Here is a 288,358-nt window from a genome sequence, read left to right as displayed (position 1 = left end):
CCTCAGCTGAGCAAAAGGACCCTCTAACTTCTTCCCTAGTACCCCACCATCCCATGGAAAACTATGAAAAAAATCATAGTTAAAAAATTCCTCTCTTCATATGTGTTTTAAAATGATCAGAATGAGAAATATCCATTGTCCTTTTATAAAAAGATATTCAATGACCTTGAATATCTCAACCTATTAGTGAGGGCACTGAAAATATAATCTTAAATACAATCTTAGGTAGTCTACATAAAACAAATTTTCAGTAAGTTTCTATGAAGCACATGGTTCTCCAGAACTTGGCAGAATTTGGAAAGAACGAACTAGATGGATGTCAGTAAAACCAGTTTACTTAAGCTTGTCCTAAGTAAAAAGGAACACAAACCAATTTTTAGGTAATTTCTGTATCCTCTGAGCATATCTATGCTCTTCTTCTTTCCACTGAAAACCATCTACATGGATAAAAGAAAAGGTTTATCTTTGAAGGGATGCAGAAAGAATTGTGTGGACAAAAGCATCTTTCAGATGAATGTAATTGGAGTTTGGAGATCCTTGAATGCTAAAGAGAGAAGTGATTTTTTGAACCAATAGGTAGTTCTCTTAGTTGCATTCCAAACTATAGAGAGTAAAACTCTTGGTATTAAGGTACAAAAAAATTGTCAAATTTAAATTTATATTGAGGGATAACAGTTAATAAGATCTATGCTGTTCTCCCAATTGGGAAACTTTTTGGCTGTTAAGAAGGAGATAAGCTTAATGGAAATGGTGTTTTTTGCACTATTAACCTGACAACTACAAGTCACATGCATGAGAAGGTGAAGGTGTGTGTACATGTTTGTGGGGAGCAGTGTTGGTGATGAGAATAGAGCATCGGCGAAAACATTAATTTAGGTATAAAGCTATGAATGTCTAGATCGGGGTTGTGACAGTAAGAGTGGAGAAAAATGGAAAAGACTTTTACAGTGACCTGACAACATCACTTGGTGAGACTGATTAGTTGAGGGGGAAAAAGGAGTGAGAAGACTCCAGGTAATTTCATAATTGCAAAAGTAGGGCACTGGGATGAGGGCAGCACCACTGACACTAACGGGAAAGCATAGAACTGCACAACTCAAAGGGAGTCTGGGTATAGAACACCAGATCTCCAAATGAGAGGCGGGGCTGATTTGATAGTCAGGAGAGTCCCACTCAAAGGAGAATGAAGAGGAGAACAGTACGGAGGTTCCTTAAAAAACTAAAAATAGAAATACCATATGATCCAGCAATCCCACTCCTGGGCATATATCCAGAGAAAACCATGATCCGAAAAGATACATGCATCCCACTGTTCGAGCAGCACTATTTACAATAGCCAAGACATGGAAGCAACCTAAATGTCCACTGACAGAGGTATGGATAAAGAAGATGTGGTGCATATATACACTGGAATATTACTCAGCCGTAGAAAGGAAAGAAATGATGCCACTTGCAGCAACATGGATGGACATAGAGATTATACTAAGTGAAGTCAGACAGAGAAAGACAAATATCATATCATTCATATGTGGAATCTAATTTTTTAAAAATGACACAAGAGAACTTATTTACAAAACAGAGACAGACTTACAGACACTGAAAACAAACTTATGGTGACCAAAGGGGAAATGTAGTTGGGGGGGGGGAATAAATCAGGAGTTTGGGCTTAACATACACACACTACTATATATATGATAAATAACCAACGAGGACCTACTGTATAGCACAAGGAACTCTACTTAATACTCTGTGATGACCTATATGGGAAAAGAATCTGAAAAAGAATGAATATATGTAAATGTATAACTGCTTACTTTGCTGTGCATCTGAAGCTAACACAACATTGTAAATCAACTAAAAAAATTGTTTTAAAAAGGAGACTAAATTTTAAAAAATGGAACCAGTGAAGGGGATGGGACAAAAATTGAGTCCCATAATATGGAAGCTAAAGAAAAAAATCAATGGTCAAATACAGTCAAGATGGGGCTTAGAGGAGGCTCTGGATTCCTGACTCACAAGTTTGATGCCCAGTCCTGAAATGCCTCACTTTCAGCTGCTAAAATCAGTTTTCTTCCTCTCACCTCTGAAGAGGATGGACACTTAGCTCAACTGACTGCATAACACCTCCGTTTCCTTCTTCCATCTCTATATCTATCATTTATTTCATCCATGAGACTACACCTGAAAATTCTCTTCCATATCCCCTTGTATAAATCTTTAACTTCACATTTTCATACTCCCTCAACAAAAGTTTTCTCCTCACTGGAAGATCTATCCTATCCTTTTATAAATTTATGATTTTACTAATTACCTTGAATGAACAGAGTTGAAATTACCATTGAGAATGAAGAAGAAATAAATGACCCCCAAACCACACCCCTCATCCATTTATTCAGAAAGCCAGGTACTGAGCACCTACAATGTATCAATCACCAACATAGGTGCTTGGGATACAGATTCCAAATAAGACATAGTCACTGTTGCCAAGGAATCTTCAGGGAGAGATGGATAAGTGAGTCAACCTTTCTAAATTTGCCCTGAAGAAAGGATTATCAGGAGAAAGAGCTGCCCTATCTCATGACTATTTTTGTTTTATTGCTAGTGCAAAGGGGTGTTCTCTGAAGAAACTAGATTTAATAAGGGAACCAGGCTTTCTTTTTTTTTGGCTGATTGATGGTTTTACAAAAATATAATTCTGTCTGGAGTCCATTATAAATGTCACATCCAACTTAGTTTGTAGGAGTTGGTGTATGTCTTGGTTGAGTATACAAATAGGTTAACTGTGGGATTTAGCAAATGATGAAAGGCAAGAAAGCTTTCACATGCATATTTAGGAAGTGTTACTGGACTTACTGAATATGGAGACACTATCCTTGGTCCCCGTCTTTGTGTCTTCTACTTAGAATCTATAATTCCTTAGGAGCTTAACAAAAGTGAAATAGCGACTGGAGTGTAATTCTTTTCAAATGCTCTGTTTGCATTGAAGTTTCTTTGCCCTTTAGGAAAATTAGGCAGATTGGATCAAGAATCCTTAAATTAAAAAGAAATAGATGCTTTTATCCACTGCTTTGTTCTGCAGTGTGGAATCACACACAGGGCAACATGCTAGTTTCCTTTCTGTGCCGTTGATGGAGCTGCTTGTTGTCTGGCTTTCTCCCTGAGAGGATGACCAGTCTGTGGCCATCACCGCCCTCTTTCCCACACCAAGGTGATCTTACTTTGTAATTCAAATCAGCCTCTCTTGAAAAACAAGTGCAGCAGCCTTAAATCTTCTAAGGCAGTTAAGCAAATTTTGCATTTTATGAGCGAGGATAATCCTTTCACATTTTCTGAAATAAGTTTACAAGCCCGTTCGCCTGGTGAGCAACGGAAGCTGCGTGACAAATGGGGACACAGAGCGTCCTCCAAGCAATCTGGATGACGGGCAGTAAATCCTCCTGCTCTGGCAGGTCCGCAAGTGTTGGGAGAAAACAAGATCAACTCCCGCTTGGCCTCACAAAGGATCCTTCATAGCTGATTGCTGTTCAACCAGAGGAGAAGCTTAATGAAGTAGATGCTGCAAGCTGACAAGAGTATTGGAAATGAATATAGAGAAAATGAAAATATTATGCACCTAATTGGCGGAACAGAAGACTGAGTGACTATTAGCGGACGCCAAAATAGAGCGTGGCTGAGCATTTTCTCAGGCCAGCTGGTGACAGCAGAATGTCCACGTGAGGAAGTAGTAAAATGAAAATCCACACATGGGATGGGGGGTGCTTGGATATCCAAGTTCTACCGCAGAAACCGGGGCACAAATTGGAAATTTAGGCCTGCCAGCATTTCAAAAACTAAACACGGCTATGGTAAAAGGGAATGTGAGTATCTGCGTTGGGGAGGAAGGCAAAAGTAGAAAGACAGTGTAATGGAAGATAAACACCAAATAGCATCTGAGGGTGGAAAGCCTTTTATCCCCTCTCTCCGGTTGTTTTTCTCCTCTGGCTACCAATTTGTTGCTTATTTGGTCTATGATTGGTCACCACGTTTGTGCTCTCTGTTTTTTTCTTTTGCATTTTCCTCCTGCGAGTTTATACAAATGTACCTGAAAAATAACATTACAATTCAAGTGGAAAATCATTACAAAATGGGGAAGCATAATGTCTCACAGTTTTAACTGGTGTTGTTAGCAAGCATGTCCATAGAAATAACAGAATGACAGAATAGGAAAATAAATGCCTTGTAATCAATAAATAGAAGGAAAGTGGCAAGGGTGTTCCTCTCCTGCCTTCAAGGAAAAATGGTCTGGCCATTGCAAAGAATGAAAAAATATGCATCATCAAAAAGTATCTCCTCTTAAAGAGAGAGACTCTCTGTGTGTTCTATTTAGCTGGAGCAGCAAGACTGTTGTTCACAGTCCCCTTGTCGCTTTAACATACTGCTGTTACCGCCCTTAACAAATTCCGTGGAGAAGTCCGCAGAGTACTCCCACTGGCCTGAGTTTAGGGTAGGATATAGTAACCAGAGCATGCTACCTCACCTCTGAAGACATCTCCCGGGGGAAACTTTGTTGCTCTGGAATAACTTGACTGAAATGAGTCAACTCTGATGATACTGCTGTCAGGAAAATGGCAAAAAATGAAACAAGAAGAGATTACACTACTAGGATCAAATCCCCTGGGCTAGACTTGTTTAAAATAGAGAAGGATATCAGTGGACACAGATTTGGGCGTCTTTATCTATCATCCCTGTGACTGACAGAGCAAGGGGTAACATGCATATGATATGCTATGTTAGAGCTATCTAACCAGTAAAGAGATTTAGGCATCTTTACCTATTATCACCTTGACTGACATAGCAAGGGATAACAGGACTAGAATGTGCTATGTTAGATCTAGCCATTGGACCACCACCAAATGGACAACTGGCAGTTGGTTTATAGAATGTTGGGTTTTCTTGTCTGCCTCGAACAGCAAACCCTCAAGTGAAAACAAAATCTTTTTATTATACTACCAACAGAACTTGGAGCTTTGGTTCCAAATGGAATTCCATCTTTTCATGGGAAAGTATCTGTCTGGTTTTGAGACCGCTTTCCCAGAGGTGGATAGGTTTGCATCATGGAGTTTTGCTCTTTAATTTCCCCACAGGTGAGTCTCAGGAGTCTGAGGTTTTGATTGGAGGAATTTACATTCCCTCACCTTCCCTCTGTTACCAGTTTCAAAGATGATGCCAAAGAACAGGGCAGAGAAGCTAGCAGAAGGGACAAAGGGGGAGGGGGGAAACGAGTGAAACAAAATGGATTATGAATTTGAAAATTGCCAATTATCTTGTATCATACAGCTCAGAGCCCTGGCACAATGATCAGCCACAATCCAGATTTTTCAGCTTAAATGGCGTTACATTCAAGCAAGCAAATTAACCATAAAATAGAGGGGGAAAAAAAACAAAATATCCCAAGAAAGACTAAACTGCAGATAATAAGCACCAATCTGGTGTTGAACGCAGCCCAAGATACCAATTGTTTTAAGTCACGACAAAGACAGCTGAAAGCTCCTCTTGTGGATACAGAGCGAGGATGATTGCCTGCCGTGAGTATCTTCTCTCACAAATAACAGTTTTTTCCCTCTTAATTTTCTGCTAAATTGGAAGCTAACTGCTTCCCACATTGTCATCAGAACACCTGCAGCTGTGCTGGATTTCTGCACACCATTTCTTTGAGGTAAAGCAGCACCCCACTTCCTGCAGCTCCTCATTATATCGAGGGCTCCCTTTCACTGCACCGCAGCACTAATGATTCAGGCAGGCTGGTCAGTCATTAAGTGACAAGCAAATGATACCGTGTGCAACATGTGAGTCATCGGTCTGAACAAATGAAATCACAGACTTGCCTCTCCCATCATTCATTTCACAAACAGTAGCAATGCGCCGCACAGCAGGTAGTTCAGTTAAAACCAGCCTTGTAAAACAAATTTCCTGCAGCCGTTTAAGTGAGCGGTGATGGGCTGGAGGCTTCAACTAGTGGATCATGCCCGGAGGAGTTAACAAAGGTTGGGGAGGAGGGAGACAGGGAAGGAGGTGCTATGAGGAGAGAGCTTCGTACATACATTAGAGTAATTAAGGGTTCCGTGTCTTATTGCTATGTTTTTCCTTTGTATGGATCTCAGAAATGACTGTTGCATGAGCAGACCCAAAACACACAGTATCCACTTCTCTGTGCCTTGTCAGGAGGTAGCTGTTAAGAGACTGAAGCAAAGTTCCCAAATAAATATTCTAAATTCAGAGCTGTGAAGACGCCATAGTAAATCAGATGGCTTGCTAGCAAGTGAGTGATGCAAATCACAGTGATTAAAAAAAAAAACTTCATGGCTTTTATTTTCGCAGTAGAACCCCTTTTGACTCATCAATTATTTTGTGAACAGTGCAACTGGCTTCTACTAATAGAAACCCAAAGTGCGTGCTAAAGCTTAAAACAGGTTCAAATAGCACCCCCACCACCACCAAAAAAAAACTAAAATTAGAGAAGATGACAAGAAAATCCACATAGTCCCAAACTTTGTACCTTGGGGCCTCTGGCTACTGGACTCCACTCCTTACCAGCTGGGACAGGGAGAGGGGCTACTTTCTTTGTGGGACTGGGGTCTCCACTCAGGTTTCACTCCCAGGGGCAAGCCCACTGGCTCCCTTTGGGCCGAGGCCCTGGCAGGTAAGGAAACAGTAGCGTTTTGGTTTAAAGTGTGTTCTGAGTCTGTCATAACTACAGTGTGGTCTGTGGGACGACTGTCTGGCATTATGAGTGCCCGTCAGCTCTGTTCTTCCCACACCATCAGGGACAAAACTAACAGGGTCTCGTAGCTGGCACCTCTATTTTTCCTCTCTTGTGTAATCTCAATTTTGGCTCCAAACTTCCTCGTCATGTCCTTGTAGGCAGCCTGTGAAAGTTCCCAGAAGAGGGCCTGGGCAAGGTGGCTTGACAGGAACCCACACGGCCTGTGCACACTTACAAGCTAGGCAGGGCAGGGAAGACAGAAGTCTGCGGGTGGGGTGCTCGCACAGCCCCCCAACCCAGGACTGAGCTTGCATCGGCCATAGACACTCAGACAAAATTGTGTCTCCACAGCCTCCCTCTGGCCCTGACACACTGCGGAACACAGAATGTGTTATAAGGAGTGAAAGGAAGAATATTTCTCAGTCAAGAAAACTTGAACTCCATTAAGTCTCTTTTGGGTGAGGCCACTGTTCACAGTCTGGGACACCTTTGCAAATGGCTCTGACTCACTAACTAAAGTTATTGCAATAAGTCGATATAACAAGGTATTCTCGTAAATGGATGATAAGGCATCCTTGCCAAAGGACATTATCCCTTCAACCCCATCTTCATCTATGTGCAGCCATAGACGAGTTTACCAAAACAAGACTGGTGCCAGACTGTCTTTGATTTGCAAGAAGGGTACACAGATTTTAAAAGTTTTCAGTAGAATATCATTGAATTCATACATGCTTATTGTAGACAAATTGAACAGTTCAGAAGACTGTATTAAACACTCCTCTGTGTTCGCCTTCACTGGGGTATAACCACTGTTATAAGGGATGTTGTGCATGATCCCACACATTTTCTATGCTTATACTAACATTCACACGGATGGAATCACACTCCACACCCTATTCTGCAACCAACGCAGTGGCCACCTTTCCATGTCAGCACATGTAGATTCATCTCATTCCTTCTAACATCCACAGAATACTTTGGCCTGTGGGTACATTCATTTATTTAACCAATCTTCTATGGAAGGATAATTGGGTTGCTTCCAACGCTTAATCTATTGATAATGATGTGGCACTGAAAATTCTTGTACATGTATCTTCACGCATTTGTGTGAGTAGAATTTGTAAGGTAGTCCTAAAAACAGAGTTACCAAATGGTACAATCCTTGCCAATCTGACAACTGATTGTTTTTCACATTAGTCTTATTTAATGGAATATGAGGTTGAGAATCATTTCCTGTTTCAAAGACATTTGCAATTCTTTTATTCTTGATCTTGCTTATATGCCCATTTTTCAGTTAGGTTGATGATCTTTTTTAGTGATCTATAAACACACTTTTTTATGCATGTTTATCTAGCATGTGTTACAAATCCTTTTTGTGGTCACTTTTGGCTTTTTTATAATGATTTTTGTCCTAAAGAAATACTTGGGATTTAAGCAAATATTATGACTCTTATCTCTTTTGACTTTGGGGATTTTCATTATGTTTCAAAAGTCCTCTCCACTCTAGTATTGTAAGATGCTTCACTCTTATTCATTTTTAGAATGTTTATGGCTCCATCTGGGATGAACTGTAGTTAAGGGAGTGAGAGATCCAGCTTCACTCCATTTCCATGTGGATAGCCACTGTCCCAACACCATTTGCTCAGGGGCAATGTGACCTCTCCAGACTGTCATCTCATAGAAAAGTATGTTTTTCAAATGAAACAACTGACAAAGGATTAATCTCCAAAATTTACAAGCGGCTCATGCAGCTCAATATCAAAAAAACAAACAACCCAATCCAGAAATGGGCAGAAGACCTAAATAGATATTTCTCCAAAGAAGATATACAGATTGCCAACAACCACATGAAAGGATGCTCAACATCACTAATCATTAGAGAAATGCAAATCAAGACTACAGTGAGATATCATCTCACACCAGTCAGAATGGGCATCATCAAAAAATCTGCAAACGATAAATGTTGGAGAGGGTGTGGAGAAAAGGGAACACTCTTGCACTGCTGGTGGAAATGTAAATCGACACAGCCACTATGGAAAACAGAATGGAGGTTCCTTAAAAAACTAAAAATAAAACTACCATACGACCCAGCAATCCCACTACTGGGCATATACCCTGAGAAAACCATGATTCAGAAAGAGTCATGTACCACAATGTTCACTGCAGCTCTATTTACAATAGCCAGGACATGGAAGCAACCTAAGTGTCCATCGACAGATGAATGGATGGGGAAGATGTGGCACATATATACAATGGACTATTACTCAGCCATAAAAAGAAACGAAATTGAGTTATTTGTAGTGAGGTGGATGGACCTACAGTCTGTCATACAGAGTGAAATAAGTCAGAAAGAGAAAAACAAATACTGTATGCTAACACTTATATATGGAATCTAAGAAGAAAAAAAAAAGGTCATGAAGAAACTAGGGGCAAGACAGGAATAAAGACACAGACCTACTACAGAATGGACTTGAGGATATGGGGAGGGGGAAGTGTAAGCTGTGATAAAGTGAGAGAGTGGCATGGACATATATACACTACCAAACATAAAACAGATAGCTAGTGGGAAGCAGCCACATAGCACAGGGCGATCAGCTCAGTGGTTTGTGACCACCTAGAGGGGTGGGATAGGGAGGGTGGGAGGGAGATGCAAGAGGGAAGAGATATGGGGATGTATGTATATGTATAGCTGATTCGCTTTGTTATAGGGCAGAAACTAAGACACCATTGTAAAGCAATTATACTCCAATAAAGATGTTAAAAAAGAAAAGAAAAGTATGTTTCAACCCTTGCTGCTTTAATCGCAGACCTAGGCACTAATATTCAAAGTTACATATTCATAAATTCTGTCCTTAAATGCCAACGATCTAAACTTAATATAAGCAAGATGTTTTAAACTTGTTGTAAGATCCTGGGACTTTTCATTCCTGCTGGGGCTGGTTTGCCTCCTTGTTTAAGAATGACTATTGTCCACAGTCTCGTATTCAGCACGCTGAAATGCAAACAGCTCCGGAGGCCCACAAGGTTTGCTTTTCATTTGCTTGATTTTTAATTCGTAAAACCTAAACCTAACCATCATGAAGCTATTTATAGTCTCTATTCTCTTTAGTCCGAATATCTACCTTTTGCTTCAGACCTTAACATACGGGATGCACAGTCTATTACTCTTGTAAAATTGAAGAGTATGAACTTCAAAAAGCATAGCTGGTTCTAAGCATTTCGGAAAGGGAATTGTCCTTCGGGTAAGAGTCATTTGTTGTCTCCCGCAGGGATAAAAGTTTGCCAAAAAAAGGGAGAAGAATGGAGTGTAGGGAGGGTTAATGGAAAGGAAGAGGGAGAGGATGAAAATTGTGAGAAACCTGAGCTGAGAGGAGGAAATGCTTTCATGGACAATGCTTCCTATTTAAAGCCGCAAGCCTGCTTATCAATCAGACTTCAAGCTCAATGATATGGAGTCTGAGATTTTATTAAGTGAATAGCTGTCAGGAAGCCACTCAGATCCACTGCAAACAAAAAACCCTAAAAGGTCTTGAGATTTTGAACACTGTCAAAATGAAAGAAAAAAAAAAGAGGTCATAATTAATATTACAGTGACTAACAAATAATGTTGCATTTCTGCATTTCTTCAGTGATCTTGCAGTACTTCTTGGTACTGTGGGATGAGGTTTCATTTCTGTCAAAGGGTTGGTCCAGGAGACTGATTCTCCCAGACACATTTTAGACTGAGCTTTTTAGAGCCATGGCATAGGAAACCAGAATTCTCTTGGCTATGGCTGTTTGATCTAAAGGACCAGAAACGGAACAGGCAGTTGGCCTTTTCATAGTTGAAACCAAATAGAAGTAAATACAAGGTCCCTTAGTATCCACAGGTGAGCCCACGGATATCAAAATCTGAGGATGCTCAAGCCCCTTATATAAAATGTCATAGCACAATGAATACAATTGGAAGGAAAGACCTAAGAGGTCTCAACCTTGGTTGCACATCAGAGTCATCTAGAGGTGTATTTAAAATATGAACTGCAGAGGCACTTCCCCTCAAACTTATATGAGATCAGAATCACCTGGCACTTTGGTTTATGGAGTTAAACCACAGGTCCTGGGTCCCACCTGCCGAGTGTTTGATTCAGCAGGTCTGGGGCAGGGCCCCGAGAATATATATTTCTGACAAGTTCCTGGGTGCCACTGGTCTGGGGACTTCACCTTGTGCTCTTGATTTAATTAGTATGTGGTGTGACTTGAGTATTATTCATTTTTCAGAGCTCCTGAGGTGATTCAATGTGCATCCAGGCTGGAGAACCACTGAGCAGGGCAACAAGCCTTTCCCTGTGCACACCTGACCAATACGGCCTGCATTTTCCTTCTACACAGGAAGGAGACAGTCCTCCGTCTCCTTCATGTCGCCAGTACTTCTAACCTAAGGGAATAAGGTTCACTACACAGTTCCAGAGAAAGCAGCAAAATGGCTTTGTTGAATACAAATATTTTCCAAGGACACAGATAACTAGCTGATCAGGATATGATTGGGAACAGACTTGGAAATGTTAAGGAAAATCTAATATAAAACACATATTTTTTAATTTTTATTATTTTTTTTGCTTAGAAGCATAAGTAAAGAGAGAGTTGGGTCCCTTATAAAATGGATATTGATAAACCATAATGGAAAAGAATATGAAAAAGAATGTACATAAAACTGAATCACTTTGCCATACAGTAGAAATTAACATGACATTCTCAATGAACATACCTCAATAAAATACATTTTAAAAAAATACAGTAAGGACTTCCCTGGTGGTGCAGTGGTTAAGAATCCGCCTGCCAGTGCAGGGGACACGGGTTCGAGCCCTGGTCCGGGAAGATCCCACATGCCACGGAGCAGCTAAGCCCATGCACCACAACTACTGAGCCTGCGCTCTAGAGCCCTCGTGCTACAACTACTTAAGCCCGCAACAAGGGAAGCAGCCACCGCAATGAGAAGCCCGTGCACCACAATGGAGAGCAGCCCCCGCTCACTGCAACTAGAGAAAGCCCGCGTGCAGCAACGAAGACCCAATGCAGCCAAAAATAAATAAATAAATATTTAAAAAGAAAATACAGTAAAACAGGTGGGAGAAAACTGGATATAGAGAACGTACAATGGGCTATTGCTTAAGGACCCACTATAATTTGGAGCACAGCCCTGTGCTGTGTGAAAGGAAATTTTGCTTCAAGTTGCAGTGAAGGAGAAACTCCAGAAATGGCGCAAATGATACCCTTAGAAAAGAAATTGCATAGTGATGACAGTCAGTTCATTTCTGGAAACCCAATAATCTACTCTCATGAAAAATCTTTTAATAGAATTGTAAAGATGAATGTCAAGGGTGAGTGAGGCATTTGATTTGTTTGAAATTTCACGTTAACCCACGATTTTTTTTGTCTGTTTATTTCTAGCTGTTGGAAAAGGCAGGAGACATCCTCTGGCATGTTAATTCACTCCCTGCAGTCTGTGACACTAGATTGGTTTGATTCTCCCTTATCTGTTGCTGTTTTGGTTTTTTTTTTGAAATAGTCTCTGGCAACATTGCTTGGCTCTGGGAGAATAGCCCCTTGATGCTGCCGAAAAAGCAATCTGGGAATTTTCTGATCTGCCTTTGTTTTCCAAATCTGCTTTGAGGACATGTGGAGTTGGTACTGATGGACCATGAAGGCGGAAGTTAGAGAATACAGACTTTGCTGTATGAAACAGAACAAAAGGAAGTAAGTCTGCAGAATTCATCAATACTGCAGGACTAGTTTGCTTATTTCTGCACTAGCATCCTTATTTACATGCTTACAGCAAGCCTTCCCAAGTCTGCTGCACATTCTATTTCACTGCTATGTAGTCTACACTCAGGTGAGAACACCAACCCTCACATGTATTAGCAAGAAGACCAGAGACCACAACAAAGATTGATGTCTGGCTTTACAAGGAAAGGCTGCATTTAGCTAAAATAGGCAGGACAGGAGTGTCTCTTAATTCCTTCTCTAATGTATCAGTAGCTAATTGTGCCCAAGACACTGGGGTTGATTCAATTCCCTCACTTGGTTGATTCATGAGACAGTGTTTCACTGCCCAAGCGAAAACAGACTTAGTTTTATTTCTTTGGGCCTGAAATAGCTAGAAACCTAAGAGATGGGGGAATTTAGCATTTAACCGTTTTTCAGCCTTTACCTGTCTTCTTGGATGATAACACACGGGTCCTTGCACTCAGGGCAGAAGATAGGGGCAGTATTGCTAATCGATTATCATCAATCCCTCATTCAGTGGCCAGCCATCTATGCATAGGATTTCCTTTTACCTGCCTCCACCTAATTTGAGGCTCATTTTTCACTCACTCCACCTCTATTACGTGGAGAGCAAGGGAAAGCAAAGAAGGTAAAATGCAAATCATTCAGTTTTGCAATTTGCTGGCTGGAGGTTAGAGGCAGCACAAAATAAAGCTTGACTTTCAGAAGTCAAGTTACAATTTGGTGACAGATCAGAGCTCTAGTTTCCTACCCTTTCTTAGGTACCACACTCTGCAGCGGAGGACAGTAGGCTGGCTGGGGCTTTCGCCATCCTCACAGGCTGGTCACGGTAAAGCCCTTAGGGGCTCTGATAGTGGGGGAGGGCAGCTGACTATGAGTTCCTTCCTTCCTGAATCGCCTTTTTTTTTGTTGTTTTTTTTTGTTTTTGCGGTACGCGGGCCTCTCACTGTTAGGGCCTCTCCCATTGCGGAGCACAGGCTCCGGATGCGCAGGCCCAGCGGCCATAGCTCACGGGCCCAGCCGCTCCGCGGCATGTGGGATCTTCCCGGACCGGGGCACGAACCCATGTCCCCTGCACCGGCAGGCGGACTCTCAATCACTGCGCCACCAGGGAAGCCCTCTGAATCCCTTTTGCTTTTGCTCCTTGCTATCCACCCACACTGGCATGCTGTGAACTGGGCTGACCATCAGGGATTAGGATGCCCCTTTCTCTGAGTCCCAAAAGCCATTAGAGGCTATCCTTCAAGGTAGTCATCCTCCTCATTCCAGAGCCCACAGCACCTCACACCAGTCACATTCTCTTAGAAAACCCTCTGCTTCTGCTGTCAATTTCCAGGCTTCTCCCAGCTATATGAGCTTTGACCCATTCTCCAACAGATTCCTAATTCCCTGCGTTGTGTATCTTCCAAGGCTTTCACCCCAATAACTCAGGCCCTCATCCCCAAAGGGCTGTGGCTTGCTTTATTATCATGTTCACCTTAATATATATTATGACACATCTGCTTCTTCCTTTTGACAAAGCCGAGAGTCAACCTGGAATAATGGGTCATGTACGACAGGTAAACATGATGCTTGCTGCTTAGTGTACAGAACCTGGAACTTCCCACTAAGACGGCTATTTGATACATAGTAATGGCCTAAGGATGAGAAGCAGGCATAAAAGACCCATACCAATCAGTTAGGAAAAGACAAGCAATCCAGAAGAAAAAGGGGCAAGAGGAAAGGAAAGGATCATTGAAAAAGAGAAAACTTGAAGTACCAATAAACATCTGAGAAGAAACCACCTCACTAGTAAGCAGGGAAATGAAAATAAAACCACTATGAGATGAGCAGAATGTTAAAAGTTTGATCATATAAAATATGGGGATGGGGGCAGGGGGAAATGAATATTCTCAGCTCCTGCGTGTAACCATGTACACTGTCCAGCCACTCTAGAGAGGATACACCAATGGGCAGGGAGGGTGATGGTGTACTTGACATACAGCCCAATATTTTATCCCGAAGTATATATCCTAGAGAAAGTCTTGTAGATGTACACCAAACATTGTTTACAAGGATGCTCATCAAAACATTGTAATGGTAGAAAGAAAGGCAAACATTCTAAATATTTATCAATAGGAAACAGAAATAAATCATGGTATATACTCATGTAATGGAAGAGCCCACAGCATTTAAAATGAATGATGTAGAGATACCTGTCTCAATATGGATAATTCCTGAAAACACAATGGAATATAATACAATTTACCTAGATTCTAAGTGCACAACACAAAATACCACAACTATGTATACTATTTATAAACCCATGCCTATGTAGTCAAAGTATTAAAACATAGGCAGAAAAGGGAAACATTGACACTGATACTGTGGTCACCTCTGGAGAGAGTGGGACAGAAGCATGGAAAGGCTGAGTGCTGCAATGGAAGCTTCAACTATATCCAAAACGTTTCATTACTTTAAAAAAAGAAGCAACATGGCAAGGTGTTTATGTTTATTAAATATGGGTGGGCATAGATATGGGTGCTTTTAGTGTATCTGAAATATTTCTCTTTTTTTAATCATTATTATCATAATAACTTCCGTTTTATCAGGAATGGGTCTTTAACCTCTTGATATGAGAGGTAAACGTAACAGTTAAACTCTGAGTTTAGTCTTGGACCCTTCTCTGGGGCTTCTACATGATGCATAGGAATAGAACCCAAAGTCGTAAAATGGACAAGCTGGACGCACAGAGGACTTTGGACCAGCAAACTGCTCCTCAGGCTAGGGTTACAAGTCAGTGCTGAGACACTTCCAGAAAGCTCTTTTTGTTTCATTCTCCTTTAAATGGTACATAGGAAGAAACAAAAGGAGATGCCCCCCATAGCTTTAAGTCAAACCCTTAATTTTATTTGGATACCACTTTTTGTCGTTTAATTACTGCCAGTTTTCTTTTCTTTTCTTTCTTTCTTTTTAAGCTTCTAGATTGCTGTGTAATTTTTGTATCTACACGGATTAGACTGAGAGTCCAGGAAGACCCAGCCACATAATTCAGGACAGAACAGAATCTTCCACTTTACATCCATCTTCCCCAGTTTAAAAAATGACATTTTCTGTTTTCTAATCATACATTGTTGGCTTCCAGCTTTTCACTTTAGACAAATATTTTCTGCTCAAAACCTGCTGCAATGAATTTGCAGCCTCTCAAGTAAACATGGATTTGCGTTGACAGGTCATCTCCAGAATTCACTGGCATTTTTGCTCTGGATCCACATCTAGGAAGTGGGGACCGTATGAGAAATTTCTCCCTCAGTCAGGGCTTTCCTTGGGAGTTTTTGTAGGACCTCGAATTAGAACTTGTTATAGATTTGGGAAGACCTCCTTACTGCACCTAGATGTCTTTTGTTGCCTCGCTGGCCTTGGAGGCTAAATTACCTTTAGAGATGTAGCTAGAGCAACAATGGGTTATCAGTCAGAATCTAGAAAGCAGGTGACATACCTAAATTTGGGGATTTCAGGAAAGTTTGATACAGGGACTGTTTACAAAGATGTCATCAGGTTAAAGGAGACCATAAGACTAGTGATCCTGGGGCTGTTACCACCCCTAGGCTTCAACAGGCAACGAGGAAGGGGTGGTTATCTATAGCCAGAGAGAAGTGGGTGGAACAGGTAGCTGACAGGACATGTGACAAAGGCCCCACTGCAGGGAAGAAGCTTGGAAATAAATACCCCGAATCACTTCCTCCCCTCCCTCCATTCTCTTACTGGTGCTTCCCATTGGCCATAACCCAACTGGAACCAGAAGGTACAGAAACTCATTGATTCAGGTCAGCCTTCCTGAGCACAGAGTAGGGCTAAAAGGTGGAGTGGATAGCCAGCACACCAGACTACCCAGAAAAGGTCTATAAATGCACTTAGGTGTCTACATGTTGAACATTCCACATAGGCTAATATGCATTAGAAATTATTCCAAGGATAAGATAGTCTCCATTTGGGTGGTTCGGGCAGTCAAATTCCTCAGGCAATTTACATACCATTTGGAGATACTCTGATTCCCAACCTACTCCACTAGTGGGACTCAATAATCAACCGGCTCAATATTATGCTTTGAGTGTATAAATAAAGATGATTCATCATGGGAAGGGGCAACACGTTTTGCACTTACCAACAGTGTAATAAAATAAGAACAAATGCAAGTGGATGTAATAACAGACGATTTCTGACATTAAAAAAAAGTCTTTTTTTTGGACTTTTGTGTTTTGTAGAGCATTGATAGCAATTTTCCTATTGACAGAGGAGATGTCTGGATCATCAAAGAAAAAGTATATTAGGTTGTCTCTGATGTGAAGATTTAGTAAAACTGCTATGGGTTTCACATTAGGATACATATTAAATTTGAAAGAAAAATGACTGGCTGCAAAATATATTATTTCCATATTAGAGGTATTACTAAGATGAGTAAAGGTACAATTCCTGTCCACCAAGACAAACAAATGGTCCTATTCTGCAACAAGGAAAGTAATATCCTAGACACAGGTGGAGATGTAACTACAGTCACACCCTACCCCTTTGCTGGCCCTGTCTGAATCCTTTTCCATTTAAACCTCCTTCTTGCTGAAGTTAAATAACATAATACACGTGTTTCATGCTTATCAGCATCCTGGCCCATAGTAAGTGTTCAATAAACGCCAGTAGTAATAGTGGTAGTAAAAAATAAAATAAAAAAATACCAAGAAAGTTCATACAACATTCAGAAGAAGAAAGCTCATTTGTAGTTAGAAAATCCAGAAAATGTATTATTAAATTAACATATGAGATGGCCTCAGAGACTGAGTAGATTCTAACAAGTGAAAAAGAGAGTAAGATTGGCACAGAGTATAGGGTCGACTGAATAGCATTTGCTAAGGTAGTAACGGTCATGAATGAGATTCAGGTACATTTGTCATAATCTTGGGCAACAGATTTTGGACTTCATTAAATTAACATGGGAGAGCTATTGAAGGAATTTGGGGGGGAGATGGCAATAATAATAAAAACAAGTAGCTAACATTTGTTGAGCACTTCCTGTGTATCAGGCACTAAGCCCTATACATGTGTTCATTCACTCATCCTTACAAACAGCCTATGAAATATTGATTGTAACCACTACACTGGGTTAGGTGCTACAGGTGATTTCAAGATTACATATTATCTCTGAATTCATTTACACACTTGTTTAGGGAGGAGGGGAAGGGGGTGTTTTCATAGAATTTTAGAATGTTAGAGTTAGGAATTGCCTTCAAGTTATTAATTCACTTACTCTTCACAATAATCCCATGAGGTAGATCCTCTTATTATATCAACTTACAGACAAGGAAACTGTAGCAGAGGGAGTTCAAGTAACTTACCTGGATTCACACAACCAGCAAGTAGTAGTAGCGAAGTATTTGATTTCAGGTAGTTTAACTTCAGCGTCCTAACTCTTGACCTCCACGATGCTATTCTCTCATACATAACAGACAACCCTTGTAAACCTGTTAGCGTCCTTAACTGGGTTAAAACCTGGGGCTATAGAGATAGATGGTAAATGGCTCTTGTCTTCAAGGAAGTAAGGGTTTCACAGAAAAGAATCATAGCCATAGACAACTGCAGTGATTATGATAAACGCTATGGTGGAGGCCCTCACCAGGGGATGTCGGGACTCAAAACTGGGAGTTCACTCTTTAGAGGGTTCAAAGTAGGCTTCCCATGGGAGGTGGCCAATAACTAGGTCAGGAAGACTGTGCACTGGTCTGACAGGAGTCAGAAGAACTCACCTGGCAGGAAGCCAACATTTGCAAAGATAAAGAGGCGTGAGAGGACATGGCAGGTCAGGAAACGGCTGGGGTTGGTTATGGAGACGAGGAACAGCACAGAGAGGAGATTCACAGGGTCTTAGAATTGGGTTGGTTGAAGGCATATGTAAACGGGAGAGCGGCAGGATTCTGGTCTGATGCAGTGGGGTAGAAAGTCAGGCGAGCCACAAGGATAAGGTTGGGAGGCATAAAGGTTTAGAAGAAGGCCGTCCACAGGGAAGGCCAGTGAGGTGAGTTTCAGACACAGTTACTTGAGGGAGGTGCGGGCCTCCTGGTGGAGGTGAATACAGTAGGCAACTGGAAGTAAGGGTCAAAAGGTAAGAAAACTGACATCTGTTGTGACTTTCAGTGTCTAGAATAGTCGTCTGGAATATATCATATCATTTAATCATCATCAAAGTTAAACAGTTCCACACCTAGAAGGTGGTTTGGGGATGTCAATGTAGAAAAGCCTTTGGAACTCCATGATGGCACTTCCTCAGAAACGGAACAAGAATTTTGGAATTTGGTCTTTTGAGGAGGGATTTGCATTAGGGAACAGTGAAGCAAATTACTCAGGATAAGATATTTTGGCTAAAAGAAAAAGCAATTGTACCTCTAAAGGGAAGAAAATGGTGTCTTTAAGTATGACTTTGTGCTGGCTCTGAAGGCAATTTAGAAAGACATCTCTTGTTTCCTTAAAATGATATTTGCTAAATAGGATTGCCAAATGTGGAAGATAACAGGTAGGCTGAGACGGAGAAGAGGGAAAGTAAATAAGTCCGTGGTTTCATTTCCAGGCCAATCAAGTGCAAGTTTCTGTGAAGAGCAACCAATTTGCAGGCCCAGGATGAGGGTGAGGCAAGAAAGGTACCGAGGGACCCTGAAAGTGAGTGTCTCCTTAAATTTTGTGCCGTAGATGCCTCACCCACCCCTACCTGGTCTTGACCCTGGTGATCGGATTGAGAATCGTACAGAGGCTGAGTAAGCAGTAGGTAGCACTGAGGCCAGGGGAGGAGAGAGCGCTGGGGCCAAGCCGAGCCACTCACAGGTATTTCTGAAGCCGTGGGGTCACACACGAGCACCTTACTGGGGTTCAATCCTGCCTGAACATTGGAATCATCTGCAGAACTTGTAACGAAACCAAGGCCTAGAGACCTTCAAGATGGCGGAAGAGTAAGACGCGGAAAGCACCTTCCTCCCCACAAATATATCAGAAATACATCTATATGTGGAACAACTCCTACAGAACACCTACTAAACGCTGCCAGAAGATCTCAGACCTCCCAAAAGGCAAGAAACTCCCCACGTACCGGGGTAGGGCAAAAGAAAAAAGAATAAACAGAGACAAAAGAATAGGGACGGGACCTGCACCAGTGGGAGGGAGCCGTGAAGGAGGAAAGGTTTCCACACACTAGAAGCCCCTTCGCGGGCGGAGACTGCGGGTGGCGGAGGGGGGAAGCTTCGGGGCCACGGAGGAGAGCGCAGCAACAGGGGTGCGGAGGGCAAAGCGGAGAGATTCCCGCACAGAGGATCGGTGCCGACCCGCACTCACCAGCCCGAGAGGCTTGTCTGCTCACCTGCCGGGGCGGGCGGGGCTGGGAGCTGAAGCTTGGGCTTCAGAGGCAGATCCCAGGGAGAGGACTGGCGGCGAGAACACAGCCTGAAGGGGCTAGTGCGCCACAGCTGGCCGGGAGGGAGTCCGGGGAAAAGTCTGGAGCTGCCGAAGAGGCAAGAAACTTTTTCTTCCCTCTTTGTTTCCCGGTGCGCAAGGAGAGGGGATTCAGAGCACCGCTTAAAGGAGCTCCAGAGACGGGTGTGAGCCGCGGCTATCAGCGCGGACCGCAGAGACGGGCATGAGACGCTAAGGTTGCTGCTGCCGCCACCAAGAAGCCTGTGTGCGAGCACAGGTCACTATCCACACCTCCCTTCCGGGGAGCCTATGCAGCCCGCCACTGCCAGGGTCCTGGGATCCAGGGACAAATTCCCCAGGAGAACACACGGCGCGCCTCAAGCTGGTGCAACATCACGCCAGCCTCTGCCGCCGCAGGCTCGCCCCGCACTCCATGCCCGACCCCCGCCCCGGCCTGAGTGAGCCAGAGTCCCCGAAGCAGCTGCTCCTTTAACCCCGTCCTGTCTGAGCAAAGAACAGACGCCCTCTGGCAACCTACACACAGAAGCGAGGCCAAATCCAAAGCTGAGCCCCGGGAGCTGTGCGAACAAAAAAGAGAAAGGGAAATCTCTCTGAGCAGCCTCAGGGGCAGCGGATTAAATCTCCACAATCAACCTGATGTACCTGCATTGGTGGAATACCTGAATAGACAATAAACTATCCCAAAATTGATGCGGTGGACTTTGGGAGCAAAAAAATATATTTTTTTTTCCTTTTTCTCTTTTTGTGAGTGTGTATGTGTATGCTTCTGTGTGTGATTTTGTCTGTATAGCTTTGCTTTTACCATTTGTCCTAGGGTTCTGGGTTTTTTTTTTTTAGTACAGTTTTTAGCGCTTGTTATCATTGGTGGATTTGTTTCCTTTTTTCTTTCTTTTTTTAATTTTTTATTTTTAATAATTATTTTTATTTTAATAACTACGTTATTTTTCTTTCTTCCTTCATTCCTTCAATTCTTCCTTCCTGCCTTCCTTTCTTTTCTTCCTTCTTTCCTTCTCTCTCTCTCCCTTTTCTTCTGAGCCATGTGACTGACAGGGTCTTGGTGCTCCGGCCGGGTGTCAGGCCTGTGCCTCTGAGGTGGGAGAGCCAAGTTCAGGACATTGGTCCACAAGAGATCTGCCGGCTCCACATAAAATCAAACAGCAAAAGCTCTCCCAGAGATCTCCATCTTAATGATAAGACCCAGCTCCACTCAATGACCAGCAAGCTACAGTGCTGGACACCCTATGCCAAACAACTAGCACAACAGGAACACAACCCCATCCATTAGAAGAGAGGCTGCCTAAAATCATAATAAGGTCACAGACACCCCAAAACACACCACCAGACATGGTCCTGCCCACCAGAAAGACAAGATCCAGCCTCATCCACCAGAACACAGGCACTAGTCCCCTTCACCAGGAAGCCTACACAACCCACTGAACCACCCTTAGCCACTGGGGACAGACACCAAAAACAACGGGAACTACGAACCTGCAGCCTGCAAAAAGGAGACCCCAAACACAGTAAGTTAAGCAAAATGAGAAGACAGAAAAACCCACCGCAAATGAAGGAGCAAGGGAAAACCCCACCAGACCAAACAAATGAAGAGGAAATAGGCAGTCTACCTGAAAAAGAATTCAGAGTAATGATAGTAAAGACGATCCAAAATCTTGGAAACAGAATGGAGAAAATACAAGAAACGTTTAAAAAGGACCTAGAAGAACTAAAGACTAAACGAACAGTGATGAACAACACAATAAATGAAATTAAAAATTCTCTAGAAGGAATCAATAGCAGAATAACTGAGGCAGAAGAATGGGTAAGTAATCTGGAAGATAAAATAGTGGAAATAACTACCACAGAGCAGAATAAAGAAAAAAGAATGAAAAGAATTGAGGACAGTCTCAGAGACATCTGGGCCAACATTAAACACACCAACATTCGAATTATAGGGGTCCCAGAAGAAGAAGAGAAAAATAAAGGGACTGAGAAAATATTTGAAGAGATTATAGTTGAAAACTTCCCTAATATGGGAAAGGAAATAGTCAATCAAGTCCAGGAAGCGGAGAGAGTCCCATACAGGATAAATCCAAGGAGAAACATGCCAAGACACATATTAATCAAACTATCAAATATTAAACACAAAGAAAAAATAGTAAAAGCAGCAATGGAAAAACAACAAATAACATACAGGGGAATCCGCATAAGGTTAAGAGCTGATCTTTCAGCAGAAACTCTGCAAGCCAGAAGGGAGTGGCAGGACATTTTTAAAGTGATGAAAGGGAAAAACCTACAAACAAGATTACTCTACCCAGCAAGGATATCAATCAGATTCAACGGAGAAATTAAAAACTTTACAGACACGCAAAAGTTAAGAGAACTCAGCACCACCAAACCAGCTTTACAACAAATGCTAAAGGAGCTTCTCTAGACAGGAAACTCAACAGAAGGAAAAGACCTACAATAACAAACCCAGAACAATCAAGAAAATGGTAATAGGGACATACATATTGATAATTACCGTAAAAGTAAATGGATTAAATGCTCCAACCAAAAGACATAGACTGGCTGAATGGATACAAAAACAAAACCCATATATATGCTGTCTACAAGAGACTCACTTCCGACCTACCGACAAATACCGACTGAAAGTGAGGGGATGGAAAAAGATATTCATGCAAATGGAAATCAAAAGAAAGCTGGAGTAGCAATTCTCATATCAGACAAAATACACTTTAAAACAAAGACTATTACAAGAGACAAAGAAGGACACTACGTAATGATCAAGGGATCAATCCAAGAAGATATAACAATTGTAAATATTTATGCACCCAATATTGGAGCACCTCAATATATAAGGCAAATGCTAACAGACATAAAAGGGGAAATCGACAGTAACACAATCATAGTGGGGGACTTTAACACCCCACTTTCACCAATGGACAAATCATCCTTAATGAAAATAAATAATGAAACTCAAGCTTTAAATGATACATTAAACAAGATGGACTTAATTGATATTTGTAGGACATTCCATCCAAAAACAACAGAATACACTTTCTTCTCATGTGCACATGGAACATTCTTCAGGATAGATCATATCTTAGGTAACAAATCAAGTCTTGGTAAATTTATGAAAACTGAAATCGTATCAAGTACCTTTTCCAACCACAACGCTATAAGACTAGATATCAATTACAGGAAAAAATCTGAAAAAAAATACAAACACATGGAGGCTAAACAATACACTACTAAATAACCAAGAGATCACTGAAGAAATCGAAAAATACCTAGAAACAAATGATAATGAAAACATGATGACCCAAAACCTATGGGATGCAGCAAAGGCAGTTCTAAGAGGGATACAATCCTACCTCAAGAAACAAGAAACATCTCAAGTAAACAACCTAAACTTACACCTAAATCAATTAGAGAAATAAGTACAAAAAACCCCCCAAAGTTAGCAGAAGGAAGGAAATCAAAGATCAGATCAGAAATAAATGAAAAAGCAATGAAGGAAACAGCAAAGATCAATGAAACTGAAAGCTGATTCTTTGAGAAGATAAACAAAATTGATAAACCATTAGCCAGACTCATCAAGAAAAAGATGGAGAAGACTCAAGTCAACAGAATTATAAATGAAAAAGGAGAAATAACAACTGACACTGCAGAAATACAAAGGATCATGAGAGATTACTACAAGCAACTATATGCCAATAAAATGGACAACCAGGAAGAAATGGACAAACTCTTAGAAAAGCACAACCTTCTGAGACCAAACCAGGAAGGATAGAAAATATAAACAGACCAATCACAAGCACTGAAATTGAAACTGTGATTAAAAATCTTCCAACAAACAAAAGCCCAAGACCAGATGGCTTCACAGGTGAATTCTATCAAACATTTAGAGAAGAGCTAACACCTATCCTTCTCAAACTCTTCCAAAATATAGCAGAAGGAGGAACACTCCCAAACTCATTCTACAAGACAAGCATCACCCTGATACCAAAACCAGACAATGATGTCACAGAAAAAGAAAACTACCAGCCAATATCAGTGATGAACATAGATGCAAAAATACTCAACAAAATACTAGCAAACAGAATGCAACAGCACATTAAAAGGATCACACACCATGATCAAGTGGGGTTTATCCCAGGAATGCAAGGATTCTTCAGTATATGCAAATCAATCAATGTGATAAACCATATTAACAAACTGCAGGAGAAAACCCATATGATCACCTCAATAGATGCAGAAAAAGCTTTCGACAAAATTCAACACCTCTTTATGATAAAAACCCTCCACAAAGTAGGCACAGAGGGAACTTACCTCAACATAATAAAGGCCATATATGACAAACCCATAGCCAACATTGTTCTTAATGGTGAAAAACTGAAACCATTTCAACTCAGATCAGGAACAAGACAAGGTTGCCCACTCTCACCACTCTTATTCAACAGTTTTGGAAGTTTTAGTCACAGCAATCAGAGAAGAAAAAGAAATAAAAGGAGTCTAAATCGGAAAAGAAGAAGCAAAGCTGTCACTGTTTGCAGATGACATGATACTATACATAGAGAATCCTAAAGATGCTATAAGGAATCTACTAGAGCTTATCAACGAATTTGGTAAAGTAGCAGGATACAAAATTAATGCCCAGAAATCTCTTGCATTCCTATACACTAATGATGAAAAATCTGAAAGAGAAATTAAGGAAACACTCTCATTTACCATTGTAACAAAAAGAATAAAATACCTGGGAATAAACCTACCTAAGGAGACAAAAAAACTGTATGCAGAAAACTATAAAACACTGATGAAAGAAATTAATGATACAAACAGATGAAGAGATATACCATGTTCTTGGATTGGAAGATTCAACATTGTGAAAATGACTATATGACCCAAAGCAATCTACAGATTCAATGCAATCCCTATCAAACTACCAATGGCATTTTTCACAGAACTAGAACAAAAAATTTCACAATTTGTATGGACACACAAAAGACCCCAAATAGCCAAAGCAATCTTGAGAAAGAAAAACGGAGCTGTAGGAATCAGGCTCCCTGACTTCAGACTATACTAAAAAGCTACAGTAATCAAGACAGTATGGTACTGGCACAAAAACAGAAATATAGATCAGTGGAACAGGACAGAAAGCCCAGAGATAAACTCACACACATATGGTCACCTTATTTTTGATAAAGGAGGCAAGAATATAAAATGGAGAAAGACAGCCTCTTCAATAAGTGGTGCTGGGAAAACTGGACAGCTACATGTAAAAGAATGAAATTAGAACACTCCCTAACACCATACACAAAAATAAACTCAAAATGGATTAGAAACCTAAACATAAACTCAAAATGGATTAGAGACCTAAATGTAAGGCCAGAAACTATAAAACTCTTAGAGGAAAACATGGGCAGAACATTCTATGACATAAATCACAGCAAGATCCTTTTTGATCCACCTCCTAGAGAAATGGAAATAAAAACAAAAATAAACAAATGGGACCTAATGAAACTTCAAAGCTTTTGCACAGCAAAGGAAACCATAAACAAGATGAAAAGCCAACCCTCAGGATGAGAGAAAATATTTGCAAATTAAGCAACTGAAAAAGAATTAATCTCCAAAATTTACAAGCATCTCATGCAGCTCAATATCAAACAAACCACCTAATCCAAAAATGGGCAGAAAACCTCAATAGACATTTCTCCAAAGAAGATATACAGATTGCCAACAAACACATGAAAGGATGCTCAACATCACTAATCATTAGAGAAATGCAAATCAAAACTACAATGAGGTATCACTGATAGCCCAGTCAGAAGGGCTATCATCAAAAAATCTACAAACAATAAATGCTGAAGAGGGTGTGGCAAAAAGGGAACCCTCGTGCACTGTTAGTGGGAATGTAAATTGATACAGCCACCATGGAGAACAGTGTAGAGGTTCCTTAAAAAACTAAAAATAGAACTACCATATGACCCAGCAATTCCACTGCTGGGCATATACCCTGAGAAAACCATAATTCAAAAAGAGTCATGTCCCATGATACTCATTGCAGCTCTATTTACAATAGCCAGGACATGGAAGCAGCCTAAGTGTCCATCAACAGATGAATGGATAAAGAAGATGTGGCACATATATACAACTGAATATTACTCAGCCATAAAAAGAAACGAAACTGAGTTATTTGCAGTGAGGTGGATGGACCTAGAATCTGTCATATAGAGTGAAGTAAGTCAGAAAGAGAAAAACAAATACCGTATGCTAACACATATATACGGAATCTAAAAAAGAAAAAAAATGGTTATGAAGAACCTAGGGGCAGGACAGGAATAAAGACAGAGATGTAGAGAATGGACTTGAGGACACAGGGAGGGGGAAGGGTAAGCTGGGATGAAGTGAGAGAGTGGCATGGACATATATACACTACCAAATGTAAAACAGATAGCTAGTGGGAAGCAGCCACTTAGCACAGGGAGATCAGCTCAGTGCTTTGTGGCCACCTAGAGGGGTGGGATAGGAAGGGTGGGAAGGAGACGCAAGAGGGAGGAGATATGGGGATATATGTGTATGTATAGGTGATTCACTTTGTTATAAAGCAGAAACCAATGCACGATTGTAAAGCAATTATACTCCAATAAAGACGTTAAAAAAAAAAAAAAGAAACCAAGGCCTGGATGTCCCCCTCCATAGGTTGTGATTTTACTGGTCTAAGGCTCAGAAACCAGGTATTCTTCAACTTTCCCAGATGATTTTAATATTCAGATAGGGTTGTGAAAGTCTTACTTAGAAAGGAAGAGAACTACAAGCAGCAGGCGTAAAGGAAAACATCAGATCCATAAAAATGCCAAGTGTATGGCTTGAACCACCCAAATCTTTAGTTATTGGCAGTCATTATAACTTATTAGTAATATTATAATAATTCTCTTATACGGCAATACGTGCTTTGTTCGCCAACATAACCATCCAGGATGAGGGGGGTTGGCCCACTTAAATACAAAAGGTATGTCCATGAAAAACACAAAGCTACAAATCACCCTAGGAAGGTAGGGAGTGCTGGATTAAATAAAATCAATTTCACAAAACTGAGGAACCTCTGTGAAGACTCTTGAATATGAATTCTGTCAACAATGGCTAGTACAGGGCAAAGGGGTTAACAAGATGGAAGTGTGGACAAAAGCAGACTGAAAAATGTTTATTAGAAACATGTGGGCAACCTTCAAAAGGTAATCCAGCTATTACCATGAATCCAGCTCTTGGCTATAAATTACAGAACGAAGGAGAGAGTAGTAAGTAGAGTTCAAAAGAAGAGAATTCCCACCCAAAATAAAAAGGAGAAACCCACCCTCCTTTACTTGCCATCTTCATGGAAAGTTTTATGGTTTTTTTTTTTTTTTTTTTTTGCCCCCTTTCCTTCTCTCCTTGTCTCCTGACACCCTCTAATTAGTATCTCTGCCTCTGGCACCCGCGCTTGCTGTAGGTGGCTGGTGTGACATCGGATGCCTGCCCCTGCAGTGCGATTAGGCACCCTGCTGTGCACAAAAAACCCAGAAAGCCTGACCCAACTATTTTCCTATGAATAGAACGTGCTTTATCAAGATAAAAGATATTTGTGTGTGTCTATTTGTATAGAGATGTGCTATACATATAAGCATAAATATAGGGGATTTTGTGCATGTGTATTACATGTGAGCTTCTTAGTCTACTTAAAAGGTTCAGGGTCAGAAATATTTTGGTGTGTCCTCAGATAGGATTGGAAACTCCTGAAAGACTAAACATTTGTCCTTCATGTTTGAAAGACTAAAAGAAGAGCATGAAAGTTTCTAAGCAAGCCAGAGTTGAGTGAAACTTTCTTGATCTTGAGATTAAAGAAGGTCCCAAGAAACAGTTAACCCTCTCCTTCCTCAAACTTCTTTAATGACATCTTAAGGTGGAACATCCTCCCGTGCCTTGGAGACAGAAATCTGTGTCCCTGCACTTTTAGTCCTCTCCCACCTCCAGTGTAAGATGGAAAGAACGTATTTCCCACGGCCAGACATCCAATTAGTATTTATCGAGTGATTCCCAAGGACTGAACATTCTGCCTCTTTGATCAAAGGGCATTTCAGACCTCACTGAGGTTTATTTTCCAGAGAGCTATAACCACCCCACTGTGAGTGCTGTGATGCTGAAAGATGATGGTGGATGGTAATAATCAGTGATGAAAAAATGGTGCCGCAGAGGAGGATTTGAAAGGGGACAGTCTTCATGGGGGTGGTGACATATTTTGGAAAGTCCCAGTATTCATGCTGAAGGATTAGTGTTAGGGCCAGGGTAGTCAAAATATGATGACTAGTTAGACCTATCAAAGCCCACTCAACTCTCTAAACTTTAATTATGGATGCACTCTGCTACAGTCCTTACTGATGACCCAGACCTGGAAGGTAGGTTGTCCCCTTCTCCCAATGTCTGTTCAGACCCTCGAGCTGGGAACTCTTTCATAAGGGCACTAATCCCAATCATGAAGGCTCCACACTCATGGTCTAATCACCTCCCAAAGGCTCCGCCTCCTAATACCACCACCTTTAGGGTTAGGATTTCAACAAATGAATTTTGGGGGGACACACATATTCAGACCATAGCAGAAGATATCAGCTCTAGTGCCTGGAACAGAGCAGGGTAGCCAATTAATAAATGCTGAGCAAGTAAATGGATGGGTGTAGCAACTACCCTAAGCATGCTATGGGTTCAGAGAAGGGGAAATCGCCAAGAGTTAACACAGAATGGATCACTTTAATGCATGAGATAGAAACCCTCATGGAAGAATGAGTTGGATTGGGGACTGCAGAGAAGTATTCCATTTCAAAAGGACAGCATGAGTGTAGGAGTTCAGACACAACCTGCTGACAGTTGAGAGGAATGAGAGCTTCCTAAAAAAATAGACGCAAGGGCTCTAGACTCTGCCCCTTTAGTACAGAGCAGGGGTCCTGTCCTCCCTGGCCTCCCCATTCACCGGCTAGCCCCGCCCCTTCCCTGACTCACCCCTTCCTTGACTGCCCTCTCCCCACTTTCTAGCTGCATGGTTCTACCCCTCCCTCGCCCTCTCACTTAGGACACCTCTCTTTCTCATACTCGTCCTTTCACCAGATGGTTCTGTCTTCCTTCGTTGACCTTTAGACCCCATGCTCAGCTGGCCGGGGACCTCCCTTGCCCTCAGTACCTGATACCCTTCTTTCCTGGTCCCTGTTCCTGCCTTCCTGGCTCCCGCCTCCTCTCTAGCCCTCACCCGCTTCTGAACCCCATTCCTTTTCAACTGGCTCCCCCTCGCTGATCCCAGGGCCCACCCCTCACTCCGACCTTGCCATCTCAGGCGTGTCCCTTCTCGTTCCCAGTCCCCGCCCCTCACTGGCAGGCCCCGCCTCTTCCCCAGTTCCCACCCCCTCCCCTGATTCACCTCTCTCGCAGCCTCTCAACTCTTCCCATAGCCTGATAAAAAAAAAAAAAAAAAATAGACGCAAGGGCTCATTTCCCCTGTAACCATCACATACAATTTTGCCAACAGAAAAAAACCAACTTTACTTTCCAATGTAAGGGAAAGGAGTGACATAGTGAATTTTAGGAACATCTCAGCTATTATTAGCTATGTAAGCCATTACCTTTTTGAGTTCACAGTCTTTAGCTGTGAGTACTCATGTGAGTTGACTTCCCATGAAAGGCCTGACATTTTAGATATAGCTCTGAACACATTCAGAGCCTCTGAATTCTTTGAGGTGAGAGAAGAGAGTTTATTCTGACAATTCCAGATGAACATGAGGAAACAATGTCAAGCATGGACATGCTAAAAGCCAGGGACCACAAACTCAAATACCTTCTGGGGCCAGGCCGGTAAGGTGTGAGCGAAGCTGACAAGGTGTAAAACAGTAAGAAACAGCATAGGCATGTGTCTTCTAGAGAGTGTGCAGCTCTCTTAAAGCATTCAAACTAACTTTTAAAATCCACTTAGCTGGGACTTCCCTGGTGGTGAAGTGGTTAAGAATCCACCTGCTAATGCAGGGGACACGGGTTCGATCCCTGGTCTGGGAAGATCCCACATGCCACACAGCAACTAAGCCCGTGCACTATAACTACTGAGCCTGCACTCTAGAGGCCATGAACCACAACCACTGAAGCCCACACACTCTAGGGCTCACGTGCTGCAACTACTGAAGCCCGTGCTCCACAACAAGGGAAGCCACTGCAATGAGAAGCCCGCGCACCGCAATGAAGAGTAGCCCCCACTCGCCACAACTAGAGAAAGCCCACGTGCAGCAATGAAAACCCAACACAGCCTAAATTAATAAATAAACAAAATTTTTTAAAAATTCACTTAGCTAACCAAAGAGATTATCTGTGAGCTGAACTGAACCTCTGGTTACCAGTTTGCAACTCACAGAGCAACAAAATACCTATATGCCATTGATATGTCCAAATAGCCTAGAATGCTTGAAAGTTTAACCGAATAAAAAGGTCTGTGAGACAAGGGATCTTTCTTTGTTCCCTGATGCATCCCAAGTGCCTGGACCAGATGCTGGTGCGTGATAGGCACTCAATAAATGTTTGCTGAATGAATGACTAGCCTATGTCCCAGAGACATTTCATATTGATTATCAGAAAAGAACTCAGTGACCATGAGGTTAGGTGTTTGGATAGATAAAGGGAAGATTGTTCTGTTTTTCTCATGCTTCAAATTTAGTTGTGGCTTTACTGGCTGAGAACCTTGGAAACTTTGATAATTAAACAGATCCCAGTCCTCCATTTCAGTGGGGAGAAATTGTCTAGGATCAAGGAAATTTTGACAGTTTCCCTTTGAGCTACATTCATAGAAGATGTATTCAATACAAATTAGACTATGCAGGGAGATGTAAAGAGCCATTAAAACTACACCGACTCAAAAGTCCATGCTTTTATAACCCAGAAGGTGATGAGATCAAACACTCTTAAAACCAAAGCTTGCTAAACCTTTCAAATGTAATTTCTACATAGGGATTATTGTGGTTCACAGGGGAAACTGGGGTATGGCAATTATTTCCATATATTCTCAAATGCTTTGACATCACAATAAGGACGGTGGGTAGCAACTATATCCTAGACCTAAAAGTCACATTGTTTTCATCAACGTGACTAAAAGAGTCAAGGATGGACTTAAGGATTCTAATTCTGCGTCCACTACCAACTAATGTGACCTTGAGCAAGCTGGTTTATCTCCAAAAAAGGTGAAGACCATAACCTGAAATTGATCTCTGGAACATAGCTTATATTTAAGAATGAATCAGTTTACAAATTACTCTACCTTAGACAAAAAAAAATACTAAGTTCTAACAACAGAAATAAGCACAGTTGCACTGTTTCATTAATGAAATGAACAAGCAAAAACATTGAGGCATTTACTGCACATACTATCAGCATCACAAAAGGAATCTATAAGGCTATGCCTGAAAAGATAACTACTGGCTCGCCTATCAAAACTGGACTCCACTCCATTCTTTTGTGTTTTAACAATGCACTTCCTGTCATTTTCAGTGTTACTTCTTGGCTATGTATTTGAATATTTTTTAGTCTACTACAACTCTACTTTGTGCACCTCACCAAAAGGAAGAAAACGAGGTAAAGAAACTGAGGCACGCTCTTTAATAAAGACTGTTCATTTATCGTCTAATTTTTAAAAGAACATTTTCCTAAAGCTAAAAAAAGTTCTCAATAAATCTGTGTTTAATTCAAAATAATAAAGGGAAACACCTAGCCCAGTACCTGGAACATAAAAGTAACTTCGTGGTAGCCATGGTCACTATTATTTTAGAAAACAAAGCACAGTGTACGGCTTTGCTTTTTTCAAGACAGGTCAAATACACTGCATCAGATAGTTCTCAAATGCATCTGGGCATGAAAAGAATCTGATGAACATGTTTAAAATATAGATTCTCAGGCCTCACTAAGTCAGATTATCTGGGAATCTAAAACCCCTGATTCTACATTTTAAGAAATCTCCCCAGGTTATTCTGAGGCAGATGGCCCATGGACTCACATAAGGGAAGCACTGCCCTAGATTTTTCATTAAACACCTGAAATTTTAAGAATCCAGTATATGTTATTAGAAAGAAAAAATATATATAGTATGTATGTGTGTGTGTATATATATATATATACACATATAACCACATATACATTTTATGTATATATATACATATATATGTGTATGTGTGTGTATGTGTGTATGTGTGTGTATGTGTGTACGTGTGTGTATGTGTGAGTGTGTGTGTGTGTGTGTATTAATAAAGATGCTTTGCTTGACGAAACTTTAGTCAGACTCCTGAACCTCCTTCTAGGCCCATCTGTGCACTTTCTTATAAAATCCAGTTCTAGCTAAAACTAAGGCAGTTTAGTGAGTTTTCCATCCTCCATATCTTATCACCCTCCATATCTGAGCAGGTTCCTCAGCCTCCACCATCCCCCAGGTGACGTCTGATCCTCTTGGCCTGTCTTCAGCAAGAATCCTGATAGGTCAATTTAGCCAAAAATCCTCTTACCCCTGATATTTTCTCTTAGTAATTTCCATCCAGACCCCTACCCTGCTCCTTGGCTATAAATCCCCTTTTGCCCACACTATATTCAGAACTAAACTTGGTTTTACACCGAGGTCTCTTCTCCTCTATGGGAATAGCCCTGAATAAAATCTGTTTTTACCTCTTTAACTACTGTCCAGCTTTGTTTTTCTTTGACATGTACATGTGTATGTATGTGCTTATGTATGTATGTATACATAGAGCCACACTTTTAATTGCCAATGACTGCTTCTCAAGGAGAAAGACCTTTGCCTTATGAGCATTTAAAAAGCACCACCCTGAACTAAAATGAGTGACTGAAGCCAATAAACCTCTTAAAAAACTTGGCAGGGAATCATCTACACAAGGGAACTTTAATCTCAATACTTAAATGCATTCACTGACTTCTATAAGTATGAAAAATAACAGATATAACTCATTTTTGACAACCAGATCTGAAAACTTGCCTATGTGCTTGAAAAAAAAAAGAGAGAGAAACTTAGAAAATATTATTAAAAAGTGGGAAAGCTTCTGAAATTTCCCAGGATGGGTTGCAAAATCTTTGTGTGCCCCCCATCTCCCCACTTTACAGCCTTTCCCACTGTGAACAGGGTACTCAGGACTTGACTATATATAAATGTTTAGACCATTTCATTAAAGGGTTGGAGGGGGGCGCCTGGGTACAAAGGAAAACTGGGAGATCCCCTCTGTGACTGGGGAGGCCACTTGAGTCAGCAGGAAGTTAACTGACTTTCAACTGGGGCTGTGGGTACTTGCTACATCCTAGGGAGAGACATATTTTACTGATGCTGCAGTCTGATCTGTACCTGTATTCTTAAATTTAAATAATTTAGAAGAAAAATACTTCTCTTTCATTCTCTCCTTTGATTCACCATCTGCAGGGATGTTCTAATAGGAAAGCTGATCCCTCAAAACTTCAGAGACTTTGGGGGCTGAGGGGATGCTGAAACAATTCCAGCCCATGTAAGCAAGGATACAAACGGTGTTGTTCATTCTCTCTCTCTCTCCTCTCTTCCAGCCGTAAGAAAAGATGAACGAGCTGGGCCTGCTAACATTTTCCTGGACCCCATAGCTTTAAAGGACAAGCCCCACTAAGGGGTCTATGCCTAAGATTAGGATAGAATCGCGGGATAAATATCTCTTTTAAAAATTTGATAGGCCAAGGCAATGATAATTGTCAGAATTCATGGGTCTCATCCATTACTGACCAGCTACATTAGGATGATTATAGTTTTATTATAAGTAGCAAATGGACAGAGATTTTCATGTGACTTAGAAAACGACATGATTCTTAGTTAACAATCCACACGGGAAGACAGTTGAACACAATTTTACAGACATGACCTATGATATACTTACAAATGGGTAAAGAAAACATCTCTGGGAGAAGCTTTATGATAAGTGAAGAAAGCAGATACAAAACTGGGTAAAACTATGCTGTTCACCAGTGTCTTCTGAGAAAGTACCTGCTGCAGCATGGCGGCCTGGTACATAGGTGCCATAAAAATTATTTACTAAACAAATAAACAAATGATTTGAGCTATGGAAGATGCACTGGGAAAAAAATACTGGAAGGAAAGTGCCCGTGTGTTAACAGTGTTTTCCTGTCTCTTTTGACTTTTTTGTATTCTTTGTACAAATTTTCTACAATAAGCATGTATTACTTTTATAACTTGAAAAAATAAATACAAAAACAAACAAGGTCTTTTTGTTTTCTCATTCTTCAGTTTTCTCCCATCTGAAAACTTTGAGGTCTGTTTTCCTATAGCTGGCAATTACTTTTGTATTTTATCCCATGAAGGAATATTTTTTTCTAATATTGAGAGTACAACTCTAGAGAGAAAAAGATGCCCTTTAGCTAGAAGAGCTTAAGACCAACTAAGAAAGTTAAGATAGAACGTAACAGAAAACTACAACTGGGCTTGCTAACAACCAAACAAGAGCAAGTAAGTAGACCAGGAAAATCTGTCCACAGAGTAGGAAACGACAATATTTCATCAGGTTAGTGTGCTCCGCTGCCATTTACTTCATTATCATTGTGGTGTAAAAGCTGGGAGAACTGATGAAAACTCTGCAGGCTGGCTGAGGTTTTCTGAGGGTCAATTTGTATCCACTCATTCCATCTCTCATGTTATTGCCACACGCTTGTCAGTCACAGTGCCTTTGTATGAGGCTGGTTGAGATTCAGATCAAACATGTGGCACATAAAAGATTCCTGAAGTTCTTCCAGTCTTAAAAGACTTTGCAGATTGGACTGACTTTTACTTAAGTGAAAGACCACCTAGAGGGGTGGGATAGGGAGGGTGGGAGGGAGGGAGGGAGATGCAAGAGGGAAGAGATATGGGAACAGATGTATATGTATAACTGATTCACTTTGTTATAAAGCAGAAACTAACACACCATTGTAAAGCAATTATACTCCAATAAAGATGTAAAAAAAAAAAAAAAGAATCTCATCAACAACAAAACCTAAGGCATTCAACAGCAGAACTCCTGATGAGCTGAAATGCCCTTGGGGAGACCAACGAGGGCAGCCTCGGCAGGGCCTGGAGATCAACACCGTAATGAGTGGTGCTAGGGGGAGAGAATCTTTCATTTTGTATAATATGCTCTACTTACATTTGTATAGAAAATTTCAAAATTCTTTCAGAGCATTAATCACTTTGATCTCTGTAACCACCCTTTCAAGTAAATACAGCAGAGGGCATCATCCTCCTTTCACTGACGGATAGATTGAGGGTCCCAGAGATGGAGTACCTTATAGACCTTTACACTGTTTTCTGGGAGGAAACTGAAGCAGGTCTGGAACTGGGTTCAGTTCCCTTTCAACATGCCTCACTGCCTTTATATGCCCTGCAGGAAGTGAAAGAGAGGAAATGCTCACACCTATGGCACTGAGATACTCTGTCATTGGCATTAGGTGAACAGTCCCTGGTAATTGATCCAATTTGATGTGTACATGGGCAAGTAATTTTCTGTTAGACATCATCATCGTTAGCATTCAACAATTAAAATTCTCATCACTTTAGCCCGGAAAAGCCAATGGAGAAGCTCTTCAGGTAGCTCTGATCCAAGTTTCACAGATCCAAGAGGCTTGGTTTTTCCATCGAAGGTACTACAGTAAAGTATATAAATAATTGGCCCTGGAGCGCCGCTGAATGGCTGACCCTTCTAAGGCTTGCCGGCCACCGTGGGTTGTTCTGTTCAGACTGTCATCTGGCAGCTGCAGCTTTCAAGCAATTACCCATGGCCACTTAGTGACAGCATTAGAAAAGTTAAGTTGGGATACTTCCCAACTCGTAATTTACCTCTCAATAAAAATGGAAAGTTAAAAAGAAAACTAGCTTGGCTGCAGCCTCTAAGTGTTTTTGAAAGACGCAGCTGGGGCAGGGGAGGTATGAAGGAAGCCATCTGACCAAGAACTTGGATTAGCTGGAGATGCTGGGGGAGGACCTGGAGAGCCCCAGGAGCTCTTTGCAGGGGGCAAAGGAGCTCTAGGGGTTTTAAGAGGAGGAAGTGGAAAATTTGTGCTGATCCAGAGGGTGCTTCTCTCTTACAGATGCTCAGACTAGGCCCTGTGATCTCTGCCCTTTTCAGGCATGTTTTCTTTCCTCTCCTTTGATAGTGCATCTTAGACCTGGTGCCATCAATGTAAACACTTAGGACTCTATTTTGTAATGTCGGGGAATTCTTATTGCTACCTGTGACCATTTCAGACACCCTAACTGAAAGAAAGTCAACTTTATCTTAATTTTGAATCCTGTAAGTTGCTTATTTGTTTGAAAAATTATTTCTGATTCAAAGAACTTTATAAGAACTATAATCAAAAGAAAAAAAGGAAGTGGGGGGATAAACCACCCACCATGCTACCACCCTAGCATTCACTTTCCCTCCTATACACTCATTTCAGGGAATTTTTAATTTTATTTATTCTTTTAAATTATTTATTTATATATTTTTGGCTGCATTAGGTCTTCATTGCTGTGTGCGGGCTTTCTCTGGTTGTGGCGAGCAGGGGCTACTCTTCTTTGCAGGTGCGGGCTTCTCATTGTGGTGGCTTCTCTTGTTGAGGAGCAAGGGCTCTAGGCATGTGGGCTTCAGTAGTTGTGGTGTGCGGCCTCAGTAGTTATGGCTCGCGGGCTCTAGAGCACAGGCTCAGTAGTTGTGGCGCACGGGCTTAGCCACCCTGAGGCATGTGGGATCCTCCTGGACCAGGGCTCGAACCCATGTTCCCTGCATTGGCAGGCAGATTCTTAACCACTGTGCCACCAGGGCAATCCCTCAGGGAAGTTTTTCAAAAGAAGTTTCCCACTAAAGATGCTCCATATTTCACGGGACATATTTCTTCAGCACAGCAATCAGGATAAAGTGGCAGGCTTTGGGAGGGTGACTATCGTTTTAAACATGAGTGAATACCAGAACTATCCCAGAAGTCCTCAGCTGGCTAATGTTTAGTCGCTTCTCCAACCTACAGCTCTGTAGGTTCTCCCACCTCCCATGGTTCTGTTCCAAGAATTCTTGATATTGGAAATTAGCTCAGCTCCTTATAACTTAAGCAAGACTTAATTTAAACAAATCGTTCAGTTACCATCTGGGAAAGGCCTGGCAGAGAGGTAGAAAAACCCTCTAAAACGTTTAGTCGGTTTTACTCTACATTTTCCTAATATTTTGTTTTGTGCGCGTCTTTCTAGTTAGCTATTACTAAGTCTTCATTTTCTCCTTGCCCACTTTCACCTGTTTAACTTGAATTTCTGTGCATCTTCCTTCTCTCCCCAGTTTCCCTCCTTTTGATTTTTTCTTCCTTCCCCTTCTGATGGGCTGCTAATGTAGTGTGCAGCACATCCTCATAGGCTTATTAGGAAAGGTTCCTGCAGGAAGTGTTGTTTTTGTTTTTGATCATCCTGGGCAGCAACATCTTCATCAGTAGGTAGGAGAGGGACAAAAGTGATAACTCTGGTTATGATTTCATTTCTCATCCTATTGCTAATTTTTAAAAGCTGACACCAAAAGCAAAGGTAACAGAAGAAAAAATAAAACAAGTGGGACTACATCAAACTAAAAAGCTTCTGCACAGCAAAGAAAATCATCAACAAAATGAAAAGGCAACCTACTAAATGGGAGAAAATATTTTCAAAGCATGTATCTGATAAGGGGTTAATAGCCAAAATATATTAAGAACTCGTACAACTCAATAGCAGGAAGCCAAACAATTGGATTAAAAAATGGGCAGAGGATTTGAATAGACATTTTTCCAAAGAAAACATGCAGATGGCCAATAGGTACATGAAAAGGACTCAACACTACTCATCTTCAGGGAGATGTAAATCAAAACCATAATGAGATATCACTTCACACTTGTCAGAATGACACTCATCAAAAAGACAAGAAATGGTAAGTGTTGGAAAAAATACTGAGAAAGGGGAACCCTGTGCTCTGTTGGTAGGAACTGTGAACTGGTGCAGCCACTAAGGAAAAGAGTATGGAGGGTCCTCAAAAAATTCAAAATAGAACTATCATAGGATCCAGCAATCCCACTTCTGGGTATTTATCTGAAGAAAACAACACTAACTGAAAAAGATATCTACACCCACATATTCTTTGCACCATTATTGACAATAGCCAAGGCATAGAAACAACCTAAGTGTCCACCGATGGATGAATAAAGAAATACATACATACAATGGAATATTGTTCAGCCATAAAAATGGGAAATCTTGCTATTTGAAACAACACAGATGGACCTTGAGGGCATTATGCTAAGTAAAATAAGTCAGACAGAGGAAGACAATACCATATGATCTCACTTAGAGCTAGAATCACACACACACACACACACACACACACACACACACACACAAGAACTCATAGATACAGAGAACAGATTGGTGGTTGCCAGAGAAAGGGATTGGGGTGGGTGAAATAGGTGAAGGGGTCAAAAGGGACAAACTTCCAGTTATAATATAAATAAGTCCCGGGGATGTAATGTACAGCATGGTGATTATAGCTAATAATACTGTATTGTATATTTGAAAGTTGCTAAGAGAGTAGATCTTAAAAGTTCTCATCACAAGAAAAAGAAATGTGTAATTATGTCTGGTGATAAATGTTAACTAGGCTTGTCGTGGTGATCATCTCACAATATATACAAATATCGAATCATTTTTTAGTACACTTGAAACCAATATAATGTTATATGTCAATTATATCTCAACAAAAAATAAATTAAAAGCTGACAAATAGCACAAACATCACAAAATCCAGACATAGCATTACATAATTATTAAAATAATAAATATCTAAATTATGTATTATATAGAAATTATATATACATATAAATTATATAATGTACATAACATACTTATGGAATGTATCTATATAATGTATTAATGTATTGACTGACCAGTCCACCATTATTTTTTCCTACATTTTTGATTGTGAACTTTTTACATAAAAATGATTTTTGTAATATCAAATAGAAGCAAGCAATTCACTCTTCTTAATGTCACATAAGGTTTTTAGATTGTTGTCAAACTTAGGAAAACTACTAAGTTTTTGTTTCAGGAGTAAGTCTTAAGATTTCAAGGTATTCATCATTATAAACACTGTAAATTGAAGTAACTTATGAATCAGTCTGTCATAGATGTCCTTGTAATGGTCCATTATGATTTTTAAAAAGTTTTTGATCTCTGACAGGATAAAACCTCCACTTTGACCCAACAGCAATGAGAACTAAATCTTTTACTTACAATACTAAAGTTCTGATGATTGCACGAGTTTTATACAGACTAGCTTCTGGCTTTGTACATTTCAAACCAGTTTCTCCTTCATTACAGATATACTTTGGTGTTGCGAAGCCTTGTTTTACAATGCCAGGTGAGGAAGCATGGTAGACCATAGGGATATTCATAAAAGCCCTCCCCATACTGGGACAATTAGCGCGACTTATTTCTACAGGAAAAAAAAATGGGAACCAAATAAATATATCCCATGAAATCCAAACCAAATGTTTGTGCAATTCAGCTTTCTCTGAGCTGGATCCCCAAAATGATGGTCGCCACCTCTGCTGACACCAGATGCAAAAAGTCATTAGAGGGCAGGTTGAAGAGGAAAAAGAGTGTTTTTAATGGATTACAGTTAAAATACCTTATTTTTTCCCAATTTTACAAGAACACTTGACATGTGAACACATTCCTGGTCATGCTCAGGACCTTGGAAGAAGCCATACAAATGCATAACTCTGAACCTGCAACTTTACTAGCTTCACTATGAATCTGCCTCTGCGGTAGAATAAATTCAACTTGGGCTTTTTTAGAGACAGAAAAAAGCTTTAAGGACAACAGAAAACGTATTCTGTCATGAGAACTAAATTCTGGTGCTTTTACATATTTCAGCAGATAAAAATCATAACTTTTGACAGTGTCTGTCTGTATAGATACAGCTACTGAGTAAAATTTCAGACCCCCAGATTATGAGAGGCGCACGGTGACAGTGAAGGGAAGGGTGGCTTGTTGAGCCAAGGAACTGCTGAAGCAGAGCAATTGGGAATCACTTCCATTCAGACCCCAGGCAATTCTGGCCTTGCTTCGGGCCCCCCAATGTTACCCAAGATATTGAGAGAATCACCATCTCATCTTTGGCAAGCAACTTCTTTCAAAACCAAACCAACCAAACAACGGTGAAAACATCAACCTTTCTTCCTCTTCCATCTCACCCCAAAACCTCATCCTTTCCTTGTCAAATGCTTAACCCAGCTGATAGGAGAAAGGAGAGTTCTTTTTGTTCATTTGCTGGATTGGAAGGCACCTTAACTTCTGCTTTGGAGTCCATTTTGATTAGACACGCCCCTTTATAATGGGCTCTGGTGCCCATCTTCTGGGTCTCCACACTAAGAAACCAGTGAAAACTCTTCCACAGCAGGTTAGGGAACATGGGCTGATCCAAGATGGATCTTCATGATATCAACAGTGGTGGAGGGGTATCTGTGTTCCTTTGCTCAGTGGGTGTGTTCTTTCCTTTTTGAAACTGTGCTCTTTGTATATTTTGACCCTAGAGAGTAGAAAGGAGAAGCTCAAAAACCTAGGGATGTGTAGAAGTGAAATATGACATTGCTGAGCTGTTTTCCCCACAGCTATCTCCCAATTTCCCTAATGAAGCAACATCCAAGAATCAAAAACCACAATTCACAAATTCATTCATAAAAATTCATTCACAAATATTTGTTAAATGCCAGCATTGAAGATGTAGCAGCGCACAGGGCAAAGTTCCTGTCCTCACGCTCATGACATTCTAATGAGTGAGGCCCTAAACTGAGAATGAGAGAAGCGAGAGCTTAGTAGGCAGTAGGGCATGGTGGAAGATGAGGAGGGAGAAGTACCCTGGGTCACAGCCACTAGAGCTTCAAGGGCCACAATTAGGGCTTTGGATTTTATTCTAATTCATTGGAAAGTTTGTGACATCATCTGGTTATGTTAAACGGCCCACTCTGGCTGCTGTACTGAGAATAGACTGTAGGGGGCGCGCAGAGGCAAGGAGCTCTGTTTAGAGGTCGTCGGAATAAGAAGCGAGAGCTGAAGGCGGCTTGGTCTAGGGAGGTCACTGTGAATCCGCTTCTGTGCGTCAGTACAAAGAACTGAGAGCTCACTGATACACAGCAATGAGCAATGTTTGACCAAGTCTGGACCCAAAACCCCTGCTGGATTTGCAAAGCCTCCGAGTTACATTTCCCACACATTTTCTGCATCTAACTCCAAACTGAAGATTGCAGAACTTGCATATCATCATAGCGGGGGTTAGATTGACAGACCGAGTGCCCACGCTTCCCTTATTCATTTGTACAAACTGCACAGTGGATGACAAAGTTTTTGGGGCCAGACAGACCCGGGCTGGAGTCCATACTCCGCTATGGAGAGCAGAGCGACTCTGGGCAAGTTCTTAACCTCAGAGTCTCCGTTTCACAGGGTGGAAATGGAGAGACTTGCCATCAAGTTGTGGGAGGGACAAATTAGAATTATGTAAGGGTTTAGCAGAGTGGAGGGCATTTGATAGAAATCGGATCCAAAATATAGCCCCATCAGTGTGAAAACGGCCACTTTCTGCACTTTGGAGGTAAAATTTCTTCTGCAATTTTCTAATTACCTGCTGAAACATCTTTTGGAATAGTACCCAGATTCCTGGCAAGTCTCCAGGAAGTTGACAATCTGGCTGATTCTCTAAATTAGCGTATTTCCAAGTAGGGACTGCACCGATTGTGACACCAGAGGTGCTCGTTAAAATGCACATTCCTGGGCAGCATCCCATTAGTTCCAAACAAGAAACTCTACGGCGAGGGCCAGGATCTGCATTTAAGGCTCCTCACCGGTCGTGCTGCCTTTCAAGAACCATCCCCCTGCGAGCTCCAGGTAGGTCCGGGGAGAAGGGGCCCCAGGACACACCCCAACGGCCATGGAAGCGTTGGAGCCAGGGCTCCGCCGTGCTTTGCAAAAAAAGCCCCCTCTGCCTCCACCGCGGCGGCCGCCGGGAACAATTTTCATCTGGAGAACATCTCAGTCCTTTTGGTCGTTGCAGTTATTTACCTCTTGGTTTAGTGTCCCCTCCCGCAGCCCCCCACTCCCACCGCAAGCCAAGCCGGGCAGCGCACAGCCTTCGCGCACCTTGCAGGCTCTCACTTTCCTGACCACAGCGACACCTGCTGAGGCAACGCGGTATGTGCATGCGCAACGCGGAGATGGTGCCGCTAGCTGAGCATCCCGGCGGCCGCCCGCGGGCAGGGGACCGCACAGGGCAAGGGACGCAGGCCAGTCACCTGGCTAAGGATCGCGGGGCCGCTGCCCGGGGTGGGGGTGGGGGCTTAGGGGAATTTCAGAGTGGGCCCCGCTGGCCCGCGAGATCTTGCTGGAGGACCAAGTGTCTTTTTACAAAATCGAAGGACCAGCGTGCTCCTGCGCCCGCCAGCCGATTAGCGGTTCCGTTAGAGTGAAATGAGCCTCACAGAAAGGGAAGGATGCGACCCTGTAGTCCAGGAGAAAAGATGCTACAATCCGCTTGCCGCTCCCTGCCAGTCAGGGCTTGGAGCCACAGCTCCTGCTACCACTCCGCCCTGTTTATGTGGGTCTCTGTGCTCATCTCATCACTATTCCCCAAGCGGTAACTCTGCAGGAGAACCTAAAAAATTAGGTAGCGTGGGAAATGTCCCTGGGAACAATTGCAGGAAGGCAGCAAAAGACGGGACAGATATAGAGGAAAGGGAGAGAAGTCAAGAGAGCTTTCTTAGAAAGGTTTAATCGGACAGGAGGAGGTCAGAAGTGAATGGGATCCTAGCCCGTGACACTGCACACCTTCCACAGCCCCTCCATCTTTCTCTCCTTGCTCCTGAGGGGTGCCTGGAGGCACAGGACTTGACACTGAAGTCTCCCTCACTTGGGTATCGTAGCTTGGGCTGCTGTAACAAATACAATAGTCACTAGGTGACTTAGAAATTTGTATCACAGTTCTGGAGGCTGGGAGGAAAGAGATCAGGGTGCCAGTATGGTTGGGTTCTGGTAAGACCCTCTTCCTGGTTTGCAGCCCAAGGACTTCTTGTAGTGTCCTCACATGGTGGATAGCAGATGGAAGAAGTAAGCTCTGTCTCTACTTAAGAGGGCACTAATCCCATTCACAGGGCTCCACCTTCATGACCTAATTTTGTTCCAAAGGCCAAATACTATCACTTTGGGTATTAGGGCTTATGAGATTTTGGGGTGTGGGGGAATGCAATCCATAAAAAAGGGCCCCTCAGGACATCTGGGGGATTCTGAGATAGAAGTAATTTAGTCTGTCACATTAGATATTATCACCTTGGGTTCCTTCCACTCTCAGCTCTATGAGATATGAGACTCTGTGTCCCTGTTGTACCCCAGTGCCTGGCATATAGTAGCTGCTTAATACGTATTTGTTCAATGGACAATTCTAAAACACACTAATTTGGAGTTTACTGTGTGCCAGGCAGTGTTTTAAGATCTTCACCTATAGTAACCCACTTATTCCTCACTAAAACTGTAGGAGGTGAGGTTTTCAGATAAGGAAAGCCAGTCATCCCATAAATAATGTACATAGGGTCACACTATGGAGTCCTCACAGCTAACCAGGGCACCACACTGCCTCTTATGAATGAATTCATAAGGTTTTCTGGAAAAAGATATAAGCTTTTGGGCTGCAAAAGGCCTCAGTAACGAGGAGGACCCTTCTGACTTAATGTTGGGGAAGAACCGGAGCCAGCCCTGGGGTCTCTAGGCTCTTAGATGAATGTCTGGAACCTCACTCACAGTAACCAGCCCCTAGGGGCTCTTTCTCATGCTTGTGGCTATGGTCATGGTTCTCAAGTTGGTCTGCACATTGGAGTCACCTGCAAGAGCTTTTTTTAAAAACCCAGTGGCCCAGGCCACCCCCCAACACTAACTGAAATCAGAATCTTTAAGGCTGAGTCCCAGCCATCATTTCAGTACTCCTGAAAGTTTCCCCGGTGATTCCAACGTGCAGGTAAAGCTGAGGATATGGGGAGTTGGCTGGGAAACAGGAACCTTGTTCTTAAACTGTGGCCATTAATCACTGATTCAGAATCACTGGGTTTGCTTGTCAACAGTATAGATTTCTGGGTCCCATCCAGATTTATTGAATCAAAATCTCTTGGAGTGGGTCACAGGATCTACTCAAAAGAAGAAACAAAACACAAGCTCCCAGAGATTTACATGCACACTGGAGTATGAGAACTGCTAGGGCAGCTGATTTTAAAGTATGGACCACCAGCAGCAGCATCACCTGGAACCTGTCAGAAATACAAATGCATTGGCTCCACCACTGACCTCCTGCACCAGAAACTGGGAATGGGGTCCAGCAGTCAGCATTCAATGAGGCTCCAGTGAACTTGGTGCCCGCCGCAGTTTGCAAACCACTTCTCTGAATAAAGGGCCTCTGGTTCGAATCCCAGCTTGGTCACTCACTAGCCATGTGACCCTGGAAAGCTTATTTAACTCCTCTGTGCTTCAATTTCTTCATTTGTTAGTTGGGTATGGGGTGTTATTGGTTGAATTATGTTCTCCCAAACGCATATGCTGAAGCCCTCAAGCCCAATACCTCAAAATGGGACCTTATTTGGAAATAGGGTCACTGCAGATGTAATTAGTTAAGATGTGGTCCTACTGGAGTAGTGTGGGTTCCTAATGCGATATGACTAGTGTCCTTATAAAACGGGGAAATCTGAAGACAGACAAGCACACAGGGAGAATGTCCCATGAAGAAAGGTGTTATATTGCCACAAGCCAAGGATCTACCTGAAACTAAGAGAGAGAGACCTGGAATAAATCTTTCACTAGTACAACAGAGGGAGCAGGGCTCTGCCCACACCTTGATTTGGGACTCTTGGTCCCAAAGAACTGTGAGACAATATATTTCTGTTTAAGCCACTCTGTCTGCGGTACTTTTTGACGGCAGTGCTAGCAAACTAATTTGGGGGCATTTGGGATGAGACACGTAGCACAATGCCTGTACTAGTGGTTTCCCAATAAATGGGAGATTTTGTTATTTAAAAAGAAGCGGGGAGGGCTTCCCTGGTGGTGCAGTGGTTGAGAGTCCTCCTGCTGATGCAGGGGACATGGGTTCATGCCCCGGTCCAGGAAGATCCCACATGCCGTGGAGCGGCTGGGCCCATGAGCCACGGCTGCTGAGCCTGCGCGTCTGGAGCCTGTGCTCCACAGCAGGAGAGGCCACAACAGTGAGAGGCCCATGTACCACCAAAAAAAAAAAAAAAAAAGGTGGGAGGAGTGATTCTGTACACTGTCTCCTCTAAGTAGGGGTTAAACCTGAGAATCAAGAAATGAAACAAAGCCGAACATTCCACCCAGTGGACTGAGGCCAGGGTGGGCGGCAGTGGTGGTGTGAGCCGAGCCTCCCTGGCCCTGGCTGGAGGCTAACAAACAGTGGACAGATGGTCACCATTTCTGGTTACTCCCGATCTGGATAAGAACCAAATGAGGGATCCAGAGGCAATGGCGTGTTCAGCTCTGATGTAGCTGTCCTCATCTCTAAAGCTCTCTGTGGAGGCCTCAGCTGCCTTCCATGAGTTGTCCCAGCCTTTCCTGGCCAAAAGCATCCCTGTCCCGGGGATCAGAGTCTATTACCAGTCCCCTGATCTACTCAGACCCTCCAAAACTGGGAGGGAGGGGGAGAGAGAGATTCATTGAATCACCTGAAATGAATATTAGTGAAGCAGAATAAAAGTTCCCTTCATCACTCTCACAGCGTAGTTATCTGGCTGCTGGTTAGACAATGAGCAACCTCTGTAAACGAGTAACTTCTTTCGCTTCTAGTTTTTCACCAGAGAGCAGGAAGGAGCCAGGCTGCTTCAGACTTCCTTCCTTGCATGTTACCTGAGCAATTGGGGATCCACTTCTTTCCTGCCAGCCCCATTCTACACCATGCCTGGCACTGGAGATTGGAGCTCATTTTGTAAGAGTTTGTCCCAAGGCAGCTGGCAAACCAGGTTTATCATGGGAGTGGGGTCTTATGCAATTTCCAAGGTGCTTTCCATTTTAAAGCCTGCACCACTTCTTCCAATTCACCAAGGAGATAGAGATCATCTGAGGGAGTGTTCCCCAGTGGCAGCTGCTCAGTGACAAAGGGAATCATCCAGCAGGCTGGGCTGACTTCCACCGCTGCCCTAGGACCTGTGCCATTTCATGGCAACTTGGGTGAGTTAATCAGGCTCAATCATGCCATATCATCACAAGTGTGACCCGTTAGGCCTGCTGTTAGCTGACTTCAGTAGTTAAAAGTGAGAGGCCTTCTGTTCCAACAAGAAGCTAGCATCCCAACCAACTGTAGAGTTTAAATTAAAACTCCCTACTGACATCCCATCCAGTTCTTGAATATCTTCTTTTCCCTCCAGGCAGTAAGGGAAATAAGGGACACCAGTCTTGAGTTGGTAAGACCCTACGGTGTGAGCTTGTGCAATTATGCAACCTCTCTGAATTTCAGGGCTCTGGTTTTTCTCCTTTAAAATGGATTTAATAATACCTCTTTAGCTTTTCTCATAAGGTCGTTAAAATTCAAGGAGGTTGTGTATGTAACCAATAAAGAGTGATACACATGTAAGCACTGCACAGTAGTGAAATGGATCATGGCATTGTAAGCGTATCCTATCCTGCTTGCTGGGTGGGGTTCACTGACCTGGGTATAATGGCTCTGCATATGTCTTTAAAGAATGCAGATGAAATTCAACAGTAAAGTAGCAGATTGAATAAGGGCAGACTGAAGAGAACTAACATCTATGGGCATTATCTCATTTAATTCACTCAAAGTCAAGTGAAAGAGAAGCTGTAACCGAGTAGAACCCTATGGGGTCTTTCGAGGACAGAACCCCTCAAGTCCTCTGCCTGCCTCTTGTTTGTAGAAAAACTTTAGCCTCCTAGGCCTTCCCGGAGTTCCAAAGAATATATTTAATTAGAGACATGAGAAGATGCAGAAGCAAAGGGAAACGTCAAGCAAGACAAAATAATGGTAATTTAGCCATTAAACACAGTCGAGGACCTTTAGTTCCTCCTCAAAGGCTGTAGATAATATTCTGAGCCAAATCCTTTGAGCTGTTTTGCAGCTACTGAAACGCCACCAGGTGGAAGAAGTTAACTGCACGCTGCCCACAAGCACGTAGACGGAGCCCAGACCAGCTGGAACCAGAAGGCTGATGTTGTTAACTCCCAATTACCTCACCACGAGCTGATCGCGCATTCCCAACCCCCCTCCCTTACCCTGTCTTCAAAAACCTTTCCCTGAAAGCCTGGACTCCTTGCTTGGTGCCCTGCGATAAACCTCACTTTCCTTCACCACGACCTGGTGTCAGTAGACTGGCTTTACTTTGCACAGGCCAGTGGACCCGTTTGCTTCAGTTACGAAGTAATGAACCAAATGTTAAACCAGAGGTTCCCAAACTTTCTCAGTTCATAGTCCTCCTAGCGTGTCAGCATCCCCAGGAAAGGAAATACCTAACTGTTCTATTTATTATGCAGTCAGGTTCAAGCAATTTAGTCCACATTGATAGTCTAACTACTTAGCACCTGTTGGGCCCTGCACATCTTCACAGATTTTAGAATCAGATACAACGGCCAACTCATTTCTCCTTCCACATTCCTTTCATACAGTGCTAGTATGTTATCACAGCTGCAATTTATTACTTGTCATTAACATGACATCAACAGAAGGCACGTAGTGATTTAAGATTGAAAATGAACTGTCTCAAGCTAGTGGTTCACACAGCATTGGACCAATGTTGCTGTGTTTCCCAAGAAATGTAAAAGTATCACCAGAGAACCCCCTGTGAATTCACTAGGTGCTTCAGTGCACAGTTTGGGAACTAAGGTAAACTTAGAACTCGGGCTTCCCTGGTGGCGCAGTGGTTGGGAGTCCGCCTGCCGATGCAGAGGACGTGGGTTCGTGCCCCGGTTCGGGAGGATCCCACATGCTGCGGAGCGGCTGGGCCCACGAGCCACGGCCGTTGAGCCTGCGCGTCCGGAGCCTGTGCTCCACAGCGGGAGAGGCCACAGCAGTGAGAGGCCCGCGAACCGCAAAGCAAAAAACAAAAAAACACACTAATGCTCAAAGGTGTGAAGTAACTTCCAGTCAGAGCTTTTCAAATGTTAACATGCACTGGGATCCCCTGGGGGTCTTGTTACACTGTGGGCTCTGATTCAGCAGGTCTGGAATGGGGCCCGAGAGGCAGCTTTTCTAACAAGCTCCTGAGTTTGGAGGATACGGCCAGTTCATGGACCACGCTGTAAGTAGTGAGGCTTTAAGTGAAGCAGCCAGGAGAGGTAGGGCAGGGAACAGTCCACCTCTCCAAAGCCCATGCTCTTTCCCACAACCATACTGCTTCTCATATAACTTCTAGAAATGAGAATTTCTAGAAATTCTAGAAATTAGAATTCCAGTTTCTAGCTCTGCCCATAATGAGGCTTGAAAGTTCTCTCTCCCAGCCACAAAATAACCAAGAAAGCTGAACAAACCCAAAATCAACAACTCCTCTTAGGTCCATCAGAGAACTGAGGTCACAGGACAAGCCACTGCCCCCAAATCTGGAGAGACCAACAGGCAGACTCAGAGAATCACAACTTACCAGAGCAGAAACGTCCATGGAAACCAGTGCCCGGGAAGGAAAGGCTGAAGTGTATTTGATGACTTGCTGGAGAGTTAAACGTCCTGGGAGGCACCCACACTTCTGCGAGTGTTAACTGCAGGAGCCCTGCCAGGTTCTCACAGGGAAGATCAGAGAAAAAGCCCCTCCTACTTCTGAGCAGGGGAGGGGCAAAATAGCCTTTCTTATATACACCTGGAGAATTCCATTCTTCTTAATTAACAAGGCCTGCCCTCAAAAGAAACCAATTTACCAGAGCCTAACCTGCTGAGGTTTTACCAGATCCTAACCAACCTGGGGGAATGGAAATACCCAACTCAGCCCTCTCTAGCCTCCCTGTCTCACCGAAAAGGGAAGCAAACAAAACAAAACTGAGAAGCTCTTGTGAAGGTCACAGCCCGGACCCAGGCTCACTAAAAGGGCTGTGATCTAATCACAGGACCATAGACACTTTCCATCCATATCACCTTCCACATCACTAGGGCTCCCTATAACAACTGGGAGATACACCTGGGAGAACTGTGCCTCTCAGAAGATTTAAGAAGCCTCTGGGGAAATCCAAGGGCAACAGGAGAGGTAAAAACAAGGACACTGGAGGAAAGATTAGCGTCTAACACCTACAGCTGCAGCGAACAGAAAACACAGCCCAACCCCAAGCCAGATAAACACAAAACCTCATACTAATGGCCTGTTTCCTTCAGTTCCTTGTACCCAGTACTTCATGTCCCGGCTCATGACAAAAAATTATAAGGCACGCTAAAAGACAAAAACCACAATTTGAAGAGCCTCCAAACCCCTGGCCCATGTTTCACTGTCCCATCAGACTTCACTTACAAAACACAAATTCAAAACTAAAATAATTCAGAACTTCAGGACGGAAGCCACAGAGCATTACAGCCCAAGCAGGCCACATGTCTGTGAAGCCGGCCTGCACGTCAATCACAGTCTGGTCAGCAAGTGTGACTCCGGTTATTCACAGCTGAACTCTGTCTGCTTCAGATCCTGCCCAAGAACTCAGTTCTGTAAAGCACGGAGTTTTGAGCAGTTGGTCTTACTCCATCCACTGTGTTTTCCTTCAAATCACAGTACAGGCAGACCTCAGATATATGGTGGATCTGGTTCCAGACCATCACCATAGAGTGAATGTCACAACAAAGCAAGTCACAAATTTTTTGATTTCCCAGTGCATATAAAAGTTATGTTGAGTGTGCAATAGCATTACATCTAAAAAAATAATGTACATACCTTAATTTTAAAACACCTTAATGCTAAAAAATGCTAACCATCCTCTGAGCCTTCAGCAAGGTGTAGTGGTAACATCAAAGATCACTGATCACGGATCATGACAACAAATACAATAATGAAAAAGTCTGAAATATTTCGAGAATTACCAAAATGTGATACAGAAACACAAAATGAGCAAATGGTATTGGAAAAATGGCACTGAGAGACTTGCTCCACGCAGGGTTGTCACAAACCTTCAATTTTGTAAAATAGCTGCAAAGCACAATAAAGCAAAGTACAATAAAACGAGGTCTGCCTGTACTGTTCCTGGGACCACCTGTAGCTCAGCGGGCCTGCGGTAGCCCACGTGCTTTCTCACTAGACGCATGCCTTAGCCCTGAGAGCAAACCCTCTGTCCTGCTGCAGGACAGAGCCCCCAGTCCTGTGTATGTATCTGCCATGCTCCATCACACACTGAGGGATGTCTCCTCAGTGCAGGCACACTTAGCTGTTTTCAGATGGAAACAGTATGTATGAAACGCTGCATGTCATCTGCAGAAGCAATTCAACCGAAAGACACTCTCATAAGATATTTACTTAAAGCAAATGAAAGCTATTCAGTAAGACAAACAGTAAAACACGGGCGACATTATCTCACTGCAAAGAGGATTGCCTCAGCTTCACCAACAGACACTCATGGCCATGAGAACATTAGTAAAAACTCAACGAATCCCTGGTCCCAGTGGGTGTTCTGTCAGCCATCAGAACTTAGGCACCAAACCATAGTTCATGCAGCATGTTAGAAGCAGTGGAGGGTCAACTGAAAAGGGGAATCACCCATGATTAATGACTAATAATGCAACAGTAATTGTAACATAGGGATAGAAATTGATATCTACCATCACAAGTGCCTTTTTGAGGGTGGATCCTGGAAAAATGAAAGGCTCTTTCATTCTGCCCAGGTCCCAAATGGGTTTGGACTTGCAGAGTTTGGCTTGGAGCTAAACTTTGGTAGTGGGGATGGTAAGGAACTGAAATTGGAATGATCTGCTTTTCCTCCTGAAAGGAAGGCAGTAGAGGAACTGAGGAGGAAGCTGGAGTTTGCACTATGGAAAAATGGCCAAGCGATTTTATTTTTAAAATAAGGGATGTCTTGAATTCAAGACATCCAGCATTCATATGGGATCTATGTAGACAATGAGTCAGACCTGCAAGGGGGACCAACTCCTGCTATCAGCAGTCACATAAAGGTAAACCAGTGTGCAGTAAAGGGTTAACCTTGCCCAAAGAAAGGCTGGACCCAGGTGAGGCTCCTGAGTTAACCTCTGAGCCCGTGGAAGAGCCTGCCTGATCAGTGTCTTTGTTTACCTGGTTGCCTTGGACCACATCGGATAGTCTACGCCAACAATGTGATTTATGATGGAGGCCTTGGGCCATATGGTGTCAGCTTGACCTCTAAGGGCTGGAGACTGAAGTCAGTCATATGTGTGGTCAGCCATGCTGACATGACTGACCCCCAACAAAAACCTTGGATACCAAGGCCGGGGTGAGCTTCCCCGGTAGCGATAACCTGGGCACGTTGCCACACATCACTGCTGGGAGAAGTAAGCACTGTTCCACGACTCCACTGGGAGAGGACCGATGGAAAATCACACCTGGTCGCTCTTGGACTCTGCCCAACACACCTCTTCCGTTTGCTGTAATACATCATAATGGTGAGTCTAATCACTTTTCTGAGTTCTGTGAGTCCTTCTAGAGAATCATGGAACTTGAGGGTGGTCTTGGGGACCTCCTGAACTGCAGCCTGTCTCTTCTTCCCCTCACCAGGTAATTGCAGAGAAAAGAAAGGGTGGGGGCCACAGAGCATCCCCATCCCCTTCCAGTTCTGCAGGCTCAGATCCCAGGACCCTGCCCTGCCCTGAAAGGGGTGATACTGACAGGAGAGTGGAATTTTAGAAATAAACAGCATGGAATGTTTGTAGCCAGAAGAAGACTGTTAGAATAACAAAGTGATTGGAAAGTAAGCATCAGCCTGTGATGTGGAGGGAGCCCGCCTGATGCTTTAACAGAGGCCAGTGGGAGGAGTTGTTGAAAAAAAGGTTCCTATTGATACCATACCATTAGAGATGCCTCAGTGAAGCTGGCCTTCACACAAATGTTCCTTCGGCATAGGGCAGTCATTTTCAACCCAGACTGCACTTAGAATAAGGCCCTAAGGCATGTGGGCCTTATCTGCAGGGATTCTATTTTAATTAGGGTGGTCTAGAGGGTTGCCATTACTAATTTCTTTTAAATTAGCTTTATTGAGAAATAATTTACAAACAATAAAATTACCAGTTTTAAATGTACAATTTGTTGAGCTCCGAGAAATGTACATATTAAAAACATGCTGAATGATTTCCTAATCTATGTATATACTGTAATTTGTTTATCCATTTACCAGTTGGTAAATATTTGGGTGGCTTCAGTTTTTGGCTCTTATAACTAAGTTATCTATAAACATTTAAGGACAAGTCTTTGTCTTGACATATCTTTTTATTTCTCTTAAGTAAATATCTATGAGTGGCAGTGCTGAATTGAATGGTAAGGATCTGTTAAACTTTATAAGAAACTGCCAAACTGTTTTCCAAACTGGCTGTACCATGTTGCATCCCCACCAGCAATGTAAGGGAGTTCCAGTTACTCCACATCCTTGCCAGCACTGGTTTTATCTTATAGGTCCTCTTTTATCAGAGTTTGATGATTCTTCGTTTTAAACTTTCCCTGTTTAACCTCCTGTGTGGTTTTAAGCTCCAGATTGGATGCAGGCAAATTGATACAGATTTTAAACCATGAATTCAATTTTTTCAGTTGATATAGGACTATCATGTTATCTATTTCTTTTTTTTTTTTTTAAGTCTTTACTGAATTTGTTACAATACTGCTTCTGTTTTATGTTTTGGTTTTTTGGCTGTGAGGCATGTTGGATCTTGCTCCCTGACAAAGGATCGAACCTACACCCCTTTTATTGGAAGGCGAAGTCTCAACTGCTGGACCGCCACGCAAGTCCCTTATCTATGTCTTCGTGAGTAAGCCTTGTTTATGTTTTTAAAGGTATTTGTTGGGGAGTGACATCATCAAAATGGCAGAATAGAAGTTTTCTACTATATTCCCCCCAAAGAACACCAATCTGACAATCATTCACATATCAGAGAGACTTTGTGGAAGTCCAGGAGTCCAGCAGAGAAGTTCCAGCACATCACTGGAGGAAAAACAAAAATTCCGAGATTGGACACATCAAAGAGGGTAAGAGGAACAGCTGACTTGACCTACATCATGCCTCCCCCGGGTAGCTGAGCTCAGGGGCCAGAGAGCCTTTCTCTGCCTGTGATTTCTCCTGTGGGAGAAAGTGAGTGTGTGAGTGAGCGCCTGGATCCCCCAGCTGTGTGGACGCTGCCAGAGAGGCTCGTTTCATCCAGAGCTCTAAGTCAGGAGCTGCACACACGGACAAACATTTAGCTAGACTAACTAAAAAAAAAAAAAAAAGAGAAGACTCAGATAAATAAAATCTGAAACAATAGAGGAGATATTACCACTAACTCGCCACAGAAATACAAAGGATCATAAGAGATAATGACGAATAATTACATGCCAGCAAATTAGACAACCTAGAAAAAATGGGTCAATTCCTAGAAATTTACAGCCTACCAAGACTGAATTATGAAGGGATAGAAAATATGAACAGACCAATAATGAGTAAAGAGATTGAATCAGTAATCAAAAACCTCCCAACAAAGAAAAGTCCAGGATGAGATGGTTTCACGAGTGAATTCTACCAAATGTTTAAAGAAGAAACACCAGTCCTTCTCAGACTCTTCCAAAAGACTGAAAAAGAGCGAACACTCCCAGGTTCATTTTACGAGGCCAGTATTACTCTGGCCAGACAAGGACACTACAAGTTAAGAAAACTACAGGCCATTATGCCTGATGAATACAGATGCAAAAATTTCACTAGCATATTAGCAAAACTAATTCAAAAGCACATTAAAAGGATCATATACCCTGATCAAGTGGGATCTATCCCTGGGATGCAAGGATGGTTCAACACCTGCAAATCAGTAAATGTGATACACCACATTAATATACACACAGACCAAAGCAATTGTCAAAGTACTGTAAGAGCTTGCTGAAGTTGCAATGGAAATACAAAAGATGGGCACATGGTCCAAGTGGACAGAGAGGGAGGGAGCAAGGAGAGAGGGATCAGATCAGATATAGATTGCCGGAGAAAGTGAAATCTAAGAAGAAATGTAAAGGATGGATACAGACCAGATAGATGAAGAGAAATAAAAGAATCTTCTATGCCAATAGTTCTCAATCCTGGCTGTATGTTTTTTTTTTAAATAATATATGTAATTTTGAGGTCTGTGAGTGAAGAATCTATTCCAGGCCTCTCTCCTTGGCTTGTAAATGGCTGTTTTCTCCCTGTGTCTTCACACCATCTTCCCTGTATGAATCGAGGTGCATAAAAAATGAGATGAGACTTGTCCCAATTTCCCCTTCTTATAAGGGTATCAGTCATATTGAGTTAGGGGCCCCATCCTGCTACAATATGACCTCGTCTTAATGAATTACATCTTCAATGACCCTATTTCCAAATAAGATCACATTCTGAGGTACTGACGGTTAGGACTTCAACATATGCATTTGTGGAGGTAACAGTCCAACCCATAAAATGTGTATGGTAGCAATTATCAATTTACAATTTCATGTCTTTGAGAAGAAAATCTCCCGAATCCTAGCTTTAGGAAGCAGATGACATTACCCCAGTAGTTGCTGGACAGTGTGCTACCACATTCTGTACAATGGGATGCACAACCGAGCCTCCTCTGATGCCTTTCTCTGCCTTTCCCTGAAGATGTACCCACTCTAGTGACATGGCAGATGAAGTGCTCAGTTGAGTGAATCTCAAGTTGCAGAAAAGAACAGGTGATGGTCTGTATGAAGTTATCTCAAATTGGCTACGAAGAAAGACTGGTCACTTACCAAATGCTGGATAACTCTGTCTTGTAGATACAGAAGGAATCCCAGTGGAGAAGAAAGCAAGAAATACTGAGAGAATATTGCAAAACGGATGTTTTAGAAGTATTTTAAACCTTGCCCTCCTAAACTGGAGTCCGCTTATACCCCCATTCACCGGACTGCCTCAGGCACAAACATATTGAACACTACTGCTGCATGACATGGCCTGTTAGATGAAAAGATTAAACGGTGGCTCTTAGGTGATTTGGGGGCACTGCTGGGCTCTCACCGTGCTCTTGAGGTCTTGCTTTGGCTGACTGCCAATCAGACAGCCTCAAAACGCGGCATCCAGGGCAGTTTGGAGATGCTTACTCAAGAGGGATTGGGTCTGATCTGGGACGCTGAGAGAAAGTTTTACAGATTAATTTATTTCCGTAGGGCAAAGAGGCTCGGCTGCCTTGCAAGCATGCGAGCCACTAGATGGCGCTCCATGTTCATACTGAATCTGCCAGAATTCAGCATCTCCAGAGTCTGGCGGGCTTCCAGTACTGGCTTATCCTTTGGGCACCACAGGCACAGGCCCTAAGGCCCACCATACCTTCAGAAACCCATGGAAGTATTTTAATTTCTTCTAAAATCATGAGAAAACAAGTAATAGAATACTCCCTGATTATACTCAACTTTATACAGTGCAGTTGTTAAATATACTTTCATATATATAAATATTTATATATACACATATATTATTATTATTATTTCTAATGCAGGAAGGGGCTCATGAAGACAAAGTGTCTAGGGCCCACAAAAGTCATAGTATGGCCCTGTTTCCCTGCATCACATCTGGAGTATTGATCAAAAATGTCACTGAAATTGAATGTAGTTCCAGGGCACACCTCTCCTTGTGGATGTCTTTCAAGACGCATGCATTCATAAACTTATTTAACTCAACAGGTTTGTTCTCAGTCACATGTCCTCTTGATTTTACCTCCTAAATCCCTCCCCAATCTGTCACCTTTCCTGCACACCTATGCTGCCACCTTAGTCTGGGGCACTGGAACCTTCTCTTGGACTTTGACAACAGCTTCCTACTGGCCTCTCTGCCTCCAGGCCCTTCTCTAAGCAGCCAGGGTCATTTCCCAAAAATCAAATCTGATCATGTCAGGTTGTTTGCTCTCATCTAAAACCTGCCATGACTCTCCACCGCCTATACTAGTGGTCTCTCAAACGGGGTATGTGTACTCGAGGAAGCAGACAAGATGACTTGCTGGAGCATAGAGAGAAAACAGAACTTCTACTTATATTTACCTTTTATCTGCTTCTTTAAACATTTCTGGTTTTTTGTATGATTTATTTACATAACACATGCACGTTACTTATACATAAGTATACATGTATTGGGAAAGGTGTCGGTTTTCCACCTTTTTTTCCACCAGAAGGATGCATCATTGAAAGTGTTGGGAAACTTTCAAAATGATGTCCAAGCCTTTTCAAATCGCACACAGGGCCTTTTCGAGATGAATCAGACCGACCTTTAGGATCTTCTCTGCTTGCTCTAGCCACACAGAACAGCCCTTAAATGCTCAAAGCTCTTAAGCTTTCCTGCATTTACAAATATTTCAAGCATAGGCTGCACCTCCCTAGTCAGCTTCCTCATCGGACCAAGTCCACCTCCCCCCTCAGCAGCCAGCCCCCCCGGCTCCTGCCCTCTGCCGCCGCCTCTCCTGGCTCCTCTCAGCAGCCCTGCTCTCCCATGTGCCGCCTTAGCGATAGCCTATTTATTTGTTTATGTTTTTTCTTTTTCCTTTCTTTATCTTGTGATGAGTTGTGTGGGTGGGTGTCTGGCTGTGTTAGCGTGTATCCACAAAAGGGTTGTGTTGATAAAGCAGCTATTAGATGCTGGGCAATGGGCTAGGCCCTACCTAGGTGTCATTTCAATTCATCTCTCATGGAGGTGACCAGCTTCTCCCAGTTTGCCTGGAACTTTCTAGGTTTTAGCTCTGAAAGTCCTGTGTCCTAGGAAACTCCTGTCTCAGGGCAAACCGGGATGGTTGGTCACCCTATACAATAATCCCATTATACCAATGAGAAGACTAAGGCTCAGAGAAATTATCAAAACTTAGCTAAGCTCACAAAGCTAACTAGCACTGGGACCTGGCTGTGTCCCTCAGGAAGTCAGCACTCTTTCCACCATAGCATGTTGCCTCTTCATGGGCAGGGACCGCATCTTATTCAACTTTGCGTCTTCATGCCTGTCATGATTCCTGCATATATTAAATAGTTGATGGATGAGTGAATGAATGAATGAATGAATGAGTGAACTCTCCAACAGAGAATCAAAACAGCTGTTACATGGTGACATAGTGAACTAACCAAGCAGTGTCTCCTCCCTCTCTCTGATTCTACATCATCTCAGAAGGTAAGAGAACTGGGCTCAGAGAGCATAAATGACTTGCCCAAGGTCACAGTTCCTGGAAGAATGCAGGGCAGGGACCAGAACTCAGGTTTCCTGACTCACACTCCAGGGATCTTTCTATTGGAACATTGAATGAAATAAACCAAAGGGCAGAGGAAATAGTGGGAGAAAACTGGGCAATTTTTTAACATCTAACTGAAGACGCTAAGCAGCTCTGAATTGCCAGAATTTGCATCATTTAAAAACCCCTAAGAGTGGGAACTTTTCTTAAAAGAAAAGAAACATAACCCTGTCAAAAAAGAATGCCTCCAAATGAACTTATCTACGAATCAGAAACAGACTCACAGATACAGAGAACAGACTTGTGGCTGCCAAGGGGGAGGGGCAGTGGGGGAGGGATGGATTGGGAGGTTGGCGTTAGCAGATGCAAACTACTCCATATAGAATGGATAAACGACAAGGTCCTACTGTATAGCACAGAGAACTATATTCAATATCTTGTGATAAACCATAATGGAAAAGAATATGAAAAAGAATATATATAACTGAGTCACTTTGCTGAAAAGCAGAAATTAACACAACATTGTAAATCAACTATACTTCAATGAAATAAAGTTAAAAACAAACAAACAAACAAAGAGTGCCTCCACGTTGGGAGGGCTGAGTACCAGAGCATGAAATACAGGAAGTGCCATATTTGTCGTCCAGAGGGAGCCTTTGTTCTTGTCAATCCTCCCCACTGTGACCCAGAAGCAGTCAAGCCTTGGGTCCACAACAACCTGGCATCTCCAAAGTAGAAGGACTATTTGGAGAACCAGTGGCCAGGCACTGCCAGCCAGAGAAGGGGCAATGCCCCACACCCACCTCCTGCACCACTCTGAAATGCCCATTTATCTCCATGCTTATGGGCGTCTTTTGGCTTCCAGGCTGTGTTTGTGCTTTGTCCCTGGCCTTTATTGACCTCTTTGATTCTGTGGGGAAGCTCAGCCCCGGGCAAACGGGAATTTCAATGCACAATGGAAAACATGGGTTCCTCTAGGGCCGCTGGCTGATCCCAGCCTCTTGACCCTGTCCTTTCCAGAGAAGCTGTGGTCCCAACCCTGCCTGTGGCAAAGAATAAAAGGAGCCCAGGGGCGACCACTGGGGCCAATGCAAGCGACTGAGGGGACTTGCCCTTCTGTTCCTTCTGGGTGTGCCCTTAAGGCTCTTTTCCCGGAAAAGAAGGGGAGGGAAGGAAATGAAGCTTTGTCTTTGCATTCTGTGCCCCCCGACCCCAAACTGGGGTGGCAGGCTGCCCACTGAAGCCACACCTGGCAATGTTCCAGCTGCTTATATATGGCTGGGGAAGCAGGGTTGCTCAGCCATTGAGAGAGTGAGGGAAATGCTTATAGCCCTCGTGGCATCTGGGAGTGGTCAAAGTTTAGCCCTGGCAGGACTGTTGGGGTGACGACGCGGGGGTGAAGGCTGAGCAGAGGACAAGGATTCTCAGTACCCCTGTCAGTGACAGGGTCGTTGCTGAGCGAGCAGGGGTCAGCTAATGCCTCCCCTGGTCTCCGCTCAACTGTGGACAGTGTTCAGAGCCTTGAGGAAGAATGTGACAGTGGTGGCCTGGGGCCCCCGGACTGATTGCTGCTGGCGCAGACCTCAGGCCTGGGTTACCTGGAATCTGCTCTGGGACAGGGGACTTGGATTTACCCTGCAATAAGCATTCAGGAATGTGCTGGAATCACTACCAGCTCCACGGACAGGTAGACACAACACTGGGAGGGGCCAAAACGATGTCGCTGCAGCTCACCCTCCTTTCAGGTCTTCTCAGCAAGGCTGTGTTAGTGTCCTGGTGTAGCTATGACACAGTCCCACAAACTGGGCGCCTAAAACAACAGAGGTGTGTTGTCTCGCGGTTCTGGAGGCTGCAAGGTGTTGGCAGGTCTGGTTCCTTCTGAGGGCTCTGAGGGAAGGGTCTGTTCCAGGCCTCTCCCTTGCCTTGGAGATGGCGTTCTCCCCATGTGCATCTCCAAATTCAACATTCTTTTGACACCAGTCCAACCGGATGGCTCACACCAAAAGGACTTCATTTTAACTTGATGACCTCTGTAAAGACCCTGTCTCCAAGTAAAGGCACACTCTGAGATCCTGGGGGTTAGGACCTTAACCCGTGAGTTTCGAGGGGACCCGATTCAACTCATAACAAAGGCCTTTCCTGGCTACCCTATCGAACGTATCCACCTCTTCCTGGCACTCTGCAATCCTCTTCCCTGCTTTAGCTTTTTTTCTTTAGGAACTTCTTATCATCTGATGTACTAGTACATATTTTCCTTATCTGTCTTATTGTCTCTCTCTAACTGGATTGAAACTCCGTGAAGGCAGGGATCTTTGTTACGTTTGTGGCTGTTTCCCCATCACCTAAAATAGTACCTGGCACATAGTAGGTGCTCAAAACATATACATTAGATGGAGTTGATGAAGTTTGTTGCAGATTAATAGGTTACTAAGGAACGCGAGGGGGCGGGGCTGCTGGTTGATTTAAAGGAAGTTAAACATTGGCAAGTGTAACCTCAGGCCCAGGGGGAGCTGTCCCTTCTTCTACTGGCCTCCCCTGCTTTTCTGCCTTACAAAGGGGACTTCATCTCCAGCCAGGGCTCAGAGTCTAGGCGCAGCCCTTTCGTGCTCACACCAACTGACTAAACGAAACCGGAGAAAGTTTTCCCAACTGCAGAGGACACAAGTACAGAACAGCGAGCACTGGTCCTTCTCAGTTTCATGTCAGAATTAGGATGCTTCTGTGTTGCTGCCAGGAAACCTGAAGCTTGTGAAGGGAGCTGCTGTCCCGGAGTTCCCGGGCCTCGGGTCCGAGCAGAGGGACAACAGAGAAAGGGGTGGAGTGGGACCAAGGAAAAGCCCTTCTGGGAGCTTCATGGAGCCCGCAGAGAGGTCGTGGCCCTTGATCCGATGTGCACAGGCTCCAGGTCTGCTCAGCCTTTCTTCTTCCTGGGTCAATATGCTAATGACAAGGTTAAGACTAACAGCACCATTACCCCAGCTGTGCAGGCTGTATCAGACCTCTTCCTTCAGATCCATCGGCAAACATTTAGGGAGTCATTGCTTTGTCCCAGTGTTGAGCAAAGCACGTGGGGATTCAGAAGGCAATCTCACTTTTGTATCTCACTTCAGCGTGTACAGAGGACTCTCACACGCATTGTCTGTTTCACTCACACAGCTGCCTGGCGGCAAAGATGTTGCTCATTATCTTGCTGGACAATCGAGAGAACTAAGGATGAGAAGTTATGGGCCCACAGCAGAGTAGAATGTGGGTGCAAATCTTCTGGCATGCATCCAGGATTCATCATCATCCTCATCATAGCTATCACAGATCATTTTCATTGAGTGTCTACTACGTACCAAGCATTGTACTAAGGGTGTTACATCCATTTCCTCATACAACCTTGGAAGGGAGGAGGCATATGAACCCCCATTTTCTGAGGTGCAGAAACAGCAGCTAAGATCAAGGTGGAAACTTTCACCAGTTCTCCCAACTCTAAAATGCCCGAGCCTGATTTGAACCTGGCAGTCTGGCCTCAGAGGCTACACTGTTAAAACCCTTTTCCTCACCCTCGAGGCAGCCCATGTAGGATGGGCGGAGAGATGCCACATTGTGGGGCCTGCTGTAGGAATTCAGACGGGGATAAGGGGGTTCAGCGGGGGATGGGGTCCTCCAGGAGGGCTTGGGAGTGGACGTGCCTTCCTTGAGGGGTAGGGAAGCGGGGTGGAAGAGAGAAGAGCCTGGCCAGACTTGAGTGCCGGGTCCAGGCTGGGTGCCCGGGAGAGAAGGCAGGGTGAGGCCAGGTTGTGGGAGCCCGGAACACAGTGACAGCAGAAAGGACGAGGTTCGCCTTTACTGTGGACCTTCCTTACCCCTCGGGAGGCGGCAGCCAGCTTAGTGCTCGGTAGCAGGCCCTGCCGCGTTGACTCCAGGGCTTTACTTGGCTGTTTACTGCAGGCCTTGATCTCTGGTAGGACTGTGGAGTCAGCACCAGGCACAGGACGGGGAAGGGGCGAGGCGCTCCTTTCCGCCCTCGTCCCACTGCCTTTCCCTTCCAGCTGGGGCCCAGCCCAGGTCAACGGAATACAAAGGATCATGAACAGCTCTTTCTTCCCACATCAGCCAAGTCACTTCCTGAAACAAAACCAAACCAATTATCTCTAGCAATCGCAGATCTGCACCAGTTTTCTTAACCACCAGGGGCTGGAAGGGATCTTAAAGGTCTTTTCTCAGAGCCTTCATCTGATGATCGAATTGCTAGTTGGTTTTAAGTCTGTCTGCTCAGCTCTGGTAGGAAAGAGCTCACGATCCTCAAGGCAATTCTGGTGGCCTGGGCAAAGCCAGTCAGAGTCCCTGCCCCAACCCCAGCTAGCTCCGAATACTTCCCAGCCTGGCTTCAAGATTTCACATCTGAAAAGGAGCAAATAAGTCTCACATACACTGATTTATTTAGCAAATGTTTGGTGCATGTTTCTTTTTTTTTGGCCACTGCCATGCAGCATGCAGGATCCTTAGCTCCCCAAGCAAGGATTGAACCCATGCCCTCTGCAGTGGAAGCGTGGAGTCTTAACCACTGGACCGCCAGGGAAGTCCCAGGTGCATGTTATTTTCAGCTGGCGTTCTTACTGGTATGAATCAATGAATCTCCCCGAGTAGAATAGCAGTTTCAAGGGGATGCCAAGTTATTTGTCTTGTGGAGGCATCTTCCCAATCTCTTTGGCCCTGGACAGATAAGTAGAGGCCAGAATGTGAACTTGCATGCTATTGAGGTTTAGTTCTATAGCTTGGAAGGTGCTGCTGAAGGATTTTGAGCTAGGACAGACACGATCAGATCTGTATTTTAGAAAAAAAAAAAATTTGACGGGGGAAATTTAGACTAAAGGGAGAAAGCCTAGGTAGACAGTTACTGTAATGATTAATTAATGGATAGTGAAGGCCTGAACTCATGCAGGGAACGTGGGGACAGAGCAGCTGGTGGAAAACTTGATGCGCAAGGGGTGTTGGACATGAGGAATCAAGATAGTTCGTTCCCATGGTTTGAACTTGGCTGTCACTGTCCATACAAGGTCTTCCAGGAGAAAGGGATTTACCTGTTATGAGACACCAAAAAGCCACCGTTGCTGTAGAACTTGGGAAAGATCTTGCTACTGTCTTAATTCTCGCATGTGGGCTCATTGGTTTTGAGCCTTCAATCTCTCTACTGCATTGTTTTTTTTTGTTTGTTGTTGGGTTTTTTTTTTTTTGGTCAGGACTCTCAAGACCGAGGTGACCACTGCTCGGATTTTCTCAGAATGTAACTATTTTCACTCAAGTTCTAACTAGAGATTATAGCCTCTAACCCTCTAACCACACACAGACAACTTGGGAACCTCTAAACTTCCCAGAGCAGGAAAGGGGCCTTCGGGAGAGGCGGGCTCAATACCACTTCCCAGGGTTGCATCTCAGGCGAGCAAGGCTCCACGGTGGGGTCTGCCTTAGGGTCTTCTCTATGAAGGCGCACCTGCTGCCTTCAGGAACAGGGATGCTTTACTGAAGGACATCAGCAAGTCTAGAGCTTTAGGACTTTTAAAGTCGTAAATGGAAAACAAATACACAAGTGGCTCACTGGGGACCCAGAAGACTTCGAAGAACTGGACCAGACCTGGAGCTCTCATCCTCCAAAATCTGATTTTGTAGCTAGTGCACCAGGACCAGAAAGTTCATTTTGAGGTTTGCTAGAACAAGAACCAGCTTCTGAGTCTGCGGGAGCCTTCATCTTCCCAGTACAGACAATCCCAGGGAAGAAAATCTCTGAGAATCCTGAGCAATGGGCATTTCCCTTTCCCCTCCGATTCCCTTCTGAAGCTGAAGCCTAGGGCTTCCATCCTCCCCTCGTCTCCTGCATTGCTCCAGATCCAGGCCTGAGCCCACAGATGTAGTGATGATGGGCCAGAACGAAGCAGTCAAGCTCAGTGGTCCTCCTCTCTCTGCTCCCAAGGGTCTGAGAGCCCATTTCCCCCCCCCCCTTTGCCATCTCTTCCTATTTTCCCTTGTTACACAGAGTAGCCCTTCCTAGTGATCAAGAACCCAAGAAAATCATCTGGTCTTTACCTTTTCCCACATAAACACTAGCCCTTTGCATGGATAGAGGACAGCCGGTGGTTTTATCCATTAGGTAATGTGCAAAGTCAGTACTATTGCCCCGACGTGGACTGAGGGAAACGGCCGTTTATCAAGAAGGCAGTGTCCTGGAGACTGTATTACTCAGCTTCGGTGAAATTCCACCCGGGGAGTCACCCACCCCCGCCCTGCCACCCAACTGCAGTGGCTTCTAATGATGATGTTTTCTTTTTTTTTTTTTTTTTTTTTTGTGGTACGCGGGCCTCTCACTGTTGTGGCCTCTCCCATTGCGGAGCACAGGCTCTGGATGCGCAGGCTCAGCGGCCATGGCTCACGGGCCCAGCCGCTCCGCGGCATGTGGGATCTTCCCGGACCGGGGCACAAACCCATGTCCCCTGCGTCGGCAGGCGGACTCTCAACCACTGTGCCACCGGGGAAGCCCTGATGTTTTATTTCTCACTCAAGTGACACATCCTTCACAAGCTGGAGAGTCCAGTGGATGGAGACACCTTTACTTGGACACTGCGGGTCTCCTAGCAGAGGAGACATGGCAGTCACGGGTTACCTCAAAGCTTCAGTCTCCAAGCCACACGGGTGGCTTCTCCCCATTTCTCACTGGACAGAGGAAGACATTTAGCCGGTTCTCAGCTCAACACGGTGAATGACATAATCCTCTTGCAGGGGAGGGATCAGCACATGCCAAAGGCCAAGCTTGACATCAATGGGCAGGATGTATAATTCTTCCGGAGGGAGGGGGAGAGAAGAGTTCGAAGGATAAGTCTATCCCAGTGTATACGACCCTCGTCTTTCCATTCCAGTAGAGCATCATTACCACCCCTTTGCTTCATCGTCCCGCCTGTAGCTTTTGTCCTGCTGCTAGTCCAGGCCTAGGGCATCACCACCAGGGCTTGGAGCTTGCCTCAGTGTCTGGGCTGGTAAGGAAGGGAGAGTACGTGGTCCCACTTGAGTGGGGTGAGGTAATGACAGGGGTTGTTGGAGTCTCCAAATCCCAGAATATGATGTGATTTCCAGGGTCTTAAGGTTCTACAACAACTCAACGGCAGCACAAGTGATTTAGGCTTCCATGGGTCGCCTGAGAATCTCTTCACCTGCTTGTAGCACTGTCAGCAAGTAAATGATTTCTGAGTTCCAAACATCTGAGTGTAACATGCTGCCGGAACACAGGCTACAGAGCCCCCAAACATCACAAAGCAAGAAGCTCTGAGGCATGAATAGTATCTTTAACATAATCTTATATTTGGAAAAGCAGTTTAAAAAAAAAAACACTTGAAAATACAAGATAAGGTAACAGTGACTTATATATAAGTTTTCACCTTATATTGCTTGGCCATTTTTACATATAAATTATTGCTTACTAGCTTTGATAAATACACAGCACAGTCATATATACAGAAGCAGAAAGCATGAAATATGAAAAAGAAAATACTGTTAATGGCAATTCTGGTAACTCCACAAATGTTTCATATTTACCAGCTCTTCTAATGGTGGAAAACTACAAAGTGTAGTCCCTGAGAAGTTAGGTAGACGCCCTGATTGTGGGTTTTCTATCTTCTGTTAATGCAAGCTGATAATGTCACAGCGGTCCTAATTAATGATACGTTAAAAGGCAAGAGTCCTTGCTTCTGGTCATCGATTTCATCCCAGTATCTGATAACAGTGTAATACGAATACAATAAATAGGCTATGCAAATAAATATTACTCTGCTAAAAAATGTTTAGTATATACAGCTTTGCTTTATATAGTACATTTTCATCTAACTTTTTGGCAATTTTTAAAAACTTTTTTCCAGCACTAGTTTTAAGCACAATGGCTCACTCGTTAATAAGCAGGCTGAAAATTTAAGGACATGTCTTTGAAACATTTAAAAGAAATGCTATCCATGTTAGATCACCACAGTGGATCTGATCTTCCCCATTTTAATGTTTTTGCCTAGTTTCTGAGCTCAGATTAGCTGTGCCATCTAGGGACACTTGGAATCTGTGGTGTGTGTGATGGCTGCAACAAAACCACTGGGCAGGGATCGGGGCATCAGTGAAAGCCCAGCTCCACGGATCAAACGTCACCAGCACCTTCTCTTTGATGCCACTGTGTCTCCCTACTTGGAGGTGAGTATGCATTAGTGCAACATCTCCCTACAAGCTGGGAGGTCCGGGATTTTACTTGGTCCCTATGCTTCTGAATTTAAGGTATTCTCCACCCAACTTGCTTGTGGACAGGGGTCTAGGAAAATGAATTTATTCTAAAGAGATACTAGAATAAAGTGAACACAGGCCATAATGTGTATCACTACAACCATTTGGCAATTATACAGATTATAATGAAGAGTGAAGTTATTATAAAACACTGTAGTCTTTGGAGCATCTGCAAATGTGTATGGAAAAACTAAAAAAAATTTTGAGTGGTTGTGATTTTGCCAATAGGAACTTGCCCTGTGCTAACTTCTAAGCAGGGCTGGTTTGCTGGAATGCTGACAAATCCAAAGACCCATAGGACTGTCTGAAAATTGTGCCATAGCAAAAAGAACCCCCTTAGAAGTGCCCACGCACCCGTCGCTGGTGAAGGTCTCAGATGATAGGAGATTTTTCAGAGTGAATGGAGATTTCGTGCGATTGGGAAAATCTAACAGAGTTAGAAAGGAGCTTACAGGTCCTCCTGGCCACCCTTCTGGCCAGAACAAAACCTATTCCAAAGAGGCCTTGGCAGATGTATACAGAGGGAATATGAACCATCCCTATTAACAGGGACCCTGCTTAAGTCCCCTGCAGCCTGTTCACTTGGACAGCTCCAGACTCATTAGAAAGAGCTTCATGTTGAGCTACATGTGGTTCCCATGATTCTGCCTTGAATTCATTGATTCCAGATTCATGTCTTCTCATTGCTTCTGAAATTTCTGAGAGCTGCTGCCTGGGAAACCTCTGCAGATAGTTGTTAAACTTCAGGAAGATTCAGAGATTTTGACTTTCAGAAGACAGGGATGGAAAAGCACACCTAAACTAAACAAAATCCTCCTTTCCTTTTGCTGCCCCAAGAGCCACAAGACCATGGCTGGAGGAAACAGTGGGCAAGCACCGTTCTCTCCCAGTCTGTTTCCACCCATACCATGTGGGGAACTCTGACTACGCCCTCAGAATCTGTTTAGGTGTGATGTACGTGTGGATTCGTTTGGCCATGCACACATCTGAGTTGAGGTCCAAGCAGCAGGTGCTGTGCTAAAATAGTTCTCCACCGGAGCAACTGCAATAGTTTTAGTTGGAGCAATGTAGATCTAATGTGAATAACCATTTGAACTGTAAAACACAGAGACAATGTCAAAATGGCCTCGTAGGATTAGAATGGCCCAATGCTACTCCCGAGCATAGAGAAAAGACCAGAACACTGGTGCTGTAAGCCCACACCATCCTCAGTAATTGCCAAGGGGAGAGTTTTCCAGTGTTTGATCAGCCACGAGAAAAGTCTCTTTTCCCTGGTTCTGATGGGTCTGATCTCCTCCAATGAGTCTCATTCCATTCCCAGGAGCCTGGGGCATTTCTCTGAGTGGACTAGCCCTGGATGGTGCCTTTCTACAAAGCTCTGTTAATGTTCAGGACTGAAGCTTGACATGCTGGGACAGACTCTCTTTCAAAGTCCTACCCCAAATTTGCCCCATGTGGCTGCTAACAGGGATCTCGCAAGCTCAGTGTGGCTCCCGAGCCCAGGAAACAGCGTTGCTATAAAGGTGTAAGAAAGCATTGGACACATCTCAGTAATGAGGTGCTGATGAGACAAGAAGAAGCGATTCTGTACAGGCACCAAGGAGAGGACCAGGCAGGAGTGGTGAGAGGGGCACCAGGATCACACGTGTGGAAAATGAATGAACCTAATAGGCAAAGCAGGGCCCTTGTATTTTAGCAAAGTGACAAGGATCTAGCCGGCAGGGGTGGATTTCATTACTGTATCCCACAGGCTTTTTTGTTCATTTGAAGGTTGAGGGAAATCCTCTAACCAGTTCTTGAGAACAGCAAGAGGTCATATTTACTGTAGGAGCCCCAACCTGTAAAAATGGGAATAAAAAGACTTAAAAGACTCTGAGACTTTCGGGGAAAAAAAAAAAAAAAAAAGGCAAATTATAGAAAGGCTCCCTGCCTTGGTTGGGAGGTGGACTATAGGACTTCTAAGTGTCCAACATACATCAGACATTTGGATCTTTGGGGTTCTTTTCATTTGCTGAAAGATGGGCAATCACCACTATTTTAGCCCCTTGTTCTTCTCCAGGGAGTGCTAAGTGCTTCACACATCAAATCCCACTTAAGCGCCCTGTACGGGCCGTTCTCATTCCAGGGTATGGGTATGAGGCTGCTGGAAGCAAGCAACACACGAGGGCATCGCCAGGCACAAGAAGGCGGGCCTTTGTGACTGTCACCCCCAGAAAGAGTTAAGAGTGCCTGCAATGTGTCAGGCACTGTGCTTTTGTCAAAAGTCGTATTGTACCCGAGAGCCTGCTTGCACGTGGAAAGAAAATCCCCAGAAATTAAATGAGTCGATTTCTTAAAGGTGACTGTTCTTCCGTGTTGGCAAAGCAACTTAGTCTAACTTGCCTACAGTTGTGAATCAGTTGCGCAGAAACGAATTTCACCTGCAAGCACACATCACTAAGTGATTGCGGATGCCAAGAAATGCGTGCCTTGACATTTCTCTTCTGGAGATCAGAGCAGGGATGCCAGCTGCCAGTCCTCACTCACTCCCTAGACACAAGTGGCTTTTGGTGATGTCATAGTTCATAAAGACAGAGACCAGGTCTGTCTCCCTGGAAACCTAGAGATGCCATCACTGTCTTCAGGTGTTCAAACGAGCTCCTGCTTTGACAGCCTAGAAACAGCCATCTGCTGCCAGGCAAAGTACAACTCCTCCCAGGCTCACACATGCTCTTACTGAGATATCTGGTCACCGTATGACAAGAGACAGTCTCTCGTCTTGACACTGGCGCATCTCAAAGTGAAGATTGGATTGGTTCAACAAGGTGATCCTAAGAAACCAGACTTCTCCATTTCGAGACAGCTTCTGCCTTCTCCTTCCGGCAGCAGCCTCTCCGCACCTCCGGCAGCTGACATCACTTCGCGAGCACGCTCTGGCTGGCTTTCCTGTGTGTGTCTTGTGATACGCTGATAAAACTCAGCAACTTCTTTTCTCTCAGGAAAGCAACATGCTCGGCGCTGCCATCCCCGGAGCTCCCGGGGCTGCAGTTCCAGGGTGGCGAGGCGTGGGGGGGCTCACACCCGTGGCTCAATCCTGTGCGAGAGCGCAAACAGGGCCTGCTGGCTGTCAATGACGCACAGGTGATGAACGTAGGATTTTAACTCTGGGTGCTCTTTTGGAGATATGTCACCTCCTATTTTGGGGAAGGAAAAAAAGTCAATCTCATGAGAGCAGTAATGCTGTTTCTGAATGCCAGTAAAACCCCACCTGAGGTGTAGAGTAAATCCAGAAGGCAGACTCGCATTGGTCAGAATCCCAGAAGAGATGTCTTTATCCTAATCCCAGAGATGCTTTTTCAGCTCAGACCAGATGCCTCAGGTCAGGTAATTAGACTGGCAAGATGTTTGTTCTACCAACATTGATAGAGCAATTTCTCCTAACATATAGTACTTAGTGATTGTTATTCTATCCCTCTACAGAACGGGAAACAGCACAGACCTAGCAGGTAAGTGGCAGAGCAGGACCAGAACCCAGGCCATGAGGCCCCCAAGTGCGTGGTCTCGGCTCCCATGCCACGCAGCCTGTCACAGTGACTGCCCCGTTAAATGGCTTTCACAGGCTCTTATAGCTCAGGCTGGAACTGTCAGAAATCACTGCTAACCTGGTGACTGCATGGACATGATAGTTCTTTCTTTCTTTCTTTTTTTTTTTTTTTTAAATTTTGTATGTCCTTATTTTGGTAGGAAAATCTTTTGGTGTCCTTATTTTGGGGGGAAGAAAATTAAGGGAACAATCAAGTGACCAGATATCACAGAAGTGGACTAAAGGTTTGGTTTACAGGCAAAGCGGGTTCAGAAGGTGTGTGGATGGGGTAACGCCCACACAGCGAAGGACAAAGCAAGGGAGTTTCTACTCCCAGACGCAGGGCGGTTAAAGGGCCACAAGACGCTTTGGTGCACTGTGAACCCGTGTGTGTCACGCTGCTGACAGCTCTGATAAGGAACCAGAGACAAAGTAGTCTGGACAGTGGGGCAGACCCACTTCCCATGGTCAGAAACAAACAAACAAACAAACAATGCATTAAGGCCTGGAGAGATGGGTTAAGCTGCCCTCCGGTGAGACAGTGTAACTGTGAGTCTTCTTGCTTTGTGGGATTTCAGAGGGAGAAGCCAGGGGTGAGGCCGGAGTTCAGCTGGAGCAGAAAAGGTGCCCCCAGGAGGCTGAGCATTTTAATTCAGAAATTTTATCTGTTGGTGAAAATGCATTTTTTCCTCCTCTGTGACAAAGACGTTTTATGAGGAAATAATTTAGGGCTTGTATGTCATGGATGGTTTGTAGTTCTTAGGTTAAATAGAAACAAGGCTTCCTGGTTTCAACAAGTAAAAGCACCAGGAGTTAAAGTTCTTACCATTCCCCCTTGTTTGGTTTAGAAAACATGATGCTACTGAGACAGTTTTGTTGTTAACTTTCCAGCCTTAAAAAGACGGCAGGCGGAATGCTTCCAACCGTGACAAGTGACCATTGCATGGCACTTTGTAATCTCTAAGTGGCTTGATTAACGTTATTTTACCCCAAGTGCTGACGTTAACTCTGCCTATATTAACTGTCAAAATGAATTTAGATAATTCAGCTCCAAACTTGATTTTTAAAGATATATAAATACAAAACACAAACTGGCCTGATAGTTATTTAAATTCCTCCTTTGCCTTCTGCTATGCAGACTTACTCTCTGGAGATGGGAGGCTGGCAAGGTCAAGGCCAGCCCCACTGGTATAACCTTCCTGCCCACACCTGCAGTGTATATAGACCGGAATCCCTTGGTAATTCTGAGACTGAGGTCTCAGAATTAGCTGAGTACCCATAAATACTTGGGAAGCAAAGGAGGGTGAAACAGATACAAATCCTTTACTCATTAGCAATAGTATGCTTGTACATTTGAATGAATCTCCATGACAATGTTATGCTATTTCTACTGAAACTGCATTGTACTTGGGTAGTTAATGGACAATTACATAAGTATGTATCAAATGTTATTCCTTGATGTGAGCACTTAGAAAATTAGGTCCTGTATTTATAATTCTCTCTTTCAAACAGAAACTTTGTAATCCACACAGAAGTTCAGCTGCTTTGTTGGAGGACAGTATAACTACCCAAGACGGGCATGAACAGAATGAAAATTCTTAAGAATATGTACCAAATTGTTAGTAATATTTTCCTTAGGAAGTGGGACTTTGATTGTTCTACTTTAAAGATAACTTCTGTATTGTTGAAAAAAATTGGTTTACAACGAGGATGTGTTGCTTAACAAAGTAAGTTTTACTTAGTGGTCACTTCTGATTGATTTATAATTACTGAACTCTGTTTTTTTAATTGCCCTTTATAAAGTCTGCACAAGGCGAAGGAAACGGTATGGGCTAGGCAGTCAGGTACTCAGTCTGAGTAACGGCTGAAACTTAGCCTCTCCGAGCCTGAGTTTTCTGCTCCGCACCCACAGGATCTATAATCTCCATTCACCGGCACTAGGGTCAGGATTCCACTGCCCATGTGAAAGCTCCTTGAACTCAATACAGTTGATTTCCTTCCTTCCTGCAATGTTTTAACATCATTTAAACACAGTGTAAATTATTCTTGCGATTTAAAAAGGAATAAATATTCCTACATACATCAGTCTCAGTGGGAAGTCAACAGAAGTGCTCAGAAAAATACTTTTTCGGTGAAAGGCAGCTCCAAACAGGAAGTTTTCATTGGAGAGGAGAAAAGAGTCTGCAAGGCTGCTTTAGGCATTTTTACAAACTATATTCCTATTCCAGGAAGGCTCCAAGCAAGGGGGTTAAGGACAGGGTCACCCCTGATAAACCCACGGGTAATTCTGAGCCAGCAGGCAAGCAAACAAGACTTTCTGGGTCAGGGGTGCAGCGGGAGCTTCTGATCGTCTAAAGTCACTCTGTACAGTGTAAACTTGCTGCCAGGAGAGGATAGAAAGCTGCCATTTCTTGTCCTACTCTGCTTCCCAAACATGCAGTGATGAAACAGAGAGAATACAGTATATGCATGTGATGTGAATATTATATTTTACGATTTTTTTTTTTTTTTTTTTTTTTTTTTTTTTTTACCACCAAATACTTGTGATATGGCCACAGTCCGTACCAATGTATGGTAGACTAACATGCCATACCCAACTTCAATGACTCACCAAACTGGTTAGTCCTGCAGTGTCTCAGTGTTCGGACAGTGTCTGCAATCATATGCTGGAAGGCAGAAGAGGAAACACATCAGCGGAAGGGTCATTTCGGGTGCTGCTGAAGTAGCGGTGCTGTGAGGCTGGTTGGATAGTCTAACACCTTTGGGTGTAAATAGAGGAGCTATATTTGGTGCGGGACCTGACTTTAATTGATAATATATATATTGAGTTTGGATTACAAAAGAAAATTTGACCTTGTCTTCAGAAACAGTGGCTCTCAACCCCGGCTGCACAGATTCTAACTGAGCCATGGGAAAACATACTGTTAAGAAACGCAGTACAAGACAACCTACTGAATGGGAGAAAATATCTGCAAATGATATGACCAATAACGGGTTAATATGCAAAATATATAAAGAGCTCATACAACTCAACATCAAGAAAACAACTCGATTAAAAAATGGGCAGAAGACCTGAACAGACATTTTTCCAAAGATGACATACACTTGGCTGACAGGTATATGAAAAGATGCTCAATATTGTTAATCATCAGAGAAATGCAAATCAAAACCACAATGATATCACCTCACACCTCTCAGAATGGCTAACATTAAAATGACCACAAATGTTGGGGAGGACATGAAGAAAAGGGAACCCTCCTACACTGTTGGTAGGAATGTAAATTGGTGCAGCCACTATGGAAAACAATATGGAGGTTATGAAGACACGAATTCCAAAAGATATATGCACCCCAATGTTCACAGCAGCATTATTCACAATTGCCAAGATATGGAAGCAACCTAAGTGTCCATCAACCGATGAATGGATAAAGATGTGGTATATATGTACAATGGAATACGACTTAGCTATAAAAAAGAATGAAATTTTTCCATTCCCAACAACATGGATGGGATTGGAGGGTATTAGGCTAAGTGAAATAAGTCAGACAGTGAAAGACAAATACTGTATGATATCACTTATATGTGGAATCTAAAAAATAAACTAGTGAATATAACAAAATGAAACCGACTCAGAGATATAGAGAACAAAGTAGTGGTTGGTTACCAGTGGGGACAAAGAAGGAGGGAAGGCCAAGACAGGGGTAGGGGATAAAGAGGTACAAACTATTATGTATAAAATAAATAAGCTACAAAGATAGCACAACACAGCAAATATGGTCAGCATTTTATAATAACTGCAACCAAGTTATAACCTTTAAAAACTGTGAATCACAATGCTGTACACCTGTAACATATAATATTGTACATCAATACATACCTCAGTTAAAAGAAATATTTAAAAAACACATATTAAAAAAAATGCAGCGTGTCCACCCTCAACCTACCTGTCCACATTTGCATATGCTTTTACTTCAGAAGGTGTTTCACCTTCTCCCGGTGAAGTCTTTGTGAGTTCGCCTGCACTTGGGAAGCCCCATTCTCAACCTTCCCACTGCTCTGTGTACAGTGTTTATTGGGTTTGTGTTGCTGTAATCACTTTGTGGAACTTTCTTCCTCCTCTAGAGCAAGTATCACGAGAGGGCTTTGTGTACCCAGCACCAACTGTACGGCACACACGTGGCCTCACACATACTTGCTGAATGGAGGCCGGAAGTTTTGTGGAATCAAAGACTCAAGTAACTCAAATGGTGACAGGAGATGAGATATTTATGAAACAGGTACATTTTCTAAAACATCAATACCGTTACAGAGACCGTTTTCTGTTTATAATGTACATCCCTTTTATAGTCTTCAGTTTTCCACTTTATTTCTCTAAGCTTCTTACTGATCTCCAGGCAAAGGTTCCTTAAACTCACAGCTCCTTCCTTTGGACAAGATCCCCTCACCTCATACTTGTGTACCTGCAACCGCCTTCTAGCTCTCTCTACCATGGTAAAGGAAACACGGCATTTAGGACCAGACCAATCTCCACTACACTTCCTCCTGCGCGGTTGCCAGAATAACCTCCAAACACTTGTCATCATGTTCTAGTCCTCTGGAAGGCTACAGTGACTCCATACTTTGTTTCATACAAAATCCAAACATAACCCTGTGATTCAAGAATCAACATTATTCATGATCTGGTCCTCCAAACCTTCCTAAATGGGCCATCATCTTTTTTTTAATAATTGAAGTATAGTTGATTTACAATATTAGTTTCAGGTGTACAGCATTAGCTTCAGGTGATTCAAAATTTATAGATTATACTCCATTTAAAGTTATTATAAAATATTGGCTATTATTACTGTGCTATACAATATATTCTTGTATATTATTTATTTTATACATAGTAGTTTGTACCTTGGGCCATTGTTTTTCATGTCCTGCCTACACACATTGAACATAGGATCGTCTATATACAGCAAACGCTCAACAAATTATTGCTAAAGTAATAATGTTAATACAAAAAAAAATTTACTTAAAATTCAGCAGACCTCCAGAAACATTATTTGAATATGACCAACTTATTAAATTGTTCTCACAGGCTGCATTTCTATTGTATTTCTACTCAATAGTGAAAAATTAAACAGGACAGTGATTACAGCAACAGCTCGAGTTGCGTTTGTAAAGGAAATGAGACCTGACTCATGTCTGAGAAGGTATTGTTAAATTTCCTTCCCCCAATTTTACCACTATTCCCAGGACAGTTCTGTCGTTGTTTTAAGCTATGGCGTCACCTTGATTTCTATCATGTGCCATTTGCACAGCTGATGTAAGGTGAGGTACTCAGGGCAGCACTGAAACCAGAGCCCTGATCTCATCTTTAGGTTTTCTGAAGGGAGCGGGGAGGAAGCTATGATAAAAGGTGATGCTCTTACCACCGAGGGATAAAGAGAAGGAGAAAGCATTTGTTTCTTCATTATTTAATGGTCTGAGGCTGAAACATTTGGAGCTGCTGAGGCAGTGTGGGGAACAATGGAAAACGTATTAGGTCCAATAAGCACTTCTGGGTTTCGTGTTCTCTGACCTAATGCATTGGCCTGGATCAGCCTGATAAAGATAATACATTGAATTATCTGCTCACTGGCTAATATCCATCATGAGGAATTGGCTTCCCACAAGTTAATTCAGTTAGGTTCTACTGGTTCATTACTGTGAAAGATGATGCTATTTTATCAATAGCTTAAGTGAAAAACCTTGTCTTTTGCTAAGAAATGTGCTGAACTACTGACTCTACTAGGAAATTCAGTTTCACTCTCCAGCATCCAAGTACAACATAGGGCTATGTACAATGTAAAACACAGCTTTGTCCTTCTAGAAAAAATTCTGACTTTACCCTGTCTTCTCTGTGCAAGGAGGGGGGGGGGTCAGCATGAGGCGTGCTGTATCTTAAATGCCATCTGTTTTGAGGACCAGGAACCCAGTGACACTACAAAATCTGCTCTCTTTAGAAATGCTGTGATGGCACCTGATGGGTGCGCTTGTGTGCCATGCGCCTGCTGCATGCATGTATAAGTGCACGTATCTTCTAGCTGTCTTTAATAAGTTCTCTTCAGGAATTTAAAATAAAAGATTACCTATTTACGCCATGTTATTTCCTTAAGCTTTATTAAAGGGTTCAGGGTACATACAATTATCGACCCTAAGAGCAGTACTGTTAGTTAGACTCTGTTTCAGTCCCCACGGTTAGTTTGAAGTCTTGTCTCTATGAAAGCAAGACCCTAGACTACATGAGTCAGCATTAAAAGGCCTCCACTGGACCACTGGAAAAAGCAGGGGAAAAAAAAAAAAGAGATGCTGGTCAGAATGAAAGAGAGAGGGTGTAGGAAGCTTTTCACCGCTCTCTCCCACGCTTGCCTTTACTGAATTGTTCTCTCACTTGGGGAGCTCCATCTGGGGGGAAATGACACAATGAACTTAACCAAATCACTGGTTCTCTTTGGGAAGGGGGCCAGCCACCAGTGGACCCTTAACAACTGACCACAGTCAGCGTACAAAGAGTACACTGGCTCTCGCACATTTCCTCTGGGTTAGTCAGAGGGAAGGGTACTAGACCTTTAGAGGTAATTCCACTTGGTGTGACACAGCTCGTCCCGCATCTCTTACATGCTCACCACAGCTTATTTGGCGTTCTTAAGCAGAGGTGTTGGCCAAGATTTGAAATAAGTATTGACCAGAGGCTTCTTATTCCTGCAATCGTTTCATTAATACCAAACACTGAAGATTAACCTGTCAACAGACTAGAACGTTAGGGCTACAGTCTTTGGCTACAAAGAGGGGCCCTGGGAGCTTCAGAACATTAGTGGGTGACACCAGAACAAATCTCTAAAGAATACGTACAAGAAAACCCAATACTCTATTTCCGGCTGTGCTGGTTTGACTGTAGTATCTAAAATAACTGAGCTGGATTCCAAAGCACTTAGTGCAGAGAGAGACTCGAAAAGTTATGGATATGTCTACTTCAAAACGAATGAGCCAGAAAGCGATCACCCTCAAATCCTTAGAACTGAGCTAAGGCAAGCTATCCCAAGACGTCAGCCTTCCAGATTCCGCTGCTTGGGTTATCAGGTTGTACCAGAGCCTCCTGCACTGGCTCTGCACCACCTCATCCCGCGTGTGGCGAGTCAACCTCACAGTTAGAGCGGGGCACCTCTGAGGCAAAGGTCAGAGGCCAAACCTCGTTTGGACCCATCAGGTGGTACTATTCTTTGGTCATGGTCTATGGCCCCCGTCTCACTCAACCTTCTCTCAAATGCCTGACCCAGTCTCACAGGGAACCGGGGGTCCATTCCTGAAAGAGTTCACACAAATCCATTACCATTACTGAAAAGGTCACTCAAAGGTCAGGGCCTACAGACAGGGGTCCCTGATACCATCTTTAACCGTGCATGGCAGGCTCACCTATGACACTAAAGTTCATCTGTCAGACAAATCCATTCTTGTGGTCCCCAGGGTCTCTTTGGGGCACTCCTATTTCACAGTTGCAGGCAATTCCTCCTGTGCCCACAGCCAGTGAGAAAGGCTAGGAGGAACCTGCTGCATGACAAAGCACCTGGGAGTGTCCTGGAAACAGCTCTCAAAGAGGCATTTCAGTGACTTGTAAGAAGGGACTGGCCAGGGACCCCTTTCTCGTGAGCTCACTTTCTCACTTTGCATGAGGTGATCTCTCCACAGTGGCACCATCTGTCCACAGGCTGAGAGAGGGGTGGTCCTTCCCCTCCCATGCAGACCCTACACATTCCATCTTCATATCCAAGATGGACATATCTCCCCAGAAGGAGAGCTTTGTCCCATGCCTCAGAAGCAGCGTGGGCCAAGACACAGGGAGATGCCTTTAAAGCAACAAGGCTGAACCTCAAGACTGTGAACTCCTGCTGACAGGAACCTTACAGTTTTTTGTTGTTTTTTTTTTGCGGTGCGCGGGCCTCTCACTGTTGTGGCCTCTCCCGTTGCGGAGCACAGGCTCCGGACGTGCAGGCTCAGCGGCCATGGCTCACGGGCCCAGCAGCTCCACGGCATGTGGGGTCTTCCCAGACCGGGGCACGAACCCGTGTCCCCTGCATTGGCAGGCGGACTCTCAACCACTGCGCCACCAGGGAAGCCCTACAGTTTTAATTCTAGTTCAAACACATACACTCAACCACTGATGTCAATCTAATGAAGTTCCGTTTTCAAAAATAAAAAGCAGATTTTCATATTGGCCCCAGAACTTGCCAGCACACTTATTTTTTATTTTTTTATTTTTTTTGTGGTACGCGGGCCCCTCACTGTTGTGGCCTCTCCCACTGCGGAGCACAGGCTCCGGACGCACAGGCTCAGCGGCCATGGCTCACGGGTCCAGCTGCTCCGCGGCATGTGGTATCTTCCCGGACCGGGGCACGAACCCATGTCCCCTGCATCGGCAGGCGGACTCTCAACCACTGCGCCACCAGGGAAGCCCCAGCACACTTATTTTTAATTGGAATGCACTGTATTGATAACGCACAAGAGGCAGCAAATAAATCACCACACATTTAGTGGAGAAAAGCACTTAAACCATCTGATTCTTGGTGCAAGAAAAGCATACACTTCCCCTACAGTGGGAAAAAGGAGAAATAGTGAAGTTTTACATACCAGTTTTTCAAAATTGACAAGATTATCCAAAAATGTTTTATTTCCTTCATGAATGAATGTTACATCTGAAAATTAAAAACAAAAAGATATATGTACCATTAGGAACGGATCATGACTCAGAGTTGAAGAGGTATAGATGCAAAGCAGCTTATTAGTTTTTCTTAAACATTATGGATTATTTCATGCATTTGACCAAACAACTTGAAATTGAATCTGAATAGTATTTGATGTGAGGGGGCATAATGTATGCGTGTGGAGAGAAAACATTATAACACTCATGCAAGTATATATCTTGCTCTTACATTGCAGGCTTTGACTTCAACCTGCTTAATATACACTAACACTATTCTATAACTTAGCTGGTCCATTATGTTTTTAGGCCAGAACACTGAGCAGAAAAGAACTGAACCCCCAGAAACAAAAAGGATTTTAATATTTATGTGTTTGCTTTTTAACAATCCCTGGCAAAGTATATGGATCTGCTTTACTTAAAGCATTAAGGTTTAGATTTGGATGTTTAGATTTTTGGTTTTCAAAGCCAGGGCCTGACTGGGTATCCGAAGTGAATGAGGAATGAGACAGGTTTCGAAAAGGCAAGGTTTCTGGGCCTATTCACTGATGAAAACAACATAGGGAAAGTAGGATGAAGATACATTTCAGAGGACGGGAATGTTAATTTGATTTGAGCCTCACTGCATTTGAAGTGAAAGAAGATATTCAAATAAAAATCTCCTTTTGGTCGCAAAACTTACTGGAGTGTCTCTTCAAGAGACAAGGATTAGTTACAATAATAACAGCAACTGAAGCTCTGAAAGGGGATGGCTTATAAAAACTCAAATCAGAGGGTCAGTGACTGAGCATTAGGGAATCCTCACCGTGGAGAATCAAAGTAAGAAATATACTACAATTTAAAGAACATGCAAATAATCATGTTATATTACAGACATGGAGGACAAACCAAATGAACATCATTTTCAAAAATCTTGTTAAAATAACATGATATAAAGAGGGAAACGAACAGATTAAAATTCATCTAAATAGAAAGGGAAAGCATTTGCATTTAATCAAGACTTTGATTCTGCTGGTCCCTATGGGGCAATTACGAGATAGGTGCTTGGGAAATCTGCCTGCAACACACCCAGCCACTGAGCTTTGACTGCCCACCAGGGGGCAACACCAGTTACACAGTTACAGACTACACTGATGACGATCCTTTTCTCATGGCATTCTTTATTCACAGCTTCCAGACCCACCAGACTGCAACGTTTTCCTAAGCCATTTTTCTTTCTTTTTTCCCCTTGATTTTTTTTTTTTAAACTGATGTCTTAGCAGGGAAGCAATTCACAATTACACAGTCATCTGACAAACTCTCTGGTTATTTTCTTACACTGTTTTGCTTTCAGAATAGAATTGCAAGCTTTCAACCTCTGACACAATATTTAGAAAAAGAGTAGCCAACACAGTTAGCTTGTATCTTTTTTGTACAGCAAGCAAAGCACTGTGTGTACTCTATCTACGTTAAACACCACCTACAAGCCTAGTAACTCACTCGTGGAGAACTCGGATTACACATGCCCTGTCAGAGTTTCTTGGTCCATTTCCCCAAGTGTTCCAAGGTTTGTCATCCCCTCCCTATGTTCCCAAAGATGATGATAATAACGCAGCTTATATTTATTAACAGCGTCAGACATGGCATTAACTCATTTAATCCTCACAAAAGACTATAAGGTAAAAGCCCTAGCAGGAAAAGAATGTGAAGAAACGATGGTCCAAAGAACAAGCACAGCTGGCCCATGATCACAGCTCTAAGTCTCAGAGCCAGGACTCAAGCCCAGGCAGCCTGCTTGCTCTCTCCACGGTGCCTCTCTGGTACCCGAAAGGACTTGGACATTTCGGACCACCCGTTACAGCCACCTTGCTGAATTCATGGGAGATGGGGGCGTCTGCAACTTTTAAAGTGTTTCCTTTGTCCCTCTTTCTGTCTCCTCCCTCTCCTCTGCCTGGGTGATCTTGCTTAATCTCAACTCTCAAGGACTTGTCGAGGTCGGCGCATGAGGATGGCGGCTCTACTGAGGGTGGGGCGCTGTTGGGCTGATGCTGGCCTGAGGATAAGGCAGGGAAGGTGTGTCTGGCCAGGTGGGGAGGAAGAGGGGCTGGAAGGGGCTGCTGCCCGGGAGAAGGGGGTCAAATGGCTGAAGGTTTTGATGCAGATGAACGGCAGGTGTGTGATGAGGCAGGCGTGAGAGGGATAAACCAATACAGGTGGTTGAGCTCAAAAACGGGGGTCTCAGAACCTAAGTCATGGGCTGTGAAGCAGTTCAGGGCACCCACCAGGTTCAGAGTGCTAGAAATGAGCAACTGCCAGACCCCTTTATCTGGAGACATCTGAACACTCTCCTAACACTTCATATAACAGGACGGGGGATGAAAGGACTCCGTTTGAAGAGATGGCAAGTGAAAGAGAAGGAAAAAACATACAAGCACCTCAATATTCCATTTACTTAAACACCCCCGCAAATGTGAATAATCTGCGCTCCAAGATACAAACACGACCTTCAGACACGTGTAGATTATTCACTCTACTGGAAGGGCTATCATCTCCCAAAACGCCGTGATACAGATTGTTCAACTGCTTTTGACCTTGAGCTCAGCTGGATCCTTTCCCCAACACTTACTTATGGTTTCTCACTCACTACTTTCTGAACTGGATTCCACAGTAGGGGGGGAAAGTAAATGAGAAGTAAGAAATTCACTGGGAAATAGAAAAGCTGATGGCTGGAAGCATTTTTAGGTTACGTGCTCACCTGATAATCTGAATGCTACTGGGAACTGACTGTCTCAAAACACGAAACATGGGAGTCCTAATCCTTCTTAACACCCAAGGAGTTCAACTGGGTCTCTTTCTCTAACGGAAAGCAATGCAAAGCAGGAGGCACAAGAGGGGAGGGCTGGGAAGTGTTCATGAAAACGTTGGTTGCTCTAGTTTACAGAAAATTTTAAAATAATTTTGCATTTAACAAAAGCTAAGAATGTCATTTATGTTTTCCAAAATGTCTTACCTCAGACGTGATATACCCATATTTAAAAGTTTCATCCTGTTTTCCTTTGGAAATTATTTCAGACAAAAATAGTAACTTTAAATGCAAGAGAGTACTAATGTTGTTTTATAATGACAAAAAAATTAAGATAAAGGAAAAACAAGTGCTTCTTTAAACTCGAGCTTCTAATGAAAAAGAAAAAGTTTAATTTACTAGCGTGAATGCGAGAATGTATTTTCAGTAGAAAAAAGGGAAATTCGAAAAGCTGCTCAACATCACTAATTATTAGAGAAATGCAGATCAAAACTACAGTGAGGTACCACCTCACACCAGTTAGAATGGGCATCATCAGTAAATTTACAAACAACAAATGCTGGAGAGAGTGTGGAGAAAACGGAACCCTCTTGCACTGTTGGTGGGAATGTAAACTGATACAGCCACTATGGAGAACAGTATGGAGGTTCCTTAAAAAACTAAAAATAGAATTACCATATGATCCAGCAATCCCACTACTGGGCATATACCCTGAGAAAACCATAATTCAAAAAGACACATGCACCCCAATGTTCATTGAAGCACTATTTACAATAGCCAGGACATGGAAGCAACCTAAATGCCCATTGACAGACGAATGGATGAAGAAGATGTGGTACATATATACAATGGAATATTACTCAGCCATAAAAAGGAACGAAATTGGGTCATTTGTTGAGACGTGGATGAATCTAGAGACTGTCATACAGAGTGAAGTAAGCCAGAAAGAGAAAAACAAATATCGTATATTAACGCAAATATGTGGAACCTAGAAAAATGGTACAGATGAACCGGTTTGCAGGGCAGAAATAGAGACACAGATGTGGAGAACAAACGTTATGGACACCAAGGGGGGAAAGCGGCGGGGGGTGGGGTGGTGGTGGGATGAATTGGGAGATTGGGACATGTATACATTGATGTGCATAAAATTGATGACTAATAAGAACCTGCTGTATACAAAAAAAATAGAAAAAACCTATTTATTAAAAAAAAATTTAAACACACACACACACACACACAAAAGGAAAAAGGGAGATTTGTTTTGCTGCCGACAAAGAGGTCTAGATAAACTCAGTAAAGCAGAAAATTGCATCCAAGCTAAGACATAAGTGTGAGGCACCTGACTGCATTAAGTACTTTGGGGGAAAACCCACTAATATATAGCAGAAAGCTCAGCTCATATCTAATTAAGTTAACGGGACATTGTCGACTGTTTTCTCATTACCTTAAAAACATCCACTGTTTCAAAATTTTGTCTTCCTAAAAATCAATTCCTTTCCCAGATCTGTCTTCGCTTCCTAGTTTTCCTATTTGTGTCTACATAATTCTAAGTGTCACTTCCCACAGGCCACCACCCCCGCTCTCCAGCTGGTGTTTTATTTTAAATAAAACTCAAGCCTGAATAAACTTATCTTAGAAATAAACATGAAAAATTAAATGAACTTTTAAGTTGGTATTCTGGCTTTACAATCTCTTCTTATTTCATCCATTTACATTTTGCAGCATCTTTTGAGCTCAAATGAAGCATTCTGTGTGACTCTCAGTTGTCCTAATACATTATTGTTTCCCAGAAATTCTTGCTTTATACTAGATGAAGATTGAATAAATAGCTGCAGGGATGCATAGCAACTCAACACTTCTCCAAGCTCTGGGTGTTCTTGAGAGAAGCCGAAAAGGGAGTATCAGCTTTATTGCCAGAGGGGCTGGCGATAGGGGGAGGTGAGGGAGGAGACGGCCACACCAACCAGCAATCCAGTTCCCAGGTAATTCACTTCCAGAATCACACTTACGGGTGTAGGCACCGGGTCCTGAGCCAGCAGAATTTACAAGCCTCTGAAGGGTGAAGGCAATATAAAAGAGTATTCCTATAATCCCTTGGAAAGAATCAAAATACAGCCAAGAAAAATGACCAACCCGCTTTTCCTGGAAAGCACATAGGTAGGATATATACTAAATGTCTGGAGCATAGGCCAGATGAAAACGAACTTCCCTTTCATTAATCCCCTGGGTTTGAAAGAGACCCCCTGAGATCGTTAGTAAATTTAACTAACATGTTTCATGATGAGTGATCTGGTGCTCTCTACAGAAGAGAAGTTAGTCGACTAACTTGGAGCTGTCAGATACTTTCCCAACTGGATTCACTCCTGGAAAGAAGAAAGTACATTCCCTACTAAAATTATACACTACACTGCCTGGGCTGACCAAAGGTACTTCTCACACAGCAGCAGGCCACGGGTTGAATCTCTGAAATTTAAGTTGCAAACGTAGAACGTGACTGATGACTGTTTGGATTCTTTATGCCAGCCTTATTCTTGGTTGAATTAAGTGAATTGTAGACTCAAATAAGAGAATGCTTAAAGCAGAGTAAAGTAAAAACACAAACGTTTCCAGTGCCAAGTTTAGTGAGTCAATCGAAAACACTTTGATGTCTGCTTAAGTACAATTAAGTATTTTAAGCATTTCAGAAGTAATTGAACATTTGAAAAACAATCACAAGCCAACACAGTTAGGTCTGAATGTCAAAATTACTTTAAAGAAATAAACTGAGACTCTTTTTCTTGCCCTCTGTAGAGTGAAAATTTTCTGGAAGATGGAATTACATAGCATAAAAGATAGAAAACCATTACCTTTAAGCAATAAGGGCATGAAAGGGATTTTGGGTGGCTTCATCTTTTTGAATGCATCTCGGTAGGCTTTGTGATTCAGGGAAGGATCCTGCCGAACCAAGAAGATTACAAAGAGAAAGAAAAATCAATGTGCTATAGAAACAATTCTAAATCCACTTTTACTATACAATTTGAACATGATTTAGATATAGAGTGGTTCTTCCTAAGAACAAAGTAGATAAAGGTTTCCTAGGAGAATAAACTCACTAAATTAGGGCAGGACATCTAGGCAATGAATGGAAGTCAAGTTATTGGTTGACAATAATGGGAAATGACTGCAAAGGACAGACACCTTTTGATTGCCCTGTTATTCTTCCCTCAAATAGGTTCCTTAAGTACAGTTTCTTCTCCCTAGTTTCTACCATGAGGTAACCCCACAGCCTTTTGTTAAGCACACTGCAAAGAAAAACTGCCCTCATAATGCACAGATAATGCAGAGAAAACAGGAGAGCAGTTTTATTGTGATCTGAAAAGAGACTGAAAATTGAGTACACTTAAAAATCTGCCTTCTGAATATCATACCAAGAGGGCCATTCTCACTACCTTTTTCCATGGAGAGGAAGAAGTGTTAACTTGCTTCACTCCATAAGAAGCAAAGCTACGTTTTCATATACAAGTGAACTAGTCTAAGCTACCTGACACGGTAGAGTGCAGATACCGACTACTGAAATCTAGAAAGAAATTGGACACCAGCAGTCAGTTTGAAGAATAAGTCTACTTTGGCTCAACTACTTACTGTTAAACTTTCAAGTTCAGAAAAAAGTTTCTTAAACTTCCCAGGGATTTTCTAAAAACAAACAAACAAAAAAGAAAAGGTCAAAAGAAGTCAGTTATTTTGAGAGGCACTAAGGGGAATGTTCATTAACTTGCGTTACATATATCACATTTCAGAACATAAATAGCTCTATCATCTGGTTCTACCCTGATTGCTTCTCATTATGCAATTTTCATCATTCCTTAATGCGACCTTCCTTGGGAATGTTGCTAAAGACAGTTTAAAATAAATAACAGCCACATGAATCAGGAATCCAGCTGGTTAAACATTCCACACACTGGTGATCTTTTAATAAAAACTTGGATTTTGGTTCTGTATCTTACCTCTGACAAATGCTCTCACCTTTTTTTTTTTTTTTAACTTATTATTTTTGGCTGCTTTGGTTCTCCGTTGCTGTACACAGGTTTTCTCTAGTTGTGGAGAGCGGGGGCTACTCTTCGTTGTGGTGCATGGGCTTCTCATGGCAGTGGCTTCTCTTGTTGTGGAGCACGGGCTCTAGGCACGTGGGCTTCCGTAGTTGCAGCATGTGGGCTCAGTAGTTGTGGCTCGTGGGCTCTAGAGCACAGGCTCAGTAGTTGTGGCCCATGGGCTTAGTTGCTCCACGGCATGTGGGGTCTTCCCAGACCAGGGATCGAACCCGTGTCCCCTGCATTGGCAGGTGGATTCTTAACCACTGCTCCACCAGGGAAGCCCTGCTCTCACCTTCTTAAACAGTCTTGCTGAGTGGGAAATAATAATGTTGGCTGATGTTTTTTGTATAAATGATATGTTTCACAGCAGAGGGCTAAATAGTGAAAGCCCATGAAAACCCTAAATGATGAAGCCTGCACTTTGATGGGTAGAATCACTGAACTGTAAAGATCACCCACACCAACTGGTGGCATGAAGATTGACAGAGGATGGAAACATAGGTCATCTTCTCAAATAAAAATTTGGGCCTAAGGAAGAAGGGCCTGGAATTTTCCAGCCTGTCTTTATTTATTTATTAATAAATTTATTTATTTGTTTATTTATTTTTGGCTGCGTTGGGTCTTCATTGCTGCACGCGGGCTTCCTCTGGTTGCGGCGACCGTGGGCTACTCTTCATTGTGGTGCGCGGGCTTCTCATTGCAGTGGCTTCTCCTGTTGCAGAGCATGGGCTCTAGAGTGCAGGCTCAGTAGTTGTGGCTCATGGGCTCTAGAGCGCAGGCTCAGCAGTTGTGGTGCATGGGCTTAGCTGCTCCGCGGCATGTGGGATCTTCCTGGACCAGGGGTCGAACCCGTGTCTCCTGCATTGGCAGGCGTATTCTTAACCACTGCACCACCAGGGAAGCCCCAGCCTGCCTTTAACATGGTGAAGTGAAAAGCTAGATGCCTCAGAGTAAGTCACTCTGAATTTGAATTCTGCCCCTTTCTAGCTGTGTGTCTGCAGTGAGTCTCCACGTGGTCTGATTGAAATGGAGATAACTCATAGGAAGTGTATAGTCTGTGGTCGGTGCTCAGCAAATTCCAGCTATTAACACTTATGACTGTTCTAGAAGATTTGTGAGATTTTCTGTTTCTAAAACAAATCAAAATAATGAGGTAAACCCCACAATAGACTTTTAGATTATTCAAAATTATCAAATTGATAATTTTGCATCTGGACAGCACACAGGTTGTTTGATCTGGCAGCTACTGTTACACACACCAATACACGTGTATTAATAAATGCAAGACAAATCAAATGAGAAAAGATAAAACACAGACATCTGCAACTGAAGGCAATTGTTCCTCTGAGCTGCGTATCTTAGTCTGTTGGATATTCCACACGAATATCCCGGTGTCATCTCAAACTCAACATATCTAAAGCCAAACTTATCTACTCCAGGGGTCAGCCATGGGCCAAATCTGACCATCTGCTTTTGCAAATAAAGTTTTACTGGAGCACTGCCATGCTCATCATTTATCAACTAACCAGAGCTGCTCTTGCCCCTCAGTGACAGAGTTGAGTCACAGCAGTGGAGACCACATGGCCTGCACAGCCCAAAAATATTCACTATCTGGCTCTTTCCCCCAAATGTTTGTTGACCTCTGTCCTAGTTCTCAAACCGACTTCTTTTCCTACATTGCCTATTTAGGACAGTGTGATCACTTTCCAGGCCTAGAGACACGGAGCTCACTTCTGCGAGGGAGGCCCACCCCAATGCCCCCAGCAACTCCCCACTCAACTTCCAAGGCCCTGCTGCTTAAGGCTTTTCAGCCACTCTGAGACAGCATGATTCCTCCATTGCTCTGCTGGGGTCCGCCTGGAACCGGTTCAAGACCTCCTTGACCACAGCACACCCTGTGCTAATCTGGCCACCTTCCATCTGCCACGGCCCTGATGCAGAGCTGCGCACATGGCAGGCAGTCGCTGTGCACGTGAAATACACACCATGTGCGTTTCACTGAATTGTTCTCCTTTCAATGTTTGCAGATCAGGCCTTCTTTCCCGGTATAATTTAAAATACCAGTCTCCTCCCCGGACCCTTGCTAGCCACTTGTTTTCCTCCTGCTCTGATCAACTGTGGCTTTTTTTTGCCCACCTCCTTGAATCTCATGAAGTATGCGTGCATCTGGTTTGCTTAACCAGAGATGCAAGCCTTTTGTTGCTTTTCTTTTGAACCCCTTTAAGGAGCACTGACCCTGACCCTCAGGTCACCACTGCGCATTCCATCAGAGTGTGGCCCCTGACGCAAAGAAGGTGAACCCCAAAGCTGCCCACAGACCATCACTGAGATGGAATGTGAGAAAAACAATAGTTGGCCTGTCAGCTTCTCTCCTGCAGGAGTGTGAACTGGGGACCATGAAGAGTGCAGGGCAGGCAGGAAGAGCAGCTGAATCTGAGAGGGTGGGGAGAGGCCGAGGGAGCCGCAGCGAGCCACAAGCAGGCGGGACCGGTAAGAGAGAAGACTTGAGGGTCAGAGAGAAAGGACGAGAGAGAAATGGTACGGGGAATTCAGTACGCAGTCAGTAGCGAATGGAGAGAGAAAGAAACGAAAGCCCAAAGAAAGAAGGTGTCGGGGTCATGGGGGAGGCAGAGGGCCCTACATCCGTGTCTGGCTACATGTAGGGACACCCCAGTTTCCATTCTTCCCACGTAGACCCTCAGAGTCCACGTTTCAGAACGTGCGCTGACTTGAGTGGCCCTCTCTCCCTTCGAACCCAAACAGCCTTCATCATACAGCCCTGACAGGCAGAGCCAGGACTGGGGAGGCCTGAAACTTAAAACATTTTGTGGGCCCTCTTTAGGAAAAAAGAATATAAAATTACTTTTGCAGATTTCGTAAAGATATCCATCAACCACATGAACATACTGCCAGAGGCCCCACAAGTGAGAGGACTGGTAGCTTAACTTCATTAGCATCTCTGCAAATCTGCTTCTGGACACACAGGTGAGCTTTTGAAATGACCAACATGGAACTGTAACCATGCCATCACGGGAGAAAAGCAGAAAACTAATTCTAGCTGGGAAGCATTTTACAAGTTGTGTTTTTTTCATATATATTACAGAACCATTCTGAAGACCATTTGATGAAAATAGTTTCTGACGACTTGAGACACTAATTTTTTAACATTTTTTTCTAGTGCTACGTATCTCATTTAAACCATTTATTTTAAATAAAGACTGTTAGCTGGACCACTTCCCATACAGTTTTATTTGTCCCCAACCCGGCCCCAACTCCACCCTCCGTATGGACCCCCAGGGCTCACCTCCCAGGTCTGGGACAGCCGGCTGACAGAAGCAGTGTTGAGACCCATCACAATAGCAAAGAAAGAATTCAGGTTTCTCTGGGCTTTGCAACTATGGAATAAAAGAAAGCAGAAGGCACTCTGAGGCAACATCCTTTCACCAGATGATCACAAAAGATAAAGCTGCCAAGGCTCTCCCAGGCCACAGAGTTCAACCTCTAGGGCAGGGTTGAACTCTGCTCTGTGACCTACACAGTCCTGACTGTCCCTGTGGGATGGGGCGGTATCCCCTCAACACAAATGAAAGGATTCCAAATGCTTCCTTACCTTTAGGAAAAGATCTGTGTTCTTGATACCCTCTGGATACTTCAAAAGATTCCTCCCTTTTAAAAATCTATTTTGGATGCATTGACAATTTCAACTGAAAGCTCTTACATTCCTATTTCTGTATATATCCCATACTCATCATAACAGCCCCTGATTCTGTATCTTTAATCTGTATGTTGTCTTTCTTTTTTGAGAAACAAGGCCCTCTTACCTCACAGGGCCCCCTCCCATTACATTTAGACATATTTTCTTTGCTCTCAACAAAACAGCTACTATGTTATGTATGTATTGAAAATATGGCATATATTATGGGGACGCCGTCTCACATTTCTCCTTTAAGGAATAAAGGAAATAAAATGCAAAATAAGACCCTGTTGAGCTCCATTCACTCTGGAAGGTTATATGCTCTGCAGAACGTCAATCTTGCCCTTCAACTTAATCAGTCAAAACTCCATTAATTTTCAAAGCCAGAAGAGGGGCTTGATGCAGCAGAGGGAGGGCTGGCCTCCAGGTTGGCCGGAACAGCCTGTGAATTCCAGATATTCATTAATCTGGGATGTATTAGAAAACTACTTCTCTGAGGAAAGATTTAAAAATTTTAAAATTACCCTGACTTAGTAATTAAATATGAAAAAAGATGAAAGTGCTTAGCAGTAAGCCAGAGGCATAAAAAGTACCCAGTGTGTGTTGATCGAGCTGCCCTCACCTGTCATCTCTTCCATGACATCTCCATCAATGTCTCAAATGGAATTTGGGAACAGTGTATATACAACTCTGTATCCCGACTTTTCAGTTTTATACCATGTTATATAATATATTATGGATTCTTCAATGATAACATTAATGGTTATAGAACACTTCATTAAAAACCTATTTCATAACTTGTTTACTTATTCTCTTATTGTAGGCATTTAAACTATTTTCAATTCAATACAAGTCAAATCAATGTAAAATGCTACAATAAATATCTTTTGTGAACAAAACTTTTTACTGTATTTATGATTTTCTAAAATTAAGTCAGACTTCCAGTCATTACATGATTGATCAAAAGCTATCATGACTTTAAAGGTTCTCAATACATATTAAAAACTTCTGTCTCTCAAAACTGTACTGATTTCCAGTCACACAGGTGTGTACAGGAGCATTGATTCAGAACCAGGAAACTGTTTTCGGCTCTTAAAGTGGTAATATATAGAGGTGGCTGTGCCCTGGCCGGTCCTGCCTAAACCTGCCTGCTCCCAGAGCCAGCCTCATGGACTGGACACTGCCCAGTACAGCTGCGCGTGCGTATCAAGGCAGTGGGGGTCAGCCATTTGGGAGCATTTTGGAAATTCTAGCTCCATTAACAGGGGAACCTGGAAAGGCACTGCTGCCTATGCACCTAGTGTCCAAAATACCTGGGTGAACACAGTGTTGCAAGCCCCTCACTGCTGAGTCTCCACTGGGCATGGTCTGTTCCTTTCAGTCTTCCTGTCCAGCTTTGGACTCTGCCTATAGCTCCCCGGTAGGCAAGAGGACCTAAATTCAGTCTAATTGGCCCCTTTAGCTGGTTTCTGCCAATTGTCTCCTGGGGTAGACCCTGCTTGGTATATTCCATGAACAAACAAACAGGACACTTCCCTGGTCTATGGTTCAGAAATCTTCCTGTTTCTGAGAAACTGGTGCCTAAAGGCATCAACACTACAACTCTGCTTCCCTTCCGCCACTCTCCCCTCATTCCACCCCTTCTGTCTCATCACACCCTGGCAAGTTCACACCAGCCAGAAGAGACGTGAGTCAGCTCCATCTCCTGATGTGATGATGCCAGGCTCCCCTGCCAAGACGCTGAGGTCAGCGAGAAGTGCCCCATTCTTATGCCAGAGGCACTGGATGCCCTCCCCTTATTCCCAGTCCTCCCACTTTACTGCATGATGGAAGCCCCACTGGTTCTGTCATGGCCCACCAGATATTTTTATACTCAGCCCATCACTCAAATGCAGAGTATAGAGCAAGCCTTTGAGACAGCAACTGCTGGAGCTGAAAACAAGACTTTTCGGGGAAATCATTTTATTGTTAGTCATTATAAAAAGTTTATTATTCTTCTTTGTACTCAGAATCATTTATCTACACAAAATCTTAGATATAAGTCTCATCTTTTTATCTCCCCATAAACAATTTTCCTGGTTCAGATGTCTTTTTTAGTCATACTTAAAATTAAAAAAACAAAACCAAAAACCCACATATACCTAACACCTGAATCTGTAAAAAGAATAAAAGAATGAATATAGAAATGATTTCTCTATAAGACGAATTGATACAGTACAAATATGGGTTACCATTCCCATCTGGAATCTTCTTTTAGCAAGGTTCATTCATTTCAAGGTAAGAACAGACTGACACTAAAACATTCCAGGTTTGTGTCAGTCCAACACCCCTTTGTGCAAGGAAATAAAATCCACTCAACGCACAGAGGTGGGGGGATGGGATTGGTAAGAAGGAAGGAAACATGAATATGCAAATAGGATGCCTTAGGCAGGCAAGACACTTCATGATCACGGACATGATTGTTTTCCCTTGGCTATTCCTACCAGTGCGATTATGAAGAATTTAACTTTATGTTTCTGTTGGCATTCTATTCTACGGGCCAGGGATAGAGACCAGTACAGCAAGCAATTCAAGAGCATGGGGCCATATGGAGAAGATGTGAATATACATATTTCATTTCCCTGAGGACAGATATAATCTTATACCGGGAACTAAGCTATGTGGTGTCATTTTACTCCTTAGGACACTCATGTCCCATTTCACCAAGTAACTGGCATTTATAAGAGAGTTTTTGATACCAAAGAGCCTCACATTTAAGAATGTCACAGGCTATTATAGAACATGTACTGGCCAAACAAACAAAAAAGGAGCATTCATCATAAAAGCAGCCCAAGACTTAGGCATATCTGTTCTCTCCCTCTCCTTCCACCACCAGTCGCATCAAACACCAGGTCAGGAACCGCCATTATCTCTCACCGAAGTAAACAAACTGTCCTGCCTCTGGGGTCTCCTCACCGACAGTTCAGTCTACGTGTTATTTTCAGATCAACCCTCCTGAGGGACAACTTGGAGCGTATCCATCTCCTGCACAAAAACTTCCAAAGGATCCCTACCACCTTCTCAATTCAGTCTAAACTTTTCATTCTGAAATTCAACATCCTTTACAATTGGGTCCCATCTTCCTTTTTTTTTTTTGCGGGCCCCTCCCGTTGCGGAGCACAGGCTCCGGATGCGCAGGCTCAGCGGCCATGGCTCACGGGCCCAGCCGCTCCACGGCATGTGGGATCTTCCCGGACCGGGGCACGAACCCGCGTCCCCTGCGTCGGCAGGTGGACTCTCAACCACTGCGCCACCAGGGAAGCCCCCATCTTCCTTTTTAGATCAGTCTCCCACAACTTCCTTACAAGTACCTTCCACTCTGGCCAAACTGGATGAGCTTCCTTTCTCTGACCACATGCTCTCTGCCTCCGATGAACTTCTCTGCTTCTCTCTCATGAGTCTGACCTCCACGGACAGTGTGCTCTTTTGAATTCCTACCCAGAATTCAAACTGCTACTTTCTTCCAAATGGTTTTCTAATCCTCCTTTCCCACACCCTTGGCATATAAGCTTCCCATCCTCTAAAGCCCCTGAAAGAATTTCATCTCATAATAGGGCACCCTCAGGTTCTATTTTGCAAATTAGACATTTGAGTTATAGAAAGTATCCCCCCAGCCGATTGGGTGCAGGCTCACTCTGATTTCCCCACAATACCCTGCGTGGATGTGCAAACGTTAATGAGTGATCAATACGTATTTCCTAAATATTACACTGACATGTACTCAGAAACGGTTTGATATAAAAACTACTTTGAAAAACAAAGGAAAAAAAATGGGAAGACTGGAAGATAGAAGGAACTGGGAAAGATTTTGATTCATGTTGCCTGTTTCTGTTGGGAAGCTGTCCCAAGAGTGGTTTCAGGATATTCATCTGGTATTTTAAGAGATGCTCCCAGGAAGTTACTAGAATGTCATTCAACCGACCTTACTGAGTCACTGCTATTTACCAAGTTCAGTACCAGGCACCCCAGGTACAGTGATTGATTAGAAAATGGTCCCTGTCCTTTGGAAGCTAACACAGTCCACTGAAGGAATTCTATATAAAAAGGTAAGTTTAGGGCTTCCCTGGTGGCGCAGTGGCTGAGAGTCTGCCTGCCGATGCAGGGGACGTGGGTTCATGACCTGGTCCGGGAAGATCCCACATGCCGCGGAGCGGCTGGGCCCATGAGCCATGGCTGCTGAGCCTGCGCATCCGGAGCCTGTGCTCCGCAACGGGAGAGGCCACAGCAGTGAGAGGCCCGCGTACCGCAAAAAAAAAAAAAAAAAAAAAAAGGTAAGTTTAATCAATATAATAAAGAAGATTTTTTAAAAAGGAAAACAAAAAAGCATGTGTGCATGGTAGGGGGAGGTCAGGGTAAGAAGGAGTTGACCCTGCATTTGAAAGTAAGGGATGATTTTAGGAAGGAAGCAACATACGACCTAGGTCTTGAAGAAGGATAGCAATTTGCTGGGTGGAAGTGGCCATTCTTGGCAGAGCTAACAACACATGTCCAGGCTTGGATGATGGTGTGCATGGGAAAGGGAGAGCCAATTTAGAGTGGCTGCAGCATGGGGTGAGGCTCAGAGGTCAGGTGCAACCAGACGGTGCAGGGCCTGCTAAGGAGTTTGCAAAGTTCGTACTCTGGGCATCAAGGAGCCAAAAGCAGAATCTTGAAATGCATCTGACTTTCAATGGTTCTCACCCCCCTCACACCACCTTCCCCCATTTTCCTAACCTACTGTAGCTCACCTGGCTACAAGGGTGATTTAGCTGCACAATGGGGCAGGTGTGCACTGCCTGCTTTTTTCTACAGCATACAGCAGAGTGCTTTGGTCTAGTATTTTGACATTTACTTTAAGATATAAATACTTCAAAGGTGAAGACAGAAATATTCAAAAACAGACCTTTTCAATCATTTGGTCACTTAACTCAATAGTACCCTTTTGCATCTCATCCCTTCTTATCATCCCAAGGAAAATAATGTACCCTCTCAAAGAGAGGAGAAGAATTGCATTTTTTACCACTAGAAACTCACTGAGCAGCAATTTTGATGAATTTTTTCACCAGCTGCACTCTCTTGCCCAGTTGGCTGCAGAGCAGAATCTCCGTGGCCACCCAGAGCTGGACTTCATTGCATCTCTGGAGCAGGAGGCTCAGGTTCACTGTATGCTCCCCACTTCCTTGTCGGCTGAACGTGAAGTAGATCAGCTCTTGCTGAAAGACAATGTATTCATACAAGTGTTTATTGTTGTAGCACAGAGTCAGGTTGATACAAAATTCAATTCATTTTTAAGAGCTACTTCAGGTAGGCACTGTCATATCGTAACAAGTTAGCTTTAACAAATAACAATATATTAAATTCAAGATAATTTATCTTGACTTCCAGAAATGCCTTCACGCAGAAGCCTTACATAAATGTAATTTTTTAGAATGCAAGGATGACACTTTTCGTGAAAACCTAAGATATTCTAAAGTTTAGGTCACAGGCTGAATCAAATCCAAACTTCCCAAACTTGTTCTATAAGCAACTTCAAGTGCAAATGACTATCATTACGTTAGACCCTCACAGGTAGGTTCTCTAGACAAGGGTTCTTACATTTCAGCGTGAATCCAAATCACCTGGAGGCCTGTTAAAGCACAGACTGCTGGGCCCCACCCTCCAAGTTTTCTGGGTCAGTAGGTCTGTGCTCTGGCCAAAATCTGCATGTCTAACAAGCTCCCAGGCGTGCTGATGACGCTGGTCTGGGTACCCACTCTTTGAGAACCACTGACATAAGACATTGTCAAATCACAGAAAGAGAGCAAGATTAGGACAAGGTACAAAACTGACAAAATCGAGTCAGACCAGTAACTAGTGACACAGACTGACCATATGCAAAGCAATGGAAGAGATGTGTTTCTAACCGAAGGGGTGTGCATGTATATTTTACAGGAGTAATTCACATTCTCCTATTGCATAAGCACATAAGCAGGGACACATCCCACTCTACTACCATTTGCAAAGTCACAAGTCATTTAGCTTGAATGAGTTCACTACTTGCTCAAATTTAGATCATCAGGTTGGAATGTCGTCAGTGAGAAAATATGAGGACATTTAAAAAACGTTCCAAAGTGAAAGTGAAGCTTGGGGGTCCCTAAATTGGGCACGAGTTCCTTCTTCAGGAGGAAAGGCCTTCTTGTAATGAAACATTTCACTACACAGCAAAGCAAATGCAACATACTGTAGCACAGAGCTGCCTCATTTGTCATCTCCTGATTCCTGTGAGCCTTTCCACCAGGTATATTTATTCATCAGATGTCAGTAGCATGTTGCCCCTCATCTACTGTTTTATAAATGTTTAAGCTGTCCTCAAGGGAGAGGTTGATGGACATACAAATTTGAAATATATCTCAAAATTTTCAATAGAGTACTTGAAGTCTTGCAGCATAGTCTAAATGTATAGAATGTTCTTGGGAATGTGTGAGTGTGTGTGCATGTAGGTACATACATAAATGTGTTTCTCATATAAGTACTGTAAAGCTCTGTAAAGCTCATGGAAAAATAAAAATGTCAATATCAAAGGTATCAAATGTAAAATGTCTCTTCGACCCCACTAGACCTTCATATATATATATATATATGACTACATGTTTTCAAACAAAAAATAGCATATTTATACTACATTAACACAAATATCCGATTGTACAATATTAGGTGCAAATAAAGCATGATCATGTATTCTGATTTTCCTAGGTTTGTGTCAGTCTTTTAATATATTTAAAGTCCCCAAATATTTTTGGGCCATGGTATCCTAAAGCATAACTAGATCACCAGATGATGGATCTTCTTAAAACCCAGTCACACACAAATATTCTTCAAAAAGAATTCACAATTATACTGGCACAAGCATTTATTTGATTATTTCCCTCCTTACTTACCTCATGAATTGAATTGAAGAGGCCCCAATCAAAACTCATTAATTCCAAAGCAATATCCCAAGTGTTCATTCCCAAAATCCTAATCGACCTTTGCTGTGATTCTTCATTTTCTGCAAAAGGATTCTAAAGTGACAGACAAAAGTAAAAGAATCCTCAGTAAATTCCGAAATATTTGGCACTGAATTGGCTGGCTATTGAAAGGCATTAGAAGCCCACATTAGAAAAAAAATCTTGTCTGAGCGCACTTAATATTTTCCCTGTCTGTTCACTTTCAGTGAGTTACAACCAATTTAGCAAACAGCCTTGGAAGCCGTAGAATGTGATCAATGATACTTCACTGAGTTGCCCCTCCCCCCGACACACACACACACACACACACACACACACACAAATCTGATTATAAAACACTGCCCCCGGCAGACAACATAATGAAAGTGAAAGCCCTGAAGTCATTTTGGCTTCTGGTAAGAATTAATGTGCCAGCAGGGTTAGTATAAAAACAAACAAAAGAAATGTCACAGTGCACTTCAATAAAGACAGACATGGCTTTTACAGAAAATATGTTTGACGAGTCTCATCCCAGACATACATTTACAAATTTTATTAAAATGCCCATGGAAAGCAAAAAAAAAAAAAAAAAAAAAATTTTAAACAGGAAATAAAAAATAAGTTACTTCATTTATACCATGGTGGATGATTATTTTAAACTTTTTTTTTAAAGGGAATAGTTTTTTGTTTGTTTTTTAATTAATTAATTTATTTATTTATTTATTTTTGGCTGTGTTGGGTCTTTGTTTCTGTGCGAGGGCTTTCTCTAGTAGCGGCAAGCAGGGTCCATTCTTATCGCAGTGCGCAGGCCTCTATCGCGGCCTCTCTTGTTGCGGAGCACAGGCTCCAGACGCGCAGGCTCAGTAATTGTGGCTCACGGGCCTAGCTGCTCCGCGGCATGTGGGATCATCCCAAACCAGGGCTCGAACCCGTGTCCCCTGCATTGGCAGGCAGATTCTCAACCACTGCGCCACCAGGGAAGCCCAATGGATGATTATTTTAAAGTATCAATTGCTTTCCCTATACAAATGGATATGAGTTTGGTAATAATAGTATTTCCTTAAAATCTGACATAAAATTATTAAATGCCACCACAATTTTAAATCTATTGTCACTGTTAAATGTATTAAAATTATCTGGCACCTTTTAAAAATATTTGATATTTTCTAATTAAGATATAAATTCTCCCATCTGACTTGAACAGTTAATGACGTTAAAATAGTTAATGACTTGGGGAAAAAAAGAAGGGGACTTTGCAAAAATAAATGCCGTAGCAGGATAAAGGGAATATTTCAGAATCCAAATATTAGTCTCTATTTTTTGAACTGCAAAATAAATTATTAGCATTTTCAAATTCTTATATTTATGTAAAGGTTTCCTAATTTAAAAAAATGACAAAAGACCTTCACAGGCTTTTCCACAGACTTGATTCTCTTCAGAGTAGGTTTAGGTACAAATTGTCCCTGTACCCGCCGCGTGGATATGGGGTGGAGCTCAGTAAGGGCTGAATGAATGATGTGCATGCAAACACTGAGATGGGGGAAAGCCCAGGTTTCTCAGGGATTGGTCTGGCTAGATTGGGACCAGATGGACACCAGGCTGCACTGCAGACATTCAAAGAGCCACGAGTTGGGAAGTAAAACAGATCTCTGCTTAGTAATTTGGAGGTGTAAGGGTATTTTCACTTGGCTTTTTATCTCTCCTACTTTCTCCCTAAATGTGCCCCTTATCCTGGCACTGCCCTCTGGTTACTCAAGGTAGTCCACTGCCCTCTCCAAGAAACACTTTCTATTTCTCTATTCCATTCATTCAGGGCTATGATTCCTGCATTCCACGAAGGCTAATCTATGCACAAGCACAGTGCATATGAGTGGTTTCACATGTTATCCTTCCCTTACAATGTTCCATTTCAACTGAAATCTTTTGGAGATGAAATCACCTAAACTTTGATTCCAATGGGAAATTTGTAGGTGGTGCAAAAAGCTGGTGGGGGAAGCATCTGAGTACAGGATAGCATCTGGCTCCACTCGGAATTCACAGCACCTGTTTATCCCACAGGACACTGCCCCAGGCCTGCCCTCTACTGTTCCGAGGCCCTCGACCGCAGCAGAAGAGCGCTCTGGGAGCGCATACGAGGGAACCGTATAAGGAGTCTGTGTGTGGTGGATGAGGGCTCGGGGGTGGGAGACAATTAGAGTGTGGGTCCTTCCATCACCAGGAGCCTAGGGCAACTGCGTATTAGATTCTCCTCCTTCACAGGGTGCGGGGGAGGGCAGCGGGCAGTCACATCAATCTCATTATTTACTCAAAGGTGCTGTGCAGCATTCTGTCTGTCAAGTTTCACTGGTGGAATTATATCGTGTATAGACACAGGCCTGGAGACCTGCAGAAGGACACCCAGAATCGGGAAATCCCAAGTAAGACAAAGGGTTTTCCCTCTCCTTTTCTCCCTCATGATGTACAAGGAGGAAGGTGCAGGAGCTCCAGAATCAAATATAACTGGAATGAAATCCTAGCCCTCTCCCTGGCTTGGCTGTGGGAAGCTAGAGTAAGTCACTCAGCTTCTCTGAACTTCGGAAGGTTAAATGACATACTGTATATAAATTACTTAGTACATACGTGTCCGGTAGAAAGTGTGAAGATAACAGTGACTAATGTCATTATGGTAGCTTGATATCTTGCAGATACTTTTACATAAGATACTTTTATTATAAGCAGTTTTGGTTAACCCACATGGTATACAGATTCCTCCATTATATATACAACAGGAGTCAGCTGGAAAGACCCATCCTTGTGAGGACTCCATGGAACAGACCAGGACCATGAGTCTGGATGAAACAATTACGATCTGGTACAGCCCACTTTTTATGGGCGATGGATCTGAGGCCTGACCCTACCGTTGAGAAAGCAACCATGAGACCGAGGTTTTTAGGAACAACAACAAATCATCTAGTTAGGCCTAAGTGTTCTTACATTTAGGACGGAAAATAACATACAGTGTGGGTTCTATATTTCTTCATACGCTTACACTTCAGTGGCATCTGATGTTGCACTGTTATGTGCCATTTTACACAGGGAAGGCTAACCATCCACCCTTTCTTCAAAGGAATGGCACACTCAAAGTGTACCCAGTGGACAGAAACTAAGGACAGAGTCTCTTTCCCTTTAAATCCACACAGGATGCGTTCCTCAGCCTAACCTCCATGTATCCACCAAAAAAAGAAGAATGGAATTAAGACTCCATCAGAGAAAGAGTCACATCTCTCAAATCCCGTTTCCGAGGGACTCAGAGAGAAATAGCGTTTGACTTAGAAGGGGTTGAAAGTCCCTAAAGATGGGCCTGCCTTTGATTTGCAAAAGCAGTGTTATTTGAAAAGTGTATTGTTGACTACAGGAGGAAACAGCTTGATGTATTTTTCTAACATTCATTTCAAAACATACAAATACATGTTCTCAGTCTGACATTTGTGTCTGTGTGTTTCAAGTACAAGGCTAAAGGTACTCACCAAAGTGTCAGCCAGGTCCTTCCGATAGACATATATCCGACCAGATGCTTCAAGGGATTTGGAGATGGCCAAGTCATTTGGCTGAAGTTCGTGCTTTTCTTTATTTACAAAAAAGAGTAATTAGAAACACAAGAACACCTAGTAGGCATTCACAGTACATCTAAAGAGTGAAATTTGCCAAAGAAAAATATTTAAAAGTAAATGGGATGTGAAGTAGATTTAATTCAGTTCTGCATACGCTATACAACAATACCAGATAATCAATGCTCATTATCCATAAAGAGGTACCCTCTTGTGATTCATTCTTATAATAATATTTAGTCATTCTTTACACACAACAGCTTAGGGAAGAAAGTAAAATTCATTCATAATCCCATCACTCTAAAGTAACCATATGATAGTAATATTGGTAACAGTTGAGTATATTTCCATCCTGATCTTTATGCAGATATGTGTGTGCACACATGTACATATGGTCACAATTATTACTTATATGTTTGCATTAATAATCACTATAGATATATGTATTTGTAATTATTCCTTATGTGGTTTTATATTCCTATTTTAAGTACTTACCCACTTGTCAAAATTATTTATAATGTCATGTCATGTGTAACTGGTTATATAACAGTCTATTATGCCATCATTTAATCTTTCCTCTGTTGTTGAACATTTAATGGTTTCCAGTTTTTTTGGGTCATATAAATTAGATAGCGAGAACCATGCTGAATACTAGCACAGGGACCAGCACGTAACAGGGGTTTGATAAATGGGATCTATTATTACAGCAGCCATATATATATTGCCAAAGTCAACATCTTTGTGCATAAATCTTTGGCTGCTTATAGATGATTTTCTTAATATAGATTCCCAGTAGTGGAATTCCTAGGTCAAAGCGAAGGAACATTTTTAAAGTTTTTGATACAAGCTGCCAAACTGCTTTTCAATTCTTACACCCACCAACGCTCACCATTCCTTTGAATAAGTTTACAGTTTTGCTAAAATCAAAAATAGATTCTCGGTTTACTTTGTATTTCTTGACTACTAGTAAAGGTGAATATTTTCATCTATTCTTTTTTTTTTCATCTATTCTTCTTCTATTTTATTCCCCTATTGTTCCTGTCCTTTGGCCATTTTTCTACCATAGTTGGACTCTTACAACACAATAGGCTTCTCATAGAAAAATGTCCTCCCTCCACCTACAAGATGCAGATGGGAATCGACCAAAGTGATACTCAACTTTAATCCACTGTGACATAATCAGCTTCTCCTAAGGTAGCCCTCCAGTTACCCAGCATGGTTGTAAATACAATATGCCACATCTCTTTTTCTAGATAACTTAATCAGTTCAAGCGCCAGATTTTGTTTTGAACATTTCTGTTTGATACAGAGTACACAAGTGATACTCGAATACATTCTTTATGGCCCAGCATTGCAAAGATCAGTAGTATTTGTCATGTCGGGCTGTTGACGTCGGCAGTAAATGGTCCCACATGGCCAGGCTGTGACGTTCGTCTATCTCCTCCCTCTTTAGCTACAATTTCTTGCAACCCTCTGTGTGCCCCATACCTTAAATCTGGCTTTATAAGAGCCATTCTGCATTTGCTATGGAATTTGCATTCTGCAAATGCCATGGCTTTCAGACAGTAATTTTTCCATTTGCTAAGAAGTGTTTTTCTTACTTTCAGATTTGTCACTACACCATGAATGATGAAAAGTGATAGGATTTTAAGCTCTGAGTAACTGGGTAGGTTTCTGTTACTACATACATATATACCTAACTTGGGTACAAAACAGCTAGAAACCTACTGAAAGCTGTGAGGGCAATACTACCAGTCCTTTTAGAAAAGTCCACAAAACCTATAACATGGCCAACATCTCTAAACTTTTTTTAACAAAAAGAAAATAACTGTAGATCTCACTGTCATTTCATTTTGATGTAGCATTTAAAACATTTATTAAAAATTACATAACTAGAGCAAGGAATACATTAAGCTCTGTGGGCTTTTTTTCTTCATAAGAACATTATTGCTTGGGGGATATGAAGCTGCACGCAGAAAGGTTCTTAACAGACAAAACTACTAATTGATGGAAAATGACGGCATATTTCCAAACCTGTGAGATAATTCAAGAGATAAACTGATATTGCTAGTGATGATTAGCTATGAGTCTATACACATTAGAACGACAGATGAATCTAACAGAGTGTAAAAATCGTATTTCACAGCTATCAAATAGATAATGGGTAGTAAAAGACCCACTGATTAATTCCCAGATTCACGTGTGGCCCTGGGCCGACTTTGAGTCAGCCTCCAAGGGGATGTGGGTCTCAGCTGGGCCACCAGGTTCTCTCAGGGTCCTTCTTTCTCCAGCACCTTCTGTCTGCAGGGGGACCCAATGATTACTTTCTGTTATGGTATTGCCTTGAAAGGCAAATGCTGATTTTGATGAAGCTTAATACTGTTTAGAATCATTTAATATCTTTGGTCACTTAAAATTAATCTACAAATATCATATTTATCTGGAATACCTAATATATTTTATTAAACATTCAACTACTCCCAGATTAAAATTCACGTAGTCCACATTTCTGAAATTTTTGCTCTTTTTCTTAAGAGAATGTTTTGATGGGATGCACAACGCTCAGGGAGAGGAAGGAGTGACTCACTTAACTAGGACAGGGGAGATGGGCTGTATTTGTTTGAATATGTAATCAACTCGCTTGTAGGCCCATTTTACCTGCCTCAGAGGTAATGTTCCATCACATAATGCTTTCGCATCAAGTACAATACATTCTGATCTTCTTCTGACTCTAGAATGATCACAAAGAGTAAACAGGAATGCCCTTTATCTGCTCCCCCCTCCCCGGCCCGGCCCGCCCCAGCTCTGGCTGATTAGTTTACACAGTACTCCCATTTTTCAACTACTGGGACTAAGTCACTTTCTTTGTATTTTTCTCAGGGTTAATGAGATATTAAATAAAGATCGTAAGCCAAAAAAGGAGGCCAGTGACACTGAGATCTGACGGGCTCCAGTGAAAACGCAGGGGTCTGTTCAGGTCACACAGATCAATAGTATCAGCTTGTAATCTGTGTGATCTTATTCAAAACAGACAATAAACCATTCTCTGAGGATAAAAAAGGCCCAACAGAGGCAAAAACTATAACCAGGGCTCACTCCCCATGTCTGCCTGAAGGAACACTGCCTGTGAGCTTTCGGCTTATTGTACAGTTTTTATTTCCTTCAATAGGGAGTCTTTAAGTATTAAACTGTCAGCCAGCAAAATGACTAGTTCAAGGCTGCCTTTCTTTTTTCTTCGGAAAGTAATTTCATCCTTTAGCAATTTCCCAAGTTAATTTAAATATGAAAACAGAAGGCTTATCTAGAGTACAAAATATGTAAAGCTTTATAATATATTTCAAAACACTGGCGTGCCTCTCTGTTCAGTTCTTGGGGAGGAAATTCAGTATCCAACAGTACCCAACTGTTGTCATGGAAACACCTCTGGTAGGCGGCTTCTTATTGTTAGAGTGCTCATCCAGCTGCAGACCCAGAAGGGACGCGCTGCACGTTTACTCCATAAAAATGTCAACTCTCTCCTTCTGGAGGCAATCCAGTGAAAGATTAATATTCAAAGACAGAAAATAATTTACCCCCAGAGAATGTGACGGCTACCAGAGCCAGATCCTCTTCCGCATGCTGGATCTTTTCCGCCACAACTCTCAGGATCTCTTGGGCTGTACTGGAAACTTTTGCCTTCACGCTGACATAGGAGTGCTCCGTTATATACACGTGACAGAAAACTGCATGAGGTGAAAGAACTGTGAGTAGACAGAGAACAACTGTGGCCATAAGGTACAGACTTTTCACCCATATCAAGGCACCCGCCACACTATTCCCTGTAGTACAGAGCAGGCACAGCTAGATTTACATATATATGTGTGCACACGGGTGCCTGAGGGCACAGCAATGCGAGCTTGCACACACGTGAGATGGAGACGTGATAAAGCTGCTGAGCAAGGTGGAGTAGTGCTTAAGCATCCCATACTGTAGTGAGAGACCCACATCATGCAAAAGCATCTGCTCAGGGTAGAGGCAGCCTGGCCACAACACAGTGGGATCTGTGTACCAGGGACTAGACCTCGGAGTCCCTTCTTTGAGGGTTACTGTGATCTCCCAAAGCAGTCTATTAAAGCGTCTAATTCAAACATTTTCGTTTTACACTTCACCTCTGGACAGGCACAGTGGCTCAGTAAAGACCACCACATTTTGTTATTTGAATTCTCATAAGCTTATCTTAAAAATCTGTCACTTGCTATGGCTTTTGGCTTCAGCCTTCTTGCTCATCTAAGAATGAACCTCCTCTGAGCGCCGTCCCTCCACCCATATCAAGGTGGTAGTGAGTTTAGTTTTCAAATGGAGGTTACGTTTCCAGCCTTTTTAATTTCCTTTTTCTTGTCTGTGGTACTAATCATTATTACTAGGACATTATCACTATCAGGGTGAATGGGCCCTGGAAAAAATGTTTCCTTATGATTTAATAGCAGAAACTGTAGCAATGAAAATAACTGACACGTTATTTGTCTCTTGTATCAGCCATTCTGAATGTATAAAACACCAGCTTCTTTACTAAAGACAGAAGGACAATATACTTATTCTTCTCTTCTAGACTGCAAAAAAAAAAAAAAAATGGGGAGTGCAGGTCCTAGAGCAATTTCATATGCAATTTAAATGGCACCACAAAAATACACCCAGGAATGTTTGCACAGAAATACAAGTGAAGCAAAAGACAAACTATGGGTTTACTAGTACAAACCTCAAAGTAAACATGCCATCAAGAGGCACTGACAGTATTTTGTTTTGGGTTTGGTTGGGTGTGTCACTAAAACCATAGCATCTAACAAATAGCTGTTTTATGTGTTGTCAACAGACTTGTGAGAGACAAAAGGCTTTTTTCCTTCCACAAAAAGACGGAATTTTGGAGCAAGGCAAAGATGCAGTCTACAAACTACTAAATGTGAGGAAAGTTTACAGCTTGCTCAGTAAAATGATGAACAAAAAGAGGAGGGGGGAGGTCTTGAAATACTCAGACTCTTTGAAACTCAGCTTGGAAAATTATACAATTAATTGTAAGACAAATGGGAAAGGAAGGTCAGCAACTGAGAGATGAGGAGGTAAGGTCATCCCATTTGTTCCTCCACTCGGCCCAGGTGACACTTATGACCCAACGAGTGCCATCATGTTTGGTTATACACAAACAATGGAACAGAAGAGGTATCCTGTGACATTTGTTGTTTAAACATTCAATAAGTTGAATAAATATACAACGTCCACACTTAAAATTTCAGCGCTGTCGGGAAAGGCGAATTAAAAGAGAAAGTCTCCAAGTCACAATAGCATGAACATTTGAATTGCTGTGTTTCCCAGCTCTGCCCTTGACTCAACCTTTATCTAAATAGGAGGAAACCATTTCCAGTTCCGTTATAAAACAGTAATGTAGAAAAGCACGCCAGGGGCTTCTCTGGTGGACTAGTGGTTAAGAATCCGCCTGCCAATGCAGGGGACATGGGTTCCATCCCTGGTCCGGGAAGATCCCACATGCCGTGGAGCAACTAAGCCCGTGTGCCGCAACTACTGGGCCTGTGCTCTAGAGCTCGCGAGCTGCAACTACTGAGCCTGCCTGCTGCAACTATTGCAGCCCGTGCGCCTAGAGCCCGTGCTCCACAACAAGAAAAGCCACCGCAATGAGAAGCCTGCGCATCACAACAAAGAGTAGCCCCCGCTCACCGCAACTAGAGAAAAGCCTGCGTGCAGCAACGAAGACCCAACACAGTGAAAAATAAATAAATAACTTAATTAATTAAATTTAAAAAAACCACACATCAGCACCTTCAGAGTGCTACAAAGATGTCTCCCCTGCACTGATGGAGCAGCCCTCTTCAGTGGGTCACGAGCCCTTTTGCCAGCAGCACTGATTGAGGACACACTGGACGTGTGGCACTGCCCGGCAGAGCCTTGCCTTGGAGGAGTTTCGACTGCACATCCTTCCTTTCATTATTTTCTCCAAGATTCTCTTCTCTAAATCTCAGGGATTGACTCAGCCAAAGCCCTGCACGGTGGCTTTAGTGGACTTTCCAGTGAGTCACAGGCGATGGGCTGACAGCAGGGGAGAAGGCAGCCAAGGGGACAGGTTGCCTTTCCAGTCCATTCTGCACGTCTCCCCAAGAACGCAGGGGGCTCTTTGCAGTCTCCTTTCCTTACCTGGGACAGCACTCTGGGATGAAGAAAACTGTAACGCCCACAGCAAGAGAAGAAAAACTATCACTGTGGATGCTAACGTGCTTGTCTTAGGGGTGTGGCAGTTAGAAAGCGTTAAAGGCAGGCTGATGTGTTAAAGTTGGAGAATGATGGTGATTAACTGCTACTCCACCTGCCCCAGACCCTTGTTCAAACCATACTCACTTTCCTCTGTTTCCGTCACAGTTCCTCTAGGCTGGAGCCAGTTCTCCTTAAGACTGAATTGGTGGAAAAGGGCTTTATTCTGCAAGAAGGGAGAACGAGAACAATGAATGAATGTATTGCTGCCCTTTGGAAAACCAGAGCTGTTTGCAACATGTTCCAAAAGAGCGTGCCAATTTTTTTTTTAATATGAAATCCACCCATCTAATCTTGGAGGAATAAACTGGGAGCTGCCTCAATTAATGCATGTGGAGGTGGAGAGTCTGAGCAACATGATAGACCTTGGCCAAGGGAGAAAGCCCCCAAGATGATTCTCTGCAACATGCCGGAGAATATGGGCGTGATTTTTAACCCTGGATGCTACAAACATCCATAGCTTCTTCTCCTGAGAAAGACATGGTTTCCCCAACCCAACAGCAACCTTGCTTTTGGATAAAGCCACGTCGAGATAGTTTCATACTTCTGCTGTAGTGCAACGACTGGCTTAAGAGAAACAGGTACATGATTCATTATGATTATCCATCACCTGGTATATCAGCTCCTACAAAACTTGTGCCTGGCATCTCATTTAGCATTCCCCTCCCCCGCTCAGGTTGAAGAGGAAACACATTCATTCTGGCTACCATCTCTCTTTCTGTTGGGTTGAAGGGTTCCAACCCTCTTCTTACAAGACTTCCTTACTCAACCTTCTTCTTACAAGACTCAGGCAAGAGTCTTGCATAGATGGTTTTCTATCTTTATATCAATGACTACAAATCAAATTTATATCATTCTGGGGATGCTGGGGAAACTCTGAGACTCCAAAACGCACCACAAAAATTCAGAATGTCATAAAGTCAAGGGCACCTGGCTGAAACTGAATCTGCACAAGCACAGGGAAAGCTAAGTGAAGTAGGACCGGGGAGGCAAGGTGCAGCCCCCGGCTCCCCACCTGGCCCTCCTCTGCTAGAGGCAGCGTTCATTAATTATGAAGAAATACCAAGTGGGCCAAGGCCAGGCCTCCAAACCAGATCACCCCATTTCAGACAGAAGGGGCTGCCTTACCTTCTTTTGTGGTGAATATTCATCAACAGTGCTGAAAGGAAAAGGACAAGACATCAGTCTTTGCCTCAAACCTAGAATAATGTAGTGATTGTCACAGAGGCTCCTTTTCAGACAGCGGGCAGAGGTTTTTGCTTTTCAAAAAGATAAAACACACAGTATTCATTAGTTTACTATGCATAACACACTTGATGTTGGGCTCTGGATTTCCAGTGAACCAGGAAGAAAAGAAGCTATTTATTCAACAGGTATATTTTGCTTTCTACCCATAGAAACTGAGCATTGAGGAAATAACTGGATTTATTTCCACAGAAACTCTAAGTTTTCTCATAGTTGGCTCGATTTTAGGTGAAATTATTGTTCTTTAGATAGCTAAATAAGTCAGCCAAGACAGATCTTTTCCAGGATGTTTCTATGTGTGGTGGAACTGGGGGATCTTCTGCAGGTCCCCAGCTCAAATCTTATTCCAGAATCTAGAGATATTTCATCACCTTGTACCAAAGAGGCAAGAATCATGTCTTAGACAATTTTCCTACTTACATCTTTTATTTCCCAGTTTTTAAATGGAATGTATTAAATTCCATTAATTTATTTAATGCATTTAAATGTGTACTAAACCAGAATTAAATTTTCCCAACAGTAAGAAGGCCTGCCTTACAGCATAGATCAACTTCCATGTAGGGGATTATTCTGATGTAAAGGTTTCTTTCTTTTTCTTTTTTGCTTCATTTGTTTGTTCATGTTTTCATACTAGTCTTAGGCTACCGAAATTTATTACAGTGTAGACTGTGATAAAAGAAGACCACCAAAATTCACAGCATTCATTTCTAACACCCTGCACCTCATTTCTGAATTTCTAAATGTGTGATTTTCCTGATTGGGACTAAGGTTTATACATAATTTGTTTTCACCCTAAAATTCTTTATATAGCCTTTACTAAATAGGATCTCCCTTTGCTAAAATTAAGTCAGGCTTTAAATCTCAAATCGATAATCTGAAAGGCCTGAATTAACATTTTCTATGAGAAGTGCATTTGTGACTGCTGAAATCTTAATAGAAGTTTTTCACAGCTTGACAACAGATGTGTTTTATGTTTAAGAAGTAGAAACTACATTGTAAATCAGAGAACAATTTTTCCCTTCAGATTAACTTTGCAGCTATATCTGAAAACTGAATAATGACTTGATGTTTTCATTTACCAAAATTAATAAGAAGAGTTAGTGGTAAATCAGAGTAAAGTTAGGTATTAGCAGTATGAAAGACTAATGATAGATACCTCAGTGATACACCTTGGATATGACAAAAGTCACCGAATAAATGCTTTCCTTTAAGTTTTCTGAATTGATAAAGAAACTTCAGGGAATCCATAAAATTGAACTTTAAAAATGCACCATGACTTGCTGGGACCTATTTATAAAACATTTTTCCTATTCATTAGAGATAGCTATGAGCTCCCCCAAATGACAAGTTAAATATTTACACTTTTAAAACTAAATAATAATTTATTAGATAATTGTTCTTATGTACCCAGATTGTCATGGCTCAGTTTGCTTCTACCACACCAAACAGGGTTAAAAAAAAAAATGGCCAATAAGCTTGATTTAGTGTTCATTCATCTTGAGATATAAAAACAAATATTTACTCCTAGAAAACCTAAGGAATCAAGATAAATCTCAGATTCAAAATGTTCAAAATGATATATATGAGACACCCCCAATTCTATCACATGTTGTGCTGCTTTCTTTTACTAACTGTGATGAGGAAAATTACTTACTGACGACGGTGCATTCCAAGTATCTTTTGAAATTCTTTCAGTTCTTTTTCAAGTATTGGGTATTCATATACATCATCCAGTACATTTCTGTATATGGTCTGGGGGAAAAAGAAAATTTCAGCTTAACTGGTTTGCTGCCTATTTTGTAAGGATTAAGATTCATAGAGTGGTTAACCTGCTCAGGGAAATAAGTGGAATCCAGAACAACGCTGGGGGTTAAACCAGGTACCAATGAGATCCTGAGTGGGATTCCACCTCCTAGCCCCTCGCTCAACTGGTGTGGCTCTGTGGAAGCTTTTACAGGCTATAGGTAGGGAATGGTGGAAACTTAAGAGATCTCTGGCTGGCTACTCAAAATTTCCACGCCTGTTCTAAATTTTTAGAAATAATATCCACATGACCATTTGGGAGTGAAAAAATTCATTGAATTAAACTACCCAGTTGTTTTGAAAATAACATTAGTTTAGTCAGAGACTTGATTTAAACCAGTTTTAAACTGGATGTCTAAGTGATATCTTAATTTTGAAATCAAAGTGATTTCCTTCATGAAAGGCAAAATCAGTTTAGATACTTGCCTATTCTGAAATAGAACTCTTCCCTGCTCAAATTCCACTGTACCCCTTCTCTGTGTTAACTTGCACAGCTAATACGGTTTTGGTGGCCAACTGTTTACAAACCATCTCCAGAGAATCATCGGTATTGAAAAGATATTGCAGCCTACTAATGATTAGACACATAGATCAGCTTATCCAATTTCAAATATAAATCTAGGTTAGTATCTATTTTATAGGTTATTATTGCTTTAATGTCTCAAAATATACCAGGTCCTGAAAAGGTTTCATAATGTATACATTGTCAGTATAGGTTTTGTTTTTTTTTTTTTGTGGTACACGGGCCTCTCACTGTTGTGGCCTCTCCCATTGCGGAGCACAGGCTCCGGACGCGCAGGCCCAGCGGCCATGGCTCACGGGCCCAGCCGCTCCGCGGCATGTGGGATCCTCCCAGACCGGGGCACGAACCCGTGTCCCCTGCATCGGCAGGCAGACTCTCAACCACTGCACCACCAAGGAAGCCCTATAGGTTTTAAATGATAAATGTTTTATCCCATTATTGTAGATATGGGAATTGTTAGTTAAAGTTATAATACATTTCAACACATTAAACAGTATCAAGTTTGAAGTATGTTTTATTTTACGTTCCTTAAATATTTCATTTGCAGTCAAAATTCCCATGACTTATATAAAATAAATAACCTTAAATGAGTGACTATAGAACTTGCCTTCTTCTATGTAAGGAATATCAGGCTTCAGAGGTCAAAACAAATTAATACTTTGAATCATAACTTCAATATTACAAACAAATTAGATGACTGTAACCTACAAATGAGATTTTTGAAATGAGCCATTTGGCATAAAAGAATTACTCAATAACTGGATGTTTTACATTACCTTTAAAAACATTTTTGAATGTTCATCTTCATGTAACCAGTCTTTGTACAGAGCAATCCACTGGGAAACAAGATGCAAGACCTTCCGTTTTCGACACGGAACATCTGAGTTTTCTTCTTTGCCTTGATACTTCTTAGCAGAATAGGTGCAAATGGTTAAGAAAATTACATTGTTGCAAGTAAGAAATGTGAAGAGATCCGTTTATTCTTGCTTTCACAAACCATGCTAAAAGGCACATTTTCCAAAAAATCTACAAGTACCTGAATATGCAGGAAGAAAAGAATATGTGTAGGGAGAGTAAAAGGTGTGCACTGAAGAGGGTAAGCCCAGGAAAACGATTTACATAACATGGTGGCAGGCCGTGAGGATAAGGACTGGACGACAGAACTGACAGCTGCTGACCTAGCTCCACAGGCAGCATGGGTTAACGCCACCTCCAAGAGACCCTAGGTGGCCCATTAATCACAAGAGATTAATGGGCTCCAAGAGATCTGGCCTCACTACATAGGTGGACACTGTTTCCATAAACGTTAGATCAGAACTAGGCCAGATATACTTTGATCATCAGCAATTCACATTCTAAAGTAGTGCCAAATGAGCACAGATCTCTGGAGCATAATTTGTGATATGATTCAAATGCTCACCCTAGGAATTTATGTGAAAAAAAAAAAGAAATGGATAAGTGTGCAAATGTAAGTAAAAAAGGGCTACTAATTTTCATTTTCACTGGAATAAAAATATATTAAATAGGAATAACCTAAATGCTTCAACCATTGAGGACAGTTAAATAAAGTACTGCATATCCATTTAACAGGCTTTTCTATAGCCATAAAACTGATGGTCCAGCACTATATTTACTGACACAAGACATTCACAGTATACTGTTAAGTAGGAAAGCAAGTAAGAAAAGTATACGTTAGGATCACCCATTTCTATTAACTATGCTTATTTATATATTCATTACCTGGAAAGATATATACTGATAGTTAACAGTGGCTTCTTAAGGTAATGAGATTTCAGAGAACATGAATTATTTTTATTCTACTTATAAGCATTTCCCAATTTGTATACAATGACTATGTGTTAACTATGCTGTTAAAATTATATAAAAATAACAACCTCAAAGGCAACATGCTTAAAGCCGTAGGAATGAGACAGAAGCTTGGTACTTTCTAAAACAACCTAGCATTTTTGCCCCCAAAATTATCATTCTGAGTATCTTGGACACACTGAAACGTTAACTAGAAATAGAAAATGCTATGATACCAAACACAGGTAGGTTTTGGGGTTACTGGACAGGATTCTATATTCTTTAATGCTGATATATAATTGCAAAATAGGAATCAATTCTGTATCAGGCCTTGTAACTATTTTAAAACATGATTCAGTCACTGTCTCCCCAGCCTGCAAAAGGACATCAAGGACTGAATGGATAAAAAAGATGTGGTACGTATATATACAATGGAATACTACTACACATATATATATATAAAACTGAATCACTTTGCTGTACAGCAAAAATAAACACAACATTGTAAATCAAATATACTTCAATAAAAAATAAAATAGAGGAGAAAAGTAATAACTAACCCTGAACATTTTAGAATGGCTATATCTGGAGAAAAAATACTTATAATCCTTGTTATGTCACCATGAAATTAAAGCAACTAACTCAGGAAAAAAAAAAAGTACATCAAGGACATCTGATTTCTTTGATTTCTACCTGTGAAACAAACTCAAGCAAACACAAAAATAATCTATTAAAGTATCTTTTTCTTCTAGTTTTTCACTTGAAAGGCATAATATAAAGATTTATCTTACATTATTTCCACTTAGGCAAATGTTCTTTTCCTCTTTTCCTGTAACTATCATGGCTTGACTAATGATAAAGAAAAAACTCTTCCTTAAACATTGTGAGGCAAGACACTCGTTTGGAAACTTTGAGTGCCTTTCCTTGGCATGGCTTTCCAGCCTTTGATCTGTTGCATCTCTTCTAGTCAGTGTATGCAATCCTAAAGCCTCCTTAACTGGTCATCAACCTTCTAATCACATCCATCATCCTAAGAGAGCATGCCCTGACAAAGCTCTGAAACGACGACAGTTGATTACGGGGATAAGACCTCCCAAGTGAGGAATCCTTGTCTCCCCCGGGATACCTGCCCAGAAACACACTATCACATATGTATGTTTTCCCATCACATGGTCTGGCACTAACTGACTGATTGTCTTCTAAGTTCAGTTATTGCCAATCCACTCAACCTCTTGACTCTGGTGTTTACCCAGCAGGCCAAATTCATTTCCAGATTCTAAAGTCTTGAGACGTAGGTTTGAAGAAAACATAATATCGACAGCACAATTTACCCACGACATAGAATGTGAAAACAGCAGCTCTGCATTCATTTCCAGTTCCCCCTGCCTAGTCTGTTTCATTTCATCTTTCACCTTGGCTATCATGACATGAATATTTAACATAGCCACACTCTACAGAGGGGCTGAGTAAATGAAGAAAGGCAGTTAATTCCTAATGTGAGACATCTGTCTGAGAGGAAGCCGACACAGCATCCTGAAGTTAATGAAGGATATTGCCTCAACAGCGCCTGGCACAAGTCGTCAGTTGTCATGAAGACCGTGTACGTGAGAAGGAAGTCATCAAGGAGGGTCTCTGCAAAGAAAGGAAAATAAACACAAGGTGAGCAAATCGGTGATAAGAGGGGCAGCTGCTTAGCCAGGCCCTGGAATAGTGTGCACAGAAGAAATATGACAAATGGTGGTGGCAGTGGGAGGGGTGAGGTTAGGAGAATTTTAGCCACAAAATACATTATTTAGTAAAGTTATTTTAAAAAACTCTTTATATAGAACACCTCAAGCAACGAGATTTTTTTTTTTTATTACAAGGCTCTCTAAACATACAATTTTGTCACCTTTTTTTCCTTCCCTAAAACATCATCTATATTTTTGGGTATAGACATTATGGAAAACCAATGCATAAAAAAAAGTGCTTTTAAAAATAAATTTTATAAGATTTCTGAAGTATGCACTCCAGACCTACAGGGAATGACGCTTATATGTTCTAATAAATAAAGGCTTTGTAAAGCCATTTACCTAAGTCTAGGACAAGAACAATGGATAATAAAACCCAGAGGACACACGTTAGGTTCCAAGGCCATTCACCTGTATCTCTCAAAAGCATCTGTAAGAAGTTGGGAAAGTGGTGAGTGATTTTCTTACTGTTGTGAAGAGAGGCAGAACTAAGTCCAGTTAAAAATGGAAAGAGAAAGCAGGTAAAATGGATCATGACTTACTCCCTCCTAATTCCTTTTCTACCTCTTCAACCAACAAAAACAGGTTCCACTGTTATTGCCTCTTTGCCTGAGTGTTCTTTGAAAAGTCCAGCTTATATATAATACGGAACTCCTAAACAGGCAAAGTGACCTCCAATAAAATTTCAAAAATGATAGAAAAGATTTACACTCAGAATGCAAAGTAGGCCTTTTGCCATAGTAGTCTTTAACCAATCTCCTTACCTTGAAATTCATTTTAATATATTATTTAATTCTCATATCATTTACATGCTGGATGTCAAATTTTTAGCTATTTGAAATAGTAGAAAATTGTAAGAATAGTGAGCTTGTATACTAAATAGTATTGATGCTCTTTTACACTACAAGTGTGGAAATAGAAAGAACTGCCCAATACAGAATTCTATAGCTCTACGCTGAAGATTAGAAAAATTCCAGAATTTTAGAAATAACCAGCAATGTTTCTTTAAAAGTTATCAATGCAAAACAAAAGGCTGTGTTGAAGAACACAAAATTCTGATAAAAAGAGGCTGTGACCTACAGTCCTATATCAACTGCAGGGGTTAATTTATTTCCATGGTTTGTTTATGCTGTAAAATATCAAGATAGTCCTGATCCACACAGGTAAGTGGCTGCAAATGGTAATGGTTGACCAAAAAAGCTTGCTTTCTAGTTGCAAGAGGCCCTTAATTAAAATGAACCAGAGGTGTTAATGAAGAATATTAGGTAATTTTTTCAAAGGTATTTATTTTTTTAATAATAGATAAGTATAAGTATCAGTATTCCTCACTAAAAAAATTAATTTGAGGGCTTCCCTGGTGGCGCAGTGGTTGAGAATCTGCCTGCTAATTCAGGGGACACGGGTTCGAGCCCTGGTCTGGGAGGATCCCACATGCCGTGGAGCAACTAGGCCCGGGAGCCACAACTACTAAGCCTGCACGTCTGGAGCCTGTGCTCCGCAATAAGAGAGGCCACGATAGTGAGAGGCCCGCGCGCCGCGATGAAGAGTGGCCCCCGCTCGCCACAACTAGAGAAAGCCCTCGCACAGAAACGAAGACCCACCACAGCAAAAATAAATAAACAAATTAATATACTCCTACCCCCAACATCTTCTAAAAAAATTAATTTCACAAATGGCACCTAAAATGTAAATTAAGCCTAAACTTATAATGTTGTATCACACTGTAGTATGTGAACAGTCACTGGTCTAACCCACTATTACTCTGTGGAAAAGCAAGTTCTCAAACAGACGTGCCTGGGCCTTGCTGGGCATATATTAAGCCCAGTACAGGAAAACTGGGAATGTGGCTGGTTGCACAACTGAATGTGAGTGGATATGCACAGGAGTCTGAATGTGAGTGGATATGCACAGCAGAGCTAGGAGCTCTCTACTGGAGCCCCTGTTCACTAAAGTTTCCAATCTATGCACAAAAAGGCAGAAGAAGCTTTATTGTAAAATCTACTCCCAAACTAGTTAACCTGGCAGCACAAATTAATCACTGGCATCCTAGTGAAAAATTTGGAATGTGTATGTGAAATTTTGTGTCTCTTTCATTACAATGTTTTATTTTTTATTTAATTTTTTTTTGGCTACACCTCCAGGCTTGTGGGATCTTAATTCCCTGGCCAGGGATTGAACCCATGCCTCCTGCAGTGGAATTGCGGAGTCCGAACCACTGGATCACCAGGAATTCCCTCATTACAGTGTTTTAAATAGTTGAAATTAAGATCCAACAATGGCATAATGTCTGAACCCCTAGGATATTTTGGAATCCAACTTGAAAACTATCACTCTGGGATGCTACTGAACAGTTATGTTCACAAATTATAACATATCTCTGTACTAAACATGGTTGATGAGAATTCTTAGCTTCTCTGGTCTGATTGGAAATTAAGTCTTTTTTGCATTCAATGTTAGATACAGGCAGCAAGGACCATAGAGCGGCCTAGAACCTAGAATCGACTTCAGGCTTTCCAATGGGCCCTTACAGATTGGAACCCACAATATACAGAAACCACTGGGCGACGGCACTGAGAACCTCAGACAATTCAGCATATAAGATTCTTGGTGTGACACTCAGGTTCAGACTCTTTGGGATGTTCTTACACGTAACTAATTTAGTGAGGTGGGAAGTATTCTCTAATCAAGATTTCCTCCATGAATAGCTCAGATTAAAAAGAGCACCATTAACTTTGACAAAAGCATTCATTCCATTCTGGAAGAGCCTCAGATAATGAACTGAGTGGCTGTGAGAGTTTGGTTGGATGGTGGCAAAACCATTTGGCATTCAATTCAATTAATCAGCTCACATAAGATAATATTTTGTTGAGGGCTTTGACCCAGAAATGCTTATTTCCCCTAAGCTACTACCATATTTAATATTCAACAGCATTTATCTAATTATCTCTCTGCCATAGAAATATTAATTAAAATAAAAACAATGATGCTACATAAAAACATCTCCAGTTAAAACTCTAATGAATAGAATAGCTAAAAATCCAATGAATAGAACAGATTCCCAATACTCCTAACTCAAACCTTTCTCTAACTACCATATTGTTCTGAAATTTTTCTGTATACAAAGAGATTTCCTTTATTCCTTTTCAACATCGGTATTTTTTTTTGCCGCATATGAAAGTAATTGAGTGATATAATCAAAACAACACACTTCAAATAAAAGTGCATCTTATAATATCCATGCTTCAAAAAAGGCTGTCCCACTGGTATTTAGAGATATTTTTAGAACCACAATGGTTATATAAATGATCCCCTGAAGACTATTAGCCAACAATGGCCATTTAGAAAGACTAGCAAATCCACTGGCATCCACATTAAAACACTATAATTATCTATTATATTATATACTGCTTAATTAATAGTAATTTAAGACTCTAGGTAGAAAAGCACCTTTGTGTATAAAAACATCTTTCATTTAAACACATTCATAATTGCCATACAGACTAACACTCTGAATAAAAAGATGCATTCGTTTTGATTTCTAGGTTAATGAATACCTAGGTATTAATGTACAAAAAACTTTTCTTTGAAATTCTATTCTTTAAATCAATCACTAAATCTAATCCCAAATTCTTGGCTCATCACTGACAAGAATACTCAGCCATCTTTTTGGGAATAGCCCTCTTCTTCCCCCAAATAACATAACATTTTATAGTGGCTTTTTAAAATACAGGAATTACTCTTTGCAGGAATTACTCTTTGCAGTATAAAAGTAACAGGCTAATAACTATCAAAACTGGAGGGAAAATACTATTACAGTTTTAAGAACAATGTAACCTGAAATAAAATATATCAATATGCTGTCAAAATCTAAAGACTTGATAGAAATGGCTCTAAAATTCAGGTCTATAATTAGCCATGTTAATTAATACAGAACTTTCCCCTATCATTTGCTACTGTTTTAACTTTAAGACATAAGAAAAGAATTATCTATTTTTATTTGATTTTACTTGAATGTATTTTTCTTATATGCATAAATTAAAAAATTTTCTCACTATCACTTTAAGTGTATCAAGCACTAAAAATTTCCATTTTATTTCTGCAAAATACAAGTGTTTCTAGAATATCCCAGAGTTGTGTCAAGGTGGAACGGTAACTAGTTTGGTACAGACTCTTTTTATAGGTTTCTGTTATATAAACTTAATCAAATTAAAGAAAATGGTCTAAATGTTTCCAAAAGGTCTAAGGTTAATGCCTTTTTTTTGGGGGGGGGAGGTAAAAAAAAGAAAAAACAAAAACATAAAAATGAACCCGGAAGTCTAGAAATCATAATGTGTATAGGGTGACTTAGAAACAATTAGAGAAATCTACCTCAGTTATGTTTCAACACTCGCCAGCAAAATGCACTGCCATAATGAAACCACTCATCAGTTAAAGTGAATTACCAAGAAAGCAAATGAAAAGAGTTTCGACAGACAACTGCCCATAGGAGCCATTTAATCTAAGTAAGGTAATGTGAATATTCAACGTTTCTCTACTAACTCATATCCCCTAAAGTACTGTTAGTAGTTTTGCTTCACCCATATTTCTACTTGAGATGCAGTGAAATTTAAGGTGCTCTAAAACATGCTCTACTTAACCTCTATTCCAAGGAGCCAAGAAAAGCTTTGTACATGAAAGTGCCCATTTCTGGCCCTGGAATGTTACAACTTACCATTATTTTTTGAGAAGCAGTGCCAAAATGTCCATGTAATTTGATTAAGCACAAACAAAAAAACCTTAATGTTCATATATGAATCATAGGTTAAAGTGCTATGCCACCAACAGAAGCTCTGCTTCTTGCTCACTGTATCTTACATTTCAAAAAGCAGTATTCATGACCTCAAATGCAGCTGTTTACCACAGCTTTTAAATTCACTTAACTCCTGCAAACTTTTACAATTTCACCAGAGTCTTGCTTAGCCATTCTAAAACTGTCAAATCTTGATCTAGTTTTATTTTTAGATATTGGTCGCACAAGAAAGGCTTATTCATTTAATGCTGTTTCTACATCAAACCTGAAAAGTCATCCCATTAATGACAGGAACTTACGATACGGATTGCGTGGCACTCTTCCAATAATGAAATCCGTTTTCATTTTAACTTGTAAAATATGGTTCTGGAATCCCACATTTCTTTAGGAAAGAGTGATTTGAATACAGCAGGTTTTATGTTCTTGGCTAAGTTTAATTCCACATGCTGCCTTTTTAAAAAGGCACTAGAAGCAGCATGGAGTATTAACAGCAGCACTTTTATCTTCTCCACACAGAGAAAGGGTCACGTTTGCAGGTCACTCTGTTGTTACAGAGTGGACGGGCCCCATGAGCTCCTGCTGTCCCAGCCCCAATCAGCTGCTCTCAGTGTTCAGGCACACTTCATGTATCTGCCAAGTCTGCTGGGAAGCTCAGAACACAGTGGAAAGCATGCAAAGGGAGTCAGAGAGCTGGATTCCTACCTGGGTAGCCTTGAGCAGAGTACCTAACCTCTCTGGGCCTTAGTTAAACCATCCACCGTGAAGTGGATGTCACACCCACACCTAGCAGAGTTGTAGCTGAGTTAAATAGGACAGCTAATGCATCTGGCAAAGAATCCGGCATATATCAAGCATGGAATAAATACTACCTGTTCTTTATTTTCCTAAAATAAAATGATTTATGTCTGTCCTGTCCCAGTTCTCCAAGTGCTACCAGTCAACCAACCAAAACTGTGTATTGAGGAATGACTAAACATAAGGCATTTGTTGAGGCACCGGGGGTTGATACAGGGAAGCACAATGCTGGTCCATGGCTTCAGGCTCATAATGAGAAAGGGAGCTGAGATGTGTATCCCCATGGGATGAACTAAGTAAGGTACCACGGCAACTGAGCAACACCAAACATAGATGTCACAGGGGATGAAGGAGAGACTCCATATGCCAGGGAAGGTTTCACCAAACAGGTGGCGTGTGAGATGACCTCCGAACTTCTGAGCAGAATTGGTGGAGAAAGAGGTGAAGGATGTAAGCAAAGGAGTGGGTATGGGTGTGTGTCTGTGGCTGAGTCACAAACCTGTGGCCTTTGAGCCTTGTTTTGCCCTTAAAGATGTTTTCTGTTAGATGACAATATTTAAAAATCAGAGATCTGGCAACACCACGTCCATATCTCAGATGGCAACTGTGGTTTAGACCTGAGTTGTGCTCTTTACGCAGGGTGCCCTCCCCAGTTTAGCACAGTTCTGCTCTGGTTGGCTTCATTCGTTCACATGAACTGTCTGGGGACACGCGAGTATGTAAGTCTCAGTCTATGGTACAGTTGTGAAACAGTAATGGAAGAGGTCACATGGTATAACTGAAAAGTAGAAAAGTAGGTTGGAGCCAATTGCTGGAGTGTTTTTGAGCTCTGGACTAAGGAGCCTGGGGCTCGTTCTATAGGAAAAGGGAAGTGAATGAAGACTTTCAAGGTGAGAAGTGACAAGCGATGCAGATTACACTTGCTGCATCCTGAAAGTCCAACGGGATACAGAAAGAATAAGGGGAGGGAGGATGAGTTTACTTTTAAATGCACTGAGCTTGGGTTCCCTAGGTTACTTTAAATGGAACTACTGAGCAAAATTATCGAAGATCAGAGTTTGCTAAAGAAGGCTAGATGAAGATGGGAGCAACTGTATAAAGAGAGTGCTTGGGAACAACATGAATTCTCAGTGACAATTCTAGGAAGATGTAAGCAGGAGGTTGAGGGTTGAGCTAGGGTGGATGTTCATATTTGGGCAATGGTGGGAGAAAGATGAGTTTAAAAAGAGAAGAAATTGGAGAATTGGGAGACATAAATGTGACAGAAGCCAACAAGAAAGGGCTGGAAAAGAGAGCAGATCATAAGAGTCAAAAGTTGCTGGAAGGAGGTCCATGAGACACAGCATTCAAAGGCCACTGGATGTGGTGTGTGATGGTCCCTGGTGTGCTGGCTTTAGAGAGATGCCCCTTAAGTGGTAGAGGCATACTCTACTAGATAGACTGATGAGAACTAAGGATATTCTTGACACTCAGCTCTCATGTCATCTAGCACACTGTTTCTCCCCAAAGACTCTTCTTGTGGTTGTGTAGCTCATTGATCAGTAACAGCAGGTGCTCTCACAAATGAGCCAGGAAGACAAATTTCTTCATGATCAATGCAAGTATCATTTTACGTAACAGTATAGATGAGAACATGGGAATTGTCATGGGTATGAAGCTTTCAATACCAATCTGCCAGCATCTACCAATAAAAATTAATATCCGGTTCGAAGATTCGCTCAGTTTAACATAATCAACCTGAGTTGCTGCATCTTGTATGATTAACATCACATATGCATTCTTAAGCTACAAACTGTGCTCCTAAGTCCCTGTCAATTAAATATTCTAAAATGTCATGAAACAAAGAAAAATTAATTTAAACATTAAATCTTAAATCACCCAATTCAAGAATGGGCAGAAGATCCAAACAGACATTTCGCCAAAGAAGATATACAGATTACCAACAAACACATGAAAGGATGCTCAACATCACTAATCATCAGAGAAATACAAATCAAAACTACAATGAGGTATCACCTCACACCAGTCAGAAAGGCCATCATCAAAAAGTCTACAAACAATAAATGCTGGAGAGGGTGTGGAGAAAAGGGAACCCTCTTGCACTGTCGGTGGGAATGTAAACTGATACAGCCACTATGGAGAACAGTATGGAGGGTCCTTAAAAAACTAAAAATAGAATTACCATATGACACAGCAATCCCACTACTGGGCATATACCCTGAGAAAACCATAATTCAAACAGAGTCATGTACCAAAATGTTCACTGCAGCTCTATTTACAATAGCCAGGACATGGAAGCAACCTAAGTGTCCATCGACAGATGAATGGATAAAGAAGATGTGGCACATATATACAATGGAATATTACTCAGCCATAAAAAGAAATGAGGGCTTCCCTGGTGGCGCAGTGGTTGAGAGTCCGCCTGCCGATGCAGGGGACACGGGTTCGTGCCCCGGTCTGGGAAGATCCCACATGCCGCAGAGCGGCTAGGCCCGTGAGCCATGGCCGCTGAGCCTGTGCGTCCGGAGCCTGTGCTCCGCAAGGGGAGAGGCCACAACAGTGAGAGGCCCGCCTACCGCAAAAAAAAAAAAAAAAAAAAAAAAGAAATGAAACTGAGTTATTTGTAGTGAGGTGGATGGACCTAGAGTCTGTCATACAGAGTGAAGTCAGAAAGAGAAAAACAAATACCGTATGCTAACACATATATATGGAATCTAAAAAAAAAAAAATTGGTTCTGATGAACCTAGGGTCAGGACAGGAATAAAGACACAGACATAGAGAATGGACTTGAGGACACAGGGAGGGGGAAGGGTAAGCTGGGACGAAGTGAGAGAGTGGCATGGACATACATACACTACAGAATGTAAAATAGATAGCTAGTGGGAAGCAGCTGCATAGCACAGAGAGATCAGCTTGGTGCTTTGTGACCACCTAGAGGGTTGGGATAGGGAGGGTGGGAGGAAGATGCAAGAGGGAGGGGATATGGGGTATATGTACCCATAGAGCTGATTCATTTTGTTACACAGCAGAAACTAACGCAACATTGTAAAGCAATTATACTCCAATAAAGATGTTTAAAAAAAATTTTTAAATCAGAAGTCTCAGGCATGGTTATTCCAAGCAATAACTCTAATACTTGACTCAACTTAAAACAAGGTATGATATTTTTATCTCCTGAGCACTAAGAAGAGTCTCTATTGTCAGCTTTCTTTCAAAACTTGAAATATATCACCATTCTGAGTGGTAATTTTTTTCCCCTTGGTCATTGTGAATCATTAGTGCTGAATTTCAGACAAGTAAAATTATTATTGTTATTTTTTCGGTACGTGGGTCTCTCACTGTTGTGGCCTCTCCCGTTGCAGAGCACAGGCTCCGGATGCGCAGGCTCAGCGGCCATGGCTCACGGGCCCAGCCGCTCCGCAGCATGTGGGATCTTCCCGGACCAGGGCACGAACCTATGTCCCCTGCATCGGCAGGCGGACTCTCAACCACTGTGCCACCAGGGAAGCCCGTAAAATTTTACTTATTTACTAATTTACTTTTGTTTCTGGTTAAAAGAAATTTTATGGACACTAGAGACAAGTTATTTTAAATAAAGTTTAGCAATGGATAGTCAATTGCCTATTTTAAACCTAAGAATTAAAAATCTATTCTGCAAATTTACTCATTTAAAGGAAACACAACTAAGGCTCTTTCTAAGCAATGTGGCACAAGATCTTACACAAACTGAACACTTACAATACAAGAAAATTTACTTTAATGTATTGCCTGTGTTTGAAAACATTTCTAGGAAAAGTATTTCAACCAGTGACTGACAGCAAACATGCCTCTGTGTCTGGTTTCCAGAACAGTCATTAGAATTCTTTTTTCCAGTATCACACGGCTGCTATCTTTCTCACACAGGTGAAAGGGAGATTTGTGGTTTAGGGTCACAAAGAAAGGTTTGGTTGAAACAGATGACCAAACACCTGTTACTTAGGGCTGAGCACAGGGCTCTCTGCTCTGGTGAAGACAAAGTTGTAAGATAAAGTCTCAGCTTTTGCAACGATTTGGAATTTGACTGGTGAGGTCGTTAAAGGACCACAACGAGCAGTCTACAAGCTCCAGCCTGATGAATATTCCATCCATGTGAATGTCTGAGCGAAACTCCATACCCCACCCCTGCCCACCACTGCCACCCGGCACACGTTTTAGCCCCAGAGATCCCCAAACCATGCTTTGAACCACACCTATTCCTTACCGTGCCCCAGGAAGCCGGCGGTGGCTTCAGTAGGTGATGGGGAAAGGTCGGTTGGTGGGGGGGAAGACAGTAGCTAGTCTGTATGAAAATAACCATACCAGCCAACCTTTATGGACCACATATTGTGGGCTGTACCACAAGTGTCACCCACATGATCTGTGTTCCTCAAAACCACCTTAGAAGGTAGGTCTTATCTTTAGCGGGATGATGACACTGAGACTGAGATAAGTACAGAGAATAACCTCCGAGTTAATGTCGGAAGGGGCCTAGGTCCCAAGACGTGCTGAGCCACAGCAATGGCTCTCACCGCACAATGTTCTCCTGAGGGTGTGGATACAAACCGCTCATGTCAGGGGTGAGGGGAAAGGAAGTACAAGAAAGTCATGGAATCCTGGGTTTGGACAGGGAAAAGCAGCATAGATACAGGAACTTGGTCTTTTTATTGGCCTTGAATTGCCAAAGATGGCCCTATGACGTCTTTTTCCACCTATGCGCATGCTACAGTTCCTTTATTCCTACTCACATTTTGTTATTTTGTTTTTATTTTCTAGCAAACACCTGGCAATAGCAAATAGCTATAAGAGATCAGCCAATTTACTTTTCTAAAGATGGAAATGACAATCACATGGAAGGATTAAGACAGTCCACAGATTCATAATGTTTTTAAGATATTTTAATGACCAATTATACATATTTATATTTTTAAAAATTGAAATGTAAAGGCAGAAAGGAAAACAATTTTTTTAAAAGGTCAAACCATAAAACTCTTCCTTTTCTTCTATATAAACTTCTCCGTATTAGACATTATAGATACTGAAAACCATTAGTCACATTACATTTTGTTCACTCTTTCCCAAATCAAAAGAAGTGACTTGCATGTCAAAGCTTTGGCTATCCCTCACCTCAGTTATCACCTGTCAGCCCAACATCTGGATCAACAGACCATTAAACATGTATCAACTGTCACTGGCCAAGATATTTTTGCCTTTTGGCTAAAGGCACTCATACATATCCCTTGTCTCAAATGGTTCTAAGAAGTCAGTTTTGTTTTAAATTAAATGTACTACTTACAAGCCTATGAACATCCTTAAGCCTTTCTGTTAGCATGATTCACGGTGATTTGACTCACACAAGTATGTAATGGGTACATATGAGTTCTGAAATATCACCAAGAGTACAATAATATAATTATATAAAATTGTATACTATAACCTACTCTTAAAAGAACAAATTTAATTTGTGATATTGTTAAAAAAACTTCTTCAAAGCCATATGACATGAACTATTTCTTGGTATATGTTAAATTTATTTTATGAAAAATATTTCTAACAACTGGAAGGGAGAATTTTGGAGTGAAAAATGCAGAATTCTCTAGCATGAATTCAGGGGCTCAAATCACACAAGAAAGGTACTTACCGGTAAGTAAACCTTGAGAATTAAGAATACATGAGATTATCTAATGTATAGCACAGGGAACTATATTAAATATCCTGTGATAAACCATAATGGAAAAGAATATAAAAAAAGAATGTATATATATGTATAACTGAGTCACTGTGCTGTGCAGCAGAGATTGGCATAACATTGTAAATCAACTACACATCAATTAAAAAAAAAGAATACATGAGATTAGTGTCAATAGTCACTTGTTGAGAAGCATAAAAGACTTAATCCAAACCACTTTATAGGCTTTTAAAAAGTGATTATAGGGCTTCCCTGGTGGCGCAGTGGTTGAGAGTCCACAGGTTCGTGCCCCGGTCTGGGAAGATCCCACATGCTGCGGAGCGGCTGGGCCCGTGAGCCATGGCCACTGAGTCTGCGCGTCCAGAGCCTGTGCTCCGCAACGGGAGAGGCCACAGCAGGGAGCGGCCCGCGTACCGCAAAAAAAAAAAAAAAAAAAAAAAAAGGGATTATACAGCACTTTAAATTACAATGTGTTTATATTACTTTGAAGGGACAGAAATATATAATTATGGCCTCGGGTCTAAAGTATCAAAACAAATTAACATAAGCTTCCATTCATAAAATTTCATGCCATTTTCCTCTTCTTTAGGAACCAAACTTTGATTTTTCTTGGGCTTACTGCTGTCCAGATAGCTTAAAACCAAACCAAACAATACATTTCCCAGTCTCACTTGTAGCTAGATGTGGCCACAACTGTTTTGGTCCATGAGAAAGAAGCAGAAGCCAGGTGTGATGAACAGGCATATTCTTAACTAGCTCCATCCTGCTACCTGGACTGTGATGCTATATTCACTTTGGTTCGTGGGATGCAGGTCAGACTCTAGGGACGCTGGAGCAAAGAGCTGGAAGGAACCTCACTCCTGGCTGATTTCAGAGGGGACTTACCAGCTCTGGACTGCATTTCTTTATTTTTATTTTCACATGAGAGAGAAGTATACATATACCTGTTTATGTCACTGTTCGAGATTTTCTGTTGTATGCAGCCATGCCTAATCACAAATAATATATACACAAAGAAAATTTTCAGGAACTCAAACACATGATCAGTAATGTGGTCTTGTTCTCAAGTTTCTCAGCTATCATAAGCAGGAAACGTACTTTTTTTTTTTTTTTTTGCTGTACGCGGGCTTCTCACTGTTGTGGCCTCTCCCGTTGCGGAGCACAGGCTCCGGACGCGCACGCTCAGCGGCCACGGCTCACGGACCCAGCCGCTCCGCGACATGTGGGATCTTCCCGAACCGGGGCATGAACCCATGTCCCCTGCATCGGCAGGCGGACTCTCAACCACTGCGCCACCAGGGAAGCCCAGGAAACGTACATTTAAGGAGAGATGAGTGTTGTGAATTTATCCTGATCTTATTACTGTGGATTTGTAGAATGTGCTGATGAAGACACATTTGCCTTTTGTGTTTTTGATTATGTTTTAAAAGAACAAACAACCTCCCCAGAAGACTGTCAAATAGTGTAAACTGTCATAATAATTCTGAGATATGCACTCACAATATGCCAATCAGCACTGACAGAACTTGAGCTTACTAGAATCTTTCTACAAAAGTCATCAGCGGTCAATGAAAACGACTTTGCAATGCCTTCAAATTCAGATCAAACTGAACTAAGACACAAGAAGTGACATTTCGTATGTTCAATTCTTGGGAAAAGATCCAAAATTAGGATGAAAATATCTTCACCCTGTTCTTTTTTTTCTTAACAAAATCATGACACTGGATTTATGATATCTATAAGCCTGCTACACAAAAATAAACTATGTGATATCAAGCAAGACAGGAAGAAAATTTTGGGGGAAAACCTAACTTGCTCTATGTACTACGTAAATCTTTCTTCATAACAAGTCTATTTAAGGCACATTCACAGGGATGTAGCAAGAAGGAAAACACCAGATGCTTTAATATTAGAACTACTATCATGAGCCCTGATATATACAGCCACTCACCTAAAACCCTGTTCATTTTTAGACTGAGAATTTAAGTAGAAATATCCAACCAGGCATGAGATGGGCAATTTTAACTGATGCTCTTCATCTTCACACTAAGTGAAGCTCATTTACAGGATTAAAAGATTTAAAAATTAAAAGACTGACCAAGTATCCTGAATGCTGAAAAGAAGGATAAGTCTGAAGCAAAAAAGGATACAGGATGGCTCTGAAAGTAATTTTCTGCCACTATTTAGATTACAGCAAGATCTTCTGGGGATTACAGCAAGATATTCTAGTTTTCCACACTTTCCGTTCACACATACCTACCAATTCTGTCTAATTTCATATTTATTTCTGAGATTTGGGGGAAGGACTGCTAGCCAAATAGCAGCCTTAAGCACAAGGCAAAAAGCTGCAAACAGAATGAAAAGAATGGTTTCAATTGTAGAGCAAGAAAGCCCCAAGGGCAAAAAATGAGGATAATGGAAAATGGGGGGGAGAAGGTTATAATGAGAAAGACTGCAAAAAGAAATGAGGAAAAAAGCTCAATTATAGGTATGTTAAAGGCAAACATTCTCCCACTTGAAGAACATTCCTTTTAAACATGTGCTTGTCAATTACAGCAATTCTGTGGCATTGCACCCTTTACAAGAAGCCATAATTTGATTGAAACATGCTGTGAGAGATTAACATGCAGGGATTATAATCAACAAATTGCCATTTACTAGCATTCCTTCCTCACACTTATAAGACTATCTGAAATACATACTCTTATATAGAAAAATCACTTTTCTCCCCCACTTTCTGATAGGATGCTAAATTTTTGACTGAGGACGATGTCACAGCATTAAAAAGTACAGACAAGAACATCTGATAATCTCACTTTAAATCCATCACTGGAGAGATGACACACAAGATCTCTGAGGTAGAGAAACAGAGTGAGAGAGAAAAGAGAGTTTCTTCATCCTTTGAATTGTCTTAAACACAGTCGCGAGTAATTTCATGTGCTGACGTTACATTAAAACTATGATTCTGCTAAAATTACTCGATTGTCAAACTGACTGTTGACACAGTATCTTGCCTCCAGAAATTTCAGAATGTGTTGCTTCTTTCAATTTGCTGCTCCAAAAATACCTGACTCACATCACACATTTAAACAAGTTTCTGGAAATACAGCGGGACGCTGGCAAAATCACAAGTGTTTCTACTAAAGTACAATATTAAATATGCCAGTGGACCCCAAATTCACTGAGAAAATATGGTCATTTAAAAAACTTTAAGAGTTAAAAACAGCATTTTCTTTTTAAAGAAACAAAAATCCATTTTCCTTTTAAAAAAAACAAAAAAAAGAATAAATTTATAAGAACAAAAATTAGCACCAAACTGAGAAATTGTGCTATAGAAATTATAGATTATAGAACTATAGATAGAAAAATAGAAGTAGCAGCCTTTGTTCTTAAAGGGTATATATTAGGGAGACAAAATATAAAGGGAAAACTAAACAAAGCTATTAACCTTTCTCAAACACATCTTTATGAGAAAAACTACAAGTTATACTGGATTTGTGTTTAAAAAGCAACCTTTAGGGACTTCCCTGTTGGCACAGTGGATAGGACTCGGTGCTCCCAGTGCAGGGGGCCTGGGTTCAATCCCTGGTCGGGGAACTAGATCCCACATGCATGCCGCAACTGAGGAGCCCACCTGCCGCAACTGAGGAGCCCACCTGCCACAACTGAGACCTGGAGCAACCAAAATAAATAAATAAATTTAAAAAATATTTTTAAAAAAATTACAAAAAGCAAAAAGGGAAACTTCACCCTATGTCAAAGAGACTATACAGATTTAAGCCAATATCTTATTCATGTAATTATAAAACCGAAGACTATTCTACATGAACTTTGTGACTTATCAGAAAGGGCCTTTATATTTTACATTTAAAAACAGACTGTAATTTTATCTATTATGATTCTTTGAAAATTGACAATTTATGTACATATTTATGGCAACTCTCAGTGTACCAGGGTATTTTATTATTTGTAATAATTTATCCACCAGCCATTCTAGGAAATTAGAAATTTACTGAACTACAAAGAAAGAAATACCTAAGGTTCCCCACAGTTGTCTACCTAAAAAGATGAGTATCAAATTGAGCACCTGAGTTGGAGGAAAAGCATTTTAGGGGAAGCAAAGAAAATGTAAATAAGGGGAATAAAGCAAATAAAATTTCCAAGGTGAATAAAGGAGAAAGTCCATTCATTTCTAATAAGTCTTCTGTTCTGGCTACAGTTTACATAGGAAAACCCTCATGGTTTGGGGGGTTGAGGACATCACCACCAGGACAGACTTCACAGAAACAAGAAGTCACATGTGTATTTCATCTAGAATATAATGTGTGAAGGAAACTTTCAAAGATACTCTATCTCACTTCCCAACTCTAGGACACAGCCTTCCCTCTAGCCCATCAGAAAGTTGTTGATATTTTCCTTAAAGGTATTCAAAGAAGGGCTTCCCTGGTGGTGCAGTGGTTGAGAGTCCGCCTGCCGATGCAGGGGAAACGGGTTCGTGCCCCGGTCCGGGAAGATCCCACATGCCGCGGAGCGGCTGGGCCCGTGAGCCATGGCCGCTTGGCCTGTGCGTCCGGATCCTGTGCTCTGCAACGGGAGAGGCCACAACAGTGAGAGGCCCACATACCGCAAAAAAAAAAAAGTATTCAAAGAAGAAAGTCTAAAAACTCTTCTTAAGATGCACAAGTTTTTCAAAATCCTTATAGTCAGGAGACTAAAGATCTAACTTCTGAGGTAATTCTTGCCCCTTGTGTATTTCATTTTCCATTTCCTATCTTCAGATCCTCCTGAAATTAATTTCTCACAGCCCTACAATATTTCAGTTTGTTTCTAGGGTGCGCTAGACTTAGAGTTGAACTTTAAGTACTGAAAGACATCACATGGAGTAAACATGAAAATAATGTGATTTAATAAACGCACTCCAATGATCCAGTCTCATTCGAAATGGGGACTGTATCCCTGAAAAGTAGGCCGTACTCCTCCTTACATCTTTATCCATTAAACATCTTCTTTTGCCCATTGGTTATGCTGTAATAAAAACTTCCACATTTTCATTATTAATCTGTGTACATTAATGACCTTATGCTTCATCTCTCACTGCGTTTCACCTTGCTTCATTACCAACAAGAGTATTAATTAACCCACAATCTACTGGCAGTGTAAAAGCATCAATTCCCTTGTTATCACATATAGTATCACATGTTCAAAGGTGGTGTGAATAGATTAGTTCAGAAGATGAACACCTCCAATGAAATTCACAGTCATAATCTGAGTTTTAATATTATCTCACGTGAGTGGTCTGATACAGCATCAGCTGCAACTAGGACCTCTTCCCCCACACCTCCTTTCTTGTGTAACCTTCTTGAAGCAGTTAGCCCACCCAGTGGCCACCTTGCTCACAGGTGGAAACCAAGCAGCAGGTCTTTGTGCTGGAGATTAGCTCCCTCTTAAGTGGCTACTGAAGCGCCTGATTTGGGGTTTATAGCTAGAGTCGAATGGTAGGCTTTTTATTTCAGTTCTGCCTTTCATCCAAGATTTTAGCCACTAGACAAAAATGATGTCTAGGACAAAGCTAGGAATATATCTGGGTTCACTTTCAGATTCAAATGACCACTCTATCTCTGAAGCAGCTTAGTTAACTTCTGCCTCAGCATCTATGTCCATTAGATGGAGATAATCATTCTGTACAAGCATCCATCTAATGGAGAGGATGTTTGGATAAACAGAGTGGTGTCAAATCCTGGCTCTCAAATTTGGAAGGGGCCTCAGATGTCATGTGGTCTAAACTCTTTGATTTCATAAATGAGGCAAAAGAGAAAGAAATTTCTACACAATTCTAATTATCTCATCACTCAGTCAGTATTAATTTATAAAGTCTTCCAATGCTTCAATTACAATCAGCAAAAACATTACATCCTCCACATTAGCAATTAGGAGAGAAGCTAAGGGAACTGCCAAAAAACCAAACCAAACCAAACCAAAAGCACAAAGATTATAAAGCAGAACAGAAACCAATATTCTAATATGAGCACTTTCACTCCTAGTTCTCTCTCCATGGTGCTTTGGGGATTTTCATTGTCACCGGGGATCGCTGTTTCAAGCCTTCGCTGAACAGTGGGGTTCTCATCTGCATCTGAGGCACACCCAGGGCAGCTGGAGTTGGTGCTAATGAATTTATTTAGTCTTTTGTTGATTTTTTCATTAGCATGTATGCAAACAAAATTAACCTAATATTTAACACTGACAGTTTCATAAAGCTGAAAAAGACCTCAAGTGGCAACCTAGTCCACTTATTTGTCTCTGAGAAAGCTACTTTCACAGGTCAAGAAGGTAAAAGGCTGACATCAACCATTTCCACGGATGCAGAGTCTACGGCTCCTAGCTGTCGCCAGCACCATCCAGGGATACTTATACCTACTTCCAACTCCTTTTACATCTTTTATTTACTTTTTCAACTAAGTCTATTTCCTTTGGTTCTGAACTTTGCTGAATAGGACCAGACATTTCACATTCATTCTCTATACTACTTTAAATACATTAAAATATCCTCTAGCTTCTTCATTTTTAAAGACATGTGGATATAGTTCCACCAAATTTGTGTCTATAATGAGATTGGTTATTTAGCACCACGAACATCCACTCTTTCCCTATTTGCTTTTTGTCTGACTCCCTCCACTAAAATGTAAGCCCCACGAAGGTAAGGAGTTTGTGTGTATTCTGTTTACAGCTGTATGCCCCACAGCTAGAACAGTGCCTATATAAAAGGTCGAAGATATCTGTGGAAGGAAGGAATTAAATTTTTCTATGGTATTCATTCACCCGCATATAGAAACTGAACACTCAAATATGCACTGCTGTATTTTATTACAGAAGCAGTGTGTAAAGTTAAAAGTAAAGGAATTACAGGGGGAGGGCTAGGATAAGAGCCAGGATGCAGAGTATTTCATCACTGGGGGAAAACCGCTGCTTTTCTCTAGCAACGGACTGTTTCTGAATATTCCAAAATGGCCTGGTAGTAAAACTCTCTGCAAATGGATATTACTGGTAGGTGATAAACCAAAGCTATTCTTTGTAAATGTTATAGCATAATTTCCCAGAGGAACTTAAGAAGTTTCCCATTGGACAAGGTTATATACAAACACACTTAAATCATCACCAGGTATGGCCACTGAGCCTTGAATTCCAAGCCTGCTACCCCATCAACATTCTAACTACTCTCTGAGCGAGGCTGAAGAAACACAGCAGTAAGACAGGGCAACATGAAGTCAGGCCAAACCGCCTAAGTCCTTGTGCAAAGCCCAAGTGATGGTGAGGTCAGCATAAAACGACCGCAGGGTTAAGGTCTCTTCTAGATCTAGAATTTTACGGTTCTGTGACATACTTTGAAAGGAAAGGGGATGGGGGTTGATATAAATCTCTTTAGATCAAAGCATTTTAGTGATGAAAGATATGTCAGAACTCATCTCATGTATAACTTGCTCAAGGTCTCAGGCTGGTCTATTAATGGAGCCCAGATCTGGGACCCAAGACTTCAGAATCTCATTTTAGTACCCTTTCTACTCTGCTGTGTGCATATTCTCCTTCCTTAGAACATCGTTTCTTAACAGAAGTAAGCATTCTTGGCTGTGAGGCTGAAGGACCACCCAGAGATCGCTGGAGTGTGACAGAACCCTGGCCAAAATCCAAATGGGTTTTGTTCACTATACCGTCACCTCCTCATTCCAAGAACTGAGAGCTAACAGCTGTGTGGCCAGTACCTCTGTCCACTCTGATTGTTTCCTTTTTTCAAAACCATTTCAGTGGATGGACCAGCAATGCAGGTTTGTGAATTTTGAACTCAGGCTGCAGAGGCTCTAGGGCAGGGACCAGTGGATATGAGGCTGGACACAGACACCAGGAGAGGGAGTGGGGAGGGGAGGTGGAGGAAAGGAGAAATGACGCCCCTAGTTCTCAGGGGCAAATTTATAACTATTAGACACTTTGAATACGTCTCTGAAGAAAGTGGAGAGACAAAGTCATTGTCCTAGTTCTGTGGCTCTCACACCTGGCTACATATAGCATCATCTGGGGAGCCTTCAAAGCCCATAACTCTTAGGCCCCAACTTGGGTCAATTGAACCAGGATCTCTGGGGTGGGACCCAGACATTGATATTTTGAAAAATGCCCCATGTGCTGCTAATGACACAGCCACAGATAAGATCCACTGGTCTATTATGTGTTACATGATACCACAAAAATAAAAAGATAAATCTAAGATAATTTTACATGCATGTTAATTGCACAAAATCATGGAGAGGCTTACCACCATCTAAAAACTTCCATGTCTACCCGCCAAAAGTTTAAAAGCCATGCAGCCACAGGGTTATAAAGGTCTTGCCACCTGCAAAAGAAAGCCTAGAAGAGAAGCACCAAACATCTTTCCAGAAATCCTAAAAGGTAAGGAAATTAAGGAAGAAGTTCACCTAAACTGTCTTCCGTATTTCCAATGATCAGGAAAAAGGCATTCTTGATTTTCCTTCACAAGAAATATGTATCAAGTATTTAGGATACGTTTGGTGCTGGAACGGGAAAGAAGATAAAAGAAAATGAAAAATGGCTTGCCTGCCCTAGCTTCACTCAAGGTTCCATCAGTGCAATGCTCCAAAAAAAGCCATTAAACTGGCAATGGAGAATAGCTTTGGGACCCTATCAATTAAGTGAGACACTCCTATGATATAAACCAGGTACTTCCATGGAGGTGGTTGCCTCGTTACAAAGGTAAGGGACTCACTTTCTCCATGATGTAATCAGTCTACTAGGTGCTGTTGAAAGTACACCACCCACACGGAGGCATCCATGCCTTCCGTGGTCAAAGCAGGATGAGCAGACATTTCCACACCGAGTACACAATATACTGAACGATAACCTCATGAAGTAAAAACAGCCATACCTGGAAGAAAGCAGGTCAAGCCTAATAAGAATCGGCTAATAGGCTTTACCTGTTCCCACTACCTTATTCTCTGCTTGTTTTTTCTTGAAAATCTGTAATCATAAGCACATTTGCTTCAAAAGGATGAATAAAAACCCAAGACATGGAAAAAAAAAGGGGGAGCAAATAATGTTATTTCCTCTTGTGTTTCCCCTAAGGTAGACTCATCATAATGCAGATGTAGAAAGAAAGTCAGTAAGAAGGATTTCCTCTGTGTAATCCATCTGATCACAGTGTTGTCTCCGGCCACCCCTGCTTAGAACAGAAATCGTTATTCCTAGTAGAAGCAACTCTAGACAAAACACATTTGATCCTTTCCAGAGACGGGCTGGTGGTGGGGACCTGCTCCTCCACCCCTCCAGCTCCTCCATTCACAACATATTTTCTTGCTTCTTGCCTTCCTTGTAATTCTCCTGGGCTGGGAATGCCCAGTGACGTCTGCCCTATTTCTGGGAAGATGAAAGATAGAGCTGCTTGATTTTCCCCTAACATTTCAAATGCTTCAAGTCAGACCCTGAACCTCGAAAGAAAAGGTAATCTTTGAAAACAGCTTCAGTCCTTCGACGTTCACAAATAGGTATCCAGTTACCAGACTCAAACAGTTTTTCCATTTTAAACAATGAAGAATTATTCATCCATCCATCCATCCATCCACTCATTCCACAGATATTCCCAGAATGACTGTTTGTGCCGGGTAGTACCAGGGAGGAAAGGTAGACACATAGGGGATTATGAAAATAAGCATGGTAAGTGCTGTGTGGATCAAATCATTTAGGAAAATCATTAGTAGGTTGCTTGTGAGCATCTCTAATAATGTTTTTTGCTTTTAAAACTCAGTTTGATATGGTGATAGAATACTATATGAATTATTGTTTTCTATTCTATTCTATTCTAGATTTGGGTAATAACAAAAATACAGTATCTCTTATTTCTATTCCATTCAATTAAGTAAACTTTTTTTCCACTTGCATGTTAACAGCAATTAGTAATCACCTGAACCTGTCCTTTGTGAGTATAGGTCTCTTAGCCTATTGGGCCTTGCACCTACATTTTCATAATGAAGTGACTTTTGTGGGGAAGAGATGGAAATAACTTGCATCTCTTGCTTGGTTAACTTCTCCAGCCTCTGGTGGGCACAGGAATGTAAGAATCCAGAACAGGCTCATCCCAGCCTCCAGGACCATTTATTTCTTCCCATGTATGCTTTCTTCCTCATTGCCATTGGGGCCATGTGGACGACCACCATATGGCTCGACCCGGCTCCATATGGCTCCATCTCCCTAAAAGGGCGCTCAAGAACATAAAAACGCTGCTGTATACTTTTATTGCAGCCCCTTCTCATTTTCCTCCATCTGTCTTCCATATGTTTACGCAACTCAGACTCCTGCACACGTAGACCTTTTATAGTGAGGGTTGCCAGCCTGACCAAGATAAAGAACTAACATTCACCACCGTCAGTGACAAGGGGCCTCAACTACTTTAAATATGTGATTCATTTAGTATTCAAACTAGAACGAACTCATAACCACTTTTCTTCAATTTGTACCTGAAATTGATTTTATATTTATATTTTTTTAAATGTTACCAACAAAAGCCACACAGTGGCTCTTCTGTTGTATTTTCTCCAAGCGCTGTTCGTGAAGTGTGGAAGAACTGCATGTGACTTCCACTTAGGTGTCCCTATCATATTACACATCAATCTCTCTCCAAAGTTGACTTTTTCATTTTCATAAAACTCTCCTTTGATCAGAGGAAAAGTTGTTACTGTTTTCCCCCTCAGGTGTCCCTGCAAACATCTGAAGTTTTACATGTGTCCTCTGCAAACGCTAAGGAAATGAGAAGGAATGAGGAGACACTGACCCCTGCGGGGCTCTACCTGCCCGGCTTTGGCCACAGCAAGTCGTGGTTCTTTTAGCTTTGCCCGGCACCTGGCAAGAGGGACACATCTGATCCTAGTGTTGGTATAATCGAGAAGAAACTGGGAATACCAGTCTCTAGACACCAGGTACAACACTGTTTCTCAACAGGAGGCAACTCCTGGCATTAGTAACAGGAATTAGGGTTATTTCTCACTCCCGGTGTTAACTTGTCAGTGGGTACCTAGGCCACCTTTCACAAAAAACTAATGACAGTGAGAACGAAAGAAAAAAAAAATCAAGTAGGCCTAGTACTGGCTTCAGTAATTTCTACTCTTATGAATATGACTGAGACACAAAGTCCTGTGTTATAGAACTGCAGTGCTATTAAGAAGAACACATTCAGTCCCCCAAACTGCTACGCATGTTCAAAGGGGTCCTCTTCGTGGCAGATAACTTGCCTGTAATCTAGTCCAAACCACCTGTGTAAAGCAGTCTGCTAACCAGTACGCGGAAAATTATGGCCAGTTCCACGATGACTATCTCTGATGAAGCAGAACACGGAAACAGTGCTCAAACGCACAAAATATTAATAGATAGACATACAAAAACCACCCAGCAAATGCCACGAGAATACGTTTCTCTTTTAGCTTGTTTGTGTATAAATGACAACTATTACTATTTTTCCCCAAACACAGATATGCAAAATAAAGTTTTTATTTGAATTTCCAGATCAAACAATAACCTTAATATAGGATGCGTGATGGAGTCATTTTTGTCTTTTTTTTAAAAACACTATTACATATTTCACACATCTTTGTTTCTCTTAATGTCCTTTATAATGCAGTATAGAGCCAGACATCAATTAAGTTCAGACAAAACTACTGGGACCCAAGGAAACTCTTGTTCCTACCTAAGTTGTCATTTCACAACCCTTCCTGCATGGGAAAAACCTAAGGAGTTACTTGTACTAATACAACCAAAAATGCCTTTTATTGATGCAGTCGATACATTGCAAATTGCGGGCATCACAGGTGCTATGGTGGCAGCAAAAAGTGCATTTTACTCAGGGCATCAAGTTACAGAATTCAGGCTACAGCCAGAGGCCTATTCATTGGAATAACTGCTCCAGGCTGGAACAAATTACAAATTTTGGTTAAGAGAAGCAAGCACTGCCCTTGTGTGATAAAGGAAGTTTGGGTAGATCGTGCAATGGTAGTGTTTCCAGAAGTGCAAGGGTGAAAAAGCTAAGTGGGTATTTTGCTCCCAGATTAAATAGAAAGGACAAGAAGCCTGATCAGTAAGACTTCAGTGAATTACCGTTTCTGGTCTGAGAAGCTGTGAGTATCATATTCTGCACAGCAGGGCTTGCTCTGAGCAGTTTGTAAACCACACGGAAAAAGGCAGAAGTTGCTGCTAAGCTAATAGTTGCTGAGTAGATGCATTAATTGTTGACTTTTCGGCAGGGAGGCTACTCCCCCAGCTCAGTGCTTCCCACAAGCCAGGTAAACGCTAGCTGGTAACCCCATCCCTCATTCCTCCCCACTGAACACTGGCTATTCAATGCTGGCCTCTTGCCAACTGCCTTTAGGTGAGATGTGGTAAAAATTGCCAATGGAACAAGAACATCTGCCTTCGTATCATTTTCTTTGTACAGCTACTTCCCAGGTGGCAGCTTGGCTCTACATGCGTCCATTTACTGGATTTAAACAAAACAGCAGGAGGCTAAGGGGGAGGCCCAAGAAGCATATGCTGGGTCAGCCCACTCTGGTTTCAGCTACAGTACAGACAGAGTCTTGCCCCCTCCGCAAACTGACAAGGGCAGCCGCAGCTGTGAGTCTGGAAGCAGGAGACACCCCCCTGCCTTACCTGTTTCTTTGTCCTGGACTTCTTCCAGGTGCAAGTCATTCAAAAGGTGCTCCAAGATCTTCTCCGGGGTCCCGGACACGACCACGTATCTGTCAGAGAGCAGAGAGTCCACGGAGTCATCCTCAGTGGAGGACTGTGAACGGCTGCTCCATTCCTCGTCCTCATCCTCCTCATCGATGTATTTGAAATAAGGCACATCGAAGGTAGGCAAGGGCAGCGCTCGGTCTGAAAGCGCGGCAGAATCCTTCCTCTCTAACTGAGGGTCAAAGACTCTCAGCCGGGAGCTGCCCATTGTGCACGGCTACTAACAAAGGCATCCCCTAAAGGCTCAAAGATCTCGGCATCTCTGTCCTTTCACTGGGAACTGAGTCCATCTGGCTGCTAAGAGCTCTGCAGTCAGCTAGCACGCTCAGCTCGAGAGGCGGAGAAAAAAGGGAGGGAGGGAGTGGGGGGAAGAGGAGGCAGAGAGAGCGAGTGAGATGGAGCGGGAGAAGGGGAGGAAGGCAGGGAAAAGGAAACAGGAGCACGGGGCTGGGTGGAAACTCTGACCTCCAATCGCTCTCTGCGCTCCCCGCTTGGGGGGCTGGGCCGCAGCTCTGCACTTTCTTCAGCACCAGGACATCCCGGTCCTGCTCTTTAACCTGAACGGTTGTCACTTCATCATCCTGCTTCAATTGCCGATGGGAGTGATGGATGGAAGAAGGAAAAACAGAGAGAAAATTAAGAAGGCAAAAAAAGAGCTAACTACAGCTGCACTTTCTCAAGTTGCTTTCCCACCTAATTATCTTTACAGATTCAGAACAAATTAGGAATCTGGTCAAGAATCTCCCTCTAATGGTACAGGGTCCAGGCTCAAGTTGTATGGATACATAAAGCATTAGAAAGGCATAAATACTTTAAAGGAAACTGGAAAAAAAATAAAGTGGGGATGGGATTCAGAGTTCATTTTTAAAACTATCTGAATGATTTGAATTAAGAAATCCAAAGTTCAAAGTCTCAAAAACACAATATACTAATTGCATGTGTGCTATACTCTCTTTTACCTGGTTAATACTTCTTAAACTGCCACTACATTAAAATTAGAAAATCATATAAAACATCATTTAAACACTAAAACAATGAGCAAGCTATATTAAGCAGATGTAGCAGATACATATCGTATTCATTTACCTCACAGCCTTACTTTAAAAGGTGGGAAAAAAACTACTCATTCTATCGTTCAGTTCATGTTTTACTCCCAAACTTGAGGTGGCCTTCACATTTATCATGTACTTGTTTTACCAGAATACAAGCAAAAACGGATCTCTAGTTAGAATCTCATCTAGGCTGAAATTCGGATGTCACGGGTGAATGCACTGACTTTCTTCACCGCGGTCCCTTTTAACACGGAGAGAAGGCTGAACAATCATTCATTTCTGCACACACAGCTTCCACAGCCCAGAGCCCAACATGGCCCGCTGACGTGGCTCTGTCAGAGTCGGGCTCACTGCTGACCCAGCAGTGTGGAGCCGACCCTAGCGACGAACACTTCCAGAGTGTGGAGTGTGAAATTCTCCTGATGGGCGGCACCCAACCAGAGGCAGGTAGGGGCGGAAGGGGTAGGGAGAAACACAGGTAAAAATATTTACCTTCTGTTTTTCTGAGGATCTGAGCAAAAGATTGAAGCAAGAAAAGTTGATAGCAAAGAGGCTTCACCTTAAAAATTATGTTGCCTCTTTAAAAAGGGAAACACGTCCTAGGGTTCCTAGCATGCTTCTGTGCTTCTGCTCCTGGCAGAAAACCCTACCTAAATTAGGTACAAACACACAAAAAGAACATTCTCCTGGCCCCGATTGGATAAAAAGTACTATGTCCTCATGCCTTATTATCAGTTCCATAGATTTATCAGAGATGCCGATGTATTTATTCACCTTCCATAAGAATAGGAAGACACCATTCTTGTCATAATTGCCAACCAAATCAGTGGGAAAATGATGAGTTCAACTCCCGGTGTGCCGATTCCTAAGAAAATGTAGTGACCTAGTCATGTGAGTCCTCCAAGATCTTCTTAAAAACAAAAAATACTAGTCATTCTAAACAGCAATATAATTTTATGATCAACCTTTTAAAATCTCTTAGTGGCAAATAATTTTACTATGTAAAACTGATGTATTACACTTCAGCAAGGTCAGACACGCAGTTACTGTGGCAATTAATGCTGGATATTCATTGTTAAACTCCCTGAGGATGGCAGTGTGACTCCTGTAACATGAATACCAATGTATAATTGCTATCTTTCATTTCTCCAAAGGGGTTCTTTTGTTATCCGTGTGGCTGAAGTGAAGCAAGGTGGCTGGCGAGAGGAGCATAATATTGACAAAAAAAAACAAAAACAAAAACGGCAGAATGTGAGTCTGGGATACTGAGACACAGAAACAAATAATTCAGTAAAGAGCAGGTCTGAAAGGACAAAAATCTTTCCCTAGCTTTCCTCTCGTCGTAAGCCAATATTCATTTTATATGAGCCTGTTGTCATTGTGAAGTACATTTTACATTCTACGTGCATGTGATATACGGCATTATTAACTTCCGCGGGCCATGCACATACATATGGATGGGAAGGGCTTCTCTAATGTCTGTGTAACTAATATGTATTACAGGGCTGTGCACAGAGCAGCTACACTCTGCTGGGCAGGGGAATAGCTGAACCATATTGATGTACTATCAATAGCATCTTATGTCACAGTGATAGTTTCCATTTTGAAAACCTGTTAAAAAATAAAGAAGCAAAAAAGCAGAAAAATCAATGTACAAAAGGAGATGGAGGTTATCTGAAATTGCCGTGAAAACGTAATAACCATACGTATTATACCCGGCTCTCAAGAGGGAAGGTCAAATTAATGCCTCCTGACCAACCTATGTACCCTTACCTAACCGCTCTTCCTGAAAAACAGCATAAGTACCAGAGTTGAAGGGTATGAAACTTTATTCTGGTACTTGCTTGGTTAAGAATAAAAGTATTTAGGGCTTCCCTGGTGGCGCAGTGGTTGAGAGTCCGCCTGCCAATGCAGGGGACGCGGGTTCGTGCCCCGGTCCGGGAAGATCCCACATGCCGCGGAGCGGCTGGGCCCGTGAGCCATGGCCGCTGAGCTTGCGCGTCCGGAGCCTGTGCTCCGCAACGGGAGAGGCACAGCAGTGAGAGGCACAGCAGTGAGAGGCCCGCGTACCGCAAAAAAAAAAAAAAAGAATAAAAGTATTTCAAGAACTAATGACAAGAAATATGTTCAATGACAAATAGTTCATGAAATGCAAGTAAAGCATTAAAATGCTTAATTTGTAGACAACCACTCAACAAATAGTGAGGGTCTGCTTTGGGTAAGGCACTGTGGCAGACACTAAGGGGCAAGCAGCGGTGAGTAAGACCGATGCCCTGCCCTTAAATGACAAGGTGATGGCTCCGTAACAGCATAAGTCTAATGTGGTGAGCTCCCCCAAGATGAGGCCACATGCAAGAGAGAAAGCAAAGGTAGAGAACCCATGCGATTTGACTGTCTAAGACGACAGATCAAATCCCAGATCTGTGGGTGAAAGAGAATGGAAATGCCATTAAATGGGACAAAAAAAACTGGTTCTGCTGAGACTGATGAACCTGGTTTCAGACAATTGATGTTTCAGTACTGATAATACATCATGCTGTAGATGTGTAGCAAACTAGGGCTCTGGACAAAGGCCAAGGACAGAGATACATTTGTGAACTACTCAAGTTTGGGAGTGGATGAGATTGTTGAAGGGAAGCAGGACAGAAAGGGAAATGGGAAGAGAAAACATAGAAAGAAGGAGGAAGAGGGAGGGGATCAGAGTCATGAGGAAACCTACCAAAGAGACGACTAAGCAGTGAAACCAAGACAAGCCAGGAGAAGGTTGAGGGCACCGACTCAGGAGAGTCAAGGGCAAAGGCTGCCTGACGTTGTCAAATTCACCAAGATGAAGAGTCTAGGAGGAAGTGATGAGGAGACCAGGATGGGAAGGCGAGTGTTGAGGTGTGAGCGGATGTGAAGGAAGTGCACAAACAGGCACTTCAAGACAGCCTCCTTGGAATTTCACCACGAAGGGGAGGAGTCAGGCTGAAGAGGCTGCCTGGCTGGGGAAGTCGGCAAGGTGAGGGGCTATGGAGAAGGGGCGAGAGATCAGGAACGTGCATGGGGGGTTTAGGCTACAATGGGACCGAGACGTCCTCCTTCCAGAGAGGATCACGGGAAAGAAGGTGGGTGGAGATTTAGAAAAAAATTAGAGCAGGGAAAATAAGGTAGCCGAGGTAGACAAAATGAGATGCCTTCTACCATCTCCACAGAGTGGGGGTTCTGACCATCTTCTGGAAGGGGAGGTTCCTTGGCGGCCTGAAGAGAAGACTGTTGGAAAAATGGCTTTAGGGGTTGCAACAGGGAATAAACAAGTTATGAAGAGAGGAATTGCCAGGCAGCTTTGTGCTGCTGAGGGTAGAAAAACATATGTTTATGGTTTTAGGCCTTCCTGCCGAAGTGCTCAGAAATCTGAGGGGGGGTGTACTTCCCTGGCGGTCCGGTGGTTGGGACTCCGCACTGCCACCGTGGGGAGGTGGGAGGGTGGTGCGGTGTGGCCCGCGGGGTTAGATCCCTGGTCGGGGAACTGGGATCCCCACATGCTGCGCAGTGCGGCCAAAAATTTTTTTTTAATTTTTAAATTAAAAACATACATTTAAAAAATTCTTTTTAATTAAAAGAAGAGAAACCTGAGAGGGGAACAGTGAATGACACCCCCTCCGCCCACCAGGGAAGAGATCAGCACAGGAGACACCAGGAGGGAGGGAGGAGAGGTGTTCTGGGCTGCCGTCAGCACACACGCAAACAGCCCTTCTCCACAGGGCGTCTGTCTGGTCAGGGAAAGGAGTGCGCCCAGAGAGGAGCTGATAAGCGGGCAACACGGAGGGGCTGAGGACAAGCCTTCCCAGGAGTGAAGGGAGCAGGCAGGCGGTCAAGGAGGAAGCAGGTGGAGGCTTTGATCAAGGAGGCTGATCTCTGAAGTGGGGCAGTTCAGAGCAGTGAAGACTGAGCAAGGGAGAAGCAGCCCCTGACACCTGGGAGCCCGCCTGGCACTCAGGATGGGCCTCCTGTTCTCCTGTTAAATGTCACTGATTCTGCGAAAAATCAACATCAGATAAGGCCACTCTGTGACTGTGGTAGGACAACACAAAAACACGACCACTCGCAAGTCATATCTGAACACAGACAAAGCGTAAACATTGATCACGGCAGAAAATACCAGAAAGCCCAGCGAGTGAGTAGTGACTGCTGCTTCTTTCCTAGTGACAGCTTTGGCTTTGCTGTCCTCCTTATAGATAAGATTTAAGATATCGTCACAGAGTTGCCCAGTTTCCTGATCTAGAGCAAAGCCCTGCTCCTTGAAATCCTCCCCAAAGTCACCAAACACAAACCCAAGTCCGGTTTGTCCTTTCTTCTAACACCTTCTTGTACTGAGCTGCTGCGAGGCTCCCCATGGGGCGAGGGCTCCATCACTAGACCAAAGCAATAAATCCAACTTACTCAACTACAGGTGTGTTCCTGGTGGTCTCTGGCTAGAGGACAGTGACCATGGACAAGGGCCATAAGATGCTGCCCTGCCGCTGGCATGGTGCAGTGTGGAGAGGATGGTTATTGGAGTCAAAGATAAAATGCATTTCCTTATCAGGGGGATGAGAGAGTCATACCCAGGGATGTTCCTGAAAGTGATCAGAGGATGGGTGAGGAACGAATGCCCAAGGACTTCCCTGGCAGTCCAGCGGTTAGGACTCTGTGCTGCCAAGGCAGGGGGCACGGGTTCGATCCCTGGTCGGGGAAGTAGGATCCCGCGCAGCGCAGCCAAAAAATAAAAATTAAAAAAATTTTTTAATTAAAAAAAAAAGAATGCCAGTGCAAGGGGCACAGACCTTAGGAGAAGGGACTTCTGTAGGTGCAACACTGAAGAGAAAGGCGCAGTGGGGAGTGGGATGTATTCCCAGAAGGCACCATGCTTCCCACCGCCCGCCACGCCCCCATGCCTTGGCTGGTGGTGCTCAGCTCTGGTTGGTACAGGCTCAGTAAGAATTCTCCCCACTCCCTGACACACACTTTAGCTCCTAGATCTGCACAAACCAGGTCTTTCCCCTACTCTCTTGAAGGGATGGTAGGAAGAACAAGAAACTCTAAGGACCAGGCCAGATGGATTCTTCACAGCTTTGCCTATGGGATGCAGTCTGGGATGAGCTGGGAGATGGGGGAGGAGAGGAAGTATAAAAATAAACAGGTATCCTCAGCTGAAAGCGTGGGGGGTGGGGGGGGAGGGAAAGCTGTTTGATCACAAACTCACAGGACCTTTTGAACAGAGGAGGGGCTTCAGGTTTTCTCTGCTCCTCATCTCTTTGTTCCATTCTTTGGTGACTAGCTCTGATTTCTTTTCTTTTTTCTTTTTTTTTTTTTTTTGTGGTACGCGGGCGTCTCACTGTTGTGGCCTCTCCCGTTGCGGGGCACAGGCTCCGGACGCGCAGGCTCAGCGGCCATGGCTCATGGGTCCAGCCGCTCCGCAGCATGTGGGATCTGCATGGACCGGGGCACAAACCCGTGTCCCCTGCATCGGCAGGCAGACTCTCAACCACTGCGCCACCAGGGAAGCCCTGATTTCTTTTCTTTTTATGGCTACACTGCTCCCCTGCCTGCAAATTCTGAATGAATGATAGAACCCTTATCTTTGACTTACTTTAGATTAACTTCCTTGACCAAGATCAGTTTTTATACTCCTAAATCCAACTTTTCTTTTTTCATTTATTCACATGAAAGACATTTATTTTTAAGATGAAAATACATATAGGGTAATAAAAATACTGATTTTTTTAAAAAGTAAGGTGAAGAACTGATGTTCACAGTTTAGCAAGTCTACGCTGTCCTGAACCAAATTTCTGACTGCATTTATATTTTCACTTATCACCAGCACTAGCAAGAAAAAGTCATTACTAAGGGATTTCTCAGGCCTGCTGGAATTGTCACAACTACTTGCTTGATTTTCCATTATCTCTGATAATGGAAAATATTCCTCTCCCAAGTACTCACATAAAGCAGCCATTGGTATTCTCCATGGCATTGTGTCCCTGATGCTCTGTGAGTATCAACTCTTACAAGAGGGCTTAGCTGGGGGTTCATGGATGGGCTTTAGTGACTCAGAGAAGCTTCTGAAAGTATATAAAATTTTTATGTGTAGGCACATTTTCCCAGGTAGAGTCCAGAGTTCTAGGTCTCACTGGAGTTTATGAACCCCAAAAGGTACAAATCGTTCCACACAATGAAACTCATATTTATCACTGCATCTAAGTGACCTTCTTTGACAATCTCCTGCTGGTAACACTCCCTATACAGATAAGATGCCCAAAGAACCCTGTCATGACACCCATCACACTGACCTCTGATTATCTGCTCCCTCTGTGCTCTCCATGAAATGATGACCTCTTGAGGGCGGGGACTGTGACTCTATTTCTCTTCCTAACACACAGCTTAGGGCCTGGCACATGATATTAACTTGATAACGGTTTACTGAGCATGCAAGTTCATGAGCAAGCAAGAGAGTGAGCGAGCGAGTGGATTACCTTTAAATGACAGAATTCGACCTCACATGGTTCAATGGTCGCTCTCCTCTGAGGCTGCCTTTACCCTCTCTACTTAGTCAATTTCCTATTATGATGCTCGTCACACGAGATAACTGTGTTTTGTACTTGAGCGTTGTACTTGCTCCATCTGTCAGAATTCTATCAAACTAAGCTCCCGTGCAACTGACATATAAGAGACCATATAACTAACACAACGCTGGGAAGGCATTCACTAAATGGTGCTGTCCCTGAGTCTAGGGCACATGGAAAAAAGGGTGTGGGCGTGAACAGGTCACCCTGCGGGTTGAAGTGTGAACTGGGCAAGATGTGAATTTTGTGCCCTCTAAAATCCCCTTTCTGCCCCCTTCGGTTCCAACCAGGATCCTCAACACTCCTCACGTGACCCAGCGTTCCATCTTCAAACCTGTGTGAAGCAGGCAGCACCAGAGAAACTTTCAGACGGAGAATGCACAGAATCATCTCGCTTGATGCCATGGCACTCAAGAAGTCATACAAGTAGCACAAGGTGCATGCTGCTTTCCCTCAAGTTTGTGAACACCATAACTGAAGATGCTAACTTAGGGGTAGGAAGGCATGTGCTATGGACTGAATGTTGGTGCCTCCCCCCAACCCCAAATTCCTTTGTTGAAACCTAACCCCCAAAGTGATGGTGTCTGGAGGTGGGGCCTTTGGAGCCCTCATGAATGGGATTAGTGCCCTTATAAAAGAGGCCCCAGAGACCCCTTGCCTCTTCTGACACGTGAGGACACCGCAAAATGACAGCTATCTATGAACCAGAAAGTGGGCTCTCATCATATATTGAATCGGCTAGCACCTTGATCTTGGATTTCTCAGCCATCAGAACTGTAAGAAATAAGTTCCTGCTGCTTATAAGCCACGCAGTCTGTGGTGTTTTGTTACAGCAGCCCGAACAGACTGAGATGGCATTTAGAGCCAATAGCTTATTATGACTCCTTTCATTTCCCAACCTCCTTGGTCGAACTTTCATTCCTCCTACAAAGTTCTCTTCAAGAATCACCTCCTCCAGGAAACCTGCTCCCTCCACCTCCAGTCTGATGTGGCTGGCCCTTCTCTGCAACCCCACAGCGCCACACGAATCCTTCGGACTCAGCATTCCAAGAAGCACATACTGATGACCTTTTCTGTCTCCCTTCTAAAGCATAAGCTCACGTGTGGGCAGGCACCGTATCTCCTTCAACTTTGAATTCCCAACAAACAGCCAGGTCTTGGCACTTCATAGATACTTGAAGAAACTTACCCAAATGAATCAATGAACAAACAAAAAGAGGAATGGATAAATGTGCAGGGCTTCCCTGGTGGCGCAGTGGTTGAGAGTCCGCCTGCCGATGCAGGAGACACGGGTTCATACCCTGGTCCGGGAAGATCCCACATGCCACGGAGCGGCTGGGCCCGTGAGCCATGGCCGCTGAGCCTGCGCATCCGGAGCCTGTGCTCCGCGATGGGAGGGGCCACAACAGTGAGAGGCCCACGTACAGCAAAAATAAATAAATAAATAAATAAATGTGCAATTTTGAGTAGAGGTTGAGAGAACAACAGCTTACTCTCAAAAGATACATTTCAAGTGCTGAACTCTGATGGTGCTAATACAGGGGACAGTTTGCTGAGAGGTGCTCTTCCTAAGGAAGGGTAATCCAACAACTAGGGTGGTAGATAACAATGGCCTGCACTGTTCTGCATCTTGATCATCAACTTGAGTGTTTGGGACACTCAAACAGATATGGGTAAACTGAAAAGAAGAGCTGCATGCTCGTCACACTGGACAATGATATAGACAGACAAGGGGTTATGAGATCAAAACGACCTGTTCTAATTCAGGATCTTGGCCTGAGGGTGGTTAATGTGAGGATCACTAAGGCAGCCCCAAAACTTGGCCAATATTTAAGAGGAAACATGGTAAGTATTTTGTGAAGTGTAAAGCATCATGCAATCATTAGCTACTAGACAATTAAAAAAAGCTAACATAATTTTATCTCACAGTGGTAGAGGTAACCACAGCTCAAGAACTAAGGAGACAGCACTGCCATATGCAACTAACAGACCCACTAGGAACAGGCAACAAGGGAGGGATCCAGCCATGACCAGGCAGATAAATCTATCACATTTATTGAGGGCTTACCATACAGCAGCAAAGCTAAGTGTTGCACATCCATTATCTTATCTAACCATTACAACAATTCTATGAGGTACATGCTGTTAAAACTCCCATTTTGATAAAGTAACTTGGCCAAGCAAGATCTTGTGTGAGGGTGTGGTAAAGCTGCGATTGACCCCAGGCAGACCCAACAACAGAGCCCTTAACCAGAACCACAGACATCCCCAGAAGATGGTCACTAATACACGTTAGAGGCTATAAGTATGGAAGGGGACTTGGTCTACCCTGGTGCTGGCAGCCAAAGCAGGCTAATCTGCTTGGCAGATGAGGCAACAGGTGTGTCTACGTCATGCTGAGTTCCAAGAGGAGAAGAGGGTTGCCAAGGACCGAACGTAGTCTCAGGACCACAGCTAAGCAAGCTCAGCCAGGGCGGAGCTCAATACTCCTGGTAAGGGGCAAATGAAGTGCTGGCAGGAACAGAGTTAAACATGGCAGGGATTAGTGGGATCTGATGCCCACAAAACTTGGCTACCCAGAGACATGCAGCCTAAGATTAGCAGGACATCCAGTGCATAAGCTGCCTTCGGCCTGATGGGCTCAAGCACTGGGCAGGCATGGAATTGTACACTTTAAGACAGTTAATTTTATGCTATGCAAACTTTACCTCCAACAAAACAAAACAGGGCTGTGATGAGCCTCTGGGCACAGGACTTTGCTGATCAAAATACATGGGACTCTGCACCAAGGAGCTACAAGGGGGTCTGGGAAACACGCCCTTTGAGGTACTGTTCAGGTAGCTGGAATGTCTAAGAACAAAAAGATCGGGAGAATGAAACCACAGCAGGAAATTTTCACTCTCTGAGCTACCCTGCCTTGTGGGATAGGGTGCCATAGGATTACCTGTGATGTTCTAGAAAAGTTACCTTCCGTTAATGGGTGGCTAGATCAAGGAAGCAGATGGAGGCTCAATTTAAGGAAGAACTGATGTCAGAGGCGGAATGAGCTCTGTCTTAAACTGGGGCAGAGCTTGTCAATAACATCATTGACAAGTGAAGATGGCTCTTCAGTGAGTGAGGCTAGACAAGACGACCTTGGCATTTTTCTCCAATCCTGAGATCCTACAGAATTCAGTTTTCTTGACACCACTTTTCTCACAGAAGCCCAAAGTGCTGCCTCTCCTAAATAGGAAAGCGGCATGCGATTTAGTGGTTAGGGATCTCTCCTCATCTTGTCCTACGGAAATTCACACACAGCTTAGCAAACCAAACCATCAATGCCCGCATCTATTCTTGTACAGTTAAATGTGGGTACAGCAGAACTGGAATACTTATCTGAAAAAAAAATCTCCTCTGGCCAAAAACAATTTTGTCTGAGAACAACCTTCACAGAATTTGCTGACAATGTATCTCATGACTCTCTTTTCTCATGGAAAAAAAAAAAAAAAAAAAAGGAAACAGATCTTTAAAAAAAAAAAAAAGTCGAAAGGATATTGCTGGCAAGATAGATCTGATTATGAGAGCGGCTAAGGGAAAGACAAAGTAAGCAGATATGTGTCAAGGTGAGGAGTGGTTTAGATTTACCATATCACAAAGTTCTGGCCCGGCAAACACATCCTTTGTATAGGCGATTCTGGCAGAACGAGAGTATTTAAATAATGATAATTAGTTCTTTTTTAAAATCCTACACGTATTGTGATTAATAACTCAAACTAAAGCCTAAATAGGACTAATAGAATTCATCATCCCCAAGCTTACAAAATCTAGGTCAAGTCTGACTTCCATAGTGTGAAAGCAAACACAAAGTTGTTATGGAACGTGACTAAACTCCCACAGAAAACGAGTAAACAAGACTGGATAGAAAGTTCTGGCTGCTAGAAAAGAACTGTATTTATTAAATGTTACTGCCTCTAATAATGATCACGTAAAGCAAGTTTTCTAAGAACCCTACAATTAGGGCAAGGCTAGGAATTTGATCCTGAAGCCAACTTCAGCTAGTAAACCTATTGCACAAGACAGCAGAGGAGATGGGGATAGAATGTAATATCCTGAAATACAGGCACAGTTTTTCCATCACAAGTATACTGTGATATACTCTATTAGCTTGATGGATTATTCTGGATACGGGTAGAAAAGAGGCACACTCAGCAAGCGTTCTGAAAGTGTTTAATGAAGGGACTATTTACAGAAGTATGGGTAGCTTTGATAAAATTAACCAAAATATGGTGAGATAACCATGGACCAGCAAAGGGAGATACTAACCACCCCTGGGCTTGAAGGGGCAAGAGGAAGTCAGAGTGAGTACTGGATCCCACTGGGAGGGAGCTGGAGAAGTAACTGAGAGGCTTGCAAGGAGGAGCTGCAGCCCCAGAAGGGTGCAGTCACTGCCGTAACTGCAGCAGAAAGCAGGACAAGGCAGGAAGAAACACCCTGACCCCGTCTCCTTCTACACTCTGATCTCCTATGACCCCTCCCATTGCTCAAGCCCCATTTGGAGACGGAAGGCAAGAGATCCAGGCGGGTTAGGTCCATGGGGGTTAGGTCTCACTGCCAACCAGCACAGAGCAGAGGTGAGAATGGAGAAAGGGATGCAAATGTACATGATCTAGCAAACTTGTCCTTCCAGTTTCCAGAGAAGCTTATGTCAGCTTATCACTAAGTTAAATGGCACCATATAGGTCACGGAGTCCATCACCTTTCTGTCAGGAAAACAACTCAAAAACCTAATAGCTTTAGGGTAGGTTACATTAGCATCTCCCTAATTGACTTAATCTAATTCCTGCACATTTTATTTCTTAACGCTCTTTCTGGTCTAATATTTACATCAGTTTACTACAGTTCAGATCCTACACTTTGCTTCATACTCGACACTCCCCACGTGACGCTTGAGAGTTATTAAATCACACAGGTGTTACTGGTTTTTTTAATCATAAAATCTTAAATTTTATTAAATCTTTCCCAGAAAGTCCTCTAGATCCAGTATGGAAGTTCTTGGTTGATGACCAAGATTGTGGGTGGGGATAGAGGGGAGAAGAGAAAGGCGATATGGCAGGACAAGTTCCACTCTGATGTTTGCTGCATGGGAACAGGGGATTGGTCTCTCTTGTTCTCTGTGCTGTCCCTCCAGCCAGAACACTGTCTGTTAAATGAATGAATGGCCTGGTGAATGGTGGGTGAGCAGACAGATTCTAGACATTGGGATGGCCCAAGATCAAGGACAGAGAGGTCGGCAAAGGCAAGGAGGAAGAGGTTCCAAGGGACTCAGTCCAGAGAGTAAACTAGGGTAGAAAGGAGAAATTTCAAGAGTTAGTTAATGCCTCACAAGGCCCTAGTTTTGTGGTGGGGTTCCTGATTATCAGCAAGGGAGCGGTCAATATCCTTCAGCATCATCAAGTCTAAAGTATAAACAAGATAAAACTCCGGCAGCAACAAGCAAGGCGTGATGTCAGCCGTGGTCACAGGCTGAGGCTGCTGCACACTCCGTCACTTCTGCAGCCCCTTGGTCCCAGATATGGTGGTTATTTCATTCTGCTAAGACTCAGAGTTACATACACTCTCCCTGGTTAGTGGGCCCACAGGAATATGCAAAGGCTCGGCTGCGTTGGGAAGTCACTAAGACTTACCCCTTGGATTCAAAAAGCCTAGGTCAAAGGGCAACTGAGGGCACTGCCTTGTGCATATATGATCTGACAGAGACCTATTAGAAGGTCATTCAGAAGAACTGAGGATGCCTTCAAACTCTACATGAGATCATTAGGCATTTCCTAACATACTGAGGTCACTGGAAAAAAGCGTTGTCTATCAATACTTTGAACCTGTGAATTCCATCAATCCACAGCATTCATGCAGACAGTTTGCACGGTATGTTCACGACAGATTCGGCCACTTTGCAAACAACTCAGATAACTTAGTGCTGGGAACAGCACTTATTTCCACTTCTCATTACTGGTGTATCTTTTTTTTTAAAAAACATCTTTATTGGAGTATAGTTGTTTTACAATGGTGTGTTAGTTTCTGCTTTATAACAAAGTGAATCAGCTATACATATTGGTATATCCTGATGGCCCTGAAAATACAATACATATGTTACTTGAGATTTAAAACAACCAAAAAATCTGAAATCTTGCTTCCTAGGAAATTTTACAGAAATGACAAATATAAATTTTAGAAATACCTTTTAGTTCCCAAGAATTCTTATATCATTGTGTGTCTGTGTATGTGTATATGTGTGTGACACACTTGTGAAGTTATTCTGAAGGGAAAATATCAATATTGACTCTTTCCTCAAGCAGCCTAAAGATGAGATGAAAACCTACGGCAAATTATGACTCGGACAAAATTTCTACATACTAGTTGCAGATATACTTGTCACCTGGGGTTTGACTAATTCACAGCAGCAGTTTTACAGAAGCCTTTAAAATCTGAGTAAAAAGAGGACAGTATGGATTTTAACAGCAGCCCTTGATAGCCACCTCTGACTAGTTCCTATGGCGTTGGTTTCTCCTCCCAAATTCCTCTTATAGGAAACATAGTTGTGTTTGGAAATGTCTCCTGATTTAAGTAAAGATCAAATTTATAAATTGAAATAACTTGAGAAAGCTAGCTCTTAACTGTGAACAGACCCAGTGGAAATATTCTTCAACTTCAAAAAGTATTGGATCCATGAAATTTGCTAAGAGTACATCTTAAGTGTTCTCACCACACACACACACACACAATCCAACGTAATCACGTGAGGTATGGAAATGTTAATTAGCTTGATTGCAGTAATCATTTTACAATGTATGCATATATCAAAACATCACATTGTACACCTTAAATATATATGACTTTTGTCAATCATACCTCAATAAAGCTGGAAAAAAATTTTAAATTGAAAGTAAATAAAGTGTAAAGTAATACACTTAGAAAATAGGAATGCTTCAAGTCAAGGAACTCTTTCCAAAGCTCTTTTGTGTGTATATAAGTGTGCATTTACACGTGCGTGCTTGCAAATATGCTTGTGTGTGTGTGTGTGTGTGTGCACGTGAGTGCGTGTGTAACTTTAGAGAGGGCAGGGCACTAATACAAAGGGCAGCCTCAGTCCTTATACAAGTTATGGAATGAAAAATTCCTAGTCACCGTAGCAACTGCAAGATCACATGGCATGGAGGCAAGGAGATACAAAGCATCTTAAGTAAACACTCTTGTATTTTCATGTTTTGCACATTCCTTGGTGCTTTTAGAGAGGCACGCCTTAGGTCTCAGCAGGAACCATCTCAGAAATTTCTTTCACAGTTTGAAACAAGACTGGGAAAAAGGTAGGACTGTGTTGCTCTTGGTTTATTGCACAGCCATAGAAAGTTGGTGTTAAAACAGGTTAAGGGAATTTAAACTGCAATGAAATATTGGTACAATTATTTGAGAGACAAACAAAATTAGAAGGTAAAAAGGAAGAGAGAAGGTTAAAATAAGACAAAAATGAATTTGGTTGCAATGGAGTAGGTGTTTCTCCCTCTTTTTCTGGAGTGAAGGATGGGTGTGTGGGAGGAGAGGAATGGATTGAAAAGAAATGGAAGTACTTTGATAATAAAGAACAGCAAAACAATCTTCTATTTTCCTGAATATTAATGTGCACTTGGGGTGCCAAAGAGGATTGAAATCCTCATATACAAACCTGCCCCAGTAAGAGCCTTGCTTTGTAAACTATGACTCATTGAAGTTTGAAAGTTTGTGCCTACTCTTTACCAAGTATGTATTCTCCCAAAAGCTTGTCTGTAGTTACAAACTGCCTACTGTGATCAACCTCCCTGTCCTTTCTGCTTGTCATTTCCAGGTTAATTCCCCATGGTACAAAACCCTTCAATTTAAAACTTTAAATCTCCAATGAACCGGAATCCTGGAGCTGGTACAACTTTGGATTCGCAGAGATTTGGTTTGAGCGCTTGAACTTGGGAAACATTTCAAATCACTCACAATTGTCCTCTTGACCAAATTCAGGCCCGCAAACATTGATTGAAAGCCTAGCGCTAGACACTGGGGGTAAAAGTTCAAATAAGACACGGAGATTACCCTCAAAGAGGAAATATTCTTTATGAGAGAGAAACGGGGGAGAGATATAAATTTGCATTTTTTAAAAAAAAAACGGTGGTTTGGAGCTAGGCTGTGCACAGTGGTTAATGAATTTAGCCAGTATAAATAAATAGACCCCTTTATTCTTATTTCTAGGAGTTCAAGGCAGTAAGATCTGGATGTTTTTTTAATTTGTCATTATCTGGGAGTTTTATATCTCAGTCCTGCTCAGGACATTCTGAACTCAGAAAAACAATTCCAAATATTTAATGACATGACTTGAAATATGGTTTTAACACCCTGACAGCAGGGATACTTCTGGCAGGATGCTAGATCACCATCTGTCCATACCAACAGCATTTCACAAAAAGTAAATTTTTAGAAATTCTAGCCACAGGAGTATTTTAGAACATAAATGAACAGAATGATTATTGGCATTGATAGGCATAGTCAATCTGAGTAAAAGATGGCTATTCAAAACCTCCTGAATAATCAACTGCTATCCACTTTAAAATGGCAACATTTCCCCCCAAAGTGTTCAACCCTCAGAAGTATGAATGCTGCTGAATTTGGGGGGGGGGGCGGGTCTTCAATATAAGACAGGAATTTTAGAGCTAGAAGAAATCATAGATGTCTAATCTACTACCCTTATAGATGAGAAAACTGAAGTTCAGAGAGGTAATATAGGACTGACTAAATTCATGCTCAATATACTTAATTTGTAGGGAGTTTGCTAACAGAATTTCAATTTATCAAGAGTAAAATGGGTTTTTTAATGCTGGTAACAAAATAGTAAAAGTTTGAAAATATGAAAAAATTCACATGTGATAACTAATCAAGAAACCTTACTTTTACGTTACAAAAATAAATCCCAGCCATATGAAAGACCTGAATGAAAAGTGCAACTCTAGAAGAAATAGAAGAAAATAAAATTGAGTATCTAGCCACAGAATTGGGAAGAACTCTCTGATTTTAAAGGTGATTTTTAAAATTAAAAAAACATAAATCAAGAGGTTTTTTGCTCATATATGTATAAAAATAATAAGAAAGAAACAAACTCGGCAAAACTACCTATAACAAATATTACAAAGATTAATGTCCTTAACATATAAAAAGCTTATTCAAATCAATAAGAAAAATCCCAATGGAAAAATGGGCAAAGGAGGTGAATAGATTATTTACAGAAGAAATATAACTGGATTGATATAAACTGCAAGTATTCAACCTCACTAGAAAAGAAATGTAAATTTGAACAAGATAATACTAGTCCTTCCCATCAGTCCAACAAGAATACTTAGTTTCTCCTTCTAAGAATCATAATAATCAATGTGGGTGAGGGTATTACAAAATAAGTACTTTAACGTAGTGCTAATAATGTATGGGAAAACTGGAACAAGCTTTATGGAGCGTAGCTGAGCGAAAAACATAAAAGAGATTAACGCAGTTCATACCTGTGAGTAGTAATTACTCAGCTAGGAACTTATCCTTAAGAAATATAAATTTACATAAAGATTTTTTTAGAGATGTGCATCTCAGATCACTTATAACAGCAAAAATTTGAAAACCTATTTGCCCCCAAATGGGAAGAGTAAGTACGTGAAGTATGTTATGGAAATGTAAGGAAAGCCTCATAATGTATACACTGATATAATTGGGAAGGCGAGAGGAAATCGTAGTTAGTTCTCACTAAATTCTTCTTTTCTTCTTTGTAGCTTTCTATGATTTCTAAATTCTCTACAAAAGGCATATATTACTCTACTATTAGTAGAACAATTTTAAACAGTCTTTAACAGAAATGTGCTATAAATTCCTGCAAGTTGCCTGATGCCTTGTTCTGGACTGTCAAACACCTATAAACCTCAAGAATGAAGCTTGTTTTCAAAAACAAATTCAATCAGTAAAACAGGACAAGAACTATATACAATATTCTAATTAAAATATATTTTGTAACTAGAAAATGGGGAGAGAGGAAAATGGTAAACACCAACAATATGTAACTCTCTTTAGATATGAGATTTGTGATATTTGCCATTTATGATTTGTGTCCTTATGTGATCAGAACCCAGGAAGTAAAAGAGATGATGTTTAATTTAGCAAATGCCTCACCAGAAGGCAAAGAAACAATTTCCTAGAAACAAACACCTTAATCAGAGTACACCCCTTACTTTCTTCTGTCCGCATATCGCCCTTCTTTACTCTCATGTCTTTGTTTTCTCATCTTTCTCCCTCATTAACAGTGGGTGGCTTGGGGGCTCAAATCACATCTTGCTCACTTATGTCTCTGTTCTACTGTGTGTGATGCCTGGTTCATCAGTGCTTAACAAATGCTTTTCTCAATGAATATAGGCAAGAATAAATCTTAGCCAAGTACTTTAAAAATCTGCTCTATATATGAAAAGGAGAAAGTTCTACTGAAATTAAAAATTATTTAGGCCCTAGACAAAGTCAACTTTATGTGCCATGGCTGAATACCCGCTACTGGTAGCAGCAAGCTAAACAGCTATCTGGCTGTAGGATTCTTTCTAATCATCTCTATGAGCTCAAACATGGGAATCTGAAATAAACTTCTAATGATGGAGAAGCTAAGTGTCTGATTGATGAGGGATGCTGGTGTCTGTCTGAAGACCTCACTGCAGCTAGGTAAGTGAATGAATTCCCCAGAGTCGGTGGGTCACCATATCCAGCTAAGGAATGCACAGTTAATTCCCTCTGAGTCTTAAATAGGCCTGTGTTACCTAACTTTTCTTTTCTTTCTAGGGTCCCCCAGACTGGGAGGTCTGCAGTTGCCATGCTCCATCACTCAGAAGGAAAAGACACCATTCTTGGCTTTTCTTCTGGATTGGAGCCCTCTCAAAACTTAGGTTTAGGTCAAAATGGGGTCAACAAAACTCACTACACTCTTCCCCGGAGATTCTGGCATAGCCAGGTGTGGTACATAAAAACAGAAGTCAGAGCTAAGATGCAAAAATGGCAAACCACAGAGGCTGGGGCCAGGGGAATAAGCAGCTGCAGATGTTGACTACACCTAGGGCCAGTCAGATCTTTATTAAGAAGGATTTTTCCAGGGTGTGGCGAGCTTTTCTCAGGTCTCTGCACATCTCCTCCATATGCCAAGATTATGAATAATACTGAAGGACAGGAATTTGAGATTTACCGACAGGGGACAGAAGTGGGGTCTACTTAAAATGGGGATACAAGTCAGATGAGATTGACAAATTACAATGGAAATGGCATTTAACAGTTCAACGAGTCATGAAAGGTGTCTGCCCGCAAGCATCTGGCATTCAGGTATATTCCTTAAAAGACAATCAGAATAAAATTGGCTCTCTGCTTTATTCCAAAGTTTCTTCTCTTGGATTTTAAGAGTTAGTTAGAACTCTGTCTCATCTAAGCTCAGAAGCTTCCCTTGTCCACCTCGGTGTATCCCTTAACCTCAAACTTGTGGGTAGAAATCAGCACCAATTTGGGCCATGCGTGCTCTGTCCCTGCCATTCTATATCCTGTAGCTCTATTCATGTACATCTTTTAAAATTGCAGTCCTGCAGATTACGAGAGGAAATAGTATTATCCCCATGGCTTCAATTACCCTCTCGGTTCCCATGATTTTAGAGTTACATCTGAGTATTGTTTTAACACGGAGATCATTTTTAGATCTGTGCTTCCCTATGAGTGTTTAATGAGAAGCACTGAATGCTCCCATTTATTTTTGTTGACAAAACAGTGCCTGCTTTCAGGACTTGCTGTGTTAATTTTCTGATGGGATAAGTGCTAATTAGTAGGAGAGAAGTAGTTCAGCAGAAATGCTTTATTGGAGCAAGGGTCATTTCAGTCAGGCTAGTCTCCATTAGAGTCCCACAAAATAGAACTTCAGAAACACAAAGAGTTAAAAGCACCAAGACTGAATTACACCTTTCCCTAACAAACCTGAAGGATCTCCCATAATGACTATTTTAATTAATGATCTTTTGCTTCTGATAACAGAGGCTAAAAGGTATACATTTTACTAGAAGAATATTATCAGTGGAAATATTTCAAAATCTTCTTGTGATTAATGAACTTCCGACAGAATTAATGGAGTGTAAAGTACTTATTGCCCATTTCAGAGGATACTCTTTATAATCCTATTTAGCAGGTGCCAGTTTCTGGGTGAAACTTTTTCTTACCCAGTGAAGACGCATCACATCAAAAAAGTTCTTTCCAATGCCTATGATTCTCAGAGGAAAACTCCAGGATACTCAGATGGATTGCAAAAAATAACACATCATCACAAACCCCCCGACTTGTAGTAACAGTAAGTTCACCAAGCAGGGAGAAAGTGATAGCATCCATCAACCATAAAATTCAGTTTGGGATTTTATTATGCATTGTACCACTTGGGGATCATTAGAATTCTTTATGCCCAAGAGTATCAATATAAAGCTTGTTTTGCCTCTGTAAATCCTACCCAAGGCAAGATCAAGCAAGGTTTAAGGAGTCATCCGTGTGATTTTGATCTCACAGGGTCAAATTTTACCTGGACACCTTCCACCCCACCCCCACCTGGGAGGTCACTAAGATATGCTTCTGTGACTCATTAAGTTTTCAAGAGAGCTTCCTTAGAAATCCCTACCCCCCCCAGCCACTTCCTGCTCATCTTAATTGTCTTATTATCACTGTTGTTCACTCCCTCTCTTTATTTCTTGGATCTTGAGGTGCCCCTGATCCTTTATCCTGACTCAGCTCACCTCAATCATGCCCAGCCACTCCTGGAACCTGAACAAAGAGGATACTTACAAGGCTTTGTTAAAATTGTTGAGCCTTGTTCACTTAGTTACGTAGGAATGTACAATAAATGAACAGACATGTCATATCTTATTTCTCCTTTTTTTTTTTTTAAATACAGGAGGGAAGGATTGGAAAAGAAAAAAACAAAGAAAAAGAAAAAAGCCACAAAAACCTATCCCAGGTAAACCTAAGTGTGACAGCATTAACTTCTACAGACCCAAACAAGTCTTTTTTTGCTACAGTAATGGAGTGGGTGATTTTTTAAAAATTAAAGACAAATTTTTATGTAAGGACAAATAAGAACATGGTCATGTTTTAAGGAAAATATGGGTATTTAACATGATTTATTAGAAAAATATGTACTGTACATTTACCCACAGTCTGTTATGTTCTGTTATGATATTTTCAGCAATCTTCTATTTTTGCCATCTTAAAACAACATTTAGCGCTGTTGTATGCCAGATGGAATTTTTCCTTTCCACCCACTTCCCAATGCAAAAGGAAAAAAAGGTTCTTTGCATCCCACATGGAAATCTTTTATAAATTTCTTTTCCTCATCTTTATCAACTGAAGTATCTGAATCTCTCAGAAATCACCAAACTCTGGCTGAATCAATCTGCAGCAAATATCGTGCAGCAGAGTAAGTACATTTAATGTGAACATACACACACAGGCCTGCGGGGTGTTAATTAACAGAGAGTATTCACATTACATGCAAGTTCAAAATTCACTTCTATAAAAGCAGGACTGAATCAAAGTCAACTTTTTAAAGAAAAATGATGATGTAGTATATTTAAATAAGTAAGAGTAGAGCTATCATTGGACATTCTGTCTTCACAGCAAAGCTTTAACGTTTATGCTGGTTCCTGTTTTATGTAGTAAAACCAAGAGAGGACTATGAGGAAAGGAGAGTCAGAAAGCTTTGAAAGGAATGAGCGTGACCCATGCTTTGCTAGCAAACCCATCCCCACAAGGCAGCAGAGGAATCTCAAAAATTCACATCTAATCATCTTTCTCTCTCTTGTTTACATTCTTCACCAAAGCTCTGTATCGCTCTTAGCACGCCATTTTTGGCTAGGCCTTTAGGTAATGCCTTGCATCCTCTGGCCCTCCCCGCCCTCTGACCCCTTGGCTCCAGCCACGTAATTCTGCCTGCAGGGCTGCATCATCCTCTCTCTGCATTAGGCCCTTCCTGTCCTCAGCCATGCTCTCTCCTCTGCCTGGAATGCCCATTACTCCTCACTTCTCCTAGTAGCTCTTCTGACTCTTCAGATTCATTCTCTTCCTCAGGGACACATGCTTGTCTCCCTACACCAGCTGAGCTCCCTGTGACAAGCTTCCATAGCACCCTGGAACTTAGCATGCAGGTAACTGTGAACTCAGCCTCTGAATTTCTTGCAATGTTATCTCCCCAAAAGCAGTGATGATCAGGGCAGTCTTTGGGGAATCAAGGCACAATGTATGTTGGTACCTATGTCTCCATACTCCTTGATGTCTCCATGTTTTACTTCTCTGAGCCTCAGTGGTACACAGTTGTCATAAAGTACTGTCCATCTCTCTGTGAAGGACTGTCCATCTGTCTGTGCATCTTTTCTCTACCGTTTTGTCTTAAAGCACCCATTATAAATTCAAATGAAACCAAACCACCAAAGATTTCTAGTGTTACCTGATCAGACAACAACCTACAAAGTATTAATATTGCTATATTAATGCAGACCAGGCCTTGATAGGGGTAGAGAAAAAAAGAATATAAGGTTGCCAGGGGTCTGGAGTGAGGTACACCCCTGAGAAGAACAAAAGTCAAAGAAAAATAACCTATTTTTCAATATTTCACCTTAATGATCTCTTAGATATACTAAAGATGATATGGCTATTTTATTTTTACAAGTAGAAGAAGTTAATAAACCTGGGGAGCAGCATCTGTACCACAGGGAATCCAAGATCCACTGAGAATATGGCTTTGATAAATCAAACTGAGACAGTATCCATTTTCTTAACTGGGCCTTTAAAAAAGAAACTTGAATATTTTCAGAAAAATAAATGAGTATCACAATGACAAGTTCCTCTCTGCTTAAAATGTTAAAAACGTTAAAAACTGAAACTAATATTTTAAAAATGTTGAGACTTGCAGTGGGCTTTCTGTGAGAACCCAAAAATCCAGCTAATGGGTAGATGGCCCCCCAGGCAGCATGAGCACAGCGTTGACGTCCACTGGCTGCCATTTTTCTGGAAGGAAAAAAATGAAACAAAAGCAGAATTTAAAGTGAACCAAACTTGTAAACCTTGCTTTTGAAAACAGAGAACTTCTTTGGATTGCTGCAACTGTGAATAGGTCTACCAGAGGTATTTCCCTCTCCCTGAAGGCCTGGGAAATTGTTTAAACACTTCGTTAAATACTGTCTTGAATGGTTCACTTGTTTTCCAAGTGTGAATTTGTTTCTTCAGCTACACTGTAAACTTCTTGGAGGCAAGACCTATCTTCTATCACTTTCGTGGTTACTCTGTGACCAAATTAATCCAGATTAAAAATGAACTAACACAACTCACTCAAGGAAGCCTATTTCCTCTAAAAAGGTAGGTATGTTAGTACCAATCTAACACAAAGTCAGGATTTTGTCATTAAGAAAAATACATGGTTTCTACGCAGAATTTCTCAGCAGTGGGCAACTTAATATATTATGACTTGCCTAAAACATGTGAATTCTGGCTTTCAATACTAAGCGATAATGTTATAACATTCTATTTGTCTTTAGTTTCTTGGTTAAACTAAATTACTGGTGAACTTCAAATAATGCCACGATTGGTCTTAATTTTACTCGCTGAGATGTGTAATGCAAGTTTGAATACAGAATGATAGAACCATTTCCTTTTAGTATTTCACGTAGAGTATAAAGAGGGCTTTCACTTTACATTAAGCTGCTTTTTTTTTTTTTTTTTAAGCAATAGACCAAATGAAATGCAGAGACCAACTTCTAGTGTGTGCAGTAAGAGTAGCGGCAGCCGGAATACTCCAACCCACTTCTGCCCTAGGAATCCACAACCAGCCAACCCTCTGACGCAAGCAGGCGTCCAGGATGAGGCTGCAGGAAACAGGGGAAAGGAAATTCCGGTTGGAGTTGAGAGACAGGGACCCTATCCTGGCAGCAGACTATGCCAAGCTTCATTTTCAGAATGCGTAAAATCCCCTTCCCACCCATATGTCATGAGCGAATCAGAAAAGGGGAAGGAAGTAGGGTGGGTCCCCAGACATAACAAAGGAACTGAAGAAAGCAGGGCGGGGAGAGGGAGGGATACAGACAGGGTCCCCAGGGAAAGCATCACTTAGCACGGCTCTCACATACGTTTTATAGACCTTCGTTTCTACACTTTGGAAATTAGGAAGTCAAGTTCAGGAGCTGCTTGTTAGTATTTCTACTCTACAGGTTAATACACTACAAAGCATAAACAACATTTCAGGAAAAACTGAGCTTCGGTTTTCTGGTAAACAGTGCGGTGGTATGCCATTAAACAGCACCCACATCTAGATGTATACTTTAATCCAGCTATTTCACAGATACTAAATGTGAACAGTTTATACACTTTAAAAAGTTAGGACTCAAAATAAGCTAGTAGCTTAGCATTCCCTTTTCATTTTTCCTTCCCACACTTCACCACCACCATCCCTTCAATATGTAGCCGTCTGTCTTTCCTTCAGGGCTGTCCTCCTAGTGGTGCCTCTTTCTCAGGACTATCATGATTCTTGTCATCTCAGCTTCCTGTCCTCCTCCTACCAGGCCTCCCTCCAGTGATGACAGCTGAGAGAAGATGCCACCCGGGGGCAGTCAGACTTGAGTTCACACTTAGCCCATCTCTGCTTAATCACTCACCAGCCTCAGCTTTCTGATTCATCACACTGAAATAATATCGTTTACCTCACAGATGGGCCCCCTCATCCTACTTTCTTACGAAAACTAACAAAACAAGTCAATGCCTCTTCATTATTTCTAGAATGAAGTGAAACGTCTCAGCCCTCAAAATCCTCCACAGTCTGGTCCCAATCTCATTTCTCACTAACGTTTCCATCTCCTGAATCCTTGTCACCATCTCCCTTACCCCCATTCTTGGTACCCTGGTGACAGAATGGTTTTGCTTTCCAAAAAATACCTTGTAGTTTTAGACATTTCTGTGCATTTTCTAATGCTATTCTTTCCTCCAGGAATGCTCTTCTTCAGTTTGGACTGTTTAACTCCAACCTAAAACCTACTTTAAGGTCCACATCAAACTCAACCTCTGCCATGAGAAAGAATCCTGTTTCCCCAGGTGTAAATTCTTCCTCTGACACACATGTATCTCTCTGGGGATTATCACCACTGCCTCCTTGTACTGCTGTTATTTGTGTCAGTATCTTTTCTCCACAACCTGACTATACTCCTTCAGGTAGGAACCACCATAGTTATTCTGGATCCCCTACGACATCAGCTTCAATAAAGGTGTACTGAATGAATAAACGACCAAGAGTATTCTAGAATAACAGTACGGAAACACCAACTCAAACTATGTGTTAGGAGAGCATCTCTAAAATCACAGTTAGTTCTGAAGGAGGCACACACATCATTGCAGCCAATGCCAAAGCTTTGGCCAAATAATTTAGTTCATTTTGAGGTTACCAGAGATTCTCTGTGCTGAAGGTATTGTCCAAGTATCTGGGTCTCAGAAGAAGTAGTCTCCATACTGTTAGCCAGAAACTCCATCAAACAATTTGTTAACGAGATAAACAGTGTTCTGTAGCATAAATTTCAGACACTTGAAACACACTGCAGGACAGCAGAACAAGGTAAATGTCTATGTAGTTTTTTGGCAAAGGTGACCAACCACTCTGGTGATAAACAGAGCTTTCTCATGTCTGTACCAGGAAACCGTAATAACAAATTCAAAAAACTGCTTAGTATAAATTAGCACACACATTCCCCCATTATCCCCCATTGATAATTGGCAGAATTATCAAATTCTGCCAATTTTACCATCTAAATGGCTCAACATCTGTGGCCTTCTCATTTCTGAGCTGCCACCCTGCTTCAGGCTTACATCTCTCACCTGACTCAACAATAGCTCTCTAAGGGTTCTCTGCAACACTTCCCTGTTCCCCACTCAATTTTTCCTCTAAACCAATGCCAGAGAGATCTTAAAAAGACCACATCTGATTATGCCACTTCCCTTCTTTGATGGCTTTCCTTTACCAGAAAGGCAAGTCTAAACTCCTTAGAGTGGATTGCCAGGTCTTTCACAACTTACAGCCCACCTCACCCCACCTCATTTCCTAAGAATTGCCCAGGGCTCAGCTCACGTGCCTTCCTGCTGGTCCCTCTGCCTTAAGCACTCTCCCTTGTCCTGCCCTTCTATGACCATTAGTCATTCTTCAAGCTCAAGCTCAAAAGTCCCCATTTGGTAACACGTGCCCCTTCCTCTATGGATATAATCATAGAATTAAGCCTAGAAAATATGATGCCCACATAAGAGGCAATTTCTTTAGAGAATTAATGACCAAATGTTAATCTCACTCTCATAATGTTTATAAGAAATAGCCATTTCTGTCCCCGTCTTAAAGTTCTCACATAATTTTCAACACTTAGGAATGAGTGCTGGCTAATTTTGCCTACAGCTTGTTAATATAAAATAGGAAAACGAAGTGCTTGCTGAGAAACTTGTGATAATTATACATTTAACTTTTTTTAAGCTTCAGAAACCCCTTGGCAAAAGCACAGAGTCAAGTGTTTCTCTAATTGCATCCATTTATAACCTAATCATGGCATTTACCAGTTTAAAAAGATAGCAGATATTGCCCACTCAGAAATCTCGAAGCCCCTTCAATGTGTAACAAGATGTACCAGCAACAAAAGCTTTATTCCATCAAATTCATGTCTATCTCTGTGCAGTAGTACCTCAAAGTAGTTGTCTCATTTTGGCATACATGTACAAAAGGGGATGTGACATTCTAGGACTGGAGAAACAAAGTCATTTAGTGAAAAGAATGACTCAATAGGCAACTGGGATTCTAACTGAAATTTTACCACTGTGCACTTAAATAATTTTGGCCCAGGAATGGTAGATGAGGTAGCTGACGCATTTGAGAATCACAAAAGAAAGGAAATCTGTATGTAACTCTAGGGTTTGGTCGTTATTGTTATAAGAATAGGAAACTGCAAGCTGGGTTTACATTAAGTAAACTGCAATTTCCTCTGTATAGTCTGTGTGTTTTAACTGAGTTTTCATGAACAAGAACAGATGACTGCTATTGAAGAGAAAATGAGGGCAGGAAAAATGAAACTGCTGTAGTCATCTCATGGACACTGTGAATTCAGTGGGCTAGCAAAGGTATCTTTATAACAAGTGCTTAAGACATGAAAGAGTGAAAAAAGCTACCAGATGATTTTTATTCCTTATAAATTATTGTAAAAAGTAGAAGCACCTAGTATCAAATATTCTGTTTGGTAGAGTACTATGGAAGTCTCAGCCTTGAGGGTTGATCAGTTCAGACGGTGTCACCCTGCAGGAGGGAGACCACAAAATGGCTAAGTTTGTATTTATCACTAAGGAAGAAAGATCCTTAATAGTCACCTTTCCCGACTTTCAGCCTCAGTAGGAAAAGTCTACACAGAAAAGGCCATCATTCCAATATTTAGCTATACATCATCTCTCCTCTCAGAAATGTACACACTTCAGAGCTGTTATTGCATCAATATTATGACATTCATGCAAGAAGTAAAAAACCTTACTGTTCTCTTTTACAATTTAAAATGAAGGTTTAAAGAGAACAGTGAGTACACAACCGCCAGCAGTTACGTAAGCAAACCGTAAGCAAACCTTCCACCACTAAATTTCCGTCTCATGGTAAAAGTCCTTATAATAAAGAGCAGCAAGTTTAGATTTCTGTTACTATATATTTAGAGTGTATTATACTCTCATTAGCTGTAACTATAATATTCCAGATTCAACTAATAAGGCAAAGGCAACACAGGTACCTTTTTAATAACCATAAAGCTGTCTGTGGCCTAAGGCTGATGATTTCTCATCTTGGTGAAGTGGAACTCTATCTCCTATTGGTTTGATTTTAAAAGATCTTGCCCTCCCCTCAGGTTGTCACTGATCCACTGAATTGAGTATGCAATCCATTGTAAAATATGTCATCCATTTTAAGGGCCACTAAGAAAGAAAAATGTTCCCAGTTAAACTAGGACATGTTTTCGTATCATCAACTTTAAGACTCATCCTGATTTCAGACATGCTGAGATGTGCAGGGAAAGTGCACCTTGAAATCAATAAAATGTAGCATATGAAAACTACTGCTCTTCTAATTAAAATGAATGGAAAGGAATATTGTTTTGAGAAATTTAGGACATGAACCAGGATATTCAACTATTCTAAGGACGCAGAAGAAGTTAGGAGTCAGTCTTAGATATACATGCAGTCAACCTCCAGGGTGCTTTTTAACAATTCAAACAAGTCCCTTAACTTTTCAGTAGTACCTACCGAGGTGAAGGCTCCTGAGACCTCCACTTGCACTTAAAGCCAATGGTCACCTCTAAGATAACTGCGATCACCAGGCTCTGAAACTACTCATGATTCTCCCCCTTGAGACACCGATGCTTAATGACTTGCCGAATGGTTAGAGACGCGTTACATTATCAAACTAAACAGCGTGCCATCCTTGGACTTCTCACCTCCTCTCCAGCTCAGTAAATCCCTGGCATTTCTACTGATGGCCTTGGAGCAGAAAAAGCATGAAACAATATTTTTCCCCCTTGGAAAGGGTTGAAAATAAAACTCCAAGGAAAAATTAAAGTCAGAGAAGAGAGATGTTCGTAAACACTGAGGAATTTTCCCCTTCATGAGCAATCCTGGAGAGCTTAGCACTGAGAGTGAAGCCTTACAAACAACAACAACAAGTCAACAGACAACATGTAAAGCAGAAGAAAGTGGTCCCATTGTCTCCCTAGCATGACGGCAGCGTTCTCAGTTCTAAGGCTCAATCTGAATAACTGCTTTCAGGAGAACTGAGCAGAGCGTCCCTTTCCTCCAGTTGAACTACATCCAAACAATATAACTCTTGTTGGAACACGAACGCTCACAAGATACTGGGAAAACTCCCTTCTGACTCTCTCACTTAGTGTGAGCATCTAGAATCTGTTCGTCCATTCTTATCTGTCTCTTGTGACTTAGGAGGCATTTGCTTGATAACTAGATTCACCCCCTGTGCTAAATATAAAAGTACATCGTAACGTTCTTTCAAAACTCATATTCCACAAACTATCTGATGGGGTGAAACTCCCCAAGTGAAACCTGAAAGCCATCAAATAGACATGCATTCTTATTTGCTCCCATGCGTTCTTGTATTTCTACATGATTTACTTCTGTGAAGAGATCTCTTACAAAACCACTGGCTTAGAAAATTATAGTAGCTGTCATTTTTTACTAAGAAGCATGCTTTTGGGGGGAAAAAAACCCCAAACCTAAAGAACTTAAAATAAAATATTCTTTCCTTCAGACATACAAGCAGGCAGAAACATTTTCCACCCCTTCAAACCCGCATCCCCAAGAGGAAAAGGGCTTACATGTTCAGACTTCTCCTGTTCTTTTTTGTCCGTCTGCAAAAATTGACAGTTTTCTCTTGCCAGCTTCTGGACCAGTTCAATTCGCCCGATTTCATCTCTCTCCTGAAGTTTGCATATCACCCCAGCCTTAAGAGTTGGAGAAAAAGCAAAGATATACTTAAATCCACAGTCCCAGGACATGACACCACTGCAAAGTTCACCTTATAACAGACTCATCTTCTCTGTCGCCTGGATTAAATCATGGTCTTGCTAAAATATTTTGCCTTTCCAAAATTGAAATTGTATTATCTTAACCTGGGAATGTCTCACCAGAAGACTTAAAGTGAGATCATTTATCAGTCTACGTTAAGAGAGTGAAAGGCAGAGCAAACTAAATCGTTTGCTACTAAAGGGTGCTCCTGATATGCTACTATTTGTTCCTGACAGCCTGTTTCCTGTTACATAAGCCCAGCAAGAGGTTAAAAACTCATGGGAAAGTTAGCCAGGAACTACTCTGGCAGTAAGGGTGAAGTGGTAGAGTACTAAACATAACAGCACGTAACCTCCTAATTCCTTAGCTCCACCAGCTCATTCCATGGACAAATACACAGTTCACAAGAAGATCACAAGATCATTCTTCTGTTTTCATAACTGGAAAGTTACTATGGGGCATTACTAGTAAAATACCTCCAATGCTGCATAAAATATGGTGGAAAAGTTTATTAAAAACAAACTGCAAAAAGAAAGCTTAGAATTTCATCAGGGCTTAGAAATGGTCCACAAAGCATCATACTTCTTATGACACCCACGAACCAAATAAGAATAATATGAAGAAGGAGAATCTAGGACCTTGATCAGAAACAAAAAGTGGTTATATCACACACATTATGAACTGTTTCTGCTCAAATTCTTTCAAAAATGGTTCACACTGACATATCAGGACACTATCTAAAAGGAAATCAGACGTTACTCTTGGCAGGAACAGCCATAACTATCAAGTCTTTGTTTTACCCTATACAATCTATAAGATTCGAATGGACCCAGCAACATGACCAAATAGGGAGAAGGGGGCAGCAAGTGATCACAGCTTCAGGGTCTTAACAGTTTGTACTAAAGACACACATTTTGTTGAGTGGGCATCAGAAAAATGGAATTTTCCATTCAAAGCAATGACTAAGTATTTATTCCTAAGGGCAAGGACATCACCTTAACTAGCAGTTTCTCCAACAAATAGGAAGGAAACAAACAAACAAACAAAATCATTGACGTGGCCCAAATCAGATTCCCATGGAACAGCAAGTGGAATTCCTCCACCAAACTCAGACATTTATGTTCACAGCATCCTTTCACAAGTGGTCTTCCAGTTTGTCTCCAAGGTTCCCAAGGACAAGGATCTCAGTTTATCTTAAGACAGCCTGTGCAGTGCTGGAGAGCCAGAATTATTGGAAAGTCCCTTATCATGCTAGACAAAACCACTGAACTTCAAACAATGAGTACTAGTATTGCCTTTAAAGCAATTGCAAGTATGTCTATTTTTTATCCAATATGACAAACTTCCAAATATTTAAATACCACTGTTTATGATATCCTCCTCTTTGCATTTCTCACGTACGTTCCCCCAGCTCCCTATTTTATGTACTCATTCAGTCACTCACTCAACTGATTTTATTTGAACCACCACCATGTGCCAAGATCTATCATAGATTCTAGGGATACAGTAGTCAATAATAACAGTAAAAACAAAGTCCCACATGTCATGGAGCTTATATTCACCAGGGGATGTGGATTATATAACATACAGATATGAAACAGCAGATGGTAATATATGCTGGGAAGGAAAACAAAGCAGGGTAAGGGACAGAGAAATGTTATTAAGATAGAAATGTCAGGGAAGGATTCTTTGGTTGACATTTGAATGGAGCTATAAAGGAAGTGAAGAATGTTACAGGCAGAGGAACAGAAGTGCAAGGGCCCTAAGGCTTGGGTGTGCTTGGCATGTTTGACGGAGAGCAAAGGGCACAGCAGGGCTGGAGCACAGCTGGTAAGGGAGAGCCCAGTGGAGCTGCTCAGAGAGGTGAAGTCGACCAGAGCGTGCAGCTTCTTTACAGGATGTGTAAGAGGTTTACATTCTTTCTCTGAACAAGATGGAAATACTTAGGAATGTTTTGAACATGGGATTGGAATAATCTGACATTTTCACAGGATCCTTCTGTCTTCTGGGTTGAGAAAACACTGTCAAGTGGCGGGGAGCAGTTAAAGCTAGAAGACCAGTTAGGAGATCGGTCTTCAGACAAGAAATGGCTTGGAACTTGTGGTAGTGGTGGAGGTGGGGAGAAGTGATTAAAATCTGGATCTGTTTCAAAGGAAGGGCTAGCAGAATTGGTCTCTAAGATATTTGGCCTGAGTCACTGGAAGGGTAGGGTTGTCATTTCCTGAGATTGGAAGACTTGGGGAGGAGATCTAGTAAGGGATATGCCTATTAGACATCCAAGTGGAGCTGCCGGGTTGGCAGTCTGGAGGTCCAGAGAAGTCTAAGCTGGAGATAGGACTTCGGGAGTCATCATAATGTAGATGGTATTTAAACCAGAGGAAGGACTGAAGTTACCAATGGAGTGACGTGAACAGAGAAGAGAAGAAATCCATGAGCTGAGTCTAATATTTAGATATTGGGAAGATGAGAATAAGGAGGAGGGGCTCTAGGAGGAGAACCCAGTGAGTAGTGATGGTGGTGTTTCAAGGAGGAGGGAGTGAAAAACTGTATCTAGCGCAGCTGAGACATCAAATAAGGAGTTCAAATCAACTGACACTGAATTTAACAAAAGTAACTGGTGACTTTGAAAGTAACTTTTTTTTTTTTCTTTTGCAGTACGTGGGCCTCTCACTGCTGCGGCCCCTCCCGCTGCAGAGCACAGGCTCCAGACGCGCAGGCTCAGTAGTTGTGGCTCACAGGCCCAGCCACTCTGCAGCATGTGGCATCCTCCCGGACCGGGGCAGGAACCCGCGTCCCCTGCACTGGCAGGCGGACTCTCAACCACTGCGCCACCAGGGAAGCCCTGACAGTAACTTTTTTTTTTTGAGAAAAAAAGTGGTAGCGGGGAAAAAAGCCTTACTCACATGGTTTTAACAGAGAATGAAAGACAACTCTTTTGAGGAGTCTTACTTCAAGAAATGGGGCACTAGGACTTCCCTGGTGGTCCAGTGGGTAAGACTCCTCGCTCCCAATGCAGGGGACCCGGGTTCCATCCCTAGTCTGGGAACTCCCACATGTATGCCGCAACTAAGAGTTCGCATGCTGCAACTAAGAAGACCACCTGCCACAACTAAAACAAAAAAAGATCCCGCGTGCCGCAACTAAGACCCAGCAGAGCCTAAATAAATAAATAATTTTTTAAAAAAGAAATGGGGCACTAGTTAAAGAGTGATGTTGCAGGGGGCTTTGCTTGCTTGTTTAGGGTGAGGGATATTCCAGCACATTTATCTTTATTAGAAATCATAGAGTGTAGAGGGAAATCTGATGATGTGGGCAAGATGGCATTTTTAGGAGAAATGTCCTTGAGAAGGAAAGAGCATAAAGACCTACTCTCAGAAACATGCATATGAGTATTTCACTCACTGTAATAGGAGGGGAGGTAGAGTACGGGGGGAACATGCCAGTAGGTTAGCATATCGGTGGTGGGAACGAGGAAATTCTTTTCTGAAGGCCTCTATTTCAGAAATAAGAAGTCAGGTGATTAGCTGAGAGTAAGGACTGTGAGAAGATCCTGGAAGTATAAGAAAAGAAGGCATGTAATGGTCATTTCAGTTCCAAGGGTTGGCAAACTTTTTTTGTAAAGGGCCAGAGTGTAAATATTCTAGGCTCAGTGGGGCATGTGGTCTTTGGTGCAACTACCCAAGTGTCCAGTTTTAGCACAAAAGCAGCAAGAGACGGTATGTAAATGAATGAGCATGGCTGTGTTCCAATAACACTTTATTTACAAAAACAGGCAGTAGGCTGTGGTTTCTCAACTCCTAACCTGAAAGAAGAGGCAACCGGACAAGGAAAGTAGAATCAGATTGCCGAGCATTAATAAGGGCCCACTGGATTTTGGTTTTAGATCCTTTTACCATCCTAGCCGTCCTCCTTAGCGTGTATTGGTTTGTCAGGATTTTAATGGAGCCCATAACCTGAGATAATGCTGAATACACGGGCCAATCTTGAAGATGTTCTTTTAATCAATACTAGAGAGTAAAAGAGGATCAGCAGTGTTAAGGATGCTCCTTTAAACTACGAAGGCAAGGAAATTATTCAGGGAAATTTCTACACAAAAATTACTAACATTCTTTAAATGTTTTGACACTTAATGGAATATGTTTCTGTTATCTAGAAAATTCATTTATGTTGACCAACTAGGATTTCTTCTCTCTCCAGCCCTGTCATCCTCACGGCGTTTAATATATTGTCCTGCTAGAGGAGAGAGGGTGTTAATGACGCTGCAAGCTCTGGACCTGCTCCGTGGCTGCTTATTCAGTAGTGTGATGGATTGGTCCCCATCTCTCTCTGCTCCCCATTGTGGCAGCCCTGTGTAATAGAGGGCACTTGTGAGATGGGGCCAGGCAGGGGTGGCACACAGGAGGAAAGCACCGTGAGCTAACTAATTTGGCGAGTGAGAATGAGCCTGTTACCTTTTCTCACCAGCACAGGCTCCAAAGCAACTGGGCTAAGCTTCCATAGACTCCAATTTGGAGAGAGAGTCTTTCCTTCTGTCTGTGGGTGCCACATGTATTTTTAAAAAAACAACTGATAATAGCATCAGCAAAAAAAACGGTAGGACTGAGTACAGGAAATTTAAGAGACCTCGACTATTTTTTTTGGTTTCTGTGTGAACATGAGTTTTTTGCTTAGGATCCTAAATAGAGACTTTTCTTTCTTGAGGAAATACATTTTTATTAGAACCAGATAACTTGGGTTTACAAATTATGTATTTTAAACACAAAATGCTATTACTTTAAAAAATGGGTTTCAGATTGACTCATTTATTTCTTATTTATAATTAAATCATCTTATAATTTAAAAAGGAATATTGCTATCTTGATTTTCTGGTTTCTGCATAATTTCTAGATGCATTTTCACAAGATAATCAATTCTACAGCACTCCTTACATATAACTATCAAAAAAGGCTTTCAAGGAGGGTTATGTAAGCTTCTTCATTCCCTAGAGAACTTTAATCCCAGAGAGATGCCCGTACATCCTGGATAGTTTTATAAGACAGTCTTCTTTGGAAATACCACAGTAAACCAGATGTTCTCTGGGGGGGTTCCTTTCACAGTTCTGTAATTTAGTGATTTAATTCAAAAAAGCCATGAATTTATTAATATATTTTGAGAGCTTTGTTATGGCAGGAGAAGCAAGATAACTAACAGCCCTTGATCTAGACTTTCACATTCCTGGACTATTTAATTTATCTATGTGAAATTAATTATAAACAGTTTACCTAACACTGTTAGGCCAGAAAAAAATAAAAGATTAATGTGTAACCATCAGAAGAGTTATTTAAGAGCCTTATTTCAAGGTCTGCTTTGAAAAAAAAAATCTCTGTAATGCATAATTAAAGCTATTTATATCATTTTCAGTATTTGAGAGGAGAAATGTTATGAATGTAAATGAAAAGTCTGTTTCCTTTATAAATGGAGTCATAGAAATGTTTGGTCCATTCTTTCTGTGGTGAAATGAAACTTGGACAGAATTCCCTTAGGAAAAACTGCAAACTAAATGAACAGCCCTTATGCCATAAGGTGAAAGAGCACAAGTTCTACGTATGGAAGCATTTTCTGCATTATCATAACCTTAAAAATCACCTTTTCTAAAACACCATGCAAAAATTGCTATCAAAGGAGGGAAAACCAGGATGAAAGAATCCACCTTTCATGAAAGCACTTTTGTAATAACAGAATGCTTTTCAATACAAATTCAGGGTATTCGGGTAAACTCGTATTGATTGTTACATAATAGATTCATTTCTGCAAACTTAAATCTTGAATAGAAATTCATAAATTTTTTTTTTGTTACTTTGAACACAAAGTCCAAATGACAGAATAAAACACTGATGGCCTGGGATGGTGTACTATATTACCTATTTCCAACACAGAAAGTAGAATTCTTTCCAGGAAAATTCAGAAGACAATTCATAATAAATGAATAATTTTTAAAATTTCATTTTATTATTCATTTTCTCAGATTTCTCCAGAGAAAGAAAAGTATGACAAATTTCCTACTGGTTGGAACAGAAAAATACACCCTTTGATAACTGCGGAAAGGATCAAGAAAAGGACATACAGTGAAAAGTACAGGCGATAGAAAGTGTGATGGTAAAGGCAGGTTTACTAATGTCCAGGGCATCACTAGGACAGGCCTCAGACACCATGCCGGGGCATCATAGCGCCTTAGGAAGCATTCAGTGATTCCCGGTCCCTCACTGTACAGATGAGGCAGTGCAAGTTCAGGGGGCGTTCACTGCTCCGGTCCCCCTCCCTTGTGGAATTACCTGTGTTGATACACCACACTGGTCACACAGACCCATCCCCTACAAACACCGCGTGATACTGTGTCCTGCCAAAGTGGGCTGGGGGCGGGGAAGGAGGCAGAAACCATAGCTGTGTGGAATTTATTACTGTTATTTCCCTTAAATATGTTCTTAATCTATTACACTTTTATAATTATCTCTTCTGATGAGATTGTACAAAATTGTACATTTTTGTACCAAAAAATGTACAAAAATACATTACATATTTACATAATCGATGAAGTAAGGGGTTCATTCATTACATATATTTAATTCCTTGAATTTTCCGACTAGAATAGGGAGGTCACCAATATTTTATCTTGTTTTGACCTGAGAGAAATTACAGCTCAGATCTGCATACATTACTGATCATTTTGCTAAGCAGAGCAGCAAAGTTGGCAAATAATAAAGAAGTTAAAAAAAAGAGAAAATAAGTAAATTTAATAAATTCTAACACAAAGGATTTAAAAGGGTCACCTGTTTTCTATGATAGCTATCACAACCTTAAATAAGAGCTTTCTTCTGTCTATTTTTTTTTGAAAAATCACATTTTGCTGATAAAACAATCATGAACTATGTGGCAATCGATTTGTATAACTGACAGTTATTATCACTTAATATTAAAATGATTGATTCCAATGGAGGAATAGGAGACAAACGAATGACTGAATCCAGTGGTCTATGGCCACCCGAATAAAAGCAAGAATTTCCAAAGTTCAGCATGTTATAAATTACTCATTGAATATCTCACTAGAACCTGCAAAATTTCTATCCAACTGATAAAGATTCTTTAATCCTTTAGTCCTAAATAAAGGGCTATAACGAGTGAAGGGTCTAGAATGTTTTCTGTAAGTGCAGATACCATAATGGCAGACAGAGCAACACTGCAGCCCAGTCCTGTTAGATACCTTAAATATTCAGACCAAAAAGCAATGTGATACTGATCATGACAATGAGAATAACTCCAGGAGGCTGTACTTACTGTGTGCCAGGCACTGTTCTAACTGCTTCACATATATTCCTTTGATCTTCAAAACAATTGTCTCCATTTTACAGATGTTAGAAAGGCAGCTTAGCACAGGGGTGAAAAGCAAGGATGTAGGAGCCAGACTACCTTGGCTGGATTCCCATCCCCACCACTTAGCAGCTCATCTGTGAAGTGGTGGTAAGTATATTATCTGCCTCGTAGGGCTTGTTGTGAGGTTTAAGTATGTTAATAAAAGCAAGGAGCTTAGAAGAGTGCGTTTGAAGTACTGTCTAAGTGTTAACTCTCAACACTCTTACAGACAAGGAACATGCGGCGCCAGAGCAGTGTAACTTGCCCAGGGTTGCTGTGGCAGTGCAGCCTGGCCCGGGAGACAACACTCTTAACCTCACGGATGCTGCCTGACATTCGCGGAGACTCTTTTATGTGCCAGGGTGGCACGCATTTCTATGTGGCTTCATTTCAACCTCATGACAACTTTATAACATCTCTACTTTACAAAGATGAAAGACAAGCATGCTAGTCACTGCCCAGCATGCTGGGGACACGTGGGTGACAAAGACACGGATGCCACCCTACAGGAACGAACTGGTTTAGAGACAATAAAGAACTTGCCTCCAGGCACCAGCTATGAAGAAGAAGGGCTGGGATGTAAACCCCAGGCTACATGCTCCCTTCACTCTTCCTACACATCACTGCATGGAAATAGGGAGCTTCCTAGGCAGAAAAGATATTTTTAGAGAGAAAGGAAAGAAAGGAATCCACATATGAGGAGAGACCTAGAGTTTTCCGGTAGGTGGTAAACCTGTGTACAGCAAGGCCCAGTCTCTCTGGAGTTAGTGACTGGCTTAACCCTTTATACACCCAAAGTTTTCAACAGCCAGGGGACATTTTCCCCACAGTGACATAATTCATCACGTACAGGGAAGGAATGAGAAACCAGTGAGCACTTAACTTGTTTAAAATATACTCTGAAGACTACATAATTATGCATCCCAGTGAATTAACTCATGACTCTCCAAACCTAAAGAGAATCTGTTCCTGATCTAATTATCAATTCACTGGTTTCAATTGGTTTCATGATTCCATTCCTCTGTACATTCTGTAGATGCATAGAGATGTCACCGCTGCTGAAGAAAAACCACAAAACCTCGTAGAGCAAGGTCTATGCATCCATTTGAGATACAAAGGGGAATAAAATTGCATTAAAACAGACTTTTGTCCACAGAATAAGTCCAAAATAAATTAAAAATAGCAGTTTAAATTTAGAAACTAAATAATAAACTGTCCTACTAATAACTTAATGCCTTAAGAAACCTTTGAGAAAGCTATACTTGCCCAGGTTTGCTTGGAAGCCTGAAGTATAATTTCAGTATGAGCCTGTGGATTGCAGCATTCTGAATATTACCACAGCAAAACAATTCCAGACAAGTCCTTATATGAACTTACTAGAACACGACAACCTCTGCAACCCTGGCTGAGAAAGCTAATGTGATTATTCTGACCAGAATCCACAGACTTACAACTTTAAAGGTGAAGTGTGCGGCGTCAACCAAACTAAGAATCTTTTTTTCTCCAGGCCTACTGAGGTATACTTAATATACAAAAAGTCACACACATTTAATGTATCCATTTTGATGAGTTTGGACCCGTGTGATACCAGCATACCATCACCACAATCCTGAGAGACCATTTCCTCTGTAGGTCTAGCTAGTAGAACCGAGCAACGCCCTGCATGGAGTAAGGGCTCAAACGGGCTTGCCTGTTTCCAGAGTTTTTCCACTCCTTTCCCCCTGAGTGTAGAGTAGCTCCGATTCTTCTCCCTGGGTAGATCAATCAACCCATGACTCTATACACACCATGATCGATTTCTCAGTAGTACACTCCCCTGGACCCACTCTTCTCGTTCTTATGTATAATAAAATGCAATGGCTTATTTATTCAACATACTTCTCTTTTTAATCCTCACAACTCCCCTATCAGGTAGGTTCAGAGATGAGTCACTGAAAACTCAAAAGGGTTAACAAACTGGCTTATGGTAGCTAGGTATTTAGCCATGTCAAACAAGGCTACAGCTGGGTGTCAAGGGGGTGGAACTCTGCGGAGTGGAGTTGAATTGTTGAGGGCTTGCAAAAGGATGTCCTCATGCCACCTGTTCTGCTTCTCGCCCCGCTGTCCCCACAAAGAATCTCTAAATGCTCTACACTTACATAAAGTTAATAGTTGATAGCAGTAGGGTGCCCAAAGTTTTTATGCTGCCATAGTATTTGGAGGTCAGCTGCTACTAAAAGCATGTCCATACCACAAGGTAAATGCTGGGGGTGGGCACAGAAACTTTGCCAGGTGAGGCATCGCACTGATCTGTCTGGCCCTGCCCCGGCTGTCATGCTGTCAGCCGGCTGATTCTCCTCTGCCATCTCCAGGGGACAGTCTACCCTACGGCGGTATCTCCTGGTTCTTCACTTACTTTGCTTGCTGTCTGGGAAGTGAAGGATGTCTCCGGATCTGTCCCTCCCCCATGAATCAAACTATAAACATGAAGAGCAATTTAGGTTTTTCTTGTGAAATATCTCTTATCAAAAATAAGTGCTTCATTCCCATAATATGACTATTGTACAGAACACAAAAGGTGAGACCTGTATCATCTGCAAACACTTGTGCTATCTCACCACTCTCACCACAGAAGAAGGGTGTAAGGAGGGGCTGTCACAGAACTTGTCACACCTGAGGATCTGCAACACCTTCAGCCTCTGTCACAGTTACGTGTTTGTCACTGTTTTCTTCATCTTGTTCAACTGCTTAAATAAAAAAAAGAAAAAGAACAATATTAAACAAATGTAGCATCATAAGAAAATTGTTTCACGTCATTTTCTTTTCAGATGGCAATCTGGCAGGAAAAAATAATGTTAGGTAGAGTCCCAAAACGTAAATATCAGTACTGCTTTTTTAATTATTTGGATGAAAAGTCTAACTAATAGCACTGGGCACTTTTCATGTACATTATCTCATTTGTTAAATCACTGGCATTGGAGCAATCCGATCTCAATCTTCCTCGTCACCTCAACCCATCAAGACATCATCATGTCAGTTTTGTACTTCACCCAAGGGGGAGCTGGGGTACAGGTGAAGGCTTCTATCCAGTTCACGTGAGAACATCATTTTTTTTTTTTTTTTTTTTTTTTTTGCGGTACACGGGCCTCTCACTGTTGTGGCCTCTCCCGTTGCGGAGCACAGGCTCCGGATGCACAGGCTCAGCGGCCATGGCTCACGGGCCCAGCCGCTCCGCGGCATGTGGGATCTTCCCGGACCGGGGCACGAACCCGTGTCCCCTGCATCGGCAGGCGGACTCTCAACCACTGCGCCACCAGGGAAGCCCCATATTTTTTTTTATGTGATTTTTTTGGCTAACAGTTTACTGTTATATAATGAAGGAAGCATGATTTTTTTCAAACTGAAGTATAGTTGATTTACAATGTTGTGTTAGTTTCAAGTGTACAGCAAAGTGATTCAGTTATACATATATATATTATTTTTCAGATTATTTTCCATTATAGGTTATTACAAGACACTGAATATAGCTCCCTGTACTATACAGTAGGGCCTTGTTATTTATCCAGTTTATATATAGTAGTGTGTATCAGCTAATCCCAAACTCCTAATTTATCCAGCACCCCCCCTTTTCCCTTTGATAACCATAAATTTGTTTTCTATGTCTGTGAGTCTCTTTCTGTTTTGTAAATAAGTTCATTTGTATCATTTTTTTAGACTCCACATATAAGTGATATCATATGATATTTGTCTTTCTCTATCTGACTTACTTCACTTAGTGTGATAACCTCTAGGTCCACCCATGTTGCTGTAAATGACATTATTTCATTCTTCTTTATTACTGAGTAGTATTCCATTGTATATATGTGCCACATCTTCTTTATCCATTCACCTGTGGATGGACACTTAGGTTGCTTCCATGTCCTGGCTATTGTAAACAGTGCTGCTATGAACATTGGGGTGCATGTACCTTTTCGAGTTAGAGTTTTCTCTGGGTATATACCCAGGAGTGATCGATTGCTAGAGGAAGCACAATATTTTATATTTGGATTGTACAGAGCATTGTTACTACAAAATTCCAAACTATGGAGTCTTGAATCCACCTCTTCTCCCATACTTCCCCAGCATCTCCCTATCCAAGTCCTTGTCACCCTTTCTGCACCGGTGCAATAACCTCCTACCACAAAGCCCCTGATTCCAACCTCTCCCTAATAAAATCGGGCTTGAGCACAACTGCTAAACAATCAGTCTCAAAAAATATAACAATAAGTGCCCTGCTTTGGCCTCTGTATCACTTATCTCATCAAGTCTGAACACTGTTCATCACAGAAGGTCTTCCTTGAATTCTCCAGCTTCTTCCTCATCTCCAACTTCACCCTGACATTTAACATCAGAATGTATTGTACCAGCTCTGATCCAAACTCTATGATTTCATTATTTTTCTCCTTGTATAGCCTGCTCTTCCATTTTAACAAATATGTACTTAGTACCTACTAGGTGCCTGGCACTGGGGTTATTCCAGTGAACAAGATAGGTAAGCTCCTGACCTCATGAAGTACACATACTAGCTGGGGGGATAGCTAACAACTACTGTTCCAACTGGTAACAATCATAATTATTACAATAATAATCTTTAAAAATAAAATGGGATTAAAGATCATGATAAATGGTGAAATGACAGAAAACCAACTGGGGGAGGTCATTGCAGAGAGCAGGCCATGCACAGTGCTTCTCTGAAGAAGTGATATGTGGGCTGAGACCCGAGGTTGAGACGGAGCTGCCCGAGACAGGTAAGAGTGACGCAAGACAAGCCTGGAGAGAGCATGGACCAGGGTCAATTCAGATGTTAGTCTAAGAACACGTGGGGGCGCACCAAAGAATTTTAAAATCGGGAACTGCATGATGCGTCTATTTTCAAAGTACTTTTTGCCTGCTTTGTGGAGACCAGACTTACGAGGAGCAAGAAGGAAGCAAGGAGTCCAGTTAGGTGACCGTGGCTTAACATCTGGCCTAGAGATAACCAGGGCACGGACCAGGGAAGCGGCAATGTGCTGAAGAAACATGGGGGATTTGAACTGCGTTTTTGAGTTCATTTGGCAATGAACTGAATATGAGAGGCCGGGGACGGTGCAGGTGGGGGAGGGAGATGAGTAAGAAAAAGTAATCCAGGGTGTTTCGTAAGTAGAATAAGGCACTGCTCATACCCACTGTACCACTTATTCTTCCTGCCTTCTCCATCAAAAGCAGGCCTCAGGGCTTCCCTGGTGGCGCAGTGGTTGAGAGTCCGCCTGCCGATGCAGGGCACACGGGTTCGTGCCCCGGTCCGGGAAGATCCCACATGCCGCGGAGCGGCTGGGCCCGTGAGCCACGGCCGCTGAGCCTGCACATCCTGGAGCCTGTGCTCCGCAACGGGAGAGGCCACAACAGTGAGAGGCCTGCGTACCGCAAAAAAAAAAAAGCAGGCCTCAGACATAGCAACCTCACTGACAGTGAGGTCGCCCACTGTACTTCTGAATTCAGTTTGCACTGTTTTGTGTACTCTTAAGTACTATGCTCTTTGCTCTGTATTTTTAAAAATATTATTTCACATACCTTTTGCTTTTATATGCCTTTTATGCCCACTGCATGGCGCTTATGATGGCACCCACCTAAAATGCTGTGCACGCAGCATGAGCTCTGTAAAGATTAACAGAGATGAACAATTTCTCCCCAAGTGACCAAAATGGCACAACTTGACTACACCTACGTATATGAGGTACGTGTTTCATAACCATTTACGAAAAAAGAGGGGAGGGAAAGTCTTCTGTTAAACTCCACGGATAACTAGGATAACTCCTACCAGCTAAGCATTTAAAGGCAACAGGAAGAGTGGAATCGGGGAGAAGCTTTTCTTCTATTTTCAACAAAATGTTCCATTGACACTACTGTTGCCCAGTTAGGAGGAACTTTAAGAATAAAGAAAAACACTCCTGTTTTCTTTGAAAAACTAGAGGCACAAATGAAAAGGGGAAAATAAAATACAAAATAACATCTGAAATTCCACTTAAAAATGCAATGGGCTATAGAAATAAGCAAACTAACAACTAATTTAAGAAGCCTTTCCTCATCCTGTAATGGGGAATTATGTTTTTGGAGGGCAATTCAGTAATATACCTACAGGAGACAACTTGGCCCACATGAAGTATCCACCGTACCTTGGCACTTAATTTATGCTTTATTTGAAGTTTCAGTTTTGATGAAAATAAAGAAAATTAAATTTTGAAGTATTTTTGCCTATTACATTCATGTTTTTGTTTCTAAAACAACAACGTTCTGGTGTCTATGCACTTCTTTTTCTCACCTTATTATACTGCATCATACAATATGCAGGACAGTGAATAGCAATTTCATGATTGAGAGTTCATACTATTTTTTGAGATTTAGGCATAATTCTTAGTACATATAAATAGAACCAAAGGAAGAAGAGATTAGCAGAAAAACATACTTGGGATAAAATAAAAATTCAGTCCTGTATTTCTAGCTTATCCTCAACAACAGTGCTCCATTTCTTATCACATATTTGAAGACCTCAAAATGTGTTGCCCAGAGTTGCATGTTGGTTAACAGAGCAAGAATTAGAAACACAAGTAAGTTAAAGGCACGTGGCAAAGGTCACTCAGCAACTGATTGCAATGTGGGTAATGAAGAGACACTCAAAGCTCTAGTAGACTCTTAACCTCAGCACCTTGATAATGAAGAAAAGAGTGTGGTCTCTTATAACACGTAACATAATTTTATTGGAAATACTGAAAAAATATGATTCCAAGAATGCATTTTAGCCAGGGTTTCACATACACCACTTGGGGAAAACACCTTATTTATCGTGGCCTTCAGAGGATTTTATAATCACCCCCATGAAGTCTCATGGACCACACAGTTAGTCACCTAAAAGGGAATGCCTTATTGACCGTTTAATGTGAGATTAATGTCTAGGAATATGTCAGGGGCAGCTTCTCTTCCTGCCTTCTCATAGTGCGGCTCGTGGCAGAACAAGGAGGAAGCAGTTACTTGGATTCGTGAACTGAGTTCGTTTATCTGATCAGAATAAGAATATGTTGGGGGAAACTTGCCTATGCAAATATTGATTCTGGGACAGTTCCCTCCAGTGGAACACAGATACAGGAATGACTGCTTCTGGGACCGAGGGCAGCTCGAAGCTGCACTCTGCCAACACAAACCATCCCCTTATCTCTCAACACACAGAGTCCAAAAGCCAGAAAAGACCTTTGAAAATAACTTACCACCACAAAAGTTACAGCACAAGCTCTGAAGCGTAAGCTTTGAATGGTACACGAGAGCCCTCGAGAGAACTAAGAATATATGTGGATTAATTAGCACTAATTCACATAAAAGTACTTAGTTTAACTGTGTCTATTTGTAAGTTAGCCAAGAGCAATTCAAGAGGAGTTACTGGTGACAGCCTCCGAGGATGCCAGGGCTCGCCTGAATGTCACTCTCTTGCTGCCTCGGGGACAACAGGTTCTCTCTCCCCACCACTTACTAGGATGGTTGCTAAGAAAACGCTCCTAATAACTCTGTCAAAACTATTATTTAAGCGCACAGGGGACTGATACTCTTTCAGAATGATGCTTCCTTAATTTCTGATCAATTGTGTAAAGGTCGAAGCCAAACCAGCAGGTCATTAAACACAGTGACTGTAATGCATTATGTGACTAGAGTTGCCAGCATTCTTTAAGAATCAACCAAACTTTTTTGTTAAATTTACAAACCAACCAAAAATCTTACTGCAGACAGAAATTTAGCACTTCAAGTTCCAATGTGAGAAATCAGCAAATAGAGTTGAGACAAATTATTCATTGAGTAACTTGCCAAGAATTAAAGTTTTGGCAATAATGTCCTCTTTCACCTATGTGGTATTTTTTACAGAGGGAAAGCTGTTTCATGAAGGGTCTTATCTGACGTTCACACAACCTGCATAGTTGGGCAAGTAAAATCATCCTCATCTTATAGATGAAGTGAAGGAACCTGTCCTGGTCCTCCCACATACAACGTATGTATCTGTGGCAGTTCAAGTCGCCCTCGGTCAAGGATGGAGCAGAACAGGCTGGTCAAACTACATATCTGCAAATCCATTCATGGGGATCCTGACCAGGATTTCTTTTCATTTCTTTTTTAATGAAATAGAACAGAATACAGTAGAAAGAATAGGAAAAAAAAATTAAAAGTCAAAGGCATTGCAACTAGTATTTTTCACAAATGTGAATTAGCGACGTGCCAGGTCAAGCTCTTTTGTGTGTCCTGTGGGTTGTGAACATAAAAATGTTAAGAAAACACAGAGGTATTTTCAGGCCACAAGAGGCAGAATCTAGTTCCTCAATATCCAAGTAACCAGCTATCTTCTGGTGCCATTCCTGGAGAAGGGTCATTTTGTTTATTTTAGGAGGCCTCTCAAAAAGACTCCATCCACATTCAACAAGGGGTGTATTCCCTGTGAGAGGGCATGGAAATGAGCTGCCACCAAGGTACACTGACAGAGTACATTCATGTTTAGTTACCAACATACACTCACAAATGCTTCCAAACACTCAATCTTTTCTAATCTTTAAAAAGTAAGAAAAAATAAAAAAATAATAAATAATAAATAAAAAGTAAGAGAAAAAGCAGTTGCAAGCCTCAACTCATCACTATATATGTTTTTGCAGGAAAATTTGAACAATAGTGGTCAGTAGTCACCACTGAGTCATTCCATACAGTATTTTTACTATTTTTTTTATTGTTTAAAGTTTTGTCTGTTTTTCTTCCAGTTTTATTGAAAAATAATTGACGTACACCACTGTATAAGTTTAACGTGTACAGCATGATGGTCTGATTTACCTATGTTGTGAAGTGATTACTATAATCATTTCAGCTAACATCCATCTTCTCTTATAGATACAGTAAAAAGAAAAGAAACAAAAGAAAAAGGAAAAAAAATTCTCCTTCTGATGAGAACTCTTAGGATTTTCTCTCTTAACAACTTTCCTATGTAACATACAGCAGTGTCAGCTACAGTCATCATGTTGTACGTTACATCCCTAGTACTAAGTTATCTTCGAATTGGAAGTTTGTGTCTTTTGACCACCTTCCTCCGTTTCCCCCTCCCCCAACCCTCTGCCTCTGGTAACTATAAGTCTGATGTCTTTTTCCATGAGTTTGGTTTTTTCTATATCCATTCATCCACTGATGGACACTTAGGCTGTGTCCATGTCTTGGATATTGTAAATAATGCTGCTATGAAATGGGGGTATAGATATCTTTTCAAGTTAGTGTTTTCATTTCCTCTGGATATATTCCCAGAAGTGGAATTGCTAGATCACATGGTAGTTCTATTTTTAATTTTTTGAGGATCCTCCATACTGTTTTCCACAGTGGCTGCACCAATTTACAATCCCACCACACTTCCCTATTATAATCTGGCCCATCCACTGCCATTTGACTTCACTTTGAAAGCTGACCAATAACCACTATATCTTTGTCCCAGTCCGTTCAGCCTGTCAGCTGAACTTGAGACTGTTGTTTTAAAATTCTTTTCTGGGTACTTATCATGTTGAAACTCTGAAAATGCAAGTTTTCTGCAGGCTCTCTTTCCTCTCTTTGCCTCTTTCCTCAGTGATCTTATCTGTTTCTATGGTTTCAACTTTCCCTGTTATGCGGGTTATTCCCAAAGCTCTGTCTACATCTCTGCCCTCCTCTCTGAATTCCAGGCCCGCATCTCTGGTTACACACTGAGGATGCTCATTTCACAGACCATCACGTGTCTGCTCCGTACAAGCTGCTATGATAGGTGTAGTGGTACCACCTCTGCCCTCAAGAAAGAGTCATCTATTTAGCAGGATGTGAGGACACAAAGGTCTGAAGTCACACATGCATCACCCTCACTATATCCCACAAGCCTCTTCCTCCTCCAGGGCCTGTTCTTTAGTTCAGATCGCCACCAGGCGTCTTCATATTCTTCCTTCCCCTCTTCCCTCACATCCATCTCTCACTAGATCCTGTCACTTGTACCTCTGAAACGTTTCTATCCCTCTCCCTCCCTGCCACTGTCATAGCTCATGACCCCGCCACCTCTCACTGGGGCTACCGCCACAGCTTATCAGCCAGCCTCTCCCTCAATACATTCTCCACCCAGATGTTCTACTTCCAAATCGCCAGTCTGATCCTGCCACGCGCCCCCCCCCCCAATCCCTTTAGACTCCTGCCTCTCACCACTTGGAGAACACGACAGTCACACAGGGAGCTCAACAGCAAATCAGACTCCACAGCCTGATCCCAGTATCTCTGATGCAGTAGGGCTTCACCCAAGTTTGTGCAGGTTTGAGAGCTTTGACACCTGGGATCCCTACTCTATTAAACACTGGCCATCATTCAGGCTGAAGCCTCAACCTGGTTTGAAGGCTGGACATTTGGGTCTCACACTCTCCCAGGGCACGCCCCACATTCCTTTGTTTCTAGCCTGGAATGCCCTTGTTGCCACCTTCAACAGGTGAAATTCTTGTCCACTGGGCTCTCCAGCTCAAACCCCATCGCTCTAGTGAGAAGCCTTCCGCGTCCTCACGACCTGTACCCCTGGCCCTCGACAAAATGGGGAGTCCTTCCTTCCTGGCCTAACAAAGCTCTTTTTCTATACACTTATGCTTTTTCATCTCAGTATTTTATAACTAGCTATGCAAATATCTGTCTTTACTAATCTACATCACGAATTCCTCAAGGGGAGAGAATAACTTCTAGAAACTGTGCTGCTGAGTATTGGTCTACTTAAATGAACAAAGGTGACCAATTCAGAAACAAGCAGATACAAACAGAATAAAATGTCACACCCAGTTTGAGGGAGAGGGTAAGATTATGGAAGAGACTTCAAGGAAAAGGTAGATTCTGACACATGAACGAGGTGGTGAGGAAAGGCAGTCTATGTTAGAGAATCGGCATAAACAGACGTAAGGTGGAGAAAAGCACAGGATGGGACCAGGGAACACGACAGTGTTGGGAAAGAGCAGAGAGCAAAGCTGGAAGAATTAGGTGGCCTTAGATGTTAGGCTGAGGAACTCGGAAGTCATTTAGCAGCAAGTGAGGCGATGTGAGCAAAGGCAACATCACCATCATTACGCTACACATGCACAGCTCTTGAGCTCTACCTATATTCAGGACACAGGCTCTTAATGTGGATTATCCCATTTAATCTTTTCCATACCCCTCTGGTAGAGGTAGTGGCAAGGCTAGACTGAAGTATGTGGCCACTGTGGGCAGGTTAATAATACTTTTTTTTTGGGGGGGGGGCTGCGTTGGGTCTTCATTGCCGCATGCAGGCTTTCTGTAATTGCGGCAAGCGGGGGCTACTCTTCGTTGCGGTGCACGGGCTTCTCATTGAGTTGGCTTCTCTTGTTGCGGAGCACGGGCTCTAGGCACGTAGGCTTCAGTAGTTGCAGCCCACAGGCTCAGGAGTTGTGGCTTGCGGGCTCTAGAGCACAGGTTCAGTAGTTGTGGTGCACGGGCTTAGTTGCTTCACAGCATGTGGGATCCTCCCGGACCAGGGCTCGAACCCGTGTCCCCTGCACCGGCAGGCGGATTCTCAACCACTGTGCCACCAGGGAAGCCCCTTTAATACTTCTTTATGCCAACATTTGTTAAATACCTACTCAGTAGGGCTAGTGAGAAACTTAGTTTCTCTTAATAAAAGGTGAATACCACTTCCTGGAATTTAGCAATTTACTTCTTTTGAACTCATTTGGTCATTTTTTTGGACACTCTTAATTTTTCCCACACATAATTTTGCCAACACACTTATTAAGGAGACAGGAAAACTGTGTCCATGGATAAAATCCTGCTGCCCACATCCGGCCACACCCCATGCAAGACTTGGTTTCACAATGATCACTAATTACCAACCGAAAGCTACGGTTGCTGGGCTGCCTTGGTGCGCCTTCAGCAATGCGTTTATGTTCACTGACAGAGTCCTCATCGGTGATACTCAGACCCAGCAAGGAGCATGAACACATTTCCAGCAGACATGACCAAGCCGTGGCCAAAGCAGAATCCATTTACATTTTAACAGTTATTCATTTCATATAGAAATCTGAGTTAAATGAGATAATACGTCTGTTATCCCAGTGATGGTACAGGGCAGATATATGGTAGGCCTTCTCCTTAATCAGATTCCAAGTGCTATTATGATGATCCTCATTTTACAGATGAGAAAACTGAGGCTGAGAGATGCTAAATAGCTGGCCCAGAAGTACACAGGCAGTCAGGGGAGGAGACAGTTAAGTACCCAGATCTGATGCTTTATCTGCTCCAATATGCTATTAAGATTTAGATTGTTTGAAAATGCATTGAACCAGAGTAAGAAAACAATGAAAAGGAGACGTTCATTACAAACAATCTAAGCAAGAACTGACTTGAATTTCCTACTAGGACTTCAGTCTCTTTGAAAATTAGAGCCATAATGACATACTTATTTTTAAGCTCTCCTACACAACCCCTCCCCTCCAACTCTAGCCATGCCTCCCGACCCACGGATTTGTACAGAGCAGATGATAAACGTTTGCTGCGTAGAAGAAATGTATTACTTTTTACTAACATTTGAATATAGGTGTGCTGATAATTCTGGAAATTCTCGGCACCCAGACATCATAATCAATCTGGAGTGTGGAGGCTAGAATCACTGCCATCTCCCACATCAGACGCTCCACACTCCTCACACTTGGCTGGAGGCACCTCAAGCCACCGAGAGGGACTCTGGCTGCTTCCCTGCCGCCTCCCTGACTGCGTGATTTATCCCTGCCCTCAGGCACAGAGGATTCCAATTCAACTCTTAGGCCTTTGCCTTGTAGTTGAGGCGGCCCTCCAAACCTCCTTTCCTCCACTTCGTCACAGGTTTTTACCTATTAGGTGTTTTTTTTGGAGCAACATTTAATACATGTCCAGCCAACGGAAAAGTTATTCAACGAGAAAAATGATAATGTCACCAGAGCAAAGTGTATCCTTTAATTAGAACATACATATTTGCTCCATTGGCAAGGGTAATAAAGAGCTCATCAGTGCCTGAGTCCGGCAGCCTGTTCCCTTGCCCTTCTTAACAGGAAATGTACCAGAAATGAACAAGTTTCCTTTTAATGCAAAGATGGCTTGTATAACCTCAATGAAAAACAATCGAATTAACGTTAGCAAAAATTTTCTTCAACATTATTCTCGGGAGACAGAAAGGCTTCCGTTTTTTAAGTGCCTTGCAAGGACTGTGTTCTGGTGACAGGACAGGTTCAGGCTGATCACATGATAAAAGATATGAGCAGCAATGATGCTCAGACACTGCAAGACATTCATTCATTAAAAAAGATCCTAGTTAGGGCCTCCCTGGTGGCGCAGTGGTTGAGAGTCCGCCTGCCGATGCAGGGGATGCGGGTTCGTGCCCCGGTCTGGGAGGATCCCATGTGCCGCGGAGCGGCTGGGCCCGTGAGCCATGGCCGCTGGGCCTGCGCGTCCGGAGCCTGTGCTCCGCAGCGGGAGAGGCCACAACAGTGAGAGGCCCGCATACCGCAAAAAGAAAAAAAAAAAAAAAAAAAAAGATCCTAGTGCACTCCACTACTCTGTACAGTTTTGCTGAGCAATTAAAATTTTAAAAGATTTATCTTAGGGAGTAAAAGAAAATTATTTCTAAGCCTAACTACGTGCCAGTGAGAAGCTTCATGCTTTAGGTCATCTAACTCTCTCCCACCCCCAAGAGTCCCAGAGGCAGGTGCCCTTTGCTCCATTTCACAGAATAAGAAAATGAGCGTCTGGAAGCCACTATTTCACAGTAAGGGACTAAGCCAGAACTGAACCTGTACGTGGGCCTCTCACTGTTGTGGCCTCTCCCGTTGCGGAGCACAGGCTCCGGACGCACAGGCTCAGCGGCCATGGCTCAGCGGCCATGGCTCGTGGGCCCAGCCGCTCTGCGGCATGTGGGATCTTCCCGGACCAGGGCACGAACCCGTGTCCCCTGCATCGGCAAGTGGACTCTCAACCACTGCGCCACCAAGGAAGCCCTTAATTTCCTTTTTACAGCTAAGAAATTCTGCCTCAGGGACTGTAAACCAGAAAACACAACAGGTCAGATCTACATGGACACTCTTGTTAACTAAGGTTTTACAGTAGACAAGAAACCTACATTTCAAAGATAACGTTTATTACAACTTTCTGCTACTCACATGATGCTCATTCTTTTTGTTGTTGTTGTTCCTGAATGGTCAGCAGTTCTACTGCTGAAGCTTCCCTTGACATCACAGTGAAATTCTAAAACATACAGAGGAACCACCAAGAATCCCCTAAGAGTCCTGTGTTTGCAAATACAAGCAAAGACACCAAACGGTACAACTGATCTATCAATCAATCAATCAATGGGTGTGTGGGGGGGAGGGGGAGAAGACAGGCCAAGAGGAGGCCAGGAAAGAAGATTTGAAAATTTTCCTTAACCTTCATTGAAATCTATCCCGCTAAAATTTAAAGAAATTTCCTTTTGTTACACAGTTGGCAAAAAATACAGCACCATTCCTACGCTATTTCTAGTATACGACCTTTGTCAAGTGATATCAACTCACCAACCTTAAACTTCATTACTTGCAAAAGAGGATGATAATAACCGTGACCCCACAGGGTGGGTGTGTGGAAGAAAGGATGGAGGTCAAGGGCTTAATCAAGGGTAGCTACTACTTATGGTATAAACATGTAATGCGCTTTTTTCTGTTGAATTTTCATCCTTGGATGGAAACTTTTTCCTAATCAGACCCACCTACAGCTGGGGTAGAGCGGAAGATAAGGAGAATAAAAATGAAGCCAATATGGATAAACAAGGTCCTACTGCGTAGCACAGGGAACTATATTCAATATCCTGTGATAAACCACAATGGAAAAGAATATGAAAAATATGTATATATGTATAACTGAGTCACTTTGCTGTACAGCAGTAATTAACACCACAGTGTAATTCAACTATACGTCAATAAAAAATAAATTAAAAAAATTAAAAACTTGAATACAAAAAAAATGAAGCCAATAACATTTGTATTCCGACACCCAAGGTAGAATTGTGCAGCAGGACAACAGACTTGAAAGGGCAAAATCTGTAGAGGATATCACCTTCCTTTACACATCAAGAACCAACTCTAGAAGTCTCAGATGACAGATCTCTTTTCTCCTGGGATGGCTAAGCCACAGGTTTGTTCCCCTCAAGGGGACAGTCAGGAAGTAATGGGCTAGAAAAGCTCAAGGCTGTCCCTGTGTTGCTGCAAGTGGACTGTGGGCTGGGGCAGGGGAAAGAGGTAGCAGAGACAGAAGGCCAGAGCAGTCCTGATTCCCCCAGGTGGGCTTGGGCTCTGAGGCCGAGGTCAGTAGATGGTTGAAGGGACACTGACCGCGGGTGCTGGTTTACACACTGACAGGGCCGTGGCACATAGGGGAAACTGCCTTGAAGTCTACCCCAGCCCCACGCAGTGGCCAGCAAACACACAGTGGATCAGCAGTGGGCATCGTAAGGCTAGGGGCAAAAAGGGGCAGAGATTACTTTTCTGAGTTGCTCTTCTTTCCCTGACTGGGAAGTCTGCAAGGACTCAGAAGTGTCTCCATGGCCTGGGGAACAGAGGCCTGTGATGGAGCCTGTCCTCAAAAAGGGCCAGGGGCTGGTTGGAGCACGTGGCAGGGAAGCAGTGGGGATTACAGTTCCAGCAAGAGGCAATATGGAGCCGAAGAGCCAGGAAGGTCCAGACACTGACCCAGCCAAGATGGGCCCCTGACTGCCGCTGCAAATCCCACAAGGCAGCAGCCACTGGCATGGGCACCTCTGCAGAGACCAGAGGAGCCCAGGGGCACCATGGGGCTCCAACCACCTCACATGCCAGAAATCAAGTGGTCCAAGAGAGGAGATTTAAACTAGGTCCAGGCAGGACCAACATCCTGAACAGACCATTTACCACAAAAAAAGTTCAAATCAGAAACAGCTGAAATATTGCTCACTGGCAGTAGATAGAATCATATAGCATAGTTGTTGAAAATGAAGAACAAAGCATTTCCCACCTATATTACAGTGCAGTGAATAACTGACAATATGTTACATTACCATTTTTGAATATTAGTGTAAATGCTCCAATGGCTCATAAAATAAAATAATTGCATAAGATTACCAGATAAGAAAATCAAACCAGGATATATGTGGAAAGAGAAAAGTTTTGATACAGCATTGGTTATCAGCCCAAACTACTTTTCACATCCATGATGAAGGCACTAAGCCAGACATATTTCCTCTCAAATAAAAGTATATGTATTTTGACTTTTCATATAAAATTGATAAAACTACTAGACTGTCCATTTGGTTACAAGACTAACCCTGAAATTATTTGATTCATTTAGGCCTAATGTTACTAGTAAAGTGAAGCAGCTTCAACAACGTGGATTTAGGTACAAATGATAAGCCTGAATTCCACACCTGTAGTTAGTTTCAGTGATGACTCTGAGAGGACCAAAGGGTCCAAGGTGCCCAGTGTCCAGGACTACAGCCTAGGTGTGCTGCTCTAATGCCATGAGACCAGATGATGGAATCTGCTCCTTCGCTGACCAGAGAAGGTAGACAGACACTCCCAGGGGCCCACAGGCTGCTTGGGACAATGCTCACCAACCCACCTCCATTGTCAGCAAGAGGGGTTTCCAGCCACGGACTACAGACAATCTCCAATCTCCCCTAATGCCCCCCACCTGAAGGTGGAAGTTTGTTTTGTTACTAATATATGATAAATTTGTGTTTGCTCTATAAGGTACCCCTCAGACAGAGGAAAAGAACCTTTACTTAGCTCTACCTTCACAACTATGATATAGAAATGGGCCTTTTAAACACATGAAAACAAAACTAAAAATCAAAATGAAGAAAATAGGAACATATAAAACTAAGATGGCAACTCTATCTGTTATGCTTTCTCTCCATTGCAGTTAGAATGGAAGATAATGGGCAACATCTCTAAAAACTTCCATCTGTTCCTAAGGGTAAAAAGATAACAATCTCACTATAACAGCTATCACTGAGGAAGAAAATCTTAAATAGCTTATTAATTTCTGGATTTAGGTTCTAATTCCATAATAACACCAATGAAAACATATTGTAAAATCTAAAGAGCTTATAATTATACAGTATCCTTCTTGTTATCTCCACATGCCTATACATGGAATACCTAGAATGCATCTTAAAATAAAAAAATCAAATGTTTACTGAAAAAAAAAATAACATTAATCCCAAATTTCTCACAGTCATTTTTCTACTAGAAAACAATAACATGATAAGGTGTAAACTTCCTCCATTAATTTTAATAGGTCTTAAAGCAAATGCTTTGTTTCTATTAAATGTTTGCATTTTTAATACATAGAAGTTAGCCCCTTTTTGGCAAAAGGAGAACCAGACAATCTCTTTAGTTCTGTCAACTTGGAGAATTTATGAGATATGGCTTTGGTTCAGGTGCCCTTATTTAAAGCCAAGGTTAAATTCACTTCCTCTTTTAACTAGTGGAACACCCCACCCCCACACAAATGTCTTCCTGGTAAGTTTCGTATAGAAACTTCAGTGACAATGTTTGCTTATTCCCGAGTCTGCCCACCAAATAAAGCTTGGTAATAATTCTCTTCATTTACAAAGGTTTTACTGCCAATGCCATGAGAGCTTTTAATTCTGTTACCATTCCCATGACAAAATTTCCATTCAGGTCAAGAAAGACTAAAAAGTTGGGCAGGTATCCAATAAGTGAGTTAGTAGCAAAAGCATAAGTAACATTTTGATTCCCTCTACCATGCTTGGTTCATGGGACCAACACCCTTTAGAAAACACCAACTCACTCTCTGAGACCGCAGATCACACAGACTTCGGAACGTGTTTGTCAAAACATGGCATCTAAATCACCTAGGAGTGAAGAGTGGTTAAAATTCAGACACCAGGGTCTCCATCCAAACTTAATTGGAGTGGGGGAGGGGTGCTGACAGGGCAGGAATTAGCAGTATTAACAAGTGCTGCAGGTAACTGCTAGGCAAATTAAATTTGAGGAACCCTGCTTTAGGAAAACAAAATTTCGTTTAGTTAACGAGGAATCCTGATGCAACTGGTCAGAAGGAAACCTAGGATTATTCTTTAAAATATCTATCCATCTCTGTTTCCTCATCTCCAACAAAAAGACTTATGTCAAAATGTATATGCTGAAGCTGAAGTTGTACAATATAAGCCTTCACTGTCGCCACGGTCAAAATTTCTATCACCAATCTCATTCCAAAAACAGATTTCAATCACTGCAGTATTAAAAATGCAGTATTTTTTTAACTATCTGAAAATCGCAAGTAGCTAGAACCACAATTATCTAGCCACTTACAAAGACAATGTCTTAGTAAGAAATTCTCAAATGTTAAGTATTTATGGGTCACATAAACGGAAAGAATACTACATTAAGTAAATTTCACTTTTTGTCGTCACGGCATCACTTTTTCTGGTAGGATTCAGCTGAATCAAACTACCTACGTGCTTTGTGTTACATACTATAACACGTTATTTAACTTATACTTGTACACGCTGTGCCCGTGTCATTACTGAGAACAGCTCCATTTTCATGGCTGTTTATACAATTAGTCTTTTAATGTGACGAATGATGGACAATACCTGGGTTATGTGGCCAAGACAAAGATTTCCCTTGATAGCTCTTACTTGTCAATACAAATGACAGCAGAGAATATTCCCTGAATGGGGGGGTGGGTAGAAAGAGGGCCTTGTGTAGATCTTCACTAAGGAAAAAGTCTAAAAGTAAAAAAATGTTTGGAAAAGAAATTAAGTTATCAGCAGTTGTTATTCTTACATTCTTACTAAATAGATAGCAACGTATGCTTAAGAGAAGTAAAGCTGCCCAGTACTTGGTACTTAGGACCTGACCGGCAGGACCAGCATGGCCCCTACCAGCAACCAAGCCCAACCTTTCCTTTTATAAAAAATGGAAACTGAGGCTGAGGGAAGCCAGTGACTTGCCAGAGTGAACACTGGCCACTGTAAGAATCAAAAGATTTCCTGACTACATGCCCAGGCCTGCCAGATTTGGTAGCAGACTGTGTTCACCAGACCACAGAATTTCATATCTCTATAAACTTTATAAAAACAGCATATAGCAAGGATTTCTCTTCTTAAGGAATATTTTAGTTCCTAAGAGATTATTTTAGCCATTAGCCATAGCTTTCCATTTAATTATCCAATCATCTTTTTCTTTTAGTATTTCCTTAACTATTTTAATATTTAATATTTTAAAACACCTACAGACTGCTTTTATTTGGTACCTTAGGGGTATACAGAGAAGCAGTCATAACATTATAAATTGTAAAGATGGATCACAGGTCAATCCCCCTCCCTGCCCTCACCCATGCACCCCGCCTCCCATCAATGTAAACCTTTATTTGAGCCCACAGAATTAGTCAGATACAGGGTTTTAAGTGGATGCTCGTCCTTTTGGGGCACTTCATAATTAGCATACTAGCCTCTCAGGCTGGCCTCCAGATGCAGGGTGGCATGTATCACATGTTCTTCTGGGAAGCAGCTCCCAAACCCCAGAAGACCAAGAACAAAGGAGCTGGCAGGCTCTGGAGAAGCTACCCCGTCAACAGTGTATTAAAGACACCCATTAGTTGCCTCAGTCAGCTAATTAGCTCAACAAATCCAAAACCTAAATCATTAAAGAAAGTGGCCCTGATTGCATTGCTGGGCTCTGATTTGGTGTCACTAACCCAGCAGGGTGGGAACAGGGCTGTTCCACAGAAAACAAAAAACGGTCCACACTGGGGAACTGCCGTAGGATGGGACCACAATTTTTATGAAAGTCGAGCCCTGCCAGGAAGTTTCACTGGTGAAAAAAGTGTACTAGGGAGACTTCTGTGTTTATGCTTTGAAATTTAAAGCAATTTAAATATAAATTGCTCTCCTTTTTGTCATTATGAGAAAGAAAGAAAACGTGGGTTTCAGATCTCTGGTGTGCAAATGGTCATTAACTTTCATTTGACCTTGGGTGTAGAACTAATATTGAATTTATGCGCAGGGTACACTCATTATACTCATCTAGTTTCCTCACAGAAAATATGTTCCCAGGAGCTGCAGTGCCAGCAGCCATTTTTTCTACACTCGAATAGAAAACTTCAGTCTCCCTTTCATTCCTCTCTCCCACCTTCCACCCACCTTTCTGTTCCAAACCTCAGAAAACCGTTTCCCAAGGGTCGGCCGTATTTATAAAACACAGGCAATAACAGGTAGGAATCTGAATGACGTAAAATCATTGTCCTGGACCACACGAGACTCAGGAGCGTCAGTGCTCAGTTCTCCTTCCCAGTATCTGATTCCCGAAAATACGAACAAGCTCCCATTTAGGGTGATAAATACCTTTGTCTATGGAGCCTCATAAACATTACCTACCGCCACTGAAGTGCCCCTGCAGTGCATTTTTTTTTAAAACGGAGGCCTCTAAACCCTGCATTCCCGAGTACACTCTGCTGTGGTTATTATAATTATTCACCTCCTTGGCAAATCAGTTCCATTTACTCTCTTAATGGACATGACCATGTGGAAGGATGAAAAACAAAATCATCTTGCCTTGCTTTGTAATTTCCTAAATTCTAAGCAACCCTCTGGGTTAAAGGAGTCCAACTTCCTATGCTGGAAACTCTCAGATCTCTGGTTATTCAGGAGAAAGGAGGGCAAAGGGCTATTTTCTTTTATTGTATGTCACTGAATGGTTATTTATCATTTCGACTTAATAGCTCTAATTACAAAAGACAGTGTCATGGGATTTTTTTTTAAAGGCAATTTTCTTGGTATCCCAGTGGGAGAGTTAGGAAAAATTTATAAAGCGTCTGCTTCATGCATTTTCAATTGTTCCTGGGTTTTACTGTTGTTATTATTTTCTGGATTGTAAGATTTTTACATTTTCAAGTAACCTTTAACTTTGCACTGCCTTAAGAGTTACTGTTTCAAGACTCTTATTATGGTTTTATGCCATTAGATAAAAAAGGAAGATACAACTTGTCAACCGCTGAACTGATCACTGTTCAGTAAGAATATGCACTGGTGGAGATGGGATGAGAATGTACAAAATCCGTCAGCAAGCAGAACAGTGTCTGGAAATGTCAGAACAGGAGTTATTATAGCACCAAAGATGGGGGAAGATTTTGCAAACTTCAGCAATCAGCAAAGCTCTCTCTTCTTGGGAAAACATCGTAGATCATCAATCAATCAGGAAGACCAGAATGTTGTGTTGAATATTTTAGGGGAAAACACATGCTACTTCTTTCCTCTTGGTTGACAAATGCTAAATAGCACATTTGTTAGTGCGGCTAACGAGACAATCAGTGTGGGCCTGTGCTGACCATGAAGGAGAGTGATGGCCACTGCCACCACAGCATCCGGGAGGTGGCAAAAGGGAAGGAAAGGACACAACACAAACCATGTGGAAATGTCAATTCTGAGAGGACAAGGTGCGCCGTATAAGGACAGGCTGGGAAAGACTTGGAAAATTTTAAGTGATTGAAAATATCACTAAAAATTAAGCATAATATCGTAATTGCTTAAAATACAGCTAACAGACTTCTGCCATTATAAACTAGTATTTTCTAGCTTGAACATTCATTATTAGAGATTAGATGAAAAAAACTATTCAAGAGAAGACTACTACAGCTTTTACTTTTAAGAGCATTTAAATTTTTTCAATAACAAGTTAATCCCAGGAAACCAGAAATGTAGAAGGAGTTTGAGATAGCAATAAATGTACCAGCACGTAAGCCTGTCTTTGCTGCCCCTTAATTTTATTATTACCATCTATACTCTAAAATCCCATTTTATTGTGCATTCTCCTATATATGAGCAATGTGTTCAGGAGAGGATTAAAGATAAAGTCAATCACTGCGCTACATTAAAAGAAGAATCCATCAACTAAAAAGTAAAAAGTTAGAGGACCATAAAAGTTGGAGCAATTCCATAGGCTTAATGGTTATTTTTTTCCTTCTAAATGTGCAAAAGGAAAAGCCTGTCTCTGCTGTTAAAAATAATCAGTCAATCTATTTCATTTCTCATGACAAAGTGACAGGGATGGCTTTTCTTTGGGAAGCTTCTGCCCTGAAGGAGAATATGTCTCTTCAGTTGTGTCAGACCTCAAGCCTCACTGCAGAGCTTCCTGTCAACACTGACTTCCCCCCAATCCCACAGACAGGGGGCCTAAGGAAGGGCGGGAGCCTAAAACTGCTAAAGTTCCTACAACGTGTTATTGGTGACCAGTGATTGTTACCAACAGGAGATCTTCAAAGCTGGGAATTTAGCCAGGCTCTCAGGGTGATAAAAGGCCCTCAGCTTGTCTGATGGGTCCACCATGATTACCAGATCCAGGGGTCACCTGCTTGAATGTTTTACACACACACAGTTCAGTGTATAGCAAATAGTAATAACCAGGTTGTAGAAATCACATACCCATTCAAATGACTATTTAAGCTTCAGCACAGGATTCAAAGATGATTAAACAAACAAGAGGATTTCTAAGGCTAGGAGAAACAATTTAACACGAATGTAAAACAATGGCTTCCCTCTCATCCTTTCCGGTCTATTAAAAATAAGAAAGTTTCTTAAAAGCTAAAACTAAACACAACAGGTGAAACCATTTTATACAATTTTATGTTATATATATTTTAATATCCCAAAGAAATAATAAATCTTGGCACAAAAATAACACTTTAACCTGAATCCCTGGATGATTTAAGAAAGAAGAAAAAAATTGCTGCTACCTACTACTTGAAAAATATCAGTTTTCAATCTATTTTTTTCCTTTTCACAAACCACATCTTTACTCCCTATAATCCAAAAAATTCCTAACAAGGGAGGGGACATTGTGTAGTTGGGAAAACCAGAGACTGGATGCTGGAAAGCCTGGGCTTGCGTTCTGGCTGCAGCCTTTCTAGCCTGTGTGCTCTGTGGCACAACAATTCACCTCTAAACCGTGAGACTGGGACAATACAAACAATTCCTCCTGTGGCGAGTACCCTGCCCAGTAGCCATTCCCTCTTCTGCTGGTTTTCTTTGGGGAGCCACACCTGCCCTAGCCTCAGTCCGTGGGTCTCGTGGGAGGCTGACTTAACCTCTCTATCCTGCAACCTCTCTATCTTGCCCTCCAACCATGTGTCCACTGCTACAGAGATGGGCATTCCACCCTTCCACCGAGGTCCCCACCAAGACTTCTGTTGGACCTACCAGAAAGAGGTTCTCTCTGCTGAGACTGATTAACTCCACAGATTCCCTGAGACAGTAAATTCCCTTGGTGGTTTTTAGCTTGTTTATCTCTCACTTGTACCTAAAAGAGTCCTGAATAAAATATTCCCAAGGTTGTGACTCCATTAAGGATAATGAAGGAAATTAATGAAAGTACTCATTGTTATAATTAAACACTGGAGCTGGAAGGAATCTCTAAGGTTCCCACATTCTACACCTACCCCCTCATGATACAAATTGGAATCGCTTTACAAAAGTCACAATGACATTTAATGGTATAAACAGAGCCTTAGAACCCCTTCTTTCTTTCCCAAACATTAATATCCTTGCCACTTAGTTTTAAAACACTTAACTAGATATGGGCTAGGCAGAGAGAGTGAAATATATAAAAACTGCCAAGAGGGTTTACCAATATGAGATTTCTGGCTTTCCAGAAATAGAAGCCCACCATGGCACAAATTTCATATGATCTAAAGATAATGAGAGCTAAACGTGCTTTGGCTGTGGATTCCCTTGAAAAGGGGAAGAAACATATCTCCCAAGACTCTAACTAGTGAACAATTAGCAGTAGAATAAGCAATTCAACAAAAAAGAAAGAAGTGTAAAGATATCTGTGCTAATTTTTTAAAATCTTGTGAAGCCTTAAAATGCTATTCACATTCACTAAGGTTAGCATTTAGAGGAGAAAACTAAAGGCACATCCTAATAATGGGCTCTTAGAAAATTACAACAAAATGGATTTTTTACTAAGCTAGAGCCTTGAATCATTTATATAATCTATTGCTTGACAGTTACTTTTATTTCTGTTTGTATGGTGAGCTGAAACCAAAAACTTTTTCTTTATACTAATTCTTGTTTTAATAACCCTTCACAGTGAGACATAAATCTGGCATGACCACCTGAGCCCTAATTAACAGTTTTACTGCAAGACAGATATTAGGGTAATCAATTCCTTCTGTCAAGCCCCAGATGTGCCAACTATCATTTTAATACTTTTTTTATTAGAAGTATACCAGCTTCTTTTTCTTCTTCCTTAAAAAAAAAAAAAACTCCAAATAGTTTTAAAAAACAGCAATGAGCATACATAGGAAGTACCATTCTACAGCTAAAATTCTGTTTAATTAAGGCTGTGCTTAATAGTTCTTCATTTTATCACCTCCTAACTACTCAGTAATCCATTTTCCTTTTTCAGACAGCTATTGACTTAATTTTTTTATTTATGAAACATACACTGTGGTTTAAAAATAGCAAGAGCCATATTTGTCCTTGCTCACCATTGTACCCTCATGCCTTACAGTGTACCTGGCATACAGTAGGTGCTCAGTTAGAATTTGATAAAGGAATGAAGGCAATAACCTATGACTTAGGCTCTCATACTTTGCCACTTATTTTTCATCCACTCTCAATGCCAACTCAAACAGCAAGAGCGTAGGGCGAATCAGGTAGATATCTCCTTATTTCCATATTTGAATTCTCTGAATATTGTAATATCACCTTGTTGGTTAATTTTTGCCCCTAGATTGTTTCCCAAACTTGTTGTGGTTTGGGGAATGTATGACAGAAAAGTCTGTTTTTCTCTAAAACTATCTTCTTTGCTTATACTACTTTTCTAATCAGAAAACATATTCAGTTTTGTCAGGGACAAAATAAGAATGCCAACTATCTTTTTATTATTCAACTTACATCATAGGACCCTAGCTCATGAAATAGTATGAGGGAAAAAAAGGAGTTATATGGATTGGTAAGATAGAGGTAAAACAGTCACAATTGACAGATGCTGTATTTGCCCATACAGAAATCCCAATTTTTTTTTTTTTTTTTTTTTTTTTGCGGTACGCGGGCCTCTCACCATTGTGGCCCCTCCCGTTGCGGAGCACAGGCTCCGGAGGCGCAGGCCCAGCAGCCATGGCTCACGGGCCCAGCCGCCCCGCGGCATATGGGATCCTCCTGGACCGGGGCACGAACCCGCGTCCCCTGCATCGGCAGGCGGACTCCCAACCACTGCGCCACCAGGGAAGCCCCCAAGATAATTTTTAAACAAGCTATTGGAATTCATTTGAGTTCAACACTTTTGCTAGCCACAAAAGCATGAGTTCTCATATAGCAAAAGTAACCAATTAGAAAAGATAATAGATGTGGATCAACAAACTGATTCAAAACTATATACGGAGAGGGAAAAGACCCAGAGTAGCCAACACAATGTTGAAGGAGAAAAAGTTGGGAGGACTGACATTACCCAACATCAACACTTACTATAAAGTTACAGTAATATAGACAGTGTGGTACTGATGAAAGAATAGACAAATAGGTCAATGGAACAGAATACAGAGCCCAGAAATAAACCCATACAAATAAAGTCAAGTGATCTTTAAAAAAGGAGCAAAGGCAATAAAATGGAACAAGGATAATCTTTTCAACAAATGGTGCTGGAACTGGACATCCACACACACAATAAAAAGAACCTAGACACAGATCTTACACTTTTCACAAAAATTAACTCAAAATGGATCACAGACTTAATGTAATGCAAAACTATACAATTTCTACAATGTAATAGAAGAAAACCTAGATGACCTTAGGTATGGTATGAATTTTTAGCTATAACATCAAAGGCAGGATCAATGAAAGAAAGAAGAAAGGTAAGCTTGACTTCATTAAAATAAAAACTTCTGTTCTTTCAAAGGCAACGTGAAGAGAATGAGAATACAAGCCACAGACTGGGAGAAAACATTTGCAAAATATATCTGAAAAAAGGACTCGGGCTTCCCTGGTGGCGCAGTGGTTGAGAGTCCGCCTGCCGATGCAGGGGAAACGGGTTCGTGCCCCGGTCTGGGAAGATCCCACATGCCGCGGAGCGGCTGGGCCCGTGAGCCATGGCCGCTGGGCCTGTGCGTCCGGAGCCTGTGCTCCGCAACGGGAGAGGCCACAACAGTGAGAGGCCCACATACCGCAAAAAAAAAAAAAAAGGACTGTTATCTAAAATATACAAAGAACTCTTAAAACTCAACAGCAGTAAGAAAACAAGCAACCTGACTAAAAAATAGGTCAAAGACCTTAATAGACACCTCACCAAAGACGATATAAAGATAATAAATAAGCACATGAAAAGATGTTTCATAGCATATGTCATCAAGAAAATGCAAAGTAAAACAACAAAATGTGCAACACTGACAACAACAAACACTGGTGAAGATATGGAGCAACAGGAACGCTCATTCACTGCTGGTGGGAATGCAGAATAGCAGAGCCACTTTAGAAGAGAGTTTGGCAACTTCTTACAAAACTCAACATACTCTTACCATACAATCCAGAAATCACACTCCTTGTTATTTACCCAAAGTAGTTGAAAACTATGTGTCCGTGGGTGTGTAACTGAAACCTGCACACAGATGTTTATAGCAGCTTTAGTCATAATTGCCAAAACTTGGAAGCAACCAAGATGTCCTTCAGGAGGTGAACAAATACATAAACTGTGGTACATCCAGACAATGGAATATTATTCAGTGCTAAAAAGAAATGATCTATCAAGCCATTAAAAGACATGGATGAACCTTAAAGGCCTATTACTGAGTGAAGAAAGCCAATCTGAAAAGGCTACATACTGTATGATTCCAACTATATGACATTCTGGAAAAGGCAAAAACTATGGAGACAGTAACAAGATGAGTGATTGCCAGGGGATGGGAGTAGAGAGGCACAAACAGGTAGAGGAGAGGGGATTTTTAGGGCAGTGAAATTATTCTGTGTGACACTATAATGATAAATACATGTCATTATACATTAGTCCAAACCCATAAAATGTACAATACCAAGAGTGAACCCTAAAGTAAACTATGGACTGTGGGTGATACTGATGTGTTAATGTAGGTTAATGATTATAACAAATGTAACCCTCTGAGATGATGGCAGTAAGTGGGCTGTGCATGTTGGGGCAGGGGGGATATGGGAACTCTGCGTACTTTCTGCTCAATTTTTCTGTGACCTTGCAACTGCTCTAAAACATAAAGTTTATTTTTTTATACAGTGTCATGAAAGACAAAGAATGAGAAACCTTCACAAAATAAGAAGAGTATAACTTTTTTAAAAAAGTTAATTCATAATAGTAACCAGAACTACAAGATACCAAAATATACATCAAGCAAAAAAATGTACAAAGCTTTAAGGAGAAATTTTTAAGACAGTACTGAAGATCTGAAAACAATGGAACGATATCCTAGGTTCATGAATGCAAATACTTATCTCCAAAGTGTCAAATTTATCTGCTGACCTATAAATTCAATACACTTTAAGAAATCCCTATAGGGGTTTTCATGGAACTTGACAAAATAAAACTATGAAGAAAACAGAACAATAAGAAGAAACTTGCTTTACCCCTTAATCCCCCAAAAGTCTTCTTATAAAGTGTTGGTAACTGAAACAGGAAAGTGTAGTCAAAGGAATAAATAGATCAAAGGAATACAGAGACCAGAAATAAATTCAAGCATATATATATATAAACTTTATATACGATAGAGTCAGCATCATATCCAATGAACACTACTGGGGTAACTGGCTTAGCATAAGGAAAACATAAAACTGGATTTCTACCTGACACCATATACTAAAATAAATTCCAGATGACTTGAAGTTTTAGACATGAAAAACAAAACTTTAACACTGTCCATACCAAGCTACTGACCTAGCAATCCATTTTTAGTAACTTATTATGAGAAATTAATTGGTAAAGGGCAAAAAGATATATACAAGAATATATCTTCAAGCCCTTCTATTATCATTCATAATAGGAAAACTATTAAAAACAAACATACAACAAAGAATTAGTTAATAAGTTCTATGGTATCAATATAAACATACAACAGCTAACAAAAATGATACAGAGCTGTATTAGTGCATGAAAATGAATCCTATAAAAAGTGGATTTACAGATAAAGTAATCAAGGATAGTATTGATGGATACCAATGGAGTCTGTTCAGTGGAACAGAACAGAGAATCCAGAAATACACCCACAAAAATATGCCCAACATATTTTTGACAAAGGTGCAAAAGCAATTCAATGGAAGAAAAGATGGTCTTTTCAATAAATGGTGTTAGAAAGATTAGAAATTCATAAGCCAAAAGAAACACAGAAGAATCTTGACATAAATCTCACACCTCATATAAAGACTAACTCAAAATGGATCATGAACTCAAATATAAAACTATAAAAACTTTTAAGGAAAAAAAAGACCCAGGAGAAAATCTTTGGCATCTGTGACTAGACAAAGACTTAACCCAAAGACATGATCCATTAAAAAATATTAATAAATTGGACTTCACCAAAATTAGAAACTTTTGCTCTGTGAAAGACTTTGATAAGAAAATGAAAAGACAGGCTATAGACTGGGAGAAAATACTTGCCTAAGGATTGCTATCTAGAATAAAGAAATCTCAAAACTCAACAGTAAAAAAACCCCTCAAACAATCCAATTAGAAAATGGGCAAAAGACATGAACAGACATTTCACAAAGAAGACATTTGGATGGCAAATAAACACATGAAAAGATGTTCAATATTACTAGCCATTAAGGCAATGCATACTAAAACTACAGTGAGATGTCACTATACACCTATTAGAATGGTTAAAATTTTTAAAAATAGTGACAACATCAAATGCTGGCAAGGATGCAAGAACCTACATCACATATACATTGCTAGTGAGAATATAAAATGGTACAGCCACTCTGGAAAACAATTTGGCAGTTTCTTAAAAAACAAAACATGCAATTACCAAACAATCCAGCAATTATACTCCTGGGCATTTAGTCCAGAGAAATAAAGACTTACACTCACACAAAAACTTACACATGTAGTTTTATTCATAATGACCCAAACTGGAACAACCCCAATGCCCTTCATGGGTGAATGGTTACATATAGTGTAGCACATTCATAAGATAGAATACTATTCAGTTATAAAAAGGAATAACCATTGATATACACAACAACCTGAATAAATCTCCAGAGAACTAAAGCAAGTGAAAAGAGCCACTCCTACAGGGTTACATACTGTATGATTCCATTTATCTAATATTTTTGAAATGACAAAATTATAGAAATAGAGAACAGATTGGTAATTGCAGAGGTTAAAGAGGAAACAGAGGTAGGAGGAAAGTTAGTGTAGCTATAAAAGACAAACATGGAAGATCCTTACAGTGATGTAAATGTTTTGTATCAATGTCAATATCCTGATTGTGACACTGTACCTGAGTTTCACAGGATGTTACCATTGGGGGGAGCTGGGTAAAGGGAATATGTGATCCCTTATTATTTATTACAACTGCACGTGAATATACAATTATCACAAAATAAAAGAGCACATGTAAAAAATTATCACTTTTATAAAACTGCATATATTGTATGTATAATATCTACATATTAATAGAGAAATATCTGTAAATACATACAGAAAAGAGTATTATTGGTTATCTCTGTTGGTGAGATGATGGGTGATTTTTCAATTTCTTCTTCATACATTCATGTATTACCAAAGTTTTTCAATGACTATGCTATACTAATAAGAAAAAAATGAAGCTATTTTCATTATGAAAAAGACAAGTAATACAGACTCATTGCACACACTTTTTTCCACTGAACATTTTACTGTATTAATTCTTTGAAATATCATTTAAAAAACTATTTAACATTCCATTTCATTGATCTATCAATTTTACCATTTCTCTATTATGGGAACTTAAGGGTTGTTTCTAATTTCTTACTGTTAAAAAAAGCAATGAAATAGGTTTCTTCTATCTGAATCTTCACATGCGTCTCTGATTATGCCCAAAGCTAGACCTCCAATCATGGAGTTACTGGCTTATAGAGTAACTATACTAGAACGCACTGAAAAGTGGCTTTTCTGAAAAACTATGAATTTATGTCCCCATCCTTGGTGCACTTGTGTTTCACTCTGTCCCTGAGAGGTTGCCAATGTTGTATTCACGTTCCAAGCTCCACAGATGAAATGAGTAAGGAAAACAGACATGTTAACGTCATGGCATAATAAAGTCAACTTCATACCAGTCCTTTACTTTGCACAAGCTACTGTGTGTGGGTCTTGCTTACTCCTCTTCATTTCTCTTCACCTCCAGAAAGTTCAAACTTCTTAGCCTGACACCCGAAACCTGCCTCTTTCTGCCTCATTCACTTGGCTGCAGCCACTCTCACATCCTTGCTGTTCCTCAAACTCATTTCACACACCTCTGCCCAGTGCTCTTGTCTGGACATCCACAAGGCTCACCCCTCAGTGACTTCACGTCTTTGCTCAAATGTGCCCTATTGGGGGCCTTCCCATCCCACGCTGTGTAAATTAGCAACCCCCTTCTCCAGCCCCATCTGTATTTACTTGCTCTGTTTTTCTCCAGCAATGACAAGAGTATATGTTTTTGATTATTTCCCCAACTTTTTCCGAAACTTAAAAAAAAATTTTTTTAACCCCTATCCTCCAAGGCACTGTCATCCCAACTCATAAAGACTGTAAGTTTTGTCTCCTTATGTTTACAGGAACCAGCATCAGCTCTAGCACAAATTATTTTTAAGACTTCCCTCCTACAACCTTTATACTGGTGTCCTTTCTCCATCTTGGCCTTCACCTATGCAAATACCCATGATCTAATCCCTGTTCTTGGAGGAGCTCTTTTCACACTGCCCAAGCTCTGTGGGTCCAGATTACTGTTCCTTGCATCTCTTCTCCACCATCCTTACAGCATCCAGTCTCTGCATCCTCTACATCAGCCAAATCAACAAAGATATAGTATAAACACAATACGCTACTTCATACTAAGGTGTGTTTGATTCCACAGGTCACTGAGAGAAAAGCAAATTTTTACAGTTTCTAGCTAGAAAAAGGAAGATGTAAAATGTATGATTTCTGTTCTGAAGACATTTCTGTTCCACTTATTTCTTCAAACTTTGGCAACTCTTTGATTTTGTCATAGTGTCTTCACCTGAAAAGTCTTATTCTAGTTTAACATCTAGTTTAACACTATCTAAGTCTTATTCTAGCTTAACATTAATGTTAAACTAGAATGACTTCTTCTATAGGAAAAGGAGGTTCTATAGAACCTCCCTTCTATCTGTCATTCCATTTAGCAGTGACCTCCAGCCTCTGAGCAGCAAAGGATGCCTCCCCCTGACACTCCTCCTTTCAAAGCAAGTTTTTTCTACCTCATTGAGTCTCTATTTCATATCGAATTTCAGCAGAGCCTGGCTTTCTCTCCTCAAGATGTATCTGAAAGCTCCCTTTTCCTTTCCACTTATTACATCCACAGATTGTTTCCTAAGGTATTAGGAATCAGATCCACACAATCAGTCCCTATGGAAAACGCTTGCTATTAAATGTTATTAGACAATTCAATTATTTTTATAAGAAGCTACTTTGAGATAAAAAACATAAAAAAGAGACCACCATTATGTTATTTAGTTTCCTCTGTCATTATGATAGGTAATGCAATGTGGTTTGCTTTCTTTTGCTGGGTACCTAGACTTTTTCCATGCTTGCAGTGGACTACAAACATATTTTTAATTTTTAATTTCACTTTTCCTTGAAGTATGAAATAAAGCAAGGCAGTGTATGTCTAGTTTTAAATAACTAGATATACACCTGTGCTATTTTGATGGTAGAATAAATAATTTTAAAACAAATGGAGATACTTTTCTGCATTTTATACCAAAGCTTCCTGAGATACATTCAACTGCTCACAACCACAGGACATGTGAAATATCCCCCAAAAATCAGAACCTTCCTCCAGCCCCATGAAAGACTACTCACCAGACTTCCTTGCTTTCAAAGCAATAACAGCTGCTAGCTCTCTCTGCACCTAATAAAATATTAGGGGGAAAAACCAAATTAGAATAAGAAAAATGTAGCTTTGTTTTTAGATATGCAACCAAAGTTAAGAGCTGTTGCATTAAGTTTGCTGCCATGTTTTTGTTTATTTGTTTTTAATAATATGGAAAAACCTCTGCATAGGAATTTTAGGCCAATCCTCAAAGAATCTGATGGACTTACTTTAAAAAGAAATTAAACAGTTGCCAGAATGTACACATTGGAAAACATTGGTACTTATGCCATGATGATGAGAAGTACCTCAAAAACATAACTGTGTAACATTCAGAAATAATGCAAATAAATTATTAAAACAGGTAAAATACTGTGGCAAAGATATTAAATATTCTTTATCTCTCAAAGATTTAGTTTATACAGAAATTCTAGAAAAATTGAGGTAGGTGATCCTAGTTTAATTTGACCTCTGTTTGAATACAATGAAGGATCACTTGAGGCCTGACAGGTGTACAGCAACCATTTCAGATATTATGCTGCATAAAAGCAAGTGCTATCAACACACAGGGCAGGTGAAATGGGGATAGGCAAGATGACCTTTAATACCCTAAGTGCCTTAAACCTCACTTATTTGTCCAGATTTTGCTTCACTCTCTCTCTCTCTCCCCCCCCAACACATATGCTTAAATCCTTTCTCAAAAACATTCTCAAAGAGGAACATAAAACAGAGACCAAAAAAGATAACCACAGTCACTTTCAAAGATAACATGGAAAAAAAAAAACGTAACATGGGGATAATCTTCGGGAAATCTATGTTTGATAGCAATAAATTTTCATAATAAGCAAGCTCATTCCTCTTCAGGACACAATCTTTTAAGCTTAGAAGAGTGTGAGTGTGTGTGTGTGTGTGTGAGTGTGAGTGTGTGTGTGTGTGTGTGTGTTTGCAGGGGTGGTGATACTGAGTTTGGAAGGGTCCTGCAGCTTATTATACTAATGACATTTTTAAAGGCAGAGCATGAAAGGTCAAGGTTAAAGATGACTTGCTATTGAAATCAATCTAATTTACATTGATGTACGTGAAGGCAAAAGTAGCCCAGTGAGTCACTGGGACTCTGTTTAGGACCAGTTTCACAATGGCCAGGGTATCATCATCCGTGAAGAAGGCAGCCTCCCCCCACCATACTGCTTTACTGCTGTGCTTTCCCTGGCTGGCTACTATGAATGCCATTCAAAAGGGTATATATACTCCTGATTTAACTGATTCGTCAATTCCTTAAGACTTTCTCAGGAAAATTATATTGTAATCAGAAGATAATCTGTCCCTTTCTAACCATGGGTGTCTTGAGATCCAAAAATACTCATGGGTAGAAGAATTTATAGTTGAAGAGCTTATGGGGGAAAAGAGAGCTGGGGGAGATAGGAGTGATGATTAATCAGAGGAAAGCCTTTATAAATACTTGTATGTGTAGTAATAAAACAGCAACAAAATAAAATATAAATTAGTGCCTATTTTATATATTTGAAATTACGTGTAAGGTTTATCGTAGTAACAGCATCTCTCTTCAGAATTTTCCTCTGTTACAGTGTCACAAATGTTTGGGGGTACACAAAGATGCAGATTAGAAACACTCACTGGGACCTTGTGGATGGCTTCCTGATTTTATGAGCTTCTAGGCTCAGAAACAGGAGAAAAGCATAGATGGAAAAGGATGCAGAAGGTGGATCACTTAATTTGCATACAGAGGATCAAAAACTGTCTTCTCCACCCTCCATCAGTCTTCCATACTTGATATTCTCGTCATGAGAGCTTCAGTTTTTCTTTCTCAAATTAGAAATAAGCCTCAAAGTAGAAATAGCTCAGAAAAGGAAATTTATATTCCCCAAACTGTATAAAACTACATCTTTTCAAAGATTTGGTACAGAAAGAAAGGGAGAAAGGGGATGAGAAAGAAACCAACATAGCACTTTTTGGGAAGCCAAGAAGATGAGAGATGAGCAGTGAGAAAGACAAGAACTTCACAGTTAAATTTACAAGGAACCTAAGCTTTTTCTTTTTTTATATTTTTCCACATAAAGTAAATGAGATTACTCTACTGTACTACACTACATCCCCTGAACATCTGCAGTCAGGGAAGACACAGAAGTGTTATGTTTCTGCCCCCGAGGGAAACTGTTCCTGACCCAAACCCCAAGGGTAGGTTATTCTTCCTCCAAAACACAAAGGGGGAAGAACAGACCAAAGCAAAACACAAACTGGGTACAATCCCGTTAGAGGCTCCTATAGCATCTTCCCGGCACTTTCTTTTTTTTTTTTTTTTTTTTTTAAACACACCAGCAATGATGTAATTCATCATTTTCAACTGTGACTAATGCCTGTCTTCTGGGCAGAAGCTCCTCCAAGGCAGCCATCTTTTCATCACACTATCCAGGGCCATCAACACCCATTCACCGACCCACAGGAGGCGGATGCAGAGGTAACCTTAAGAGAACAGAGACAGAACCTAGGGGAGAGAAAAAGCTGCCTGAGGAAGGACAAGGAAATCCAAAGGGAAGGCACTCCCCAGTAAGAAGGGACTCACAGCAGAAATCTTCAGAACATATTAGAAGGACTCAAAGCCTCCTTTAGCAAATAATTGTTAGGTTTATACTGAAAACTAAAACTTTGAACAACTGCAGAGACAGAGACTAGAATTTTCTTTAAGCACTAATAAGGGACCTGTTGGCACTGAAAAAGAAATATAGCACTCCAGCACTGGTCAAGTCTTCAGGTGTCTGAAATTCTGGCCCACATTTTGATAACAACCCAGAGCAAAAACCATCCTGCTAAGATGCTCCTGAATTCCTAACATTCAGGAACTGGTTAAGATAATAAATATGTGCTGCTTTAAACCATTAAATTTGGCGGTAGTTTGTTACGCTGAAAAGTCTTTTAGAGATGATTATTTTTTCTACTTGATCTACTTGTGTTGTTGGTTAACATAAGTTTCTCTCAACAGGACAGAAATGGAACCCTCTTCTCAGATCAGTTTCAAAAAAAATGTATACATATAGAGCCAAGAGCCATGTTCTGACATTCGCCATTGTTTTTATTTAATGCGGGTGCTAAACCACTGCCTAGGAAATTAGAAGAAATGCATTGTTCTTAATCTGACAGGAAGTACCTTATTACACTGGTCTTCCCTATTACAAGCCTTTCCTACTATGATCTGACCCTTGAGGCTAGATGTATTCCAGAATTCAACATTTTATATAGTTCAGAAAGGTATCCTATCTAGGGCACACCCTCAGTGAGGTCTTGGGCAGTAACTTATAATAAGAAATCAGACACATTAATATTTCTGCGGGGACACATTAAAGGCAGGGACCCACTGTGTCCCCCTTTGCCTGGCAAAGTAATAAAGCTATCCTTTTCTATTTCACCCCCCATCAAAAAAAATTTTCTGCAATGAAATGTATGATTATTCATACCAAATGGGATAAAGACAGACTGGGAAAGGCCTCAGGATTTTCTACTAAATATATTCAGTTTAGGTTAGATTTTTGCCACCAAGTAAGTTATGAAACCCTATTCTTTTTCAGGGTTTTTATATTTCAGAGCTGTCAATAATGGATTGTAAACCTCTATTAATTTTACACTAAAAGTTTCTCTCCATCTTTTTCTCTTGTATCTTCTTGTCAAATACCTATGTAGTCAGTAAGTTCTGTCTACCAAGAAATGTTTTCTTTAAATAGCTTGGATTTTCATCTATTTCAAACCTGACTGCACATGAGAATCACTTGGGGAGCTTTAAAAAAACAATTGATACCTGGGCCCCAACTAAATCAGGATCTCTGGGGAAGAGGTCCAGCCAACAGTATTTGCTGCTGCTGCTGTTTCCATGTTCCCTAAGTGATTCTATCTAGGTTGTATCCAGGGTTGAGAAGCACTGCTCTATTTAATAAGATATCTTTGTTTCCCCAAGACTCAACCTTTTAATCTTATAATCATTTCAACTCACAATCAATCTTTACTTTTTATTTTGTTCTCCTCTAATTTAATTCATTTGTAAAGGAACATGGCCTTCACTGTGTTTTAGGTATTAAATTATGATATAATCCAATCAAATGATAAGATTCAGTTACTACATCAGCAGTTTGACAGACACGATCTACTCAAGCACAAGGAAAATTGCAAGGGAGCTTTTTAAGAAGCTTAAACTTTAAAACGTAGTTTACTCAGTATAAAAAGAACCATGTAACTCAAAACACATCTGCAGCTTCGGGTATATTTGCTCTTGTGAATATTTAAAGAGAGGATAATTAAGGGAATGATAAAACACATCTCTAATTTTTCTCTCTCCTCTGGGTACTCACCAGAAATTTTAAAATGTTTTAAAATGCTGAAATGTTTTGGCTTTCTATCTTCAATAACCAGCAGGACTGTTCACAAAATAGCCCTGAAATTCAACAAGAATCAGAGCCAGTCTTAGTTCCAGTATTTTGTCTTTTTTTTTTTTTTTTTTTTTTTTGTGGTACGCGGGCCTCTCACTGTTCTGGCCTCTCCCGTTGCGGAGCACAGGCTCCGGACACGCAGGCTCAACGGCCATGGCTCACGGGCCCAGCGCTCCAGGGCATGTGGGATCTTCCCGGACCGGGGCACAAACCCATGTCCCCTGCATCGGCAGGCGGACTCTCAACCACTACGCCACCAGGGAAGCCCTATTTTGTCTTTTTTCTCTGGCACTTTATAGTGCCTTCAGCCTCAAAACATAAATGCTCGAAAAGCTGTTTTGCATCAGTACAAGACTCAAGAGGCAACAGAAAGTGTCAAATGCAAACCCTGAGTGCCAGGGATCACGTCCATGGGAGAGGTTAACTGAGAAGACATGGCAGCCTTCCTGGAGGAACAGACCCTTGAAAACCAAGTGTGAAGCTGGATGGAAAGTCAGCAAAGGTCACTGTGGGAGGGCAGATCAACAGTGGCAAAAGTCTTACCTAACCACAGGGCCATTCTTGAAAACTAACTTTAAATAGGATCATGAATTCACAAATTCCCTAAAGGATTTTAGTAAATCTATTAATCTTAGAAACATTTAAATGTTGATACCATGACAGAAATGTTTTTAAAACACAGAACCCATTTTCTCAATTACCTAAATTAAATGTAAGAAACATAAGCCAATACTCTTCCCTGTTTTATTCCCAACTATACTTACTTTTAAAACACTATAAAATCTTAAGATAGTATGGACTTAAAGAATTCTAGAAAAATAAATAAATATGCTTCTTAAAGCCATCAACGTACTTTTGGATAAGACACAAACTGAGCAGTGATGGTGGCTAGACTTCTGTCCTATGAAGGAATAACCATGGGCTCAGTGACAATTTTCTTTGTTCCTTGGAGGCCTGTTTTCCTATTTCTAAGTTCATTATTTTGTTCTGAAGAGTTAATATTGCCACAAGAATGACACATGGATAATCTTGTGACTGCCTGTTAATGTCAACCAATAATTAGAAAATTAAGAAAGTTATTTATTTGTCTAGACAGTACTGCTCTCCATCTAATAGTTTACTTAACAAATAGTTCTTTTCCTAATAATTGCTCTCGCCATATCGAAGATGTGTTTGCTAAGCATGCTGGAATGATAAAATATGCTTATGCTTATTCATCTATTTCAAGGCTATTAGGGATATTTTTTAAATTTCATATAGATATTGTTGAATACATACAGATATGCCTATTCATTTTATTATAACTTAGACAATAGCTGACCATTCAAAGATTAATACATATATAGAAGTGTCCTGAAACTAACAAAATAAAGTGGAATAAAGTCCTACACACAGGTTTTTTAAGTCTGGTATTTAAGTCTGCTACGCATACATACATCTACTATGAGACAGATTCACATGAAAAAGATGTGATAATTTTTAGTTGATCATAAGCATGGTGTAAGTTAACAATGGAAACGTGACTATTTAGAAGTGGATAACAATGTTGTTAGGAATATTACTAAAGTAACATTCAGGTCAGCAAAAAATGATGGACTCCAGAAAAATCAACATCTGGATTGTATTTGGTTTGAAGTACCATTTGTTTAGGTTTATGAGGAGTCGAGAGCATCCAAAGGAGGACAACCACAGGCTGGTCACCTCCTTGTAGACAGTGAGATGGATGTAGCAGTCTTCATCTACCTTGTCCTCTCTGCAGGGTTTGGCAGGTTACCCATCCCCCTCTTCTTGACCACTGGGATTCCATGACACCATATGCTCCAGGCTTTTCTCTTTTCTCTCTGACTGCTACTTCTCTTCTCCCAAGGCCTCCCTTTCCTCTGTCTTGGTTTTGATGATCCTCAGTGATCTATCCTTAGCCCTCTAGACCTTCTTCTCTTTCTGTTCACTCTCTCTAGGCAACCTCATTTACTCACAGGTCTTCAATTATATCTGCACCTCCAGTGCCCGAAAGTCTCATATCCATCCACCTCTAAGACATAAATGTCCCACTAGCAGCTCAAACTCAACATTTCCAAATGTGAAGTCACTGTCTTACCACTTTCCTCCATCCCATAAATCTGCTCCATGGCCCATACCCCCAGTCAGTGAATGGTACCACCATGTACCCAGGGTCTCAAGCCAAGAAGTGAGGTATCCTTGATTTAGCTCAGTCCACCATCTTCTCCCAACTCAGACCACTGTCTCTCATTTATCTCTCTTCATACCACATCATATATTATATAAGATATAATCTTGTATCTCTCGCTAAAAAACTCTTCAAAGACTTCCCATGACACCAAGACAGAGTCCAATGTCTAATATTGCATATATAGTATTCTTTTCATCTGGTCTTCAGTATCATCTATTTCCTTACCTCTTCTTAAAATCCATGTCTTAAAAAAAAAATCCATGTTCCAGCCTTAGTAAAATAGAACACTTGCAATTCTGTGAATGCGCCATGGTCTTTCTTTGCTCTGAGACTTCCCACGTGCTCTTCTATCTGGAATGCCTCCCCACCTCTCTACTTTGTGTGGCTGTCACTTACTTGTCCTTCGGGTCCCAACCTAGCTGTCGTCTTCTCATGAGTCCCCCACCTCCCCCAATGGAGGGAAGTCCTCCCTGTTTATTCTCTGATAGCATTCTATACATACCTCAGTTGTAGCACTACCACATGCTAGTGAAATCTCTTTAGCTGAGGGTCTCCAACAGTAGACTGCAAGCCCACTGAAATAGACTCCTTTATTCATCATTCTGACCATGACTCCTAGTACCACTCCTGACATGTATTTATGATCAGGAATACAAGTCAAGTATTTGCAGTTGTTGCTGAGAACAGAAGACTTAGGGGGAGCATGATCATTAGCTTTTGAAAGGGTGAGGGTAAAATTCAGAACAATGGAGAGAAGCTGCAGAAAGGCATGTTTTAGCCCTACAAACATTCAAATAATTAGAGTTATCACAGTGGAAATGGTCTACTATGTGAGGTTCAACAGAAGATGCTTTATAAGGGAAGGTAGATATCAGAAGCACCCCGACCAAGGATTTGTTCTAAAGATTTGTTTTATGACTGCCTCCTATCCAAATCATTCACTATAAAAAGAGAACAAGCATGAGCCTCCTGAGAGAAGCCATATCTGTCAGCCTGCAGTTGAACAGTTGGTGATGTTATAGCAATCTAATCTACCCAACAGAGATAGAGGGAGTGCAAATCTTAACAAACAGATGAAAAATAACTGTTGGAGTCCGTTCCTTACTGTGGAAATCTCCTAAATTTCATGGCACAAAGAACAGGAGAAGCTATAGATGTACTGGCTGAATGAAATCTGAAGAGAGTAAGCAAATGACACTGACATCTTTTCAAAAGAGCAGGTATATCTGCTCCTTCAGCCTTCAAAGCTGTTCTTCCAATTCTTGATATAGCAATTTCCCCAAAGCCCTAACTGCTGATCAACATGAGTTTTTTGACAAATAAAAATTTAATATATACGAAATGTGTTTTAAGGAAACAAGTATACATTGGACATTCTGCGTTTTGCTATAACAATGAAATAAAACACTGATTATGCGTACATCATTAAATTAAAAAAAATTTTTCATCTCAAGCTATTTTTTTCCATTTTCCGGTAAGACCAGAGTATTTTCAATCTATGTCACATTTAAATGATTCCTCAATAGATTTATATGATATAATTTATTTAACAAAGTATCTTTAAAGACAATATAATTTGCAAACTCATGTCTTAGTATGTCTTTTATTTCATATTATATGTTATTCCTTACATGTCTTTTCTCAGTCATCATGCTCTTTGGAACTAAGTTTCTAAACTGTACCAAGAGTATAAGTTCAACACTAGACATTCTAGGGATCTTCTATGGTAAGGATCTTGCATCTGTAGGGGTAGGTCCTATAGAACCTTGCAGGGATGTTATATTAGAAACTCTTGCATTGGCATGAATCCATATCAACTAAGACCCTTTCCAACTAGACAGTCTATCTACAAAAACCGCTAACATAGGAGGGCTTCCTGGAAGAACAAGATTCAGAACGCAAGATCCAAAAGCCTAAAACAGGACTAGGAAATCTCCTATGCCAACCTTGAGAGAAATTCTGGGATTCTGGTTGTTGAGGCTGAATCACAGCTCTCCACCCCACAGCACAGGACTGCTGTGAACATTAAATGAGTTAATACCTATAAAACATCTGGGAATGGTGCCTGAAACAGTAAGTACTATCTGAGTGTCAGCTATCATCATCACATTACTGTAAGTAATATAGTTGAGCTTAACAATAAATTATAAGAGCAAAGTCCAATCTCTAGTTGCTTTAATATTTCATATGTTTAAGACCCTTCTTCCCACCTAAATTTTGAACTCCCTGACAACCAGTAATGCTTCTGCTTATAATATTCCACCTACATGGCCCCCACATTGCAACTAGCATAAAAGGGACGGATATGTTTCACCAAAAAGTTGTGAACAGTGTCTACAGAGCTTGTACTTCTAAAAGCTTTAAAAATAAGCTTTTAGATTTCCACAGAATTCCGAAGCTTTAACAGATGTGTGAAAGACAGACTTTAGTTTTAGAAATTCACTTTGAAACCTCAGAGGGATCAACTGACCAGCTGTGGCCTGGCAGCTTTTGACATCTGAGACATAACTGCTGATTAATGAATCAATGGATTGCAGATATTTATTCAACAAGGAGTGTGTATTAATTTGGTATTTCTGCCATAGCAAATCACTACCCGTTTAGCAGCTTAAGAAAGAGGACATCCATTTATCATCTCATATTTCCATAGGTCAGGAGTCAAGGGACAGCACGGCTCAACTGGATCCTCTGCTTAGAGACTCATGAGGCCAAAAATCAAGGCATGGGCAGGTCTGTGTTCCCTACTAGAGGCTTTGGGAGAGAATTAAATTCCAAGTGCATCCAGGTTGTTGGCAGAATCTGGTTCCTGCTTCTGTAGGACTGAGGTGCCCATTTCCTTTCTGGTTGTCACCTGGCACCCTCCCTTGGCGCCTAGAGGCCTCTCTCTGATCTCTGCACGTGGACTCCTACTTCTCAGAGCCAGTGACACCGCGCTGAGTCCTTCTCGTGCTTAGGTTTTTTCTTTACTCTCTCTTCTGCCATTTCTCTTTGATGCCTACCAGAGCAAGGTCTTTGGATTAGACTGGGTCCATGCGGACAATCCAGGTCTGCAGCCTTATTTATATCTGCAAAGTACCTTTTACCATGTAATGGAATATTTACAGGTGCCAAGCAGCACATTCATCTTTAGGACCATTCTACCTACCACAGAATGACAACACAGATCCTCAGAGCCCTCCTGAAAAGCTAGCCCTCAACACCTTTTTAGGGTTTCATAGTAACATGTTAATAGAGTCTAGTCCTGGAACATGATTTAACTGGTGTAACATCTTTACCAGGGCACACCTCTGAGTTCACACAATGGAACCCGAAGACTTGAGAACCAGTCTGAATAAATTTCTAAATTACTAAACCATGCAGCCATGTTTACACTATTTAATGATTCCTAACGGGTTAAAAATTAAAGTGCTGTTTAATATAACTTCGTAGGTTTCATTTTGTAAAATTCTTCAAATAAGGAGGGAACTCTATATACTACTATACATAAAATGGATAACTACTGAGAACCTACTGTGTAGCACAGGGAACTCAATGCTCTGTGGCTACCTAAATGGGAAGGAAATCTAAAAAAGAGTGGTTATATGTATATGTATAACTGATTCACTTTGCTGTACAGCAGAAATTAACACAACATTGTAAAGCAACTATATTCCAATTAAAAAAAAAAAAAAGGGAACGCTATAATCAAATCCCAAATACAACCGGTTGAGATCTATTCAGTAACTATGAAGTATTTTAAGTGAAGATAATAGAGACAATTGCTTTTTGAACCCTAAATTATTATTTTTAATTAACGTGGCCTCTTAATACTTCCTGTCTCAAATGCTTTATCTCTCCAATGCAAATGACAGTACACTCTGCTATCGAGGCTGAAATGTGACAGTGCATGAAAAGCTTGAGCAGAATGCCTGCACAAGGTAAGAACTCAGCAAAAATCACCCATTCTTTGCCTTTTACCCAGATCTCACTTGGTCTTCTTAACAACAGGCTAATAAATTAACATCTGCAAGCAAGTTTCCTCAATAATTTTCCCACATAGAAGTTCACCTCTGGGACTTCCCTGGCGGCGCATTCATTAAGAATCCGCCTGCCAACGCAGGGGACACGGGTTAGATCCCTGGCCCGGGAAGATCCCACATGCCACGGAGCAACTAAGCCTGTGCACCACAACTACTGAGCCTGCGCTCTAGAGCCCTCAAGCCACAAATACTGAGCCCATGCGCCACAACTACTGAAGCCCACGTGCCTAGAGCCCGTTCTCCCCAACTACTGAGCCCACACACCACAACTACTGAAGCCCACATGCTCTAGGGCCCACGTGCCACAACAACAGAGCCTGTGTGCTGCAACACTGAAGCCTGTGCGCCTAGAGCCCGTGCTCCGCAACAAGAGAAGACACTGCAATGAGAAGCCCGCGCACCGCAACAAAGAGTAGCCCCAGCTCACCACAACTAGAGAAAGGCCGCGCGCAGCAACGAAGACCCAGAGCAGCCAAAAAAAAAAAAAAAAAACTTCATCTCTGTGTTGTTTACAATAGAAAAGATGGAAAATAACCACAATGTTCAAAAATCAGGGGATGATAAATCCATGGAATGGGGTACTATGAACCCCTACAAATGTTGTAGGAGGTACTGTTAACACTGAAAATATGTTAAGTGAAAAGAACAGACCACAAAATAAAAGGGTCATTTTTTTTTTTACACATTTTACAAAAAATACACACGCAAGAAAAATAACCTAGAAAGTAACAAACACTAAAGTGTTAATAATGAGTTATTTCTAAGTGGTTTCATTCTGGGCATCTTTTTTATTCTGGAATTTTAAAAAGTTATTAAGTCTTTATATTCAAGTTAATCCAAATGTCAGATAAATTTTTAAAATTTGCAAAGTATAATCCACAGTAATGACAACTCACTACCAAATTTACCACTTTATTTTATTTTTTTTTTTTAAGCGGTACACAGGCCTCTCACTGTTGTGGCCTCTCCCGTTGCGGAGCACAGGCTCCAGACGCGCAGGCTCAGAGGCCATGGCTCACGGGCCCAGCCACTCCGCGGCACGTGGGATCTTCCCGGACCGGGGCACGAACCCGTGGTCCCCTGCATTGGCAGGCGGACTCTCAACCACTGTGCCACCAGGGAAGCCCTTACCACCCTTTTGACACTTACAAATATAGGAATAGAATTCACCCGATTTCTACCCAGTATCCACATAAAATTTCCTTATATTCTGATTTTTACAACAACATAAGATAACAAACTAATTTAAAATCTACCTTATTCCATCACCACCAAAAACTCAAGTAGTTTTCACTTTTTTATATGCCTTCTGGTCCTGCTTCACATATGGACATACTATTTAAAGCTATGCCATTAAGTATGCAAAATTACATTTCATCTAAGCAGCAATAAGAAGTTCTATTTTATTTTATTTATTTTTTGTGTGTGTGTGGTATGCGGGCCTCTCACTGTTGTGGCCTCTCCCGTTGCGGAGCACAGGCTCCGGACGCGCAGGCTCAACAGCCATGGCTCACGGGCCCAGCCGCTCCGCGGCATGTGGGATCCTCCCAGACCGGGGCACGAACCCGTGTCCCCTGCATCGGCAGGCGGACTCTCAACCACTGCGCCACCAGGGAAGCCCAGAAGTTCTATTTTAAACAAATGCACAAAGAAGAAACCCAACACGAAATATTCATGGATCACCTTTTAAAGCTCCTTCCACTTCCCTCAGATAGGGTTTCACAGGAACACTTCACAAACCCATAACTGCAAATATACAAATTTTTTTGACTTTTTAATTTTTTAAACTGAATATAGTTGATTTACAATGCTGTTAGTTTCAGGTATACAGCAAAGTGATTCACTTCATATATTTTTTTTTCAGATTATTTTTCCCTTGTTTATACACAAACTGATAGCTAAATGATCTATTTCTATTCCTTGTCAATTAAAAGTGCTTATGTTTTCTATGTGTATTGCAGGTAAAAATTATTATCTCCATCTTGGGAACAGATACCCAAAGACCATAATATACTGTATATGTAACATACACACACACACACACACACACACACACACTTCTTCCCCTATTAACAAGGGATTCATCAAGACACGTTTTATTCCTGAATGGGTTCTGCACACTGACATCTTTCTGAACTAATGCTTTTAAATAAATACCCCTACACTGGGTTCATTGCAGTAGGCAAAAGACATGTACTATGCTGTTCACCAAAACCAACTTGACAAGGCTACAGTTAAATTAGGTTACCACATGATCTGGGCATGTGCAGATGGTTTCTTTGGAAGTAGAGACAATAACTTAATAACTATTTTAAAAAGCGGTGTGCATGTACATCTGTATCTTTCAGTATTTAGGGATCTATTCCCAGGATGAAGAAAATCACTTTGATGTATGATAGACATAGAACATATTAAGCCTTTTTTATTGACAAAGGAGAGAAAAATACCATTCAGCTATCTGTTCACATGTTGACAATCATGGGCTTTGTGGCATGTTACTGTGAGATCCTCCCTGAGGGATACTGAAGGAGCTTTATTTAAAAAGCTCTCCGAGTGGTCCTAGAGACTTAAAAATCCACGGCCAAAGACACCTTGAACACTGTAACAGCTGATCAGGGTAGCTCTAAAGCACAATGAGGGAAGGTACTAACAAGCCCCACGGCTTCTTATGAATACCAAGAACAAGGAATACTACACCAAGAATGTGCTACAAGTCCTCTGGGGCCTTCTTAATGCTCTTTGAAACCAGAGCTGTCTTCCAAGGCCTCACTTGACACTTTCTCAAAACTCAGTCTACCCGGCCCTTCCTCAAATCACATAGTAGCTCTGAAGCCACTGGAAGGGCTGGAGCCAGGCTACAATTCCACATAAGAATTTTATGTTCCCTAAAGACAAGAAATATAAAATGTTCACAATCCTGTGGCAGCCAGACAGAAGGTTAGTCATTCGCTGGCAGAGCCACTTTTATTCTCTTAACAAACATGCCCACTCAAGTCTGTGATAGACTTAGAAAATGGAGATTAACTACACTGCTTCTCCATTCCTCAGAAAGGAAGACGCAGATAGCCAGGAGAAACGGTGAGTGGAAATTAGTATTTCAGCATTTTAAAAAACCACATTTCTAAATGTGGCAAAATTCTTCACTGGATTGTGCTAATCAGGTACTCAATGCGACAGATTCTCCCCACTTCCCTAAAATTATTTCTAGACCTAACTAACTTGACGTATCACCTCTTAAATAAGTTCCCAAAATTCTAACTCTTTAAAGATCCAGCAAAACTCAAATCCCATGCTATTTCTGCTTCCTGAACTAGTGCCAATGTGAACGTTTCCAATCAAAAAAAGCTGTCACCTTTATCTTCAGATGCTATTGTTCAACAAGGAATTTCTCCAACGTATCAACCCAACTTGTAGATTCATCAAGAAGAACAAACTAAAGGAATCCTAGCCACTTTGTACGCTTCCTGACCCAGAAAGGGTGTAGACAGAGTCCTGTGAAAGACACACCTTAAAGAAAATGGTGGAAGGTCCAGGTGAATGATTAGACATGGCAAAGGAGAGGAGTTTTAAATGAGTGAAAGCAAAACATGAGAACAGGCATGTGAGAGGAATGAGACAGTTGACAAGACAGAGAATCTTGGAAAGTTGGGGTCTTTGAGTTTCCTAGTATCATGCTCTTGGTGATACAAGACAACTGGTTGTTCATTAAGACTCAGTTCCTTGGGCCTCCATGAAAAGTATTTCCCAAGAGAATTCTATCTAAGGAAAAGATGACACGGGAGAAGAATCAGAAGCCCAGGGTAAGTGCAGGTCTTAGTTAATGAGAATAAAACCAGATCCTTTTTACCTGTAAAGCAGGATCCCACATAGGGAAAAAATGAGAAGATGACTTTTACTAGAAAGAATGCTAGGAAGCATGAGAGAACGAGTTCATGGTTGATGTGAAAACTGATGGAGTTATGTCCAACTTCTGGACACTGAGCAGGGAAGAACCTTTCTGCGAAGTTGACAACGTGCTGCAGTTATAACCACCTCTTTTTTTTTTTTCCCTAGAGAGGTGCAAAAAAAAAAAAAAAAAATTCCATAGCAGATCTCTTTTTCTCTAACACTTTCACCAAAAGTTATATATCTTAGTATGGCTATTGGCTTCTTGGGGCTTCATCTGCTTCAAGATCTTCTAGAACTTACAGCGGTCACCCCATTTATAATTTGGGTTTGATTGCTCAGTGGTATTTCTCAGAGGAGTGATAATACACCCTATGAGAAGGAATTTGGAAAATACCACTAAGAGCATCAAACGTAGAGGTTCTACATTAAAGTTTGAGGAGCTGAAGAAAAGGAGCAACAGGATAGAGCAGAAACGTACCAACAGAGAAATCTAAACTGCTGAAAATTATCAACTACATCAGCTTTGAGAAGGAATATGAGGGTGTAAGAGCGTCTAGTTAAATGGTTCCCGAGTATTAGATTCTGTTCTCATCCACACTGACCTCTCTTCCTAACTTCTGTATACTTGATTTGTCATTTGAATTCACCTCTCAAGATATGGCCACAAACTCTTCACCAGGTCACGTTTATTGTAGACACTCAACACTGTTCTCTTCTACCATCCAAGTGATGGCTGACTTCGCTGGACCAAGGAGCACAGAGGACCACGCCACATGCCCTACCCCTGTCCTTTTATAAATGCCACTCATATAACCATGGCATCAAATAAGCATCTAATATGTATTTATTAGTGTTAATATTAATCGTTATTAATATTAATATAATTAATTAATATAAATATTATTAATGTATTGTATAAAGTATATTAATATTGATATAATTAATATTAATAGTATATAATATCAATTAATGTGTATTAATTCACAACTTAGCCTAACTCACATCACCTCAGCGGTTTGACCGTGTGGATAAAAATCATGAATTTCACTCAGATGTTTGTGTTTTCTTATCTCTACAATTTCCATCAAGAAGATTTAGCCCGAGGTAACAGAAACAGCCCAAAATGGTTTGTTTAGGATGTTGATTTTAAGGAAGCATGAGCTAGAAGTCCAGAATCAGTTTTTATCTCCTATTTAAGGATGTCCATATTTCCACTTCCTGTCTTTGGATGATGCCCAAGTACTTCTCAGTTCTTTAAAATGCCTCAAAGTTTAGCTTATTTCCTAAATTTACATCCTAAGAACTATGACTTTGAAAGCAATATTTCATTCACTATAAATTCTTCCCTATGTCTAGTTTATCCTGGATTGTAAAACAAGTATATAAAATCTATGTCATCAATTCTGAACACTCCTTTTGGCATATACACTGGGAGAATTCATGTTTAAACATAAAATAAAATAATGCTCAGAACTTCAAGGATAGGAACTGGGAGACTATGTCATCCAAGGGCCCTTCTTGGTCTGCCAGCTTTATCAGACTAACAGAGACTCATAGGAAATGAAGAAGAGAAGATTTTCAAGTTAACAAAATGTGTAAGGTCAGAAGATATTAAAAAGGAAGCTAAGACGTTAAGGCAGAAACCACAGGTACCGCAGGGAAAGCCAGACGATTTTCAGATAATAATGCCCAGAGTGTTTCTGTAGACTGTACATAATGGAAGGAGTCTATTATAGCCATGTCCTTTTTCCTTAAGTTGAAAACTTCTTACAAAATTTTCTTCTTTAGGTTTTCGGATGTCAGGTGCTTGGGAGGGTGGCTCTTTCCTGAAACTCACCAGAAATGTAGCTGGAACATTTTGATTGTCCATGTTTGTGTACATTTAACAGCTGTAAATCTGACTGAATTATCAAGGTGTTTTTATTTCTATACACATTGTCTTCTCATGTTCCTTTAATATGAAAACTCACTAGTGTTTTCTTCCAGGGTAGAATTTTAGGTATTATTTTTTTAGATGACAGGACCTTTCTCTTGATTAACCTGAGACTAAGAAATAAACTATTTTAAAATGAGGATTTTTTTTTTTTAAAGATAGCAATATACAGGGCTTCCCTGGTGGCGCAATGGTTGAGAGTCCGCCTGCCGATGCAGGGGACACGGGTTCGTGCCCCAGTCTGGGGGGATCCCACATGCCGCAGAGCAGCTAGGCCCGTGAGCCATGGCCGTTGGGCCTGCGCGTCCGGAGCCTGTGCTCTGCAACGGGAGAGGCCACAACAGTGAGAGGCCCGCGTACCAAAAAAAAAAAAAAAAAAGATAGCAACATACAAAACCCTGAAGTTTGAGTAAAAAGAGGTGAATATACAGGGCAGTACAGTAAACTCTACTGCGGGAAACTGCTGCCCCCTTTCCAGTGCCCCCTAATTACACAAACCTTTTGAAGAGCACTTTAACAAGTCTGCATTACAGACGTCATTTTTGCTTTCCTTTAATGCATTTAAGGGTCATGCTAGATGACAACTGTTACTTGACTGATGTATGCCAACATCTCCCTTACTACATGGTGTTAACAGCTAGGTAACAGAGTTTTCATACCAAAGCCAACAGGAATAACAACATTGTGAAGAGGTGAAGACAACAGTCCCTTCATAAATGCTTATACAAGGAACAGAGGAATTTTATTTATTTATTTTTTTTTTGCGGTACGCAGGCCTCTCACTGCTGTGGCCTCTCCCGTTGCACAGCACAGGCTCCAGACGCGCAGGCTCAGCGGCCATGGCTCACAGACCCAGCCACTCCGCGGCATGTGGGATCTTCCCGGACCGGGGCACGAGCCCACGTCCCCTGCATCCGCAGGCAGACTCTCAACCACTGCGCCACCCAGGAAGCCCTGAACAGAGGAATTTTAGAACTTAGATATTGTCTAGTCCAGCACTCAATTTGGCCAAGGTCATAGTGTTGGAAGAACTAAGAATCAAGGTCCACGTTCTCAGTTCAAAGACGGTTTCACTATTCCAGGCCGATCAGCCATCAATTAAGACGTGAATTTTTCTCCTCTATCCTTTATTCTCATTCCCGCTCTAGCACCTTATCTCAGTCTTTTAGCTTGGAGATTTTTTCTAGCAAGATTACCTCAACCAAATACATAGCCAACACTTTGCTGTCCACCCTCGTTTTTAGAGGCTTTCTTCAATTTAACTTTCATGGTATAAACCATTCAGTATTTCCACCTCTCACTGTCCTCTCATCTCCCCACTGCCCTCTTATCATGGGTGCTGCCCAAGACTCCATCTTCCACTACGCTCTTCAATCGACAACCTGGACTGGTTCCCATAACTCTAGCCCTGACCTTTCTGAGGTCCAGATTCGCGTCTCCAGGTGTTTCCCGAATATTTTTACATCCTTATGTCCTCAAACTCAGTGTGTCCAAAATTACATCATCTCTCCTTCCATGCATTTTACTCAGCTTCCTAAGAGTATCATCACTTTTCCATTCAAGTTCAGAACTTCGGTTATCTGACTCCTCCTCTACATGTACCTGTCCTACTGATTTTTAAAAACTTCTTTATGCTCCTTTTTGAACTCATTTTTCTTTTGGTTCCCCCCCAAACCTCCAGAAACTATAACAGGTTTTCATCAGCCTCTCAACCAGTCTCCCCATCTCCAACTCATCTTCTTGTTTCTTAAATGTCTGCTTCATCATGTTAATCTGTTCTTCAAAAAGTCTTTCACTTTTCTCTATTAGGTGCTTCCTCTGTAACCAGATGGGTCTACTATTTTCCCACTGTACTTTCCCATTCCTCTGCCTGCACACAATAAATCCTACAGCTAGAGTACACATCCTTTGTCACCTGTTCACATCCTGATTGCCTTCAATGATGGTTCAAGCCCCGTCTCTTCAATTAAGCTCTCAGCTACGGTTCTTGGACTTACTATCTATACACCATGATTTTTGATGCTCAATTGCCAGCTTTCTGGTATAGCTGTAGGAACCACATCTTACCTGTCTGCTGCTTCTGAAACTTACCTAATAACTGTACTACGTTATCAAAAAATGAGGTGTAGTAGCTAAGAGAACATGATTAGGAAGCAGAAAATTCTCAGTTTAGATCCTGGCTTTGTTCCTTTCTAGATGGGTGACTTTGGGCAAGTTACTTAACCTATAGAAGCTTTCATGTCTGTAAAACAGAGATAACGCCACTTATTTCACAGGGTTGTTGTGAAGTGTAACATGTGTTACACACACACACAATGTTTAACATAGTATTTGGTCTGTAGTGAGTGTTTTTTTTAAACAGATGGCTGTTAACAATTTTGCACATAATAGGCACTCCTCTTTGGTCACTACTTTAAACTGCAAAGGTCATGTTAAATATTTTTTCATAACACGCTGTCAAGATTTCATTTCATGTGAAGTTTTATACCACTGAGCACTGTATTTAGCCAAAAGTTACTTTTCTAAGCTACATTCCAGAAGAGTAGGAAAGACAACTTTTAACTTTCAAGCTGTGCCCAGATGCCAAGACTCGGTGCACGAACTGTGTAAGATCAGTTTCATTCCACATATATAACCCAAGCCAGCATGACTTTCAGCAAGCACCACTTAAAGAATGCAGTTAAAGAAGAATTCAAGAATCTTTGGTAAGGCTATAAAAGTTTCCAAAAAGCCCAGCCAATGGATAAAGATTTTGTGAGATAGGATTGCTAGAGCCTGTCAAAAACCGGAGCTCCATGATCAGAGACCATGGCCAGCTTTTTCTAGGAAGAAGGGGATAAGCTTTCCTTCAAGCAACAAGTCAATTACTGACTCTAATTAACGGCTTTAAAAGACATAATGAAAATGTTGCAACCTACTACATTTAAAAACTGAGGACTTGATCTTTTGTTGGTTGGGGTGATCATTTTTTCCCTAATGAAACATACAGTCTTTTCTCCCTTGTGCAGCAGGTCACAACTTTCCCTAGGTTAAGTCATATTGTATTAAAAAAAAAAAATCCTCCACTAAGGTTCCAGGAACTTTCCACCAAGAGCATCTATGATCTTGCAGGAGAGGCTGCATCAGAGTAGAACAAGTTAACGCCATTGACCCCTTTTGCCTTGACTTGGGCCTCCCACAGTGATGAGCAGCCATAGGGCAAGTGTCTCTCTACACCACTACCCAGACTGCCGCCCTCCAAAGACCCCTCATTGTTTCTAAACCCCTGGGCAGGGAAATCACATGGCCTTACCGCAGACGTTAGACGACAAAGAATTTCATCGCTGCTCTCTTCTGAGTCTTCAATTTTCTGATGAGATCTTTGAAAAACAAAGAATAAATTACTCTTCAGCTTTGGTTTTTCAAATTTATTCACCAAGTGATGGAGAATACATGGTAAATAATAGCATTATTGCTTAATACATTTGAAAGTGCCCATGCGAGTAACACGGTGACCATAATGCCACAGGAACACAGCTCTGTTGCAGCCCAACTGTTCCTTCGAAATCAATTAGCAAGAACGTCTTTCCCATACGTCAGTTAAATCCTGAGGGCTGCGTACTGCTCTCCAAATGATACCACAGAATAATCCTGACACACCAGATTTACAAACACGGGCATTCACAAAGCACAAGTGGATGGCGAATATAACGTAAAGTACTGACATTCCCGCTCAGTCTAAATGAAATCCAGATTCCAAAAATACGAAACGTGAATTTTCCACGACATCTGAGTTTCAGCCCAAACAGATTTACTATGAAGTGGTCTATTATAAGCCTAATACTGTGATAAAAAATTACATTCAATACAATAGCAGAAGCACTTTGGTCTTTTTTACGAGACCACAGCCCAGTTGAGAAGAAAATTATCCATGTGTTAAATAACTAAGGAGACATACAACATAATACACAGTATAAGATCAGTGTGTTTAGAAAAATCATCTTTCTAATGTAATTCGTGAAAAATTTTTCACACAAATGTACATGCTAACATAAAAAATTATCTACTTCAGACAAATCTTATAAAACTACATTTTTTTTCCTGACTTGGTCAAAGGGAAAAAACATTGACTAATGCCAAGTGAATATATGTAATTGTCTCCCAGATCTATTTCCACAAGCAATTCCTTTCAACGCCTGTGGACTTGGGGGGGATTGGTGGTAATTGCCTTGCAGAGCGGCGGTATGGCACTGGCAGTCCAGTGATTGATTTCAGTCTCGGGAACTGTAGTGGGCCAGCTGGAGCGCGAGCCTCGCGGGGCAGGAGGGCTTCTCCTGGCTCCTAAGACAGCTAGGAAGATGCTCTTTAAGAAAAGAAAAGCCAGTCGTATCAATTCTGGCACTGGCTTCCTGTTTCTGTAAATGTTATTAAACTCTTTCAAAAGAAAAAAAAAATCCCACCCTTCAAGTCAGAGCAATGAATTACAAACTACCACCTGTACAAGAATTGCATGTTCTAGATATGAAACAGTGGGCATGTTGTCAAATAATTTCATTCCTAGTGCAGCAAAGCGTCTGAAATATGACCTTGATAATGAACATTTCAAACAATGAGCCTTATTATTAAAATGATCTATTCACAAGGTTTCCATACACATGAAGTTACACTGAGAAGAGATTTGCAACCCTTTATAACATAAGCCACCCAACTAGGTTTATAAGATTATGCTGAGGTGACAAACAGATCTGAGAGGAAATTAGGAGCCAAGAGCATTAGACACAAGAGCACCAAACAAGGGCTTCAACGTCCCGTCTGTGTCTGTGTTGAAGCGCAAGCTGGTCGTGCCCGCTCATGCCTCTCAGCCCCCAGCAGCACCTGAAGGCTGAGTTAACGTGCATGACGTATTTTGCATTAGCACAGATTCTGTCATGAATGTGTTTTCAACAAACTGCTGAAAGGAACTCAAAACTCCAAGGGAAGCTCTTGTGTATGTCACTGATCGTGGTTATTTGCTGAGTAACGGCCAGGCTGTTGCTAGCTCAGTGACAAATAATTTGTCTCTGTGCAAGCAAAACTATCTTTCATCACGCTTCCAGCACAACACATGCCTGGGCAGAAACGTTTCTAAAGGAAATACGTGTAAGACAGACAGAGTGATGCTCTCCCGGGAGCTGTCCCACAGCCCGTGTCCCATTTTTATCCCCTCAATCACCGTAATGTATACCCAGAACTCCCAAGTCCTTCTCTAGCCCGTGAATCTTCCCTGAGCTCTTCCTGTGCTTCCATCTAACTTCAGTGTGGCTCTAAGTGGCCATTCCAGAACACCTTCACCCACATGGGAATCTCACAGGCTCCTCAAACTCAACATAACTTCCACGGACATCCTCTTGCCTCCTGCCCTCACCGGGTCTGCCAGCGCCCGTCACCACTCAGCTTTATGTCACCCTGCGGCCCTTCCCCGCCTCCGGCACTCCCCCGCTTCCACAAGCCGTGCTGACAGGCCCTCACCTCCACAACGTACTTTAACCACCTTCTAACCAACTTGTCTCTGCCTCTCCTCCTGTACCCCATCTCCTAGAGATGCCGGGATTCTCCTTCTAAAACCCAGATCTGGTCCTGCTTTTCTCCAGACTCACGCCTTCAGGGATTCTCCCACGGCCTGCTCGAGAATTCAGAAAGACTCTTCCTTTCCGCTAGGGAGTCCCAGGTTTGCCCTGCACCAGCAGGTACCTGCACGGCACCTGGTGTAGAGAAGGGACGTGGGAGCAGGACCGAGGGCGACAGGCAAGCAGTGGGAGGGCCTGAAAGGGGGGAAGGAAGAGAGAAGGGTGATGCTCCCCGACTCCCCTTCCTTCCTCACCGCTGGGGCCCCTCCCCGGCTTAATGCCCAAAGGCCCAGAAGTACCAGACTCTCTTTCCCCAGTAAATGTATTTTTACAAAATGAGATAAATTCTGATTATTTTATGATATAAATACACATCAGTGCAACTCAATGAAGACAAAGTCCTCCCATGTCAGATCAAAACAGGTAATGAAACAGATGGGGCAAGGGAGAATAAAGGAAAGGATCAGCTGTAATACGTAGTACACCATTTTACATAAGTGACTCGAGCATCCGTGGATTTTGGTATCCATGGGGGCCCTGGAACCAATCCCCCACGGATACCAAGGGAGGACTGTACTTGCCCCATTATTAAATATTGTGCCCCCAATGGGGCACAATATTTGCCCCATTGTTACCAAAGGGGGCTGTGCTGCTCAGTGAAGAAGAGACGAAGAGAGACTCTGGTTAGAGAAGGGGACAGAGAAACCCTGGCTGGGCTCAGCCGCCAATGGCAGTGACAAGTTGACATAAGAAAGAGAAGAAAAAAGGAAGTGGCCCCAGGAAGGAAGACCCATCCTTGAGGGTTTGTGCCAGCAGGAAGCTCTGGCATAACGGGTGTCCCCTTTGTGAATTCTCACGGCTGCTTCTCAAGGTCTCTGCTTGCCAACAGCCCAAGCCTGACCCCGTCACCCTCCAAGGCAAATGCCGGATCCTAGTGCTGTGAATCCTAGTGTGTCGAATCCTGATGCCTAGTCTTTGTAAGTGCACGAGGTCTGCAACATCTAAGGGTGCCGTTGTGAGGACACAGGAATGGCAAAAGCCTCTGGTCCTCTGCCCTTGTCCCTCTAACCATCAAACAGGACACGTTATCATGCTACTCAACCCCCACCAAAACCAAAACAAACCCCTGCCCTCCCTACAGGCTTCCCCCGCTTAACTACAGGCAACTCCATCCTTCCAGTTGGAAGTAATCCTTGAGCCCAACAGCCCGTCCCCCACCTTACAGTCTACGCTGTATCCATCCCCAAATCCTATCAGCGCTGCCTTCAAGGGATATCTCCCTTTTGACTATTTCTCACCACCTCCACTCCAACCGCTATTGCTCCAGCCACAGGATCTCTTACCTCAACCCAGGAGCCAGAGTGGTCTTGTTCACGTGTGAGTTAGATCATGCCCCCCCACCCCTGCTCAAAATCCTCAACTGACTCCCTATCTTTCTCAGTACAAAGCCAAAGCCCTTACAGTGGCTGACATCTCTCACTTCTCTACTCCATTCCGGTCACTCTTGCTTTGCCTTAATGCTTCTGTCTTGGGCCTTGCCCTGACGGTCCCCTTATCCTAGAACACTGCCCTCACATTGCACACTGCTTCTTCCCTCACATCCTTCACGTCTCTGTCGACCTCTCGAAGAGGCCTTTCCTGACCCGTATCTCTATCGCTCATTTCCTACTTTATTTATCTGCATAAAGTTTTCCACCATTAACTAACATAAATCTGTTTGTTTATGAAATTGCCTGTCCTCTCCCCTCCTAGACTATAGGCTCCATGGGAGTAGAGGTTTCTGTCCGTTTTGTTCCTGGTTCCATCCCCAACACTTAGAACATAACACAGGCCATAGGAAGCATTCAATAAATCTTCATTGAATAAATTAACTGAGGACCTTAAACTTCAGGGAATGCTCTGCTATCAGCCACCATCCCCGGACGACCACACCACAAGACATTAGCTTGTTCTCTGCAGTCAGTTCAACTGAAGGACCCTGCTTATACTCGAGCTATTTCCCTCAGCTCTTCCATCATCCTCCCAGCTCCCTGCAGCAGTCCCTCCTCTCAGTGACCTCCTTGTCTCTAAAATCCAACATGAATGACTTCCTTATATCAAACTCTAAAGAGCTGGTAACTTTGAAAATATCTTAAATAAAATAACAGCAACCAATGGTCACCCTCACTCCCTCATCTTCCCCTAAGAAATAATTAGTACAGTCTTAGTGACAGTTTCCAACCTGGCCAACTGTTTGACAATCATTTACACAATTCATACTGCATCAGAAAAGAAGCAGGAAATTCCCCACCGCAAAAGGTCTCCCAACACAAACTCTCAGCTCTGAGAGGGTTAAACAGTCACATGGGGTTGATTTCCAATAAAGAGCCTTCGGACGTAGCACACAAGAGCCATTATCTGGGCGGTTGAATTCATTTTATACCAGTCAGGTCCAGTATAATTTCTAGAAACTTGGGTTTACCTGGTATTCCTGCAGGGGTTCCCAAAATTCTCTTAGCAAAAATTCCTTCATGAGAATTATGTAATGAGTTTGAGATTATTCCAGTGACGTTTTTCAGAATAAAGCTTACCATAAATCTTCTATATGAGAGATAGAACCCACACTCCTTAATCAGGTTTTGACCAAAATATTTGTGCCTCAAGATTCAAAAGCAGCTAGTATCATCTTGTAATTGGAAAATCCTACTTCCTTTTCAACAGTGGAAGAGGTTTCCTGGGATTTCAGGATGGCTGGAAGCATTTCTTACAGAAATATTATCTAGATAATATTTTGCATTTGTATATTGATGTAACTTTATTTTTTTTAAATTTTTTTTATTTTTTGAAATTTAGGATTTTTTTAAATTAATTTATTTATTTTATATTTATTTTTGGCTGTGTTGGGTCTTCGTTTCTGTGCGAGGGCTTTCTCCAGCTGCGGCGAGCGGGGGCCACTCTTCATCGCGGTGCACGGGGCCTCACACTGTCGCGGCCTCTCCCGTTGCGGAGCACAGGCTCCAGACGCACAGGCTCAGTAGTTGTGGCTCACAGGCCTAGCCACTCCGCGGCATGTGGGATCTTCCTGGACCGGGGCACGAACCCGTGTCCCCTGCATTGGCAGGCAGATTCTTAACCACTGCGCCACCAGGGAAGCCCTGATGTAACTTTAAAAATGCACAAGTTCTATCTATCTACATCTACGTCTCAATATTGAATGGCATATTCACTGAGTTGCCAAGAGCTACCACTCCACACATAACATGGTTCCTGCAGGAAAATGTGTTAAATGCATCCAACAGCCATAAAATAGACAAACATTTGGAGTCTAGTGGCTCAAGAGGTGTAGACCATGCATAACTGGCATGTGCTAAGCCAGGTGAGGTGTCACACATGACCTTCCAGGCACACGTGAGCCAGCACGATCCCAGGCCCAGGCATGTTGCACATGACAGAGGACAGGAACAATCAGTTTTCATGTAAGTTGCTATTACTGCCATTCCTGGGGCTGTCATTTGTTTCTGAGTGTTTCCTACATACACCCTATACATCAACCTTCGCCTTAAACAGAGATATTCTAGACTGAGACTTCATGAAGGTGGGGAGCACGCATGTCTCCAAATCAGGAAGAGGATGTCCCTGGGGAATTTGGGGCAGGCCTGTCCACCGCCTCCCACCCTGAGCCAGGCTGACGCTGCCCTGCCCCACCCTGCTTGGTCTGGAGGGACCTGAGGAAAACACAATTTTTAGCGTGAACCTCAGACTACCCCTGCTAAAGGCTGGTGAACTTCTAGGGCATGGAATGAACCAGAACCAAGACAAACTCTATAGGAATTTTTCAAACATGATCCCACGACAAATAGGAGATGCACAGCACACACATATACGGGGAAAAAAAGCACATAATACTTAGTGGGCTTAGCAAAATCCATCTTTAAGATACTCTGCCAGCACAAGTGAGAATTGCTTAGCCTGATCTGTGATTCAGGGGCATCTTGGGAGAAGTAATATCCAAGGTGAGGTTCTGACGGAAAAGGAGTGGCCCTGGAACTCAGCAGGATGACCAGCACAGGGAAGTGGGGAACGGCAAGAGATAAAGCCAAGGACAGAACAGTCAGGGCCTGTCTATTGCTGCCAAAGAGTTTTGGTTTTATGCTGAAGGCCATGAACTTTGGCTGTAAAGTGAACATGATGGAAGGAGAAGTACCTAGAAGAAGATATAAAATCAAAGGTAGGTTTGGTTTCGTCCTCTTACGATTGAGAGAACCATTTGTTTGAGAAAGGAGAACAGCCAACAGAGAGTGAGGAACTGAGAAAGCAGGCATGGGGAGTGTCCAAGGAGGGGTAGGACCCATAGCCCAGGCAGAAGAATGAGTCTGGAGCAGAAGGAGGGACTCTTCCTCCACCATGCTGGGAAGAAATGATGATAAGTCAGCTGACAATGCCAGAATCCACGTTCTTCTTGGACAACCCAGAGCCCATTCCACACTTGCTGAATGTCAGGCAAGGAGAAGTATTAGGGACTTTCTCTTTCAGAACTACTTCCTGGGCCAGATTTTTAAAAATTTTTTCCCTAAGAAATCATTGCCACAAAAGAGAATGTTCCTCAAGGGACCCAGAGTCAATCTCTACTGAAACCAACACCTACTGACCCCAAGAGGATAAGAAGGTGTCATATGTGACACTCAAGTACTGTCCCACCTGTATCTTCCCATAATATCTATAACCGGACAGATCTATTTTGCTTAACAAAGCAAATTCCTATTACAAAAAGAAAAAGTGGGATGGGAGAAGAATGAGAGTCAGATTTTTTTGAGATCATTGACATCATGAGTACAAACACCTGTTCAACCTTCTCAAGAGAAGATAATTTTTCACAGCATCAGGCTATCAGTTATGCTTATAGAGGAAATTTACCAAACGGTAGTAAATTGTGAATGTGACAGGTTTTATTAAGGTCCAGGGTAAACAGTGACACATTCATCTAAAATTGAATAAAGTTAGTTATTACTAGTATCTCTTTCACATTTTATATTGAAGATTTGAGAACTAATGTTTAATATTTAACTAAACAGCTACATTTCGAATGCTGGCACAAGCATGCCTAAAAGTTCAATTGTTGTTAAAATTCCTGTACTGTTCCTAAATTGATGTACTCTCATAAAGATAAGCTGTCTCTTCCCACACCTGGAATAAGTCTGGTCTGTAAACAATGGAAATTTTGGAGGACTTAGTGTTTCCTTGGGAGAGGGGGTGATGAGTAATAACAAAGACTAAGACAAGCTGGTTTCACAGCATTTTTTATACAAACAATTTAAAGTGATAAATGAAAATTTTCTTCACCTATGATTCTAATACAAAACTTATGCCAAGTTCCATCATGAAAAGTTTTTTGAGAAATACTCAAAAAATGTTTGTTTACTCATCCAGTCTTTCCTCCTCTCCAAGATTCATAAAATGAGAACCTAATTAGGAAGAGTGAGGAGTACAAAGGGTAGGTTTGGGACACAGGAATGACAAACTTGAAGTTGATCTCCCCAGTTAGAGGCTGTTAATCTAGCACCATTTCAGAAATTAAGGATGCCAATGGATTTCTCATGTTGCTTATACATATCAGGTAGAAAAGGACAAGTTAGGCAGGATAAGGGGAATAAAGGGAGCAGGGGTGACAGGGTAGTTGGTGGTGGCACTATTATTGTATATAATGTCCTAAGAGAAGGCAGGAACCTGAATTTGGGGAGTCATCACTGTGGAGCTGATATTAAATACATGACTGGGTGAGGGTACATCCAGAGTGAGAAGAGAAAAAGATGTCTGAAGACTGAGCTCCAGGACACTCCCTGTTTAAAGGTTAATGTTTCCAGACATAGGTTTTATTATTATGCATGGGTGGTAAGGCCAACAGATCAGGAGATGACTGCCACTGAAAAGACACGTCAATATATGGGGAGAATTAACATCTTAGCAATACTGAATCTTCCAATCCATGAACATGGATAGATCCTCTACTTACTTCAATTTGATTTTTTAAATCAGGCTTATGAAGTGTCTGACATACAACTTCTGCACATTTTCTTGGATTTATACCTAAGTATTTTATAATGCTTTTTGTGCCAGTACAGGGAAATACATTTTTTTATATTGACCTTGTAGCCTGTGATCTTGCTAAACTCACTTATCAGGCCTAGTAGGTTTTTTGTAGATTCCTTGGGATTTTCTATGTATATAATTATGTCATCTGCAAAGAGAGATGGCTTTATTTTTTTCCTTCTAATCTGCATACACTTTCTTCTTTTTTCTTGCCTCACTTGCACTGGCTAGTATTGAAAAGAAGTGATAAGAGGCAATGTATTAGCCTTGTTCCCAATCTTAGTGGAAAAACATTCAGTATTTTGCTAGTAAGTATGATGTAAACTGTAAGTTTTATGTAAGGTTTTATCAGATTGAAGAAATTCCCTTATAGCCCTGCTTTTCTGAGAATTTATATCATGAATGGATGTTGAATTTTTTTCAAATGATTTTTTCTGCATCTATGGAGTTTCTCATATAGTTTTTCTTTTTTGGACTGAATCTGTTGAATTACATTGACTGATTTTTAGATGTTGAATCATCCTTGTATTTCTGGGATAAATATCATTTTATGATGTATTATCATTTTTATACATGGCCAGGTCCAATTCAGTAATATTTGACAAGACTTTTGTGTTTACATTCATTTTCTTTTTCTGAACTTTGTCATAATACAGCTGGCCTCATAAAAGACCTTACATGACTTACATATGGTCACATCTGTTACAGGGCTAAGCACAGCACTTTACACAAACCTGATCGTCAGTAAATGCTGTTAAATAAGTAACTCAGTAGAGAGTAGACCCTTTTCCTTACCTGAAAATTAAGAGGAGCAAATTCAATTATCTAGGAAATCCCTTCCAGATATAAATGCTTATGAAGCTAAATTTACAGAATTTCAGAAGTGTCAGCCAAATGGCAATAGGTACCATGCGCAATAAAACCTTTATGTTCTGAAAAAATTAATCTGGCTTCTTTACGTAGTATTTTGAGTCTTTGATTTAATTAACTTTCACGTTTCCTATCACTTAACGGAGTTTTCTGTAAGGCTAACTTTATAGAACAGTAGATTTCAACCTTGGTATGTGTTAGCCTCACATTTAGAACTTTACAAAAAGTACTGATATCCATGTTTCATCTCTCTACTCCAATCCTGATTCAGTAGATCTCAGGTTATACCTGTTTATTTTTTAAAGTATCATGGTTGAGAACCAGTGCCACGAAGATCACTTCCAAGTTCACCTTCTGCCTTCAATTCATGTTGCTGCCTGCCACCAAGCACAGAGGCCTGCCCTTTTGGCAAGTTACACAAGCTGTCTTGCCTCAGTTTCCGCATCACAACTCCAAACTACTGCTGTGGGCATTAAATGAGTCACATGTAAAATGCTCAGAGTAGTGCTTTGCATGTGGTAAGTACATATAAGTTTAACTATTACTGCTATTTTTTGTATTATTGTCACTGCCAGGGCAGCTTAGGCCAAGTGACCAAGCCATTTGTTCCCCATTTTTAAGTGGGGGACCCCTTTAACATAGAAATAGATCACAGACCCATAAACTCTGTACCCGTTGAGCAACTATATGACAAAAACTACTGTGAATTCAAATAAACTGTAATTTACTTATTTCGGCAGCATCTATATACAGTTAAGTCATTCTTTCTATTCAATACAAAGACAATGTTTAGTTCCCCTATAGAGATTGCAGACCCCTGCAATCAATCTGAGCCTCGCCACCCGGCTGGTTGTGACCCACTGCTCCAGCCACATCAAGCTGCCTTGTACCCTCTCAACACGCCACCCATCTTCCTAACTTCCTGCCCTACACACTGTACCAACTACCTCAAGTGCCCTTCTGCTTCTCTACCTAGAGTGTGGAGTCATGAATGTTAACAAATTCATCTTAATCCTCTGGGCTGAGCTTTTCCTAGAGTTGGTTAGTGAGGAATGGAAGGTGAGCCACACCATCCAATTACTGCTCATTAACAGTAACAACAAACAGGTGTGGGGTTTTTGGTGTGTGTTTTGTGTTTGTGTGTGTGTGTGTGTGTGTGTGTGTGTTTAACACACAGGTTAGAGTCAGGGAAGGTCAGGGTGGGATGCAATGAGAGGGAGCTGTTTCAGCAGAGCTCAGGTGATTGAATGGGACGTCTGTGGAAGCCGCAGCCAGACCTCAGGAGCATCAGAATGTCAGCTGATGCTGACATTCCAGGAGGACGCATCAGCCAGGACCACCGGGCACTGATCAAGCCGAGAGACACAGACCCAACTGACACCAGGCTCCACAGTAACAGTGCACCCCAGTCACACTTCAGGGGTCACTAGGCAAGATCAGTGCGGATGGGAAAGGGCCAACCTGACAGGCAAGCCTGGTCTGCTAGGGTCAAGGGCCCACACCACTCACCATATCCCCAGGGGCTGTCTTGCTGAGGAGCAAGGAAAAGGTGCAGAAAGACTGAACCTTTTTACCAAAATATGCTCAACAGCTAACAAGGAAACCTTTTAAATGTCCTTATTAGAGTCTTTTACTGGATTAGGCTAAAATTATGGGGCTTCTCTTTTCCTTCTTTCTGGCTGTCCAGCAGGACAGAGGCTCATGCTGACAACACAACGCTTAGAGAAAAATGAAGAAGTTACCTTTTTCTTTCCCTGCCTGATTGCAGCATAAGTTAAATTTTAGCAATCTTCTATGACTCTTTTAACAGCAGCATAAGTGTTAACTGCCCTGTAATTGGTACAATACAGTTTTATGTATCAAGGTTCACAGACTCAGTTATTCAGAGCACCACCACTCCCACCCCGGGGGCAAGCCGGGAGGGCTGTAATACAGGTACTTGAATTAAAATAGCCAAGCTCCCGCACAGCCTAAATTCTCAAAGTCAGCGTTAGACAGAAGCGTGTCTTACTCGTCCTGGAGGAATTATTAGGCTGCCTTTCCCTACAATGTTACTTCAGCGTTCCTAACTGCCCCACCCCAATAAAAAAGAGTTAGGAAAAAGGACATTCTGGATGATTTGATTTGCCTTTCAGTTTGAATAAGATACCACGATTGTTCTTTCTTCCCCCAGAGACAGTACCCTTGACAACCAATGCGCTCACTTTTTTCAAATTATCTATTCAGTTTGGATAGAAAAGTTATTTTGTATAGCACAGGAATTTTGTTTCTTCACATTAGCCTAGAAACCTGCATTAGCTCCATTTCCCTTCCTGCTTTAAACGTTTTATTTCAAATGGGAAAAAAATCTGTTTCTTTTTTCTTTTTAAAAATGAATCTTTACAGAACGGTGTTTACATAGAGACATGGAGTAGTTTCCTCACATAATTTTAAAGGGATTTAGAGAGAAGACAGCAAATTAGAACGACCCCAATGTAGAACTGCAAAGGCAGACTTCATGGCCTTCAAATATCAAAAAGGTTATTAAAAGAACCACAGGACCGGGTTTTCAGCTTGTGAATGGACAATGTAAGTTAATGAGTCAAGAGGATTTTAGAGGGCCTTTCGGTAGAATAGGTAAAAATGAATGGATAATACAGTGGAATGAATACCGTAGGACTAAGAATGACATAGAAGAGTGGAAAAAAAAATTGAAACAAACAGCAAGAGCAGGAGGTTACTAAAAGTTAGGGCTGTTCATAGACTGCACGTATCACGGAAGTTCTGTGGTCAAGGTAGGACTTGGACTCCCCCTTGAGGGGTGGGTAGAAGTTGACAAGGAAAGAGCAGAACTTCACAAGGCCATGAGGGAATAAACGGGTGTGGGCTAGAATGAATGGAGATGACCAGATTAGAGCAGAAGTTTTGATGGGATCGTATGTGTTGAACCTTAGCAAGGGCTGTGACAACCCAACTGGCAGAGGACAGTGTCCCTAGACATCTTTTCTCTGACCACAGTTTACTCCAAGTCTGGATAACCTAAACTTTAGCTTTCAAAAATATGGCCCAAAACATTATATCAGAGCTTAGAAGTTTGCTTATAACTCTAGTATAGAGTAAATAAATAAACAAATACACACACACACACACATACGCACACACACACACACATACATATATTTCTGCTCCAGAAGAGACTTGCAGTGGGTTCAGTAATTTTATCTTTTTATAGTTTGTACTTATAATATGGGATGAACAGGTCTATAGCTCCCCAATGCCAATTTTCCCAGAGGAATTACCACCCCCAGATGGACAAGTTCACACCAAGAGAAAAAGAACGCGCTGATAAGACACGCTATAGTGATTATCAACCCCAGAGGCATGACACTGTATACAGTGATCAGTGTGACAGAAGACTGCAAGTAATCTGGAATATCAGGAAGCAAATTTTTTAAATAGCTTCATCTTTAGAACCTACAGTAGACTCAGGGATTCGCTGTAAAAAGGTCATCTCACTGGCATTCCAAACTGCTTCCTCAGTGGGAGAGAAAGGAGATAAACCACGAGGACTGCTTGCGAGTTTACTTCAGACACCCTCATACCCCGTTAATCTGGGTACACCCCCTGGGACTGCGCACACTTCCGACTTCAGAATGGGAAATGGTTAAGAAAAGCTGCCAGAGAGCGCCAGTCCCACAGAGTCACAGCCACCTCTAGCTTAAAAAGCATTCCACTCCTTCTTAGAGAGCTTTTTAAAATTTACTGAAATGCTTCTTGACTTTTCCTGGGAAACTTCTGACCTACATTAAGACCACATTACATTAAGAAACATTTTCCTTACTTAGACAATCGAATGATGCATTATATTTGCTTTACCATGGCAAGGTCCTCTATAAACAGTGGTGGTGCCGGTGGCACTGAATTCATAACCATTTCGGAGTCAGGCTAACATTTTTATAGCTTCTGGTTATAACGTCTCAAAAAGGGAAGCTAGAATGACCCCCGTAACTCTTGGGCACATACTCTAGCAGTTGTTAAAAGCATGGGTGTTACAACCAGACAGACACGGAATGCTCCACACACCACCTGTGTGACCGCAGATAGGTTACCTGATCTCTATGCCTCAGTTTCCTCACTTTAAAATGGTAGAAACTGATGAAATAATGAATATAAAGCATTTAGCATAGTTCCTGACATAAAATGCATCCTCTACAATCAACCTATTAGTGTCTCATTAATATTCTGTCATTTTATTTCTTTTCTAAAAGCCTGTAATAACTGTTCCGTACTGTCTTTTTTTTTAAACAAGAGTAACTCATCTTTGTTAATGGTTGTGGGTGCTTCTCCCTGAACCTATTTTTCTTACCCATGAGATGAGGACAACACCACTTGCCCTGCTAATCTCAACGTATTCTAAAAATTGAATACATAAAAGTTGCTAACTGAAATTTTTAACCTGCAACTCATTATACTGAAATAAGCTTGTCACTAATGCTGTGGATAAACAAAGGCATGTCAGAATCATCCCATCATGACTCAAGTCCTGTTCCCACACCCTGTCTAATGAATTAATTTTAATTCATTTTAATCATATAGTGACTCAGCATCTTCATGTGATAATGATTCATGTGTTTTAATTTGCCAAATGTTGCTTCTAGATTATTTTCAGAAATGTCTGTTGAGCTCTTTCTTAGGAAAGTCACGACTTGGAGAGAGGATAAGATGTCAGTTATTATTTTATTCCAACTTAAGCTAAATCATGTTTATTCCCAACCTATATCATCTACTCATATAGCAATGATTAAATGAGAAGCAGCGTGGTGCAGCCGGCGAGGCATGGACTTCTGGAGTTTGAATACTAGTTCAGTCATTTATTAACTGGACTGAATTTTCAGCATTTTACCTTTCTGAACCTGCATCTGAGAAATGGGAATAAAACAATTACTTCTTAAAGGAGATGATCTAAAAAGCAGAGCACAGTCCCCAGACACAGGGATGGCTCTCTAAGTGAGAATAATTTTACAATGGAACAAAACAGCATCTACTTACAGTTCACAGATGCCAGCTCTAGTGGGAATGAGAGGCACAAGCTGCAGTAAAAGTTTGACACCATTTTGCCACGACTCTTCTCTTTCAAATTCACAGTACAAGTAGCTACACTCATCAGACGAAAACTGGTAGAAAACATAGGTATCTTGAAAGCATAAATGCTGGTCCACTGTTGGAAACAAAAAAGGCGTGGATCAGTTTTGTAAAGTACATCATTTAGAGAGCCATAAACTGAATAATAAATTGAAAGGCCTACTAATTATTAGAGAGAAGTCAGGGATAGGACGATAATGAAGTCCATTCATGTTCACAGTCCCATTGAATTAAAAAGGACTTACTGACCACCCTATTTTTATTACTTGAAGCTCTGGCCAGCACATTCACATGTATTTTACAACTGTTCTACTTCAGGGACAGGTGAAATCAACAGCAATTCAAAGGCAGTAGAAGAAACTTTTTTTTTTTTTTTTTTTTTTAGCGTCCCAAAGCCGTACATTTAATTACTGTGGTGGTACACAAATACAACACTATGGCAAGATTTAGATCAGTGGCTCTCAACCAGCACTGAGGGCATTTAGCAATGTTGGGTGACATTCTGCGTTGCCACAACTAGGGGGTGCTACTGGCATCTGGTGGGTGGAAGAAAGGGATGCTACTAAACATCCTATAATGTATGAGACAGTGCCCCCCCACCCCATTAACTAAGAATTATCTAGCACAAAATGTCAACACTACCAAGGTTGGGAGACCCTATTTTAAAAGAAATCAAGACGTGGAGACTTTTCCAAAAAATATTAACACAAAATGTTTTGCTAAGCAGAAACCTGAACCTCACAAGCAAGCTGATAATTATATTCCTCAAAGGCAGTTAACTGTTTTTCTAAAAAAGAGCATCAGGTGCTAGGTGTGACCGACTAAGATTACACTCACATCCCCATCTGTACCACTTTTCCACAGTGGGACCTGGGGTGTGCCTTTCTGAAACTTACTATGTTCTCTGACCCTCAATATTTATCATCTATAGAAAAAAAGGGCTGGCTTCCCAGTGACAAACCAGCACCTGAGTGACAGAGATAAATAAAGAATCCAAACTGCTTGACTTCTAAGTCTTCCATTCCCTGGCTCAACAAAGAAAAGAGATACCCACCATCTATTTTAGCTTCTAGTTAACATCAATTTTCTGTTCTGTTTAAACAGCTTATTTTCATAGATCGTTTATGACTACTTACACAATTAAAATGGCATACACATGCTACTCATAAAGTCAGTTTCTGATGATTATTCTAAGTACAGCAAGATAAATCACACATTTAGAGCAACTAAAGATGTCACTGATTTTTTAAAAAAATTGTGTGCATTATTCTCAGTAGAGAAGAGAGGGGGTTAAGGGAAAGACTCTTACAGGTAGTAGTTAATGAAACAACAAGTACCTAATTATTTTTACAAAAGGTGTGAGAAGTAACAAAAGATGAACTGTCACATTCATTTATAAGAGAATGCAAATATTTACCAGCAAACACAATTTCCATCTAGATTATAATATCATCTAGGAAATCAAACACATTTCGGTCAAGTAGCTTAACAACATAATGATTCTGTGCCTTCAAAACATGTAACACTAACCTGATGACATAATTCCCATATCCAGTAGGAGCTGCCAGACCCCTATGGCCATAGATCTGCATTGGACCAAAGGACAGTGTTCTAGAAGCCAGTCTACCAGTTCCGACCCAACGCAGCTTCTCCTGGACAAAAGCAAAGCCATTCCCAGTGAGACATGGTTGCCACTCATTTGCCAAAAAAAATGAAATTTAATACCGTCACTTTCATGTGCTTTTAAACAAGCAACTCAAGAATAAATGACACGGACCTCTTATCCATCTTTCAGGTTTCAGTTCAAATATCACTTGCCTTACAGAAGCTTAGAATCATATCCTCTTATGCTTCTTCTTCGCATCACCTAACACTTAGCAATTATACATCTCTCCAAATGAATAGTATCTCTTTTCCTCCCTTGAGAATAATTTTCAGGAGAACAGGGACTATGTGGATGTAACAGTTAGCAATTATACATCTTTCCAAATGAATAATATCTCCCTTGAGAACAATTTTCAGGAGAACACGGACTATGTGTATGTAATGTACGATTAATCGCCAACATCAGAACAGTCCAGGCCCACGGTAAAGTCTCTGAATATATACGTTAGAATAAATGAAGGAATAAATTTAGCAGCCCTTTACCTGAAGACAATGCTTCTGCCTTGGTAAGACAAGTACCTCGAGTTGGTGGTGATCAGCTTTGGTTCAAGCAATTACACATTTTTATCTCATCTCTTTGAGAACAAAATAATTCCAGGGTTAGACAAGGCTATACCACAGTGAGTAGTATGAAGTTTTGTTTTCTGATCTTTAAACAGAGAGTACATCTTAATATTTGTCTCAAAGAACAATACATTTGACTGTTCATCTTTTTAACATAATCTAAGCAATCTGCCAAGCAGCATAGATCATAAACCCATAAACCTGGATGATGGATTCCACTAACCACATGCAAGAAATACTCTCTGTAATCCTTAAAATACATAGCTGTATTCAGAGAATGCCCCAATTTGGGCATCACAAGCGGTACTTTCATGCCTACTTTCCCATCTTTATCAGCTTCAGATGAAAAACCAAACAAAGAAAACTTTCTGAAATAAGTTTTTTTAATTTGCAGAAATTTCATTGCAACCTACTCTTCCGTATGGAAAAAAAAGGTCACCCAAAATTTTTTTAAAGAGATGTATCATGTAAAAGGCTATCTTTCTCCTATATTTGGTATTTAAGGATCAAAAGATGTCAACATTTATTTGTATTCCTAAAACAGAAAAATATTGTCTATCTTTTGTGATTGGCATAGTTATAAATACCTAGAAATCACACAGTAACCAACAGTATGAAGAAATGCCATGAGATGCTACATTTTCTTGAGTGATGGAAAAATAAGGTAGTAAACATTTCTGCTCAGATATCTGAACAAATATTCTACTTTAGATAAAGTATCACTTTTCGGGAGTAAATATTTGAAAGATACTCTGAGGCCATTAAGGCAATTCCAGATTGTACCAACTGTACAATTCCAGTTGCAGGTTGGCATTAAGACATAAGAAAGATTAACAGTCAAATAAGTGGATGTTTTTTGAAACAAAACAAGAAACAGATTGCAACAGAACAGGCAATTAGACCAAACCGACAAATTTAACTTCTACAGGACACCTTTCATATTAAAGGCTCAAAGTGTTAATTCCTCAACACCTCTGTCAATTAGCCCGCATCTTTGGGCTTGTAAAGCACTTTTATCGTCTTAATCCTTATTCTCAGAACAATACATACAGCTCCTCAGCCTGCTCTGTGTCTGACACCACCTGGAACACGGCAGGATACAGCAAAACATTTACTAAACAAACTAAACTGTCAAATTGCAAATGGTGACTCGACAGATGCGTTGGCTTGTTTCTTCACAGTTGATGAGGAAGACGTGCCTCAGACCAGGGCTTCCCAAATTTGTGTTTAGTAGGAGTCGCCTGGGGCATCTTGTTGACGTGCAGATTGTGATGCAGTGTGGCTGGGTGCAGCCTCCGAGCCCTCATTTCTAACTGGCTGCCGGGTGATGCCGGTGACCCAGCCCCACCTTCTCATTGGGAAGGGCTCTGTCTTGGGGAGGTGCAGGGCTGAGTGGATATGCTAAAACACGGTCCTGCCATGACTGCTGTCATGTGTAGTTATTACTGAATAATCAGCCTCCCGCGCTCGGAGCAAGCTACTGTTTCGGGGGCACACGATCTCTTTCTACCCCCATCTCCAATTTAACAAGTTATGTTTCGAATCGCTTTCAACAATCCATCTGCACGAGGCAAAACATCACTGGGGTGAGGATGGACACTAACACCACCAAAGCAAACAAAATGAGGTAAGCTGCTGCTGCCGTTAACTCACACCCCCTTGACTTGCACACCAGGTCAGCAACAATCCACTTTAAATACCTAAACCTCCAGGACCGAGGGGAGAGCAGTGGAGAAATCAGAGATGCCTGGAAGGGAGGAATGGGAACACCCACGGCAGTTCTTACACCCCGTGTATTTTCAGTCTTGTACTGAATCCAGCAACTGTTCCGAGTACATGCAGATCTAACTAGCGTTGCGATACTTAACAGGAGCATTGTGATATGGAGGTGACTGGCTCCAAGGCCAATGTGACTGCCATAACAAAACATTAATTTTACTAATCTCTGAAGTTGAAAATTTGATTTCTCTTGGCCTCCTTCTGTCTCCGCTTACATTTTTAGTAATCAATTCATAGTAGTGCAGAGAGAACCCTCATCTCAAATGTCAGTGGGGCAGTGGTGTTTACACACTTACATGAAGCCTCAAAAAACTAGTATGATTTTTCCTATAGTACCAAATAAATGGAAAACATTTCAAAGTTGTGAAAGTACTTCTCATAGGGTACATGGAGAACACTTTGCTCAATTTACTACCAGACAAATGAAAATGACCCAGCCTAGGCAATCATATTAGCACTTTGTCTTTAAACCCAGAGCATTCATCAGTCCTTAGATTATAAAAGAAAGGAGGCTCTGGCCTGATCATCTGGAATCTGAAATAGGACAACTCATGCTCTCTCCACATTCTACTCCCACTAAACCCCAGGTATGTTCTTACTTGGATGGATGGTTCTTTTCCATGAACCTGATTAATGTACATCCCCCAATTCTTTTTCAATCTATATCCAATCAGAAACAAAACTGAGAACAAGGACAGATCCTACATACAGCCTCATGTGGGAACTGAAATGAATCCTATGAGCCTGCTGACAACTAGACCCGAAGACTTACACAGGCAGACCTCATTTTATTGCACTTTCATTTACTGTACTTTACAGATATTATGTTTACACATTCAAGGTTTGTGGCAGCCCTGCATTTAGCAAGTCTATCGGTGCCAATTTTTCCAACGGCATTTGCTCACTTTATGTCTCTGCATCTCATTTTTGGTACTTATCACAATATTTCAAACCCTCCACCAACAGAAAAGATGATGACTTGCTGAAGGTTCAGATAACGGTTAGCAATTTTTAGGAATATTTTCCAAATTAAGGTATGTATATTGTTTTTAGATAATGCTATTGCACACTTAATAGACTAGAGTGTAAACATAACTGTTGCATGCACTGGGAAACAAAATAACTCATGTGACTCACTTTATTGTGCTACTTGCTTTACTGCAGTGGTCTGGAACCAAACCTGCAGTATCTCTGAGGGATGCCTATACATGCAGTGTTCGTTTTTTAAAAAAAGGGGAAAAAAATTAGACTTGTCTAAAGTTGATACCACCATCTATTTTTTAAAAAGGCGGGGGGAGCGCTACGTGAAGTAATCCAACAATCACCACAGCCCGTCTTCCAGCCTGTTGCGTCTGCTTGGCCTAGGCTCTAAACCAGTGGTTTTTCAGACCCCGGGCAGTGAATTCTTTATAGGAGGGTGTGGCAGTGACCTTTGAGCTTTCTCAAGAGGTTCACAATTCCATATACACAAAAGCATTGTTTGTCAACAGAATAAATCATATCTAACCTATGCCGAATGTGTCAAAACCTACAGAAATACTAATGTGATTAATTAAACATGGGATTTTAAAGCGTTAATTCATTATAGTTCTCTCATCTCCACTACACAGTTGGTCAATGGTGCCAAGGTTACCGATTTTGCCAAATTTTTTTTATCAGAAAGAAGTTGTTGGCATGAGATAGTTGCTGACAGGGAAGGGACACGAAGAAATTATCTAGGGTGTGAAAACTCCCCAGAGCTTGATGTGGATAGTAGTTACATAAGTGTGTGTAATGATTAAAAATTCATCAAGCTGTACCCTTAAGATGTGTGCATTTTACTGTATGTAAACTATGCCTCAAAAAAAAGGATGGGGGGTCGTCTTACTCAAATAGGTTGGGAACCACTATCCCCAAAAGCCAGGCCGTGATGGAATTTTTCCCATCTGTGGCAAATGGAAAAGAAGAAAATGACTGTAATGAGTTTGTGATAAAGCTACATTTAGTTAACTTAAAGAAATGTCTTTATTCTGGGACTCTTTCCTAGTTTTTTTGTTATCATTTATTCTGAGTACTCTCCCTATTCTTTTTTTTTTTTTTTTTTTGCGGTACGCGGGCCTCTCACTGTTGTGGCCTCTCCCGTTGCAGAGCACAGGCTCCGGACGTGCAGGCTCAGCGGCCATGGCTCACGGGCCCAGCTGCTCCGCAGCATGTGGGATCTTCTCGGACTGGGGCACGAACCCGTGTCCCCTGCATCGGCAGGCGGACTCTCAACCACTGCGGCACCAGGGAAGCCCTCTCTCTATTCTTTATGGTATTGCAATCTTCCAGCTGTAATCTCCCTATCTTCAGACTAGGAGTCCAACTGTGAAACACTCAGCTAAGTTTAATTAAGAGAAAAGTCACCACACCACCAGTATCCCAAATAGACACTTCAAACAAACCAACCCTCCTACTACTGATAATTGCCCATCTCTCTGTGATCAGGGTTATGACTTTAACATGTTTTTGGCGTTTTTTCTCAAGGAGAATTTCTGACAAGGTGTTAGGAAACTGTGTTACCTGTAAAATCCCTTGAGGTTCACCCTGTCCTTTATCAGGTCAGCTGCCTGAACGATGATAATATTCCTCAGTGCTCTTCCTGCACAAGAAGAATTCTCTCCATAAATCTACACAGAAAAGACAAAGACTCACTGAGAATTCAGAACAACGATGTGACAATTTGTGAGCTGCCAGTGACATACTATATAGAAAAAGTTACGGCCAAGTCCCTAAGCTTAAAACACTTAACTGCTTTAACTATAAATAATTTCCTTTTACACAGTTTCCAGGGCAAAATACCTGTTTTTTTAAATACAGTGTTTGTACCAATACAGCAAATTGAAGAATATTTATATATGAACTCTGCCATATTGATAAATGCATACTTTTAAATGTCTTGGAAGCTGGGAAAATAATTTTTTCCTATCTAGCAAGCATCTCACACCATGACACAATTTAATAGCAGGCTGCTGTGTGCTTTGCTTTTAAGCTTCACTCAACTGCAGAGTTTATAGTTAATGCCAAGCATCCTGGTTTCATCTACTTCACAATTCCATCTAGCAGATAAAAATTTCATATAGCTTCTTTTTTTAATCTTCTGATTTGCCCATATGCATCTCTGATTCTTGGAGGATGAAGCAGGGTATTCCTTAGATCTGGAGAGGTCTATGTCCCACTTTATAAACTACCTCCTTTTTCTATAATTGGCAGCTTCGTCCACAGGGCAATGTTGTTTCACAAAGGAAGCTAAATGAAAATGAACCGTCTAAGTAAAGGCTCATGAAAGTGAAGATATACTGAGGGTTCATGTTAACATCCGTTTACTTGTTTCTTGCTGAACTCTCTTTTTTTTTTTTTTTTTTTGCGGTACGTGGGCCTCTCACTGCTGTGGCCTCTCCCGTTGCGGAGCACAGGCTCTGGACGCGCAAGCTCAGCGGCCATGGCTCACGGGCCCAGCCGCTCCGCGGCATGTGGGATCTTCCCGGACCGGGGCACGAACCCGTGTCCCTTGCGTCGGCAGGTGGACTCTCAACCACTGCGCCACCAGGGAAGCCCTCTTGCTGAACTCTTTTTGCACCTACAAAATACTTTATATCTTCTCCCAAAGCAAACAAATTGATAATATATTGACTATAACTTGATCCAGAACACTTCAACCTCATCCTTATACTCCCTTAATTTTCCTGTAATCACCTCCAAAACCCAACCTAAGAAGAAAATGTGAAGGACAGGAAATGATTTATTTTTAACGTGTTATATCTATTTTTTTAAAAAAAACAACTTTAGTCATATAACAGAAAGTATTACCATAAAAGAGGTATGAGTCAGCTGACACTTGACTAGTCCTGACAATGTACCAGTATTCATTCATTCAGTCATTCAAAAACACACTAAGCAGCTATCAGGTCCCATTCTAGATGCTGGGGATGCAGTAGTGAGCAAGGCCAAAAAGGTCCTGCCCTCACAAAGCTCACAGTCTCCTGTTATCCTGAAATATGCAACCCTGTCAGCTGATATATGTATTTTTTAACACAACATAATGAAGGCATCCCCACCTTGTTTCAATGAGCACTCAGGGATATTCTACTCTTAGATAACAATACATATAAATAATCCCCTTCTACACAAAGTTTTCAGAGTAAAATATCCAGTATTTTTAAAATACAGCATTTCTATCATACAGCAAATTGAAAATATTTATATTATATATGAACTCTGCCATGTTCATAATGCATTCATGTAGAGGACGTGGAAAATGGGAGAAAATTTTTGTCCTATCCATGACACAAGTATCAGAGCACTTCAAACACCTTCGGCCGTGTCATCCCAGGTGAAGGAGATGGCATAATCAGGAGCAAAGGGAAGAATCACTGTTTCAGAAAATGCTGTAAGAGAGGTAAGAATCATACCTGGGAAGGAGTAGGTTCAAGGTATGGATTGGAAATTCTTCTTGATAGAGTCTATTTGAAAAGAAAGAAAAGGGGAAAATTAGAACCAAACAGAAAGCTTTGTACTATAAAGGCACAATATATGCAACCGCGGCAGGCCCAGCAGTTGTCTAAGCCAAAAAAATGTCATGGGCCATGGCGGATGAACATCTTTATTCTCACTCAGTGTAAATATCTGGTCAACATTCATCCCAACGGGACAGGATATTCCATGGGAACGGCTCCCAATCTAGAGAGCACAACTTTAAAAAGTGCAACAGAAAAACAGGGATGTTTGTATACGTATCACTTTGTTCTCAGTGTGATTTTGATCCCATTTCTCCTTTCCCTTCTATTTCCACTCTCACCAACCCTAACTCCAGCTCTCATCCCTGCACACCTGGACTGCTGTTTCGGCTTTTCAGTGGATTTCCCTGGGCTCCAGTCACGCCCCCTCAGGCCATCCTGCAAACCTCCACTGAACAAAAGTCCCTATAGAGCCCCTCAACTGACAGTAGGTCCCTTCTTGCTTGTCAGTCCGAACCCCCAGCCTGCCCTTCTGGGCCCACCACAGTCTGCCTCCAACAGATTTCTATTCTCCTTCTACCTCCGTGCGTGGCTTCTTTGACTCAACATGAGATCTACTCATCAGAAGAAGCTGCGATTCATACCTGCCTCTGCTCACACCGTCCTCCACGACCGAAAGCCCTCCGTCTTCCCTGCTACACCCCTGAACCCCACTGAAGTCCAGGTCTGTGCAGTCGCCTGTTGGGTGAAGCTCCGCCCACCCACCCCAGTCCACTGCAGTTTGTCCCTCTGGGAGCTCCTTGTCTTCTGACTATTTCTATGGCGGCTCCTGGGTGCTCTGCAGTACTGGCTATCTTTCTATGTGTGCATTTGCCCCAACTAATCCATACGCTCCTTGAGGGATTGATTGCTGGCAGCTTAACCTGCTTTGCTTTCACAGCCTCTAGCACACAACCTCACACACAAAAAATGTTTGTTTTTCTATTCATTTATTACAGATATTTATATCTCTGCATCAACTGAGTATTTGCTGAGTGACTTGAATTGTAGGAGCTTATTTTTCCTACCTAACAATCCAGTAAGCAGCACCATCACCCTCATGTGTATAAGCGCAATAGAAAACTATTATCATTTCCCGTTGCGGTTTAGGAAAAGGAACAGAGAAATGAACATTTACTAAGCTTTCAACCTATGTTTAAAAGCTCTTTACACCGCTATTCCAAAGCCTGCTGTCTTTTGAGATCCCATAGTTTTTAGTCCGCCGCGTCCACTTCTTAGAATCATTTACAAAACATACCCTGCCACTCACTGCCTTCCAGTGTCTGAACCTTCTACCAAACTTTAAGCTAAGACAGAATTCTAACTCAGCCCCTTGCCCACTCCACACAGCTCCCATACTACTTATCTTCTAATTAAACTGAAATAAATATACAGATTCTTTATCCAGGAATGCCAATTGGTACACGCTGCTAAAGATTTGCAATAGCTTCCAAGAAAAAAAAGAAAGGTTTAAGATAGGCCATTTTTAATTGCTATGTGTTAAAATAAAACACCCACTCACCCCTTCTGGTCTAGTCTATACACATTCCCAACCAGCCCTTCCTAGGCCTTCTGTTGCCTGAGCCTAGGCATTGTACTCACTTACTGAAATACTGAACAGTTTAAAATATGCATCTACACCAGATTTATAACTTGAAGATGAATCATCATGATAAGTGATTTTTCTTTTTCCCTAAACAGCCTTTTAAAAGTCAATATGGCAGACCAGAATGACAATCTTTATTACTCATCTAATTGCCTAAATCAGCTCAGAAAAGCAACTACTTCACATAATCTAGTTAAAAAGAAAGCTTCCAGGTAGAAACAAGCTCTAAAGAATTAGGCAGGGGCACTTGCACAAAAGAAAGCAGAAAGGCTTCCTTTCTCTCTGCCGCCAGCCCAAATCTGGCTGTCTCGACACTAGTGTTACACTAGCACAATTCCACTTCACAGAAACTTCGCCCGTGGATGGCTTGTTACAAAAGATTGGTAAGGTGAGTCAATAAAGCCATGGGGTCCTTCCATGCCGACGAGATAACAGTGTTAGATAAGCTCCTAGCCCACAGGGAATCAACCAGAGCAACCTAACAGGAACTGCCTTTTACAGGACACAATACCTAGATTTGTTGTCAGAAACTCCTGCAAAGCCTGCTCTTAACTGGCCCCGAGGGAGCTGTGTTTCCTGAACGCTCCAGGACAGCAGCTCTCAAACTCACCTGAGCCGGGGAAGCTCAGCACTCTCTGTACAACTCCGGAAAGGACTGATCTGTTCAACTTAAAATAACTACCATAACTGTACTTTTTTTTTGAGACCACTTTACGTTAGCTGCCGGTATTGACTAAAAATAGCAAGTGCCAAAGACTTAAAAAAGAACATGGAGGAACTGACCATCTATTACCTCATTTTTCATAGATACTGTGAAAGGACTGTTACATAATTTTACTGGGAAAACACCATGGGCCAACTTACAGGAATCTGAGAATGACTGCTCTAAAGAACCTCACAAACTGCTCTCCCAACATTTCCCTGAAAGAGTAGCACAAGGACACCCCTGAAGATGCACCCCTCTCCATTCAATATTCTTTCCCTGATATTCAATTACTCAACTGTTTTCATCCCATCTTGGACTCCCTCGGTTTTGTTTCTCCTCTCAGCATTTCAGGGCTTCATCTCATCACTCCCGTGGCAACTAACTTCCGTTCATTTCCCTTATGAAGCACCTACTGATCTCCTTGCCAGGCACAGTGGCAGCTCCAGAAACATAAAGGTGAACAAGATACCATCCTCTAACTTAGAAATCATTTATCAGAAGACACGGGATCTCAAGAACGTTTTAAATAAATCAGGAAGAACATTTCTTCTTCCTAATTTCCTATCAATTTACTCTATAATCTTGGATGTCTGGTCCAGTTGATGCAGGCGTCCTTTTTAAACGGCTCTCACCATGATATCTCAAATATAAAGCCCAGATGAGATGATTCTTTTCCCCCCTTTATTTCCAATTTCCTAGAATTACTTAAGCTAGATGCAATGATTCTTTCATGAAGGACTTATACGGACCATAGAGAGAAGACTAGTAACAATACAAATGAAATTAGATTTTAATTCAAATTTGCTTCTTCTCCTCTGCAATTTAATGAACCATAGAAAATGATTCCCTAAATGATTCCGTGCAAACCTCATATTTTAAACATGTGTTAGAAAATTGCAACCCTTTAATATTCACAAATGAACTTCCAGAAAAAATTTATAATAAATTTTATTTACTCAGAAGGATAACTCAGAGTAAACTCAGAAGGCTTTACTCAGAAAGATAACTGGTTAGCAATCATATATTACTTTCATTTTTTTTTTAAAGTAAGGTGTCCACTAAAGTTAGATGGTAATAGTCTCTGAGGCTGGGTCTGAACCAAAAATGGAACTCATTTCAGAGTCATTGGAAATATCGTGCTAAACTATATGGTAGACTTAAGGCACATTTTAAAATCAGCTTTTAAAGGACATGACATGCCTTAATGCTCTCCTTGGATTGAATTAAAATACTTAGGCTACAAGGGAGAGGAAAGGAAAAAGAATGAATCACTTCAATCACCAGCAAAGTATGACCTGCTCTGTTAAAATAGGAACCAACAAGAACTACCAAATCTGTTGATAACTTGAGAATTCAGTTCACAATGCAACTTGCTGTCACCTTCAGCCACTGTCCTTTACCCACTCTGGGTGACCAAGTAGAAATGAACATGTTAAAGTGGAATAAGTGTACTTAGATTCCTTAAAATTCTAAGAAGCCAAAAATCTCCATAAGTAACTAGAGGGCACATGTGTTAAGAGACTATGCACTAAAACAATTAAGGCTGTGATCCAGTAGGCTGTGCAGTAGAGTTCTAAGGCCTGGGTTGGGGAGAGAGGTCCTTTTTAAGCCCCATCATACCCTTGCATCTCAATCAAAAGTTGATCCAGGGCTTCCCTGGTGGCACAGTGGTTGAGAGTCCGCCTGCCGATGCAGGGGACACGGGTTCGTGCCCCGGTCCGGGAGGATCCCACATGCCGCGGAGCGGCTGGGCCCGTGAGCCATGGCCGCTGAGCCTGCGTGTCCAGAGCCTGTGCTCCGCAACGGGAGAGGCCACAACAGTGAGAGGCCCACATACCGCAAAAAAAAAAAAAAAAAAAAAGTTGATCCAGGTGAAAAGGACAGGGTCCCACCCAGCCAGGAAGTTGGCTTGAGAAGGACACGGTCATCACAAGTTCGGCATAATGCAAACTGGAGACATGAGTCAAGTGCTGACGTGGAAGCACAGGGCCGGGCACCACAACTCTTTCTGCAAACTCGGATGCCAGTTCAGGCCCAACCATTCCTTGAGGCTCCAAGGGATGTGCTCCCAAAGTCAGTCACAACCACAGAGGCCACTGTAACAATATCTTCTCAACATAGCCTGGCCAAACCGAAGTCAATGATGTTCTCAGAATTAGAGTTTTCCACTGCCCTGTGATGTGTTAAGAAAACAGAATGAAAGGGAAGGTGGCAGAAAGGCTTACTGAGCACCTCCTTTGTCTTAAGCACTTTCCCACATTAGGAGCTGCACCCACCTATTCATACATCTACAGACAAGAGCCCTGAGGTTCAGAGAAATTAAGCAATTTATTTAAGGCCCCAGAGCTGGGAAGTTACACAGCCAGGGCTGGAAGAATATTGCGATTGATTCCGAAGTCACCACTCTACCGTAACATGCTGCATGTTACTAAGTAATAAATGAGTTTCTGCTGTGTGCTAGAGATTGTACTGAACATTTTACTTGCAATATATTGCTTAATTTTTGAAAAACTATGAGGTTTTAATCCCATTTTACAGATGACAAAACTAGACTTAAAGAGGTTAAGAAATTAACCCGAGTTGCAACCCAAGCCTGTCTTTAGTTACTTCCCCATATATTTATCTTATCACATGGAATGTACTGATTTAAGAATCACATGACAAACAAGTGCAGATAACTGCATGAAGATGTCACAGATAGCTGTCTCTGCTAGATCCAGCAGTTCTCAACTCCGGATGTAAATTAGAACCATCTGGGAAACTGAAGAAATAATCAAACAGGAGCTCAGGTACACAGAATTAGAACCTATAGAAGAGGGACCTGGGTGGGTTTTTTCCAAGCTCTTCAATGTAGTTTTAACGTGCACCCCGGTCTGAGAAAAACTGTAAAAACCAGTGGTGGGAACTGGCAATTTGAACCTCTCATCACCCGCCTCCTGCTCTGAAGCCTGACGCACTCCTCAAGTGATCCGAATACGGCAGAGGTGCAAGCCATCCGAACAGCCCTAGACTCTGAGTCTGAGCTTCTAAGTCTGGCTTGTGTAGAACAAAGAGCCAGTGTCTCAGGAAATCCCACCTTGCACCTGTTCTTTGGTGTGTGTTTTCTACCCACCCCATCCCAGACGCAGCCCTAAACCAAGGAACCTCACCTCCCCGGAGCGGCTTCGTACCTACATACCTTCTGAAAGGACATCCCCTTTTAATGGCATCCACAGCATTAGACAATTTTTACTTCCCACTGCTAAAGGACTCTCTTCTAGTATAAACATGTTTGCCCCACTTAAAAGCTAAAGGAGAAAATTAAAGTGGGGCTTAGGAATACTTATAAGTGTTTCACAATCTTGCCTGCCTAGGGAGACAAATCGGCAGCAACCAGCAGCTTCTGGGAAAATATATACAATAGGTACCACAGAAACAAACCCCAAAGTGTCGTCAACATGATTCTATTCATTCCTTGGGCAAGTATCTTTCTTCTCTGCGTTTATAAACAAGAGAATGATTTTGCCTAGCAGGGTGGGCTTCCCTGGTTAATTCAATCACAGAAAAACCTTTACAATTTAGGCATCAAGTCACTGAAGATTTTGGGTCAACAGTTAAATTGGCAGCTTACTTATCTCCACGTGTCACTGAATCCCCTACTTGCAGTACAAACAACCTGCCCGGTCACACCTGGACTCTAGCATGAACCCTTTCCACAGCAGCCAACGTGAAGAAGCTCCCACTGGCCAAATCTGGGACGATTTGAGCAGCAAAACAATGAAAGTATTGCATTAAACCAGTGGGCTAAATACCCATAAGTCCATACTGATATAAATCATTGAATTAAAAAAATGGGGTGGGGGAGGGGTGGGGAGACAGCTCTTTCTTATAGAATTCTTTCAATTACTAAATGCAACGAAAGGAGGCAAAGAGAATACCACCATTAGACAAAGAACACAGTACTAAACGTTACAGGCAAGAATCATTGATGGATGCCAAAATTAGTGAACAGAAGTACGGCAAGATACAGGATATCTGCATAGTGTCAAAGTGTCTCCCCACAAGCTATTAAGGAATACTGAGGAAAAAATAGTAACCTTTCAGTGGAGCTTAGCAGACACCTCCTTAACTAAGTGATTAAACTTATCACCAACCATGAGACTTGACAACACTTGCCTGCTGATATGATACCCTGAGAAAAGGCACTTTGGGGTATTTTTGTCAACATGCATACCTGAATTTAAAGAGAAACAGCAGACGACTCCAAGTTGAGGGACATTCTTCAACAAAGCTAGCTCGTACTCTGCAAAAATTGTCAGTCATGAAAGACTAAGAAAAACTGAGGATCCCCAGACTGGAGGAGAACAAAGGAAACTGACAAGGAAAGGCAATGTGACCCTGAGGGTGATCCTGGACTAGGAAAAGGACCTTAGTAGGACAGCTGGCAGAAAGTGAATGAGGTCTGTATTTCAGTTACTTGAATGGCAATGTTACTTGAGTGTCAATGCTGGTACTGTGTATCAAGTGCACTGTGGTTATATAAAATGTTAACATTTGGGGAAGCTGGGTGATGGTTACAAGGCAAAGTCTCTGTATTATTTGTACGTTTAAGTCTGAAATTATTTCAAAACGGTAAGTGCAAAAAAATAAAAGCCTCCTTCCTCCCTACAAATAAATCCTCAAAAAAATTCAAAATACAGCGTGTGTTTCTTTACTAAAAGCTGCTCCCACTGTAACATTATCATCCTGGCTACCCAACAGAATGACCCTCCTTAACCACTCTGGCCTCTAGCACCTTCACACAAATCAGATTAACTTCCCTAAAACCTCTCCTCACGTATCACCTTGTTATTAAAAAATAAAATTTATTTAAAAACAAACAGTTTATGCTCCCTACGTGCTCACAGACAATATCCCAAGACTTCACCCAAGCGGCCAGTCCCCTCAATGTCTACATAATCCAGGCTGCACATCTCTCCTGCAAACTTCCCGCTCTAGCCAGGCAGCTGGTCTGATTTTTACTCTGCAAACCGTGTGCATTCTCACCTCTGTGCGCAAGCCCTTGCCATGACCTCTGCTCCCTGCATTTCTCTACATTCCTTCCACCCACACAAATGCTACATGAAGCCTACCCAAGCCTTGAGCCTCCTGTGACCAATCCCTTCCCCTAAACACTCCACACTTGTCAGTATTTGCCACTAATATGCCTCCCGGCTCCATTTGCATGTGTAGATCATCTCTCCTCAACCAGCCTCGTAAACCCCTAGAGGGACTTCAAACTTCTGTCAATCTAGGACCTTCTACAGTATACAGCAGGGGCTGAACTGCCAATGGCAACTTCTCCCCATTGCCACACTGCCTGGTGATCCGGACTCTCAGGCCAAGTAGTAAGGTATGATACCACCCCCTCAAATCCTATGAAACCCATCAACACCTCTACCACCCTTCCCCCCTTGTTTTCTCTAGTGTCTCAACTCTGTCTTAAGTGGTCACATATGAAGCAAGAGTATATTTTTATACACTGAATAATTTATGTGCTTGTTTAAGAACTTTAAGATCCACTTGAATACCAATTATTTCTTTGTAGTGGAAAACACTTCACTAAGTCACTTTGTGCGGGGTCTTCAAGAGGAAAGAATGCTCTCTTTTCCTTTCCTATATTAACGCCAAGTCAGAAATGAGCAAAAGAAACACAGGAATAGGTATCTTGCTTCACTTCATTGGCTCTGGAAATAAATTAGTCTCTTAGATGTTTCTTGTCAATTTGTACATAAATTGTTTAACCCTGCAAAACAATAAAGGTGATAACATACAGTCTTCTGGCAGAAGGAAGACTTACAAACTAGTTCTGGTTTTTATTTCTCAATTACTCAACTAAGCCATACACTGAACCTCAGAAATAATAGCACCAAACAGGACATCCTGAGATCTCCTGGTGCATTCCACGGCCTTCATCTAAGCGACGTGAAATAGGTGGGAACCTGGATTAGGGGGGCCACAGGCCAAACTCAGCTGCCACACAGGGTTCATGGTGTTATTGGAACACAGTTAAGCTTCTGTGTTTACATATGGCCTCTGGCCATTTTCCTGACAAAAAGATTCACTCTCTGGCCTTTTACAGAAAAACTTTACCAATCCTGGTCTAGATTATCAAATTTTACAATGCAGGAGGAGCTCTGTAATCTCCCTAGCAATATATTCCTATGAGTAACCAGTAAGAATTGTTTTCATTTTGAATGAAATGATCTCTCCCTGCCATTTAAGATTATTTCCTCCAAAACTGTTTAAGGCACATTTCCACCTTCACTGACGTGTTACATAAAAGCAAGAAATAGGTCAAAACAATTATTGGCTCCCAAGATTAAAACAAACATGAACTTCCCTGATGGCCCAGTGGTTCAGACTCTGCGCTTCCACTACAGGGGACATGGGTTCGATCCCTGGTCAGGGATCTGAGATCCTGCATGCCACACAGCGCCATCCAAAAAAAAAAAAAAAAATGTTGGTGAAAACAAACAAGGAGCAATTAGTTTCACGAACTCCTTTTTTTTTTTTTTTTTGGTACGCGGGCCTCTCACCGCTGCGGCCTCTCCCGCCGCGGAGCACAGGCTCCGGACGCACAGGCCCAGCGGCCACGGCTCACGGGCCCAGCCGCTCCACGGCACGCGGGATCCTCCCGGACCAGGGCACGAACCCATATCCCCTGCATCAGCAGGCGGACTCTCAACCACTGCGCCACCAGGGAAGCCCCACGAACTCCTTTTAAATTAGGAATTTCCAATCTATACCGTAATGCAGACTAGCAAATCCAGGAACACATGTTGTTTCAAACATCTGAATCTTGCACATAATATTCTCTGTGCCTGGAACGCCTTTCTCCTCATACATTTAAGAAGTAAGTTTCCGTACAGTTTATGTCAAAATGTATTCATATGCTCAAATCCCCACTCCCTGCCCCATGAGAATTTCTCTCTTAGTTACTTCAAAGCACTTTAGATTCCAGTTACATATTTATATTAGGTTTTCCTAATTCATTATAAGAATCTTAAAGATAGGGTCTATATTCCACTCATATTTATAAATGTCCACGGTGTGTAAGATGATTCACTGCATACAATTAATCCTCATTAAATGTTTGTAATGGAAAAAAAAATCCAGCTCTTAATACCTTAATTCTTTTTACCTTTTGGAGTTTACAGCTCCTTCCTCTGTGCATTGCACCTTATTCTCCTGGGAAGCAGCCTTGCCTGGCGGTTAAGAGCAGAGCTCTAAATGTGCATTGCTTAGATTCGAAACCTCTCTGTACCACTTAAAAGTCAGGCATCTGTAGACAAATTAACTTCTTTGTACCTCTGTTTCCATCTCTTTAAATGGGAGAAATGAAATCTGCTCATAAGGTTCTTGTCAGGGTTACATGACTTAAAATAGTGGTTCTCAAATCGCTTGCATCAGAATCACCTGGAGGGCTTATTAAACCAGATTGCCGGGCCCCATCCTAGAAGTTTTGCGTGCCTTAGGTCTGGGGTGAGGCTGTGAATCTGTTTCTAATAGGTTCTCAGAGGATGCTGATGCTCATGGACTACACTTTGAGAACCACTGACTTAAAATATTAAAGGGCTTACAAAGGTGCTCACTGTATCATACGTGCTCAGTAGGCGTTCGCTCCGTTTTTTTTCTTTTCCAGCCGAGCTGCATGGCATGCGAGATGTTAGTTCCCCGACCAGGGATCGAACCTGTGCCCCCTGCAGTGGAAGCACAGAGTCTTAACGACGGGGTCGCTAGGGAAGTACCAGTAAGCATTCACTGTTGTTTGGGGGCACTCAGCAAACCTGACTGTTATTATGTACATGAATGTGGGTCTCCCTTCCTACACTGTAAGCTTCTCTGGGGACAAGGGTGTATCTTTTTCATCCACATCCCTAGGACATTGCAGAGTACCTGTGACAAAGCAAGGCTGGAGCAGCTCTGACAGAATTCTCTGCCTCTCACCCAAGGTTCCTCCTGCTCAGAAGAGAAAGAAAATTCGTCTATGGGGCACATGCCCAGGATTCTCACAGCAAGCACCTTTTGGACATTGGCTATTTCACTCATCCACGTGACCCATGGAGGGGAGGTCCTGTTTCTCATACTCAGGAGTCTGGAGGAGCTACCTCAGAACCGATCAGCTTTTATCAGGTTCTTGGGACCATGGTCCCTTCCCAAACGGGTGCAGAATTTCCACAGGCTTCTGTCAATGAGAACAACCTGCCACCACCACTGTTCACCTACGAATCGACTGTACCTAGAGTTTTAAAGAAATGTCTGATCTGGACACTGCCAAGCGGAAATCCTGTGATTCACTTTCAACTTACCCTGTCTCCTGGTTACTACTACTTATCTCCCTTAGCATTCCCAAACCTTTCAGTTAAGAATTCATTTTAGAACTTGACAGGATCAACATTAACCATGGCAGTTTACAATATCACATACACAACTTATAAAATTCATGACACGAGCAATGATACCAGGGTGATGACACAGATCCTCAATTGGCAATTTGGCAAACAATCCTAACAGCGGTGCTGCGATCCCACGTGTGGACTTTCAGCATCACAAAAGGTCATTTTTCTAACTCGCCGGAAGTCATTTAAAGGAGCCGGCACTCCACTGCTGCCTATGTCGTGCAATCCCCGTTTGAAACATCATCCTCTTTTTGGAGGTAAGAATACAGGCATCACACCTTGCCGCTTGCTGCAAGAAGCAGGCCTGTGCCTTCCTCCTCTTCTGGCTCTGATCACACACAAAACCGCGAGCTCTGTCGGCCTTCACTTACTTCCCAAGCCCTCAGTGAGCTGGCCCTGGAGTCCTACAGACTCGTGAGACTTTCTTTAACCTGGGTCACACGTCCTCCTTCCTCTCGTGAACTTTTTCTTTTTCTTTTTTTTTTTTTTTTTGCGGTACGTGGGCCTCTCACTGCTGTGGCCTCTCCCGTTGCGGAGCACAGGCTCCGGACGCGCAGGCTCAGCGGCCATGGCTCACGGGCCCAGCCGCTCCGCGGCACGTGGGATCTGCCTGGACCGGGGCACGAACCCGCGTCCCCTGCATCGGCAGGCGGACTCTCAACCACTGCGCCACCAGGGAAGCCCTCGTGAACTTTTCTTTAAGCCTGAAACTCACGCGCCAGTCTCCACTTCCTTGTACTCTAACAGCCACGATGGAACCACAACTTCATTCACATCTTGTACGCATTTCCTTCAGTATTTCCAGCAACCACACCCCAACTGTCACTTCTCTTCGTTTGCTGACATCAGAGGCCCCCACGGGCCGGGTTCAACACAGGGTCACTTTCTCCCCAGGCTCCCTCTCTGTAACGGGCAATGAGCCTTGTGCTGCGTTGGTGCCGACAAGTTTCTTGCCCTGACTGTACGCTTACTCTTTCTGTTCCTTGACACTGATTTAGATCTCCTTCTCCCCCCACTGAATCCCCTTCGTTCTGTCTTCCTACCAAATTATTTCTTCCCATCTGTCTAGGCATCCTTTTTCTTCTCTAACAAGTCATCATAGAGTCTTTCTTCAAACGGTGGCTCTCCTCCCCGACAACTTTCTACTCCAGCACAAAGGTCGCAACAGTCCCAGCAAAGAGAAACGGTGATCCCTTCAGCCAGAACGAGACCTAGAGCACATACCCCGCAGGTCACCCAGCAGTGTTCAGAAGTCCTGGAGATCAAGGGGATCTCTAGTTCTCTGGTTTCACTCTGGAAATCCTCCTTTCACCATAAGAGGCATCAGCAACTTTCAATCAGTTCTCCCAGCCCATGAGGGAGCCTTCTGGAACGCTACTAAAACCACCTGGCCAGTATTAATCTTCCTCGGGCCCCATCTCAGCGGCTAGTAATCAACAGTTAACTACCTCCTTTCTCCAAGTGCAGTCTGTTTGGCAGCAGCGCAGCATCACCTGAGCATTTCCGGGAAATGCAGACTCTGAGGTGCCACCTTAGACGCACTCAATCAGGAGGGGAAGCTTAACAAGATCCCCAGGTGAATCACACCACTGTAAAGTTTGAAAAGCATTCATCCACACTACCTAGATATTAAATCCCGCTTCTGCTACAAGTGTTTTTACATCAAGATATCAAAAGAGGTCGTTCTAGAAAAGGATTATCTGAGGCAAAATGAGTTTTGAAGATGTTGCTTACTTTATTCTCCCTCATTAAAACTGAAAAATGCCCCTAAGTCAATTAAAGACGTTAAAGAATTCCTGCAGTGAATAAACCCGTTTAATCCAACATTTCTTGAACATGTTGGCCAAGGAATTTTAACTTATCTATTTTTTTAAATATCTGCTACCATCTCAAAGCATATTTATTGGTATTAACAGAAAAGAGTTAATTGAAAAGCCTGTCCCAGAAGTCTAAGCACCTCCGTTCGACAATTACAAAGTACCACACTGACTTCTCCAAAGCTCTCCTGCTGGCCTGTTTACCAATGACTCTTAAGTACGCCTATTGATCAAGTTGAAATGTGATGTTGCCGCCTACCTTCTTGCTTGGGGAGGTCAAGCAGAGAGCAGCCTTGGCCCCAAAGGCGGGACATTATAAAGCCAAGACAAACCAGAGAAAGAGGCCAAACACCAGAGCTACCTAGCCCTCCGATTAAAGCAGCCTGTACTGTCGTCCCAAACTTTCTAGGAGGAAGACATTCAGACGCCGATTTACATGCGTTCTGCTGCATAAAATCCAAAAGCAACTCCAAGTTTTTTGTGTTCATCCGTCCTCCTGAAGCATAATTACTGTAAGAGGTACTTCATAAGGAGTTCCATTTTTAGAACTTCCCCAATTTTTAGTTTTAATCAAAAAAAAATTTTTAACTTCATTTTAAACACCTACAACCGCACTCTTTCTCCTTATCTGCATGAAACTAGGTAACAAACTTAATATCTTCTCTAACTTGACTCAGCTGAGCTAGAGTCAATCACAACCCTAATTTTTTAAGAAGCCCCATTCAAAGTATGTTAACATTGATCATCTGCTTTTAGACGAGAGACCTAAGGTTAATAAAGTGCCCTACATTCCATAAGTAGGTGACTGCGGAATTAACTGACACAACCTATATGAATGACAGAGGAGGAGACACTTTGTTAGGGTATTTTTTACCACCAGAAAGGGTTTTACAGTCCCGGGTTTTCTAAAAACACTACTGCTGTTACTCTGCCACCGGCACTCCCCTCCATCCCCTCCTCCGAGCGAGTCCAGGCACCTGATGAAATGTTATGCAGCCACTACAAATATTTTAAAGAACTTGTAATATATGTAAGTATCTCGGTGAAAAGTCAAAAAATAATAATAATAAATAGTAAGTAAAACTGAAGAGACAGTATAAGGTCAACGACGCTGAAAAAACAAATAGAAAAGAATATACCAAAATGCTAATAGTAATGGTCTTTGTGTGATTGGCTACTGGTAGATTTGCTTGTTTCTATCTTTTCAAACTTCCAATCTTCCTACATTACATATATTCCTTTTATAACCAGAAACAAAAGATAAAACCCCCATGTATACCATATTCTCCACCTACAACCCTCTAACGGAAAGGCAAGGTTACACAGACGCAAATGGTGACTCTATGTGTACAGGATTAAGAACATGTCTACAGTCAGAAAGAAATCCAAACTTACATTAGCTCTAATATATTTATGGGTTTGGGAGGGGGAGATAAATCTCTAGGTAAAGAGCCAAGAAGATACGACAGGTTATAAAGAGACTGCTAGGAAAGATGTTTTCATTCCCCCTTTCTTCTCCACGGAGTCCATTTCACACCCTCCCTGCCTGCCCTATAAAGAGACATGGGCCTGGACAAGATCCATGGAGAGATAAAGGGTGACAGAAGACAATGAAAAGTGGGGAAACTGAAAACATACAGCAAGAAGAGATGGGGCATCCTTCCATTTCTAAATCACCCTTGGTGGGTAAAGGATATAGACTGGGTTCTGCCCAAATTCCAATTCTAATAACATCAGTGCTCAGTCAGTGTCTGTTTTGTGGCCAATTTGCTGAAGTGTTAGGATCACTTTCCCATGCCATTAACCTCTGAATACTCAAGAGCTAGCAACATCTAAAGAAAACAATTCAGGAAGGAAATACCCCAAAGTCAAATACCAATAGTTTGGGCATTCCCAATGTTTGAATTTAATTGTCTGTACACAGCCTGGTTAGATACCAGCTTCCAGGGGAAGAATGTAGACACACAACAGATTATGATGTGATACCTACACTTAAGACATGATATGAAGCCACGTGGTCAATGTAGTTTCCAGTAAATTCTAACTCCCTCCTCTGTCCCAGAGAACAGGTACTGCATTCACTACCCTCAGATATGCAAACTGCACATCAATTTTTTAATGAATTGTGATCCTCGTGTTTAGGACACTGGCTTCATTAGAGCCATCAGCAAGAATGTAAGTTTTGGTCCAGGCCTCTTGGTCTTCATTGTCCATCACATCCGTTTTTGAGTCCTGAGCGACAACTCTCCAGTTCAATACAAAAAAAAAATGTCGGTACTCAGACTTCAACATGCAGATTGGGATGAAATCCTCAAACTGTAAGAGAAAAAGGAGTTCTAAAAAGCCTTTAAAGTACAGAAACAACAACTTTTCCACACAGACCTTTCACTGAAGGTAAGAGTAAATCACCAAGAGAGTTGTTTGTTTGTTTGTTTTTAACATCTTTATTGGAGTATAATTGCTTTACAATGGTGTGTTAGTTTCTGCTGTATAACAAGGTGAATCAGCTGTATGTATACATATATCCCCATATCCCCTCCCTCTTGCGTCTCCCTCCCACCCTCCCTATCCCACCCCTCTAGGTTGTCATAAAGCACCGAGCTGATCTCCCTGTGCTATGCAGCTGTCCCACTAGCTATGTGTTTTACATCTGGTCGTGTACATATGTCAGTGCTACTCTCTCACGTCGTCCCAGCTTACCCTTCTCCCTCCCCTTGTCAAGTCCGTTAAGAGAGTTGTTTTTAAAGCAGTTACTAAGCTAGAATGAAAACTCTTTTAAAACTCATTTATGGATCACATATAAAACTGAATTAGACCAAAATTTTTGCAAAAGAATGCAAGAATGAAACCTTTTCATATTTCCTAAGTTATGCCCCTCTCCAGGGTATGAGTCCTGCAGATGCAAGCATTTCTACACCATTTTGAGTCTGCAGTTATGCGTGTCCCTTGAAATAAAATGCCAAGACTCCTTCAAAAATAGTTATAAGAGAAACTGAGTCGACCAAGAACTTTCAAGAAAGAAGGAGTACGTTCACAGAGGGGACAGCAGTGAGCAAGTAACCAAGGATTTCCTTCTATTTGTATTACATATTTCAGAAGCATGAATTAGAAGACACTGGTTGAGTTAATGGAAAAACTTAGAATACTAAAATATTGTTAAAATCCTAGAGTAAAAGCATACCTATAATAAAGCTTTTATACTGTTCTGGCTTTAAACCCACATATGATTCTGGAGATTGGATGCATAGCAATGTGAGTGAGCTTAACACTATTGAATGTATACTTAAAAATGGTTACGATGGTAAATTTCATGTTACATGTATTTTACCACAATAATTTTTTTTGCGGTACACGGGCCTCTCACTGTTGTGGCCTCTCCCATTGCGGAGCACAGGCTCCGGACGCGCAGGCTCAGCGGCCATGGCTCACGGGCCCAGCCGCTCTGGGGCATGTGGGATCTTCCCAGACCGGGGCACGAACCCGTGTCCCCTGCATCGGCAGGCGGACTCTCAACCACTGCGCCACCAGGGAAGCCCTGGTCATATTTCTGACAGTTATATTCCTTTCAACATAAGGAACTTATTTTGAGTTCTTGCTAATTTTAAGCTCCCCATGAAAACAGAGAGGAAATCACTAAATCCTGGCATCCTGACCTTCCCCAATTCTCAGACCTCTCACTCCAACACCTCCATCTCACACCAGACCCTCGGCCCCTGTCACCTGGACAACCTCCTCCCAAGGAGTTTTGCTGCCTTCAACCTCTCCTTTCCCCATTCTGCACCCCACTCACCTAGACTAAACTTTAAGAAATGTTTTTGTCAACTGATGGTGACTGCAACCTTAACTGTTAGATCCCGTCCACATACAGTCTCAACATTATTCTGTCCCCCAAACCCATATATGTACTGCATGGAGTGGTTCTCAAATGTCAGTGTGAGGCACAATAAGAATAAAAACAATGTAGTACTTTCCTATAGAACTATGAAGAGCAGTTCTTTATTAGGGGGTGTGTTCTGAAATCTGAAGTCACATATTAGTTCTCACTTTTAAAAAAAAATTTACTAGGGTAGGGGCTTCCCTGGTGGCACAGTGGTTGAGAGTCCGCCTGCCGATGCAGGGGACACAGGTTCGTGCCCCGGTCCGGGAAGATCCCACATGCCGCAGAGCGGCTGGGCCCGTGAGCCATGGCCGCTGAGCCTGCGCGTCCGGAGCCTGTGCTCTGCAACGGGAGAGGCCACGGCAGTGAGAGGCCCGCGTACCGCAAAAAAAAAAAAAAAAAAAAAATTTACTAGGGCATTAAATACAAAGTCTGGCAACCTCTACAGCACACAGGTTTTCCAATGACACTTTCCATTGCTGGTAACAAGGTTAGCACAAAGACAAACTCAAGATCCTTCATCACCTTCCCTCAATGTACAGATCCAACCCTTTCACCCTACGCCTGCCCCAGCCAGGCCCATCCCTCAGTGTCCCTCCTCCATGCCATGCTCACTTCTGCCCTGACCGAGTCTACTGTCTTCCCTGCATGGTATAGTAAGTTAAGTCCTGCTCTCAAATACTACCTCCTCCCAGTAGTTCTCTTCCATCCTGCTAATCAAGCCCAATCTCCTTCCTCCTCATAGTATATATTGTCTAAACCAATTATTCTTAAATGGGCCATCGTGACATCCTTAACTTAGTTGCTATTTGCCACAAGAGCTTTATTATTAGTGAGAGAAATACTGAGGTTTCATTTTTTTAAATCAAAGCAGATTGGTTTTTTAAAACAATATACAGAATAGATCGGTGGAATTCTTATGGGAGAAACAATCTACCATTTGTTGACCGAGGATGCAACATAACCCTGGGATGGTCAAGCACGTGAGCACCATGACCATGCTTCCCGTGTCTCATGACAGAGGGAAAAGCTGAGAGCCACTGGAATGGATCAAGCAGCACTGGGCAAGAGGTTTTCCATGAAAGTTCATGACATACAGAGACAAATCTTAAGTCTTGGCATGTCATACTCAAAAAGAACAAACTTCCTCTTTTATACCTATATGCACTAGGCACTCCAATACATGCTAAATTTAATTAATTACTACAAGAAGAAGTTTCTCCACCAGACTATGAGCTCCTTAAGTGGTCCCCAATCTAGCTCCCTTAGGGAATGGTAGCTGGTATGCTATAATATTTATTGAATTAAAAAGTGGTGAAGTTTTATGGAAGGAAATAAATGTAAGTATACAACTTCATGTACAGTTTAGAAGAAGTCTAACGGAAGAAAATATCCCCCATGTGTTCAAGCATTATTAAGAACCTACTATGCTCCAGGCACTGGTCTAATTTACAACCACGTATGAAACAGACAATAATCCTTGCCCTTGGGTAGCTTACATACTAGTGGGGAAAGACTGAGCATAAACAAAATAAATAAGTTAATTATCAATTATTTATTAGAAGGTGGAATAGGAATAGGACACGGGAAGGAGGTAAATGTTACAATCTTAAATAGGGTGCCCAGTGCGCCTCATCAAGAGAATGGCCTTTGTGCAAAGACTTGAAGTAGGTGAGCGGGTATCTGGAGAAAGAAGTTTTCAGATAAAGAAAACAACAGGTGCAAAGGCCCTGAGGTGGGAGAATGCCCAGCATGATGGACGACCAGCAACAAGGCCACTGGGGCTACAGCAGTGAAAGAGGGTAAGAATGTGGCTTTATTAGATCAGAGGACAAGACTGTCTTCTTTTGTCTATAAAGCAAATTCTTTGCACTGTTAACACACCACTCACATTTATATCTAATGTAAAATATGTCAGAATCTCTGGGCAAATCAAAGTACCGTATGTACAACCTTTGCTGCCTAATAACTAACCTTGATTGTTAGTTTACACCTGCTTTGTTCTTTTCCTACTGTAACAGCAAGTTTAATTTTTGAGATCAGAGAACTGTCAGGAACATAACTGCTCAGGAGGAGTAGCGTTTGCAAGTCTTCACTAGAAGGATACTGTGTGTCACATCTCATGGGAACTGGTAGATCTGCTCTCTTGCTTTCATTTCTTTCTTGAGGTCTTAAAGAAGAGATAAGCCTATTTCTTAGAGCTGTATCCCAAATGATTAGTTTAACTGTGATGCAGCACATAAGATAAGACCAGACACCCCCCTTACCAAGGTAACATAGACCTAAACCTGGCAAACAGACAAAGCCCGGCCCTTATGTCACCTCCACTTAAAGTCTTCCTCTCGTCTCCAGCCCAGGGAGGTAGATGTTCCCACTTTGTGCTTCTAGGTGCTTTTTGTTCTATCTTAGTCATTATCGTGCTATGTATTTTGCAATTCGTACAGCTTTGTAAGATTATATTGTAACACTACAAACATGTTTACCTCCCCAGCTGGACCTACAAGACTGGTATTATGCCTTTATTCATTTCTGACTTCTCAGCTTCTGCAGCCTGAGGGAGACATTCCTAATATCTGTGGTCCCTTTTCTCCTTCAGAGCTCCTGGGAAGAGGACACTTCCCTGATGCCTGGCTATGTGTGAGGTCATGTGACTTGCTCTGGCCAATGAGATGAGAGCAAAAGTCCCTTCAGACAGGTGCATTTAAATGCCCTTGTGAAATTCTCCATTCTTTCTTCACATTTCACAGTCATCGTGGAAGGTGATGACACAGAAATGCATGATGGAAGCAGAGCCACCACATGGAGGACAGCCGCCCTGGCAAGCACCCAGACACAAAATGGTCTTTCTGTGAATAAGAAATAAACTTTTGCTGTGTTAAGCCACAAAGATTTTGGGGTACAGCAAAACCTAGGCTATCCTGACAAATCAGATGGTAGGTGCCTTATACAAATTTTTAGAAGGAAGAAAAGATACCAGGAAATGCAAAAGTGAGGATGACTCACTGGACAAACAGTCTGGGATGTAAAGGGTAGGTGCTACATTATTAAGAAGCTGCCTGCAGCAAAAGAATGATTAACAAAATCATTAATCCACTTTACTTTGTGTTCTGTTTAGCCTTGTACTCCCACAGCTAATTGCTTAAATGAAGGTTCTACATTTATTACGGTCATTAAGAAATGAAACTGATTTTGAATTTCACAATCTTAGTTCTCACCAGAGGAATACCCTTTTGAACACATCCTTTGACCAGGACAGAAGTCTCTATTTAAAGGAGGTAGTTTTGAAAATGTCATGTTAATCAGAAATCAGTGTTTGTAAACTCTGCATCCCCCAATGGAGACCAGTTAGACAGTGGTTATTCGAGCTCTTGCAGAAGTTCCTCTTGTCTTGGGAAATTAAGGAAGGGAGGGGGAGAGGGTGATATAAGTGCTGTAAGAGCTTAAATCATCTTAAAAAAAAAAATTAAGGGAGGTTGGATAAGGCCTTCCCTGAGAGTCTTAATAATCTTTAACATGAAAAAGTGGGCTTGAATCACCCAAACTTCTAAAAAGAGCATGTAGCATCCCCTTCCATATCAAACAGCCTTCAGCTGAAGCCAGGTAAATGGTAAAAGGATGAAGAAATAGGAGGGCTGTGCAGGGAAACAAGGAGAGCAAACAATAGGATGAGCTGATTCAGAGAAGACGTGCTGGGAAAACAGTCCACAAGGAAAGCCTTAGGGAACAAAGCTTGGGGGCGGAGGTGGAGAGAAAAACAAGAAGGGTAGAGCCAAAGGAAACCAAACCCACAATGAAGATGGATACCTCATTCCAAGGGAAGTGAGTAAGGAGATGAGTCCTCAAAACACCAGGACAAAGGCTCCCAGAGATTTCTCAGAGCCTCACCAGAGACGGAGATACTAAGAAGAGAAGGGATCCTTCGCCAGGTAGGGAGATGGGGAGGTCTTCCACTCTAGGAGGTGGAAACAAGGTAGATCAGCAAGAACCGTCCTCATCCCAGGGTCTGAGGCTGGAAAAGAAGCCTACGATGGGGGCCCAGCCATGCCCCCTCCTCTACACTGAGCTCCTCTTTGTTCCCTGGACAGGATACAAACTCTCTCGGGATCATCTGAGCTAGAACCCCTCCTTACTCCCTCTGGTCAGTTTGCACTAACAGGTGATGCTCATACATCACCGCTTCAAGGCAGCCTCCATCTAGCAAGGCACCATCCCCTTCCTGGTACACTTAGGATCCTCTCCTCTGTGGCTTGTCTTCTCTGGGTGCCCAGCCACCAAGTCCTACTGGATAAATGACCAGAAAGGAGGGAAAATTCAGCAAAAACAAAGGGCTCATATGCCTTAAATCTGTGCCACGGTTACACAAGGTGATTCATGATTTGTCTCAATTGTATGAGGTCACACCCCCCAACTCCCTCACATAGCCATGTTTTCTGACACATAAATATATGAAAACCCAGAAAGAGGGAAAAAATTCCAGAATTCATTCTTCCTCATAGAGAGTTTTTCTTCTTCCTAAAGAATTGTAACAACAGAAAATTTGAGATCAAGGGCCTGTTTTGTCTTTAAACATTTCATTTATTAAGACAAAGTATTAAGATAACCTCACTATCCCCCCCCCAAAAAAAATCTCTAAAAGCTGTGAAATAGTTTCAACCTGGGCATAACATTTCAATATAAAAAAATTGATAAACACACAGAATTGGGACGAGTTTGTGCTGTGGTCCTGCTTCATGGTGAGGTTACTGTAGATGATGATGTGGCTGAGTGCCAAAACCATGAAAAGTGTTTTTCACCTTACTGACACGCCCATCGCTGGAACCCATGGGCAAAGGAACCGAAGGTGTAATTATTCTATTCAACTATCTGTTACTTTGTGAATGTAGTTCTGGCAGGCATTTCAGAACATGTTCAGTATACTGTGACCAAATTTAGCCAGATCAAAGTACCACAAAAAGACCTTATAACTCCTGTGTACAGACTAACAATGCTAAGGGTGTCTGAGAAAAGGGCAGGGGCTGGAAAACAAAAATCAAAAAACCTGTCCGGCAATTGTAGAAGAGGAATGCAAATTCTTCATATAAAAGCTTCTCTGACTCTGAACCCTAGCCATCCAAGTTTACGCTCAGGAATGATGCAGGAATGGATTGAACTCGGGTCACATTTTGGCGCAGTTATAGGTTCTCACCAGAAACCTCCCAGGACCTTCTGAGGTTAACCCAGCATCAGTTTAGAGGCCAGTCCCCTTCCCTGCACTCCTCACCTCTACCCCCCACCTAAACTTCAGGGGCTGCGCCAATCACTGCCCATGCCCACTCCATTCACAAGGCTCTTCTCACCCAAGGCTACACCTTCTACTGTCACTCTTCCCAGCACTGCTCTTCCTTAGGCTCCTGTATCAATCAAGGGTCCTCTCAAAAGAGAACCTATCAAAGTATGTGTGGGCAAGGTTCCGAGACCCAGCAGCAGAGGCTACAGAACACAGGGGCTAGTAATGACAAGGCTTTAACAGCCATAGGCAGGGGGGACTAGGGGAAGACACAGCTTTACTGGAGGCTGGAGAGAGCCGAAGTGATGGAGGAGAGACTGGCCTGTTGTAGGTAGTAACAGATGGTCCCAGTCACTGCCAGTGCCACACTGGAAGAGGGAGGAAGCAGAAGGGGCAGACACCCACCCCTGACCCCTCTCCTCCCCGGCCTTCCACTGACTGAACGCAAACCAAAGCCACATGGCGCGAGCCCTAGTGATGAACATCCAGAGGGCAGACTCCAAGGTATAGACCAGAACCCAAAAGAGAGGGCAGGGGGTTGACAAACAGAACTAATTCACTCAGCTGCCGTGGACCCTTTATGTTTCAAACGCTCATTGCTTTTTGAACTGCCACTCACTTTGTGGAAACCAATAAGGGGGAGTTTCCAATATTATTAATTCAATCAAGTTCTTATAGTCACAGACTGCCATCTTGGCTTGTCCTTCCATCATGGAGGCGGCAAACAGAAAACCAGGTAGACTCCTAGCCTCAGTCATTTTCTGATGTTGAAGGGGACACCAAACTTTTAAGGCCCTTTAGACCAGTGCGAGTCCATGACCCAGCAGCATTAGCATCACCTGGAACTTGACAGAAATGCAGATTCTTGGGCCCCATCCATGACCTATGAAATCAAAGTCTCTAAGGCCGGGGCCCAAGAATCTGTGTTTTAACAAGCTCTCAGGGATCCTCAGGTATGTGTATGCTACAGTTTGAGAAGTCCTCCTTTAGACCCCATTTTTGACAGCTTTAGGGAGAAGAGACCATAGATATCCTATCAGAGACCCTTCCAGCCTAAGGAGCCCTTGACTCTTAACTTCCTCGCTGTGACCTTTAGCAAGATACCAATGTCTGAGCCTCTTACTTAATTGCTATCACCATAACCAATAAGACCTATTTCCGCTTTTCAAAGGGCTTTATCCTGAAATCCCTCAGATTTGTCATTTCAGGCAATGATGGTGAGGACAGCAAGGACAAGAGCGGCGACCCACACTAAGGCTTCTCAACACAACCAGCTCTGTCTGAAAAGTGCTGTGCATGTTAATTTACTTCCACTCCCACCCTGTGAGGTGGGCACTACCTTTGCTTCACAGCCGGTGAGGTTGGGCCCTATGTAGAAGCTCAGTAACCTGTTCTGTCTATATGCGAAAGGAATACCTACTCCAGAGCGATGAAAACAGTAAAATAAGACTGTGAAAGCCCTTTGCAAATGTAAAGTCTTACATAAATGACAGCAGAGTGAACAGCCAACTACTGACGAACTGAAATGTGCTGAGTTGTTTTAAGCTCTAACTTCATGAGACAGTCAAAGTAGATTAGAATATGACTAGGAGGCTTCTTTTTTTTCTTTCTTTCTTTTTTTTTTTAAAGAAGTTATGTGCCAAGAAGAGTAGGCAATTTCAGTGTTTCAATGGGTGCTATTTGAAGATTTTTCATAAATTTTAAACAGTAGAGGAAAACAAATATTGATGCTCATTTAAGGCTAAGAAATAGCTTTCACTGATGACAAGAAATAGCCAAAAACCCTCTTATCTAAAAGATAAAACCTCCTGGTAATAAGCTCTCCCCAGACACAAAGGACTGCTGTCAGAAGCTCTCTTCCGACAACTCTCCCAGAATTCTGTTTACGGCCAAACAAATGATTTAATCTTCTAGAAACAGATTCATAGGTATGTCCTTTTTATTCTTTTGGTATGACAGATTCTCAATTTAATCAGAATCTTCCTGTTCCTTCAAATGCTCTTTCTACTAAAGCATTATCTTCCTCCTCTTCAACTCAAGAGATGAGGTGAATATTAAAGACCCATCCTCCCCTCTGTCTAAGATACACCCCAAAGTGTTCTGGGGGTTGAGGTGGCGTCTCAATGGAGAGAGACCACTGCTCCGACCTTGGTTGGGCAGACAAGGGCCAAGAAATGAAAACTGGTCCCCTCTCCCACATCAATTCCATCATGATAGAATACTGGTATTCCATTTTAGAGACGGAGACCCAAAAACGTTATTTGACTTATTCATACAGTTGTTAAATGACAAACACACAGAAAAATGTCCTCTCTCCTATACCAAAGCCAAATTCTATTTTCATGGATTGAAATAGGCATCAAACTTCCCCTAATATCTAAAAGGTAACGTCACACATCTTCTTTTTTGTTTTCCCCTACAAAAGAAGATTTCAAACCTATATATAAATTCACAGCACAATATAATGGAGTGAACCATTTGTAGTGTTTGTTCATTATGGCCAACATTTAGAGTGTTAGACCAAACAGAAGTGATAAGCCGTTCACTCCCCTCAATAGTAACAGGCGAGAGCAAAACAAATTTACAGTCAGCACCAAAGGCAAAAGTGTTGGGCAATCATAAGTACATGTACACCTCCTAACAGCTGCAGGTAAATGATTTGACAAGGTCAAATTCGACTGAACTGAACAGCAAAACCACCAATGGGGCTAGAGCATAAGTTGCCAGACAAGTTAGAAAAAAATACAGGAATACTACGAGCTAGGTTGCAGAAGCCCTGGTTTTCCGGACTCTTTAACTTTAGAAAGGTATGTTTTGCCTTTATTAGAAATCCTGAATTATGTTTTTTCTACAGATAACACAAATGGTGCAAAATGCAAAGAAAAGCATTTTACGAGGGAGAAGCCAATGCCTCATGAACAAAGCAGATAAAACATAAAAAAGATTAACTGAGTCACAAAAGATCAGATCTGCCAACTCCCCACATAATGTACAGTGACTCAAAGGCCAAGTCTAAATCTACTGGCATTTGGGTATACTCAAGGTTCTTAGTTTAAAAAAAAAATGGAATTTATAGGTATGGGAAGTTTAACTTTTAAATTGTACTTTAAAAAAAATCTGGGGCTTCCCTGGTGGCGCAGTGGTTGGGAGTCCGCCTGCCGGTGCAGGGGACACGGGTTCGTGCCCCGGTCCGGGAAGATCCCACATGCCGCGGAGCGGCTGGGCCCGTGAGCCATGGCCGCTGAGCCTACGCCTCCAGAGCCTGTGCTCCACAATGGGAGAGGCCACAACAGTGAGAGGCCCGCGTACCGCAAAAAAAAAAAAAATCTGGAGGGAACCAATAATAAACTTTCTATGTATAAATAATTTCACCTTCAACACTACTTTAAGGATATTCATGCTTTTTGTAGGAAAAAATTTAAATGTATTTTCCTCTGTCATTTAAGTCATTACATAACCAATTATCAGCGCTCAGATAAATTGTTAATATACTTTTCATTCAATTTTTCACACTTCACAAATAGGGGTTTTGTTTGTATGCACCATTCTATTTTATTTATTTTTTAACAGGAGAAAATCAAACAAAAGTTTAATAACATGGGGCTTCCCTGGTGGCGCAGTGGTTGAGAATCTGCCTGCTAATGCAGGGGACACGGGTTCAAGCCCTGGTCTGGGAGGATCCCACATGCCGTGGAGCAGCTGGGCCCGTGAGCCACAACTACTGAGCCTGCGCGCCTGGAGCCTGTGCTCCTCAACAAGAGAGGGCACGATAGTGAGAGGCCCGCGTACCGCGATGAAGAGTGGCCCCCGCTTGCCACAACTAGAGAAAGCCCTCGCACAGAAACAAAGACCCAACACAGCAAAAGTAAAATAAATTAATTAAAAGTTTAATAACATGTATACATGGGAGAGGCCCAGAAGTGAGTGATTTGTATGCACCATTTTAAAGCTGTGATTTAATTTGATATTTCTACAGATAAACTATTCAGCTACATTTAAAAACTAAAACATGGCTTACTATAGTTGTTTTATTCTAAGACACCAAAATTTTAAGGTACACTATCAATTTAATAATAGTTTTACAAGGAAAAAAGTAATATCCCATTAAATGACCACATCAATTTAACACACATCCCTATTTCAAAAGTATTAAAATGAAAAAGAGAGAGAGACTGTAATCAAGGAAATACATTCTTTTATTTGGAGAGAGGATACAGCAGAACAGGTAGACCTTGCAACGTGGAGCCAGATTTCCTGGGTTCAAATCTTGCATCCTCTACTTATTAGGTGAACTCAGGCAACCTACCTAGCCTCTCTGTACCTCATTTTCCACTTCAGACAAGAAGAAGACAATGAGAGTACCTGCCACACAAGGCTGTTATGAGGGTTCAATCGGTTAATGTTCTTAAAGTACCTCAAATGACCGGGACATGATAAATGTTATATAAGAATCTGTTAAATAATAATAGTTATCACCATCAACGCCACCACCTCCCAGGGCTCACTGAAGCTTTTGCTACATTTAGAGGTGAGCAATTTCCAATTCAACAAGCCAATAAAATGCTTTAACTCGGGAAAATATTTACTGAACGAGCACTTCATACTATGCCAGATTTTTAGAGGAAGATAAAAAGTAAAATAATTATAGAGTCATGGTGCTGCTTCTAGAAGAAGGGCCTTTTAACTAGGGGTGTGTGGTGACCCAGGCTTCAGAACATCCACAAGCGCTCTGAAATGAGATATAAAATTATGTCTGCACGTGCATTTTTCTAGGGTGCTATCCCAGATTCCTGAAAAGGCATGGGTTCAGGAAAAAAAAAAAAAAGTTAAGAACCATTTGCTTCAGGTAATCACACATTAAAAGGTAAATATCCCAAAGCTTAACTTTATTAAAAGATACTTGTGTATTCTCAAAAACTTGATTCAATTATAAATGGGTTCATTTACTTTGACAGGTATGCACACTTCCCCCTTCCTAATCTGAAGTTTCTTAATTATCAAACAAGTCACCTTCAGAAATGTAACTCCTGGGTTACCAGAAACTCATTCTACCTCCTCTGCCGGTCTTCCTGAAAAGGAACCTACTTGCTTTATAGATCTCCAAGCCCATCTGTAATACGGAGCTAGTCTGCTTCCAAACCACGTGAGCAATGGCTTCCAGAATGAGTCATCCCAAACCTTCATGTTTCTTGTACAATGGCTGATATTGCTGGGAGATGACGGACAGCTGCTGCTCAAGCCATCACCAAATCTTGTGAGTAATTAAAGATTGATCCTGGAAGCCATTACTAAAGACATGGGAAAGAAAATAAGCTGTGTTTTGCACTAAACTTGAAATGTCTGGGGCACCCATTGTTTCATATAAGTACCATGCACTAACCTATTGTGCCACTGGAGCTCCTTGGGGCACCCATTGTTTCAATACACCACGTTATAATTATTGTCAATGTCTTAGACAACATGGTTTTGGGGAAAGGCCACAGATTTTGGAATCAGACGGTCCTGGGCTCCATTCTACCTATACTATTCCTAGCTGGGTGATCATGGAAGGCTACTTAACCTCTCTGGACTGTAGTTTCCTCACAGGTGCAAATACCTCCTCCCTTTAGGGGACTATTGAAGTTTCAATCTGATAAAAGACATGCCAGAATCCACAGTGGTGTCTGTGGATTTTCCCTTTTCCATACCCATTTATGAATGATACATCATAATAATAATTAGCCATGGAAAAAAGTCATTGATTTTAACTATTCCAACTTCCCATAGAATCTAATAACCTCTCACAAATTACTCCTAGGTAACATATTCATTACTGGAAAGATCAGTATTCCTAACCAGGGCTGTTATGAAATACTGAGGCAAAAAAATGACAAGTACTCCAAGTCATCCCCAATGAATTTTCTCCCACCTTTCCATCTATTTTTAGCTTCACAAGTTACCAATTACTGCCAAGTCAATTTAAGAAACAGTGCAAGTGTGAAACTCAGACTATTTGGTTATGGTACCAGTATTTAGACACTATCTGAAATATTCACTATATGTGAGGACGTCGCGTTTTCTTAAAACTTGGAAACTGACATTGCATATGAAAGCAAAATTTTTTGTGCCTAGATTTCCATAAATATGTCTCTGAAAGTCCATTTGCCTAGAATAAGCATCCAGCTGGGGAAGGAAAATTTAAGCTCCAATGTGTCCAAAACGTCCCATACACTGTCTCTCAGAAAAACCTGATCCACAGTGTATCTCATTACAGAGGAAGAAACTGAGGCTTAGAGAGCTCAGAGAATAACATGCAAGGATACATGCAGAGAATAACATGCAAGTGATAGCCCTGTGACTCAAACCCAGTTTCTGAAGCTGTGGCCCAAGCTCTTTTCCTCTGATCTAATTATTCAACCAAAGCCTGTGTGAGGGGGTCGGAGGGGAGAGAAAGAAAGTCAATATGGCATTAACTTGCCCTTGAGGTCCTTTGCTAGAATTACAAAAAATTAAGATAGAATAAATGAATCTGTAATTTCTTTTCCTTCTTCCCAAATATTTTTAGAGGTGACATTCACGGAGTTTTACTTTATTTATAGACACGGTCAACATAGTGCTATGATACCAAAGTTCGAGCTGGTAGGAAGTCAATGTTTCTCAAATAAAACCAACATGTGCCCTCATAACTGACCTGACTCACCTTTCCTGAAAGATGCACACCTCCCTTAATGGCCTTCATCTTCTGACAGGCTACCATAAGCAGATTAAGAAAAGTAAGCAGGATGAATTCACAAGCTTTTTGGATTGATCAAGGTGGGCCTGGGTGCTTTTGCTTAGGACACACTGAATGCACCTTTTTTTTTTTTTTTTTTTGCGGTACGCGGGCCTCTCACTGTTGTGGCCTCTCCCGTTGCGGAGCACAGGCTCCGGACGCGCAGGCTCAGCGGCCATGGCTCACGGGCCCAGCCGCTCCGCGGCACGTGGGATATTCCCAGACCGGGGCACAAACCCATGTCCCCTGCATCGGCAGGCAGACTCTCAACCACTGCGCCACCAGGGAAGCCCTGAATGCATCTTTTAATCTTAGTAAATATTAGTTACCGTACACCTATAACCACAGTAGTTCCCTCCCCCCAGCCCTCAGTTCCCCTACCCCAATCCCAGTAGGTGGATCACAAGCCTCTTTGTGCTCCAATGAAAGAAAAGTTAACGTGTGGCATCATCAACACCATGAACTGACCACTCTCAGAGTGGAAGGTCATAGGGGCAGGTACAATAAAGCTATGGGCATTCAGAATAAGACCCTTTGCCCTCAGTGCATTTGAGAGAGTCAAGTCAGAGCATGGACTATGGAACCAGACGGGCTGGATTCAAACCTCCCTTCCCCTACACACTCAGTGATCTTGGGCAAGTTACCTCTGGGTTTCAGTTTCCTCATCTGTAGAATACAAATAATAGCATTGAACACACAAGCTTGTAGTGAGGGTTAAAGTTTATATAAGAACATGCAAGGCACATAACTAAGAGCTATGAAGGGTTAGCCATTGATTTTAATTTAAATACAAGGAACAAATTACATGCTTTGCCTATGAGAAGTGTGTATAAAATGACTATAAATTGGCCATACTGGTATAATTTGGAGCAGAATGTGCTTCTCAATTAACAGTCTCATTTCCAGCAGAGGAGGGTGTTAAGTCACACCTAAAACATTCCAGCTCGGACATAGGAAATGGGCAGCTCTGTTCTTCTTTGAGAGGGAGTCATGGAGTAGAGATTGTAATAAATGAAAAAGTGAGAACTTCCAGTTTCTCAAGTCTGAGGAGCACTTGTCATGTCATCGGGACCCTGCCTGAGTGAAGCGTGGCTAAAGGGAAGAGGTCGGGGAGAGAAGACTAATCCAAAGACTGAGCATCACTGGAGGACTTCGGTGAACAGTCGAACTGGCACAACTAGTGAATCATTCTAGCTGCTGTAAATGAAACAGATTTCAAGGAGATGAAGAAAGTGGTAGAACACTGCAGAAAATATCACAGCAGCCAAAGCCCAAAATAAGCCAGTCCCAGCAGTCTGACAGTATATATAGAAAGAGGGAATGGTAGTTACCAGTTATTTTATTAGAGGGAGAAAATGACAGTCTTAGAAACATCTGATGAGAAGAATTTTAAAAGAGTCAAAAACTTAAGATGAAAGGCTTAAAATAAAGGTTAAAAAATGCAACCACTAAGAGAGGAAAAAGTTGGGGGAAACAAATGGTTTTCAGTAAAAAGAATCAGTACTCCTTGGAAAATGGCTGATTTGGGGTCTGGAGCAGGAAATGGACAAGATAAGCTTAGAATACCTTGTGCTGGAAAGCAAGAAAGGTATTAGAGATTACTAGGGCCTTGTAAAAGGTATACAGGAGATAAGTATAAACTGAGCATCAACAAGAATACTGACTTCAATGGATTGAAACAAAGACATTAAGATCCACAAGATCTTACTGATACTTGAAAAAGAAAAACTCATTGATTATCATGGGAGGTTGTTAGGGCACTAAATCATAACTCAGAAAATTGATAAAAGGAAAAAAACTAAGCTTTTTCCCTGTCTTTCCTACACGATCTGATTTTTAGGAGACCTAAGTAATTCACGAGGGTAAATTCTTTATAGACAGAATCCCAACTGATAAATGCAACAGGAATGATAGACTTAGATCGTCATCATTTTGCAACCTTTAATGAAATGGATCTAGGTTACAATCATCAATGACTGATGCTACAATCATTAGGTGAAAGGTACAAGGGTAAGCTGACTGTACCTGAACCCACTAATCACTCTTGATATCTCAAAGAGAGAAACATCCGGACATCACATGTCTTGTGATGTGATGCAACACTTTTACACAGTAACACCTACCAAGGATGCTCGCCTTTAAGTCTGAATCTAATCAAGCCTCTACATCTCACTGCCAGATTATAGGAAACATTGAAAATAAAGGTACAAATTAGACACCACCACAAGGAAGAAGTCAGCCCAGAAGCGCGACATACTACCTGACAAATGACCGGCTATAATTATCAAATCAAAGGCATGAAAAAAGAAGGGGGTGGTTGTTATAAAATAAAATAGATTTCAACCTAACAACCAAATGCAATGTGTAGACCTTGTTTAATTCCTGACTGCAACAAATCATAAGTGAAAAGACATCTTTGAGAAAAATTAAATATGGGAATTACATTAAGTAATTTTGTTAATATTTTTAGGTTTGAGAAAGGCATACAATTTTTATGTTTTTTTTTCTTTTTTTCCTAAGGAAAAAAGCCCTTATCAGAGATGTAAACTGAAACACTTATGAATGAGATGACATAATATTTAGGATTTTGCTTTAAAATATACCAGCCCCGATTAAAAAAAAGTGGGGAAAGGAGAAATAAGTGAAACAAAATTGGCAAAATGTTAATAGCTGCTGAAGGTAAGTAGTGATTATACTATTCTCTCATAATCTCCATAACACAACGTTTAAAAAAAGAAACAATTAAATGGTTTTGGTGGAAATTCAATCTGTGCCTTATCTTACCACTGACTTGTTTAGGAGGTCCTCCCCGAAAGAAAAATCCAGCCATTCCCCACTTAGCCTAAAGCAGTGCAAAGAGTCTGAATCAGTTTGCATTCTGAATTCAATATGATTAGAAGTGACTGAACCAAGGAACCAGGAGTTCTTGTAGTAACAAATGTCAGCTTAATTTTTCCTCATAAGAGACAGATAACAAGGCACCTGGGTTGGGCAACACAACCCACAAAGAGCTTATGAGATGACAGTTGATGTCAGATTGTCAAGACCTGTGGGAGCCCAAGACAGCATGAGCAAGAGTCTCACTTATTCCTAAATCAGGTCTTGGTCAATATAGAAGTTGCAAACTTTCTTACCAACTTGTGTAATGCACAAAGTTACTTGCTTACCAGTAGTAATGAATTTGTGCTAACTTGTCCCTATAATCAGTCAGCTGTAATCTGGAAGTACGGCCCATGAGATACAAAACTAAAGGTCCACAAAAAGATCTAAGCCATGATTTACTTGCACTGGTAACCAAGGGGCTAACCACATGACCCCAGGTGCTTACAAGTCATCCACTGGTTTGGCACATATTTCTCATGTTTTTCTTTTTCCTTCAAACCCTTCTGTTATGGTGTTCCTCCAAAATTCATATGTTGAAGCCATAAGCCTCAAGATGATAGTGTTTGGAGGGGCTTTGGGAGGTACTTAGGGTTAGACTAGGTCATGAGGGTGGTGTCTCCAAGACGGAATTAGCGGCCTTATAAGAAAAGGGAGAGAGATCAAAGAATTAGAACAAAAAATTCTAAAATTTGTATGGAAACACAAAAGACTCCAAGTAGTCAAAGCAGTCTTAAGAAAGAGAACAAAGTTATAGGTACCACATACACCCTGATTTCAAACTATACTACAAAGTTACAGTCATCAAAACAGTATGGTAAAGCACAAAAACAGACACACAGCTCAATAAAACAGAATAGAGAGCCCAAAAATAAACCCACGTTTATACGGTCCATTAATCTATGACAGAGGAGGCAAGAATATACCTGGGAAAACTGGAGAGCTACAGCAAAAGAATCAAACTGGACCACTTTCTCACAACATATACAAAAAGAAACTCAAAACAGATGAAGGACTTAAATGTAAGACCTGAAACCATAAAACTCCTAGAAGAAAACATGGGCAGTACAGTCTGATATCAGTCTTAGCAAAATATATATATATATATATATATATATATATATATATATATATATATATATAGTTTTTTTGGATCTGTCTCCTCAGGCAAAGTAAACAAAAGAAAAAATAAACAAATGGCACTATATCAAACTAAAAGGCTTTTTCACAGTGAAAGAAACCAATCAACAAAATGAAAAGGCACCTTACTGAATGGGAGAAGATATTTGCAAATGATATATCCAACAAGGGGTTAATCCAAAATATATAAAGAATTCATACAACTCAACATCAAAAACAAAAACAAAAATAACCCCATTTAAAAAAGGACCTGAAGAGACATTTTTCCAAAGAGGACACGCAGAGGGCCAACAGGCACATGAAAAGATGCTCAACATCACTAATCATCAGGGAAATGCAATTCAAAACCACAATAAGATATCACTTCACATCTGTCAGAATGACTGTCATCAGAAAGAAAACAAACAACGAGTGTTGGCGAGGATATGAAGAAAAGGGAACTCTCCTGCCCTGTTGGTTAAGGTTATAATCGGCACCGCCAATATGGAAAACAGTATGGAGGTCCCTCAAAAAATTAAAAATAGAACTACCATATGATCCAGCAATTTCACATCTGGATATTTACCCAAAGTAAACAAAAGCATTAATTGGAAAAGGTATATGTGTCCCTACATTCACTGCCGCATTATTTACAATAGCCAAGATATGGAAACAAGCTAAGTGTCCACTGATAGATGAATGGATAAAGAAGATGGCACATATACATATAATGAAAGATTGCTCAGCCATTAAAAAAAAATGAAATTTTGCCATTGTGACAACATGGATGGATCTAGAGGGTAATCTGCAAAGTGAAATAAGTTAGAGAAAGACATACCGTATGAGCTCATATGTGGAATCTAAAAAACAAACAAAATGAAAATAGGCTCAAAGATACTGAGAATAAACAGGTGGTCATGGGTGGTGGGGGGCGGCAAAATAGGTGAACAAGATGAAGAGGTACAAACCTCCAGTTATAAAATAAATAAGCCATGGGGATGTCATATACAGCATAAGGAATATGGTCGATAATACTGCAATAACTTTGTACGGAGTCAGATGGTAACTAGACTTGTGGTGATCATTTTGTTATGTATGCAAACATCAAATCACTATGTAATACACCTGAAACCAACATAATATTGTATGTCAACTATATTTCAATTTAAAAAACAAAAAGTAAAAGGGAAAGAGAGAGAGATCTCTCTCCCTCCATGTGCACCAAGGAATGGTCATGTCAGGACACAGCAAGAAGGTGGTTGTCTACAGGCCAGGAAAAGAGTTCTCACCAGAAACCAAATCTGCTGGCACCTTGATCTTGAACTTCTCAGCCTCCAAAACTGTGAGAAAATAAGTTTCTGTTGTTTAAGCCACCCAGCCTATGGTATTTCGTTATAGCAGCCTGAACAAAGTAATACGGGTACATATTTCACTTATTTTTCTCTTTCTTTCAAACTCTTTCCAACTCCTTTGATGGGAAGGTTCCAAAAACACAAAGGTGGTTCCAGAGCCAAAGGAGGGGAAAATAGTTGAAAATTACGGGCTTCCAATATTGGAAAATCTGACAATCTTCCTCCAATAAAAATACTAGCCATGCACTTATGAAATGTGTTTGGAATGTCCCAAAGAGAAGTCATACAGTATTAGAACTAAAGAAGGGCCAATAAAGTATACATTATTTGAAGTAACTGCATTCAGAATAATTAAGTAAATATGTATCTAAGCAAGGTCCACCACAACATCATCCCAGGCAAGGGAAACACAAGCCTCTATGCAGATGAACACTCCAGATCTACTTATAAAGAAACCCTCAGCAATTCTGCTCACAGATTGCCTGGCTGCCCTCACATCTTCAGTATTCTGTGCCATGAAAAAGTAACTGTCAAGGATAATAGGAACATGATTTGACCTACTTTTCCCTAGACGCCTGCAAGGTCTATAACTCCGGTTCTTGTGTCTATTTAGTTATCACATCTTTGGGACACATTTCCCCACTTTCTTTGCAGGCAATCCTGTACGCCACACGTTAAGGTCATTTGTGGGTAATTCCTAAACTCCCCTGGTCATGGACTTAAAGATGTCCTATTACACTCAGCTAATCCTCAAAACATCCTTCTGAGGTAGATCAGGTACAGTCATCCCCTACGCGGGAAGAAAAATTCTTAGGAAAGGAGGAACACAGCCTAGAAAGGCCGAAGACCTCCATCAATGCAGACCCCTCCCTGACCAAATGAGTCCATACCAAACCCAGTGTTTCTCCCTAACTCTCAAGTTTCCACAAACTTATCTTGCTAGAGCTGAAAATCCCCCAGTAAGATCTTTTAAGGCAGACAACCAAGACTTACTTCTTTTTTAACTTACAGTCCAAAAAATCTACTGTGGTAGCTTCTCGGTCAAGTCTCCTTAAGGATGGCAAAATTTTAAAAGCTCAGTAAAACCCACCAAAAGTGCCCAAGGCCCCGGTGAGCAGGGACACCTGACAAGTCAGCCCCGTGGCCAGAGGCCCCGGCAGGGCCTGCTGGGTGACTTATGAAAGACCCCAGGCCGCCCCGCTTCTCTTAACCACAAAACACGTCTGACCTGCTCGGGCCATTAGATGCCCTTAGAACCCAATGAGGCACCGTCCTCCACCAGGAAATCCTATCGAACACACCAGCAGGAAGTCAGTATTTAAGATTCTGGGGGTGTCGCCGAGTACTAAGTGCTGGTGACTCGGGAACCCGGGAGCTAAAGCTCGCCCCGGAGCTTCCAACTCCGGGGTCTCCCCCTCGTCCGTAGCGTCGGCCAGAGCCAGTGCCGATGCCCAAAGCTTGCAACGAGGCGTCCCAACACCAGCGCACACGTCTCATGCCCCCTGCAAACGGAGATCCCACTCGTGGGGCCTGAGGCTCGCTGCCGGGAAAGGGCTGGCCGACTGTTAGGCACCGGACACCTGCAGCTCCCCCTCTGGGGACAGGCAAACGGCCCTTCTTCCGGCGATGCTCACAGTCCCGCAGCCTGAATCCAGGTGCGCTTGGGTTAAGTCAGGTGCATCTGGGGGAAGGGCAAACCTTCGCTCCCCCGGGGCAACCCCACGACCCCACCGTCCCGGGCCCCTCTTCTGCCCAGTCTCTCACAAGGGGGCCCCTCCCGGAATCTCCCCAACTTCCAGACGCCCCCCTCGGTCGCCGCGAGGGTGGGCGCAGGCTCCACGTGCGCGCCGCCCACGCCCATCCCGGCCGGCAGGACCCGGCCACTCACCCGGCCCCCGGTGGCGCTGCGCTTCCTCCTCAGAGTGAGGCCGCTCCGCAGCAGCGCGGGCAGGTCTCGCAGCCGCGGCCGCGGCGGCAACTGCAGCGGCTCGCGCTCCGGCTCGCGGGCGCTGGGGCTGCGGCGAAAGGCGCCGTCCGCCGCCGCCACCGCCGCCGCCGCGGCCAGGGCCGGACTCTCGCACGGCGGCTGCATCTTGACGGAGCCCACGGCCATCCTCATGCCCTGAAGGCGGCTCGGCTGCGGCTGCGGCTGCGGCGCCGGCTGCCTCTCGTCACCGCGCTGGCCTCCGCGCGCCGTCCAAGCCTTCGCCAGGCAGTGAGAGGGCGCGACTGCGGCTCGAGCGCAGGGCGCGCAGCCCGCCGCTGCCCATTGGCGCGCGCCGCGGCCCCCGCCAGGCTCAGCCCCGCGCACCTCCCCCTCCCCGCCCAGGTGCGCCCGGCCCCGCCCCGCCCCGCCCCGGCCCGCCCCGCCCTCTCCGGCGGCACACCTCCGCCCGCGGACCTGGACCCCGGCAGCCACTCCCCGGACATTGGGCACCGCCTCTTCCACAGGTGCGGGATCCCCAGAATCCAGCACCAAACCCACTCTACTGCCTGGCCCATCCCCCAACTCCCTTTAGTCTGAAAAGTCCCGCTTCACCCCCTTTTCCTCTCTGCCAGCGTTGAACTTCGACCAAGCGAGCTGGGAATTCTGGAGCACACCAACCACACCCCGTGTGCGCAATGGTTTTTTTCCCCCGTCCCCACCACAGCCTGGCTCAAAATCGTAATCGCTATTCCCAAAAATGGTTTTTGCCAGAGAACTTCAAAATAGGCTCTGTATTCTGCTACAAGTCAAACACCAGTGAGGTAGAATTGCCCCCCCGCCGTCCCCTCTTTGACACATTCATCATTAAAGGCTAAGGGGAGAAGACTTTTGTTCGTTCGTTATGCTAGGTGTTTAGCAAAATAGGTTCAAGTCTGGTGACCTGGAGGTGAATCTCTGCTAACAAGTTGGAACCTGACCTTCCCTGAAAGCCTGATGCATATGATGAATGTGCTTGGTAAAGCGTAAAGGCCTACTGTGGTGTGATTCATTGTTTACACCATTCCAGGAGGTAGGAATAGTGGAGCCTTGGGAGTGAAACTATTCCAGCAGGGCCTTAATGTCCAGATAGCTGTGAAACTTCACCTCCCAGATCGATCTGTCTTCAACAAGGGCCAGCCAGCGCTTTTACTCCTTATCAGTAGGACACTGGGGTCCCTATCTTTGCCTAAGACTTGTAAGAATTGAGTAAGCTTATTCACGTTAAAAAAAATAATAAAATTGACAAATGAAGATTACAGGAGATCGGGGCCCTTGGTTGGTTTAGCACTGTACCCTCAGCCCTCACAAGGTAGACGCTTGGCAAATATATACGGAAATATGGCCACGTAAGGAAAAAAGAAGAATGACCTGTGTCCTCTGCCTTCAAGGAACTTAAAACTTGGCCCAGGACTAGATACACATATAAAATAACAAAGATATTGCCTTGTACTCTTGGTAATTGCCAAGTGAGTGTGAATAATGAGCATTGAGGGCCACAGGAGCGAGGAAATCCTTCTGGTCTGGGACAGGCAGAAGTCAGTGAAGGGAGCTTGAGCTGTGCCTTCAAGCTGAGTCCAGAAGCTTCAACCAGGCAGAAAGAAGGGTGCTGGTCCTTTGAGTAAGAAGGAAAAACATGAGAAAAATGCCAAGGTGGTAGGACACAGAACATATTGGGCACTGAATGTGTCATACTGGTGGGAGAGAGGGATCATGTGATAGAGAAGAAGGAGAAAATATCAGAATGGATGCTGGTGACACACTGGAGAAGGCCTTAAATCCTGTCACCTAAAGCTGTGTGTGTTTACTGGAAAGGGCCCTACAATAAACTCTATCATCCATTACAATTTCCAAATACCTATCACATATATTGAAGGCTGAAATCCTACTTGTATGTACCATATGAGTGTACCAGCTTATATAATGTTGAAATACTTCTGCTTCCACTGGTAGTAGTAGTTCGGCGTTGCCTTGAGCCCCTATGTCATACTCCATGCTCCAAACTCCCTCCTGAAACACCAACTAAAGGTCCACTAGACCTTTAGTCCTGGTCCAGTAGAGGCCCTCCAGGACACTTGTGGTCAATAATCACTCTGATTAGGGGATGCTTGTGCCATATCACCCCTGATAATACCCTTTGAATCACACCATGAACCTCCTCTGCTGTAAAATAGAACACATGTGTTCTGACTCCTAGGCCAGATCCCTGGTCTTCACACTCTTGCACAGAGCTTCTCAATGCAAGACCAGGGAGTTTGGGCTTTATCCCATAGATCCTATCATATTGACCAAAGGTCTAAAACTCAATATCAACAGGACCTTTGGAAAGTTGGCTTGAGGTAAGCTGCTAAATGACAATTACCATATAGCCATGGTATAAGACAGGCAACAGGGAATAGCAGGAATGTGTAAGCAGAAGAGTCATGCCACTATTTAGCTCAAATCAAGCAATACCCCACCCCAGGACCTTTGTACTTGCTGTACCCTCTGCATGGAATACACTTCCTCTGAAGTGCTGTCCAGTAGAACTTTCTGCAATGGTGGAAATGTTCTGTATCTGCTTTGTAGCCACTACTCACATGTGGCTTTTGAGCACTTGAAATGTGACTAGTGTGCCTGAAAAACTGAATTTTAAATTTTATTTAATTTTAATTAATATAAATTGAGATAGCCACTTATGACTCCGGGTTACTCTATTAGAAAGCATAGTTCTAGAATTCAGCGTTACCCTTCCTCAACTCCTTAAGTTTTTTTTAACTGAAATGTCTCCATTTCAGTGAGGCCATCCATGACCATGTGATTTTAAATTGTAGCCCTTCCCATCTGCCCCTTTCCTGCTCTCTTTCCTAGCCCTCCAATGTTGCCATCCAACATTCTATGTATTTTACTTATCGATTTTCTCTATTGTCTGCCTCCCCACAACAAGAATATAAGTCCTGGGCCTCCCTGGTGGCGCAGTGGTTGAGAGTCCGCCTGCCGATGCAGGGGATACGGGTTCGTGCCCCGGTCTGGGAGGATCCCATATGCCGCGGAGCGGCTGGGCCCGTGAGCCATGGCCGCTGAGCCTCCGCATCCGGAGCCTGTGCCCCGCAACGGGAGAGGCCGCAACAGTGAGAGGCTCGCGTACCGCAAAAAAAAAAAAAAAAAAAAAAAAAAAAAAAAAAGAATATAAGTCCCACAAGGGCTTGAAAGTCTTTTTCCTTTTGTTCAGTATCTAGAACATATTAGTTGAAGAACTGAATTTTACCACATATAAGGACCCAGTTTTTCAAAAGGAGCTTAATCTGGATTTTTACATAAACTCTCCTGATTTTGCAATGTTGGAAGTTAAAAAAAAAAGCAAATCCTATGTATGCCAACACTGCACAGGTCAAACCAAACCACTGAAGTATCAGAGCTGATTTTTACTTAGGAGAATGACATCATCAAAGTTAAAGTTTATGGAAATACATATGGTAAGAAAACACAAGTTTTATTGGCTCTTTGCAGTGAGGGGCAATGGGAGACCAGGAAGATAACTCTGACTTTCACCTAGCTACAAAGGGATGAGGGTTTGAATGAGCGGGGTCAGTGGAAACAGAGAGAGGTTAGATGTCAGAGATTATAAAAGAAAGCTCCTCAGGGCTTGGACACATGTTAGGAGGAGTAGAAAAGTACTTCAGGTGATGATACAGATTGTATTTTACAAAGATGACCAACACATTGTCTCCTATCCCTACGATCTTCTGCAATAAAACCTTGCCACTCCCCCATGAAGAAAACAGGATTTATTTCTCCATCTCCTTGAAACTGGGCTGGCCCTATGACTACTTTGGCCGGTAGAATCCAGCAGAGGTAACAGTGCCTGTTCTGTAAGTAGCCCCTAATTGACCTGGTAGCTTTCACTTCCTACTCTCTTGGGATGCTGGCTCTTGGGATGCTCCCACTCAGAGCCCAGCTTCCTGTGAGAAGCCCAAGCCATGTGGAGAGTCTAGATAGAAGTGCTCTGACAATTGAGCTCCCATCCAACAACCAGCATCAATTGCCAGCCATTTGTAAGCCATTTGGAACCTCCGGTCTAGCCAAGCCTTCACGTGACCACTGTACTAGCTAACATCTGACTGCAGCCACGTGGAGAAGCCAAAGCAAGAACTCCGCAGCTGAGCCCAATCAACCCACCGAACTATGAGAGTTAGCAACAAACTGTTTTAAGCCACTCAGTTTAGAGGTATTTGTTACACGACAATAGATGACCAAAACATATGGTTCAGAAAAGTGTGAAGAACATACTCCCTTACGAATTCAAAAAAAAAAAAGGGAGATTTATCCTTATATTTGTATGGTGTGAAGAAACATGAAATTTTTTGCAAGTGGTCAGACTTGGCTACATGGAAAGGAAAGAAGGGAGATTTTTTCAAGCATAATTTTTAATTTTTTTCTTTTAATATTACCTATTCAAAAAAATTAAATTAAAAAAATGGCTCTGGATTTAGAAAAGTCAGGAAGTAGGGGGAGCTGGTTTTGAGGATTTTCGTTTTACACAGCAGTTAAACTAACAAAACTAGAAGGCACCCCAGTGAAAATCTGACCAGCAAGAGCAGAGGGTGAGCTGGAGCTCAAGAGAAAAGACTGGAGACATAACTATGTTGGGGTCCAAATATCTAAGAGTAAAGGGTGGAACTGGACTGCAGTGCTC

General features: G+C 41.8%; 1 protein-coding gene across 7 annotated transcripts; it reads right to left on the bottom strand.

Annotated features, from left to right (window-relative positions):
• Positions 1–64,704: 64,704 nt before the first annotated feature.
• Positions 64,705–283,839, bottom strand: RAPGEF5 (Rap guanine nucleotide exchange factor 5; the record flags this gene model as incomplete). Of its 7 annotated transcripts, none has more annotated exons than XM_081243594.1 (26): positions 64,705–68,855; positions 71,856–71,910; positions 77,897–77,961; positions 83,595–83,682; positions 84,370–84,420; positions 88,123–88,213; positions 93,565–93,743; positions 95,448–95,570; positions 99,002–99,099; positions 102,655–102,804; positions 105,464–105,542; positions 106,505–106,535; positions 108,276–108,373; positions 109,724–109,868; positions 112,307–112,385; positions 136,463–136,551; positions 137,012–137,130; positions 165,623–165,748; positions 175,851–175,924; positions 205,289–205,337; positions 225,055–225,121; positions 239,312–239,480; positions 240,935–241,056; positions 245,954–246,060; positions 247,843–247,893; positions 283,609–283,839. In XM_081243594.1, the coding sequence occupies 26 exons, from the start codon at positions 283,837–283,839 to the stop codon at positions 68,737–68,739; spliced, it is 2,655 nt and encodes an 884-aa protein (XP_081099720.1). In that variant the 3' UTR covers positions 64,705–68,736. The 7 variants fall into 7 exon arrangements, with proteins under 7 accessions (XP_081099720.1, XP_081099723.1, XP_081099721.1 ...); XM_081243597.1 differs by having other exon boundaries at positions 64,705–68,852; XM_081243595.1 differs by having other exon boundaries at positions 137,012–137,127.
• Positions 283,840–288,358: the final 4,519 nt, after the last annotated feature.

Source organism: Mesoplodon bidens, assembly GCF_964165515.1.
Source record: "Mesoplodon bidens genome assembly, chromosome: 9".
In the NCBI taxonomy this organism is placed as follows: Eukaryota; Metazoa; Chordata; class Mammalia; order Artiodactyla; family Ziphiidae; genus Mesoplodon; species Mesoplodon bidens.
The sequence above is the reverse complement of the archived record's forward strand: the minus strand, read 5'-3'. Positions and strand labels throughout refer to the sequence as shown.